The sequence below is a fragment of the Erythranthe guttata genome, chromosome 10 (genome assembly GCF_056151865.1).
Source record: "Erythranthe guttata isolate IM_541 chromosome 10, IM_541, whole genome shotgun sequence".
NCBI lineage: Eukaryota > Viridiplantae > Streptophyta > Magnoliopsida > Lamiales > Phrymaceae > Erythranthe > Erythranthe guttata.
This window is the reverse complement of record NC_142542.1, coordinates 4,406,577-4,683,227: the sequence shown is the minus strand read 5'-3', so window position 1 is coordinate 4,683,227 and position 276,651 is coordinate 4,406,577. Positions and strand designations below refer to the sequence as shown.

At 34.5% G+C, this 276,651-nt stretch overlaps 39 protein-coding genes, 6 long non-coding RNA genes, 2 other non-coding genes and 2 pseudogenes across 64 annotated transcripts; 28 read left to right on the top strand and 21 right to left on the bottom strand.

Moving 5' to 3' along the window:
• The first annotated feature begins 3,321 nt into the window (after positions 1-3,321).
• Positions 3,322-6,907, top strand: LOC105949998 (protein SMAX1-LIKE 4). The gene is made up of 3 exons (XM_012973315.2): positions 3,322-4,938; positions 5,074-5,302; positions 5,394-6,907. The coding sequence occupies exons 1-3, from the start codon at positions 3,629-3,631 to the stop codon at positions 6,774-6,776; spliced, it is 2,922 nt and encodes a 973-aa protein (XP_012828769.2). The 5' UTR covers positions 3,322-3,628; the 3' UTR covers positions 6,777-6,907.
• An 873-nt stretch (positions 6,908-7,780) lies between these two features.
• Positions 7,781-18,023, bottom strand: LOC105949984 (CLEC16A-like protein). Of its 4 annotated transcripts, none has more exons than XM_012973302.2 (21): positions 17,457-18,023; positions 15,806-15,857; positions 15,629-15,705; positions 15,412-15,545; positions 15,217-15,313; positions 15,029-15,086; positions 14,608-14,716; positions 14,366-14,489; positions 14,087-14,273; positions 13,608-13,936; positions 12,608-12,696; positions 12,462-12,532; positions 11,548-11,658; positions 10,835-10,900; positions 10,118-10,255; positions 9,737-9,842; positions 9,567-9,638; positions 9,428-9,486; positions 9,054-9,213; positions 8,708-8,874; positions 7,781-8,435 (listed from the first exon to the last, which is right to left on the bottom strand). In XM_012973302.2, the coding sequence occupies exons 1-21, from the start codon at positions 17,507-17,509 to the stop codon at positions 8,127-8,129; spliced, it is 2,568 nt and encodes an 855-aa protein (XP_012828756.2). In that variant the 5' UTR covers positions 17,510-18,023; the 3' UTR covers positions 7,781-8,126. The 4 variants fall into 4 exon arrangements, with proteins under 4 accessions (XP_012828756.2, XP_088680682.1, XP_088680683.1 ...); XM_088824556.1 differs by having other exon boundaries at positions 12,462-12,550; positions 14,087-14,270; XM_088824557.1 differs by having other exon boundaries at positions 14,087-14,270.
• Positions 18,024-19,380: 1,357 nt separating this feature from the next.
• LOC105949948 (uncharacterized) lies at positions 19,381-20,197 on the top strand. Its single transcript, XM_012973252.2, has one exon. It carries the CDS (start codon positions 19,612-19,614, stop codon positions 19,816-19,818), a length of 207 nt encoding a protein of 68 aa, XP_012828706.2. The 5' UTR covers positions 19,381-19,611; the 3' UTR covers positions 19,819-20,197.
• Positions 20,198-22,883: 2,686 nt separating this feature from the next.
• LOC148767332 (uncharacterized) lies at positions 22,884-23,364 on the top strand. Its single transcript, XM_088824176.1, has one exon. The coding sequence runs from the start codon at positions 23,020-23,022 to the stop codon at positions 23,239-23,241; it is 222 nt and encodes a 73-aa protein (XP_088680302.1). The 5' UTR covers positions 22,884-23,019; the 3' UTR covers positions 23,242-23,364.
• Positions 23,365-24,612: 1,248 nt separating this feature from the next.
• LOC148767331 (uncharacterized) lies at positions 24,613-26,199 on the bottom strand (annotated as a pseudogene).
• Positions 26,200-27,725: 1,526 nt separating this feature from the next.
• On the top strand, positions 27,726-28,628 carry LOC148767330 (uncharacterized). Its single transcript, XR_016033833.1, has 2 exons — positions 27,726-27,845; positions 28,181-28,628. It is a non-coding gene; the product is annotated as an uncharacterized LOC148767330 (long non-coding RNA).
• A 217-nt stretch (positions 28,629-28,845) lies between these two features.
• Positions 28,846-30,400, top strand: LOC105949950 (uncharacterized). Its single transcript, XR_001172147.2, has 3 exons — positions 28,846-29,749; positions 29,985-30,104; positions 30,190-30,400. It is a non-coding gene; the product is annotated as an uncharacterized LOC105949950 (long non-coding RNA).
• Positions 30,401-31,465: 1,065 nt separating this feature from the next.
• Positions 31,466-33,588, bottom strand: LOC105949994 (large ribosomal subunit protein uL30x-like). The gene is made up of 7 exons (XM_088823668.1): positions 33,452-33,588; positions 32,721-32,905; positions 32,541-32,638; positions 32,398-32,455; positions 32,154-32,233; positions 31,961-32,063; positions 31,466-31,870 (listed from the first exon to the last, which is right to left on the bottom strand). Exons 2-7 carry the CDS (start codon positions 32,901-32,903, stop codon positions 31,655-31,657), a joined length of 738 nt encoding a protein of 245 aa, XP_088679794.1. The 5' UTR covers positions 32,904-32,905; positions 33,452-33,588; the 3' UTR covers positions 31,466-31,654.
• A 4,798-nt stretch (positions 33,589-38,386) lies between these two features.
• ACA8 (autoinhibited Ca2+ -ATPase) lies at positions 38,387-53,097 on the top strand. 8 transcript variants are annotated; one of them, XM_088823682.1, is made up of 37 exons: positions 38,538-38,605; positions 39,755-39,844; positions 41,618-41,667; positions 41,698-41,823; positions 42,397-42,513; positions 42,596-42,647; positions 43,086-43,207; positions 43,325-43,456; positions 43,564-43,653; positions 43,826-43,895; positions 44,340-44,410; positions 44,487-44,570; positions 44,714-44,791; positions 44,873-44,947; positions 45,204-45,287; positions 45,390-45,472; positions 45,549-45,657; positions 45,745-45,800; positions 46,137-46,179; positions 46,282-46,365; positions 46,450-46,587; positions 47,375-47,440; positions 47,529-47,627; positions 47,795-47,905; positions 48,183-48,353; positions 48,983-49,042; positions 49,619-49,783; positions 49,878-49,994; positions 50,527-50,625; positions 51,171-51,308; positions 51,396-51,496; positions 51,700-51,745; positions 51,838-51,972; positions 52,098-52,205; positions 52,293-52,384; positions 52,564-52,655; positions 52,743-53,097. In XM_088823682.1, exons 3-37 carry the CDS (start codon positions 41,662-41,664, stop codon positions 52,775-52,777), a joined length of 3,255 nt encoding a protein of 1,084 aa, XP_088679808.1. In that variant the 5' UTR covers positions 38,538-38,605; positions 39,755-39,844; positions 41,618-41,661; the 3' UTR covers positions 52,778-53,097. The 8 variants fall into 8 exon arrangements, with proteins under 8 accessions (XP_088679804.1, XP_088679808.1, XP_088679802.1 ...); XM_088823676.1 differs by adding an exon at positions 41,241-41,364 and having other exon boundaries at positions 41,618-41,823; XM_088823677.1 differs by lacking the exon at positions 38,538-38,605 and adding exons at positions 39,563-39,643; positions 41,241-41,364 and having other exon boundaries at positions 41,618-41,823.
• Positions 53,098-53,204: 107 nt separating this feature from the next.
• Positions 53,205-55,714, bottom strand: LOC105949963 (choline monooxygenase, chloroplastic). The gene is made up of 10 exons (XM_012973271.2): positions 55,327-55,714; positions 55,072-55,117; positions 54,845-54,980; positions 54,682-54,756; positions 54,389-54,601; positions 54,187-54,282; positions 53,964-54,088; positions 53,781-53,874; positions 53,652-53,702; positions 53,205-53,558 (listed from the first exon to the last, which is right to left on the bottom strand). Exons 1-10 carry the CDS (start codon positions 55,625-55,627, stop codon positions 53,421-53,423), a joined length of 1,275 nt encoding a protein of 424 aa, XP_012828725.1. The 5' UTR covers positions 55,628-55,714; the 3' UTR covers positions 53,205-53,420.
• Positions 55,715-56,873: 1,159 nt separating this feature from the next.
• On the bottom strand, positions 56,874-60,288 carry LOC105950026 (choline monooxygenase, chloroplastic). The gene is made up of 10 exons (XM_012973348.2): positions 59,904-60,288; positions 59,338-59,383; positions 59,044-59,179; positions 58,879-58,953; positions 58,572-58,784; positions 58,393-58,488; positions 58,150-58,274; positions 57,494-57,587; positions 57,351-57,401; positions 56,874-57,276 (listed from the first exon to the last, which is right to left on the bottom strand). Exons 1-10 carry the CDS (start codon positions 60,229-60,231, stop codon positions 57,139-57,141), a joined length of 1,302 nt encoding a protein of 433 aa, XP_012828802.1. The 5' UTR covers positions 60,232-60,288; the 3' UTR covers positions 56,874-57,138.
• A 1,405-nt stretch (positions 60,289-61,693) lies between these two features.
• Positions 61,694-64,452, bottom strand: LOC105949949 (protein MANNAN SYNTHESIS-RELATED 1). The gene is made up of 6 exons (XM_088824569.1): positions 64,242-64,452; positions 63,405-63,549; positions 63,242-63,312; positions 63,049-63,134; positions 62,379-62,970; positions 61,694-62,097 (listed from the first exon to the last, which is right to left on the bottom strand). The coding sequence occupies exons 1-6, from the start codon at positions 64,341-64,343 to the stop codon at positions 61,828-61,830; spliced, it is 1,266 nt and encodes a 421-aa protein (XP_088680695.1). The 5' UTR covers positions 64,344-64,452; the 3' UTR covers positions 61,694-61,827.
• An 8,982-nt stretch (positions 64,453-73,434) lies between these two features.
• Positions 73,435-76,234, bottom strand: LOC148767329 (uncharacterized). The gene is made up of 2 exons (XR_016034008.1): positions 76,147-76,234; positions 73,435-75,951 (listed from the first exon to the last, which is right to left on the bottom strand). It is a non-coding gene; the product is annotated as an uncharacterized LOC148767329 (long non-coding RNA).
• A 1,546-nt stretch (positions 76,235-77,780) lies between these two features.
• On the top strand, positions 77,781-80,284 carry LOC148767328 (uncharacterized). Its single transcript, XR_016033731.1, has 4 exons — positions 77,781-78,064; positions 78,196-78,263; positions 79,364-79,503; positions 79,647-80,284. It is a non-coding gene; the product is annotated as an uncharacterized LOC148767328 (long non-coding RNA).
• Positions 80,285-82,582: 2,298 nt separating this feature from the next.
• Positions 82,583-85,947, top strand: LOC105950040 (uncharacterized). Its single transcript, XR_016033948.1, has 6 exons — positions 82,583-82,917; positions 83,690-83,860; positions 83,928-84,051; positions 84,506-84,806; positions 84,884-84,988; positions 85,278-85,947. It is a non-coding gene; the product is annotated as an uncharacterized LOC105950040 (long non-coding RNA).
• A 2,412-nt stretch (positions 85,948-88,359) lies between these two features.
• On the bottom strand, positions 88,360-92,119 carry LOC148767327 (uncharacterized). The gene is made up of 3 exons (XR_016034096.1): positions 91,888-92,119; positions 90,323-91,613; positions 88,360-88,900 (listed from the first exon to the last, which is right to left on the bottom strand). It is a non-coding gene; the product is annotated as an uncharacterized LOC148767327 (long non-coding RNA).
• A 4,082-nt stretch (positions 92,120-96,201) lies between these two features.
• On the top strand, positions 96,202-99,143 carry PIRL6 (plant intracellular ras group-related LRR 6). Its single transcript, XM_012973248.2, has 3 exons — positions 96,202-96,633; positions 97,309-97,478; positions 98,213-99,143. The coding sequence occupies exons 1-3, from the start codon at positions 96,388-96,390 to the stop codon at positions 98,889-98,891; spliced, it is 1,095 nt and encodes a 364-aa protein (XP_012828702.2). The 5' UTR covers positions 96,202-96,387; the 3' UTR covers positions 98,892-99,143.
• A 1,459-nt stretch (positions 99,144-100,602) lies between these two features.
• Positions 100,603-101,388, top strand: LOC105949911 (Oligosaccharyltransferase complex/magnesium transporter family protein). Its single transcript, XM_012973214.2, has one exon. The coding sequence runs from the start codon at positions 100,741-100,743 to the stop codon at positions 101,251-101,253; it is 513 nt and encodes a 170-aa protein (XP_012828668.2). The 5' UTR covers positions 100,603-100,740; the 3' UTR covers positions 101,254-101,388.
• A 1,395-nt stretch (positions 101,389-102,783) lies between these two features.
• Positions 102,784-107,917, top strand: SDG20 (SET domain protein 20). Its single transcript, XM_088824930.1, has 4 exons — positions 102,784-103,492; positions 103,576-103,963; positions 104,130-104,396; positions 107,375-107,917. Exons 1-2 carry the CDS (start codon positions 102,886-102,888, stop codon positions 103,950-103,952), a joined length of 984 nt encoding a protein of 327 aa, XP_088681056.1. The 5' UTR covers positions 102,784-102,885; the 3' UTR covers positions 103,953-103,963; positions 104,130-104,396; positions 107,375-107,917.
• LOC105949987 (Leucine-rich repeat protein kinase family protein) lies at positions 103,980-107,834 on the bottom strand. The gene is made up of 8 exons (XM_012973305.2): positions 107,195-107,834; positions 105,735-107,081; positions 105,511-105,644; positions 105,180-105,420; positions 104,889-105,094; positions 104,732-104,781; positions 104,529-104,640; positions 103,980-104,367 (listed from the first exon to the last, which is right to left on the bottom strand). The coding sequence occupies exons 2-8, from the start codon at positions 107,047-107,049 to the stop codon at positions 104,101-104,103; spliced, it is 2,325 nt and encodes a 774-aa protein (XP_012828759.2). The 5' UTR covers positions 107,050-107,081; positions 107,195-107,834; the 3' UTR covers positions 103,980-104,100.
• Positions 107,918-109,084: 1,167 nt separating the features above from the next.
• Positions 109,085-111,593, bottom strand: LOC105949934 (plant cysteine oxidase 2). Its single transcript, XM_012973240.2, has 5 exons — positions 111,027-111,593; positions 110,210-110,331; positions 109,956-110,112; positions 109,670-109,873; positions 109,085-109,512 (listed from the first exon to the last, which is right to left on the bottom strand). The coding sequence occupies exons 1-5, from the start codon at positions 111,298-111,300 to the stop codon at positions 109,379-109,381; spliced, it is 891 nt and encodes a 296-aa protein (XP_012828694.2). The 5' UTR covers positions 111,301-111,593; the 3' UTR covers positions 109,085-109,378.
• A 4,263-nt stretch (positions 111,594-115,856) lies between these two features.
• On the top strand, positions 115,857-123,206 carry LOC105949980 (Polynucleotidyl transferase, ribonuclease H fold protein with HRDC domain-containing protein). The gene is made up of 14 exons (XM_012973295.2): positions 115,857-116,769; positions 116,976-117,131; positions 117,743-117,901; positions 117,978-118,061; positions 118,647-118,726; positions 118,818-118,868; positions 119,579-119,687; positions 120,490-120,572; positions 120,715-120,760; positions 120,998-121,085; positions 121,189-121,358; positions 121,598-121,861; positions 122,097-122,192; positions 122,337-123,206. The coding sequence occupies exons 1-14, from the start codon at positions 116,086-116,088 to the stop codon at positions 122,952-122,954; spliced, it is 2,688 nt and encodes an 895-aa protein (XP_012828749.2). The 5' UTR covers positions 115,857-116,085; the 3' UTR covers positions 122,955-123,206.
• A 1,182-nt stretch (positions 123,207-124,388) lies between these two features.
• LOC105949900 (ArgH (DUF639)) lies at positions 124,389-128,329 on the bottom strand. The gene is made up of 11 exons (XM_088823664.1): positions 128,124-128,329; positions 127,749-127,980; positions 127,558-127,653; positions 126,817-126,986; positions 126,577-126,710; positions 126,299-126,476; positions 125,666-126,227; positions 125,277-125,389; positions 124,935-125,178; positions 124,602-124,832; positions 124,389-124,496 (listed from the first exon to the last, which is right to left on the bottom strand). Exons 1-10 carry the CDS (start codon positions 128,204-128,206, stop codon positions 124,605-124,607), a joined length of 2,040 nt encoding a protein of 679 aa, XP_088679790.1. The 5' UTR covers positions 128,207-128,329; the 3' UTR covers positions 124,389-124,496; positions 124,602-124,604.
• An 820-nt stretch (positions 128,330-129,149) lies between these two features.
• Positions 129,150-135,386, top strand: FIP2 (potassium channel tetramerization domain-containing protein / pentapeptide repeat-containing protein). The gene is made up of 11 exons (XM_088823854.1): positions 129,150-129,366; positions 130,202-130,308; positions 130,900-131,034; positions 132,172-132,327; positions 132,554-132,637; positions 132,833-132,879; positions 133,058-133,131; positions 133,559-133,617; positions 133,773-133,832; positions 134,175-134,255; positions 135,101-135,386. The coding sequence occupies exons 1-11, from the start codon at positions 129,303-129,305 to the stop codon at positions 135,152-135,154; spliced, it is 921 nt and encodes a 306-aa protein (XP_088679980.1). The 5' UTR covers positions 129,150-129,302; the 3' UTR covers positions 135,155-135,386.
• A 2,478-nt stretch (positions 135,387-137,864) lies between these two features.
• Positions 137,865-138,654, top strand: LOC105949955 (protein SRC1-like). The gene has a single exon (XM_012973259.2). The coding sequence runs from the start codon at positions 138,041-138,043 to the stop codon at positions 138,389-138,391; it is 351 nt and encodes a 116-aa protein (XP_012828713.2). The 5' UTR covers positions 137,865-138,040; the 3' UTR covers positions 138,392-138,654.
• A 9,264-nt stretch (positions 138,655-147,918) lies between these two features.
• Positions 147,919-148,515, top strand: LOC148767326 (uncharacterized). Its single transcript, XM_088824801.1, has one exon. It carries the CDS (start codon positions 147,932-147,934, stop codon positions 148,328-148,330), a length of 399 nt encoding a protein of 132 aa, XP_088680927.1. The 5' UTR covers positions 147,919-147,931; the 3' UTR covers positions 148,331-148,515.
• A 3,835-nt stretch (positions 148,516-152,350) lies between these two features.
• LOC105949952 (5-methyltetrahydropteroyltriglutamate--homocysteine methyltransferase) lies at positions 152,351-157,184 on the top strand. 2 transcript variants are annotated; one of them, XM_012973256.2, is made up of 12 exons: positions 152,351-152,689; positions 153,589-153,942; positions 154,036-154,123; positions 154,231-154,358; positions 154,448-154,839; positions 154,926-155,089; positions 155,201-155,281; positions 155,375-155,541; positions 155,626-155,731; positions 155,851-156,101; positions 156,268-156,469; positions 156,562-157,184. In XM_012973256.2, exons 2-12 carry the CDS (start codon positions 153,593-153,595, stop codon positions 156,928-156,930), a joined length of 2,298 nt encoding a protein of 765 aa, XP_012828710.1. In that variant the 5' UTR covers positions 152,351-152,689; positions 153,589-153,592; the 3' UTR covers positions 156,931-157,184. The 2 variants fall into 2 exon arrangements, with proteins under 2 accessions (XP_012828710.1, XP_088679789.1); XM_088823663.1 differs by having other exon boundaries at positions 152,471-152,843.
• Positions 157,185-158,369: 1,185 nt separating this feature from the next.
• Positions 158,370-161,979, top strand: LOC105949970 (uncharacterized). Its single transcript, XM_012973284.2, has 6 exons — positions 158,370-158,985; positions 159,319-159,414; positions 159,957-160,192; positions 160,291-160,507; positions 161,223-161,318; positions 161,460-161,979. Exons 1-6 carry the CDS (start codon positions 158,592-158,594, stop codon positions 161,780-161,782), a joined length of 1,362 nt encoding a protein of 453 aa, XP_012828738.1. The 5' UTR covers positions 158,370-158,591; the 3' UTR covers positions 161,783-161,979.
• A 461-nt stretch (positions 161,980-162,440) lies between these two features.
• On the bottom strand, positions 162,441-168,019 carry LOC105949968 (MIF4G domain-containing protein / MA3 domain-containing protein). Its single transcript, XM_012973283.2, has 13 exons — positions 167,866-168,019; positions 167,679-167,779; positions 166,611-167,556; positions 166,413-166,480; positions 165,702-165,784; positions 165,261-165,360; positions 165,042-165,127; positions 164,831-164,913; positions 164,586-164,713; positions 164,401-164,502; positions 163,599-163,892; positions 163,396-163,518; positions 162,441-163,058 (listed from the first exon to the last, which is right to left on the bottom strand). Exons 1-13 carry the CDS (start codon positions 167,867-167,869, stop codon positions 162,675-162,677), a joined length of 2,502 nt encoding a protein of 833 aa, XP_012828737.1. The 5' UTR covers positions 167,870-168,019; the 3' UTR covers positions 162,441-162,674.
• Positions 168,020-168,680: 661 nt separating this feature from the next.
• On the bottom strand, positions 168,681-175,121 carry LOC105949922 (uncharacterized). The gene is made up of 3 exons (XM_012973226.2): positions 174,310-175,121; positions 173,804-173,893; positions 168,681-169,121 (listed from the first exon to the last, which is right to left on the bottom strand). Exons 1-3 carry the CDS (start codon positions 174,943-174,945, stop codon positions 168,906-168,908), a joined length of 942 nt encoding a protein of 313 aa, XP_012828680.2. The 5' UTR covers positions 174,946-175,121; the 3' UTR covers positions 168,681-168,905.
• Positions 169,413-171,251, top strand: LOC148767325 (uncharacterized). The gene is made up of 2 exons (XM_088824122.1): positions 169,413-169,589; positions 169,953-171,251. Exons 1-2 carry the CDS (start codon positions 169,563-169,565, stop codon positions 170,694-170,696), a joined length of 771 nt encoding a protein of 256 aa, XP_088680248.1. The 5' UTR covers positions 169,413-169,562; the 3' UTR covers positions 170,697-171,251.
• A 6,257-nt stretch (positions 175,122-181,378) lies between the features above and the next one.
• LOC105949916 (RNA binding (RRM/RBD/RNP motifs) family protein) lies at positions 181,379-185,597 on the top strand. Of its 2 annotated transcripts, none has more exons than XM_012973221.2 (8): positions 181,379-181,727; positions 181,821-181,924; positions 182,035-182,110; positions 183,341-183,412; positions 183,498-183,560; positions 183,838-184,175; positions 184,560-184,683; positions 185,273-185,597. In XM_012973221.2, the coding sequence occupies exons 1-8, from the start codon at positions 181,722-181,724 to the stop codon at positions 185,291-185,293; spliced, it is 804 nt and encodes a 267-aa protein (XP_012828675.2). In that variant the 5' UTR covers positions 181,379-181,721; the 3' UTR covers positions 185,294-185,597. The 2 variants fall into 2 exon arrangements, with proteins under 2 accessions (XP_012828675.2, XP_088680159.1); XM_088824033.1 differs by having other exon boundaries at positions 183,835-184,175.
• Positions 185,598-186,982: 1,385 nt separating this feature from the next.
• On the top strand, positions 186,983-193,319 carry LOC105949912 (ankyrin repeat family protein / regulator of chromosome condensation (RCC1) family protein). 3 transcript variants are annotated; one of them, XM_012973215.2, is made up of 11 exons: positions 186,983-187,462; positions 188,229-188,764; positions 188,969-189,146; positions 189,227-189,455; positions 189,638-189,777; positions 189,913-190,202; positions 190,282-190,494; positions 190,576-191,097; positions 191,445-192,098; positions 192,229-192,753; positions 192,887-193,319. In XM_012973215.2, the coding sequence occupies exons 2-11, from the start codon at positions 188,498-188,500 to the stop codon at positions 193,109-193,111; spliced, it is 3,243 nt and encodes a 1,080-aa protein (XP_012828669.2). In that variant the 5' UTR covers positions 186,983-187,462; positions 188,229-188,497; the 3' UTR covers positions 193,112-193,319. The 3 variants fall into 3 exon arrangements, with proteins under 3 accessions (XP_012828669.2, XP_088680158.1, XP_012828670.2); XM_088824032.1 differs by having other exon boundaries at positions 187,074-188,155; XM_012973216.2 differs by having other exon boundaries at positions 187,145-187,462; positions 189,230-189,455.
• A 3,405-nt stretch (positions 193,320-196,724) lies between these two features.
• Positions 196,725-200,165, top strand: LOC105949913 (C2 calcium/lipid-binding plant phosphoribosyltransferase family protein). Its single transcript, XM_012973217.2, has one exon. The coding sequence runs from the start codon at positions 197,016-197,018 to the stop codon at positions 200,049-200,051; it is 3,036 nt and encodes a 1,011-aa protein (XP_012828671.2). The 5' UTR covers positions 196,725-197,015; the 3' UTR covers positions 200,052-200,165.
• A 952-nt stretch (positions 200,166-201,117) lies between these two features.
• LOC105949914 (uncharacterized) lies at positions 201,118-204,290 on the top strand. Of its 2 annotated transcripts, none has more exons than XM_012973218.2 (9): positions 201,118-201,571; positions 201,658-201,862; positions 201,986-202,076; positions 202,193-202,338; positions 202,415-202,658; positions 202,739-202,843; positions 202,924-203,106; positions 203,222-203,423; positions 203,550-204,290. In XM_012973218.2, exons 1-9 carry the CDS (start codon positions 201,316-201,318, stop codon positions 204,032-204,034), a joined length of 1,917 nt encoding a protein of 638 aa, XP_012828672.2. In that variant the 5' UTR covers positions 201,118-201,315; the 3' UTR covers positions 204,035-204,290. The 2 variants fall into 2 exon arrangements, with proteins under 2 accessions (XP_012828672.2, XP_012828673.2); XM_012973219.2 differs by having other exon boundaries at positions 201,168-201,560.
• A 1,402-nt stretch (positions 204,291-205,692) lies between these two features.
• Positions 205,693-209,613, top strand: LOC105949915 (uncharacterized). The gene is made up of 10 exons (XM_012973220.2): positions 205,693-206,060; positions 206,442-206,684; positions 206,784-206,988; positions 207,070-207,160; positions 207,269-207,414; positions 207,671-207,914; positions 208,025-208,129; positions 208,206-208,388; positions 208,479-208,680; positions 208,990-209,613. The coding sequence occupies exons 2-10, from the start codon at positions 206,462-206,464 to the stop codon at positions 209,475-209,477; spliced, it is 1,887 nt and encodes a 628-aa protein (XP_012828674.2). The 5' UTR covers positions 205,693-206,060; positions 206,442-206,461; the 3' UTR covers positions 209,478-209,613.
• A 274-nt stretch (positions 209,614-209,887) lies between these two features.
• On the bottom strand, positions 209,888-210,334 carry LOC105949917 (non-specific lipid-transfer protein 1 pseudogene; annotated as a pseudogene).
• Positions 210,335-211,211: 877 nt separating this feature from the next.
• LOC105950020 (uncharacterized) lies at positions 211,212-212,852 on the bottom strand. The gene is made up of 2 exons (XM_012973342.2): positions 212,692-212,852; positions 211,212-212,336 (listed from the first exon to the last, which is right to left on the bottom strand). The coding sequence occupies exon 2, from the start codon at positions 212,292-212,294 to the stop codon at positions 211,455-211,457; it is 840 nt and encodes a 279-aa protein (XP_012828796.2). The 5' UTR covers positions 212,295-212,336; positions 212,692-212,852; the 3' UTR covers positions 211,212-211,454.
• A 2,783-nt stretch (positions 212,853-215,635) lies between these two features.
• On the bottom strand, positions 215,636-219,229 carry LOC105949918 (putative glycosyltransferase At5g03795). Its single transcript, XM_012973222.2, has 3 exons — positions 218,828-219,229; positions 217,426-217,996; positions 215,636-216,196 (listed from the first exon to the last, which is right to left on the bottom strand). The coding sequence occupies exons 1-3, from the start codon at positions 219,141-219,143 to the stop codon at positions 215,713-215,715; spliced, it is 1,371 nt and encodes a 456-aa protein (XP_012828676.2). The 5' UTR covers positions 219,144-219,229; the 3' UTR covers positions 215,636-215,712.
• Positions 219,230-220,398: 1,169 nt separating this feature from the next.
• Positions 220,399-225,080, bottom strand: LOC105949926 (putative glycosyltransferase At5g03795). The gene is made up of 3 exons (XM_012973232.2): positions 224,598-225,080; positions 221,460-222,039; positions 220,399-221,020 (listed from the first exon to the last, which is right to left on the bottom strand). The coding sequence occupies exons 1-3, from the start codon at positions 224,881-224,883 to the stop codon at positions 220,537-220,539; spliced, it is 1,350 nt and encodes a 449-aa protein (XP_012828686.2). The 5' UTR covers positions 224,884-225,080; the 3' UTR covers positions 220,399-220,536.
• Positions 225,081-226,669: 1,589 nt separating this feature from the next.
• On the bottom strand, positions 226,670-228,401 carry LOC105949951 (Adenine nucleotide alpha hydrolases-like superfamily protein). The gene is made up of 4 exons (XM_088824316.1): positions 228,003-228,401; positions 227,742-227,845; positions 227,507-227,625; positions 226,670-226,925 (listed from the first exon to the last, which is right to left on the bottom strand). Exons 1-4 carry the CDS (start codon positions 228,247-228,249, stop codon positions 226,832-226,834), a joined length of 564 nt encoding a protein of 187 aa, XP_088680442.1. The 5' UTR covers positions 228,250-228,401; the 3' UTR covers positions 226,670-226,831.
• Positions 228,402-228,556: 155 nt separating this feature from the next.
• Positions 228,557-230,128, top strand: LOC105949898 (uncharacterized). The gene is made up of 4 exons (XM_088824315.1): positions 228,557-228,929; positions 229,071-229,153; positions 229,632-229,750; positions 229,843-230,128. The coding sequence occupies exons 1-4, from the start codon at positions 228,644-228,646 to the stop codon at positions 229,934-229,936; spliced, it is 582 nt and encodes a 193-aa protein (XP_088680441.1). The 5' UTR covers positions 228,557-228,643; the 3' UTR covers positions 229,937-230,128.
• A 527-nt stretch (positions 230,129-230,655) lies between these two features.
• LOC105949897 (uncharacterized) lies at positions 230,656-232,330 on the top strand. Its single transcript, XM_012973202.2, has 4 exons — positions 230,656-230,879; positions 231,025-231,128; positions 232,018-232,136; positions 232,233-232,330. Exons 1-4 carry the CDS (start codon positions 230,663-230,665, stop codon positions 232,315-232,317), a joined length of 525 nt encoding a protein of 174 aa, XP_012828656.1. The 5' UTR covers positions 230,656-230,662; the 3' UTR covers positions 232,318-232,330.
• Positions 232,331-234,013: 1,683 nt separating this feature from the next.
• Positions 234,014-248,381, top strand: LOC105949965 (ubiquitin C-terminal hydrolase 12). 2 transcript variants are annotated; one of them, XM_012973275.2, is made up of 32 exons: positions 234,014-234,268; positions 234,658-234,745; positions 234,993-235,140; positions 235,357-235,514; positions 236,058-236,323; positions 236,424-236,642; positions 236,760-236,868; positions 236,950-237,065; positions 238,918-239,016; positions 239,749-239,858; positions 240,793-240,867; positions 241,149-241,227; positions 241,305-241,451; positions 241,543-241,623; positions 241,706-241,825; positions 243,033-243,155; positions 243,851-243,928; positions 244,042-244,130; positions 244,222-244,330; positions 244,471-244,539; positions 244,626-244,736; positions 245,140-245,195; positions 245,316-245,493; positions 245,614-245,715; positions 245,803-245,874; positions 246,150-246,215; positions 246,539-246,604; positions 246,876-246,962; positions 247,059-247,175; positions 247,385-247,459; positions 247,568-247,654; positions 247,827-248,381. In XM_012973275.2, the coding sequence occupies exons 1-32, from the start codon at positions 234,239-234,241 to the stop codon at positions 247,866-247,868; spliced, it is 3,372 nt and encodes a 1,123-aa protein (XP_012828729.1). In that variant the 5' UTR covers positions 234,014-234,238; the 3' UTR covers positions 247,869-248,381. The 2 variants fall into 2 exon arrangements, with proteins under 2 accessions (XP_012828729.1, XP_012828730.1); XM_012973276.2 differs by having other exon boundaries at positions 234,051-234,268; positions 247,062-247,175.
• Positions 248,382-248,762: 381 nt separating this feature from the next.
• On the bottom strand, positions 248,763-251,472 carry LOC105949931 (uncharacterized). 2 transcript variants are annotated; one of them, XM_088823661.1, is made up of 9 exons: positions 251,366-251,472; positions 250,832-251,068; positions 250,551-250,757; positions 250,355-250,445; positions 250,173-250,243; positions 250,025-250,066; positions 249,802-249,914; positions 249,260-249,359; positions 248,763-249,036 (listed from the first exon to the last, which is right to left on the bottom strand). In XM_088823661.1, exons 2-9 carry the CDS (start codon positions 250,941-250,943, stop codon positions 248,942-248,944), a joined length of 831 nt encoding a protein of 276 aa, XP_088679787.1. In that variant the 5' UTR covers positions 250,944-251,068; positions 251,366-251,472; the 3' UTR covers positions 248,763-248,941. The 2 variants fall into 2 exon arrangements, with proteins under 2 accessions (XP_088679787.1, XP_088679786.1); XM_088823660.1 differs by lacking the exon at positions 251,366-251,472 and having other exon boundaries at positions 250,832-251,318.
• Positions 251,473-251,527: 55 nt separating this feature from the next.
• TRNAR-CCU (transfer RNA arginine (anticodon CCU)) lies at positions 251,528-251,600 on the top strand. The gene has a single exon. It is a non-coding gene; the product is annotated as a tRNA-Arg (tRNA).
• A 78-nt stretch (positions 251,601-251,678) lies between these two features.
• On the bottom strand, positions 251,679-251,751 carry TRNAR-CCU (transfer RNA arginine (anticodon CCU)). Its single transcript has one exon. It is a non-coding gene; the product is annotated as a tRNA-Arg (tRNA).
• Positions 251,752-252,060: 309 nt separating this feature from the next.
• LOC105949928 (Sterile alpha motif (SAM) domain-containing protein) lies at positions 252,061-254,147 on the bottom strand. Its single transcript, XM_012973234.2, has 2 exons — positions 254,021-254,147; positions 252,061-252,855 (listed from the first exon to the last, which is right to left on the bottom strand). Exon 2 carries the CDS (start codon positions 252,841-252,843, stop codon positions 252,208-252,210), a length of 636 nt encoding a protein of 211 aa, XP_012828688.1. The 5' UTR covers positions 252,844-252,855; positions 254,021-254,147; the 3' UTR covers positions 252,061-252,207.
• A 718-nt stretch (positions 254,148-254,865) lies between these two features.
• On the top strand, positions 254,866-257,383 carry LOC105950009 (uncharacterized). The gene is made up of 4 exons (XM_012973329.2): positions 254,866-255,244; positions 255,829-255,930; positions 256,807-256,967; positions 257,103-257,383. The coding sequence occupies exons 1-4, from the start codon at positions 255,151-255,153 to the stop codon at positions 257,214-257,216; spliced, it is 471 nt and encodes a 156-aa protein (XP_012828783.2). The 5' UTR covers positions 254,866-255,150; the 3' UTR covers positions 257,217-257,383.
• The last annotated feature ends 19,268 nt before the right edge of the window (positions 257,384-276,651 follow it).

Below are 276,651 nucleotides of genomic sequence, written 5' to 3'. Positions count from 1 at the left end.
ATTTTCTTTTTTGGCCATTAATTCAAGTAATGATTACAAAGCTTGACTAAGATACCCCAACTCATGTGAAGCTAGGAACTTTGTTTGTTTCAAATTATAATTATTATTATTTAATATTATTATTATCACTTTGTTTGTATTTATTGCTCTTTTTTTTAATATTGAAAGAGATGAAACCAACAATATAGGTTCAGTGGGTAAACTTGTACTTGTGCAATAGCTCGCAGATCTCACGATATCCTTAATACTCTTAATTAATTAGTTAATTAGAGAGAATTAGCATAGTCAAGAAACAATTAATTAAGAAAGATATTTTAGTCATTTCCTATGTTTTGTTTTCTATAGTTCATGCATGTTTATTAAATTTTTCATGTGTGTGTGTGTGTGTCATTTTTCTATATATATCAAGAATTCCTATAGATTTTATGAAGTTTAATTTTGCATGGATTAAACGGCGAAAACATAAAATTGCATGTCCTAATCAATAGTACTCAGCCATAATGACCAACTTTTTAACTAAATTAGTAGGGTTGTCCTAGAATCAATTATCTTTTATATATATATATATATATATATATATATATATAAGATATTAATTAATTTTGTAATTCTCTTTATGTGACTCGTAATCAGCTAGATATTATATGTTAATTAATTTGGGTGCAAATTTAGACCGGATGTCTGTTTTAATAGGAAAATTGGATGCCATAGGATGATTGACACGTGAATAGTTTAAATAAAAATGTAATTAGGATTCTAATAATTAGAAAAAAAAAATCCCAGCAGAACCCATAACCCTAATTATGATCAGCGTGATTTATTAAGAGTTAAAACTTAAGAGTACCACGTGTCAAAAAATTAGTGGAATCCGATTTATATTAAATATCGGCTGATCCGCTCAGAATTTAATCTCAATTAAATTTTATATCTATATTCGATATACCATTCAACTTTCGATTTTAAGCTCTATCTTACTGTCACATTCTTATAACTAATTAAAATTTAACTTCTTTTCTTATCATATCTAATCGTATGTCACACAATAAATGACAAGTGATAAAATTCAATAGTGCCGAACCAAAATTAATAATGCCGGTAATTGGCCGATAATTATCCGACCAGACGCATGCAAACCCTAATTGCAAGAAGGTTGTAGTAATTAATGTAACTTTAGTGGGAGGGAGGGCCAAAATGTTTCAATTTTCAGAGTGATGCTTTGTGGAATATTTGTCGAGACCAAATCATTTGACTCCCAAATTATGACACTTTTCAACCACAACAATAATTTTATTTATTTATATATATAGTCTCAATCAAAAATTTGAATAAATATACTTTTCTTGTAATAAGCGCTACCAAAATTTATCTCTTTATCTTTAAACTTTAGGAATCGATCAAAGGATAATGTACCAATGATTTGAATGTATATATGGACCGTTAGGTTTAATTTCCTTTTCTTTTCCTTCTTTTTTTCGTATAGAAATGTGAAATAGCGAAAAATCGAAAAAAAAAACTATTAACTCTACTTGTATCTGAAATACCACTAAATATCCATAAAAAGAAATCATACTATTATATATTTGTTTTCGATTAATTTGATTGTGTATTTCTTTTAGCTTATTCTATTTAATAGCTAATTATTTTTCCAAATAAAAACAAAAATGCTACTAGCATATAGTAATTAAAAGGTGATTTATCCAATCTCAAAAACTTTATATATATGACTGATATATTCTGTGACTTTGACTAGTTAAAAGCTCAAAGTTATGGTTTCCATCTTTCTGAAAAGTTGCTCTCAAATCCTTTGATTAATTTAATTTGCAAAAACTTCAAGAATTATGAATAATAATAATAATAATAATAATAATAATAATAATAATAATAATAATAATAATAATAATAATAATAATAATAAATACCCTCTTTATTTTGTATATTACAAATACTATATACATGAAGTTTATTTTGTTTTAAAAACACCTCAACTAAATCTACAAAATTTAATAAATCTACGCTATATGTATTGAATAAATATAAAGGAATAGTAAAAAAAGAAGAAGAAATCCAGACTCCCGCCAAGAATTTGAATATTAGTTTATATAAATGCCAAAAGTTGGCATGCAAATCTATTTAAGAGATATAAAATCTCTTCTTGATTAACCAAAAAGCGGTTGATAATTAATTTATAGTCATTATTATGCCTATTAATTAAATTATCCCAACACCCATTAAAAGGTTTTGTTTAACGCAAAGCAGATATTTATTTATTTTATTAATAAATAATATATTCATAGAGAGAGAGAGAATTGTAGAGAGGGAGAGAGAGAGGGGCAATAATGCAATAATGGATGTGTAGGGGAGCAGACAGGGAGTTGCTTTTTGGGTACTTGGGGAATAAAACACTGTCTCTCTACGAGGATTGGCGTGAAATTATTATTACATTTCTTTTCAATCCACAAAAACAAATTATTATTCAAAATTATAAAACTAGAGAGAGAAGAGAGATCTAGAGAGAGAAAAACACATTTATTAATTATTATTATTATTATTTACATGCAAAATAGAAAAAGAAGAAACAAAAGATAAACATGAAAAAGGCAAAAATATCACTTTCTCTTTTATCTCTCATCACATAACTCTGCCCTTCTTTTCCCTTTTGTTTTCTTTTTTATTTAATATTTTTTTATTTATTTATTATGAGTACTATATTTGAATTTTCTGCTGCACCTTGTCTGTACCTCTCTCTCTCACTATGTGGACTAAAACAAAAATTAAAGCAAATAAAGCACTCACTCTGTGTGTGTGTCTATATATACATATACATACATTTCAGTTACTCGAACAAATAGAAAAAGAAAATAAAGATGGGAAATAAAGACACTAGTCATTAAAATGTGGGGTCAAAAATGCATTTTAAAGCAGCCCCTTTAATTTATGGGTAATTTATGAAAAACCCCCTAAAACTTAAATTAAATTACAAAAACCACCTCTACATATTCGTAATTACCAAAAATGCCCTGAGATTAGTTTCCGTATTACGCCAACCCCATAGTGTCCCTTTTCACAGATTTCTTTTTTATTCCAGTGAATAGACTATATACAATTTAAGATAAATATATTTTCTTTTATTTCTCACTTACTTAACCAAACGTATAATAAACTGTACACATTTTATGTTAAAAAATTTGATCAACAGTTAAAAAGGGGATTTTGGTTATTACCAATAAGTGGGGGTGTTTCTCATTATTTAGACTAAGTTAAGGGGGGTTTTCATAATTTACCCCTTAATTTATATATCTTTGCATGAAAAGCCCCCAGACTGCAGAAACTAATTTTTTTATGACGAAAATAGCCCTGTGTGAATATCAAAACTCCAAAAAGGACACCACTGTTTATTTCCTTTTTTAGGCGGTGGTTTCAGTTTCAGTTTCAGTTTGTGATTTCATCATCATTTCATTTCGTGCTCCTTACAATCAAAACACACACACACACACACACACACACAGTAGAGGTGGGAGAGGATAGATACATATATAGATACCAAAGCAAGGGTTTTCAGTTTCAGGGTTTTCTTGAGAAGTTTGATTTATCCAAGGGGGGTGTTGGGGGGTGGGGTAGTTACCAAGTTATGCGTGCAGGAGCTTGCGCGGCGCAACAGACGCTCTCGGCGGAGGCCGCCTCCGTGCTGAAGCACTCACTCAGCCTGTCACGGCGGCGGGGCCACGCCCAGGTCACGCCTCTGCATGTCGCCGCCACCTTGCTGAGCTCAAGGGCCAGCCTCCTCCGCCGCGCCTGCCTCAAATCCCAGCCGCACCACCACCAGCCTTCCCACCCACTCCAGTGCCGAGCCCTCGAGCTCTGCTTCAACGTCGCCCTCAACCGCCTCCCCGCCACCCCCGCCCCACTCCTCCACGCGCAGCCGTCGCTTTCCAACGCGCTCGTCGCCGCCCTCAAACGCGCCCAGGCCCACCAGCGCCGCGGCTGCGTCGAACAGCAGCACCACCACCAGAACCAAAACCAGCCGCCGCTAGTAACCATCAAAGTCGAACTCGAGCAGCTCATCTTATCCATATTAGATGACCCCAGCGTAAGTAGGGTTATGAGGGAGGCCGGATTCTCCAGCACCGCCGTCAAGAACAACCTCGAAGATTCCAACTCCTCCTCCGTCTTCCAGTGCTACAACACCTCCGGCGGCATTTTCTCCACCCCAAACTCCCCTCCTCCCGAAACCCACAGGGAAAACCCTACCACCTTCCATCACTACTCCCATCTGCTATCCTACGCCGCCGCCGCCGCCGCCGACAAGAACCCTTTCCTCTTCTCCGCCGCCACCGCCGCCGCAACAACTTCTTTCTCCTCCTTCAAACAAGACATCAAAACCGTCCTCGACGTTCTTCTCAGAAAGAACAGCAGAAGAAAAAACACAGTCATCGTCGGAGATTCCCTATCCACGGCGGAAGCCCTAGTCTCCGAGCTCACTGCCATGGTGGACAAAGGTGAAGTACCCGACGAGCTGAAATCGGCCCACGTCATCAAATTCCAATTCTCTTCAGTCCCACTCAGATTCATGAAACGAGAAGAAGTGGAGATGAACATTGCTGATTTAAAGAGAAAGGTCGATTCTTTCTCACCGGGCGGAGTGTTCATATACACCGGAGATTTAAAATGGACGGTGGACTACGGCGGCGAGAGAGAAGACGGTGCTGGTTACAGCCCGGTTGATCATTTGGTTGCAGAAATGGGGAAATTGCTTTCTTGGTATAACAACAGTAGTAATAATAGTACGAGGGTTTGGTTATTGGGTACAGCGAATTATCAGACATACATGAAGTGTCAGATGAAACATCCACCGTTGGATCTTCATTGGAATCTTCAGCCTGTTTCTGTACCATCTTCTTCTGGTGGTTTAGGGCTGAGCCTCAATGCTGCTGCCACAAGGTTAGTTAGTCAACCCTTTGTTTGACTGTACAAATTTTGAAATTTTTTTTTGGCTCCAAAAATTGTAGAGAGAGATTCTTGATTTTTGTAATGTATTCATTTTGTTTTGTTTGCATTATATTGTTGTTCTATCAGTGGTCTAGATTCGAGAATCGAATTCCCGGACAAGAAGTCGTTTTGCGTCAAGGAGAAAGAACAAGATGTGCTTCTCACTTGTTGCCCCGAATGCACGTCGAGTTACGAAAGAGAAGCCGGTTTCAAGAAATGTTTTTCGTCGAACTCGATAGATAAAGATGCTGAGAATGGTTCTTCCCAATTGCCCTTTTGGCTAAAGAAACCGCACCCCGTCGATACACTTGACAAGGTATACTACTAATGTTTTTAAGTCGTTGGTTCTCGTGTAAATTCATTGTGTTACGTTTGTTATTCATCGAGAATTCGCTTAAATTTTTCAGGAAAATTTAGTTGAATTGAGGAGAAAATACAACAAATTGTGCAAGAGTCTCCACCGAGGAAGCAATAGTCCGAATAAGTATAACTACAACTATCCCTCTTGGCCGAACAAGAATAGCGTATACACCGACCATTCCGAAACTATTTCGTTTGCTCATCCAACGGCTAGTTCCTTGCCTAGGTTCAGAAGGCAGCAATCTTGCCACATCAACTTCACTTTCACCGACGAAACTTCCAAAAATCAGACAGTGACTGAACCAAATCTCGACTCCCTTAAAGGGGTGGATGAAAAGGAGGTAAAAATCACACTCGCCCTCGGAAATTCGGCTTATTCTTGCGCACCCACGGGTGACGTTTTTCAAGAAAACGTGCCTTGGCAATCGGAAGCGATCCCTTTAATTCTCGAGGCATTGGGTGATTTGAAAGGGATGAGTCGAGATAAGTTTGTATTGATTGAAGGGAATGACTTTGTTGGCAAGAGAAGATTTGCTGTGATGGTAGCGGAATCCGTGTTTGGTTCTTCCGATTTGCTTCTCTGCATGAGCACGAGAAAGGGTTTGAAGAATAAACGTGAAATTATCGACAAGGCATTGAAGAATAACGAAAATCTCGTTGTTCTAGTCGAAGATGCTGATTTCGCAGATTGTGAGTTTGCTGAGTTTCTTGATGAAAGATTTGAGAACGGAAAATCGGAAACAGAGAAGAGGAGTGATAAAGAAGATACCGGTGGCCATGCAATGTTCGTCTTAACGACGGATGGTGAGTCGAATAAAGAATTGGATAATGTAATCCAGATGAAACTCGTTATCAACGAATCCAAACATAGTCCGGATGATAACCCTAATCTCATCATCCCTAATCTCGAAAGCAAACGCAGATCGAAAATGTGGGATTTGCCAATAACGAGCAACAAGAGACAGAGGAGCAACGAGATGGAGGATGTAAAGAAAGCCCTCGACCTCAACATCGAAGCTGACGAGGACAGTGGCACTATCGTACAACAACGCGATTCGCCAACGCTTTTCCTTCTCGAAAAAATCAAGAACCGCTTCGTAATGAATAGGGATTCGGATCAAGAAGTTCGTGCGAGAGAGATGTTCTTGTCCAAATTCGAACAATCGTTTAAGGATGTTAGTGTAAGTGGAAATTTTGATGTCGAGGAGAGGGTATTGGAGGAAATTTTACGAGGGTCGGGTTTCTATCTCAATAGCATGTTCGACCGATGGGTGAAAGATGTTTTCGAGACGAGTTTACTTACGTTAGATAACGGCGGTGATCGGACGATCGAAAGGGTTGTTAGTATTAGGCTTTGTTTAGGAGAGAAGTGTGAAGAAGATGGATACATGGGAACTTGTCTCCCTAAAAGTATTTCAGTTTCTTTGTAACATATTAATTCTCTCTTTTCTTTTTTTATTTTTTCTTTTTTTTAAATTGGGATGTAATTAGTGGTTTCTAATACTGTGACTGGTTTGTTTTCACAGCTTTTCTAATTTTAATTAATTAAGCATGGTTTAAATGTGGAGTTTGTAAAATCAAAGTGGTCAAAGGGCAAAATGGTCATTAGACACTGGTTTCATTAGAACCTTGAACATGGGACCAAAGTAGGTTTTGTAATGATGAGATAGTTACAAAGTGAACCTAATTGGGAAATTCTTTTTTGAGGTGGAAATCACTAAGCCACAAAGGTTTCTTGAATCCCTTTTCATAAACAATATTATCTATTCCCACAATAAATATTTATTTATATATATTATTGTAACTATAAATAATAATCTTCGTTCTCCACTACATGACAATGGCACTTTTATTTCACTTGATTAAAAAGATTTTTTATTTTTATTTTTTATATCTTTTGAATTTGGTAAAAAGTACTTTTGAGTCATTAGGGGGTAATCAAAGATTAATTAGTGTAAGAAGAGAATGATTACAAATCAAGCGGCGCGTGTGGGGTATGTCTCCATGAATAAGGAAATGATTTCTATATTTGACAGACAAACCAAAAACTGGTGAAGCAGGATAAAAGTGTTCTCATTGCCATTAAATTTATAAAAATAAAAAATAAATAAATAAATTTGCATATGATGAGTAAATGATTATTTTCAGTGCCTACTGCTCTGTGAAAACCAAATAGCCAATTATTCCCTACCCTATCCGAGGATAAAAAAAATCAAAAAATCACCCAAGAAAATATTCAAAATAATTCGAAAAATTCGACAATTGCCTCGCGAAAGAAAAAAATATGCAGAATTTTTTCTCTGCTCGCAAATCTATTTCACATAGCTCGATGAGTTACACTTGCTCGTAAACTATGGTCGACATTACGAAAAAAGATAACAATTAACGAAAAATACAGGGTAATGCCATATTTCAAGAACCATGACCACCAGAGTACAAAGAATGGAACTTTTTCTCTTTCATTAGCTCAAATATTATGTAACGTTACAAATCTTACAAAATAGAATCGAATACGCACACATCTAAATTGGGTGGCTTGGTTATAGAGGCGACACGAGGGTACGTAGAAAAATCTTTCGTCTTGTATATACAAAGAATGGCACTAATATTACATGCTTTTTATTATGCATTTTTGTGCACCCTATAGATTTCTTGTGGACAGTTTACGCACGGGTGGATGGTCGAACTGTCCGCCCCCTTTTGTGTGCAAAAAAAAATATGTATATATATTGAAGAAAAGAACCCGAAAGAAAAAGCTTAGAAATGAAACTTTTGGCCTTTCAAGAAGAAGAGTTATTTTCTACACACTCTGAAAGGGTTGAACAATGTAAACTTTTATCGAGTTCAAGCAAAGGCTGTAAACTTCTTTCTACCTCGAGACTTTGCAGTTTGACTTCTTCAACAATCATAGACAAAGCGACCTTGCACGATTCATCGTCTCGAAAAGCCAGAGTCCACCTTCCGTCGACCAAAGCTTTCGATTTTACTTTTCCAGGGGAAGTAGTCTGCTTAGCAGCGTCTGTGATGGGGAATGAGGAGGGCCGTATTCGAAGGTGCAGCCACCTTGAATGTTTATCATCTAATCTGGGCTGAAGGGGAAAAAAAATAATAGTGTGTGGATATCGATTTAGTCAGATATCTTAGCCTTTAATTACGCTTCAAAACGAACTTTGTCAGAAATTAGAGGGAAAATAGAAAATACACTTGGACTATCAAAGTTTGCTAAATTCAGACGAGTTAATGCCCCTCTCCGTACTCATTTATTTACTTGTATGGTTTTCTCCACATGACTGATTTACATAGACTGGTTCGAGGGTATATGGGGAAAAAAAAATTAAGAGACTGTAAAAGCAAAACTCACATTACATCCAGCTAGCGGTGCTACAACTCGAACAATTCCATGTTGTGGTTTCATGGGTAACTCCTCGGCAAGTACAAGCCACCCAGAGCTTCCAACAGAGAGTGCTAGAAATTGAAAATGACGTTCCTTGCCCCTCTCAAATGCAATACGACAAGGCACTGCGTCCACTGAAGGAAGACGGAAAATACAAAGTTAAAATAAAATAGGAATTCCGAGCCGCGCAAGTTTTTAAACGTAAGAAACTTTTTGGTCCTTTTAATAACAATGCTCAGAATGAAAAAGCAAGAACAAGAATGAAGAACATCAAATGCCGAGACGCAAACATGGATATGCAAATAAGAATCACCGAGAAATATTTCGGCATTTGGTTTTAGTCCGGGTGGATTTACACCAGCTTTCTTTGCTCTGGACATTTCTGGAATATCAACTGCACAAAGTACAGGAGGTTGATCTGGCAAAACTTTACCGAGGGAGAAAATATGGAGATGGTGAAGCAGTGCAAACACCTGCAGTGGTCATAACACTTGAAAAGTAAATATTATTATTATTATAAAAAAAAAACGACCATAGCATTTGCACTCATAACCATCTGTAATTAATATCAGCTACTTAAATAATACTTTATTCCAGATCAACTTATGTGGATGGTACACGTGACATAAAACTGCATTCTTGTGTATTAATGAAACTATCATAATGAAAAGCAATGTAGGTTTCAACCTTCACGGTCTCACACATTCTCTCTCCAGCAGCAAAGGAAGATTCACCTAACGCGTGCTCTGTAAGAGGAGGGAAAAATCAATAGTATCTACTTCTGTCTCAGTTATTACAGAGATAGAGAGAGGGCGAGAGAAGGTACCATCAGAGGCAGATTTGTATGGGTGCAAGAGCATAAACTTGGGATCTTTCCGAGGAGAAGAAGCTTCGATTGCTACATGTAGTGATTAAGTCATTCAACGTAATTAGTTAGCCACATAACGCATCTGTCTTAAAAAATTAGAAAGAAAAAAAGAAAAGGAAATTACATACCTCTTTTGCACTTTCTCCACTCGTCGCAAATAATTGTCACCAAAAGATCAGACCAAGGTCCCCTGGTCTCCTCTAGAACACGATTAGTGCAAGAGTGGAATGTATCCTAAAGATAAAGACATCTTGTCATTCTATGCAGACAATGACAACATAGTAAACTTATTTTTCAAGAACGGCTAAAAGTTCAACCAAAAAGTACTAGAAGAAAACGACGACCCTAAAAAGACGGGGAAAACAATACAATCAGAAATGATTGTCTGCGGGAGAACTGATGAAATTTAACAGCGTACAAGTTTTAGAACAAACATAATGTCATCATAATAAGACCAGACTATATATCCATCTAAGAAGCAATTTCAGGTTGCTTGTAAGACAACTTACTTTGAGTAATCTAAGGTGGTGGCTGTTAAACTCTGCCTCACTATAAGGTAACAACTGCCGCAAAAGCCAACCACCATCCCATAATGTTTCTGCAGAGATATTTGACCTGCAGAAGAGACTGACCAGCGCATCGAGTACCTAACAATCAGAATACTTGGTTCAATAAACGTACATGCGATGCAATACGTAACCATACAATGAGTGTCATTCAGTTTCCATGTTCAAATAATAAGTTTCCTTAAGTATTCACAACCAGACGAATGAGAAGCTAGCTTAGTTCCATACTAAAACCAGCATCAGGCAAAGGAACCTTCTTTCGAACTAATCATTCCTTCTATCCTGGCCAATTTGGTTCCACTAGTTAATCGGTAGTAATCAAGGATACAATAAAAGTGTGTACGACAACTCTGCCCACCTTTGCAACATGAATCTCATTTAACAGCTCCATGAGTTTGTAGATATATAACAATATAGGGGTGAGTTAATTTACGTTCCAAATATTCGGAATACTCAATCCATTTCGGTATGTTAATAAATCAAACAAGTTTCGACCCAAATGCTTTTGGTATATACCTTCGACTCTCATTATCAAGATTATTTTTCCAGAACCTCACCTCAAAAGCATATGTATATGCACAAGCATGATATTCGGTGTAAACTAGTAAAGATACAAGATGCAATGAGATTAGAATCTCTAGCTTTAGAGTGAGTACATACTTGAAATCTATGCACCCGAGGGCTCACTCCAACCTCTTGGCTTGCACATGGAACTCCAACATAATCCTGTTGATTGAAATTCAGTAAAGTAAGTCCGAATCTAGGGATGTCACTTGCTTGAAATTGAAGAATAGCATTAGAAATTAATCTGCGATGAAATGATATTTATATGATAATTGACCGCAGAAGAGGCCGACTGTGATACAAGATTTTATGACCTGATGACTCCTTTTAACTTTTCCTAAAAAAAATCCTTTCAACTGCCAATTCATGGTATTTGACTATTTGGCAACCTGATTATTTAGCTTGCTTAGCTCTCCTTGCAGCTAGAAGGTATTGAATAATAATATACTATGCACATTGATGGAGCATATTCATGGTACTAGTACCATCATAGTTGACCCATAAATCCAAGACCTTTATCAAACTACTAGCCCACTACCCAAATTCAAGTACCGCAAAAGAAAATTAATGTATGAATAAACTCAATAATTATATTTCCGTAAATAATTACAGTGATGCAGTCACTGCTCCCAGAACATGGAAAGATCATGATTGACCAAAACCATTTTCGAACAATTACATGAGGCAGTAAGAAATTTGAATCAACAAGGCTGTCTATCTTATATGTTAAATATTTATGTATGCATTCAGAAAATCTATAATCAAGTTCAGAAACAGTAGTGAGTTAGTATGAAGCAGAGCAGAAGTACCTTCAACTTTTGAAGATAGAGATCAAGTTCACTACTGAAGCCATCCTTAACCCCACTACCTTCGGAAGCGAAAAGTTGTTCTTCCCCAGAATCTTCCCCGACCAAGGCTTGCTGTAGAGATACAACAAAAGAGCATTCTAATAAAACCTATAAAGCATAACACCACATACATGTTGTGTCTGCCAGATTGAAAGAATTGTTAAATAAACTACCAGATGTATATCAAATAAAGATCATAGCCAGTGGTAGCGCATATTGTCACATGCTGACTAAAATTTACTTGAAGACCACACAAACTCAGATAACTAGAAAATGGCCGAAATTAGATGGCACGTGCTGGGAACTTATGGTCTATTTAGTTGACTCCAGAAAACTGAGTTCGTAAAACCCCAGTTACAGCTATCAGAGCTCAAGTCCTGCTACAACCCATTTCTATTTGGTTATTAAAATGATTGACATGATATTAACATCAAACAGCGAACTGTAGAACACATATAGAACCAATGAACATCCACAAGATCAGGATCAAGAAGCCAAAAATACAATCCTTACTTTTTCCGAACCCAGGCAAAACAATTTGGTCGTCCATGTTGACATCAGAATTCTACATTGTGTACAACAGGAAAGAGGAAGGAAGCAAATTAAACCTAGCTTCACTCGTCTTTCCAGCTACGATGTTGAAAATAAGGCAAAAAGGCTTCCTCCGCCTAAGCATTCCCTCATTTTTTTCTCTTCTAAAACATATACAGAACTACCAAAAGATTCCTATAACCATTCCCTTTGTGACTGTCCTATTTTTCCTCCCATCAACAGACAATTGCACACTATTCCACTTTCTCTTTATGTTTCCAATATAGTTTCCTTCATTTATCTTTCATGTTTGATTGTAAACAAGAAATCTCATAACCACATACCAGCAGCTTCTTCTTATGCTGTTTGCGTTGTGGAAGTATGCCAAGAGCATCGACCATTGATTCATCCAGTTCTGCAAATGCATTCATTACTTATATCATTGCATATAAGCATCAATTAAATAGTTAAACAAGGTGAGGTTTCTTACCTTTAGTCTGCAATAAAGTAGCCAGCACATTTAAAGAGCCTGAAACTTGAACATCATCTCCATTGGCAACAAATGAAAGCAAAGCTTCCCTGTGTAATTTGCACCAACAGACCATATATCAGCAACTGTACAGAAAAACTTACATATTCTCTGGCTGTTGCGAAGGACAAGAAAATGATGCCGAGCATGATTCTGAGCAACAGAAAACTCCTCTTTGTTCACCAAGGTATTTCACACTATTCATCACCCAAGTGAAGTGACAGAAAAAAACGACCTATAAATACTCTTCAGTGTCATAACTGAGTGAGTTATACCAGATACTACAGACCATCCATTCAATAAAGCCTACTTCTACTTCTATCAGTATGAAGTCAAAGTTTTATATCACTAAACAATCATATAGCATCTCATGTTTATGTTCCAAAAAGATTCCAAGCCCCCAAATAAAAAAAAATGAAAAGAAACACACCCAAAAAAAAAGCATGTAAAAAATTTCAAAAAAATTGACCATGGATTGGGATGGGTTCTCAGAATAATTTTTAGGAGTAAAAATGTATCTCTGAGAATATACATTCAGGCAACATCAAGCCATACATGAACAGCACGAAGACTTATATTCCACGGACTTGAATTAAATAACCATATGCAACCCCTGGAGTGGCGGGATGGTCGTTCTCTTTCATACTGTTGTGTGATACTTCCTAAACCATACTTCAGTGACATAACGTCAAAGTAGATCATCATTAATTGGCACATGTCATAAGATGTAAAGTGAATTTTGTTGAGCGGTTGCTTATAAATAACATAAAACTCAATGAAGTGATTAGCAAAATGTTAAATCTTGACACTAGAACTGACAAGATGTGTTAATCTGAACTTCAAATATTAATCCCAATGTAAAATTTGTTTGAGTAGAGTTGAAATAAAAAACAGAGTCGAAATGTACAAGACTTTTGTTAAGTTAAATATGAAATCAAAGGTGATTAACAGAATTGATTACCTTGGAGCAAACTGTCTACCACCACAATCATGAACCAAGACACCATCTTGTGGAAGGTTTTCAGAAGAGTTACATGTTGGAATAGAAACTCGCAATCTTCCAGCATCAGACCCTGAAGCGAGAGTATTCTCATCTATCTGTTGGCTTGCTGCATCTGAAGAAACATGGCCCAACACATCACCATTGAGCTTAGCTTCAGAATTCTCAGTGACGGACTCTGGACAACATAAAAGAGCAGCAGCAATAGTGTTTGCCAGATCTTTGATTTTCACTATGCGCAAAATGCAACAAAGTAAATATAAAGAAGTGACAGCACCAAGACTTGATTCCTGAACGTATAACACTCACATTGTCACAAAAAACATTTCAAATAAAAGCATAAAACCACTGAAATACAAAAAGCTCATAATGGCTGCCAAAAGTTAACAAACAAACAAAACACACTCATAGGGAAAGAAACAGCTGATAGGAATATATACCTTGACTGCTTCAGTCCTCAAGGAAGGAAGAACTGACGGAAATATCAGAAGACTCAAAACGTTGTCCATAATTAACCTCCCAACATCAGGAATTCCAGCAGAAACAACGTCACTAAAATAATAGAGGTTGTCTTCAATCTCGTCAACGGCAGAAAGAATGGTAGACGTTGAATCCACCTCCTGACTCCTTTTCAAACCGTAATTATTTAATGTCAGCAAGAACCAAGAAATCAGAACTTAAGAAAGAATATTCCGAGACTACAAAACTTTATAACTTACTTTGAAGCATTTGAAACGACTAAATTCAAATGGATACATTGATCTCGGAAAAATTTGACCAAGTTCATGAAATAATCCGCATGAGGAGCCATTGACACAAACCTATTTACAGCATCATCTCCAACTGCAAATCAGTGGAAGGTAATTTTTTATGTAAATCACATGTTCAGAGTGTGCTTCAACAACGTGAGTTAAACAATATCCATTCCAGAAGCCAAGAAAAAGTCAAAATCAAAACTCACCATGATAAACGTTCAGTGTTAAAGCACGTACAGCAGTTCGAATCATACTTTCTTCATGGAAAGCAAACTGTATTGCCTCAACGTATAGGGGGAAAGAAATAACTTCATCCTAGATGAGAAAAAAAAAAGAGCAAAAACAAAGAACATGAGATGCAATAAGTCGCAGCAACATATCTATCGCGGGTATTGCTTCAGCTACCTATCCTTTTCAAAAATATTGGAAGTTCTGAAACTAAATGTCATCCTGATGCAATCTTTCGCAAGTTAACAGAAATAATATATGGAATGGTTTTAGTTAAAAAAAAAATCGCCATGCATCTCTCTTCCTGGAGCCAAGTACTTTTTGTATTAAGCAAATAAAGAGAAAATGACATAATAGTATTAAACAACAGCAGCACATAAAAAAGCTAAATAAACTTACATTTTGGGTCTTAAGAAGGAGAGAAATTGTATCTTTGTTCAACTTGCCACTTATTGCTCTTTCTCAGACCACAAACAGTTGAAAAAACAAAGTCAGGAAGACAAACTCCCAAAATGACACAAAGAAGTAAACGAAAAATGCTTAGAACAACGAAGGACAACATGAAACAACTGAATTGTGGAGCATACCTTAGGAAAGATATGTAGTAAGATAATAGCTCTTCATTTCGGAAGTCGAATGAATAATTTATAAGGTAGTTAACATGTTCATTGCTAAACATATAATCTGCAGAATTTCCAAAGAGAAATACTCAGAGAGGCCAAAATGGTGGCGGTATTCAAAATCTTGTGCTGCTCAAATTGAGATGTTATTATGTAACTTACATATGGACTGTTCACTTTTTAGGTTCTGGATCATTATGCTCATTGTTTGCAATAGCTGGACTGAGACAACCAAAGTTCTACTAATGCTTAATATCCGTACAAACTCACTCATGACCTGCTTCTCCATGAAAAACCTACAAGGAACCAAACTGATCAAACTGTGGGGAAAAAAAAGGGTGTGTATTTGTAAGACAGTATATGAGCATTGATGCCGTACTCGAAATAGGCAGCATCATGTTGGTCACCATAGGTTATCAACTCAGCAATAGATCTCAAAGCCTCAATCACGAAGTCCTGGGAAATATAACATAATATGTGGAGTTAAAACATCAAAAGTAGTGTCCAGAAGATGCCAGAGTAATTGCCCAAAAAGTAACAATAAAAGACAAGCTACCTTGGTAACCTCATTCACAGTTTGAACTTTCATCAGTTGATCGACTAGGAATCTGGCGGAGAGAAGGGAAATTTGGTAGATTTCAGCCGATAGTGTATGTAGTAGTATTTGAGAAAATATATTGATTTTAGATAGTACGAAGAACAACATTGGAAGCAATACAAATCCATTTATAGATAACATCAAGGACAACATTACAATTTAGAAGCAATACAAATCCAGTATCGTATAGTAAAGATAAATACTGATTTTGAGAGATTAAAAGTCATGAAATCAGATAATAGATACGGGAAAAAATCGTTCATCATCACACACAAATAAAGAAGGTTAAAATTCAGTAGCTAAAAGCTAGAGAAAAAACATGCAACTCAAATAGCAGCACCAACGTTATGAAATGAGTATACTAAGTTTATAACCACCTCATCCAAAAGCTTATTTTATTGTAGGAGTTTCACTTTAGTATTTCACTTTATAATAGGGTATATAGGATTTTGTCGTATATTGAAAATGATATAGGTAATATTTTATGGCAGCTATGAGTTCACAACTTCTCTTTCGACATCCCTTCCAGTAAAGAAGACACGTAACAAGCTGTGATCATCTTTTTAAGTTGGTTGTCAACATCCAAACTAGGATTTTAGGAAATCATCAGAATTAGATACATGGATCAGCATGATTCATTGCAAGGTGCATATCTGCTAGATATATAAGCAGCATCAGGGTGTGCATTGTTTAGTCTCGGAATGTAAGAAGCATTAGGGGTCTGCAAGTTTTGGTATACCGGCCTAAAAGTGCTGAAACTAAATTTTGGTACCCCAACCGAAACAGAAACGAAATATTATGTTTGGTATTCTGCAACTTTTTATTATTATTATTCAGTAATACATTTTGGTTGGGCTTCGACTACCTGATAAGATAGAAACAGTGTAACTAAGAAAACTAATCTGGTCTCTCAACAGAAGATCCCCACTATAATATCCTGCTTTGAGTAAAGATATACCAGCTATATGTACTGCACATAATAACCACGGAAAGGTTTTAAGCTGGAAAAGATGGAACGCAACGAGGAATGAACAGTCGATCCAAATATGTGAAGGACCCCAAAATCTAGAAAGACAACGATGAGACTTCCGAATCAAAACAATGCTGCACATAGTTCTCTATCACTAATAATAATCCATTTGGTCACAGCCTCACGGGATCACCCCCAAACCATTTGAATTTTCTTTACATTATTTTTTTATAATTTCTAGTGTAGCAATTACTCGAAAATATCCATAGTAAGTCATTGAAACGTCGAACTTAGTTCTTAGACACACTAACTTTGAGTTTCCCAAATCCCCAAGAAAACCCCTCATTTCAACTGTAAACAGGTTATTTATCAAATTTGTCAACTCCAATGGTAATTAATGAGCAATAATGCATACTCGAAATTATTTGAAGGACTTTTCATTCGTTGCAATCGTAACTTAAATAAATTTCATACTACTGAATTAAATACTATTCAAAATCTACCACGGAGTAAACAATTAGGCAATGTAGACATCAAACAAACTAGAAAGCTACGAAACAAAACCTCTGTTCTTGAACTATTAGGCAATGTGATTCAACTAAGCAAAATAATTATAATTGATATTAGACAAAATACTACCTGAGTTCATCTAAAGAGAATCTGTCCCGGGATTTCCAAAAGGAAAACCACATCCTCTTAAGAACTCGCGATCACAGCTCTCTTCTTCTTCGCATCAAATTTCATCCTCCGAAGTCCCTTCGGACTTCAATTACCCACCTCCCACTCAGTTTTTAGGGCTAATTGCGGCTCTATCGAATGGGGGAGAAAACGGTAATTGCCGCAAAAAGAAGTCCACGGCGAGAGGGGTTAGGGTTTGCGATTGCCGGATCTTCCACCGGAAAATCGAAAGCGACGAGAATCAGCGAAATAATTTAGAAGAGAATATGCCGGGATAATTATCAGATCATAGATGGCAAATTGAGATCACTATCCGGGTCGGGTTGCCGGAAAGCGGGTCCGGGTCTTGACGTTTGACAAATTTGACGGATGACGATGGTGGTGGTGGTGGTGTCGTGTTTGAAGCCACCTGTCAGAAGTTGTCTGAACTTAAATTGCACCGTGCGCAATTGTTTTGAAATTAGTAGAGAAGCCCTCTATGTTTTCGGATATTCCGGTATAGCACGTAACTTTTCAGATATTGCACTTGGGTTGAAAGATTTGCACAAACTAATTTAAATTCAGATTCAGAGATTCAACTCCCTAACTCCTCGAACCCTAGATAAATTAGGATTTAGTTGTTTGGTTTAAGTAGGTTATTAATTATTTTATTTTTTGGAATAGAGTTCTAATATTGTAATTTAGGTAGGTAATCGACTTTTTTACTGTAATTTTCCCCCCCAATTTTAACATTCACTAAAATTCATATTAAAAAATTTCCCCCAATTTTAAAAACATATTAGTAATATTTTCAATAACGAAAGAACAATTTTTAATGTGATACTAGGGTTTAAAATTGGTGGAAAACTAATTTTCAACAACTATGCATTTTTCAAGAACAATAAATTGAACTTTCAAATAGGGTACGCAACGGTTCTAGCCTACAACATTAGTTTGTCGAAATCTCATTATTCTCCTATTTCTTTTTCTTTGATCTTAATGTCTTCCTCGTCGTCGATTTCTTGCGCGAAATACGAAACATTGTGATTTCCAGGATTTCAAAGCAAACAAATACAAGTATAAAGTTGTTGATGCCCGAAAACGTTGTCCGGCACATTTTTCGAAAATGTATGTCGGAACACGTTTTTGAAAAACATTGTTTGATAAAAATAAATAAAAATACTTGAAATTATTTTGATAAAAACATGTTTTTATGACTAGTAGCGTTTTTTAAGTGGAAATGAAGTGTAATTGTAATTATGATATAAAGTGAGGAGCATTCAAAACATTTCAGGACAGGTAGGAAGTTAACTGTAACCAAAACTTAAAAGGGAGAGTGCAACGGTCAAAGTATAGTAATGGGAAATTAATCGTACATGAAACGAGGTAAAAGAGATTTACGAGCTAAAACCCCCCAAGAAAAACAAACTCGTAGATAAGTAATGTGAGCTATAATTTATTGGGCTTCTAAATGGGCCTTTTGCAATATTGAGTGGGCCCCTTCGTCACCTATCATTTACGTGGAGTCGTTTAGTGGCTTGGGCCCTCATAAAAAATATTTATAATAATTAAAAAATATAACCAGCTTGTCACAGATGGACCATGGTTAGTCTATTGTAATTTATTTCAGCGCACTTATATAGTTGGTTTACGGGTTTTCTTTTATCAAAGATGAAATAAAATTGCAACGTCGGAAAATAAATTTACGAACAGTATATATATGTATTGTTGATTAAACGACGACTGTCAATCAAACGTTGGGTGCTTAGCGACAAAAACGAAAGAAGACAAAAATAATTTATATATATTTTTATTTATATCAAAAAATTACCATTCTCGTACATTATACACGTCTGCACACGCAATCTTCTGTTACGTCCCCGTATAAAAAGATCCACATGGCCATTAACATGCGCGCACAATAGCCTCCCGCCTCGAAGAAAAAACCACGATAGCTGCTAACATACGCCGAATCTTCTCGAAATTCGTTCGGCCACCTCCATATATATATAAGAGCCCCTGTATATTGCGAAAGCTGATGAAAAAACTTAGAAATTAAATAAACCCCAAAAATTTAACCTATATATATATATTTTAACACACAGTAGGCGCACGCACGCAGTGGGAGTGTGGAAGTATGTGTGTAATATTGGGGTGCAGGGAGGAGGAGACGGAGATGGGGAGGCAGCAGGCGGCGGGATCGTGCCCGTACTGCGGCGGAAAGGTGCATGCGGTGGACGTGAGCAGCCGGTGGCGGTGCTGCTTTCTCCCAATTTGCTTCAGATTCAAACGCAAGTATTTCTGCAGTCTCTGTTCCCGGCGCCTCGTTTTGTACGATGCCTAATATAATTAAGCTCCGTCGGAGATTATATAAATTAGTAAGTAATTACGTACTAATTACTACTTAATTAATCAGCTCTCTCATCGATCATCATTGATCCACGATCTCCTTGAGATTGATAATCGATCATCATCGCCTGCAGGGTAATTTGTTCTCATTAGTAATTGTAATTTGAAAAATCAATTCAGTCTGTATTTTTTTCTGGAAATTAAATAATTGTGTGTGTGTGTGTGTGTGCGTATTGTGTGCGTGTACTTGCACTTTTACATCCACGCGCCGTCAGTCGGTCACGGGAATTCATGTGAGGAATTAAGTTTGCTGTTGATTTTTTTTTTCAATGTAAATGATCAGATGATTGTGTATGGTATTTTTATTGGAATTAGTACACTTTTGATTCCAAAAAATAATCGGAATTATAATCTCGTTTCGAAAATTTATGAGAAATCGGAAATCGGAATTTTCGAAAATTGTAATTAGGGGTGCAAGTTGGAACGGAATTTCCAATTTTCGCCGATTCCGATCCGAAAAGTTCCGATTTTGGAACAACTTTTTTCATTCCGACTTCCGAAATTCCGATTTCCGAATTTTTCCGATTTTTTTGGATTGGAATTGGAATTATGTAAAATAAATTTGGAATTTCCGATTTCCGATCCGATTTAATTCCGAAATTAATTCCGAAAAAATCCGATTTTTTTCCGAAAAATACACCTATAAATAATATATATTATATAATACTTATTTTCCGAAAAATACACCTATAAGTTTTGTTTTTGGATTTTGACATAATGAATTGTTATTTGAAGTTTTATTGGATATTACGTTGTGTTTATTTTTATTTATTTTTTTTAACTGAATTTTAGTAGTTATTAGTTTTACTTTTATCGACGTGAATTTTCTTATTTTTGAAAAATTATGAATATTATAGAAATTTTCGGTAAGTTTTGAAATTTTAAAGCTTATGTGATTTCCGATTTTTTTCCGAAATTCCGAAATTTCCGGGCCTTTTGGAATTGGAATGAATTTTTAGATTCCGAAATTTTTGGAATTGGAATTGGAATTGATTTTGTACTTCCGAATTTTTTTGGAAATTTTCCGAAAAGGCTAATTCCGATCCGATCCATCCGACTTTCACCCCTAATTGTAATGCAATAACTAGTGAAAATTTCAAATCGGAGTCGGTGGAAATTGATTTTTCTTTTTAGCTACCTGCAATATAAAAGTACATAATAATCGAAAAATTTGAACTTTAGTAATCCGGAAAGAAAAGTTATGTCAAGTTTAAAATTTTGTTTCAATTTTTCACCCCGAATTAAAAACCCAAGTTTCTAAAATATACAACAACCACCGTCATTTGTTTTTAAAAGTAGACATTTAGTGACGTATTTTAGCATCTGGCGACAAATTTATTTCTAAAACCTCGTTCGGTTGCCACCGGTCGATTCATTAATTAGTAGGAGCAATTGGTAACATACTAACATGTGCAGTTATCAATAGTCAATACTCATACTAACAAACACACAACAGAAACTAAGGCCCCGTAATTAAGTACGGGCCTACGGCCATCGATGAAGCCTAAATGACCTTATCACGAATAATAGGAATACAATGGCGAAAAGGGAAAAGCGCAAATGAGGAAATCCCAAGTGCTCCGTGAGACCTGAACAAAGGAGTATCGGAGAAGGTATTTCTAAAGTTATTATTCCGACAATCAAATCAGTCGGAATGGAAAATGATAAATGCGTATTTAGAGAAAAAATATAACGGAATGGCACATGTTTCCACTCCTACCTCTGACACCGGGCCGAGTAGTAATCACATTTGCCCGGCGTGGGGTTGGCGGTACGCTTTATCAAATATAGTGGACAATGCAAAACTGGCTTTGGGCCGTCTTTGGGCTTTGTGTAGAATCTTTAGTATGTATGGAATTTCGAGTAATCGAGCATGTATCGGCCATACAACAAAATCGGCCATACAACAAAATCGTGAACGTATTAGTAAACTAATTAAAAATATATATATTAACTTCAACATCATAATTAAGACAATCACTAAATGTTATCTACTAGCAGAATTTAAATTTTATGCACAAAAATGCAATGAAAAACGAAATAATGCAGACAACGAATTGATCGAATTGGGAAAGAAGTCACGTTGTGATAGTGAATTTTCCTAAAACCCTATAGTTTCTCACTACAATAAAACTTTGTACAGTTTCTGCAAAACTACAAATAATTGATAGTGACAGAAAAAAATATATTCACCAGTTTTTTTATTTTTATTTCAATTTATTTGATCAATTTCACCTTACTTTGGAAGAAACTCCAATATTATTATTCTAAAAAAACAATAATGTCAATTATTAATGGAGAAAGCGCAGTCAAAAACAAAATTTATCATGTATAACTAACAATATTTTTCAATCCAAATTTCGATTTACCATTTTCCGAAATTATTTGGATCGAAATTGGAAGATAGATGAGATTCCGATCCGATTTTAAGTCCCGAATTTCCGATTTCTTTTCCGAAATTACGCTTAAAATATCGATATTATTATGTAGTTTGTATTTTATGTAACAAAATATTGAAAATTTCCGAATTCTTCCGAACCAAAATTTTCTGATTTTGGAACAAGTTGTTTCATTTCAATTTCCGAAATTCCGAATCCAATTTTTTTTTTTCGAACCGAATTGGAACTAGTTTTTCATTTAAAGTCGTTTTTTTCCAAAACGGCTAATTCCAACCCGATCCATCTGATTTACACCCTTCTACTCCTCCTCGATAAAATGCAGAGAGGTTTAGGCACGTTTACCTTAATTAATACAAGGGAGCTTTGCATGGTTTTACCCCAAAACTAGTGATGATTAATAAAAATTATATCATGTATAATTAACAACAATGAGCAAGATTTAATATAATTATTTCAACTTAGGAAAAATCAAAGAACTATTTGCAACAAGTCAAAAACCCAAACCATTGCTTATATATATATATATATATATATATATATATATATATATATATATATATATATATATATATATATATATATATATATACATGGTATTCTATATTGTCATCCTCCCACCAGTCCTCTCCACAATATATATATATATGTATATATCTTAACAAATAACACAAAAAAAATAATTAAAAAAAAAAAAAAAAGTGGGTACAAATTGAAAAATATAGAGCTCTCGAATTAGCATGCGAATCATGTACGTGTGCGAAGAAGAGGAGATCGAAATCGGGCGAAAACGAGCTCCCGGAAAATGCCCTAGCTGTGGAGGGAAAGTAGAAGCAGTAGATATAAAAGCAAGAGGAATATTCTGTTATCTCTTCCCACTTTGCTTCAGAATCAAAACCAACTATTTTTGCACCCTCTGCTCCAAACGTTTGGTTTTGAACTCACAGATTCATCACCTGTAATTTTTTTTTAATTTTTTTTCTCTCAATCTTTTTTTCATTTAACTTTTAAGTTTAATTTACCTGTAATAATTTCAGCTGTGTATATTTATTTATTTATTTATTTATTTATATTGTGTGGTTTAATGACTTATAATCATAACTGATATTCCGTTCAATATTTATCATTCTAGAAGATTTTGCTGGAGAAAATTTTGACCAGTATTTGGAGCCATCAGAATAAAAAAGGTTGGTGGGAATAAATTTAAATTAAATAAATACTTATAAAATTTAATTAAAATAGCATAATTTAAAAAATGGAGTTGGGATTTTATAATATATTTATATATTTTTTTAAGAAATTCTCTGCTAATTAAAGAATAATGATTTCTGATAATTTATTCAAATTTCCAGTTTATATAGTGTACGCACACACACCAATGTGTGTGTGTGTGTTTTATGTGTAAATTATATGTTGTTCTTTCTGGGCATCAAATATTGGGACAATTCTGAAAGGCGAATCCCAAAATACTCTTACAGAACACAAAAGTAGTTACATATCAACATCTAAATACTTATATACAAACGTATCACAAATTACTTTACGAGTACATTTGGAATTATCGCTATCCAAAATCATATTCAGTAAATCTGAACTGCTGTCAATTTTATTTATTATTTTTGTAGGCCATATATGCGCAGAAACGGCTTATGAGATCTTACACCGGGTGGAATGCACCATGTGGTTTAAAACCGTAGATGTACATAAATAATTATTCACTAAGCACATATACACATTGGGGGTGTGTGTTATTATGTGTAGTCAAGAAAAAATATATGTGCACCAATTGCTCGAAGCGATTCGTTAAACATTGGTCTGTAATTTGATGGAATCAATGCAGATGCACAGGAAACACGTACGGTGCACAAATTAAAGTATTCTACTTGGGAAAGATAGCTTTGGGGTGACTGTGTATCCTAATGTAGATTACGCCTTCATCGTTTCGCTTGAGGAAATTAACCAGGACAGATCAGGTGAGGATTAATGTCTATATTTAACGAGTTTGCGTTTTGAATAAGTCCTTTAGACCCTTTGTTTTGATTTTAAGAGCTTTATGGTTTTGTAATTAGACCTTAATATGTTTACTAAGCCTCGTTTGGTTACCAAGATAAGATTAACCTGGATAAGATAAATTTTGGCTATTTCAGAAGTTCTTAAACACTAAATAAATTAAAGTTTCATTATTTCAGAAAAAAAGGTAAAATTCTTCAATACTCAAGCCACATCAATATCGAAAAACGAGCGGAAAAAAAATAGAAAGATATAGTGCAATTTAAAATAATGTTACTAAAACCGTACTAAAAGCTCCATGTAATGTCCACCTGAGTGTAGCCTTAGTTTCTTCTTCTCTTCTTCGCGCGCCTATCATCATCATCATCACTTAATGATCCAGATTCAGATTCTTCATGTGAGTTTTGTTGTTGGATTACGAGCCTTGGCATGTTTTTGTAATAGTCTTGCAAGTTGTCTGTGATGCCGCCAAGTCCAATGGAAATGAAATAGTTTATGGCAAACCTAGTGTTGATTGGATTATCCTTTGGAAATATAGATTCGTCGAAAATTTCTTTACTCAGACGTTCACTGAGCATGCGAATTCCGAGGTGCTCGGATAATTCCTGGAAGAGAAACTTGATGAAAATACGAGAAGAAGAATTTGTGCTGTCTTTAGTCAACCGTATATACGCCAAAACGTGCCAAGGCAACGCGTCTGTGGCAAGTAGATGAGCAAAGAAGTTTGCCACATTCCGTATTTTATTCGTCTCGAGGTGATGTATGGTGGAGTATTGGTGGACAAAATACTTTTCAAAGTTTTCCTTGTGAATATTCTTCATCATACAAAACCGCTGCCCAATGAGTCCGTAGTAGCGTATGTAGGTTCGCTCCTGGCTGCAGCATTCTAACAGCATAATGCAGAGTTCCATCTCGTGACCAGGCTCCGTTTCCATTATCTCCATCAGCTTATACCCTGCTTCTTCAAAATCAACACTAGACATAATCGTCAAATAGATACTTCTTCGAAGATTGATCAAATTCGTCTCTGTTTCATCCTTTATTAATTCCGATTCCGATTCCGATTCCAATTCTTGATCATCTGAATCTTCTTCTTCTTCTTGATCTCCTAGAATATCCTTCTTCAGTTGTTCATATATTTTCTCATTCTCTAGGAAATTCGGATCCGCCTTGAAAACATCTATGGCGATTTGGGGGTCAATCTTATCAGCCAATGACAACTCAACATGGGTAAATTGGTCTTCTTTCTCCACTAAATCCAATTCCGGACGAATAGCAGGGTACCCCTGGAACTTCGCTTTACGCAATGCAAATAGGCCTTGGGTCAAGAACTGGACACGTTTATCTATTTGTTTTCCTTCATGAAGAAAACCACGGAATCGCTCAAACACACCATGCAATCCACGTGGACAAACTTCTAGAAGCAAAGCCCCACATTCTGTAACGAAGCCAACAGCCACTTCAACACTGTCATCGGTTGGGTTTTCGAGCAGCAAAGTGAGCAGCTCGAGAGAGATAAGCTCATGAACTACGTTCTGATTCACCAGGTGCGCTATAAATTTGACCGCAGCAAGTAATCTTGGCTTATCATTGCGCTTGTACGCAATCTGGAACTGTAATATTATCCTACGCAATAGAACGAGCCCAACTTCAGGGAACTTGGTGTTTACCACAGCAACCAATGCTGCAAATACGTCGGTGAAACGTGGACACGCTGTTTGAGACTTGATGCATGATCGACAAAATAAACCCCTACCTCGTACTAGATTCTCCGCAAACAGTTCCGGAATTATGTTCTTGATGTTGTTGGTACTCACTTTGTTGACCAACCCGTTGATACTCTTTCTCAACGCATCCCACGCAAGTCTTTGATACTCGACGCTGCTTTCGTCCTTGATTTCTTTCATCATTCTCGCACACGGAGCCATGCAAATTTTATTTTATTTTCACAGGGAATAATAATAATTAATAGGTTTGTTTCTTTTCTTCTAGGGTTTATAATAAGAATAATAATGTTGAACATATATAGACAAGAAAGAGAGAGATATATAATATATATAGACATTGTGAGAATTGGAGTTGTTGTAGGAATACAAGTCCGAGATTCACTTTATTCTGAAAGGAAACTACCTACTAATTAATTATGACTCCAATTGATTTCAATCATTCCTTCAATTTTACGTGCCTTAGGGCCCATTGAATATATTTTTCCATATTTTTTTTTTACATCAACATAAGAGTATAAATTTGTGTATGAGGTCTTTGAGTATTAACAAATAACAATACATAACTACGAGTGCACGCTAACTTTTTTTTAGAAAAAGAAGATATATTACGTTATCAAATATACAGTTTCCTAAATGAGTGGATATTGTTGATTTCACAACACTCCCCCTTAAGTTGGAGAGTGAACATCGAGAACTCCCAACTTGACTAAGATCGCGACAAAATCATCCTTCCCAACGGCTTTGTGAACACATCGGCCAATTAATTGGTTTCTTGAAGCGACGTAAGTAGTGGTAATTGATCCATCTTGAATTTTGTCTCTAATAAAATGGCAATCCCTTTCAATGTGTCGTGTTCTCTCATGGAAGACCGGGTTTGTAGCTATGTGTAAAGCTGCTTGGTTATCACAATAAAGTGTAGCAGCTTCAGTTTGTGTAGTTTCCAAATCACTCAGGAGGTCTTTAAGCTAAGAAATCTCACAACATGCTCCTATCATTGATCGATATCCCGCTTCAGCTGAAGATAAAGATACTGTGTTTTGTCGCTTGCTTCTCCATGAAATCAACGATTTTCCAAGGAAAACACAATATCCCGTTGTTGATCTTCGGGTTGTTGGGCAACCTGCCCAATCTGAATCGCAGTAGGCGCGCAACTTTAAATCGCTTTGTGCTGGAAAAAATAGGCCTTGGCCTGGTGCTGACTTGAGGTACCGCAATACTCGTTGTGCAGCATCTATGTGAGGTTTACGCGGCTCATGCATAAATCGACTTAGTACATGAAGAGCATAGGTGACATCTGGTCTTGTGATAGTAAGATAAATCAAGCGGCCTACCAATCTTCGATATCGAGACGGTTCATTAAGAAGCTCTCCAGAAACAGAAAGTTTGAGATTTTGCTCCATAGGAAAAGTGACGGGTTTTGCACCTAAATTAGTAAGGCTGTAAAACATTTTCCCGTTTTATTTGGTTACTTCCGTACTGCAAGTCTGAAACAATTTTGAGCTGCAAAAATTTAGTCAAAACGGTGTCGTGGTGAGAGTATTTATCATCAATTAATGAAACGTACCTTATTAATATATTAGGTTTGGGGGCAACAAAAATGAGTGCTTTGTTACTTTTTTCAGGTGGTACGGTAGGCATGCGAATCATCGAATTGCAGAGTCCTTAAAATCCGGATATTGGATGCCACGTCGGATATTATGGGTTGAAGAGTGGATTCATGCATTTTGGGTTGTACCGTACAACACCTTTAGCAGCAGTAGCTAGGTTTTCTTCAGTTATTGAAGCTTTCTCTTCCCGGAAAGATGACCACCAACAGAGGGATGAAATCGGTAAATTCAAATAACCACGTTGAATTTTTTATATGAATCGTTTTTTGGCTTTTTTATTGATGCGGCAATCCGTCGAACACGTAGTGTGCAAAACTTGATTGGTAAAGTGAAATTTGCTGATTTAGTATTTCAGATGTGTTCAAAGTTCAATTTTGGGTTGTTGCGTTTATAGAGATACTGATCGTGTAAAACATTTGTGCTTGTGTGAAATACTGTTTGGGGTAACTTATATATAACTAATGTATGTTATGTTTATGATTCAAAATGTTGTCTTTCTTTTTGGTTTATTGCATTTGTATTGATAAATGATGTAATGTCTGGAGCAAATGTTGCAGTTGACTGACAATGAACGAGGACAACCGTCAATATTGAATATGGAAGAATTTCCTTCACTTTCTGCTACTAAATCCATTCCTTACAGTAAAATAGATTTAAGCACTACTTCGGAACGAAGAACTGCTTCAGAACATTTGTCCATTGCAAGTTGAAGCATCAACTTCGATAAACGACTCGTACGACACATCCGGAAAGAATACTCCACCTTCTTTTTCTAGAAAACCCAAGGCTGGTCAAAATTACCAAGAACATGAAGCATCATCTTTGATAAAGGACTCGTACGACACATCTTTGCCCGCAAATTTTGGAAAGAAGGCTCCACCTTCTATTTCTACAAAACCAAAGCCTCTTCAAAATTTTCACGAACATGAAGCGTCATAAAGAAATTCAAACTTCTCACGTGGAACTAACGTAGATGAACCTTTTTATATATGCTTCACCGAGCTTTTTATCGAAGCATCAACTTCGATAAATTTGACAAAATTATTTCATATTATTATTTGCCGTTGGGGTGAACGCGAACGGGACTCGACCGTTACAAGTTCCAGTATATAAATTGTTTTCTCTCCCCTTCTCTACCGACTTCCAATCAAGACTCTCTTTCGCTTCGCTGCATTCCCAACTAAAAACCCCTTAATCTTTCTCTCTAACTCTAATTTCAACAGGCCTTTCAAGAAAGTTAAAGAAGATGAAGATAGACTGAGTAATCTACCGACGGAAATTTTATACACGATTTTTTCGTACCTCGACCAAAAATCAGCCATGAAGATGTCTGCTGTATCCAAAGATTTTTACGACTTCTGGGCAAAATCAGAAGTCCTTACCATTAAAATTAAAGATATGGAGCCGAACAAATTGCGGGTTATGTTCGAGAAAAATATTCTTGAGATGCTTCATCGGCGAAAAATTTATGGAGTTCCGCTCACAAGATGTACTATCGCGTTACATTCACTTGTGAGCTCTACATTCGTAACCGAGGTTCTTCACTGCGTTGTCGATTCGAACGTTAAACATCTACACGTACAAGCTTTTACCGGGTTTTTCACACCGTGCGCAAGATTTCCAAGTTCGATCAATTGTTCTTCATTAACAACACTCTGCATTAAGGACGTTTACGGGGAAAGTTTCGAGCTTCCCAAGAGTGTTATCTTGCCAAACTTGAAAGTTTTGCGTCTCCACGACTTCGAATTTTCTAACGACAACTACAACGGGGCCATTTTTGAAGGATGCCCAAATCTTCAAAAATTAGTCATAGTTAAGTGTCGGATGAAATTCACGTTAAATCTTTGAAACTCAAGAAGTTGGTATTCAAATCCTGGAGAATACATTGGGATTGCTATAATCAGTGGATTCATGTCAATGCGCCCGAGTTGGTTTGTTTTAAGTTCAAAGGCAATCTTCCAATATTTAAATTTGGGGATGGTAATCTGTTGCATTTGGAGAGGGCTTGCTTTGATTTGAGCGATCTTAATAGCGACAGACTGATGTTGATTTCTGAAAGACTGTTAAATATCCTTTATGAGATGAGACATGTTAAGTTTGTATCTTCATCGACAAATACTAAGAAGGTAATACAAAAGCATATTTTTTATTTTTGGTTTTTTTTTTCCCCCCTCGATTTGATTGTTTATTCGTCATCATTGGAGTATTTCAGTTTCATGCATGCACATCTGGTATAGAGGGAATGTTCTGGGACAGATGAAGTAAAAGTATAACAAGAAGTTTGTAGAACATCCTAATTCTTACACACAATGTCATAACCTGATTTTTTTGGCCAATATTGTTTATTTTTACGTTGCCTAGGTTATTGCCAACTTTCATGTTTTGGGAGATCCTGGAACACTTGCATCAAACAATCTCGAGGTCCTGAAATGGAAAGTTCAGGAATGCATAAAGCGTTTCCAAGATTTAGTGAAGGATGAGGTACTGTTTATTTATTTGCTTCTCAATTAAGTTCCAGTGCTGTTTTCGGATTTACGGTCTAAATGTTTTTTCTTCATGTTTACAGAGTGAAGCCAACTGAGGCAGACGCACCTGGGTTAATTCATTAAAGGAGTTATCTGGAAATTTTCAGGTTTTGATTTGATGTAGTATGTTTTTTTTTAGAAGAATGGTTGTGTAATGGCATTATTCTTGTTGCGTAAGATACTTAATTGTCCTGTACTGTTGTTCAATATTAATCAAGACGGAACAAAGTGTCTCTTCCTGGTTTCGTATAAGCACCGAGTGTGATCAACATTAGGTAGAATGTCTCATCATATTGCAGTAGCACGTCAGAAACATTAGTTATTAGACAAACCCCCGTGTTTATTAATTAGTAAGAAATGACACCGACACCATTGGTATCGGTCTCATCATATCATACGTTACAAGATACTGAAACACAATTGCAAATCGCATGAGACCCTAAACAAGCTTCGGAAGTTGCACTTATCCTCTATCTGAAATATGCCAGTTGATAAATTTCAACATTCTATAATCGATAATCTTGTCTGTCCAGCTCCAGCCATGGAAAGCCAATTCACTACCCTTCCGTAGTTTCACTTCGCATCTATCAACTCTGTAGTTTCCAACACAACCACCTTTATTATTTTTTTTAAATCGACAATGCTGTGAATCTTGAATTTGAGACGACGGCCTTGGATCACAGCCTGTTACTTTATCCAGAGTCGTTTGCTTGCTGAGGGACCAGGTTTTCGTTCAGCATTTCGTCTAATAAACCGCGAGCTCCGTTTACATCACCGTTAGCGATAAATCCATCAACCAGAATATCATACATTTTTGGATTTAGTTGCACGGACTTTTTGGATTTAGTTGCACGGACGTTTAAATCTGATTTTTGGTTCAATTAAGCAAACTATTTAAATTGAACTTGTTTTGACTAGGAATATGGCCCATTAAGGCGTTCGGATTATGATATGTTTATGAATGTTGAGACGTAATTAATCAATCTTGTGTGTGATGATGTAATAACAGCTAATGTCTGCACATAGAAGATGCCAAGCTTTCAGATGAAAAATATATGCTTTTCAGTGTGAGGAAGTTAACATTCTTTCAAATGAAGAACCAAGTTGGTGTATTCATGCCTTCCAACGCAAACGAAGATGTTTCCGACTTCAGAATCGAAGGCAGCTGGTTCGAGAGATCGTGCCTCATGCTGGAAACTGGGAGTTAAATAATCACGAAGCTAAACCGGATATGAAAATCATACAAGTTTAATATCATTGCTCAAGTAAAATATATCCGTACAACTTCATATAAAATTTGATGACATCAATAAGTAATGCAGAAATCATACACATCCATTAAAAGAGGTCGAAAACCAAGTTCGATTCAATGTGAAGGTACTCATTAAATATTCGAAGAAAATAATTCAAGCACAAAACTTTGGTTCTAACAACTTAAATACTCCAAGAAAATAATAAGATATAAAGGTTTTACGAGAGATACGAGATTAAATTTGCACGAACTACTTAGTTCATCCTCCTAATGAGTTCGTTAATGAAGTCTTCGCGATTACCAGCATCACCGCCTTCAACATAGTGATTCCTCTTCTTCTTCAAACCACCCAACGGTGCCTTCAGTTGGAAGGGCCACAAGAAGTTGTTAGCCTCCTTGAAATGTGGGCCCACAGTCAAGATTTCGTGAATCAAATCTTCCATGCATATTATTCCAAACTTGCCCAATGCCTATTTCCAAAGATATAAATGATTAAAAAAAATTAATCACCAATAATCAAGAATTTAAATCCCAAAAAATTCTGAATATTTTGAACGAACCTGGTCAACTAGTGCATTGTCGGTCAAGGGAATTCTCTGCTTGTTCAGTTTTCCATACCCTCGTTTGTAAATCAACTCTCGGACACTCTTAAGGTTCGGGTATCTGAAAACATATAATGCAATGAATACTTGTCGTATTTTATTTTATTAAATATAACAATGTAATGAATGTCGGTTGAAGCTTAAAGCTTACCCGTAAGTAACATAAGGCTCGACTCTGTGCAGCATGTTCATGGTGGCTTTGTTAACTTTCAGAAAGACACCATTAAAGATCTACAAAAACATCAAACGTAAATCATGAAGTAGAATACAAGATTTAAATCACGAAGCTAAACCAGATATAGAAATCAAGATCGAATAATTTCAAAGTTTTCCTGAATATTTTACGCATAACTAAATTATTTTCATCAACCAAATCCGACATAGTATATATATACCTGACGCAATCTCAAAAGCTGCAAGATTTTCTTGGTAGTCGGGTGCATAGCATTGATACTGAAAAATTAATACATAGAATTGGTAAACCGACAAGATAAACAGTAAAATCGAGAATACAATTATTAATCAATAAATTGCCTACCCACGAATTCGGACGATGAACAATAGCTTAGCTTCTGGGCTGACGTAAAACCCACCCTTCAATCTCGCTTCACGCTTCAACTGAATCAACTCCTTATCCTAAACACAACAAATCAATAAAATATTAAATAATGCTAATTCGATTTTGATTCTTAAAACAGAGGATAGATTAAAGTATTACCTGATTCTCATACTCCTGAGCATAATCCCTAGCTTTCTTGCAGATCAATTTCCTGGTCTCGACTTTCTTCTTCTTCGACTCTTCGACCTCTTTTGCCTTTGCAAGGGCCCACTCTTCGGCCCTCTTCTGCTTCTTCAACACAGACTCGGGCACCGCCACACCACTCTTGGCAACCTCAGCCATTTCTATAAAAAAGCAATCAAATCAAGAAAAAATCGGAAAAAATCAGACTTACAAAACCGGCTCGGATCAAAACTAAAATTATCGGAGATCACAATGCAATAAACAAACAATGCATCTCTATTCAATTATAGACAAATTCATCACATTACACAAGGTTTTGAGGAAATACAACTTCTGCATTATCTTAAACAATTCTAAACAAACTAAAACCAGCTGAGAAAAGTAATCAACTTCAAAATAAATATACATTAAAATCGAAGTAAATATTTGCCAGTAATGAATAATTTTTTTTCCAATTAACATTTCACTACAGAGAAAAAAAGGGGGGAAATAGCATCGATTGCACTTTCTACTTGTTAAATATGATTTTTGCTTCAGTCAATTGTTCAGAAATTAATCACAGAATCACGAGCTATTTCTCTACGTTCAAGCAAAATGTCAATTATTTATTAAAAAAAATAATTAATACACAAAAATTCAGACTCTAAATAAACGTAAAAATGAATCGAAATAAAAACAAGAAGATCAAATTAAAATGAAGAACTAGCCTTTAGTTTCTGCTGCTGCGATGAGAGCTCCGTCGAGAAATGTGTATGCGAGAGAGGCTCCGGCCGAGAAATGCCATGGCTAAACCTAGTTTTGTTTATATACTGTAAGGGCTTATTCTTTGGGCCCGATTCAATTGGGCTTCTTTTTTTTATTTATTTCTTTTTTTTTTATATAATTTATTTCCGCTCTGGACAAATAATGTAAGCCCAAATACTAAATAGCCTAACTCGTAATGCCCATATGTTTGTATTGATTTTTAGTTATTTTTTATTTTATTTTTTAATAGCGCATTTATTTATTTGCAACTTATTAATTTAGAAGCCCAAATAAGAGCCCGTTTGGCTAAGCTTATTTAAAACATCTTATAAGTTCCTACATCTGATAAGATATTTTAGGAGCTGATAAGCTGTTAGATCTTATTTTAAAAATTATTTTTTAAGGTGTTTGGATATGTAGCTTATAAGTTATTTTTTGTTTTTATAAGTTGTTCAGGTGTTTGGAAATAAAAGGTCTGTTTATTGCTATAATGACAAAAAAGTACATGACGTGAGTATAATTGTTAAACTTATTTGACTCAAATACTTTTGTTCCTAAAATATTATTATAATATTTACAAATTATTTTTTCAAATAATAATAATAATATAAAATTATATAATAATATAAAATAAAAGTTGTAAAAGAAATATAATTTTTTTTTTGTAGATGAAAGAAATATAATTTATTATGGAGATAATAAGAATATTCGTGTATTTTTATATACATATAAAATATAAATAGAGAATAATTTTTTTTACAATTATTATGATAGTTACGATAATTATATTTAACTAATTATTAATCTTGATTACAAGAATACGTTGTTTTGATAAAATATAAATATTATTAGTATTCATGTAATATAATAAAGTATTCGAGGGTAATTTTGTATTTTAAGTGTTTTAGTAAATAAACAAATAAGATCTTAAAGAAAAAAGGTGGGGTAGAAGTATTTTTCTAAAAACATCTTATAAGCTCCCTAACAGCTTATTTTTGGTAAAAATAAGACCTTTTGCATTTTTTTTACTAAACACCTTTTAACAACTTATAAACTCCTAAACATCTTATAAGATATTTTTAGGAGCTTATAAGCCTAGCCAAACAGGCTCTAAGATAAAGATGTGGATGCTGAAAATTTTAGTACGACCAGAAATTGGAACAAAATTCTGAATTCAACTAATTATCATCGGAAGTTTTTGAGCAATATTTTTTATTCAGAATCCACGAGTTCCAATTCCCTTTTTCTCAAAAAATAAAAAAAATAATAATAGCGTAATTGGAATACATATTATATCCATATAATATCAATATCATTATGTATTTTGTAATATCATTATTATGTATTTTGTAATATCATTATTATGTATTTTGTAATATCATTATTATGTATTTTGTAATATCATTATGTATTGTGTATTATCGGTGACTATAAATTTGGAATTTTCAAATTTTGTCGATTCCGCTTCGAAATTTTTCGATTTTAAACTAGTTTTTTCACTCCAGGTTTTTTTACGAATTTGAAACTAGTTTTCCACCACAAAAAACAATTAAATTATTATTCGAAAGTGTCATAACTCATTGTTCTACTAGAAGTAACCAAAAGAAACATAAACATAACAATAAATTGAAAACTTGAGTGGTTTTTAACGGTTCGGAATAGTAATCATTATATCGGTTTTTTTTTTTTTTAAATCGAATTTTTTGGTTCACGTATGGTGCAAAGGGTAAAAGACCGAACCAAAAATCTACCGTCGGAACGATTCAAAACTTATAAAATATTTACATTATGCATGTTGATTTTTACATTACATGTCACTCTATGGGTTGAAAACTGTAACGGACTTTTCGATTTGATTCAAAAAAGTTTAATGTTGGAACAAAATATTTCCATTTAGAATACCAAAAGTTTGAGTTTTTTTTTTTTATTTGAATTGGAATTGGAATATATATATATATAAATATTCGATTTCTGATATGATTTTAATTTCCTCGAGTTCGAATTGAAAATTTTCGATTTGGTACAAGTTTCTTCTTAATTTTTTTTTAATGAAAAGGGACATGTTTTTCAAATGCTATAGTTTAGTGGTGAAATATTGTCGTCCAATCCATGTTTTCTGCGAAGTTTGTAAACGTAAATTGTTGCGCAATTCTTGTATCAATTCATTAAGCGAACACACAAATTAACTTGTTCATTATGGATGAAACAAAATTTGACGTATATATGATGATTGATAAATGAAGATGACTTTAACAATATTTAATTTTATATTTGACTACATAAGTCATTTTTTACTGTATCTAGTGATTAACTAGCCACAAAGTTTTGTGATTTTTTAGAGGCTGCGGCTATATGCAATACTCATTCCACTTGTGCAAGACCAAATTAAAGAAAGATTCCAAAAGATTCTATTTTATTAAGATGGAATGACAAGTATGCCCATAAATTAAATTAGTTTTATTTTCTCATGTAAGACCAAATACAAATAATGAGAAAAAAACAAAAATCGACACCAAGGTGTCGAAAAACTATGCTACAAATCGACACTTAAGCGTCGAATTTCATAGGTAAAAATCGACATTGACATGTCGAATTTATAGCACAAATTCAAATGTCGAATTTTATACCTCAAAATCGACATCTAAATGTCGAATTTTATACCTCAAAATCGACATCTAAATGTCGATTTTTTCCTGTAAAATTCGACCTGTACATGTCGAATTCGTTTGCGCGGGATGTTTTTTGGAAAATCGATATTCTAGCTAAAAAAACCCATAAATGCATACATTATTGGGTTCTTCCATCGTAGAATCTTCTATTTTGATGTCTTCTGACTCCATACTTGCCATCTTTGTAAGATTTGTTGAGTTTTGATGATTTTGAATTTCTATGTTTTGTGGGTTAATGGAGGAGGAAGGAGAAAGGTCTTATGGATTTTGGAAGATGGAGAAGATGAGAGTTGGTCTTGTGGTTTTGTGGTCTTGTGATAGGGTTTTTTTTGTTTTTGAATTTTTGGTCTTGCATATTTGGAATTTTTTATTTTTTTAATAAATAAGGGTATTATAGTATTTATACACTAATTTTTTTAATTTGGTCTTTCACAAGTGTAATTAATCTTGCATATAACGCAGCCTTTTTTAGATGCTACAATTGATTAATGTAGTGGGTGTAGTATATATATATATATATATATATATATATATATATATATATATTATATGTGAATGTGAGCAAATTATATAGTTTTGTATACACGTGTATTGTGCGATTTTATTCGATGAATTTAACCAAGTATTAAATCTAAGAAATCAAGTTTTTTTTTGAAAACTTTAACAAATAATATTCATTTTGGGGGAAAATTGGACAAAAAATGGAAGAGAAAACATTCAAAACGGATGCTCCGTTAATAGCACAAAAATGGACTCCCACTCACATGATTACACGTGGATAAAACAAGTGCTTCACTTTTTTTTTTTTTTTTTTTTTTTTTTTTTTTTTTTTTATTTTTGCAAAATAAAACATTTCATTCCTATCATTGATGATCTTTTCATAAATTTCGATATTAGTTTTAATAAATATAATTAATGTAGTGCAAAATAATGCCCTTTTATTAAAATATGTATTAACTTTAATAAATATTATTACTCAAAAAAAAAACTTTAATAAATATTAAAATTTATATAAATTAGTGTGTAATAATTATGAATAATATAAAAATTAATCATAAAATTGCTTGAAAAGCATTTTGAATTTATTTCTAGAATTCTAGTACATAAAATTAATATATATATTTGAATATTTTGTCTTGCAAATAATCCATAATTGGAAATACACTAATAATGCTTGTTTGGCTTCTTTCTTTTTCTTCTTTTTTTTTTTTTTTACGTTTTATTCCGGAAAAAGACATTGGGAGAATAATTTAAGAATTAAAGTAATATTTATTAATATTTGAAAACACTTTTTTTTTCTTTTTTGATAATTGCATTTGAAAACACTTAATTCACACACTAATAGTCGAATTATTTTTAGGGTAAATTACAACCCGACCCCTGAGGTATGGTCAAATTACGAAAATTCCCCTATTGTTTGGGTAATTACAACCACTTCCTCAATCATAAATTTTCTTACACGTCCATACTAGCGGTTTCAAATTTAGAGAAATCTTCGAGATTATACAAAATATTATCGTTTTTGTACCCGTTTTATACCATTCAAACTCTACATTTTGAAGCAAGATGATCGTAATATGTGTTTTTTGGCTTGTATATATCAGATTGTGGTGCATCACAAACTGTATTTTTATACAAAACGAGTACAAACTATAACACATTCCACGAAATCTAGATGATTATGTTAAATTTGACACCATAAAGGTGGAGTTGTAAGAAAGGTCATACTTGAGGGATATATGTAATTATCCAAACAAGAGGGGTTTTTTCATAAATTAACCATACCTCAGAAGGTGGTTGTAATTTACCCTTAATTTTATTATGTAAGGAATAAATGTAATTTGAGGAAAAAAAAAAAAGTTGGTTTATATTTTAGTGAGTAATTTTTATTAATGTAGTGGTCGATTATATACGAACGAACAAGAGATAAAGTTATGTAAATTTCCAAAAGTTTTGAAATCAAATTTCCAAATATTCTTGAAATTGTTGAATCAATTTCTTGTTATTGTGTCAATTAGCTTAAATTCGAATTTCGTCGTCAACGGTCGATGGGTCGAATTGTCACACATGATTAACCTAATGCAATTTACATCTCTCGTATGATTTTATAAGCGATTATACGAGAGTGTGAATCCTTGGTATGAAAGAAAATATTTCTTGTTATTGTCTTCGTTCCCGATCGAATACCTACCTGGCGTGTTAAATATTAATTCAAGCAACTCCACTTCTAATTTTCCATTTTGCAATAAATCCAATTAATTAATGATTATCCAAAATGGAAATTTCCAAGAAATTTCTACAGATACTGACTTGAGAGTTGAGACAATTACTTACTTATTTTATAAATAATATATCTTCAAAATATATTATTCTTTGCTTACATATTATTTTTTTGTTTCTATCTTTTTTGCTGTTTCAATCAAAAGGGCACTCATATTATTCCAAAAGGTATGCGCTCCTTTTTTAATCATATTTTTTCCTTATCTTTTTTTAGCTCTTCAGTTCTTTCCACAAACAGATTAAAAGTTCTGTCATATATCATATATTCGTAAAGTAAACGCGTAATTTGCTTTAAGAAAGCACGTTAATTGTAACTTAACCTTGCGCGAATATTTATCGAGCTTTCGAAACTGTGTTTGAGTTTCGTTTGATAAAAAAATGAGTCTAGGGTTTGAACGAGCTTTAATATGAGAATCGCGCGCTCGAATAACTTGCTTTTATTTACGTACTATATATTTATTTATTTTTCATTTTTAATAATCGTATCTTCAAGTTTGATGTTATGCTAATAAAAATTGAGTGCACGTGAGATTTTAACGAACAATCTCGAATTAGTTGTGTATCGAACTGGAAAAAATGTGTTAGAAATTATGCTAGGGAAAAAAAATCTAGATTATCTTGAATACCAGAAACAAACATAAAGTGATGGGTATACTATTTTTTTTAATAAATAAAAGAAATAATATATAATCATAATTTTAAACATTACAAAAAATGTGTATTGTGGGTACGTGTCTAGAAAATAATAAATAATAAATAATAAATAAGAATTAAGAACAACACATCGTTGCTTCCTGTGAAATTCATGATGAAACCCTAATTAAAGACGGAAATTTGTTAACTCCGTCAATCCCGTGACTCACTGACAAACAGCTACTCTGGTTAATAATTACATCATACAAATAAGAATATATATATATATATATATATACAATTTTTTACTGAGCTTATTCCTTACTTGTAACCTAAATATCTTAAAAGAAAAAAAGGGCGGCGATATACTCAATACTAAATAAATGTTGCTTTAATTTCTGTTGAAGAAAGAATATTATATATACAATATACATATATATATAATATATATATTATATATATATATAACAGCAGGAGGACTTGAATTAAAACAGAAGTTTCTGATCTTCTTCTGGCGAATGAAAAAGTGTTAACCGTTTAAATCTGCATTGATTTTTCTGCATGTGATATTTGGTGCGCAAAATTAATTTCTTTAATAATTACTACTTGATTTATATGCTTTTAATTATCACTAATTATTATTACGTTAATTAATTGTGTTATTGGTTTTGATTTGATTTGCAGGCGTGTTTTATATTCCATATATATTGATTTGGTAGTTCCACCAGATAAAGTTTATTCAACAACTTCGCTAGCTGCAGTTATCCTTACTCGGTATGTCTTTATTATTATTATTTTTATTTTTATTTTCTCCCCTTCAATTATTTCATTTATTGTGTATTTGTCGGTAATATATATACGTAATTAAAAAAAATTGTAGGCCACATAAATAAATACTACTATAAAAAAGGTAATGAATATATTCATAACTTTAAAAATCAAATTAAATTTCAAGAATCATGTGCGTTGTTTATAAATTATAACCCCTACGCTCCATTGTTGTGACAAATAATAAATTCTCAATTTCTCATATTTTTCTATTGGTAAAAACATTATTTATTTTAAATAAATAAATAGATGTATGATTTTAATTTACACAAAATCTTTATTTTTATTTTTATATTTTATTTATGTGAGTCGGCACAAAGGAAATCTAAAACATAGATCTAATAAGTCAATTAAGTGTTACATAATTTTATTTAAATAAAATAAAATTTATGCCACGTGTCAGTTGTTACTATCAAACAGAGAAACACTTGTTCTCGGGGTCGTCGGTCGGTCTTTTACTAATTTCCTCTTATTTTATTTTATTTTATTTTATTTATTCTTTTTTTTTTTTGATAAGATATTATTTATTTGTTTGATAATAGAAATATTAAGTGGCGTATTGCATGTGACCCATCTGTACAGAACTAGAAATAGGTGACGTGGCCACCCACTACGACGAAAGTGTGCGTCACACGTCTTCTTAAAGCGCGTGATTCTGCCGACCCGGTTTAAGTTTCAATCTAGGCATAATCCACAACTTAAGAGATTTTTATTTATTTGAATTTGAATTTTGAACTGGCCGACATATGTTTTATTCACCAAAATATCTACTAACTTTAATTCGGTATCACATTCCTTTTTATTTTTTAATTAATTTCAACAATATGCTAACTAAAAACCAATCTAACATGGTAACATTCCAACCGAAAAAGCAATTTCAAAAGTTTATTCCCAAAATCGACACCGATATTATATTCCTAGCCAGCATTAGGTAACGATTTATTGATGCTACACCCGATTGAAAAACATCTGTACCATAAATTCACTGTGCCTACATTTGGATGGTGAAAATTCAAATTTCAAATAATTTAATTCTAAAAAAATATTAGAATTGACAAACATAATAATTGACCGTAAAGACCAATAATGAATCATGTGTAGCAGATTCACAATATAAAAAAATAATATTTTTAATTTAGTAAATTACTTATAATTTATAAATTATATAATATATAATCAATATAAAACGAATCGTTATAATAATTACAAGAATTAAATGAAAAAAAGGAAACTTATAGTAGAAAACGAAAAGAAAATCAGTAGTAAAAATCGGGAAAATATCTGATAGTGGGAGATACGGTAAAAGCCGTAAATAAATAGATCTTTTGGGGGTTATTTGTAGAGAGAAGGTAAAATTCGGAAAAGCAGTTTTGTGGGAAATTTCCGAGAAACTTCGTTAAACGCTCTTTCTCTCCCGACTCTTCGCCTGCAACTGAACTGTAGTGCGGCCATAGCCGATTCTTCAGGTTTTTTGTTTGTATTGCCGTTATATTTACAGAAATACCGAGAATTTTTTTTTTCTTTTCGTTTTTTTTTTGATGTTTTAGAGTTTATTTGCTGAGTTGTTTCGATAAAGTGAAAACAAAGATAAAGTGTAAAGTGAAGTTCCGTAGTTTTGAAGTTTAATTTTTCTACTTTTTTTTTTTGGATGCCGGAATTCGTCTGAATCTCGAGATTTTTGGCAATGTCTGTACATTGCTGATTTGATTTTTTTGACAGAGATAAAACGGTGTCATCTCTCCTGCGGCGAACAGAAATCCAGAATGAGTGAGGAACACAGGACGTCGCCGTACAGGCGCAACCGGAACGATCCTGAAGCCGGTTACAGTAACCGGAACTATGACGAGGATGACGATTCCGGTTCGGGGCCGTTCAATATTGTGCGGACGAAAAGTGCTCCAATCGACCAGTTGCGTCGGTGGAGGGTGAGTTCAGTTTTAATCAAATTATTTTCCTGTTGGTCGGTGATTTTGTTGTGGTTTTTGTTGTAGTTCCATACTAGTTTCTAGCGAGAACCGCAGTTGCTCTGCCGTGTTCCTTATTTCCATTTGTAGTTCTTGTTTGGAACAGAATTGCTCTATTATGAATTACGTCGGGAACAAAATTGAGTTTGGTCCTGTTGCGTTAATGGAATTCACATAATGTTTCTTACATGATTCTTTATTCCAAATGCCCCACCCGCCTGCACTGTTAGGCTTGTGTATTGTGTTTTCTTGAATCTGTTGAGCAAGATTGGTTATCCAGGAATTTTGTTCTCGTATGATAAGCGTATCTTGGTACTGAAAGAAGTTGGCAATTGGCTAATTCTTACATGTTAATAGCATTTATAGATCTAAATAGAAATGTACTTGACATTTATTTTTAGCACTATATATACTTGTATTTTAAGACCAATAGGAATCTATGTTACGGGTGAATCGTGGTTTAGATTTTGCATGCTAGTTGTTGGTATGTTTGAGCCAGGCCTTAATCTTAGTTATAAAATTACTTGATTTCAGCAAGCTGCTCTTGTGTTGAATGCCTCTCGACGGTTTCGATATACATTGGACTTGAAGAAAGAAGAAGAGAAGAAGGAATTGATTGCTAAGATTAGAATGCATGCTCAAGTCATTCGGGTACCTATTTTTCTCATTCATAATTTTCTTGCCTTTCTATGCTCTCAACCAATTTGTTTGTAATCAATGGTTTCTTGAGCAGGCTGCTGTTCTTTTTCAAGCGGCTGGTAAAGGGGCTGGTAAAGGACTTAGTGGTAATTCTCTTTTATTCTGCTTCGGATAGTTAATTTTTGTTGATTGAGCTTCATTGAAAAAAAAGTGTAGTGAGAGTGACAGGTTATGTCATATTGAAGATGCCATTCTGCTAAGCTTGTTCCCACCAAATGAGTTCTGTTTCTCGTCTGCATGTATGTGTTTAGTGTTTTTCTTATTATTTCTGAGATGAAGCTTGTATTAGCTGGTTGTGCAATGGTAGGTCGGTAAGTATGATGAAACATAATGTTTCTTGTCATCATTCTTTTCAACCGCATTTGTGTAGGAATGTATACATTTTCAGTGTTTATAGTTGCATACCTGTTCATGTCATATTTCTTGATGATGTGATCTAGAATTTTGATGCCCACGTTAATTCCATCATTTTTGGGAGCATCAATTTAAACCATGGTTATCATAGTTATGTTTCTGTTTTTTAGGTCCAGGATCTGCAAAAGCACCTTCAACTGCATCTCCAACTGGTGATTTTGGTATCAGCACGGAGGAACTGGTTTCTATGTCCAGGGAGCACGATGTCACTTTTCTGCAGCAAAATGGAGGGGTAAGTTACCCACTGTGGTATCTGTAAACATCATTTTTTCTTGTTAGCTTGACTTTGGTATCGTGCTGTTCCGTACCTGTGTTTTCCTGATTCCTTTTCTTTTACTCTTTTCATCAGGTTAAAGGAGTGGCAGAGAAGTTGAAGTCTAATTTGGACTTAGGTGTTTCTGGAGAAGAGACTGACCTCATAAACCGAAAGAATGCTTTCGGATCGAATACATATCCTCGAAAGAAAGGGCGAAATTTCTGGGTGAGCATTGATATTTCCTGTTGTTAGTCCAGTCCTTTTGTGTTGTAAATGGAGTAAAAATTAGTCCATGGGTATAATTGGGAATATATCTTTTCTCTGATGTACAGAGTTTTGTCTGGGATGCTTGTCGAGATACCACACTGATCATCTTGATGGTCGCTGCAGCTGCTTCTTTAGCGCTGGGTATAAAGACTGAGGTGAGGTTAATAAGAGGATTTATTTCGTAAATTTAGACTATCAGGTTACAGAATATTATGACATTGATTTTCATTTTGAACCCCTGTCATAAGGACTATATTCTATAGTTGCTCTAGCGTCTTGTTTTCTGTACCTCTCTCCTCTATCTGAAATGCTTAATCTCATTGTTAGGGTATAAAAGAAGGTTGGTATGATGGAGGAAGCATTGCCATGGCAGTTCTTATTGTCATTATATTTACAGGTAAATCTCATTCCTGTGTGACTATATAATCTGATATTTCATTTTCTGCCATGTAAAGAAAAATATCTGTGTGCTATTGCTGCTGTGTTTGTATATGTGGCACTTCCACCCACTATATGTGCTTGATTTTATTTTGAGTGATCTGACGTCCGATATCTGTTTTATCAGTCTAATTTTATACGACAAAAATAATCTAGGACGGGGATAAGCGCCCCTACTATGTTACATATGTAGTTTTACTTATAAGTTAAGATCATCTAGAACAAACACGCCTTTCAATAAATAAAAAAGAGTCCTAATTACAAAATGACAATTGAATTAATTGGAACATAACTGTTCAAGATTCTATATCGTACGGATTCGTCAAATATGTACAGCGTTTCCTTTTATGATTAGCGCTGTCAACTTTAGCATGTTATGAGATGTGCATTAAACTTCTTGCAGCCGTAAGTGATTACAAACAATCCCTTCAATTCCAAAACTTGAATGAGGAGAAGCAAAACATACAAATGGAGGTATGTCTGATGCAGTGTAATAGTTCCTCTATTTTCCCCTTACTTTTTACTTACATTTCCTGGTGATTATTTTCAGGTTGTTAGAAGTGGGCGTAGAATTAAGGTTTCTATATTTGATTTAGTGGTTGGGGATGTTGTGCCTCTGAAAATTGGTGATCAGGTGAGGATTTTCTTCTCTCTTCTCTCTGCTTCACACACATATCTAATCTCCCCATCCCATTCCGAAAAAAATAAGAAGAAAAAAGAAAGAACTAATATATTTCCTTGATTTTGATTGACTTATTCATGCTTTCCTGTGTACAGGTACCCGCGGATGGACTTGTAGTCTCTGGGCACTCCTTGTCAATTGATGAATCAAGCATGACTGGGGAGAGTAAAATTGTGAGCTCAAGAGACTGTCTGCTGTATTTTTTTGGTTTTTATTGTGCGAGGATTCTTATGCAAATGAATTTTTGGTTTTAGGTTCACAAGGACTCGACTAGAGCACCTTTTCTTATGTCAGGATGCAAGGTTGCTGATGGGTATGGCAGCATGCTGGTAATATATGTAGAAGCACTTATATGCTTATATCCATTAGCAAATTCTCGCTGATGTTTAGATGGAAATACAGAAACTCTATGCTTGTGAAGTAGATAATCTTCTTAATACGATTATAAAACCATTCGCGCTCAGACAGTGTATTTCGTGGACAATGTCTATTTTTAGTATACATACTCAGTCACCATCTGTCTTATTTGCAGTTTTATGTGGTTGTTGATTGTTGATACTAACTTCATTGATTCTTATTTCCCAGGTAACAAGCGTCGGGATAAATACAGAATGGGGGTTACTTATGGCGAGCATATCAGAGGATAATGGTGAAGAGACACCATTGCAGGTTACTTTTATTGATATTTTGAACATCCATATTATGGATATTTTGTGCCTTGTATGATTAGTTGTTGGCTTCTGATTTTTTGGTTACGTTTTTCTGAGTTAGGTACGGTTGAATGGTGTTGCTACCTTTATTGGTATAGTTGGTCTTGCAGTAGCAGTAGCAGTGCTGATAATCCTTGTGATCAGGTAATTCTTGCATCTTTTGCTCTTATTTTCTGTTCAACAGATGGTATATGGTAAATTAACCTTTTTGATCTGCTAGGTTTTTTACCGGGCATACCACAGACCCCAATGGCAGAGTCCAATTCACAGCTGGGAAGACCAAATTTGGCGATGCAATAAATGGCTTCATAAAGATATTCACTGTTGCTGTATGTATACATTTAGATTATGATTTGGTATTAATCTTACCGTATGTTCATCTTAGAAATGTTTTGACTGGTCTGAACAAACTCCAGGTGACGATTGTAGTTGTTGCAGTACCAGAGGGTCTTCCATTGGCTGTTACTTTGACGTAAGTTTATATGTTATTATTAATTTTTCTGGTGGGTTTTATGCTCGCCTTTATATATACAAGTCTAGACAGCACCAAACTTTTTCTATTTCTTTCTTATCCATGAGGAGATGATTGAAATTGTACCTTTTACGTCATCATGCTTCCATGATATCATATTGTTCTAAAACATCGTTCTAATATCGTGATATAATCCTACATCACTACTTTAAGCCATCGTTCTAAACCATGGTTTGCTGATACTTCCTTTCATTCATTGCCACATTTCACCCTTGCAAATGTTGTACAAACACATGGTTCATTTTCTGTTTTGACTTTAATATATTTTTTTTGTAGGCTCGCATATTCTATGAGAAAAATGATGGCTGATAAGGCATTGGTATGCATACTTTCTCTGTACTTAAGGCATATACACCCTTATTTATTTTTCTTTATGTTCTATTATGGTTTCCCTGAGCCACATTACATGATTGGACTGCAGGTCAGGAGGCTGTCAGCCTGTGAAACTATGGGGTCTGCAACTACCATTTGCAGTGACAAAACTGGAACTCTAACTCTTAACCAGGTACTTTTCTGCTTTATCTCTTCACTTCCATCTTTTATTTTGAAGATGATATATGTATTTTTTTTGTGTGTGTACACTTTACAGATGACAGTAGTGGAGGTATATGCTTGTGGAAATAAAATGGATTCACCTGAAAACAAGTCTCTCGTTCCTCCAAGGGTCATCTCTTTGCTTATTGAAGGGATTGCTCAAAATTCAACTGGCAGCGTATTTGTGCCTGAGGTATTTTAGCAGAATTCTCTGATTAGTTTATGATTACTAGTGAATGTGCGTTCGAGTGTGTGCGTGTGTGTGTATAGTAGATTAGCTGAGGGCTCAGAGGGAGGTCATCTGGTAGATATTTCTTGCGCTGTGATGATTGTTTAAGTCCCTGGTAGACAACCATGTGATGCTTGGTACACACACACACACACACACACACACATATATATATATATATATATATATATATATATATATATATATATATATATATATATATATATATATATATATATATATTTCTTATTTTGAGTATACTAATTTTTATTTCTGGCTGTAACTTCCCACTAATAAACTTGTGTGCGTTTATTTTTGAAATTTGTGTTTAAATTTAAATGATGTAATATCTGTCATTTCTGTAAAAAAATAATGATTCATATAGTTTGGTTTAGACAATTGAAAGTAGAGCTAGCCACAAGTCCTTGGTTGTATGTTTTTTTTGATGAAGAAATTATAGTCAGCTAGTGTTCCTCCAGACCGCATCTCTTATCCAACATAGGGATACTCCTCATTAGTTCATTGACTTCTGAAACTAGTATTGACATAGATATCATTTATATGTTTAAATAATTGTCTCAACGATGTGGATTCTCTTTATTGACGCGTACTGCCAAGGACTTGTGAATAAGAGATGCCGTCTCTCTGTGATGCTGTATGGTTGAGCTTTATGAACAAAACAATACATTATCCTTTTCTTGCTCATATATACTTATTAAGCATTGCACTTTCTGTGGCTATTCTCTCATAGGGTGGGGGAGCTCTTGAAATTTCTGGATCACCAACCGAAAAGGCGATTCTGCAATGGGCAATTAATGTAACACCTTTTTTTTTGTCATTTTACTGGTATATGGTCCTCTTGCCTGCTTCAAAAACTTGATTTTATATGTTGTTCTGTCTTGTAGCTTGGAATGGATTTTGGCTCTGCTCGTTCCGATTCGGTGATAATTCATGCTTTCCCCTTCAACTCAGAGAAAAAACGGGGCGGTGTTGCTGTAAAGCTGGTAAGTTATATATTTATATATATTCAGATGGTATTTCAGAATTGTTTTCTTTCTCCGCGTTATTTTGCACAATAAGAAAGCACTTTCTTAACCACATGCTGTTTGTTATATGCTCTCTCCTTAGATGCCAATTAAATGTTTTCTTCTTTTGTTCCTTCTGTCAACAGTCAAATTCTGAAGTTCATGTGCACTGGAAAGGTGCTGCAGAAATGGTGCTTGCTTCTTGTACAAGTTACATTGATGCAAACGACAATGTGGTCCAGATGGATGAAGATAAGGTTTGTTCAAATGATCGACTGTAGTTAATAACAATCATTTTCTTGGAGTGATCCCATTACTCAATCTCTATTAGCTATATTAATTATTTGCTTGAACTTGGCAAGAAAATGTGTTCTGCGTAGTGTAATTTTCCGTGGAAAACAAAAAATTACATGGTTATGATGCCTGATCTTGACCTTGTCTAATGACAAACACATCACTCTCTATCTTTAAAGTGTTAATATGTTTATTTTTCTTGATATTTCAGCTACTAAGTACGTTTATTGTTCTTTGCAGGTAGCTTATTTTAAGAAAGCAATTGAAGATATGGCTGTAGGTAGTTTGCGTTGTGTTGCTATTGCCTATAGGACGTGTGAAATGGAGAAGGTTCCAACTAATGACGAGGAACTGGAAAAATGGCAGCTCCCTGAGGATGACCTCATTTTGCTCGCGATTGTTGGTATCAAGGTGCTCATGACTTGTATATCTTTTCTATAGAGATGACAATAATTTGCAATTTGAAATTATTCTCAATTTTTCTTGAAATTGTTTTCATTAATAAGTGAAAAATTTCAAGTTCACTGGCTTCCCATCTAATGCATGTATTCATTTAATTTAGTTCTCGCCTTATGCAGATTAGTTATTTGCATTTTTATCCTTCTCTTAATCCGTGAACAATAGCTTAATTAAAATACTGGAGTAACACTCCAGTGATTATATATCAATTTAATTGAACAGAAACTGGAAGAATTGTATAAATATGCTGCTGCTTACCATTGTCTCTTTCATTGGTTGCCTCTCTTGGATTCATCCATGAAGTTCTGTCTTCATCTTCTTTATGTTTTAACCTCTCTTTCTGGGTGCTGTTGGGGCCTTGTGTTTTATGATGTAGTTTACACTCATAACATAATTTCTTCCCACACGTTGATGATTTCTGGCATCTATATTGCAACTGCATCCTGCTTTTATTTATTTATTTATTTATTTATTTATTAATTTTTTTTTTTTTAACTCATCCTTCCAGCGTAAGTATATACTTCTCTGCATCTGTTCTCACTTGAAAAAGCTTGTTCTTAATGACGTTATGTTCAATGCAGGATCCCTGTCGGCCAGGTGTGAGAGAAGCCGTTCAGTTATGCGTTAATGCTGGTGTTAAGGTATGCACACTCTTTCTGCGAAATATGCACACAAAATGATGTATAACATTTGCGTGTTTTTTTTTTTTTTGGGAGGTGTGCTTTATGTTCCTCAGGTTGGTATATTCCCTTACTGTTTTGATAAATGATTTGTGGGTATTTTTCTGTCTCTATCATTTCTTCCCCCTTTCATTCTGTTGGAAAAAGGCAGATATAAATACGTTAATGTTTTTGAATTTTGTGGAGACAAGTATTCAGAAACTGTGTAGCATGAGATAGTTTTTTTGTTGTTGAGAAATTGCTCTGTAGGTTGTGTACTCGAAACTGAACAATTAAATAAAGAAGAACTACATCTTTTCAGTAGGTTCCCTAACTTGTACTTTTTGTGGTCTGGTTTTCTTGTAAATATTCTTATCGATGCTATATATCGGCTAATGGTTTAGCCAGAAACCGATTACCAACTATCTACTCTATAGTTTCCTGCACCCCTAGGTTTTCTGCCTCGAAACATTTATTTATATATTATTTTTATATCTACTTGCTTCTTCTTGATTATAAACTATGCAGTCATCTTGATTATTGTTAATAAAATTATAGGTTCGTATGGTCACTGGAGACAATCTTCAAACTGCTAGGGCAATAGCCTTGGAGTGTGGGATATTAGGGTCAGATGCAGATGCTACGGAGCCTAATCTTATTGAAGGAAAGACATTCCGTAACTATACTGAAGCACAGAGATTAGAAATGGCTGATAAAATTTCGGTATGTGCTCAACATTATTGCTGCTTAACTGTATGTGCGTTTGTGCTGGACACTGAAGTTTGTAACTGACTTGTTATAACATTTTTGCTAACAGGTAATGGGAAGGTCATCACCAAATGACAAACTCTTGCTGGTGCAAGCATTGAGGAAGAGGGGACACGTTGTTGCTGTGACCGGAGATGGTACTAATGATGCTCCTGCACTGCATGAGGTTTGCCTTTTCATTTGCCAGATATATTTGGACTGTGTCCTATGAATTACATTAAGAGATTCTCTGGTACTTGGATTATGTGACGGATATTTTCTTATCTACTCTGAACTGTGTTTTCTTTAGTCACAGCACTACTTTATTTGGGATTCCAGTTGGTTGTATAATATTGGATTTTAGATTAACCCGTTTTATGATTCATGGCTTCCATTTAATACAATTATGCGGCCGGAGGAATTTCCTTAATGAACGGTATATGTTTATGTGACTTTAGAAGAAGTACAGTACAATTTTAATTTCTTCTGCAAAAGATATCGCTTTCATTCGTGTAATCTGAAGTGAATATGGATTGACGCCATATCTTTCATGAATATTTGTATTATTGGATGCCTTAGGATTTGGTTATGGCAGCCATTACTGGTATTTTCAGAAGTAGGGTAGTTATTAAAAGGAGTTTTACTTGTTGTTTTTGTGTAATCTTTGACCTTTTCTTTTGGCATCATATGACATGTTTTCCAATTCCATCTTGGTGCAGGCTGATATTGGTCTTGCAATGGGTATTCAAGGCACCGAAGTCGCCAAAGAGAGCTCAGATATCATAATATTGGATGATAATTTTTCTTCCGTTGTAAAGGTTAGTTTTTGTATCTTGATTAAAATGATTTGTCTTGATTAATAAGAAATATTTGTTAAAGAGAACTGCAATTAGCCTTAGTGAATTAGTTGCATATTTAACCTTTCTTTTTTGATTTGTATATTTTATATAAAAGTACATCGTAATATACATATTCGTGTATCATTTGTCACTTTCTTGTTAAGGATTTTCTATGGGGATTGCTATCTCACTCTCATTTTCATGGGATTTGGACTGTTCTTAAGATTTAGTATTTTCTGCTTGTTGGGTCACCATTGTCAGCTAGTGATTAGAAAGTAATCTCTTTTGGTATTTAAGTCAGATGTACTTCCATCTTCTTAGGCAATTTGGATAAGCACTGCAGTTCATATAGGAATTTCTCGGATAGAATGATTAGGTCTATTATATTGATACCATGGGCACACGAAACTGGAGAATAAGTTTCTCTGTTTGGGCCCATCATCTTTTCTTACGCGGTTAAAGATTGGTAGCCGACAGTTGTGCCATTGGTTCTGTTGGTAAAAAAATATTTCTGTCAATTGCAGGTTGTTCGCTGGGGTAGATCGGTATATGCAAACATCCAGAAATTTATTCAATTTCAACTTACAGTTAATGTTGCAGCGCTGGTTATTAATGTTGTGGCCGCAGTGTCTTCGGGTAATGTTCCACTAAATGCTGTACAGGTGTGTGATCTCTTTCCCTCTCATATTCTTGTTTGTATGCCTTTCCCTTTCTATTTCATTAATTTCACTTCTCTACTTTCTGTGCAGCTTCTTTGGGTGAATCTTATCATGGACACACTAGGAGCTCTTGCACTGGCCACAGAGGCCCCTACAGATCACCTCATGAAGAGAAAACCCGTTGGTAGAAGGTTAGAATTTTTGCATACGTCTGAAGCTGTCATTTCTGCATTTGAAACAGTTGTTTACTGGCTGGGCCTATAAATGTCCTACTATGAAATCAGAAATATCATTGTACATTCATTATATGGGATGTTCTACATTTGCATTATCTCAATATTAGTTAAGTAATATGTGGATTATTTGCTGATCAAGGCATTATTTGCTGTTTTAGGGAACCTCTGATAACAAATATCATGTGGAGGAACTTGTTAATACAGGTATCGGATATATTTTCTGAACCAATGAAACAACAGTCTTATGTTAGGAATTAATATGGGTGATTATAATTTTTGCTTGTTGAATATTTTAGGCTATGTATCAAGTAACTGTGCTCCTGATATTGAATTTTGGTGGAATAAGCATCCTAAATCTGAAGCATGATGAGAAGGCCCATGCTTTCAAAGTGAAGAATACATTGATATTCAACGCCTTTGTCTTTTGTCAGGTATTTTGCACAGACTAGTCAGATTTGGATTTAGTAGGGGGTTTTAGTAGTCCTGTTTTATTTACTGAAGAGAATGGCGATTCCCCCTCTTCTCTCTATTAACCGGTTTGTTCTGAATGTCATAGATCTTCAATGAATTCAATGCTCGACAACCAGAACAAATGAACGTGTGGAAGGGAGTTACTAAAAACCGACTCTTCATGGGAATAGTTGGCATTGAAGTCGTGCTTCAGGTACTTCATTTTACATCCTAATAGTAGTAACTTGGGTACTTCATTCAGCCTTTTAACGTATTTATCTTGTTATGCATCCTCTTCTAGTTCATGATCATCTTTTTCCTGGGGAAGTTTGCGTCAACTGTTCGTCTCAGTTGGCAATTATGGCTTGTTTCCATTGCCATCGGTATTATCAGGTGCGTGTACAATTTTCTCTTAGTATACTCGAGTCTTGTGTTAAGTCTATTATTTAGTACGAATATTTTGCTTCTCTGTTGCAATGGCTATGTTTGTTTTTAAATATGACTTGCATTATCGCAAATAATATTCTTGTGTCTGATAAAAAAAGTACGTTTTTCTGCCTTTTGGTTATCAGCTGGCCCCTTGCTATTGTTGGAAAACTAATCCCAGTTCCGGAGAGAAATTTCGGCGAATACTTCAGGATTCGTCGAAAGAAGAACCCGACTGGTAAATACAGATTATTTTCTATGATTTAATAACATTGAAACGAAAGTCATTTTAAGCTAAATCAATCATCATTATCCCTGTTTTCAGGTAAAGGGGACGCTGATCAAGAGGTTTCCACATAACTGGATGACATCTGTATAGAGGCACAGAACACTAAACTCTCGACTAACTTTTAGGCATGCATTTCTAAATTAAGTTTTAATTTGGGTGTGTTACTTTCGTCTTCCGAGGTTGAGACAATTTTTGTTGATTGGTTTTTTTTTTGTTGAGCCCGCGTGAATATAAATATGTTGATAAAACTATTTTGCCTTCATAGGCCTTTCTTGATGCCTACCTAGTATATAGCCCTTCATTAAACGTTGTAATGAAATCGAAAAACTACAGACAAGTGAACCTCTGGATTTGCTTTTGTGGATTTATTTAAGCGTGTTTTGAATTTCCATTCGTTTCTTTGAGCCACTGTACACAGATTGTATTTTCACTGTTGGAAATACATAAAGTAATTGAGATAGTTCTCTCATGGAAGATGCGAACGTAGATAGTTCGATGGAGCAGGCAAATAGAATGATTCTTAGTCATCTCGATATTCGGACAATACCGACCCACGTGATAGGCCGGCTTAGTATAACACTACTTTTTAGCTGCAAAGGATCAGTATGGAATTGCAATTAAGAACCTGGATGAATAATTATTACAATAAGCTCTCTCTCGACTTGTTTAGTCGAACACCAATGTTGATGCATATCGTAGCGATTTAGTGTTGTATCATCTGCTGAGGTTTCGATGAAGCTGGCAATGAAAATGATGAACAGCCATCTCAACATTCGGACAATACCGACCCACGTGATAGGCTGGGGACTCTAGTCCTTTTTGGACGGAGTTGCTTATAGACATGTCCTCTTCCTGCATACAAGATTTTCTTCGGTTTAACATCAAATCTTCGTCTATTCTTGATTTTGTTATTAAAGGCATTTGAGTGTAAAAGCTGCGACTGACCTGGACCCCATGACTGGTTTCTGAACTCTTTTCAATGAAATCGATGTTTACCTATAAAAAGTTTAGATGAATATTATGAATGATCAGTGTACCTGTTCAGGAGTGTCTGCAAAATTTAAATGAACTTACCGTAAGAGAAGTCTCTAGAAAATAATCGAAAACCACGTGGCATTTTTTTGGTCCCAGAGGCAGTACTAGGTTGGTTTCCATCCAAGGTCCGTATCTACATCCCCGAGAACATTCAGATTGAGCACACGAAATAAAGAAAAAGTGAAAAACAGTAGGAAAAAGAATATTTGAAATGAAACCAACCTACTAATCATAAAGTTTGGGTAGACAAATGCATAAAAGGCTTTAGAACCAAGTCTATCAAACTCTTCTTCTCTGCCATTGGTATTGTTCACCCTGCACCTTTGCACACTAACTTTTTCGTACACCTGATACATGAATTGTAGAAAGACGACAAAAATAAGGAAAAACGGAACATCAATATTCGATATCATAATAAGAGAACGAGTTTGCTTATTAGCATTACTTCAGTTGAATACGAGTCAAGCTTGAGACTGGATGCAAATCCTCTATGTACGTACGGAACATGATAACCCCCATCAAGAAAGTTGTCGCAGAAAACCTGCTCAATAAAAAAAAATACATTTTACAGTATATGTTGACAAAAATATATTGCAAAGATTCGATCTTTGTACGTATATGTAAAAACAAGAAAAAAGGTTTGTTACCTTCCAATTGCAGTCAAGGGTATATACGCGTCTGCGTACGTAATCCAACGACGTATCGATCCCATTTGCAGTCAGTAGTTCTGCTGCATTTCCTAGCCACTCACTGCTCACATCTTTGTTATCAAGAATTTCGTTTGGATTAGCTCCATCTTCAAAATTGACCAGCACAAACGGGCCCCACACGGCGACTCTGATTGAAACAAGTCCTGTTTCCTACTTTCCATAAATTAAATGTCACATTCAGGAACAAAAAAAAAAGTAAACCTTTCGATAAGCAGATGAAATTCGCGTACACTCGGTTCGAAGTTCTTGATTCCGGTAATGCTTGTTGCCTTGATAAGTTTTCCATCCAACCCATACGTCCAACCCTAGGAAATTAATAAACATACATTATTAATTAGTGAAATATATTAATAATAAAAAAACACTTAATTAATTTTTTTCTCAAGAACTCACATGATACGGACATACGAAACAAGAACTTTTCCCAGTCCCGGAGGCAACCGGAGAAGCACGATGTCGACACACGTTGTGAAAAGCGTATAACTCGCCTTCTTCGTCTCTACACACCACGTATTCTACACTTCCCAATCTGCTTCAATCAATATTTATTAGCTTAGCTACCTTAAATATATTGTATTAATCCTATTTAATCATGTCGAAAACATAGAATTATTACTTACCTTCCGGTAAAAAAGTCGCGTGGCTCTTTAACCTGATCCGTATATCCTAATAATTAAATTTACAGCCAAAAAACACAAATTACAATCAGAAACTCAAACCCTATTTAAAGCAATATATTACATGAAGCATAATGCAATATATTAATGGCATGAAAAATGTCATTTAGCATTTCGTTAATATATAGCATAAACCTTGAATTAGTATTTATGCCGAGGCGAGATTATTAAATTTAAAAAAAAAATAAAAAAAATTACCAACTGGCTGCCAGCCTCTGTAAAAGATTTGAGTGAGTTCATGAGAGTAAAACTCAGAGTCAGTGTACCATGAGCTTGGTGGCGTAAACGCTTCTTCTATCGGAATTTCTCGGTTAAATTCTCCGATCATCTTTTTTACTCTCCCATTTTTATATTCACTGCTGGTTGAAAAGTTACCATTTTTACTGCGGCAAAGGCTGTAGTTCTTGCTCGAATGAGCTCGATTTCCGGGTTTAGTGGGTTCTTTGGTAATTAATGGGAAGTGGTTGGGAAATGCGAGCTTCACCGTGGTTGCAGCCATGGCGATTACAGTTAATTTAGTTATGTTTTTGTACAGCAAACTCAGAGAAGATTGAAAGAAAGATGAAATATATAATAGCTCGGAAATATGTTGGGATTTATTATTTAATATATTATTTAATTATTAGTTAGTAGTATTTTATTATTAATTAATTAGAATAGTTTATTTATAATGAATATAGCCTACGTCTGTTTAGGGTTATCATATATATTAAGCATTTAATTAGTATAGGTAATTATCTTTCCTAGTTAGATTAGGATTCTAGGGTTTTATTCTCTTTAAATAGTCGTATTGTGCTAGGGTTTTACTATGAAGAGAAATAATAAACAAGAGTTTTCTTACGTTCAGTAAAGAAATCTTATGATACACAAGAGATCGCATCAAAATATGAAGAAGGAGAAGATCATGTGCTTCACATGTGACGATGTCTGACAAGCTGGAGAGATAATGTACTATACATACACTTGTATTATATGTATATACCCCATGCACGGTGTGGGATTCCAAATGTACGTTAGGAAATTATTATTAATAATAATAATAATAAAAAACCATTGCGAAAATGAAATAAAAATAAACATAAGTATCGTTTATTTAAATGAATTGTTTACACAGAACCAGAGATTATAATTATTTGATGGAATGATAAAATAAGAATAAAAAAATAAAAAAATAATTTTTTTGCCATGCAATAAATAGTAGTAACAATAACGGTGCAATGCTTGTCGAGCAATTTAATTTATGCTTGGTGTAAGTGATGGGTTTTTTAGTGGTAGGTACGAGTTGCGAGTGGGCATTGAAACTAAGTGAATAGACAATTTTGCCCCTGCCAAACTCGCATGTGCTAGTGTTCGTGTGGATTTCATCTAAAAATGGCAAGTCTTCGCCACCGTGCAACAAAATAACAAGTTCAGGTAAAAATGTGCAAAAAAGTTTTGTTTGGGAGCCAAAATGCAAATCGACCATTAATTTAGGAGAGTTGCATGTCATTTAAGTCAATGGTTTTTTTTTTTATTTTTGTATAAATTATGTAATATAATTGATATAATGTGGTTCTTTTATAGGTCTTTGTTGATACGGGTTTATTGCACTCGGTACCCAGTGTTATATTGAATTGCTAAAAAACTACATTATATTATATTATATTATTAGCAAAAACGCCCCTATGATTCAATTTGTTTTACCACATAACCCCTAAAATAGGAGTACTAATTGCTAAAAAAATAAATAAATTAAATCATAAGGATTAAGGAGAATTTTGCCAAAAAAATAATATAGGGTAACTTTTTAGCAATTCGATATAACATAGGGGTCCTAATTGCAATAAACTCTTGTTCATACCTAGTATAGCGCTTTATGCATTACATTCGTTCTGCGTGCATTTTCACTATTGAAATTACATTGTGTAATCGAGACAATTTTCGCTTACGGAAGATGCAAAAAGAAGTAGATATACGCGTAAAGGAGAATGAACACACGCGCGCACACACACACAAGATAAGTAGTGTATATTAGATAGTGAGATTCCGATGAAGTAGGCAATGAAAATGATGCATAGCCATCTCGACATTCGGAGAATACCGACCCATGTTATAAGCCGGAGATTCTAGTCCTTCCTGTACCGATTTGCATAAAAACGCGTCCTCTACCTGAATAAACACTTAAAATCTTCTTACATTTTTATGATAAGATTGTAGAGTTTGTGAAGCTGAGAATTAATTACCTGTACTCTTTCACTGTCTTCCAAACATTTTCCTATGAATGCAACGTTGTCCTAAAACAAACAAAATATAGACGAATACCATGTGAATTATAAGTCATCGTACTTGTTTAGGAATGTGCTTGATGTTAATTGTACGAACTTACCGTAAGAGAAGCATCTAGAAAATAGTCGAAAATCACTTGGCATTTTTTGGGTCCAAGAGGCAGTACTAGATTGGTGTCCATCCAAGGTCCGTATCTACATCTCGGAAAACAGTTTAGATAATTTGATTTGAGAAACAAACAAACAAACAAACAAACAGGTAAATTACGGCCACCCCTGAAGCAAGGTTAAATTACGAAAACGCCCCTCATGTTTCGGTAATTACAACCACCCATCAACTATAAATCTTCTTACACATCCACTCTCGCGGTGTCAAATTTAATTGAATCTTCTAGATTATGTTGAATATTTTCCAGTTTGTACCCGTTTTACTTCATTCGTACTCCACATTTGGAAACAAGATGATCATAAGATGTGCCTATTGGCTTGTAAATATCAGGCTGTGGTGCATCAGATGCTGATTTTTTTTTTTTTTTGCAAAAAACAAGTACAAACTGAAGAACCTTCCCCGTTGTAAAAGATTCTGTTGAATTTGACACCAAAATGGTAGACGCGTAAGAAGATTCATAGTTGATGGGTGGTTGTAATTACCCAAACATGATGGGTTTTTTTGTAATTTAACCTTACTAGAGGGTGGCTGTAATTTACCCAAAATAAAAGGAAGAAAAATCTTTGAAATGATCCAAACGAAACTAACCTATTGATCATAAAGTTTGGGTAAACAAATGCATAAAAGGCTTTCGACCCAAGTCTATCGAACTCTTCTTCCGAGTCACCGGTCTTATTGCCACCACAGCTTTGGATGCTAACTTTTTCGTACATCTGATATCCACATGAATTTATACAAGGGAGAATAAAAAAACGACAAAAAATAAGGAAAAAAGTAACATCAATATTTAAATATGATAAATACGATAACGAGTTTACTTAGTAGCTTTACTTCGGTCGAGTACGAGCCAAGCTTGAGACTAGACGCAAGACCTTTATGCGCGTACGGAACGTGGTAACCACCATCTAGATAGTTGTCGCAGAAAACCTGCACACGAAGAAAAAAAAATATATCGGACATACCATAATAATATAATATACTAATGACCGAAACAAACCCGACGGAGACACCTTCCAATTGCATTCAAGGGTATACACGCGTCTGCATACATAATCCAACGACGAATCGATCCCGTTTGCACTTAATATTTCCGCTGCACTTCCTAGCCACTCGTGGCTCACGGATTTGTTATCGAGAATTTCATTCGGAGTAGCTCCGTCTTCGAAGTTGACTAGCACAAACGGGCCCCACGTGGCGACTCTGATCGGAACAAGTCCCATTTCCTACCTTCCGTAATGCCCCAGATCAAAAATTAAAAAAACAATTTTAAAAATTAAAAAATCATCGTTCGGTAAATAAAAATATACAATTGCATACATTCGCTTTGAAGTTCTTGATTCCTGTTATTCTTGTTGCCTTGACGAGTTTTCCGTCCAATCCATACGTCCAACCCTGGGAAATTAAAAAAGATTTAAATATCAAGATTTAAAGCAGAGTCACTTTACGAATAATAAATACCTTAATTTTTTGTCGAGAACTCACATGATACGGACATACGAAACAAGAACTTTTCCCAGTCCCGGAGGCAACAAGAGAAGCATGGTGTCGACACACGTTGTGAAAAGCGTGTAACTCGCCTTCTTCGTCTCTACACACCACGTATTCAATACTTCCCAATCTGCTTTAATTAATCAAATATTACGTTGCTACCTTAAAAAAAAAAAACAATCTTATAGTTGCATTTCTATGAACACACATGAATTTGCTATGCAGCAACGGGCTCGATAATATCGTACTAGTCCTATTTAATCGTGTCGAAAGCATAGAACTACTTACCTGCCGGTAAAAAAGTCGCGTGGCTCTTTAATCTGATCCGTATATCCTAATAATTTGCAGCAAAAACACACAAATTAAAACAAGAAGTAGACACTTTTGGAATCAAGAAAACCCAACCGATTGACGCAAATGTGAAATCATAATCAACGGTCACAAAAACGTCGTCACTTGAATATAAGAAAAAAATGTGAAATCATAAGTAAAAATTATTGTCTAGTCTTTTCGTACATTCGAATTCCTTCCTATTTCATACGAGTAAAACTACCACAAAAAAATGACACAATTGGGAATACCATAAAAAAAACATCAACAAAATATAAACAGATAGAGTCAGTGGCTCCCATAGGACTAGGGGGGGTCATGGCCCCCCACAACATTTCTCAAATCTTTATTAATATAAATAGAAACACCCCGAACTTCAAATTTTGGCTCCGCTAATGCAGATAGTACATATTACAAATGCATGAACATACATATAGATACAATACATGTATGCATACCTGCGGATTACGATCTAAAAACACAAAAAAAAAAAAAAAAAAAAGGTGTGTGCGCATAGTAATTACCAACAGGGTGCCATCCTGTGTAGAAGATATGATCGAGTTCATGAGAGTAGAAATCAGGATCAGTGTACCATGAGCTTGGTGGGGTAAATGCTTCTTCGATCGGAATCTCTGGGTTAAATTCTTCGATCAAGCTTCTGATTTTCCCATTGTTATTTTCACTTATGGTTGAAAAGTTACCATTTTTACTGCGGCAATGGCTGTAGTGCTTCCCCAAATGAGCTCGATTTGTGGGTTTAATGGGTTCTTTCGTAATTAATCGGAAATTGGGTTCTTGAATTTGCGGGAAGAAGTGGTGGGGAAATGCGAGCTTCACCATTGTTGCAGCCATGGCGATTAAAGCGAAGTTCTCTCTCTCTTTTTATTTTTATTTTTATTTTTATTTTTTTAAATGGAAAATTGTCACGTCAATCTTTAAGGTATTTGGAATTCACCACCACACAAACGTCCCTCAACTTCAATTTAATTACATATAAACCCTCATGAATAATTGGACAAAATGCACTTCACCCCTCTATAAATTTCTCACTTTCAAACTTTCACCGCCTAAAATATAAAAAAGGGGATAATCGAGCTTCGAAATATTATTTTGGTTGCACTTTGCCCCAAGAGTTAATTTTTTCTGTGGGCATCGTGTGACAAAAATAATATTTTAGAGGGGCAACATGCAGAAAATAATATTTTTAAGGGGCAACGTGCAATAAAAATAACATTTAAAGGGACAATGTGCAACAAATATTTTTAATTCCGGGAATAATCCATCGGAATTTTGCTATCGGGGCAATGTACAACAAAAATAACATCCTGAAGAAGGGGAATTCACCTTTTCAAATTTTGAGAGGGTAAAGTGTGAAAATATAAATTCATAGGGGGTGATGTGCAATTTACCCTAAAATATGGACAAAATGCACTTCACCCCTATAAATTTCTCATTCGCACTTTTCTCCCTAAATCTAAATATATATAAAAAGACAATCCATGGCATAATATGTTGACACGTGGCGCTTTAGGGTTTCAAAACCCTAGGGCAGTTTTTATAATTGTTTTATAATCCTAGGACTATTTTGCAAAAGATAAAACACGTTTGTACCCCACCTCCTCCCCAACTGCATCCGTAACTTCTCACAATTTTTTCTTTCCCGTAACTTCTCTTCATCAGTTTCTCTAAACTTCTTCTTATAACTTCTCAATTCAAATTGCATATCAACTATGTATACAAACCCCATTTATAATTCAGTATTTTGTTCGCTTGAAAGAATTGCAAACAGTAATCTTTCAAATCCATCATATTTTGTTTTTTTTTTCAATGCGATAGTAGATTACATAGGTTTTTCTTTTTGTTTTTTTAATAAAAAAGTTTTTTTTTTAATAAAAAACTTTCGCTTTGAATCCGACCCCGTGCATCGCACGGGTGAAGGACTAGTATTTATAAAAGGGATACCCCTCCTTTGAAATACTATGTTGGTTGCGGTTTATCTCAGAAACCAATTTTTGAAGGACATTGTGCAACAAAAATAACAATTTAAAGGGGCAACGTGCATTAAAAATAACATTTAAAAGGACAATGTGCAACAAAAATACCCAATTCCGATGATCCATTGGAGTTTTGCTATCGGACCAATGTGCAACAAAAATAACATTTTGAAGGGGCATTCACTTTTTCAAATTTTGAGGGGGTGGTAAAGTGCGAAAATTAGAAATTTATAAGGGGTGATGTGCAATTTGCCGAATTTTTTTTCCCAAACAGTAATTATTTGATGGAAAGATATATAAACAAACATTTGACACGTGAGCAACAAAGCTGCATGCTTGTCGAGCATTTTATTTACTATATACCACATATTTATACTTTCAAGAGCAACTACAGAACAACAAGCAAACATTTTTTACAGTTGATATATATAATTTCCATTATTTACTTTTCCTTTTAACAGAAGCAAGAATGTGCAAAGTGGCTTCTGTTGGCTACGTACGGAGAAACGTAATCGGTTGCGGAATCGGAATTGGAATCTTTCTCGGCAGGAATGAATATCTGCGTTTTCCCGAGCCCGATTCTTTCTCCCACAACCGCTTCGTAGAATCTGCTCGGATAAGCCGGAACAAACACATCTCCTTGTGCACACACGTAGAAATCGATCGTTTTTCTACTTTCCGCGTCCGTAAACTTCGCCTTTTCGTCTGCCGGCATTATTGCATCCTAGTATATATATATATATATACCACCACAAATTTCAAACTTATATTTATCGTAAAAAAAAACGAAAAAGCGAACTCGATCGAGCTCAACTTGTATTCTATTGATTGGATCAAGAATAATTTTTGAAATGTGGGAAAATAATTATTCTTTTCTTGATCCAATAATCATACAAACTATTAGGAACCAAACATATTACAAAATTTCAAATTATTTGTTTTAATTTGCATTTGTATTTAAAACCAAACAAAGCCTTAATGAACGAACTCAAGAAAAAGTGTTACCTTGGTAAAAGTGTTGGGAAAAACATCCCTCAATGCATTGAGACTCGTATCCCATCCCGTCTGAGTCAAATATACGGTCGTGTCCTCATGAAAACCGATCTTCTTCAAAAACTCCCCGATTCTTTCACCGTTGTAGCACCACCTTTTATTATGACCACCACTACTCCCTAATAATTTACAGCTCGTTTCGGTAAACATTTCGGCACGTAAGTCAACAGAAACAAACCGCCCGTTCGTTTTCTTGCTCATGCTCCGCAATGTCCCGACCATAGAATCGATTAATTCTTGCAACTCCTTTTGCGGTTTGAGGCTTTCGTACATTGCAAGGCACTGATAATCGGATTCACGGTTGATTATTTTATCGTAAGGGGAGGAGTTGTTATTGAAGTAAGTGACGATTTTCAAGTTTCGTGTTTCGTTCTTGAAAATTGGCTTTATATTTGAAGCCACGTATTCCTCAGAAACCATGTAGGGGACTTTGATAATCGGGAGCCTCTCTTTCGATATTTCTTTAGGTGGGGTTTTCTCGACGCGGACAACTCCGGTTAGGGTTTTCGTGAACTTTTCGACGTCGTAAAGTTCTTCGAAATTCCTGAAAAAATATATTCAAAATAAATGAAAAAAATAATAAAAAAAAATTACTACGATTATATTATTGATCAATTTCTACCTTTTATCTCCTAATTTTGCTCCTCTAACATCAGGTAGTACAAGAGTGGCACCAAGATACCTAGCTACTGCAACAGCATTTGCTACCTGAAATGTATTATAAAACATGCATGTAAATATTATTTCACTTTAGTAATATATTTTAATTAATATATTGTTAAATAATTATTAAATATAATTTGAGGAAATTAAACCTGTGAAGCATGATATTCAGGGCCATGAGTCAATGAGAAAAATATGTAACCATTGGACTGCTCTTTCCCTTCTGCAAGATAATAAATATTTTTTTTTCAAAAAGGAAAAAATATGAATTAATTATATACTTATTTATTTTAAATAAAATAAAATTGGCCTTACTGAATAGAGGCTTTTTCGAGCAAGGCTTAACGATTTCGTCGTGTTCTTTCCAAGGACCGTAATTCGCTTCGGATAGTTTATGCATGCCTGGTTTTGAATTCTTTAGCATACCGTATTGGACCATGGTTGTTTCGGGTTCAGGTTCCTAATTAAAAAAAAATAAAAAATCTAAAAATAATAATAATAAATAATTAAAAGAAAAATCAAACTTATTATGAAGAATATATATGGTTTTATGTTGGCTAGGACCACCAAATTCATTCAAGAATTTCATGAATTTTTGTACTCTTTAATTATCATTTAGTAATTAAGTATCGGCGTTTTTATCGTCTTTCTGATTTCACTCCAACGACATTATTACCATTTCGATACAATCGATATGTTTTTGTAACACTTGCAAATGTAATCGGAATCTACGTATGACACGAGTACTCACATAAAATCGTGATAATTAAAATCATACCCTTTATAGCGGCCGGCATACTTAGCTAAAATTTTGAAAAATCTTGATAAAAACGACATAAATTTATTAATCGGTTAAAGAAAAATCTTATCATATGCGGATTTTTAATTTCTACTTTACTCTTTCGATACCGTCGAAACAAATCGCTTGAAACACAAACTAATATTAAGATGAAAAATAAACGGAGATCAAAACAAGGAAGTCGGTTAATTAAGTAGAGTGAAAATTAAAATCAAAATCAAAATTAAAATCAAAATCAGAATCAAGTGAATGCGCTATTATTGTAAGCAATCAAACACAATTACAACGAATCACGAAAATTTACCAGAAAGCGAAAAATCGAGAAATTTCCACAAAAAGTAATGAAAATTTACCCAAAGCGGATCGATGTGGTCTCTTTTGATCATGTTTCCGAGCATTGCAAACATGGAAAATGTAAGAAATGCAGCCATTACTTGTCTCAAATCTACAGCCATTTTTTCTCTCTCAAGTTTTTTTTATTTGTTTCTATATTTCTCTTTACTTTCTTGATTGTAAATATATAATAAATTCTTTTTCTATCCTCACTTAATATACATATATACACAAAAAGAAAAGAAAATAAAAAAAGTATGACTCACTTTACCGACTGAAAGTTCAGAAAACAACAGAAAAAGGGATTCAATTAGAGTAAAAACACAGCCAGAAGACAGCTCGCACGATGTATGCCTGTGATGCATGAAATTCCAAATCACACCTATAAATCTTTTTTTTTTTTTTTTTTTGTTCAGCCATAAATACCTAATTAATGAGTTGCTTCAATATTTCTTTACAAAACGGTGAGCATGGTTTTGGTTTCGGATTTTTTTTTTTTCTTTTTCGTTTTAATTTGACACATAGACACGGTCGGGGGCCGAGTTTGCCTCAGACCCGGACCCGGACCCGTTCCTTTGACTGCATATTGGAAAATATAAAGAATTGACTCGATTAAATATAAACAAAATGCATGACTGAATACTAGCTCACTTATGTTGTCAAAACGGATACTGTGGCAAATTCAAATAAAAATAAAATAAGATGTTTATTTAGTGAAATTAGCCTATCCCATTCCAATTAATTTGTCTACTTTTAAAATAAAAATATATGTGATGTAGGGGTGGAAATTGGAATGGAATTTTCGAATTTCGCCAATTCCGATCCGAAAATATCCGAATTTGGAACCCATTTTTCATTCCAATTTTCGATATTCCGATTTCCGATTTTTCCGATTATTTTTAGAACGGAATTGGAATTATATATAAAATTATTGGAAATTCCGATTTCCGATCCGATTTTATTTCCGAAATATATAATGTATGATATATATTATATAAAAAAATATATATGTTATGATATATGCTTATATGGTTTAGATTTCTGGTCTCTCTATATATATATATATATTGTATTTCTGAATTATTTTTCTATTCATGTTTTGCAAGAACTATGTTTGTCTTGATAAACTTTGCCTTGATAAACTGATTATGTTGTTTTTACAAGTGTTTACATTTCATCTTATTGACCTTTGTTTTGGATTCTTGCATTTTGCGGGAAAAATACGAAAATATTAGGAAAAAAAAATCTTAAAATCACCATTATTTCCAATTTTGGAGCAAAAAATCAAGAATTAATGCAATTTCTGAAAATTTCGAAATTCCGCCGATTCCGAGGTATTCCGAAATTGGAATGGATTTTGAAATTCCGAACGGAAATTGGAACCTATTTTTAACTTCCGAAAAAAATTGGAAAATTTCCGAATAAGATATTTTTGATCCATTCCGTCAGATTTCCACCCCTAATGTGATGAGTAGAATCAAAATACTATACTGTGATTTTTTTTAATACATAGTTTAGTTAGATAGTAAAGATTTTAATTGATTAATCTCTAACAATTGACAAGAATCGTATTAATTGAATTGTTAACGGCAAGATCTAATCGAATTTTAACATTTTAAATTTATTCAAAGATTTGAATCAGATTCTCCTATTTTTCTTTGTTTTTCCAAATACAAAAATGGCTTCGAACCCGGACCCGGCCCCGCCACCAACCGGGTCGGTTTCGTATCCCCTCTTCCACATTCTGGACCCGGCTCGCCTCGACCCGCAGCCATGTGTAGTGAGTAGTGACACGTTTATGTGGAAAACAAAACGTATGCGTTACAAACCATTTTTCTTCCCCCCAAAAAAAAAAATATATATTATCATTATTACTTTTTATTTCTTAGTTTATCTATCAATCAAATTAGGAAATTGAAGTTCTCCAATATGTTATATCGACAATATAATATTTCCGCATTTGATATCAAATGATTAATCCCTTTATTTATTTATTTTTATTTCCCAAGTTCTTGTTGGGAAAATTGGTTAAAAATTGAGTCATGAACAATTTTTATCAATGTTATTGTACGGTCTAATTGAGTATATAAATCAATTTTGGATTAGAACCAATTTTGTGGTGAATGAAAAAATTACTAGTCCAAAATATAAGGAAAGTGGGATTTGAGTTATCCCACATTGGAAAAGTAGAGAAGTACTGAGCTGTATATATATCAAAATATTGGGACGGGCCAAAAACATTAGGTCATGGGCTTTTAACCCGTTAGGCTCTTATTACTCGAAGCCCATCTCGATTGGTCTGACTGGTCTGAATTGGTGCGGCCGAACCAATGCAAACCATTCGGCTCAACTCGAAATGGTGCAACCACTCCCAATTGGCTCAACTCGAAATGGTGCAACCATTCAAACAAAAGGTACCTTTGAAATGGTGCAACCATTCAAACAAAGGTACCTTTTTGCTCCAAAGGACACTACTTTTCGAACCTTATAAATAGACCCTAACTTTCCCACAATTCCTCACTTCAATCCAAAACAAGCCTACTACATATTAAGCCTACCCTTCACAGATTCTCTCGAAAAGTTCTACACAAAGTACAGTTCGTCGTACTTGGGATTTGGAGTGCTCCTATTCCAAGTTTTGCCGTTGTATCTTGGGAGACGATTTCCATTTAATCCGTTAGCACCGTTGCGGGGAAATTTCGTCTTAAGGACAGAGTCAACTCGCCTCGGCAAATTTACGTTCATTGCAGATAATCTTTTCGTATTTTCACTAATTAATTTGTTCAACCAATTTACTAAATTCACTACCCGTTTTATGTATCGGGAACAACAATCTTAAGACGAAATTTTTGTGATTTTGTAAATTGTGTTTTCTGCACACGTGGGTAAACGAGATGGAGAAGAAGATAGTCTGCAAAAAATCAAGAAGTTACAAAATACAATTGGAAGAAAGTTCATTTTGCGGACAGAACATGAAGTCCACATTCTTTCCCATTTTCGAAGGTGTTAAAGTCCGAATATGGCAAATTAACATTTCACCAAAGTTGTAGATAATCAAATTAGCTTTCCAGAACGTGTTAAATCGTCAAAATCGGAGATCGTACGAAGAAGTTATGATGAAAACACGAAAGGGTGGCAGAACTGACGATGCACCTTTTCATGAAAAAATACAACCGTTCGTGACCAATGCAACTTGTCGCATATTAACGCCTCACCAATGTCCAATGCACGAAATTTTGGTGAAAGAAGACTGAATCGAAGATCAATAATGAGGTTTTATAATATTTTCGATTCATGAATATTATTTAATATTTTTTTGGTTCCATTGTAGGTGCAAATTTACAGCACACCTATTCCGACTTCGAGGCTTATTTTGATCATGACCCAGTCCGAATCTCAGAAAACGTAAAAGATAAAAGTTGTAGAAAATTTTGTTGGCTATTCGGATCATATTGAATCAACAAAATCGGACTTCAGACGGAAGAGATATGATTAAATTATTCAGCACTGCCATAATATTGACACGATTTGGTGCTACCCACAAAGTTTGAATTGACGAACATATAATTTATCGGGTACGTTTTTTTTTTATAAGATATCTATTTGTGCAATAAATTGATAATGATATATGATATAATGGTGGATTATTGCATGATAGTTTAATTTCAATATGTGGAAGAATGGTAAACTATATACAATAAACTATATACAATATATTTGCTTAATGAATATTCATTATGTTTGTGTATCTACATTAATATTTTTATCCTAAATGCAATAAAGTGATATGGTATGTGTTAATAGGTTTATCATAAACCGCATAACGTTTCTCATGAAAATGCAATATTTATTTTCATAAATTGCATATAGTTTTGATACGGGATTAACTTTCTCCCAATTTTCATTTGATGTGGAACCGTCCAATTGATTAATTTTCGAATATGTGAGTACGTGATCTTATTAACGTTTTTATTATTGTCTCGTATATTAAGTATGAGTTACTTAGTAAGAGGAATATTATTATACATATTATTATTATTTGCGTAAACCATAATAATTCCTTAGAATTGTGTTATTGCATGGACATGCATTGATTACGTGCTATAGAATGTTTATCAATTTATTATGTTGGACATGAATTTATTTATGCCATGAAATATTATGTTCAAATTTGATGTTATTATATACTCGTGTGTATACTATGTATATGTTGATATAATATGCTTGATATATTGTTTCTTTCTATGATCAACTAGTATGAAAGACGTGCTCACATGTCAAATATTATGTTTATTATAATATTAATGTACATATGTTTATATATGAATCATACTACGGTTTAATTAAAAGCATGATTTGAAATAAAATAGAAAGAAAGAGAAGCTCAATTCATGAGAGCACATGAGTAGTTCTTGTCTCAAGAACATAAAAGAAGATCGAGTCGTTGGGTTCGATTTGATTTGATATCACATTTGCAAAATAATGATCTACAATGTGAATGGATGAGATCGGATTTTGATTTTTCAAAGATCCGAACTAGTTGTTAACAACAATGGATGTTTTGTTGAAATAAAATTCGAGCAGTTTACTTAACAGCTCGTTTTGTAGAATTAAATCGTTGGATTTGTCTGAATTTTGAACAGCATGTTTAGGACATGCAATCCTAAATTATGAATGATTAAGATTAGAATTTATATATTCTAACTTTAATGTTGAATAGTGGAGATCAACCACCATTTGAAGAGATTAATATTCTCTTGTTTATTGACAAGATTTAAGTATCTTGACGAAGTTTATCTTTTGAGGAAAAGGAAGAAATCTTACTATCTCATTTGTTGACAAGATTTAAGTATCTTGAGAAGATTTCTCGTTTTGTGATTTCTTGAAATACAATTTCTTTTGTAATTAAATCATATTGGTGATCCAGTATATTTATCTAACTAAAGAAGAAATGTATTTTGTTACATTGTGTATCCTTATTGATAAATAAAAATAAGGATTTCAAAGCATTTAAATGCTATCTGAATGAAAGTTGGAAAATGCAACTTTGACAAATGAATTAAAAAATGAGTATTGAAACTCTTGCAAAAGGTTTATGGATATCATATTGACAAATTCTAGAATACATACTCTAGAATTTGTGGGGGTCTTTAGGCCCTAACCACATAAATTAAATATTCCGACCTAACCACATTAATATTTAGAAATGTGGGGGTGTTTAGGCAAAGGTAAAAAAGTACCTAAGTTAATATACAATGCCTAGTATAGTTAAGTGGATAAAATACTTAAGCATAAGATAGTCATTCTTGATGCAAATTACATTATATTTTTCTTGTAAAATAAGAAAATAAATAAGTTCTAAATAAGAGAACTAATAAATGTCTAAGTGGTAAATCATCAAAGTGATGAACAACCAAGTTAAAATATGTGTGATTGATAAATCATCAAAGTGATGAACAACCAAGATACAACAAGATAACAAAGAAAATCAATATGTTTGATTTTGATTTGATTTTATAATTTATGAGTTATAAAATGAACAAAGGACAATTATTGAAATATTGTCTACATTGGAAGAATGTACTTTGAAGTTAGTTTGTCTTCTTCCAAGTAGTAAACCATTAATGTTTAAATGGACTATTCAAAAGAAGAATTAAAACGGTGGTCCAATTAAGCTAAATTAAATAGCTATGGAAAATCTTGATTATTTATAACAAGATATTGAAACTCGTTAAGTGATTCTAAAGTAATATTTGATAAAATTGTGTTATCAAATAGTTCTCGTAATAACGAGTGTGACCAGTGTGTTTATATTAAAAGTAGTGGGAAGTGTATGTCCATAGACGACATTATAATCATGAGATAATGATCATGATATTATTTTGAACATATTGAAAATAAAAATAAAATTATGTTTGATGTCAAAAGACGAGGGTCTAGACGATGTAATCTTATAGATTAAAGTCACTAAGACAAAGATAGTCTTATTGAAAGTCTCATGTTGAGACACTACTAGAAAATTGATCTAGTTGTCTAAAATACCAAGTGTTTACCTTGCCAAAAATAATGATGAACAATGGTTCAATTACAAATATTTTTGGATAGCTTGGCAGCATAATGAATTACAAACTAGTAAATATGTAATTCCAAAATAAATAATCATTCAATGATATTATAAAGGTTCTTAGGTAATCTAAGTATCGCCTTTAAATGGATTACATTAAAGAAAATATCTTATTGTATTAGGAAAGTACATTGGATATTTGAGTCCACTAAGATTATGTATCTTGGAAATCCTCAAACAAAATTGAATAGCTCGATTCATGGACGAATTCGAATGTATAACTTGAGATAAGGTTAGAAAAGAAGTTGAATAAATTTCATAAAATTATTGGAGGATGTTCCGTGTTGGACTTAGTCGGTGTCTACAATTATGAATAAACTGTGATAACCAATCGGTTACGTTAAAGGCACAAATGACATGTATAATGGCAAGTATTGATACACTCGTACACATAAGACCATTAGGCAATTGATCTCAAAAGAAATATTATAACATTGATTATGAAAATCAATGGTTATTAGCGGATCCGCGACTAAAAGTCAACTAAAGAGATCAAACATATTGCCTATCTAGGGGAATGGGATTAAAACCCATAAATTAAGGACAATCTTGGTGGTAACCCAACCATGCTGACTGGAGATCCCAAGAACTGGTTCAAAAGGGACAACTAAGCTAAGAAAGTTCAGTTGAGCACTAAGGAACTCATTCCTAACTCATTCCCGCGAAAGATAATAGTGCTACCTGCAGAGAGGGTAAAGGATAAGCGAAAGCTTCTAATGATTCCAAAACCTTGTAACAAAAGGTGAGGTATTGGCAGGATACCTTTAATAGGAGATCACCTATGTAAGTGTATGAAGTGAGGGCCGCTTCAAAAGAATTGACAAACACTTATGAATCCAAGATGTGTGTCCATGGCCAAAACGGACACAATCATGAGAACTAAGGAAATGTGAGAATAGTATTGTGTGGGTTGCATTGTCTTGGTTTACACGAACGGCTGACAGTTCAAGACATCGCGTTCACTACTCAGCCTAGTAAATCCGATGTAACTCCACTACGGAAGGTTCAAAGCTATATGCTACCTATCCCGATGCAATACTATTCGTGGGAACTCTAGAGAGAATCGACGCCCTCGTTTTCATTCATGTGGGGGATTGTTGGGAAAATTGGTTAAAAATTGAGTCATGAACAATTTTTATCAATGTTATTGTACGGTCTAATTGAGTATATAAATCAATTTTGGATTAGAACCAATTTTGTGGTGAATGAAAAAATTACTAGTCCAAAATATAAGGAAAGTGGGATTTGAGTTATCCCACATTGGAAAAGTAGAGAAGTACTGAGCTGTATATATATCAAAATATTGGGACGGGCCAAAAACATTAGGTCATGGGCTTTTAACCCGTTAGGCTCTTATTACTCGAAGCCCATCTCGATTGGTCTGACTGGTCTGAATTGGTGCGGCCGAACCAATGCAAACCATTCGGCTCAACTCGAAATGGTGCAACCACTCCCAATTGGCTCAACTCGAAATGGTGCAACCATTCAAACAAAAGGTACCTTTGAAATGGTGCAACCATTCAAACAAAGGTACCTTTTTGCTCCAAAGGACACTACTTTTCGAACCTTATAAATAGACCCTAACTTTCCCACAATTCCTCACTTCAATCCAAAACAAGCCTACTACATATTAAGCCTACCCTTCACAGATTCTCTCGAAAAGTTCTACACAAAGTACAGTTCGTCGTACTTGGGATTTGGAGTGCTCCTATTCCAAGTTTTGCCGTTGTATCTTGGGAGACGATTTCCATTTAATCCGTTAGCACCGTTGCGGGGAAATTTCGTCTTAAGGACAGAGTCAACTCGCCTCGGCAAATTTACGTTCATTGCAGATAATCTTTTCGTATTTTCACTAATTAATTTGTTCAACCAATTTACTAAATTCACTACCCGTTTTATGTATCGGGAACAACAGTTCTTAATTTGATTTATATTATATATATTATATAGCTAATTGAAGATGTATGGATCACCTTGATAGATTTGACGGGAAGACAGGGCATGTTTTTTGTACGCGAGTAGATGATCCAACCATGCAAAGGGGAAGATTTGATTATCAAACCTGTAAAACCAAAGCACGTGAAACCCCTTCAACAACTCATGTCAGATGCTAACACAGAAAATAGAGTAGAGAGCACGAGATCAATAGAACTCAAGAGATTTGCTAGAACGTACATTTTCCATCATGTTGATGTGTTATTTATACTTAATTAATAGTAGATTTCTAATTAGAGTACTAATCTCGTTTTTCTTAGATTATGACTCTGATTAGGTGTTTTATTAATATGATTTAAGTAGTGAGCCTATAGAGGCCCACTAAAGAGAATGAGTTCGAGTCCTTTATCTGGCGGACTTTGGATCCTAGTATTTCGGCCCACATGGTTGTATAATGTAAATGATCAATGTGACCCATTTAGGTGTATCACTAATAATTTTTTTATCAAGCTGTCGTATGATCGTTGGTCCGCGAAACTACAATTATACAAAAAAGAGTTTAACAATTTCCATTAGATTATGTAGATGCAACACCTAGTGAGAAATAAATCAAATAATTTTACGCATAATTATATTTACATTGAATGATACACGCGTACGCCGATACACATGGTGTGCGAAGTGGGTAACTATTAATACACGTATATGGAACAAGCCGTATCGATCGAACAAGCCCTCTTGCCGCCGATAATAATCATTTCCAAACATATTTTCAGATCAAATCGACCCCTGCATCTTTTTTTTTTTCCGTTTATAATATGAAATTTCTTGCCGCATCTCATGTTACAATATTAACAATGCGTTCCATATTTTACAAATGAAAACGAATTATATTGTCGAAATAAAGCAGCAAACCGATGAGCTATTTCTATTTTTAATAATTTAATTTTCAATTTCTATGTTTTTTAATAATAATTTCAATTTATAATTATCAAATGCATTTTTCAATATAGTGATAACAATTTGCAATGTTAGTGCAAAATTAGTGCAATGGGTTCACAAGGTGGGAGCATCCCTAGTGCATCCCCAGTGCAGAAGGTGCTCACACAGTGCGCAAATTACCACACAAACACCCCTCAACTTCAGTTTAATTACATATAGACCCTCATTAAATTTTATTTGGTACCAAATATTTGCGTTTTTTAGCAATTCGATACAACACTGGGGTATTAATTCGATACAACACTGGGGTATTAAATTCAATAAACTCACAAAAAAGTGTTACATACCTTAGTAAAAGTGTTGGGAAAAACATTCCTCAATGCATTGAGACTCGTATCCCATCCCGTCTGAGTCAAATATACGGTCGTGTCCTCATGAAAACCGATCTTCTTCAAAAACTCCCCAATTTTTGAACTGTTGTAGCACCACCTTTTATTATGACCACTACTCTCTAATAATTTACAGCTCGTTTCGGTCAACATTTCGACATGTAAGTCAACCGAAACAAACCGCCCGTTCGTTTTCTTGCTCATGCTCCGCAATGTACCGACCATAGAATCGATTAATTCTTGCAACTCCCTTTGCGGTTTGAGGCTTTCGTACATCGCAAGGCACTGATAATCGGATTCATGGTTGATTATTCAAAATACCTTTTGTCTCCTAATTTTGTTCCTCTGATAAGAATTGCAAGAAACAACTATACTAACACCCCTCAAATTCAAGTTAATTACAGATAGGCCCTCATCAAAATTTTCCAAACTGTAATTATTTGATGGAACGATAAACAAACATTTGCTGTGCAATATTAACAGCAAGCAAACAGTTAATATACAGTCCCATAATTTCCATTTTTTTTTTGAAATATGGAGAATATAACTATGGGTTTATTGCATTCAGCACCTTGGATTCTCTTTATTTGCTAAAAAACCCATCATGGTATTTTATTGGAAAACACCCTTTATGGTTCAATTTGTTTTAGCAAATTGCACCTAAAAAACTCACTACTCGGAGGGTTGTGCGCTAAAGGAATGCGATACAATTGAATTTTTGGCGGATGTTAATAACATAGGGAGGTTTTTGGCTATTTGATATAATTCAGGATTACTAAATGCAATAAACTCAATAATTATAAAAATGTGTAACATACCTTAGTAAAAGTGTTGGGATTCCTAAAAAACTGCATAATTTCTGCACTATTGTAGCACCACCTTTATTATAGCCACTACTCTCGAATAATTTTGCACTTCTTTTTAATCAACATTTCGACACGTAAGTCAACAGAAACGAACTGCATAAGACCTATCATATATTGTGTGCCCCTCTGATACTGGGATATATGTATGCCTGGTTTTGAATTCTTGAGCATATCATATTGGACCATGTCAACAGAAACGAACAGAATAAAACATGTCATAAATTGTGTGCCTATATGACACTGAGATATATGCATACCTGGTTTTGAATTTTTGAGCATATCTATGTCAATAGAAACAAACCAAATAAAACATGTTATAAATTGTGTGCATGTCTGAAACAGATATATATGCATGCCTGGTTTTGAATTCTTGATCATATCATACTGAACTATGTCAACAGAAACGAACCAAATAAAACATGTCATAAATTGTGTGCCTGTCTGAAATTGAGATATATGCATGCGTGGTTTTAAATTCTTGAGCATATCATATTGGATTATGTCAATAGAAACGAACCGAATAAAACATGTCATAAGTTGTGTGCCTGTCTGAAACTGAGATATTTGCATGCCTGGTTTTGAATTCTTGAGCATATCATAATGGATTATGGTTGTTTCTGGTTGAGCTTCCTAATATAAATAAATAAATAAATGAAAATAAAGCTGTGTGCTAAAAAATTGCGTTATACGAAACTTTTTTGTGAATGTTAATAACATGAGGAGGTTTTTAGCAATTTCATATAATTCAGGGGTACTAAATGCAATAATCGTAAAAGTTTTGGAAAAACATTCCTAAACAATTGCACAATTTATGCACTATTGTAGCACAACCTTTTATTATAGCCACTACTCTCTAATAATTTTGCACTTCTTTTCGGTCAACATTTCGACACGTAAGTCAACAAAAATGAACCGCATAAAACATGTCGTAAATTGTGTGTCTGTCCGAAACTGAAATATATGCATGCCTGGTTTTGAATTCTTAAGCATATCATATTAGACTATGATTGTTTCGTGTTGAGCTTCCTAATATAAATAAATAAATAAATGAAAATAAAGTTTATTAAGAAGAATATATATTTACCAAGTAATGACGTTTTTATCGTCTTTCTGGTTTCACTCCTAGACATAATTACCACCAATAGTTCAACACAATGTCTTTTGTAACACTTGCAAATTTAATTGGATTTTGCATATGAAACATGTGCTTGTATGATATTGTGATGATTTAATTAAATTCATATTTATATGTGTTTATTTTCCTATGGCATGTATACATATTAGTTATAAAAAAACAAATCAAAAAATCATGATAAATGCAACATTATTTAATTGGGTTAAGAAAAAACTTATCTTATCGATCTTTCGACTTTATTCTTTCGATACCGTCGAAGCGTGGCCGATTTTTCCTCGATCATTCTACTTTACTCTTTCGATACCGTCGAAGTCTGGCCGATTTCCCCTCTTTTGCAATCTGCAAATCAATGGAAGACAAAAAACAGCGAAGATCAAAATAAGCAAGTCGATTTGGTAGAGTGAAAATCGAAATCAAAATCAGTTGAATGCTTGCATGCAATCGAATAGTCATAGAACTACATCGAATTACAAAAATTTACCAGAAAGCAACAAAAATCAAGAAATTTCCGCAAAATTAATAAAAGAATTGTACCCAAAACGAATCGATGTGGTCTCTTCTGATCATGTTTCCGATCATTTTAAACATGAAAAATGTAAGAAAATCAGCCATTACTTGCCTCAAATCAACTGAATGGCTTAATTGTTCAGCATTTAACACCCGTTTCTCACAAAGTTTGTGTGACACATCATGATTTTGATGTATCTTCCATTGCATAGCCTTTAATCAATATTTTTATCATGAAACCACGACCAATCTACCGCCCCAATCCAAAGGTCAAATTAAAGGAACTCTTTGAATAAATAACACATGGAAGATATGTGTCATAGATACACATTAAAAATATCTTACATCATTTTGGAAAATAAATTTTATGTAGATATATATATATATATATATATATATATATATATATATATATATGTGTGTGTGTGTGTTATATTATATATATATTTTTAATAGGGTAAATTCCACTTTACCCCCTTGTACTCTGCCCAAGAACCACTTTACCCCCTCGTACTCTTAATTTCGTCGATTTACCCCCTTGTACTTGTACAATTTCCCAATACAACCCTCTTCATCAACTTTTTTCGATTTTGACTCTGACGCCATTTGGTAAAAAGTCAAAATATTGACGTAAATATTGAATTTTTTCGATTTTGACTTTCGAGATTAGAAAAGAGAAAGTTTCACACATTCATATATTTTTTTTCTTTGCAATGGGTGGAATCGATCAATTTTTGGGTCTTGATTTTTACTAAGTTAGGGGTTCAATTTGGGGATATCTTGGAAGGGGAACTGGTGGGAGAAGAAGAAATGACAATATTGACGGAGGAGAAACGACGCGTTATAGGCAGTTGTAATTTTGTAATTTACAGAGTTGACCAAATGGCGTTAGAGTCAAAATTGACAAAAATTGAAGAAAATGGCTGTATTGGGAAATTGTACAAGTACAAGGGGGTAAATCGATAAAATTGAGAGTACGAGGGGGTAAAGTGACTCTCAGGCAGAGTACGAGGGGGTAAAGTGGAATTTACCCTTTTTAATAGGCCTAGATATTACAAGTTTGGGTTAATTAAGATGAAGCCCATTAAACTCAATAGACGATATGGGCCAGATTTGCTAAATAATTCTTTGTCGTTGGGGGTTAGAACTTGGGACCTTTGGACCAGAACAAGCTTTGTTGGGGGTCCGAATTTATCTTTTTATTTTTTATCTTATCTTTATATATAAAAGAAAGGTTTTCCCCGAAACCCTAAAAAGACAGTTTTTTTTTTTAACAAATCCCTTTATTTTCTCCTTTCTTTACTCCTCTTCTATGGTGGTGTTTGCAAATGATTATTTAAAAGCAGAAGTTAGTGATTGTGATTTAAGTTAGTTTTAAGTGCTTATTTCTAAAAGTTGGGGGTGTTTGCAAATATTTCAGAAAATGAACTAAAATTGAAAAAGCAGGGTTAGGGCTGCTTTTAAAAAAAATAGCTTAAAGCAGATTATTTTAAGAGAAGCAAAAGCAAAAGTTGATTTTGCAAACACCTAAAAACAGATTATGAGCAAAAAAAACCGCATAATCACTTTCAAAAAGCATTTGCAAACACCACCTATGTATGTTTTTTTTATATAATTATTTTTTATACTTTTCTGCACGATAGAAAAATTTTCCCGTTTCCTCTTTTATCGCATGATGGGAAATTTTTTTATAGCACGTTTTTTTTATATAATTAATTATATTTGTTTTCTCCTTCTCTATTTTGAAATAGTTTTTATTCATTCTTCTCTTCAGATGTGGTAGTTTTCCCTTAAAAAAATTGTTCCAATTAATATCGCAAAAAAGAAGAAGAAAAAATAAATAAAATCAACGTGTAAACCTCTACAGCAAAAACACGATAGTTCTTAACCTCTACACACACGATATGATAACCATCTTTCCAGAAAATCATGCATACGATCGTGTGTGAGAAACTTACAAATTTGTTTTCATTATGTCTATATATAATTAGAATGAGTTTTGGGTCGACTTAATTATCTGGATTTTATTTTCATTAATTTGTTTGGACAATTTTTTTGTGGTTTATTATTTTGCAGTATGTATTCGAGAGGCATAAAGTGGCGCTTTTCCACATCTATTGCGTCGCTTGCTACATCATGGGCTGGTATCTATTTTGTTTTACTAATTTTAATTTTTATATATAGATCACATAGTTTAAGTATTATACTGAAATGGTGGTTTTCTAGAAGTTTCAATCTTCTTTCTAACATTTTTAATGTGTTTTAAGGGTTGTGTTTGATTCTTTGAACTACATTATCAGAATTGGATGATGAATTTTATGATTAAGAAGATAAAATTTGGTTCGTGTTTTATCAGTAGTATAAATAGATGGTTTTTGAAAATTATTCTAATAAATTTGTCCTTCATATTTCATATATTTTGATTTTTCAGTTCTAATATATTTTCGTTAGAAAAGGTTGTATGCTTCTCTTCTCATTAAAAAAAAAAAAAAAATAATTTGTTATTGTTGGGCCCCCGCCGGGATAGCACGAACTCCACATTGGTATGATATTGTCCAGACTGGGCCGGGCCCAACTGGTTTTGCTCTTGGGTTTCCCCAAAAGGCCTCATACCAATGGAGTTACTATCCCCTCTATATAAACCATAGATCTTTCCCATATTAAACCGATGTGGGACATTGTTTGCACCTCAACAATCCTCCCCTCGAACAAAGTACCACATAGGTCGGACCACAGAGGACCACCGAGCCTCCCTCAATTTGCGCCTGGGGCTCAACACCATCTTTGTTCCGCGCACCAAGCCTCGAACAAAGGACCATATAGGTCGGACCACACAAAGGATCCCCGAGCCTCCCACCTGGAGCTCGTTGAGCCGCCTCCATTTGCGCACCGGGAGCTCACCATTTTTGTTCGCCACCGAGGATTCGGGAATTTCACACAGATTCCGGCAATTTCCACCACATGGTTAGGTCTGGGCCATGGCTCTGATACCACTGTTGGGCCCCCGCCGGGATAGCACGAACTCCACATTGGTATGATATTGTCCAGACTGGGCCGGGCCCAACTGGTTTTGCTCTTGGGTTTCCCCAAAAGGCCTCATACCAATGGAGTTACTATCCCCTCTATATAAACCATAGATCTTTCCCATATTAAACCGATGTGGGACATTGTTTGCACCTCAACAGTTATGGCTTTAAGGTACATCATTTTTGTTGAAATCAAGACTAATAAAACACTATTGCAGCAACTCCACCAAAGAGATGGACCCTATGTTTTTGAGGAACCACAACAAGAAGAGCGGTTAGGCTGCCAACAAGGAAGAATAGATTTCAACTTACCTATCATGGGTTAAAAATGGTCACGGAATCACCAATTTTTTTTTAGGTAGATGGTTGGGAAATATATTTTCGCCTCTCCTGTCTCTCTGAAAAATCCTACAGTATTGCGAGTTATTCTCAAATTTATTTTATTTGGTCTGCCATTCGAATTATATTGCTCTGCATAACCCGAGTTTTGTTCTTTTACAGAGGGTGTGGCGAATTCTTAGGCGCATTTTTTTTTGGGTATATATTTATGGTAAGTTTTTCATATTTACGAGTTTAGATGATTGAGGAAAAAATGTTTGTTGTTTTGTAAATTCTCAGTTTGTTCATTCAGATATTGCTTTTTAAAAATAGTTACCTTTACGATTTTCGCAGTTTTTTCCTTTCACAAACATGAAGCAACTCTAGAGCATTTTTTTTTTGGAAAAGAATTACAATATTTTTGTTTAAAGGATTACTATGGAGTTTTATTGTGTTATCTCTTGGAAATCTATTCACTAATACCTGAAAATGATGTTGCTCGATAATTTTAAATATTGTCCTTATTAACTTCTTATTACTTGCTAGATATTATAGCATATCTACATCACTTATCTCTCGGGTGGTTTTATTTTCCATGATTATTTTATTATTGAGTTGTGAATATTCTTACTAATATTTGTTTTCTAACGTAAGTTTCCTCGATGTGGTTTCATACAGTCATTTATTTTTGGTTCTATTTATCTTACATAGTTTTATTTTGTGTTAAGTGCATACGACTCATAAACTATGTTTTGTTACTATGAAAGATTGTGTAAAAGTTTAGACTCTGCTCGATAGTAAGCAGGATTATATTATGATCGATGTCCGAAAAACTATTTGTTTATATAAGATTTGATGTGTTTTTCTTACTCTGATACGATGATATTAAATTCTTTGGGTTTTACATTATAATTGTTTTTCTGATTTTAATTTTCAAACCTGCAACTAAATCAATTTGTTATTTCTATAACTATTGAAAGATTTCGGTTGTGAAAAAAAACAATAAAATTTCTCGCACACAGTAAGATTTGCCCGAACAATACGCAACAACTCTTTACTTTGCTAATGTATCGTTACTTTGCTAATTTATTGCCTTTTTTTTTCCTATTAGTTTAAATGTGTTAACGTTTTGTTAGACAACCCATACAAATTTTGCTTCAAAGAAGCATTTCAAACACTTGAGTCTATGAATCTTGCCGTTCTCCTCAGTTGTCTCTTACCTTTCAAGTTTTCGTGTTTTCACTAATACTCGATTTTCAGTACTTTTTCATGTTTTACTTTCAGAATTTCTTTATTTCCACAGTTGACGCATTCTTTACCTTCAAATTTTTGAATTTCTTTATTTCTTTATTTTTATTTTTTTCAAACATTCTTTGTTATTCAGTTGTAATTTTTATTTCTCTTACATTTTTGTAACTATTTTTATTTTTCTAATTATTAATTTTTCTTAACTCTATTTGTTATTCCCCTTTTTTTTGTCTCTTTCTACAAAAAATATATAACTTTTTATATTTCTACGAAACCGCTAATGACATCTTTGTAACTTTGATTTCCTCTTTAAAACATAGATGACTTTTCACTTAATATTTTCTTTAGTAATTCCTTATTTCGACAGTTTTCTTTAACATCCAAATCCACGTAATAGCCGTTTTAGTAATTCCTTATTTCGACAGTTCTCACGCCCTCTCCCCACGTTGTAGCCGTTTTTCTCCACTTCTCCGTTCTTCTCTCGCTTTCTTAATCATCTAAAACTTCATAATCTTTGTTTCTCCCCCATTCCAGTATTCATCTTCATAATCACACGGCTTCATGAAAGGTGACCTATTTTGCAATTTGTACTCTCTTTAGAATGTTTTAGTTTTGTTCTTTATCATCCGGTCGCCCCTTCTGCACAACTCTTTTTTTTTTTTTTTAATACATTGGTTCAATCTTTTCAGTGAAGATGTCGTTAGAAAAAAATGTAAATAAATCTGATTTTCATTCGGGCAGATTTTTTGACACCGTTTACTGTTTGCTTAGAATATTTCAATTTTATTTTTTTCATAATCCTACGGCTTCTTCTTTTGGTAAATACTGTCTTTCGATGTTTAAGAAAAACATGAAGTTGTTTGACAAAAATATAAATAAGTTGTACCAAAAGATTTTGCAAAACTGATTTATGTTTATAATATGCTACTTTTTGTCCGACAACTTCTTAGACAACTAATTTTCGTTTTGGTTTAATTGTTTTGGCAAAAGTTGAAGGATCGATGTAAATAAGTTATAATCTTTTCACTGGCAGATGTTTTGTCAAAATTTTACACGATTTTATGTTTTATCAAAAGATTTTGCAAAATTAATTTTTGTTTAGAATGTTCACTACTAGAAAATCGCCGATTAGCGACGGACATTGGCAACGTATAACTGATTCGTTGCTACGGTAAAGATTTAGCAATAGCATTAGTGACGGAAGATGAAATCGTCCCTTTGGTGGTGTTACTCTGCTTTTAGCGACGAATGTTTGCGACAACTGATAAGTTTGTTTCAAAAATAATGTTCCAGCAACAAATATAGCGATAACAAATAGAGTCGTTGCAAGTGTAGGTAAGTAGCAACGAACCCTAGCGACGAATATTAAGTCTATTTCTAAAATAAATTTGTAGCAACATATGTTGCGACGACTACATATTTGTTGCTAGGAAAATTGTGTGGCAACGGATTTGAGCAAGGGATAACAAATTCGTTTCTAATTTGAGCGACAAATTTAGTGACGGCAACTATAATCGTCCCTTGGGTTTAGAACAATCAGTAAGTGCTACGGATTTTAGCAACGAAAACTATATCCGTATCTAAGATAAATAATTTGCGAAACTGTAGTGACGGATATTAGCAATGACTAACAAATCCATTTCAAAAGTACATTATTATATTATTATTATTATTATTATTATTATTATTATTATTATTATTATTATTATTATTATTATTATTATTATTATTATTATTATTATTATTATTATTATTATTATTATTATTATTATTATTATTATTATTATTCCTAAAAAAATAACTTCATATTAACATAAATGTATTTTAAAGTTTTAGTATATTAAAAGTGATACATGAGTGTATGTATGAATCACTTTTATTTACTTTTCTGCCATTAATTAATTATTGTGGTAAAAGGAAAAAGTAATCCTAATTAAAAGAAACATAAAACCCTTTCTATACAATTTGTGAGAACTACTTTGAGAAATTGAGAGGGCAGGGACGGTTCAACTGCACGCCTCGCAATGGCCACCACCGCGGCGCCACGACTGACCACCACCGCAGCACCACGAAAGCCACCACCACCTACGCGACGAGCAAATCCCCACTGCCGGCCCCGCAACTAGCCGCCACCGCGCACGGTACCACGACCAGCCACCGCCGCGGCGCCACGAGAAGCCACCGCCACGAACGACGCCTCTCTTGGGTAAGTCTGACTCCCCCCCTTTTAATTTTTGTTTGTATTGAAAAAATATTGATTAGAAACTACTTTCTATGATTTTTTGATGAACTGAAATTATGATTTTTTTATAAACTGAAATTTTTTGTATGTGAAATAGATGCTTCAATTAATTCTTTTACCTATTAATTGTGCGAATTTGATATTGCCCAGACATAAAAAAAAATTGTTTGCCAATGACACTTTTCCCATCTTTATATTTGTTCACTTACAATCTCAAAAATTAAACTTTAATGGCCTCTGTTTCTTATTTAGTTGGATTGATAGGGTAAATTTACTTTCTTGTTTCATGCCTTCATATTTGGTGAAAAACATGGGGGGTAATTGGTATTTTGCATCCTCGAATTACATGCATTTGGCACTTTGGACCCTTCAATTGAAACAGTAGCAATTTGCACCCTCTAATTACAACTTGCTTGACATTTTGCACCCTGCTACATATTTGGTTGGAAAAATGACCTGCAACCGGTTCTAACAGTTTCCTCACCATCTTTCCCGTTGAATTCTCTTCCACCAGTGTTCCAAACATCTTTTCAAGACCCTTTTAACTTTTCCTCCTCCGCATGGCTGCATCCTCAACCGCCATCGTCGGATGCTCCAAAATCCTCAACTTCCTTATACCTCTCCAGTCTCTTATAACCAAGACGGCTGCTGCTTAGATTATGACATGTTTCACAAATCCATATGCCTGAACACTTTATGTTTTTCTTTTTATTTGTTTCTTTGTTTGTTTTTTTAGAAAAATGCCACGATGAGGAGGTGTTAGACGAGCGAGCCGTGAGAATTCATCACAACCACAACCACAAACACCTCTATCAAAGCAAGGGGAAGTTAGAGATTCACAATCAAGTCTTGCATCACAACAAAGAATCTCGAGCAACCGAATATTGCTGAAAGTGGATAGAGACAGGTAAATTTATTTAATATTTGAAACATATATTATTGTGAAAGAATATTAATTATAGTTTATTGAACAGTTTTAATCCTTCGAATGCTTCGAGAAATTTGGTTATAATATTCAAGAAATCATTTAGCGGTCTATGGCCTACATGGAACAGTGTCCCAAATCATGTCAGAGATAGTTGGTTTGGAGAATTTCAGGTATTATATTTTTAATTAACTAATATTTATTTATTTATTTATTTATTTATTTTTTTATTTCTTTGTAATGGATTAATGCAATCTCCTGTTTGTTTCTTCTATGAATAGTATAATTAATTATTTGCTGTCTTTTGTTTACCTTTTTGCTACACGTAAGCTGGTAGAAACTTAGAGTCTGGTAGAAAAATGTTTGCAACTTTATTAATCTGCCCTCTCATTATTATTAGGTGAGGATGTTCATGATGGATTGATTAACTTGCTTTCTCAAACTATTCGTTTTATCACTGCTCTTATTGTATTATGAGTCAGTCTAGACAAGTGTGTGCGTAGTATTCTGGAGTATATATTCCTATGAAATGCAATTATCTTGATATATTTGCTACTTAATTATGTAGCTCATTTTTTTTTAATTTGTATGGTTTGCTAAAGTGTTATTTTTATTGAATATTTACAGAAGATGTATAATTGGGCAGAGGATAATCATTTGACAGTAAGAAGACATTTCGAACGCAAAAGAAGTACCAGTTTGAGGAATTCTTAGAACAAAGCTAAAAAGCGATATATTGAGACAAATATAATACCCAACTGGATCAATCGGAATCATTGGCAGGAATTGATGGCTTATTGGAATACTGACAAATTTATAAAATAAATCTGAAATTAATTCCAATAACAGAAAATCAAGTATAAATGATCAAGGCACATCTTTGCACATAGGAGGATCAATTCTTATTTCGGAATATAAAAGAAGATATGTAAGTATTAATTTTGTACTTTATTCTTGATAATTGAATTATTTAATCTTCAATTAACTATTTGCTCGTTTCTTTAGGTTAAAGAGAAAGGGAGAGAGCCTACTGCCTCATAGTTATTTTTGATGACTCATTAGACAAAAGGAAATAATGATTGGATTGATCGTAAATCAAAGTGTGTATGGGTATGATTCTAATTTTATATTTTATTTCAATCACATAATGTTTAACAGCTGCTGTTAAAATCCATTTTAAATTTAGAAGGACTGATGTTTAATATTCATCTTTAGTTGCTTGAATATGCTCCTTTGAACTGTACTGATAATGCACTTATGAACTGCTTGAATATGCTCCTTTGAGGTATTGATTTTTAGTGAAATATATATGATTCTTCTAATTGAAATACATCTGATGTTGCTAATTTTCTATTACTCTATATTTTGGATTAATTTATTATCAATTTTATCGTATCAGGATAAATTTTCGACAATCATCAAGCGAAGGCGTTTAGATAACAATGACGATGGAGAAGGAAATGAGGATACAACAATAAACGACGACGAGGAAGAAGATTATGCTAATGGAGATGAGGCCTTCATGGAAATGGTGCATGCTCTACCTAAAGAAGTTGTTGATAATGCTTGGCTCGAGGCAACTGGATGACCAATTAAAGGAAGAGTTAATGGTCTCGGATCAGAGTCTGCTAATTTTATACATCATGTTAACTTTATTTCTAATGCTTCAACGAGTTCTTCATCAACACCACGAACGTCTTCTCAAAACATGGTTGATAGTCCTACTTTCGAAGAAGTTGTTAATCGATTGGTGGAGCAAAAGATTACAGATATGCGTGCATCTTTTGAAGAGCAACTACAAGCCGGTATCCAAGCTGCCATTCAGGCCGTGCACCAAAGTGAACCAAGAGGATCTACTAGAGATACACGGTCAGCAACATAGTTATGGGATAAGATTAAAATTAATATTTTTAGAAGAACGTTATTTTTTTCTAGAACCTGATGTTGGACATTCTATTGATATTGTTTAGCTTAAAATATTTTTTGCTAACTAGTTTTCAGTCTTGCACTTTAGTATTGTATCAAATGTTTATTTTATGAGCATATTTGGATGTTTTGTTTTTGGTAAATTATATATCTGGACAGGTTTTAATAATTGGTAAAATGATTTGGCTACAGCTTTAGCAACGAATAATTCTAATAATGGTTGTATAAAGTTACTTTTGGCGATGAAATTAGAAATGAAATTTGTGACGGATTTTATGTATTTCGTGATAGAATATTGCAATGGACTTAGCTATAGATTAACGACGGAATATTTGCAACGTACGTAGCTACGGATTTGGCAGCAACACATTTTCGACGCACTTAGCAACATAATTAGCTACGGATATTAGAAACGAAAAAAATCAACATTAGTGATGGATGTGTTCGTTGCTAGTATAGCGACAGATTTTGGCGACGAACGATATTCATTTCTACCATAGCAACGATAATTAGCGAGAACTTTAGCCACATCCATTAGCAACATACACGTTTCGTATTAGCGACAGAATAGTCTGTGACAAACGTAGCGACGGAGTGTAGCGACGATCATTATCTGTTGCCACGTGTAGCGACGGCATTTCATCAAGTCGCAGCTAAAATTTAGCGACGCGGCTTTTTTCTACGGAATTGGCAACGCATGACATCTGTCGCTAATCACGAGTTAGCGACGGATTCACATTGTTTAGCGATGGATGGTGCCGTAGCTAATAGGCGATTTTCTAGTAGTGGTTTTACTTTGGTCCATGACTGCATCTCCTTTTGGTTCGATTTCATTAATCTGGTGTCTGCTCCGTTTTTATTACGTTTTCTCATGAGCCAAATTCTATTTGTATCTTCAACAAGCTTTATGGTGTTCACTGTTGTGCGATATTTCTTTATCATTTTCATGTTCATCCTATTGGAAGGTTTACCTACATTTCTCAATACAATTTTACTCTTTTGTAACTTTGCATCTTTTTTTACATCATAAATTAATATCGTTATATTTTAGTGCAACAATCATAGAACATACAAATTGCAAGTGACTATGTACTAAACATGAACATTATTGCATTTTTCTCTATATTATCAATATTACTGCATTTTCACTGATCCATTGTTTCCTTTGAAATTTGTTCATAATGTTTGTGTTGCTTATCTAACACATATTATTTGCTATGCAATATAATACGTGTTGATACTTACAAATCATTATTGTAATAGATGATTTGCAATAATACTCTTATTTCAATTTCTTGGTTGTTTTTTCCACTTAATTTTCTGAATTTATTGCAATTTTTATCATTATGTATTTAAATAAATTATTCTCTTCTTTTTTAGAATGTTACCCGTGCAACGCACGGGTTCTGTTACTAGTTATTATAAAGCTAAATTGCGGCCAGCTCTGAGTTACAGTCAAATTACGAAACCTCCCCTCCTCTTTGGGTAATTACAACCATCACCTTAACTACGTATTATCTTACGAAAAGAATCCTCCAGAGGTAAATTTAGGGATGTTAAATTGGTAAAAAACGAATCGAAATTTCGGTACTCCAACATTTCATACTGTTCCCCGAACTAAATATACGATTTTGTTCGATAAATAATCGAATTACATAAATTTTATGTAAAAATATTTAAAAGTATGGGTAGCTGTAATTATCCAAACAAGAGGCGTTTTTTTTCGTAATTTGGCCATAGCTCAGGGGTGGCCGTAATTTGTCCTTATTATAATCTTTATTTTTCAAAAAAAAAAAAAAAAAAAAACCGTTACAGACCCGGCCCCGTCCCCGCCACCAACCGGGTCAGTTTCGTATCCCCTCTTCCTCAGATCGGACCCGGCCCCACCTGCGGCCATGCGTAGTGACATGTTTAAGTGGAATTTATCATTTTTTTTATTTCTTACTTTCAATCAAATTAAGAAATTGAAATTCTCCAATATGTTAGTATATCGACAATATAATAATTCCGTATTTAACATTATCATGATTAATCCCTTTATTTATTTTTTTCTTTCCCAAGTTCTTAAGATGATTTATATTATATATATTATATTGCTAATAATTTTCGATTAGGAGAATAAGCCGCCGTATGATCGGATGAATGATTTTACGCATAATTATATTTACATTGAATGATACACGCGTACGCCGATATACACATTGTGTGCAAAATGGGTAATTATTAATACACATATATGGAACAAGCGTATCGAACAAGCCCCTCTTGCCGCCGATAATAATCATCTCAAGACATATTTTGTGATTTAATCGACACCAGCATCTTTTTTTTCCGTTTATAATATCAAATTTCTTACCGCAACTCATGTTACAAATATTAACAATGTCTTCCATATCTTACAAATGAAAATGAATTATATTGTCGAAATAAAGCAGCAAGCCGATGAGCTATTTTTTTTTTAATAATTTAATTTCAGTTTCTATGTTTTTTTCAATAAGAATTTCAATTTATAATTATCAAATACATTTTCAATATAGTGATAACAATTTGCAATGTTAGTGCAAAATAAGTGAATGGGTTCACAAGGTGGGAGCATCCCGAGGGCGCTCACACTTTGCGCAAACACCCCTCAACTTCAGTTTAATTACAGATAGACCCTGATGAAATTTTATTTGTTACCAAATATATATACTTGGAAGAAGTAAACAACAAGCAAACATTTTTCACAGTTCATAATTTTCAATAAACTTAATAAAAAGTGTTACTTACCTTAGTAAAAGTGTTGGGAAAAACATTCCTCAATGCATTGAGACTCGTATCCCATCCCGTCTGAGTCAAATATACACTCGTGTCCTCATGAAAACCGATCTTCTTCAAAAACTCCCCGATTTTTTCACTGTTGTAGCACCACCTTCTATTACGACCACCACTCTCTAATAATTTGCAGCTCGTTTCGGTCAACATTTCGACATGCAAGTCAACAGAAACAAACCGCCCGTTCGTTTTCTTGCTCGTGCTCCGCAATGTCCCGACCATAGAATCGATTAATTCTTGCAACTCCTTTTGCGGTTTGAGGCTTTCGTACATCGCAAGGCACTGATAATCGGATTCATGGTTGATTATTAAAAATACCTTTTGTCTCCTAATTTTGTTCCTCTGATATCAGGAATTGCAAGGAACAACTATACTAACACCCCTCAGATTCAAGTTAATTACAGATAGGCCCTCATCAGTATTTCCAAACTGTAATTATTTGATCGAACGATAAACAAACATTTGCTGTGCAATACTAACAACAAGCAAACAGTTAATACACAGTCCCATAATTTCCAGTTTTTTTTTTTTTGGAAATGTGGAAAATATAACTATGGGTTCATTGCATTCAACACCCTGTATTGTCTATATTTGCTAAAAAAACTCCTCATGGTATTGTTGGAAAATTGAGGTGTTTACCTCAAATGTGGAAAATATTGAAGTATAAAATTATGGGAAACAAAATCTACTCTTCGAGTAGATAATTGTAGTGTGTTTAAATGCTCAAATCCAATATGGGATGAATGAGAAATAAATGCACAAAGTAAAGTACTTCAATGAGCTAAAGTAAGCTCAAAGGGCTTGGTGGGAGGTGAAAAGTCACTTGTCCCACATCACGAAAAAAGCATTAATGAGAACACTTTAAATAGTGTCAAATGGATAGCTAGAGGTATAATCAAGTGAGGGATCAAGTACCAAGCCACACGCGCGCCGCCGCCGCCCGCCCGGACCGAGCCCGAGCCCGTGCCCGTGCCCGTGCCCGTGCCCGTGCCGATGGACTTTGGACTTTGGACTTTGGAAATGTTTGGTTTGGAGTTGGGTAATTAAGTTTTTGGGCTTAATTAATTAATCTAGCATCATATCCGAACAGGTGGCAGTTTAAACACGAATTGGTGTGTAACCCCTGCGAAAAGACACAATGCTTTTTCAGCTCCTTTCATTTTCTAGAGTTGTGTCTTTTGGAACACAACTTTCTGAAAACTATAAATACAGCCCTAAGTGTTCCAGCAATCTCACTCAATCATCCAAGCATTCATAAGCATAAGCATATTCGCTGCATAATATCTTTCTTTCGTGTCAATAAAAGTCCAAAACGTCTTTTCGTTCGTTGTGTTCCAGCAGTTGTTGTGCTGCTCTGTTGGAACTGTAAGTCGTTGTATCTTGGGAGACAATTGCCGAAACCGAAGCACTGTTGCGGGGCAATTTTGTCTTAAGGAGAGAGAACAAAGTTCTTGCCTCGACTTTTCATTGTTTATCAATTCTTTCTTCAAAATTCCTATCTCGAAAACCACTACAAATAACAGGTATTTTGTCTGGAAAACTCCCTTTATGGTTCAATTTATTTTAGCAAATTACACCTAAAAAACTCACTATTCAGAGGGTTGTGTGCTAAAATAATGTGTTATAAGGGATTCTTTTGCGAATGTTAATATCATGGGGAGGTTTTTGCAATAAACTCAATAATCATAAAAATGTGTAACATACCTTAGTAAAAGTGTTGGGAATCCTAAAAAACTGCACAATTTCTGCACTATTGTAGCACCACCTTTTATTATAGCCACTACTCTCGAATAATTTTGCACTTCATAACTTTGCACTTCATAAACGAACTGCATAAAATATGTCATAAATTGTGTGCTTGTCAGAAACTGAGATATATGCATGCCTGGTTTTGAATTCTTGAGCATATCGTATTGGACTCTGTCAACATAAACGAACGCATAAAACATGTCGTAAATTGTGTGTCTGTCTGGAACTGAGATATATGCATGCCTGGTTTTCAATTCTTGATCATATCATATTGGACTATGTCAACATAAATGAACGCATAAAACATGTCGTATATTGTGTGTCTGTCTGGAACTGAGATATATGCATGCCTGGTTTTGAATTCTTGAGCATATCATATTGGACTATGGTTGTTTCTGGTTGAGCTTCCTAATATAAATAAATAAATAAATGAAAATAAAGTTGTGTGCTAAAAAATGCGTTATACGGGATTTTTTTTTTGCGAATGTTAATAACATGGGGAGGTTTTTAGCAATTTGATATAATTCAAGGGTACTAAATGCAATAAACTCAATAATCATAAAAATGTGTTACATATCTTAGTAAAAGTTTTGGGAAAAACATTCCTCACAAATTGCACAATTTCTGCACTATTGTAGCACAACCTTTTACTATATCCACTACTCTCTAATAATTTTGCACTTCTTTTCGGTCAACGTTTCGACACGTAAGACAACAGAAACGAACTGCATAAAACATGTCATAAATTGTGTGCCTGTCTGAAACTGAGATATATGCATACGTGGTATGGTTGTTTCTGATTGAGCATCCTAATATAAATAAATAAATAAATAAATGAAAATAACATTTATTAAGAAGAATATATATATTTATCAAGTAATTACGTTTTTATCGTCTTTCTGGTTTCACTCATAGAACATAATTACCATCGATAGTTCAACACAATGTATTTTGTAACACTTGCAAATTCAATTGGGTTTTGAATATGAAACATGTGCTTGTATAATATTGTGATAATTTAATTAAAATCATATATATGTTTATTTTCCTATGGCATGTATACTTATTAGTTAAAAAAAAATCAAAAGATCATGATAAATGCAACATTAATTAGTTGGGTTAAACAAAAACTTATCTTATCGATCTTTCTACTTTACTCTTTTGATGCCGTCGAAGCGTGGCCGATTTCCCCTCGATCTTTCTACTTTATTCTTTCGATACGGTCGATGTCCGGCCGATTTCCCCTCTTTTGCAATCACCAAATCAATGTAAGAAGAAAAACAACGGAGATCAAAATAAGTCAATTCAGTAGAGTGACAATCAAAATCAAAACCAATTGAATGATTGTACGCAATCGAACTACATCGAATTATGAAAATTTACCAGAAAACCAAAAAAATCGAGAAAGTTCCACAAAAATTAATAACAAAATTTACCCAAAACGGATCGATGTCGTCTCTTTTGATCATGTTTCCGAGCATTTTAAACATGGAAAATGAAAGAAATCAACCATTACTTACCTCAAATCAACTGAATGACTTAATTGTTCAGCATTCAACATCCGCTTCTCGCAAAGTTTGTGTGACACATCATGGTTTGATGTATATTCCATTGCATAGCCTTTAATCAATATTTTTAACATGAAACGACGTCGAATCTACCGCCCCAATCCGAAGGTCAAATTAAAGGAATTCTTTGAATAAATAAAACATGGAAGATATGTGTCACAGATACACATTAAAAATATCTTACATGTTGAAAAATAAATTATATATATATATATATATATATATATATATATATATATATATATATATATATATATATATATATATATATATTACTTCTTTAATAGGCCTAGACTAAATGGGCCGGTTTCTATTTCATGTTTGGTTTAATTAAGATGAAGCCCTTTAAACTCAATCAAAACTTAGAATATCATTATTATTATTATTATTATTATTATTATTATTATTATTATTATTATTATTATTATTATTATTATTATTATTATTATTTATTTGAGCTAGGGTGTTACTAATATTACAAGCAAGCAAGATAGAAAACCCCAAAAATTAATAAAGTTTAAAAGTTATTTTTCTGGATTTAAATTATCTTATTCAAGAAAATAAAAAAAAAACATTTCGTATCCCGATTTCCAAAACTACAATGTGCAAGTCAACGCACTATTATAATTAACAAGTGTAAAGTAAGAGAAAAATAATAATATCAATTTCCATTTTCAAGTAAACTTCCAAATCATTTCTAAAGTGAAACAGTCCAAAATGTGGTGCCTTTTAATTGGATTAGTCAAAAGTAAAATTGAGTGTTTATTAATTCATGATAATAAAATTGAATATAAATAATCGATATTGAAATAAAAGTCTCCACGGTAATAAATTGGGAGCATATTCTCCAAATGGTGATCTGATTATGTTGACCTAATGGCATGTCTATCCCATATGAAGTGTTTTGAGACTTATTTTATTTATTTTTTTATTTTGAGAAAGAAGAATTTAAAATAAAAATAATATTTGTTTAATTTTTTAATGCACATTTATTTTCTGAGTTATTTGCAATTAGACAATTAAATCATATTTAAATATATTGAAAATAAATGTATCTTAGAATAAAATTTCGAAAAGTAAATTTATATTTATTGTTTTTAGTGAATCTTTTTATTTTTTTTAATGTAACGTCAAATCATATGATTGAGAAGATAAAGTTCTGAATGTTGAACACATTTTGAATTAATATTTTGAAACTTTTAGCTAACATAAATTTATTTATACAGTGAGAAAAATCAAAATTCTACCAAGGATTGGCTATTGTGTGCCGGGCCAAATTTGAGCTATTTTATTAAGGGGTAATATGTTAGAGGTCCCTAGTTGGAAACATTATTAGATGTGGAATATAACCTTAATATCTTTTATTAACTAAATCCTTTTTAGAAAAATAAATATGAGTTACATTCTCAATTTTTCTTTTATCCCTAATTTACCCTTAACCTAAATTCATAAATTCTAAATTCTAAAGTCACGTTTCTCTCAAATTTATTTTTCTTTTTTTCTTCCGTCTCTCAATCTCTCAATCTCTCTGTCTCTCAATCTCTTCGTCTCTCAATCTCGCTCTCTCCGTCTCTCAATCTCTCTCTCTGTCTCGTCTATTTCTCTCGCTCTCTCTCTCTCAATCTTTATCTCTCTATTTTTCAATATCGCTATCTCTCTCAGTCTCTTTCGTTCTCCACCACTCCAATCCACTATTGAGGGGGTGGTGGTTATGGCGGTGGAGACGGCGGCAATAAGCGGATGGTTGTAGAGGCAAGGAGACCGCGGCTATGGTGGTTTAAGGTCAGATCTATGGTGGAAGGCGCGACGACAATGTTGGGCATGGATGATGGCGTGATGGCGGCGCTCGGTGATGGTGGTGGTGGTGGATGGTGGTGGATGGAGGAGGGAATCTAGGGTTTGGTGGGGAAAATTTAAAAAAAAAATCTATTTGGATGTCTATGGGTGTTTATGGGTCTAGCGGTTAGGGTTTGTAGGAGGAGTTAGGGTTTCAAGATGTCTATGGGTGACTACGGATTACTACGCTTTCCTATGGGTTTCTGAAGATGTCTACGACCGAAAAAATTAAAAAGAGTTCATAATTTTCACTTTATGTAGAATAGAAGGGGAAAAAATAGATTTTTATATAATGATAAAATACGGAAAAAAAACGTGTTCCACGTAAAAATTAAAAAAAAAATGCTAGATGCACACTTAAAAATGTTAAATAGTAACGTAATTTATCATAGTATATTTACAATTTGGTGTAATTTCGAATTTGTGAGTGGAGGGGCATTTTTGGAATGAATTTAATAAAGGATGTGAAGCAATTTTTAGTTAGACTTGTCATTTAGTTCTAATAAGGTTTGTCACCAGAGACTTATATCTTAAGACCCCTATTATTAAACTCGTTTCATTTATGAGCTGAGTTTGAAGTTGCTATGGTTAATTCGAATAAGGTCCACCTGATTAAGTTAATAATTAAATATATAATATATTTATTTTGGCTCAGCGTACAAGTTACAAGTTACAATCGTATTAAATTATTTTATTTCACAAAAAAAAGTCAAAATAAAAGTAATTAAGTGGACTCTAATGCTTTTTTGTCATATAATTACTTAGGGAATAAACATTTGCCACATTAAATTTTATTTGTTTCAAGGAACAAACTATAATTTTTATCTTATTTTACTTTTTATAGATACTTTAGATTTTGCTCTTCGGTTTCGAAGTTACTTTTTTTTTTTTTTGGAACACATTCGAGTTTCGACTGCGTAGTATGTAATTTATATATATACTGCCCGACATAAATCCAAAGTTCGAAGAAAAATACATAAATAAAGTTTAAGCCTATAAATATAATAATAAAGTCCGATGATATATAATCTTGAATGTATAGTATTGATGCCGACAAAACTCAGTTCATATGCACCGATCGTCAGCCCTAATTCAACCGAACAATATTGCTTAAGGATATGGGGAATTAATATTCACGGAATTTCACAACCCACCAAAGTTTGTGCCCCATAATGAAATCGTGCGTAGTACCCCTTGACTTCCATAATTTGCTAACTTGTCTTTCTCACGATTTAAAAAATTAATATTATTAATAATCAATTTTAATAATCAATTTGTCTTATTTTAATAATATAGAGAGTACTACCGTATAATCATAGACTATGCAACATCTTTTTTTATTAGATTCTTCTGCCCAATATTAATTATATTTTTCCCCGGTCGGTTTTTTTATTTTTTTTTTTTTTTTTAATTATACGTTTGAGTTATCCCAATATGCATAATTTATTAATAATTTTGTCATATATTTGCCGTCCATAAATTTTTTTTGTTTGATTTCTGAAATTATTGAAATATTATGTTGTTCTTTTTCAAATTAAAGTAAAATAAAACCCCGAATGTAATTTTGACGAATTGAAAACCATAATATTCAAATATTTCATTCTCAGCCATTATATGCAACTTTGACGAATCACAAATTATATATCTAAAAAAAATGACGGCAGTGTTAGCTTTCGTTTCTATTTCAATTTGATTATTTTTTCGAAATGAGTTAGTTTGTATTTGTTAAGCTTTTCAAACAAAAAAATCCAAAACAATTCAAAAGTTTGGTTTCATAGCAATCGAGTTCAAACGAGTTTTAATCGAGCTGAACATGAATAAAACTCGAGTAGCTTAACTTTTTCAACATATTTTTTCATTTTATCTTAATCAATCTCAAGCTAAAGTTGAAATTAATTAATTATTAAACAAAAATATTTATTCAATATCGTTCACTACATTAATTAACAAATCGAGCTCGAACATTTTTTTAATAAACGAATAATTTCGAATCAAAAGTAGTGATTTTCTTCTTGTCCTATACGGTTTATACGGACAGACCAAATAGAGTATATGATTAAATTTTAAATACAGCTAAGAAGGAATAAAATTCGAGCTGACAAAGTATAAGCACAGTATATACTATATAATATACTATATACTATATACTATATAGTGACTATTTTACATTACTACATATAGTGGAAATATAAATAAATAAATAAAATAATAATAATAAAAAAAAATGGAAGCGGAATTTACGGACACCACAACTGTAACATAAAAACGGAGGTTGACTTTTATTTGAGTAGGTAACGTCAGTACGCAATATACGGACTTTGTACTTTCCAATATAATTCTCTCTCTCCTCTCTCTCTCTCCTCTTTCTCTCTCATCCGTACGTACACTTTCTCTCTCTATATATACACGCTCCTCCCACATTCATATTCCACTTGTGTGTTTTTATTTTTTACCCATTATAAGTATATGTGTACTGTCTGTTACTATAATAGACATATTTACAGATAATACCCCTCTTTTTTCCTTGTTTTCTTCAAGTTTCTCTCTCTACCTCTCTCTCTCTCTCTCTCTCTCTCTATATATATATATATATGTATATATATTTTGTGTGTGAAGATGATGTACGAGGAGCAACAGCAGCAAGTGAGGACGATGATGAATAGTGCGAGGAATAAGATGAGATCACAGGTGAAGGTGGATAGTAATAGGAGGAGGAGCGGATCAACGGCTGGGAATGGAGTAGAGGAAGATCAACGGCTGGAAATAGTTGACCTTAGTGGGATGTCTTTGGATGAACTCCCTATTCCATCTCTCAATTTAGCTGCCATCTGCAAATTAGACCTCTCTAATAACAATCTCCAGGTTATTAATTATTTAATTATTAATCATCTTCTTTATTTTTTGCTTGCCACAAAGAGAGAAGTGTTTTATATATGTTTTCAAAGATTTATGTAAACTAAATTAATTTCTTTTTTACAATTCTTTTTATATATTTTTTCAAGAAAAGTGAATTTCGAGGAAGTTGTGGTCAAATTATGAATTTATTGCTGTTTCTTTATTTTCCATTAGGCTTTTTAATGCTAATTAAAAAATATTCTATACATATATAAGGTATAATCTGATTACAACCTGAGATAATTCAAATTTTTCTTGTTGATAACAAGATAAATTAATTTCTTGTTTATAATTTTTTTTTTCAAGAAAAGTGAATTTCAAGGGAAGTTATGGTCAAATTATGAATTTATTGCTGTTTTTTTAGTTTCCATTAGGCTTTTAAAGGCTAATTAAAAAAAATTCTATCATATATATATATATATAAGGTATAATCTGATTATAACATGAGATAATTCAAATTTTATGGAAATGAAATCTGGTTCAAGGTTCAAGCTTTTTATATTGCAATAAATAAATTATGAATTTTGTTCCTAAAATTTTTTTCTATGTTTAATTAGTTGTCACACCATCTGAAAATACATGATATGCATTAGTTCTCAACATGATGTCCTAACGGTGTTTAAGTTCCGTTATATTTGACAGAATATTCCAGAATCATTGACAGCAAGGCTCCTGAACTTGATCGTATTCGACGTGCGATCCAATCAGCTCAAAACACTCCCGAATTCGATCGGTTGTTTGTCAAAGCTCAAAGTTTTGAATGTATCAGGCAACCTTATTCAATCACTTCCTAGGACCATTGAAAACTGCAGGTTAATTTAATTTAATTTAATTTGCTCATTAATTAATTTTTCCTTTAATTAATTAATTAATTAGTTTAATGTTTTTCTTCGAGTCCTTGTCTCGTCTCACGTCCGATTACGAACCTGGACTTAAACATCGTGAATATGTCTGCTAATTGATTATTCAGCCAATGTTTCGTACCTTAATTTTGTATATAAATTAGATATTAAATATCTTTTTTTTTTGTCTTTGTTCTTCAACATGTCTTTTTGTTGATTAGTTTAATTTTTCTTTTGTTTTAATTGGCTGTCATCTTTACCCCCAGCCTGTCTAATTTTCATATTTAATTATGTGTGGACCAAAAAATTAAAAAACTAGAACACAAAAAAACAATAAGTTATCAGATATATATAGTTTTATTTGGTGATCTTATATCAACTATATCAAGTGGTTATCACTAGGTGTACAAAAAGTCAACTTATATTAGTCTTACATTCTTTGATCATCCAAATCCTAAAATAATTGAGCCACCCACTCTTATTTATTTATTTATATATATATAAATTAATATATTTTGTTTCATATTATCTGTCGATATATAGAAAATTAATTCAACTATATAAGCATCTTCCAAGTCTCTTTTTTGTGTTATTCCTAAAATTCAACCTAAAAAATAATACATGTGTGTTTTATGATTATTTTACCATCTCAATTATTTAGACTAATTTAAAAAAAAAAAAAACATTTTTTTTGTTATATGCAGAGCTCTTGAGGAGTTGAATGCAAATTTCAACAAGTTAAGCCAACTACCGGACACAATCGGGTTCGAGCTACAAAACCTAAAAAAACTCTCCGTAAACTCGAACAAGCTCGTCTTCCTCCCCTACTCAACCTCCCACCTCACGAACCTCCGAGTCCTCGACGCCCGCCTCAACTGCCTCCGGAGCCTTCCCGAAGATCTCGAAAACCTAATCAACCTCGAAATCCTCAACGTGAGCCAAAACTTCCAATACCTAGCCGAACTCCCGTACTCGATCGGCCTCCTCATTTCTCTAGTCGAATTGGACGTGAGTTACAACAAAATTACGGCCCTGCCCAACTCGATCGGCTGTCTCAAGAAGCTGCAGAAGCTCAGCGTGGAAGGGAACCCACTCGTTTCGCCACCTGCCGAGATTTTCGAGCAAGGGTTGAATATGGTTAAGGAGTACTTGTGCGATAAGATAAACGGTACGAGCAAGGCTTCGCATGGCAATAAGAAGAATTCGTGGTTCGGGAAGTTGGCCAAGTGTGGGACTTTTAACGGCGTGAATTTGCCCGCGGGTGATAGAGAAGGGTTCATTATGCCTAGTTATAGATCGATCGATGGCATGGCTTCGCCTCGGTATATGGGCATGTTTTCTCCGAGGAGGCTCTTTTCGCCTAAGACCTACTTTTCGAGATGAATTATTATTATTATTATTATTATTATTTTTATTATTCGGTGTGTGCTTGTGTGTGTGTACGTACTAGAGATTTAATTAATCTACTGTTTGATTAATTAGTGAGGATGGAAACGAGAACGTACGTACGTTCTCGTTTGTGACGTCCGTCGTCGTCGTTCTTGTAAAATAGGTGTTAATTAGTTATGTGCATAGATCTGTAAATTTTTGTACTTTAAAGTATGTTGCTTCTAGTACTGTTTTGAGTATTTTTTTTTTTTTTTTTTCTTTTTCCTTATATATATTTTTTTTCACAGTTCAGTTGTGAACTTTGTATGCATGGGAGAGGCAACCAGATCTTGTTAGCCCGGTACATATATATGAGTTCTTTTATCTTATGGGAATGATTTTTTTTTTTTTTTTTTTTGAAATATCTTATGATTATACAGATTGTATTGTAATATTAATAGTTTATTGTTTGCAAATTACTGAAGTATCTGTTGAATGTTCGAAACCATCTTAGTTTTTGGGTTGGTTATTACCGATGTATCACAGACACGAAAACGGTGATGGGGAGCATACCAAAAGTGGGGATATGAGAGTTTGGGGAAAATATTTAAAGTATAGGTATATATATATATATATATATATATATATATATATATATATATATATATATATATATATATATATATATATATATATATATATATATATATATATATATTATTTACATATAAATTCTTTTTATATAGTTTCATACAAATATATTCAAAATAAATTTACTATCAACTATCTATTTAAATTATATAAATAATTGAGGAAGCAACGAAAAAATATTTAAAAATTTACTATTCAAACGTATTTTTAACTTTTTAGAAATTACAAAATAGTTCGTAAGATGTTCGGCAAGTGTCGGACAAAATATATTCGAAACGCGAAAACATTAAGAGATTGAAGTTTTCGTGTTACATTAGTTATTAGTTATCAAAATTAAGTCAGGGGTTGAGTTTAAATTAGATATTACACTATTTCCCGGAGGTTTGATATAATTATAGATAGACCCCCTCTTATCTAAAAAATTATGAATACTTTTTTGAGGTTTGATGTTAGCTAACTTCATTCATTTGATATTTATTAAAATAATAAGCGTAATTTACAACCACCTCTAAGGTATGGTCAATTTATAGAAAAAAAATCCATATTATTTGGATAATTAAATCTATTCTTCAACTATAATTTTTTATTACACCTTCACCTTTATGGTGTCAAATTCAACATAATCATCTAGATTTCGTGGAATGTGCTCTATCTTGTACTCGTTTTATGTAAAAATACAGTTTCTGATGCACCACAATCTGATATATACAAGCCAAAAAACACATATTATGATCATCTTGCTTCAAAATGTGGAGTTCGAATGAGATAAAACGGGTACAAAAGTGATAATATTCCATATAATCTCGAAGATTCCACTAAATTTGAAACCGCAAGGCTGGACGTGTAAGAAGATTTATGGTTAAAACTTAAAAGAGGTGGTTGTAATTACCCCAACAGGAGGGGGGTTTTCGTAATTTGACCAGACCTCAGGGATGGTTGTAATTTAGCCAAATGATTATAATAATAACAATTTGTATTTGTAATTACATCAATATAGAATAGGTGTAATTATGAAAAATATATACATATAAAATATGTGTAATTTTATTTTATCTTCTAAAATAAAAGATGGGTGTAATTTATAATTTATTATATTAGTTAAGAAAAAAGAGAAAATCGAGGTCAAAATAGAAGAAGTTACACACAGCGAGTGGAGAGTGAGTGAAAGACCCAACCGAGGAAAAAACCCCCAATTCGTCCACCGGCGCAAAAAATGTCCACCGCCACCTCCGCCGCCGCATCCCACCACGTTCCATCATCCGGATCCATCGACCCTCTCTTCCACGTCATCCAAATCCTCCCGTTCTCCTTCCTCCGGCCGCCGCGCCTCCGCCTGAAGCTGCCGACCTTCACCCTCCCATCCGCAATGACAGTCTACTCCCTAATCCTCCTCACCTACTTCATGGTCGTCTCCGGAATCGTCTACGACGTCATCGTCGAGCCACCCGGCATCGGATCCACTCAGGACCGGTTCACCGGCGCGGTCCGACCGGTCGTCTTCCTCCCGGGTCGGGTCAACGGTCAGTACATCATCGAGGGGCTGTCGTCCGGATTCATGTTCATGCTCGGCGGAATCGGGATCGTGCTCCTGGATCTGGCGATGGATAAAAATCGGGCGAAGAGTGTGAAGGTATCGTATGCTTCAGCTGGTGTTGCGTTCGTCGTGATTTCTTATGTTATGAGTATGCTCTTTATCCGCATTAAGATCCCTGCTTATCTTCGCTAATTTTGTTCTTTTTTTTTTAATTTTATTTTTTTGGTTTAAAATTTGTATAATGATGGATTTTAGCAACTTTTTCGATTAATGCGACTCTTATTTATGAGATTTATATATAATACTACGGATTAGGGGAAGGTAAAATTTGATTCGGAATCGAGAGTTTTGAATTTTCCGGAGAACTTAGATGCATAACTAAATGGTTTATACTTTGGTTTCTAATGCTGAGTTTATTCGATTCTGTGATAAGTCGGATCCGTTGAAACAATAACTTGTTGTCCGTCATCCAATAAGTTATATGTGTGATCCTACATTGCCTAATAGTTTAAAAGAATTCGAATGTGAAATCAATTCTTGATTTTTTTGCATCGACGGTGCTTACTTAAACTGCGGTGCTCTGTGAAAAAACCCTGATCTGTACTAGGCGATGAACATTCTGTTGGATTTAGATGCGTCGTATTAGGTTTATCGTGTGTTGATCGATCTTTGAGTACTATCGAAGTCTATTTGTTTCTCAAGGAAAATGATGAAAAACGAGACTGAAGAAACATTGTGCTCCCTTTTGGGAAAGCCTTTGTACGAGTGTGTTGCTTCGTGTTACATGCAACATACCATGGTATACTATTTGCCTCATATCATATACCTAGAGTGTATCTTCTTTGTTTTCTTTTTTTCATTTTCTTTGTTGCTTTGTGGAGGTTCCCATGGATGTGTATCCTTGGATGAATACACGGGGCTTATGATTGATTTTCTCGACACTTCTATAAAATGTACATAGTTTAGGTACTGTGATTGGCCAGAGTTTTAGCTCCATCTATGTTTGTTAGGTTTGAGGAAGCGAATTATCGTATCAAACAGGTGCTCAATCTTATTACATGTCTCGAGTTGAAATAAATCATTTGCTTGGTTGTTCAATTCTCTCTGAATTGAGTAAATATGAATGTGGTTTGTTGTCTTGTACTTATTACTTGGGACTATTAATGGGTTTGTTTGATGCTACACTCGCGAACAAGCTAAAGTGTCTATTACAGAATAAATGGTCCGTTTTGATTTGATTTTTCTCTTTTTTTTTTTTTTTTGACCCTAACGAGTCTGATGGATAAGTTATCGTCATATTGTGAGAAGTTCTTCAATTGCAACATTTAACTTTCAGTTTGATGGAAACCAATGGCAAAAGTTTGCTTCTTTGTGGTATTGTTTGAGAAAAGTGGTAGTAACTTTACCTCCAAAAAATCAAGAAATCGAATTATTTTGATGTAAATACAGTTCCTCCCATTTAATTTTCACTTTCGTGTCGCTACGAAAACCCCATTTTGCAACTTTTTTTTTTTCCAGAAAGAAAACGATCCACCAACTAGACCACTCTTGCCGTGCAAAATTTTGAATTTCTAACGTACCTATATAAAGAGTGCATTTGTCGATAAGCACTCATTTACCCATAAATGTACCGGCAAATGCGATATTCAAATTTGTCCATGATATAGAGTTGTAATATTTATGATGTGTTAGCTTCAACTTCAACTAAGAAAAAAAAAAAATATATGCGTCTTTTTCTAAAAATTGGGCAACAATAGGAACTTTCGAAAAGTTGGGGGTAGTTTTTGCAAACAGAAACGAGGATTAGAGAACGGCGAAGGAAAGATGAACGATTGCAGGAAAACCGGCGATCGCCATTCTCAAGAGGCTTTCTTCCGGTGCGCCGCCGTGATCCTCCCCTACCTTAACCCCACCGAACTATCCTCCATTTCATCAACCTGCAAAACCTTGTACGAAATCTCCAAACCTATAACCGCTCGAAGAACCTCCGACGCCTCCAGAGGTTTCGAGAACCTTCCAATCCCATTTCTCAAACACGCCGCCGCCGCCGCCGTCTCGCATCCCTACTCCTATTTCATCTACACCCCCACGCAGACCTTCCGGGTAAGAGACGACTTACGCCAGCCATGGGGCTCCGACGACGACGCCCGATTAGAGGCTCGTCCAGACCCGTTTCTATTCCGGGTCGAGGGCGCCACCGGGTGCAGTTGCCCTAGCAGCTGCGGCGAGTTATGTCCCTGCTCAAAAGCCGGCGAGTCTCTGCTGACCCGGGAATGCGGGCCGAGTTGCGAGTGCGACTCGGGTTGCGGGAATCGGGTCACTGAGGGAGGGGTTACAGTCAGATTGAAGATTGTGAAAGATGAGAGAAAAGGGTGGTGTTTGCACGCGGCTGAGTTGATTACCACCGGACAGTTTGTCTGCGAGTACGCAGGTAATTTTCCTGTGCCTCAAATTGCTGAATTAGTATTAGGAATTGTCATTTTTAAAATTGATCTGTAATTAATTATATTGAAGGTGAGTTATTGTCTACAAAAGAAGCAAGACAAAGGCAGCTAACCTACGACAAAATCGCATCTTCACCGGCACTATTAGTCGTGAGGGAGCATCTTCCATCGGGCAACACATGCATGAGGATCAACATAGATGCCACAAGAATCGGAAATGTGGCTCGATTCATCAACCATTCTTGCGATGGTGGGAATCTCGACATGGCGGTGGTGAGAAGCTCCGGTTCTCTGCTGCCACGTGTTTGCTTATTTGCTTCGCGAGATATTGGAGAAAACGAAGAGCTCGCTTTTAGCTATGGGGAAGTTGGGATCAAACCGAACGGGCAGCCCTGTTTTTGTGGTAGTTCTTCGTGTATCGGCATTCTGCCTTCAGAAGATACATGAATCATCGACAGGTAAAAGAACACGCGATTGCATATTTTGATTTGGTTTATTTATGTGGGAGTTGATATAACTGAACTTGCAAAAACAATGAAAATATTCTTGGACGATATATCCCACAAGCTGAGAGATCGTCTTTTATCATTGTCTATTATTTGATAGTCGTTTTTAAGCGTGAAGATTGCAGGGGAGAAACCGGAGAGGTCTCACTGCTTTGAGATATATCTTGAACCTGAGCTGCAAACTGCAAATTCCACAGAACGTCTTCAACGGAAGGTCTTTCGGCTGGATTGTTAAGCAAGCATCTGCAGCATATCTCGATCATGGTCTTCACTGATTCGCTCGAGCACGAGTTTTGAGCCGCTGGATCGACTAAACTCCTTCTTGATGCGTCGTCAGCTAATGTGCTGGCTTGTAACTGCAAATCATATGTCAGAAAGGAACCTGGTAAGAGCTTTAGTTCATTTGTTTTCTGTCAAAAATTTGTGTTCGATAAATTCGTGTAAGACCGAAAAAATATGGATTCACTTTGTTCGATGAAATTCGAAAGTAAACTGTAGTGAACTTAGTAGTTAGTACCTGATCTTTGACTACCTCCACTTCGTTTCTAGAATTTACTTGCCTCCCCGAGATGACTTCTAACAAAATCACTCCAAAGTCGTATATATCCAGCTTATCTTGATGCTTTTCCCTGTTAATCAACACAACAAATATCTTCAAATACGAAGTGTCGTTTTGACTTTTTGCATACCCGAACACTATAAGTGGAAAAAGTCAAAAACCTTGAGGTCTTGAACTCCTTTGAACCGCCGAGGAAATTTTTGAGATGATCCTGTAGTAATAATATTAACAACAGAAGAACATTTTAGAACATTTTTTTTTGTGCAATATATAATAATGATTCTTGAAACACGACAGTTAAAAGTTCGTTCGACGTACTTTTCCCATATGATCTGATAGCAAAGGCAAGTTATAGCTGCTAATTTTGGCAATGAGGTTCGGGTCTAATAAAACATCTGTTATTTTGATGTTATTCGAAAAAAGACCCGGCACAATCCCGGTATGTAGAAACTGGATACCCTTTGCCACCCCTGTAACTGCTGCTATTCTCTGACCCCAGGTTAGCTTTTGTCTCGCACGCCTTTCTGCGTAGAAATATTTAAAGTGAAAATTAGTACATCCAAATGTAATAACCTAGTACGTTAAAATCGTCTGGTAAATTCTACTTACCGGAAATCCAGCTTCTGAGGGTCCCGTTTGGTACGTATTCGAATACGATAAATAAACTGCTGATGCTCGAATCGTCCAAGTAGTACTCGAAGCAGTGCCCGATGTCACTCACCAAATGCTGATGTCTGAGTTTCGAAATCATTTCTATGTGAGGCATAAAGTATTGAGTGGTCCGGTTTCTTTTCAATTTAAGACATCTAATCGCCACACTGGATCCGTCCCTCAGTTGTCCTCTGTACATCTGATTATACGAAGCAAAATATGATAAAAAAAAAAATTGAAAAATGAAAAACGAAAAATGCAAGAAAAATTATAACCTTAAAACAAATACCTGACCATGAGAACCTTTTCCGATGAAAGTTGATGTATTAAAGTTATTCGTTGCCTCCTCCAGCTCTTCCAGTGAGAAGTTTCTGTAAGCAGGAAGACCGAGTCCTCCTAGCTTCATTGCTTGAGTTATATATCCTATACACAACAATCGAACTCAAAAACTCTCGAATAAAAAAACCACCTTTTTAAGGTGGCGAATAATTATTCGAAAAAATAGAAACTTACTTGCATCTTTGAGAAACTTCGATGTATAGCTGGTCGAAGCATTTTCTGTCGTCGTAGGTTTCTGTAATGCCCTCTTGGCAAGAAAATTCTTGACTGCCAAAAAAGTTGCCCCAACTAAAACTATCCCTCCAATAACTCCTCCACATATGCTCAAAGCAAGAATCACTTTAGAAGCTCGTTTTTGCTTATGAGAATGAGGTAATATTCCTACAGCGAAAGCTGCGTTCTTACAGAAGGAAACCGGCTGTTGATTTTCGTCACCGGTTGACAAACAATTGTCACTATACAGCACGACCCTTTTCTTTGATTCGGAAATTAAACACTTCGGTAGTTTTCCAGTCAATAGATTTGCAGTGAAGTTCACGTAATACAGCTCATCACTGCACTGAAGATTTTCAGACAGCAATCCTGTGAATCTGTTTTCTGCAATATTTATATAGGCGATTGATGGTAGAGACAACAGAGATAACTGAAACGGGCCCACGAATCTGTTGGAAGAAACGTCGAAGAGTTTCAGCTGATAGTAAGATCGAACTTTGTCTGGAATGCCGAAAGTAAATCTATTGTTCCTTAGTACAATCCTTTCGATTTTATCACCAAGTACTGGAAACCGAGATCCAAGTGCATTGTTCTCCAAATCAAGAACTTGAAGATTCGTTAAGCTGCTCAAATCAGGTACTTCGCCGGAGAAATTGTTATTAGACAATACAAGAACTCTTAGGTTTACCAAATTTCCCAACAAACGAGGCAAAGATCCATATAAAGAATTGTTCTTTACACTCAAAACAGCCAAATCGGAAAGTGAACCAATCCCATCCGGAATCCCACCGGTGAAGTTATTGCAGTCGAGTATTAATGTTTGAAGATGTTTGAATGATGATATAACAGTCGGTATATTTCCTTGGAGGAAATTCGAGGTCAAGTTTAGTATTTCAAGGGAGGATAAACGAGTGAGTTTGTTAGGGAGTGGGCCCCACAGGCCAAGAGAAGCTAATGTTAGGACTTTTAAGTTTTGAAGTTTTACGAGAGTGGTGACGAATGAATCGATCGAAAAGTCTTGAGGTAATCGAGGTGCGTTTGAATTTCCGACAATGTGCAGCTGAGTGATGTTCCGTTCGTAGCAAACGATGGTATCGATGTTGCAGAAATCGGTGGTGGTGTTCCAGTTGTGAAGAGAAGGTGGGGAATTTAGGAGGGATTTGATTCTGAATAGGGTTTCTGTTTGGGACGAGTGTAACTGTATCTGCTCTGTGTAAGAGATCGAAATCAAAACGATGAACAGAAACGGGAGGGCTTCGGTTCGGGTTTTCGCCATTCGATTCGTGGAAAGTGGTTTTTCGTATAATTCTGATCGAGAAAAAACTGAATAATATTAGCCACAAAAGCTCTGCTCAGTTTATCAAGAATGTCGAAAATGGCGTGTGCAGTTAGTTTGCTCAAGAAACTTAAAAAAAACATACCTTAGTCTTAGCAGCAGAAACGAGGTTCTGGAGAAACCGAAATGTTCGAAGAAACTCCAATCGGAACAGAATATAATTAAGCCTTCATTAATTGGTAGGAAATTTTTTTTTACTACCAATTACCCTCAAATGAAGCAACCAGCTAACTGAAAAAAAAAATTTTTTTTTTTTTTAAATCAGGTGATACTGAACTTCACCAACTACTAATCTTGAAATGAAGCAACCACAAATAATTAACCTAGGAATCTCCAAAAAATGCTGTGAAAGTAAAAAAAGAAAATGAAGCAGAGAAGCTACTGGAAGGAAGTTGTTCTGATATTCAGACCATGCACAGAAGAAGACAAGTAGGAGTGACGTGGATTTCATTAAACTCTGTGAAACTGCTAACTACCTCTCTCTCTCTAAAACACTTTCTCTCTCATGTTTTTTAGTGCTTTTGAGGAAGCTTTATTAATGGTGTCGTGAACCACAAAAAAGGAAAAGGCAAAGCCAAAGCCACAGAGAAAGATTCTTGCAGAAGAGAACCAACCCCTTTTTTTTATTTTTATTTTTCTCCCACATTGTCTTTTTATTTATTTATTTATTTACTATGTTGTTATTATTAAAATTGGAAAAATGAATTATTATTAATATTATATATGAAGGAATATATATGAATTTGATGGTGATATTGTCCGGCAGCACAGTGAGCTTTCACTATCAGCATTTTGGACAATTGGCTAATTATGTACTCTGTCTTAGCTGTGACTCTCTTTGGCCTCGTCACTCTTTCTTTCTTTCTTTCTTTCTTTCTTTCTCTCTCTCATTTTAATCTTTATGACATTATTAATAATAATAATATGAATATGTGTAATTATTTTACTAAGAAAAAATATTTTAAAAAATAAAAAAATAAAGACAAAAACAAAAAGGGGATGGGACCGAATCGGACGGTGGTATGCTATCAAAAAGATACCTAACTTGTTTACGGTCCACCTTAAATACTCTGCATTTTCAACGTCCAAACTTTAATAATTTATTGCATAAATTACATCCACCTCCCTCAAATAAAGTGTAATTACAAAAGTAGCCTTTCTTTTTTATAAATTACATCTAGCTCCCTGAAGTTTGTAATTTTAGCAGCACATGGGCTTGAAGGACTTGTTTTCTGTTGGGCCGAAACATATCAAATTACTAGTAAGCCCAAACTCCCATTTAACTAAATATAATTTTAGAAATAAGAAATTAAAAAATGAAGATAATGACTTTGTATATTTGAATCTTAGTTGTGCTAAATTGAGGGAATATTTTATTATAGAAAACAGAAGTCCTGATGATAAACTCTTGCATCCAAGAGTATCGAGTTAAAGAGTTGATCCTTCTTTTTGTGGCTGGATATCTGGTTTGTGCGCATATTTCTCTTTGTTTCCCGGGTTTCTAGTGAGTTACTTATGGACTTTTACTTAATTGATTTAAGTTATGGCATAAGAAATATATTAATATTCTAAGGCCTCATTTGCTTATTTATATCGGATAAAATTAGATTGGATTGGATCCCTACTAATTAATTAATTATTTTATTAATAAGAAATTTGGTTCTTTAGATTATATTTTGTATTAAATTTGTTAGATCCTTTTGATATTATGTGTAAATTGTCAGTATAGTCTCTTATCAAACAAAATTTAGTTATTGTTTTAACGGTAAGATTGTAATTTTCCTTTTTACTCAGCCCCTACAGCCGAGGAGGGTTGCTACTGATTTTATGATGCAGTGGCATTTAATTTTACTCACCAAGTGACCACTCAAATATGTATATATTGGTGCAATATATACATATTTGATATTCCCTTTGAATTCAATCAATACATACATGTATCATGCAGTGTATTACTATTTTTACACACATGTAATGAATAAAATGCAGTTTTAATTGAATCAATTTATAAAATACACACATGTAACGAATGAAAGAAAATTTCCTGCAAAAAAAGAAATTAGACAAGAATTTTACACATTAAAAGGAACAAGAGACAATTTGGTATCAATTTTCGTCAACACTGACAACAAACCTTCCTGTGTCAACACTGACAACAAACCTTCTTGTATTAATGACGAGACCATCAACAAGTCATTGCAACTTTTGATTCTACAAAGGATCATATGTACAAAATTACGAAGCAAAACGAAGAACTGAAGCAAGAAAGCTACGCAGTCGAATCGATAATTTTCGGACCCATGTACTCGATTCCATCCATCTCCGATTCCTTTGGGGTTTCGATTTCCTCAAGCCATCTATAGCAACTACCATCCGCTTTATACTCTTCAATTTCTTCTCTATCTAAGAAATCAAATAAAAAAGTTTTTAAATAAAAGAATTGATGATATATATATATATATATATATATATATATATATATATATATATATATATATATATATATATATATATATATATACCATAGCATTTGGTGAATCCAAAAAAAAAAAACATTTACCTAACAAATTAATGCATGGAGTTTCTTTGTAATAGGAGCAATCACGGCCGTCGTCTTTAGAATACGGAGGACCAATCACATCTAGAAATGCACACGGTGTTATCGCAGTGAACTCGTGGATATTTCCTCCCGACGTGGGATACAATACAGAAGTGTCGCATGGGGCTGTGAATATTCTATTGGCTTTAAGCTTCGCTAGTCTCGCTGTGAATATATATTAGTTAAAATCCATCTTACATTATTTTACATAATCAAGACATACACCGGAGATCGATAGATGACTTACATTTGGAAGGTGAAATCAAGAAATCGGAGTTGAGTGGATCGACCCAGTCGTATGATTTAATGTGCATGGTTCCCAATAGAAGCTTGCTGAAGACGGTCATTTCTGGGTGGTTGTGAAGTGGTATAACAGCAGATGCAGGAAGGAAGAAAATGCACAACTGCATAAAGAATGTCATAAATGGTTCGAAGATCGTTAATCGAGCGTAATTTTATGTAATAAATTATGTGAAGTGATATATATTAATATATTATTACCTCAAAGTTATTGCCTTTGTAGATGGTTGCTGAGGTAACTCTTGGTGTACCTTCAGCCTCAGTCTTCGGTTTGAAGAACTGTAGATCCTTACTAAGTCCAACATCTTCTGGGATCATACCATCTACAAACAAATTGTATTCATGCAGATATCAAGATTACGTTTTCGTGAAATACATCGGATAATTTTATATATGTATATATTATATATACATGGATATGGCAGTGTGTATGTACGTGTGCAAAGTATGCATGGATGTATGCACTACTAACGTGTGAATTGATAGGATAAAACCTAGGGCTGGAAGTCCGATGAATCAGAACGGAAACAAGCCTTTCGGAGAAATTCCAAAAAAAAAAACTGGAAATCAAAGTTAGATCGGAAATCGGAATTTTCCAAAAGAATTGCGTATATATAGTTCCAATTCCAATCCAAAAACATTCGAAAAATGCAAATCGAAATATCAGTTATTGGAATTAAGGTATTTGATCCGAAGTCGGAAATTTTTGGATCGGAATCAGTGAAATTTGGAAATTTAGCTCCTACTTGCACCCCTAGTAAAACACGAAAAAGTTCATCGGATTTAGCATATAACAAACCATATATTTATTATTTACTCCGACGAGAATGCTTGTTTCTTCAAGCTTCATCAAAATAATCCTATTAAATCAAATTCTAGAGAGAGAAAAAAAAAACCAACAAATTTCAAAATCCCTAATTAAAAACTCAATCCAAACGAATTTCAAATTTAAATTTCCCCCAATTTATAACCAAAACAATGGAGAAACAACACAAATTGTGCGTGTCGGCTCACTCACCGAGAATACGGCAGAGGTTCTGCACATCGGCGGCGCAAGGAACAGCGGCGGCGCCCTTGAAAACTCGGCGGCAGGAATCGAAGACCTTCTGGAGAGTTGTAGAAACCACCGCCGCCGCCGCCGCCTGATGACGCACAGCTGGCCTCTTCAATTGAAGCCTGGCCTTCTTCTTAACGCATCTCTTCTTCGCGATAACCTTATCCCCAATTCCAACCGCGTGATCCGATTTCGTGATTTGATCCACCAAACCAGAAGATTCTACGGTCATGATCATCCTCAACAAATTCCTATATATGTATAAATATATGATCTTCAAATTAATTTATTAATTTTGCGTTAATTTCTTCATTCAAGTACGGAGGAGGAGATATTTATTGTTGGGTGGATATGTAGCAGGAGAAAGTGAGAGGAAAATGGTGGGTGGTGTTTGGGGGGAGAAGAAGGAAGATATATGAGTAGAGAGAGAAAGTATAGCTAGAGAGAGAGAGAGAGAAACTGTGGGCTGAAATGAGAGTGTGAAAGATGGAAATGAGAAAACCATGAGAAAAGCAGTTTATTTCCCGCCCCAAGATTGCAAACAATACTGCCAAATGAAGCATAATGGATTTGTTAACAGTTCCCACTGTTTTCCAACAGTTGCCACGTGCCGCCCATAACTGTTTTTTTTTTTTTTTTAGGGCAATCAAAGGATAAATTACAACCATCCATGAGGTATTTGGTCCCCTCTTGTTTGGATAATTACAACAACCCCTCCACTCCTCACATTTTAGTGGAATATTCGAGATTAGATGGAATATTATCATTTTTTACCCGTTTTATCCCTTTCAAACTCTACATTTTGAAGCAAGATGATCCTCATATGTGTTTTTTGGCTTGTATGTATCAGATTGTGGTACATCAGAAACTGTATTTTTACTCAAAACAAGTACAAACTAGAGCACATTCCACGAAATATAGATGATTATGTTGAATTTGACACCATAAGGGTGGAGATGTAAGAAAAAATTATAGTTGGAGGGTAAATGTAATTATCCAAACAAGATGAGTTCTTTTGTAAATTAACCTTACCTCAGGGGGTGTTTGTAGTTTGTAATTTACCCGGTAATTAAATGTTACACGCCAAGTGTATTTGTTTTTAGTAGATAAAGGTTAAATAACACCTATGAATTTGCATATTAAGCACACATTCAAATAAGTATGTTTGTAATTATGTATAAATTTACAATTAACAAACATCTGATATAAATAATAAATAATTAGGTGTAGCATCTACTTTACCATATATTTTATTCCGACCATTTTCCTTCATTTTTCTTTTTAAATAGAGCTTTAAAGAAATAGGGTATTTTATAAAGTATCTACACGAGGTTCGGTGAGTATTTTCTTGGATTAGTCAAAATTAGAGATATTTGTTCCACAATTATCCCAAAAAAAGTATTGGAGTGGCCAAAATATCCAACAAATTCGAATTATTTAATTTAATTAAAGAGTATATTGCAAGATTGTTGTGAAAAAATTACTAGAATGGCCCTTGAAGTTGTGGAGGAGTCAGATATAAATTGCAATTTTTATGTCAGGCAGATGACCCTAGTTTTTATTTGGAATATTTATTTAATTTTTTTATTTTTAATTTTGCTTTTTTTTTTTGAAAGTAAAAACAAAAAAGAAATTCACACTCAAAATAGTATTCCTTAATAAATAAATAAAGTCAATACAACAGTCAACAGAATCACAAGATCAAAGGTCAAGAATACCATTTAATAGCCTAAAACACTTTTTAAAAGATATAATACCGATTGTTAAACTTATGAATTGTATGGAAATGAATTAAAAAATTGGCATTAACAATAAAGCTATAATATTCAAAAAAGAAGTTAATACAATAAAATAAAAACAAAATAAAATTAAAAAAGATAGTGCCATGGTGAAATTCGGGATCCTTCAACATTAATTAATAAATAAAATAAAACTTTTTTTCTAAATTAATAAATATTTTCTTTAATTAAATTAACTAGTAATTGTACCTGTGCGATGCACGGGACAACAAATTGCATTGTTTTGATGTTGTAAGAATATAAACAAACGTTTGATGTATCGTATGATCAAAATTCTATTATACTGGAACATCATTAAGTATACTATACACAAAAAAAAGGAAATAACTTTACTATTGAATAATTTTCCAAATGAATTGAATCAGCTAATACCAGTAGATTGAAAATTTGAACCAAGAAAAAAATCATCAACTATGTCTTTCATGTTGAGCTTAAAAGTAATTAGATTTAATAACTTAGTTAACATAATCAAAACTAAACTATCGACAACATAAAAGGCCATCTATACATCTTGCATCGGAACTAAGCCATTCTCCACTGCCTCATTTTCAGGCTGTTTTGCCACTGGAATTAACAATTGGAAAATTAAGAAACAAAAATAAATATAAACAATAAATTAAATATCGCATACAAACAATAAGTCTTGAAGGTCGACTTCCAATAGCTTGTGGCTCCGCCCATTTTTGGTTAATTCTCTCAAATCATCCATTTCAATAACATGTCCAATAACATATAAAATGAAATAATTGTTATACATAAATTTTGAAAACTTTGGTATAAATTAATGAAACACATAATTTAACAAAATGAAATTACCGATAAGCCATGATGGAAAAAGATGTAAACTAATTGCCACACAGTCAATAGGATGAAGAAGATAAAAAACAAAATCTAAAGTCGGGTTACCAAAAGAAGAAGCCTTAGGTAGGGAAGAAATAAAATTCAAATGTTGCAGACATTATGTAAAACGATGTCACAAAATTCGCTAGGGATGAAAATCAGATTTATTTACCCTTTTCTGTAAAAATCGAAAATCAGATTATTACAAATAATATCTAGGACAATTTGATGAAAATCGATAATAATATTTAAAATAATATTTAGGAGATAAAAATTTGATAAAAAAATCAAAAAATTAATATTTAAAAGATAAAAATCTGATAAAAATCGAAAATAAAATTTAAAATAGTAGTTAGAAGATAAAAATTTGATAAAAATCGAAAATAATATTTCAAATAATGTTAATGAGATAAAAGTTGATAAAATACGAAAATAATAATTAGAATAATATTTAGGAGATAAAATATGATTAAAATCAAAATTATTATTTAAAATAATATTTAATTTGATAAAAATCAAAAATAATATTTAGGAGACAATAATATGATAAAAAACAAAATTAATATTTAGGAGATAAAAAACTAATAAAAACATGATAAAACTCGAAAAAAATATTTAAAATATTATTTAGGAGATATAACTTTGATAAAATTCGAAAATAATATTTAGGAGATAAAAATCTGCTAAAAGTTGAAAATTATATTTAAAATTATAGTTAGGAGATATAAAATTGATAAAATTAAAAAAATATTATTTATAATAATATTTAGGAGATAAAAATTTCATAAAAATAAAAAATAATATTTAGGAGACAAAAATCTGATAAAAATAAAAAATAATATTTAGGGATACAAATATGATAAAATTCGAAAATAATATTTAAAATAATATTAAGGAGATAAAAATTTGATAAAAAATGAAAAAAAAAAAATTACAAATATCATTAGGGTTTCTTAGGGTTGCCCTAGCGTTTCTTTCTTTTATATATAAGATTATGTCACATTTGGGCCTTGTAGACATAGGGCCTGAGGAGTTTTCTCAACAGCCCTATACCATGGCCCACACTGATTGAGGAATGAGTTCTGAAAATGAATGGTGGTTTTATTTAATTTTTTTTTTCGATTTTTTTTTTATTTTGAGAATTTTTTTTTTCTTTTTTCTTTTTAAATTTTTCGGATTGAAATTAGAAATATATGTAAAATAATTTGCAAAATAATTTCGATAAATTTTTGGTTTCCATCTAACTTTGTTTTCGAAAATTACTTAGTGCGGTAGTAATTAAAAATTTAATTATATTTTTACTTAATGGACCATATTGAAGAGTTGAAAGCGTATAACATTTTTTCCCTTTTCCATTTATTACAAAAAGTCATAATTTTATTTTATTTGCCCGTTCCGCTTTTCCGCGTTATTCACAAAAAAATCCGAAACAATTTTTAAAACTTATGTAATTTCCAAAGTTTCGAAACTTCCGAGAAGTTTCAAACCATAATGGATTTCTAGATTTAAAAAATAAAAATGGGAATAAAACATAAATTACTTTTGATTAGATAATTAATGTGAGTTTGACTCAATGGCTAATGTCTCAAAACTTTGGATTTTTTTGTCACAAATTAGACACCTGTTTGGTCTGTCTGCACTTTGACTGAAACAATTCTAATTAAAATTCCAAGTGTAAAACCTAATAACTAGATTAGAATCTCAATAAATTAATAATCTTGTTTAAATAATATTTTTTTCTAGTTTCGACTAGATAAAGACTATAAAATTATTAATTTGATAATTTAATATTTCGATAAATTAATAAAATTTCGCTAGTTTCAATTGTATTAATTTATAGAAGTTTATCTCTATATTTATATTAAGTTTGAATGTCATTTGAGCCTTATAAATAAGAGAACACACATTTCGATATTGTCATGATTTAATTATTATTAATATTATTAAATTATATATAATATATATGTAAAAAATATTGATAAATTAAAATCTTGTTAGATATAAGAAAATGTTATTAAAATATTTGAGAATTCAATTGCATTAGTCATAACTCATAACTTATCTTATACTATCCCTAAAAGAAAAAGGAAAAGAAAAAAGAAAAAGAAAAAGAAAATCTATCCCAATATTTGAAAAGGGTAAAAAAGAGAATTCGCAACAAAAGGGCACGCTTCAAAACGTTGTACGGTACGCACTGTTCTGCACATCAATATCACATTTCCCCCACTGTAATTTTTTTTCTTCAGCAGCATTCTGCAGTGCGGTAAAGGCGGTATAGAAATCAGAGAAATAAGCTTTTCCCCTGTTTAAAACCCTAAAAACCCTAAAAAAAAAAATTAAAAAAAATTCGTTCTTGTTCAAATGCCAAACTCGAAACACTAATCATGGAAATTGATCAATCGGAAGAAGAAAGTACGAGGATGTCTGATATTTTACGCAATCTCTCGACGAAGGGCGCGCTTCCCACTTCCCTGGCGAAGCTCTCCGGTTCGTCGCACATAATTCCGTCGCAAAAGGACTTCCATTTCTACAACAATTTCAACGAATTCAAGACCCCCGTTCAAGAAATCGACAACAAGTCCAAAAATCTGCTGGAGAAGGTCGGTGCGTCGGAGAATTTATTCGGGAAGCCAATCCCTTTACCGGACGATAAGCGTGTCGAATTGGACGATGACGTGGCGCTCGATTGGCTGGTGAACGTGAACGACGAGATTTTCGAGAGATTCGATGTGTCGTTGGATGAGTTTAAGCGGCTGAGGAAGAAGGAAGAAGAGAGTGGGGTGAGGACGATGAGATTGGACGATGATGAAGAAGATGGGTTTCAGATGGTTTATGGGAAGAAGAATAAAAAATCGGCTGCAGGTTCGGAGAGGAATGTTAATGGAGGAGTGAAAGCGGTTCATGAAGTGAAGGTGATTGAAAGAGTGAAGCCGAAGATTCCGTTTCATATACCTACGATACCGAGGCCGCAGGACGAGTATAAGATTATTGTGAATAATACAAACCAGCCGTTCGAGCATGTCTGGTTGCAGAGGAGTGAGGATGGCTCTAAGTTTGTACATCCTTTGGTTAGTTCCTTTAATTTCGTGCTTTTCTTCGTTCTTCACTTCCGATTATTACAACATTGTTTTGGATGTTTTGTCGTTCGCTGATGTTAGTTTAGTGAGTTCGTAAGAAATTTCGATTGGTTTATTTTGTATTGGATGTTCCTTAAAATTGCAGCATAATGTTAAATCGTTTATAATGATGATATGATTTGCTTGTTTGGTTACAGGAGAAGCTGTCCGTTCTTGATTTTGTTGACAAAAGTAGTAGTAGTGCCGACCCTGTAAAACCTCTTTCACTCGAAGATACGCCATTCTATTTTGTGGAAGAAGTGAAAGATTTGAAGCAGTTAGCAGTTAAATTGCGAAGCGCTGATGAGTTTGCGGTAAAGTTTGTGCCTTTTATTGCTCATAAATGTACATTGATGGGCATTCATTTGTTACCACTTACCAGTTCATATTTTTTCCACATGGAACAAATAGGAGTACATGCATTTGATGATGGAGCTTCTTTAATATAGGGTAGACAGTTTTTTGTAAACATGACAGTGGTTACCTTCTGTCGTTATTATACCTTTTAAGACAAAATAGTGAAGAATTTCAATTGTGTTTTTATATTTGTATGCTCCACATTTATTCACCAGTGCAATTCTTGATCACTGAGCTGTTGATTAAGAGCTTGAATAACATGTTGCTAGGTTATTTCATTCATGATCTCTCTCGACTATTCTAAATATTATTTCTTTGTCGGGAGCCAAGCCTATCTCTTCTGCCGTGGTTATATTCATTCTTATTTCAATCATATCCTAGTTGAAAGTTTTTGTTTATGAATGTAAAATGTGGAAATAATAGAAATGAAGAAACAGTGAATGCAGGAGGATTTGACTAAAAAAATGAGTTGAGGAGGCATAAAATAGAAAATAGTTTTTAGAATTACTTTATTTGAAGGTAATCTTTTTTGTTGATAGTAAGTTTGGGCTGGGATACTGTGTTACAGGTTGATTTGGAACACAACCAATACAGGTCATTTCAAGGGATGACATGCTTGATGCAAATATCAACAAGAACTGAGGATTTTGTTATAGATACTCTGAAACTTCGCATTCACATTGGTCCACATCTCAGAGAAGTATTCAAAGACCCAACTAAGAAAAAGGTAAGTACGCAGATTATTTTGTTTCATTGTTATTTCAGTTAATTTTCTCAGTCACAAAACTGTTTGGCTTAATTAGGTGATGCATGGAGCAGACCGTGATATCATATGGCTTCAACGAGACTTTGGCATTTACGTCTGTAATATGTTTGACACTGGACAGGTTCTGAGCTAATCTGATATTTGTTTTTTTGAAATTTTGTACTCATCTACTTTTTTCTATTTGGAAATAAACTTTTATGTACTTTTATGTTATTTATCCCAAATTAACCAACTAGTTTATTTCGACCTCTAATGTCATATGGTTCATTATGATTCATTCTAACGGACTGAGCAATTTGAATATTTCTTTTTTCATTCATGTACTTCGTACTCTAGTCAACTTATTTGATCAGCCCATAGTGGAGATCTGGATGCCTGTTTTAGGTCTGCCTTTTAGGGGATTACTTCTCATTCTAATTGCCTTTGACAATAGAGTGAAGATAAACATATTTAGCACTGGAAAGGATGCAAAGCATTGGGCTCGAAGCAATAGTGTCGCACTAGACTCTTTTGTTACTGTAGACTTGTAGTGTATATGTTCATATATGTGCGAACTCTCTTTCTTTGATGGATTCTTAAACAATTGAAGCACCTTCTTCCCCTTTCTTTCTTTCTTTCTTTCTTTCTTTATGTCTGCGTGCTTAGTACTATTCAAGTTCTTTGTCTGATTCTGTGGTTGAGTACGACTTTTCTTCTGTGTTAATAGGCATCAAGGGTATTGAAATTGGAAAGGTTCAGCCTGGAATACCTATTGAATCATTTTTGTGGAGTTACAGCAAACAAAGAGTATGGTCTCTTGCTCTTAAAAGATATACACTATTATGTTTGTCTATAGAGTGGAAGGAATTCTGTTTCCCTAACCAGCTATTTTCTACAGATACCAGAATGCAGATTGGAGAATTAGACCACTCCCCCGTGAGATGATCAAGTATGTATTCTTCAAGAACTTTTGTTTAACAATGATTATTCTACATCTTCTCTTGATGCTGCAACTCTTGGAACTTTTTAATTCTGAACCTTCTACTCTATAAGTTCAATGTTGCTTGTGATAGGTGCAACCTGTACTTCTTTGCTATAAGTTCATTGCATGACTTTCCCATGTCTATGCTACTTATTTTGCCCTTACTTTGCATGTCCGCGTGGATTCTTTGTCTGTGAAGGATTTAATAATACTAATTTTCTAACTTTAGATCATGTAAATTCTACTGGGGAAACCACGCCCCTTCTCCCAAAATCGTCAAATTTCCCAACAAAATGTTTAATCAGGCCTATGCTTTCGTGAGGCTTTATCAGTAAGATGGTCAGCTTGGGTTCTGGTTCCTTCTCTGCTAATTAAATAAGCATTATTTGTGGGTGCCTCTGTTTTATATTTTGTATACATCTGTTTGTGTGTGTGTATTGGTGTGGGGTGCATGGCTGTTGTCAAATCCGTTAACAAAGATTTTTAGAATTCTAGTTGCGTGTAATTAGAACAGGAAAATTACAGCTGGGTCACCTGTTTTAAAAGCATCAATTTCAGCCATTTAATTTGAATGTTGCAAGGAATGTTCTGATTATCCTTGTCGAATACATGGTGATTCAAAGATCTCTTGCTTCTATAACTGCTTTAATGTTGGTTTGTGGATTTATGTTTCACAGATATGCTAGAGAAGATACACATTATTTGTTGTACATCTATGATCTTATGTGGCTGAGGTTGCTCGAATCACCTACTGATCCTGAAAGTTCTGATCCTCCTCTTATTGAGGCAAGCTCTTTGAATTTTTTTGTTATTATTTCTGCTCTCCAGTAAAAGCTTAATCTTCCAGTTACGATATTTTCTTTAAGATAAGTGATAAAAAATTGCTTCATCATACATTCATACTCCATAGGTATGCGTAATACCTGGAACGTGATTGAGTTGCTGACAGATATAGATCCTTTAGCAAATTGATGAATGTATTGAAACATTGAGGTTTTTGGGAATTATTGTTTGGGGGTTGATAGATTGGTTGTATCTGATCAAAGAATAAATACATAAGTAAATAATTAAAAAAATTCCCAACTTTTACCCCGGTATCTGAGTCTGTAAAATTTGGACTGTCTAGTTGAAATCATCAACCGTTTGGAAGACTGTCAAGTGTCAACGTATCACTTTCATGTGTTTATAGGTCATCAAATTGTTCATTGAGCACCATAATGGTTAGAATAAGACACTAAACTTTGATTCTATGGTTGCCAGTGGTATTATGGATCTTACTAAATCAGTAACTTAGCATTTTTTTGCTTCCTAGTTCATCTGAATACAGCTCAATCTTAAATAGAGGTTGTTATGTTGGATTTTAGGTGTAATATAGCATGAACCAACAAGCTTGCTTAATCAGAAGAAGGTTAAATTAATACTGTTAAGCTAAGTGAGAAAGTAAGGAATATAAGATAACATAGCTTGACTTGTTAGGCTCACACATCTCTCTCTCTGTAAATGTTATTTCGCTGAACTTATCTTTTCTTTTCCCTACCCATTTTCTCCCGTGGTTGTGATCTAATTAATCTTTATGTTTTTTCTGTAGGTCTACAAACGCAGTTCCGATATATGCACTCAACTCTATGAAAAAGAGCTTCTTACAGATACTTCATACCTTCATATTTATGGGTATTGATTCAATTTTTCAGTTTTTAACGACGGCTAGACGTGGACCTTGTCTTTCATATGGAAACTGTTTCCTAATTTTGGTTTGCATCTCTCTTGGTGCTCAATTGTGCTGATTTGATTACTTATTGAAATGGTAATGCAGGTTGCAAGGGGCCGATTTCAATGCGCAACAGCTAGCGGTTGTTTCTGTAAGTTTTTCTGTACTCTGTTTATTACTTGCACATTTTTCTGATTATTTCATTAGGCCTGTCTTCTTGTGACTAGTTATATGGTCCGACTTTTCAGGTGTTCTTCAGTAATACAGTAATTTGTTGGTATATCTATAAGTTTGAGCTTAACAATGAATTTATGTTTTCTGGATTTTACTGGCACTTTTGCTTATTACTAATCTAGATCTTTTTATGTAACCCATAATTGGTCTGTAGGGACTTTGTGAATGGAGAGATGTCGTTGCTCGTGCTGAAGATGAGAGCACTGGTTATGTTTTGCCCAATAGGACTCTTATTGAAATTGGTACTTATTAGCTATTGCATATCTCAATTAATTATAACTTTCTTTATGTTCTGCAATATGTTCATTTCTTTTGACTTGCCCCTTTTTTATGTTTGATAAAAAGCTAAACAGACGCCTCTCACCACTAGCCAGCTTCGACGCGCTTTGAAATCGAAGCACCCATATATTGAACGGAATCTTGGTTCAGTTGTGAGTATTATAAGGCACTCTATCCAAAATGCTGCTGCATTTGAAGAGACTTCAAAACAGCTTAAAGAAAGAAAGTTGGAATTGGTAAGTGGTTTTACGAATGATCTGTTTACGCTTTTGTTAGTATAGTCAATTCAATCCATCGTTAGTGCCTGCTATTTCCTGGTCAGATAATAATCTTAAAAGAATTTGGGTCTTTAGAAATTTTTGGTAGACGGAGTTTTCATCTTGGGCCTCTATTCCGTTTTGTTATTTTATGTTGCTCCTTTGAACACCAATATGTGATAACATGTTTCTAAGATAAACGTGATTATATTATGCAGGCGAATGTAGAGAACACTTTGGCTACTGAAGAATCTGAAGTCTTGCCTTCTGAAGCAACTGAAATATTAAATGCTGGGGAAGCCGATAATATACAGAATAGCACTTTAACTTTTGAGAATTCACTGGATCCCATACAACCTATGGACGTTTCCGAGAACTTTAGCAGCGCCAAGGCTGAAGTTGCTAACGCCGAACCAGAAAAATCGATTTTCTCTCTAAAGACAAATGACACTACTGCTAGTGATCAGAGTGCATCACATGTAGTAAGTTACTTCTTTTTATATTTTACAATTCAAGTTCATGCATTTGAAAAAGGCTAAACCCCATATAAAATATAATCCCAGCAAATTTGAAGGCCAAAATTTACTTTCTGATGACGCAGAAATGGTTGTCCTTTAGTTGGTTTCTTGTGTATAAAAAAATCATTAATGCATATTGCGTACTACCGACCTAGATCCTTATGGTAAAAGTCTAATAGAGTTGCTTATTTTATTCTAGGCTGAAGCAACTGTTCAGTTGCTAAAGAAGCCAAGCCGAGCTTTCGGGGCATTGCTTGGAAATTCAGGAAAGAGGAAGTTTGATACTGATAAAAGAGTAAGTTTATTTATTTTAAAATTAGCAAATGTCCCGTGTTATTCTTTCTTGTGGTAAATACGTAATCTAGCTTGTGCTTCCGTTTAAGCAATTTAGAGACCTTTTTTTTTCCTTATCTTCTTTATTAACCCTCGATATCTTTAGGAAAAAGAAGAAACAAAGCTGGAGCAAATAAAATCAACAGTGAGTCTACCATTCCATGCATTTACCGGCAAAGATGAAAAACTGCAGCAGAATTTTCAAGAACCACCTAGCAAGGCATCAGAAGATTCACATAAAGAAGAGCCTTCAATTCCTGCCACGGGTTCAACCATGGAAGACATCATTGTCTTAGACGATGATGTTTCAGATATCGAGGAAGCAGCCAATGAAGACAACTCCGATAAAAAACAATCGGAAAACAAGGAAGAAGCTGACGAGGAGGGGGACGAGCCCATGTCACTGTCTGATCTTTCCTCCAGCTTCCAGAAGTGCTTTCCTTCACTAGATCAAACAAAAACTCCCAAAGTGGCCGATAAATCTCAACCGTCCGATGGTTTTTTGCAGGTGAAGCCTTTCGACTATGAAGCTGCTCGAGAAGAGATGAAATTTGGGGTCGGCCAATCAAAGGAAAAAGGGGCCGATAATAATAAGAGAGATAAGAAAAAAGTTTCTGCAGTAACTAAATCGGAAAAGGATGAGGGGCCTGCAACAGATCTCCCACAGGGTAGAAGACGTCAGGCTTTTCCAGCGTCAGGCAATCGCAGTGCAACTTTTCGTTGAGTGAAGGATTATTTACTTTGAAATAGTTTATTATAGTCTCGTGTATGCTAACCTGGACGAAGATAAAAGGGAAAAAAAGAAAGGGAAAATGGGGAAGGGAGTGTATTATTGATTTTTCGCTGTAGGATCACCGAGGAACAGCTATTTTTGCCTTTCTTGTAGTTTATTACTAGTGGCTTGTTGAATCTTCATGATGAAAATGCTAAATTTTGGTACTTTCGGAGGTTAAATGCAATTTATCATGTTATGCCACGATTGGTTTTAACTTTTTTTTCATGAATATGTTTGGGAAAATTTGTTATCTTCCACTTGCAACGAGTGAAAGTCTCTACTAGTAGGAACTTAGTGAGGCCTGTGAGGGTATGTAATTACATACAATCTCGAGCTCGTTAAGGCAGTTCGGTGTAGGAGTGTATTGAGGTTGAGCCTAGCATTTTTGGTGAGCTCAATCGAGTATGACTAACTCGAGTTATATGTCAAGGGCTGCCCAAATTTTGTTCGACCAAGCCGATGACTAGTCCAAACAATGCTACCCCAAAAGCTGAAGCCCGAGCCCAAACCTCTTCTACACTTGGTGCGTATTCTACGATACTCTTTTAAGAGTAGTGTAGGGATTCCATATAATGTTCTAAAATAGTTCTAAGATAATATCTAGATAATTATTTCCTAAACAACTAATATACAAGGATTAGATCGATATTGAAATCGGTGTTGACCGTCCATTAAAGAGTGATTTTAAAATAAATAGGGACTCGGTCATCTGTGAAATCCTACCACATATCGTGCGTTCAACAGCCGTTTATGAACGGCCGATGAACGGACTGATCCACGTGAAAGTTATGGATCCAAACCAATTGATTCATTTAAGTCGTTCTGTTTCTACATATTATTTGTGAAAAAAATGTAACATAATTTTAAATATATCATTTTGGTACTAATTTCTTTTCGATTATTTTTTTCACTTAATTATTTTGAAAAGTTATAAATCTAACCATTAGTGAAATTTTCAATTAACTTAGATCAAAACAATCATTTCTTATTATGTATAATTACACGATCGCATTTCTTATTAGCAATGCGCAGACTGAGGTGGTGGTCGAAAGGCTCTGCCAAGGCAGATGGTTGAGAAGGCTCTGGCAAGGTTGCGAGGTCGTCTCCAGTTATGCCCTTTCACGACACACCAAGGGACCACCCGCATTTCTTCACGACAGCGCCCGCATTTCGTCTCCCCGCTTGATCACTCCAATTTTTTATTGTTATGGATTTCTGGTTTTGAATGTTAACTTTAAATGTAGGTGACTATTTTAATTTAATTAACTAATACGGCTGAATGTGAGAAAGAACCAAATAATATTGCTTGATTTTTCCTTTTCATACTCAATGCATCGAAAACGACATGAGAACACCAATAATATGTACGTTCGCCGAAAATGATTTGCGAATTGAACTTATTATTGAAATTACTATCATGTATACAAATACAACACCAAAAACATTGCTTCATTCATCCAGTTTTCTCCATAAGTAAAGTACATAATCAACCTGTTAATAGTTCTAATAATCAATTAACATTGCAGAAAAAAGAAATAAAATAATGAACAAGAACATACAGAGATAAAGTTGCGAAAATGTAAGTTACTCGCCTACCGATTATTCAGACTTATTTGTTTCCTTGTCCAAAATTTCAACTGGGATAACAGGAATCGAGTCCCACCATTCCTTCAGTCTCCTATTGCCTTGCTCGCTTTGCATACACTTTCCAAACTTCGATGTCATCAAGAATCCGTTCAACACAAGTGCAGCTAAAATTAACTTAAACGGGACCACAGCCAATACGAATGCACAACCACTCAGCCCTATCATCACTGTATTTGCATGCTGCAAAAAAAATAAAAATAAAATAGAATAATAAATAGAAATACAACAATAGATAAAAAAAATAAATAGCATGACCATTTGAATTGCGATGCATTATTATACCTTTGGAGCTTTCGAGACCAGTATTGACCATATTTTGAGCAATGCTATATTCGTCTGCCTCATAATTTCGTGCACACTTCTTAACCCTATTTGTGCCGATACAATGCTCTCCATCGTCGTTTGATCCGATCCGGTACGTATTATAATTTTATCTTGCTTTTCGAGAATACCCTTTCGCCTAGCCTGAAGCATCTTTGCAACCACCCACAGCAAGAAACTCGATATAGCCTTGCCAAACCACTCTCTAAATTACAACATAATTCAAAAAAAAAAATTGTCAGATTGAAAAAAAACACGAGATTGACTGATTTATGAAAATAATAAACGCGATCGATTACTTACTTGTAAATGACAATCTGTGTTAGAACAATCACTATACAAGTTGCCATAGGCCGTTCCCATGTGAGAATTGCTCGAGACCAAGGGACTAAACTTTTCAGTGGATCTAGCAGCCCCTATACATCAAAATGAATCAACACTAAACCGCTTGAATCAAATGATTTTATTGCATTTAGCACCCCTATCTTATACCAAATTGCTAAAAGAACTTGCGTTAATAATATTAGAAGAAAAAACCCCCATGATGCTAATAAAATTGAGTTATAGGGGGGCTTTATGCTTTACTAATATTTATAACACGAGGAGTTTTTTGACGGTTAAGACTTAAAGAGTAATTAAACACGATAAACCCTACATTAAATAGATATATATGATCAAAAGTATTTACTCACCATAAGAACTTGAGCGCTTTCGCTTATACCTTCCTCTTTTAACCCGTTTGTAGTGGATTTAGCAATGTCTATTTCCTTAGCCTCCTCTCGTGCTTGGTTTATAGCACTCTCCAACGACGACAACTTCTCGGGCCGGACGATTTCGCCCTCATCCATAATCCCTTTCGGCTCTACGCAAGAAACAACACAGTGTTGAGGAACATTCAAATTCCTCAAAATCGAGCTGGCGCTGCACGAGTGCGAACCGCCCGTGAGCTTCTTCTTCAGACTCTCGGCGATCTCGTAAAGTACATAATCGCCCTTCGGCAACTCATTGAGCAATGCGAATATTAAAAAGCTTTTAGGCTCGGGTGGCGAAATTCGAAGCATCTCTCTCGCGGCGTGGAGTCTTATAATACCTAAAATAGTCCTCGAGTGCATCTCCCACACTTCTAGCGGAGATTCCACCTTGTACTGTGTGAGGAAACGGTGGAGTAACGTGATCTCCTTCACGAGTGCGAGCCAGTGGTCCCGCCTTGTCGAGCTCGTCATCTCCGGAAACTCCAGCACAACGCCTTCTTGCCTATAACATATATTATATATTACCTTTTTATTATTGTGATATAAATAAATTCAATATTTATATATACTTACAATTCAGGAGATTCGTATACTATGGCTTTATCGAAAAGAGGGGCGCCCCATGGACCAGTAGCAACGGGTTTCACAGCTTGCTGAGTGTCTTTCGAAAGGTCGAGTTTTAGTGCTTTTTCGTAGGAAACTATGCCTGATGCCTCGAAGTAGAGGGCGTAGTTTGTCAATGTCAATCTGCCTACAAACAATTTTTTTTTTTTTTTTTTAGAATTCCGAAAGCTATTATTTCTACACGAGTTATTGTAGTGAAAAACGGATAAAATATATAGCCTGCTTACCAGGCCAACTGGTCCCACCGATATGACGAATCACTCTCTGTGAACTTGCGGTTCCTTCGACATGCAATATAAATTCATCATCAGCTAGCTCTACCCCCGTTGGAGTTTCTTGCGTCTGTAAATGCTTTATGCATCTAACAAATATATAAAAAAAAGGTTACAAATTAAACTAAAAATGAGAAGGATTACGAACGTTATTTCCGTAATTAAAGAAACAATATGGAGTTTTAGATATTGTACCCGTGAATTTCTTTCAAAAACTTGTCGTAAGCCGGAAAGTGAAGCCGATTCCCGGTAGGTGCGGTCAATGTCTCGAAAGTAAATCTTCCATTGACCATATCGACTACTAAAGGAACAAGTGTTCCTAGCCATACAAATGCATCTTCTCCTGCACTTGGCTCTCTATCCACCTATACCAACAAACGTCACCTTCATTACTCGATTTTTTTTCCGAACAATATTCTTAGGCCTCGTTTGGGAATGTTGAAATATTGATGAAATTAATTGAATTGGTCAGAACCATACAATGCTTGCATTCGCAATATCCATAGTCCTGTTTAGACTAATTATCCTTCATATACTTGATTAATCTTTGAATAAAATTGGGGAGAAATATAGGTTTCATCCCTCAAATCTCCACCGATTTCACATTTGGTCCTTCATGTTCATTAAAAACACATTTAGTCCCTCATGTTTCAAAAACTCAACACTTTTAGTCATTTCCGTCAATTTTCTGTTAGTACCAACGGAAACGGAATCAAGCATGTGCCTATCACCACCTTATCTTAGCGTCAATTGACCGAAATGACCAAAAGTGTTAAATTATTGGAACACGAGAGACCAAATGTGTTTTTTTTGAACATGGGGTGAAATCAGTACGAACTTGAGCGATAAAAACTGTAATTTTCCCAATAAAACTGCATATCAATCACACTCCAAACTTCCAAACAAGGCCTTAAAATCGAAACCAGAGCTACTTACAAGGAGAGGCATCAAATCGGAGTAGAAAAGCGATACATCATGTAATTGGTCCGCCGCAGTCGATACCTTCTCTTCTTTCTCTTTAGCCACACACTCCTTCCAACCCCCCCAAAAAAAAATAAAAAAAAAATAAATAAATTAAAATTAACAAATAAATGCAAAAAATGAATTAATAATAATAATTTCCTCACATTGTGTGATTCTTCATCTGCTGACGTAGGCATTTCCCAAGCAAGCATCATATCGAAGGTGAACCGGCTGAACGAACCGTCGCTTATCATTCCGTCAATTGCGCCGCACATTGCTGAAAGTGCTTTTGAGCAGCAAAATTCGACCAATTTCTTCGAGTAATCCCCCCCCATTTGTGGGCCCCATTCCTTCTCGAATTCTTCCACCAGTGTTTCCGCACCGGTTTCGAGCTTTCTGGTGGGTGATTAATTGCAGGTAATTTTCACTTAATAAAATCCCCTTTCGTAATTTATTTTTTTTCAAAAACAAAAAATAATAATAATAATAATAATAATAAAATTCTAGAGAGAGAAAAAAAGAGGGGATTTATGACTTACAGGGCACATTTTCGAAGAACGTCGTTGGAAATGCGTGAAAGATGCTTCCTCGACGTATTGTTTGCAGCTGGAGTATCTGCCATCTCCCACTACTGATTATATATATATATAATTAATCTGTATCTATCTATTGTATATATATTGATGATTATGTATGAATATATATATAATTTGCTGTTTGGGTGATTTTGATTTTAGGATTATCTACATACGTTCTTGTACGATCCGATTTATGCTACGAACTACTGGCTTTGTGTTTATGTCTGGTTGTGACAATTGGCAGCCATGCAAGTGCACTATGAATTTTCATGTGCTTAGTGTTCTCTATTTATACTTTTTTGTTTTAATTTTATATTATATCAACTCAAATGATAAATACAGGACAACTTTTAGTAAATGCATGTCGTTTTTTTAATTTTATTTTTGATGTTTAATCCCTCAACTTATTTATTATATCTTTAACTTTATTGGTTTTAAATAAAATTCCTGCATTTCACTCTTATATAATTTAATTATATTTATTGTTGTTGAATTTCTGAATTTAAATTAGGTCTTTTTTTTTTAACTTTTATAGTTAAATTGGGATAATCAACTAAACTCAAAATATGTCAAAATATTTGTCTTGAAAGTTGAAACTGAGAAATAGAGGTTTCTACTTAGGACGAAGAGTTTTTAGGTGGTTTTTGTGGATTAATTCGAATACGAAAAATGGGAAATTCAACACAGAAAAGCTTCATAAATCCAAAAAAAACTAGCATTTGTAGTAGAGACTAGTCTGAGTTATGCTCAAAATTTAACTCGTGTTTTGATGATTAATAGTAATGCGATATTCAATACAAATTTGCAAGAAAAAGATGGGGTTGGTAGTAAGTTTTAATTTATTTAATAAAATGTCTTACGTTTACCAAAGGAAAACATGTATAAACTTGAAAGAAAGAGGGGACAGAACTGAAAACAAAATAAAATAAAAGGACCATTTCAAAATATCAACAACATTTGAGGACCATTACTGCAACATCTCCAGTCACGCGATTCGTCTGCCAACATCATTTATCCGTCACTTGGTAAAGAACTCCCAAAACTACGTCGTTTCAATACGAAACCCACCGTCTCAAGATTTCTCAAAAGTCTCATCTGATCGCATCAGTTCGAAGCTTCAAACCCTCAATCAATCCCTCAATGGCGATACTCACAGTGAACAACAACTCTAATGCTTATTCTTCCATCATCCGCCTCAACATCGGTAACTCTCTCTCTATATACTTCTCTCTCTCTATACGTATAAAACGTGTATATACACGTTATGCGTGTATACAAGCACCCTTGTGTAGATATTCATATGCGCGTGCATTATCTGTTCGTCAAATTTGTTGTGGAAACTGGTAACTATTGATCCTTGCATCGGTGCAAAATTGTCTTCAACGAACTTATGATTACAAACTGCACAAATTTTATGAATGATAACTGAAGCTGTTCAATTTCCTTGTGGACGGTTAATAACTAATTCAATGCATGTGGTAGCAGAAAAATTAGGGGAAAATTACAATGTTGCAATTGAGCTGAATGAGATGGTGTACCTTATTTTTGTAATGGATCGCTATCTTATAGATCTAAAACTTGTTGGAATTTGTAAACGTTGTCTTGAATATGATATATAGCATCGCTCCATCTCTACTCTGAAGAATCGAAACTCAAAATTTTAGGAATTTAACATCTCTATTTTCAATTGACTTGATATTTATCTGCAGTTTCTGTTTTACGTGGGTGCTAGCTAGAGTCTAGTTGTGTACCGAGAATCCTCGTGGTTTTCTTTTGAAGGGGAGCTAATAGCTATCAAGAAATATGGATCGTTTTTTTTTTTTTTTTGAAGTTTGTCAGTGACCATGACATTTTTTCAATGGGTTTCTAAATAATTATCGAACTAAAACTTAACATGATGCCTTATTAAATGGTCATCGAGTAACTAAACTGTTGTGTCTTGTTCTGGCGTTACAATTTTATTTTTATTTGTTCCGATCAAAGTGTTCATTGGCAGTACTTTCAAGTAAAAGGCTGATTGTTGTGTTACTCTTTTCAAGGTGGCAAAAAGTTTTGCACAACAATCGATACATTGACCCAGCGTGAGCCGGATTCAATGCTTGCAGCAATGTTCAGTGGTCGCCACACAGTCCAAGACTCTGATAAGGTATATACACTGCTGGACATATATCTCTAGTGTTATTTTGTGGTACATACTTCTCGTTTGTACCGATCTAGATTAGTTGTTCAGTCGAAGAGAGAAAGTCAGAAAAGAAAATCTTTATTGAGTTAACTATTAGTCTTAGATATATATCTTAGATATATATAAATTCAACAATGACCTTTTATCGCCTTAGGCCCTTAACTTGCATTTCTCTTCTTACCATTATTAAATTAATGTAGTCAGAGACAGAAAATGAACATATACGGTTGATGTCTGTTCCATGAATAAATTTGATAGATAGTTGCAACCATATACGCACATGTTTCTTGATTAACGTAACCATTTATTGTACAGACGTGTAGAATTATCTAATATTAGTGTCGTGTAGAAATTTATTTTGGTTAATACGTAGTCATGAAACGAATTAAGTTGAGACATTCGATACTGGAAAACAATGCCCGTACTATTTTGATTTGTCATGGCCATAATTTCTGACTCGAGAATTTTCAGGAGATGAACCATCATTGATGTGTGTTTCAACTAGAATTCTTCAAATCTTTGTGGTCTGAAAGGTTTCAATTGATACCATTGCAGGGTTATGTTTTTGTTGATCGGGATGGAAAACATTTTCGGCATATTCTGAATTGGCTGAGGGATGGTGTAGTTCCTACTTTGAAGGACTCCGAATATTCAGAGCTTTTACGAGAGGCTGAATATTTCCAGCTTCTTGTGAGTCATTTATTATTCTCTATTAATGTTTCGCTATGTCATTATCTCTGTACTCTTTGTATGGCCTTTAGTTGATTCAATGCCTTACCTTAAAAGCGTCTCTCAAATTCACATGTGGGCAAGAAATCAATATCATCATTTTTGTTGTTTTTATGCATGTGCTTATGTGATATTTTGGGTATCGAAAGTGATATACTTCGTGATGGATCACATGGGAAGATAGGGATGGAGATCTGGGAGGTCATGACAGGATGGTCCCCTTGATTGTGCCTTTTTTTATAATATAATAAGCGTGCCATATAACATGGCGTTACAACAGAGATACCCCCAAAGGGATTCGAACCTCCGACCTCTCACCAAACACCACTACGGGAAAGACTCTGATACCACTAGGCTAAGCCTTAGTTGGTCTTGATAGTGCCTTTGTTATGATTGATGCCGTGGGTGGATATTTCTCGGGGATCACGGGGAAGGGTGGGGTGTACTTTTAGGGTGTCATGGGAGAATGATCCACTCCGCTGTTTATGTTAGAGATTGGCCATTTGAAATTTTGCACAAGGCTCTTTATGCTGTGTAGTAGGTGCTCACTTGCTAATTACTATATGTCCTTCCTATTTCAATAGCCAATTGTTGTACCGATGGTAATATTTTGGTATTGGATGGGGTTCACTTTGAATGAAGGGTTTATCTCTAATAAACATAATCAGGAATTGAATTTTGGCACACTTGGCAAAATTGAATGTCGGGTCTGCCTTGGTGTGTTCTGATAAAATTATGCTGAAATAATGAAGCTCCAAATTATAAGTGTTTAATTCATATTTTGTTTCCTGATTGTCTTCATACGCATTTGATCTAAAATATGTTGTGTATTTTACTTGATAAATTGATATGAGCTCCTAAAGTGAATTAGTTTGACCCTGGGAAATGATACTAGTACAGCTCCAAAACATGAGATTACTCATAAATATGTTTGAAGCGGGTACATCTTACAGAGATTGTAATTTCTTCCTTGTTCCTTGGTAAAATAAGAGAACATGAAAATGCCATGTACTGTGCTATTCTAGGTAAGTGATTGCTTCATCCATGCAATAATGATCCTCTCTTTTCTCCATCTGAAAACCCTCATATTTGATCTAGGGATTGATGGATGGAATTAAAGCATCTTTGTTTAAGAGGAAGGATGATGAAGAGATCGGTACTGAAATGACACGCGTTGATATTATTAAGTGCATACAATCTGAGAAGGTCAGATTTCGAGGAGTCAATCTCTCCGGCCTTGATCTGTCTAAACTGGTACTTCATCCATATGTTCTCCTTCCTGTTTCCATTAAAAATGTCTGGGAAAGCTCTTCGCTTTATTGCATTTAGACTTTCATAGATTGCTGGATAGTGTTACAGTTAATAGTTTGTTATTCTGACTGTCAAACAAATTTGACCATTAGTTTGATCACTTTTATGTGCTTTCAACCTTTTTGTTTATAATGACCACTTCTTCGCTTTTTGTGGAACAAAAATGCAGGATCTATCATATGTCGACTTTAGTTTTGCGTGTCTCAAGGGTGTGTTTTTTTCACGTGCCAATCTTCAGTGTGCGAAGTTTAAGGTGAGTTTCAGTTTCCTTTCTCAGGTACCCTTTTGTGTAAAGTTGTTCTAGCTCTTTCCTGGGAGTATGAGTAGGTTACTTCGGAGACGTAGCGCCTGGTGCTCAAGCTTAGGAGAAAATGAGTTATCTGTGGACTTTCATGAAGCTTGATTATTTATCAGTGAGGAATATTCTTTTTTTTTTTTTTTCTTGCAGGATGTGGATGCTGAGGGTTCCATATTTCACAATGCAACTTTGCGAGAGTAAGGATATCTCTTCATGCAGCTTATTTTCCTAATATTAATTCTCCTATAAAAGTTTGGAGATATTTTGGAGCATGGATATAATGGAATCAGAATCTGCATTTCCTACTTGAACTGTCTAATTCTTTCTCTTGCTTCTTCTTTCTCATCTCTAATAAATTTGTTTTGCCTAGGGAAGATGTGAGTTCACTGGAGCTAATCTTCGTGGAGCTCTCTTAGCTGGAGCCAATCTCCAGAGTGCAAATTTGCAAGGTAATCCACATTTGTTAGGGTTATCTGTTTGTCAATTGAAAAGTAATAATTTATTAAGTGCTGCACTGTAGGCACATAATGTAACATTATGATTTTACTACTTCTTTATAATTTAATAATTTTATGTTTTGACAATTTTCAGACATTTTTTTCTAACTCAAACTTCTTTTATTTACCTGGCTAATTCTTGGTCATGTCGGAACAATTTGTAATCAAACATAAGTGACTATTGTAGTTAATAAAATATTATAGCTCAATTCTTTAACTACTAAGCCATTGTTCAGGCTATTATATCATTACTATCCTTAGTCGTCTTTTCCGTATTATGTGCAATGGCTTTCTCATTTTTCTTTTTGTTGTAGGTCTTCGAAGAAATAGTTGATTGAGTTATTGTATCTCATCATGAATTATCCTATTCCATTCACAGATGCTTGTTTGGTGGACTGTAGTTTATGCGGTGCAGATCTGCGTACTGCACACCTGCAGGTTTAGCATAAATAAATACTGCATAACATAATTTGATTATTTTACTCATTTTTCCTTGTAAACATTCGATACTTGTATCACCATTGAAATCCACCATCTAAGTATTCCAACACTTTTATTTAATTGATCTGCATAACTCGTTTGACAATTTTCAGACAGCTGATCTTACCAATGCCAACTTAGAAGGAGCTAATCTTGAAGGAGCCAATTTAAAGGTAGAACTTATAAGTTTTCTATTGTTGTATGCTACAAATTTCCTCGTAAACATCAAAAAGTATATCTACCAGAGGAAGTTTTATTTCTACAATCCGTTGTTTTGTAGGGCTGAAAACATTTCTTTTTCTCTTGGTGTAGTTTTTTTTTCTCAACACTGCCTTTTTGGCCTAATGTCAAAGTCTTATTCTCAAATTAATATTTCATATTTGTTGGGCATGATCGAGTACATCCATTTAATTCTTCTGGGTGTCATCCACACGCGTATATTTGTATTACAGTTTTATGTGTCAGCATGTGAAACTTAAACTCATTGCCTCAACAATATTATCTTCTTTTTCCAGGGTGCAAAGTTAACAAATGCAAATCTTAAAGGCGCAAATCTCCAAAGAGCTTATCTTCGCCAAGTTAACCTCCGCGGTGCAGTAAGTAACATAAACATCCACCTTTTTAAAAAAATCCACTCGTGGCATGCCTGTTTAGATTGTGATTGTAGTGAGAAAGAATGCCCTTAGACATTTAACTTCCAATTAGCGGCAGTTTTATCCTTCTTTCGACTGCTTGAATAGGAACTGGAATTCTTTCAAAATGATCCTTTATAAGATATATTTCTTTCTTTTGTTTTCAATCCAACTAATTTTCCTGCTTTTAGGAAACGAAATGAGAATTTAACTATTATTCAAATCCTTAATTTGATGGATTTATTTGGTTGGTTCTATGGAGGTTTAGATGATTTTAACCTTGGAAATATTTGATTATTTCTTTCGGAAATCAATTTGGCCATGTTTTGCCAGAAAAGAAAAAAAAAACAACTATACCTAGACTAGCGGCACAGATTTAAAGAGTACTCAATCTGCATATAAATTTGTCGTCGTGGATAAAATGTCTTTAACATCAATAAAACAAGCCCTTTATATCAAGCCTCTATATTTGATCATCCTTCCGTGGAACGCAAGTACTAACAGATTTAAAATGACAAATTCAACTTGAGATTGGTCTTTTACTTGCTTTTTCATTAGTAAGTCGGGGTGAAATTGAGCGTGTTGAAATGCTTGATAAAATACAAGCAGGAACAATTTGAAGAACTGGAGCTTTAGTTCTAGTGTTTGAGAAGGGTAAACTCTAAATGTATATGAGACATTTTTTCTCTGCCGCATGTTAGTTTTGGTTGGATAGTGAAACTAGATAGTGCGTTTATCCTCAACGAGATTATAATTAAAGGCTTTTAATTTGATCATCCTATCAAAACTTCGATTTTTTTTTCACACAGGATTTGGAAGGCGCGAAACTTGACGGTGCCAATTTATTAGACGCAATCAGGTGATGGATGGATGAGGTTCAACTTCAAACCGGTCTGGTGAATAACATATCTCTTCTCTTTCTCCTAATTTAGCTTCCGTCCCAAACTATATAAATTTGCACAGCCGAATTGGTTTAATTTGGTGTGCAGAATAAACGTGCAACATTCTATAACTAATATATTTATGACTTGTGTGTAATACTGTGATGCTCATGTATGATTTTTATGGAGGGAAAAAATTGGGTAGTGGTTATTACATTGTTTGTCTTGCTTAGGTTCATTTAGATATAAATAATAATGGTAGAAACATTAAATTGAAAGTGTTGAAGTAGGTGAAGATGCGACTTTAGATATTGATGCCGCGGCTGAATTGGGATTGGGGAAAAGGAAAAATGTTACTCCCTCAGTCCTTCCATAATATCTGTTTCTTTTAAGAATTTTTTTTGTTTCATATTATTTGTCACTTTACAATTTCAATGTGCATTAATTGATCATTTTCCAATTTTACCCTTATTAACTCTATAACACTCTTCTTGCATTAATTAATAAATAAGGGTATTTTGGTCTATCAATATCTATTTTCTTAAAATCAAGACATATTGATTGAAATTTTTAAAATTTGTGTCAAGGTAAAAAACGACACATATTTAAGAACGGAAGGAGTATTTACAAAGAGAGCGGTGTTTCTGTTGTTGAATCTCTAGGCAAAAACCCCACTTCCTAGAAAAGTTACCTATCCTAGTCAACCACTTTTTCATTTTTCAATGGTTTAGGCACCGACCTGTATTATTTTATTAATATTTTTTTATCTTCTGATTTAGATTTTTTTTTTTTTATTTAAAAACAACATGACCTTATAAAATGGCACGATTAAAGAGTATGTTTAACAGAATGAAAGGATAATTGAATGTAGAAGTTGATTAGGCGCCAACACTTGTGTATTAAAGAACGTGATTGCCCATGTGTTGCCATACTCTTTCTTAATTAATAACAATTTTATAGTTAATTTGCCTACCCATAATCACTACGTGTACTGCTCTATAATTTTGATTGAAAAATAAACCAAAATTTTCTGGATCTTTCAGATGTAGATTGTTTAGTAGTAGATCAATAGCAATAAAAGGTTGATTGATACATGCATCCATACTTGTGATGTATACACGTGGCAAAAGAGGCCTCACGGTATCAACATGGAACCTCAAAGCAGAGTACAACTGCCCATAACTATGTCGGCAGCATTATATTTACTTGAATATTAAGGGAGCCGGTACCAGTACCCCACATAATATCTCAAATTTACCCCTCCACATAGGCTAGGCCAAAACCAACTGCCACGTAGAATTACATTAATAAAATTCATCCAAGCGTAACACACAATAAACCCAAAAAATGAGAACAATAGCTTTATTTTATTCTTCATAAAGATGGAAATATTATTGGAATCCCACTTTGGAGAAAGATTTTTTACCTTCTTTATGTGTTCATATTGATGCCATTTTGTGACATTATTATTAATAAAGATTATTCGATTTTGGTGAAATTCTTGGATGAGATGGTTCTTGGAAAATTAAAAATAAAAATAAAAAAATAAGTAAAACCCACTAAGATTTTTTTTTAATCAATTGTCGGCTCATATGATGCCACTTGTCGGCTTCATGTGGGGAGCATTGGATCTTGATCGTGAGAGTTTTTAATCATTTCCAAATTCATGACTTTTTTCTTGTACAATTATTAATCTTATGTCGGTGTCATGGTGTACCACTCATCTTTTATCTACTCATCTAAATTTCTACAAAAATATGATTAATTAATTCATGCGAATTTGTTTCAAAGAGTAGTTATGCACACTTTGGGGAGGTTGATGGTTAATTTGAGCAAATTAAAAATTGGAGAACTTGTCTATCTTCTTTTTAATGCAGTTTCATTCGGTGCAATCGGAGTTCCAATGCAAACGTTGTTCGTTTAATATGATTACAATGAGATACATCATCCTATTTTGGACAATATAATTATCTATTATAATTTACATTCACTAGTCAATCTTGTTGCCCTGAATTTGGTCCAAATTATCTCTACACATGAGGGAGTTTTGGGTATGGGCAGGCTACAATATAGTATCGTGGATGTTTGTGTGTGCTGATCAAATATTATTGATCAATGATTCAAATGCAATGTCAACCAATATTAATCTTATTTTTTGTATATATTTCAAATACAAAAAAGAGCAAACCGTATATAAGACACACCCTACGTTTTACATTCTACACAATTCTCGAGGTAGAAAGTGTGTGTTCTTGAGGTGAAGGACAGTTTATGAGATGTTACATCGAGCAAAAAACATAAAGTGGTTTACGCTATAAATCTATACAAATAATCACTCACTAAATACATAATAATCAATGAGTGCAGCCATCTATAAAACCGTGAAGATCACATTCCTTCTTTTTTTCTTTAATTGTCAATTTTCTATTTATCCATTTTTTTTTCTTAATCAATAATTAAAATGGATGAAATAAATTAAAGAATTCACTAGTCAATATTAGTAAAAAGAAAAAAGGAAAAAAAATAAAAAAATGCCAAAATATCTTATGCTCGAGATCTCAGGGCTTCACATTGGTAGGAAAATCATAATACGATCGACTGTATGGTGGGGTCCACACGAACCATGACGCCGCGTGCACTCCGGGTGGGTCCATACGCGTATAATTAATCCCATCTTATTTTGGATAATGTTTCCGGAAAATGAAATTACAGAAGAAGATCTTTTGAGTCACACTCTCTCTCCTCTTTCTCTTTCTCTCTCTAGATTATTGCGCCTATAAATAAGTGTCGCTCCATCCCCAATTATTCATCACAATCCAATTCAATTTCATTAAATCTTACAAAGCAAAACAGAGAAGAAAATATAAAATGGCAGGAATCATCCATAAGATCGAAGAGAAGCTAGGGTTGGGAGGAGGCCACAAGGAAGAAGAGAAGAAGGCCGAACACAGCTACGCCGAGCAGATCAAGCCCGACCACCACGGCGAGAAGAAGGCTGAGCACGGCTACGGCGGCGAGAAGAAGCCGGAGGAACACAAGGAAGGTCTGATCGAGAAGATCAAGGACAAGATCCACGGCGGCGACGAAGGCGAGTGCAAGGGCGAGAAGAAGGACAAGAAGAAGAAGAAGGACAAGAAGGAGAAGAAGAAGCACTGCGACGGCGACGGCGAAGACAAACACGGCGGTAGCAGCAGCGACAGCGGCAGCGACAGCGATTGATCGATCCGGCGCCGGCGGCCCCCCGTGTTTAATTTTTTTCTTTAATGTGTTTTTAATTTGGGGGTTTTGTTTTTCTGATGGTGATGATTAACGGTTTGTAATAAGGGGGAAATAAAGAAAATCGAAAAAAAATTATTTGAAAAAGAATTAAAAAGAAATGCCCCTTGGCTATGTACTAGTATGTTTTTAGTATGTAGTTTTGTGTTTGATTGTTGTAATCGTCTGCATCTTGCTTTTAGTATATTAATTAATATTTTTCTTAATTATCTTTGTCAAATTTTTTTCTTGTTCTTACTGTTAGGATTTGAACAACCAGATTAAAATAAAACGATAGAAGAACACGAGGTTTATGTGGTTCACCCAAGTTGGGCTACGTCCACGGGCTGCTGCAGATTTTATTATAGGGAGAACAAGAACGGTGTTTACAAACACTCACACTCTCTTCTACAACTCACAACTCACAATACCTCTTAATTCCCTTAGGAACTCTGAAAATTGCACTCTCAATTTTCTGCCTAACACTAGAATAGATTATTGCTCTTGTTGTAGCTAGTTGTTCTTGTGTGTTCTTGATGATTTCTGGATAAATCCCGAATGGAGAGGGTGTCCCCATTTATAGGACTCCACAAAGCTAATTGAAGGGTCATTCAAAGCTTGGAACTTGCCCTTGGAAACTTGACCATCAAATGGTGTTTCATCTTCACAGTAATTCTTCTCCACAGGTTCAATGCATCTAACAATCTCCCACTTGAAGACATATTTCAATTTGTCTTCACAATTTTGCAGCAGCCAATCCCGATCATGCTATCCTCGAAGGCCTACAGAAGTTAAGCATAACTTCAATTTATCAATGGTAACTGCCTTTGTTAGCATATCCGCTGGATTCCGACTTCCTTGAATTTTCTCGAGTTTTAGCACTTCATCTTCGAGCAAGGACCTGATGAAGTGATAACGAAGTCCAATATGCTTCGTTCGGGAATGAAAAGCTGAGTTCTTGGCTAAATGTATCGCACTTTGGCTGTCGCTATGCAAGACACTCCTTTTGCATTCAAAACCCAATTCTAACAATAAACCTTGAAGCCATATCAACTCTTTACTGGCTTCTGTTACGGCAACATACTCCGCCTCCGTTGTTGATAAGGCGACAATCTTTTGCAGCTGCGACATCCAACTAACAGCAGTTGACCCCACCGTGAACACATAACCAGTTGTGCTCCTTCGATGATCGACTTCGCCTGCAAAATCAGCATCTACGTACCCATGTAATTTAAGATCTCCTTTTCCAAAGTATAAGCACTTATTCGTAGTGCCACGAAGATACCTCAAGATCCACTTCACAGCTTCCCAATGGTCTTTGCCCGGGTTTGACATAAACCGGCTAACAGCTCCCACTGCATGGCCAATGTCGGGTCTCGTACAAACCATTGCGTACATTAAACTTCCAATAGCCGAAGCATATGGAACTTTAGACATAAGGTCTCTCTCTTCGTCTGTTTGAGGTGATTGATCCTTTGATAAACGGAAGTGGCCGGCCAAAGGTGTGCTTACCGGCTTGGTGCTGCTCATGTTGAACCTTTCCAAAACCCGTTTGATATACTCTTCTTGAGATAATTGCAAAACCCCAGTTTGTTTATCTCGATTTATTTGCATCCCAAGAATCTTCTTCGCTGGGCCCAAATCTTTCATGTCAAACTCTTTTGACAAGTTCAACTTCAACCGTTTGATCTCGTTCATGTCGGAGCCAGCTACTAACATGTCGTCGACATAGAGTAGCAAAATAATATAACTTGAGTTATATTTCTTGAAATAGCAGCAATGATCAGCATTGCACTTTTGGAAATTCTCCTTGTGCATGAACCTATCAAACTTCCGGTACCACTGGCGCGGAGCTTGTTTCAAGCCGTACAAGCTCTTTTTTAATCTGCACACTAGATTACTTTTATTTTTCTCCGAGAAACCCTCTGGTTGGTGCATGTAAATCTCTTCGTCTAATTCTCCGTGAAGAAAGGCAGTCTTCACGTCTAATTGTTCGAGATAGAGATTTTCAATAGCAACAATGCTTAATATTGTTCTGATAGTATTAAGCTTCACAACTGGAGAAAAAATTTCGAAGTAATCGATACCTTCCTTCTGCTGAAATCCTTTGACGACTAATCGAGCTTTGTACCTCTTCGAGCCATTTTGCTCTTCTTTCACTCGATAGACCCATTTGTTGTGAAGAGCCCTCTTTCCAATCGGTAACTCGACGAGTTCCCATGTCTGATTTGAAATTAAAGATTTCATTTCGTCTTCCATGGCTAGCTCCCACTTAACGGCATCTTCGGTTTGACATGCTTCCTCGTAGCACTCTGGCTCTCCTCCATCGGTCAATAAAAGATAGTCCAAATACCTCCGATTAGAGACACGAGGTCGAGAAGACCTCCGTAATGCCGGAGCTGGAGAGTAAGCCTCTTGGTTAGAGTGGTCCATCAACTCGGGATTCGCAACAATCTGATTTGTCACTTGGGTGTCGTCGATTTCTACAAACACTGGCTCGGACTCGTTAGTATTTGTTAAGTGTCGATCTTTGTACATAATAGCTTCGTTGAAGATAACATCCCTACTCCGGATAATCTTCTTGCTTTCGTCGTCCCAAATGCGATATCCAAACTGATCCTCGCCATAGCCCACAAAGGTACATTTCTTGGATTTGGGATCAAGCTTATTCCTGCCTTGATCACTAATATGTACATATGCTGTGCAACCAAAAACTTCAAGATGTGATAATTTAACATCTTTGCCGCTCCATACTTCTTCTGGAATTTGATACTCCAAAGGAACCGAGGGACCCCGGTTGATCAAGTAAGCTGCCGTATTCACCGCTTCAGCCCAAAAACTCTTCGGTAGGCCTGACTGCATTCTCATACTTCTGGCCCTTTCCGTCAACGTCCGGTTCATACGTTCAGCCACGCCGTTTTGTTGAGGTGTGCCTGGAACAGTTCTCTCCATTCGAATCCCATGCTCATGACAAAATCTCTTGAATGAGCTGTCTTCGTATTCACCACCATTATCGGTTCTTAGCCTTTTGATCTTAAGGCCGGTCTCGTTTTCAACCAATGCTTTCCACTTCTTGAAAGCACTAAACACCTCAGATTTGTGTTTCATAAAATAAACCCATACCTTTCGAGAATGGTCATCAATGAACGTCACGAAATAGTGTTTTCCACCGTTGGATGAAATAGTGGTTGGTCCCCAAACATCGGAATGGACGAGTTGTAGCTTCTCCTTCTTCGGGATTCTGCCACCTTTCTCGAAACTAACTCTCTTCTGTTTTCCGAGAATACAATCCTCACACATATCGATGGTTATGGAATGTAAATCTGGTAGCTTTCCCTTTGAGTGAATGATCTTCATTCCCTTTTCACTCATATGGCCAAGTCTCTGGTGCCATATATTTGCTTTCGAGTTGCTATCGGCAACGGCAATTGAGCAACGACTTGTCGCGGTTAAGTAAAGAGTACCACTCTTCTTTCCTCGTGCAATTGTCATGGCGCCCTTGGAAATCTTCCAATCGTTACCATGAAAAATTATGGTATATCCTTCACTTGCTAATTGACCCACCGAGATTAAGTTCCTTCTTAGATCAGGGATGTGCCTTACATTGTTCAGCTCCAAAATAAGCCCATTTAAATTAATCTTCCCCGTGCCTTTTCCGATAATGTCGCAAGGTTGGTCATCGCCGAGGTATACCTTTCCGAGATTTTCAGATTTGTATCTTTCAAAGAACTCCTTCTGAGAAGTCGCATGAAATGATGCTCCAGAGTCTAAAACCCAAGACTCTTCCTTTTTCTCCAAAGTGCAAATTAAAGCATCATCAGGTACTGATGTTGATGCAACATTAGCTTCAGTCTTCGTTTCATGATTCTTTGAAGCGTTTTTGCACTGATTCTTGAAGTGGCCCGTCTTGCCACAATTCCAACACTCAATAGTTTTAGTGTTTCTGGAATTTCTTGATTTTGATCTCCCATTCCTCGATTTTCCTCGTTGAATAGATCTTCCGCGATCGTTCTTCACCGAACGGCCTCTTGACTCGGTTGATAAGGCAGAAGGATTCGAAACATCACCCAATTCTTTACGTCGAATTTCTTCACTCAGAACGAGGTCACGAACATCGTTGAAATTCAACTTATTATTTCCCGATGAACTACTCACAGCAGTGACCGTAGCGTTCCAACTATCTGGTAGGGAAGATAAAAGTAACAACGCCTGTATCTCGTCATCAAACTCTATTTCAACAGAGCTTAATTGTGATGTGATTGTGCTGAGCTCGTTGAGGTGCTGGGCCACCGACGATCCTTCAGTCATTCTTAAATTGAACAATCGTCGCATTAAGTGTACTTTATTTGCTGCCGACGGCTTCTCGTACATATTTGAAAGAGCCTTCATAAGACCGGCGGTGGTCTTCTCTTTCGCTATGTTGAAAGCAACATTACGAGATAATGACAATCTAATAACTCCAAGAGCTTGTCGGTCGAGAAGTTGCCATTCGGAATCTTTCATGGCTGCAGGCTTCTCTTCTTCAAGAGGCAGATACAAATTCTTTTGATACAAATAATCCTCGATTTGCATCTTCCAGAAACCAAAGTCTGCACCATCGAACTTCTCAAGTTTGAATTTTCCTTCTTCAGTCGTCATTACTTCTACGAATCTGGTTGCCCCAGGAATATATAATCCCTGAGGCTCTGATACCAGTTGTTAGGATTTGAACAACCAGATTAAAATAAAACGATAGAAGAACACGAGGTTTATGTGGTTCACCCAAGTTGGGCTACGTCCACGGGCTGCTGCAGATTTTATTATAGGGAGAACAAGAACGGTGTTTACAAACACTCACACTCTCTTCTACAACTCACAACTCACAATACCTCTTAATTCCCTTAGGAACTCTGAAAATTGCACTCTCAATTTTCTGCCTAACACTAGAATAGATTATTGCTCTTGTTGTAGCTAGTTGTTCTTGTGTGTTCTTGATGATTTCTGGATAAATCCCGAATGGAGAGGGTGTCCCCATTTATAGGACTCCACAAAGCTAATTGAAGGGTCATTCAAAGCTTGGAACTTGCCCTTGGAAACTTGACCATCAAATGGTGTTTCATCTTCACAGTAATTCTTCTCCACAGGTTCAATGCATCTAACACTTACGTCAAATTAGGGTCAGCTATAAAATTTTAAAAAAGTAACCTCTTATTTGAATAATTAAAAATCACCCCTTCTAATATCTTGTCATAGGTTGCAAATTTAACTATTGGATGAGAGATTTTTTTATGATGGGTAGTTATAATTATCCAAATGAAAAGGGTATTTTTGAAATTTAACCACGCATGCATCCGAGGTGGCCGTAATTTGTTTTAGTTCTTATAATGTTTGACTTGCAATTTGACACCACAAACCTAATTCCTTATTTCTGAGATTTCAACCTCTTTATTTTTTTAAATTTTTTTTGGGGGCAAATTGAGCATTTTAAAGTTAAAAGGATGGTGTTTTAATTATTATTATTATTTTCTCATTCCGAAAACAAATTGGATTTTGGGATGCAAACAAAATAGTAGCTTTTGAATTATAGATATACACTTTGGTCGCCACATAACCCTTTGTCTTATATAGTTTATATATTCTTTTTTATTTAAGGATAATTAGTGAAAATACCCCACATCATTACATATATTAGGATGGATATAACCAATTTTTCAATATTAGTCAAACCCCCCTTATGATTAATTTTAATTATTCTTTTTAAAACTGCTATGAATAATATCTAATTTGCCCTTAATGCTATATTATTTCACATATGCTCTAATTTTATTACGTCATTCATCCTCCTCCATCTTCTTTTCTGATATTTATGTCATTCTCCCCATACCCCATTTTGTCTCTTTTCTCTCTCCTGAATAAATTCATGGTGCAGGCAAGAACCACTCCATCGTAGCCTCCACCATCCACCATTGAAAAGCATAGCATGAGCCGATGACTTTAGAAACAGCCTCAAGGACGCGCTCGTATCGCTGTCCACTCCCTCAACATTGATGTCCAAGCCGCCAGATCTGAAGTTCTTGTCCCGCCGCCGCCGCCATCGCTCCGATCTCGATTTAGTTGTAGGAGACGACATCAAAAACTCAAAAATCCCTCCCTACTAAGACCCCTCAACTCCACTGCCGGATATAGAGACTTTGCCGCCCCCGCCTCTGACCTGTCGTTGCCATCCTTCTGATTTTTTTGATTTTTTTTGTGTGATGCTTTTGATGTTAGGTATTTTTACAACAAAATAGTTGTTTTGTTATTCGGCTATTTTTTATAGCTGTTTTCGTTATCCTGCTATTTCTTTTAGTTGTTTGTGAAAGTTTTAGTTATTTTCGACTTTTTTGGTTGATTTTCAAGTTTTTGGTAGTTGATTTTGATTTTTTATTTTTTTATCCTATTATATGACCTGTTGGAAAAATAAACATAAAAAAATATGAATTAAAAAAATTAGTTAATGTATTTTTAGTTGTTTTCGACATTTTTAGTTGATTTTGATTTTTTATAGTTATTTCAATAATATGTAGTAATTTGTCAATTTGGTAACTTAGTTGGGAAAAAAATTCGTTTTGGATTCAAAATTTCTGGGCAGAAAACTGAAAACGGCCAAATGAACGGATGTTTCATCAGTATTTTCTGTATACGATAGGATCTCGATAAATTAATTATTTCGCTTTGAATAATTAATCTTTTTAGTTTTAGTTTTGTTCGGTAAGAACGTGCCAACATTATTAACTCTATAATTAATATTTTGCGAAATTAATAGAATTTCCCTACAACCAACTCTATTAATCCATAGAGGTTAAAAAGCACTTATTGATTTATTGGAAAATATCACATTAAATTTATTAAAAAATGGGCTACGAATCTCATTTAAAAATATTAAAGAAGTGGGTAGTAAACGAATTGGGCTGGACTTCACAATTTGCATGGGCTTTATTTATCATAAACAGTCCAATATTTTGGACCAAATACATTCTTCCACTAGACAAGTTTTAAGATTTTTTTTCTTTTTTTTTAATATATATATTCATAAATAATTATTTTAAAATATAATAGCACTAAAATATGAAACATATATTTCACAGTGTAATGGCGTTTACAAGTTGACTTAGTAAACAAACATTGTATATTATGTTGTTTGAATTTTGAAAACAAAAATAAAATAATAATAAAAAAAAAAAATCTTGTGTTATATTGGTGGCATTCATCGCTAGTGGATCAACTTGCAATTAATAAGAATTGAATTAATCGTTGCCATGAATATTTATTTATTTTCTTATAATTGTTTTTGGTACATACCTAGTGCACGTTCCCAATTATTGGTGCTAAAGTAAACGTATATACGTGAAGACGACGTCGTCTTTACATTACAGTTCAATATCTAACCATGAATATTTTATATACTATTCCCTCATAGGTCATCTGGTATTTATAAATATATGAAGCCAGAACAAAGTATAAGATGTATATGCAAATTCCATTTTCAGAAAGAAAAAAAAGAAAAAAAAAGCATAATCGAACGAGAAAATTAATTAAAAAAAAAATATGTCGAATATTATTCACAAGATAGAGGAGGCCTTCCACATTGGCCACAAAGAGGAGAAGAATAAAGAAGAGCATCATGAAGGTGAGCACTCCAAGAAAGAAGGAGAATATTCCGGCGAGCAAAAGGCGGAGCACGGCGGCATGAAGGAGTTTATGCACAAAATCAAGAAGAAGATGGGCGGTAGCGGCGGCGGTGGCAAAAAACATAAAAGCAAAGGTAATAAAGAGGGAGAGAAATACAAGGAGGGCGGCAAAGAAGGAGAAGAAGGAGAAGTTGAAGAAGATGAGGAGAGAGAAAGTGAGAGTGAAAGCGAGAGCGAGAGTGAGAGCGAGAGTGAAGAAGAAGAAGACGACGAAGAATGAGGTGGTGGATTTTAGTACGAGTTTTAATATGAGATGTTTTACACCCGGGGTGATTTTACACTATGGATTCATAAAAATAATTATTCAGTAAACACACATACACATGAGTGCGTGTGTGTTTTTATGTGTAGATAAATGGTGTAGAATCATCTGGTGTATTTGCCGCTGCATCTACAAACTCTCAAGAGTGTGAGTTTTTTTTTTTTTTAGTGATTTGTATTTATTGTACATTTAATTGTTGGGTTTGTTGATTGATATAGTGTGTTGTGTGAAAGTAAGGTCTAATATACTTTTGAAAATTATTAATTAATTTTGTGAATTTTAAACACCTTCTCAATATACTTTTTTATTTTTATAATTGCAATTTGCATATGTTGAAGATGTACTTGTGAGATAAAAATAAACCTAGTATTGAGGGGATGAACTAATTAATTAATCAAAGTTTTGAGTTTTTGTGTAATCCTTTAATTAAAATGGAACTGTTAGATATTCGTGGGTATTTATACGCGTAATATATCTTGTTTGCGATAATAGAATCGATTTTTCGACTTGGATTGAGTCTGTTTATTCAATTTTATTCATCTCACAAATATATTGAACCATTTAATTCGAACCATAGTATCTCGTTAAGTCACTACTACGCACCACGTTTACATTTTAGACCTCGTTTCGTTGCCAATACACAGATTCTCAATAAATCAAAGTTTATGAATTTGTAATTTATTTTTAATAATTACAAACTTATTTAATTTTAGAATAGTTGAGATATATGTTCAACATATATAATAACAATCACAGAACTAGCTAATAACAATTACTATTACAAATACAACCATAACATCAAATCAAGACAACTAACAGTCTTTTAATTATTTCATGATAAACTATGCTAACTACTTCACCGATAAATAAATAAAACAGATAAATTAATATTTATTGCAAAAAGGATATCAATTTCTCAAAAGTTAAAAGAGTAAATGATTATTTCTCAAGAACAACGCAAATTTCCGACTAAGGGTAAATAAATTACAACCGCCCCCGAGATAAAGTTTATTTACGAAAAAACCCATTATTTGCTTTTAACTACATCCACCTCATGTAATTTGTAGATTTCTTACATTAACACCCTTTTTCTGGGTCAATGTAAGAAATTTACAAACTGCAGGGGTCTGAATGTAATTTCTAAAAAAAAGTTTTTTTTATATATTATGTTGTTTGAAGACAAAAATTGTATTTTCTTTATTGATGGCATAAACTAAAGAAGAAGTAAATTAATATTTGCTTCAATATTTTTGTCCTTGCTTATATTATAATTTGTTTTGATAATTAATTAACATACGTAGAGCACGTTTCCAGTTATTGCAGCCAAGTAAACTTATACGTGACAACGACTTTGCATGTTCACATTTCAGTTTGATGCTTAACAATTAATTAATATTTTAAATTGGCTATTTGCTGTCTATATAAATTTGAAGTCAGGTCAAAGTATACATTGTGCAATTCCATTTCCAGAAAAGCAAAAAAATAAAATAAAAAATAATAATAATAATAAATTTTTTTATAGAAGTTTAAATTATGTCAAATATAATTCACAAGATAGAGGAGGCCCTCCACATTGTCCACAAGGAGGAGAAGCATCATGAAGGTGAGCACTCCAAGAAAGAAGAAGAATATTCCGGCGAGCACAAGGAGGCGGCGGCGGCGGAGCAATGCAGCAAGAAAGAAGAATCCGGCGAGCACAAGGCGGAGCACGGCGGCATGAAGGAGTTCATGCACAAAATCAAGAAAAAGATGGGCGGGAGCGGCGGCCATGGCAAAAAACATAAAAGCAAAGGTCATAAAGAGGGAGACGAATACAAAGAGGGCGAAGAAGAAGAAGAAGAGAGTGAGAGCGAGAGCGAGAGCGAGAGTGAAAGTGAACAATATGAAGTACAAGTACAAGAAGGAGGTGGTGGATTTGAATTCGAGTTTTAAGATTGCGTGTTCGTTCGTTTGTTAGTTATTTTTATTGTATAATTATTTTGGTTTTTGTTGATATGTCGTGTTTTTGTGAGGCTTGTTCGACCCTACACCTGTGATATTTGATATTCATCGGGAGTAGGGTCGAGTGAACTTTTATTTTTAATATTTATTAATTTCATGAGATTTTATATACCTTATATATGTTTAAGAGCTTTTTTTTGTGTGTGTATTTAATAGTTTGGGTAAATTACAAACACCCCCTGAAGTATGGTCAAATTACAAAAACACCCCTCTTGTTTGGATAATTACAACCACCCCCTCAACTCCTCAAATTTAGTGGAATCTTCGAGATTATATGGAATATAATCACTTTTGTACCCGTTTTATCCCATTCGAACTCTACATTATGAAGCAAGATGATCACAATATGTGATTTTTAGCTTGTATATATCAGTTTGTGGTGCATCGAAAACTGTATTTTTTACACAAAACGAGTACAAACTAGAGCACATTCCACATAATCTAGATGATTATGTTGAATTTGGCACAATAAAGGTGGAGGTGTAAGAAAAAATCATTGTTGAGGGGGTAGATGTAATTATCCAAACAAGAGGGGGATTTTGGTAATTTGACCATACCTCAGGGGGTGTTTGTAATTTACCCTAATAGTTTAGTTAAAAATAAATTGTGTGTGTTGGTTGGTTGTGGATTTCGACATTATAGAAAAAAATCCAATTTAGTAGCTACAAGTTCAATTATTTATAATAGATCATCAATGTCATGAAAAACAGTATATTGAAAAGTTTAAAGTTTAAACTCACAACTTCAACAAAACAAATAACTTACTATTAATTTATGCAAATATAAAATAAAAACATAGATTCTTCTAAGGAAAAGAAAAGAACAATTTTTGACCTTTAGTAACATATACAAAAGGAAATATAGAAGAAGCTTTGTCAAAACTCGCATTATTGGGTTGAAATCCTCACCAATTTTGACTAACTTCTCACCCCCAATTAGGGGTGGAAATTAAAGTGGAATTTTCAATTTCTACCGATTTCGATCCGAATATTTTCGATTTCAGACGCTTCATCATTCTCTCTCTTTCTCTTTTTGTTTTCTTTTAATTCGACCTCTTGTCTTTCTTCGTTCCTCGGGTTCAATTCATATCAATTTTCCTTCTTCCTATCTCTTCTCTACTTTTCCTTAGTTGGATAAACTATGAAGTCAACGAGGATGAGAGGTTAGCCCGATGGGATGAAAGAAAATGTGGTTTATGAAGACTCTTTGAATATGTGTTTTGCAAGTTTGGCTTACAATCTTATGTCTTTTCGTGTCTTGCAAATCGAGAATTCCTCTCTGAAAAAAAAAAAAAAAAAAATTCTAGAATTTTCCAAAACCTACCAAAAATAGCATTACCCCGAAATATTCGGAACCGGGCTGAGTTTTTAGATTCCGGAATTTTCGGATGGAAATCGCAATGCATTTCAGAGTTCCGAAAAAAATGTATTTTCTCCAAAACACCAAAATCCGATACGATTCGTCCTATTTCCACACCTATCTCAACTATAGAGCTCTCACAAATTTTGAAAATTTAAATTGAATGTGTTTTTTTTCCGAGGAAACTATTAGACCACCCATTACCAGATCTGGTGATCCACAACCAATTTCGTGAAGACTCGCTCAGATTTGACCATAAATAACCAACTCTGCCCGTGGTTTGAGCAGTCTCGGCTGAACCAGGTTTTGGTCATTTGACCCCTATTTTGTATTTTCCAATTTTAAAAGTCAGACCAGGCAGCCTCATTGCCGGACCGCGGCCGAACTGGTCCGACCGACCGACTGGTTCATTCCGGTTCCGACAACATTGATTATTATTACTCATTCCGTTTATGATTGATTGACCATAAACCTAGAACTAGTTAAAACAATTTAATTAATTTAAAAAAAAAATGTATATATTTAATAAAAAGAAATTCTTTAAAGCTTAATTAACAGACTGCAAAGGCCCACCAATAGAAAGAAAGTCCACAACTATAATGGACCACGACTTCTCCACTCCCACCATGTCCATAGCAGCTCTTTTTTCTTTTTTTAATTTTTTTTTTTTTATTTCTTTTAATATTATTCGTAGTTCATGCTTATTCGTTTTCTTGTTTGCTTTGTTAATTGCAAAAATTGAGGTTTGAAAAACTCAAACATAAGACCTTGCTGGTTAACAAATTTTTAAATATTTTTCTTGTCTCCCCAACTATTTTACATAATTTAATGATCAATTGCAAATTAATAGTTAGTGGTAAAATATATTTGAATATGTTTACATGAAAATACATAAAAATAATTATATCTAAATAATTTTTTTTATATCTTTATATAATATAATTATAAATATAACCATTTATTTACATATTTCCCTCAAGTTCCTGTGACCCCATGTTTAGGACAAGCTTTTTGCCCGTGTCCGTTTTCACCAATTGCCGTTTTCGTGTTCTAGTATGTACTAGAATAGTTCAAATAATCCAAGAACTTGCTTTAAGAGTTATGAATTGTGTTACTTGTACTTTAAATTGTGAAAATTTGGTGTTTTATACGGAGAAACAATTGATCATGGACATAACTCGGGTCACTTAGATCTGATTTCAGTTAAATCTCTATAAATTAATATAATTCACACCAATCAAATTCTATAAATTCAAAGAATTATTAGGATGGATCTTTTTATATATGCAAAAGAGATTATTAATTTATTAAAGTTTTATTTTATTTGTATGGGGCCTTTTGCTTTAGCCCATCAATATTATACCATATGTCACTTTATTTTGTCAATAAAAATTAAAAAAAGCAAGCCTACATTACATTAATATTTGGGTCAAGGTGGACCCTACTTACCTACTCGGCAAACAAAATATTAACCTCAGTGCAACTTGTCATTTGCAACAAAAGTAAGGGTTATTTTGGGGAATTAAATATCGCAGAATGAAATATTGCGGTGGCCCCAGGTGGTGGTGCGCCACCAATCTCCACCAACTACAGCCACCAAACTTTGGTGATCACTGCACCAGAAAATTTTACTTCATTACAATTACCCTGCAAATCAGATCTTTAGCCCAGGCACTTATTGAGCGCGTGAGACAAACGCTCCACACATTTTTTTTTAAAAACTTTTAAGTATATTGATTTTTTTGGAACATGGATGTGTTATATAATCAACCCAACCAACTTATAATTTTGCATAATTTGAATTCATTAACTTGACATTTTGTTTTCTATTTTTTAATTTATTAGATTAGGTGTATTATGAAGTATGTCGATAAGCAATAATCGAAAATATCGTTAGTAATGGTATCCATTTATAAACTTTGATATTTTGCGGATTAAAAAACCTTAGATATGTCTGTTTTCGTCTCTATCTATTATTATTATTTTAATTCTATTGATTAATTGTTTAATTGTTCGAGTACTAGAAAGTCGATATAAAATAGATGCATGCACATAAAATTGCGTTCTTCAGAGGTCAAAGTGTAATCTTTCTTCTTCTTCCTTTTATTTATTTATTTATCATTATTTCCTTTTTAAAGAAGTCTAACAATTCTGATAATTTGGAGAATCTATTTTTTTTTCTTTCCTCGTGTTTTTTCGGCTAATCTTATAGTTTCAAAATTGGAATGAAATTTATGAGATTCGTCCGATTTTGGCCTAAAATTTTCCGTATTTGACATGTTTCATTCAAAACTGATACTATGTTTCGACTTTTTAGATTTTCAAATCCGAATTTAGCTCCAAAAATTTTGACTTATTTACCCAACAATCAGTCTTATAAAATCATTATTTTCTTGTATTTTACTATTATATTAGAAATGAATTAAAAATGGTAATCTGGACTGAAAAATTCTAATTTTGGAACAAGTTTTTCGATTCCAATTTTCGAAACTCGATTTTCAAAATTATTTTGGCAGGGATTTGAAATTATTTTTTCACTTCCCAAAAAAAAAAATGGAATTATTTCGAGCGGATTTGCCCAATTTTCATCATATTCCAAACTCAGGACGTGAAAACACGCACCTAAAGGCGCGTGCACGCTCACGCAACGCGTCAGCATTTACTGTAATCAGTAAAAAAAGAAGGTAAATTTTTTACCCAAACTGGGGATGCAAGCAAAAAAAAGAAAAAAAAAAAAACAAATCGCGCACAGTATCACATTCATTCCGAGATCTACATCTCATCATCAAGCATGTATGCATTTTTCGCTATAAATAAGCCCATTCGTTCATCTCCCTGAACTCGCGTCTTGCCCTCCATTTCTCTCTCATCACCACCACTCTCTCTCTCTAGACTCGGTCTCCATTGTTTTCCTTCCCTTCTCTCCCACAGGTTCGGACTTGCTGCTTCCATTTAAATCGTTCACTGTCTCCATTTCTTCTCTACTCGTCCTGTTTTCGCTTTCTAGTTCAATTCTACTATTCGATTTTCGTAGTTTCCCTATTTTTTCTTTTCAAACTGTTTTTTTTCTCCTTTCGCTTTACTGGTAAGAGTTCGTTGCGTGATCTGCTGCCTTTTTTTATTTTTATTTTTTCTAAATCGTAATTGATCAGAAATTTACGCTATGTTTGTGTATTTAAGTATTAATTAAAAAAAACATGGTGAAATGACAATAGAAGCGACTTGTGATTGGGTGGCGGGGAGTGGATTGTGAGGATAGGGTTTAAATGGTTGAATTTTGGGGAGTGGTGATTCGTAGATCTGGAATTTTGTAGCCCTGCACTACACGGATCTGATATGAAGTGGCTTTTGAGTGTGTTTTGTTCCGTTAAATCCGCGCGCGGTGTTTCAAATTACTGTTCGTGCAGCATGTATTCTATTCTTCCATCTGGATCTTAAAGTTGATGGATCTGATTGGTTGATCAGTATAGGCTCCATTCACTGCATGTGTTTGTAGAATTTGAATGATGTCGTCTTATTATTGCTTAGAGTTTGTGTCTTTTGTATCTGTATCTCATTTCGCCGATTTCGTTGGGTGGTGCAATCTAGAAGTGCAATCCGTTTTTACGTCGATTGATATTCTGTGATCCTGTTTTTTTTACATGTGATAGACGAATTAGCTGACGGATGATGTTAGAATTTTGTGTAACTGAGATCTCATGCAATCGATTGCTAATGATATGATTAGCTGGCTGGGCTTATAGTAGAATCTTTATATTAAAATTTGGAAATGGAACAGTTTCTTAATTGATTTTTTTGTATGATTTCATTGATTGAATTTGTTGTACCAGAAAAATGGCGTCTCACATTGTTGGATATCCCCGTATGGGCCCGAAGAGAGAGCTGAAGTTTGCTCTGGAATCATTCTGGGATGGCAAGAGCAGCGCCGAGGATTTGGAAAAGGTGGCGGCGGATCTCAGGTCGTCCATCTGGAAGCAGATGTCTGATGTTGGGATCAAGTACATCCCCAGCAACACTTTCTCTTACTACGATCAGGTTCTTGATACGACGGCAATGCTTGGTGCTGTTCCACCGAGGTACAACTGGACCGGTGGTGAGATTGGTTTCTCTACTTACTTCTCCATGGCCAGAGGAAATGCCTCCGTTCCTGCTATGGAAATGACCAAGTGGTTTGACACCAACTAGTAAGTGACCCGATCAAATTGCTCAGCATGTTTTTTTAATCCTTACATCGCTGATATGTTTATCTAACTATCGGTAATGGATATTGAATGCAGCCACTTTATTGTGCCGGAATTGGGGCCTGATGTGAAGTTCTCATATGCTTCCCACAAGGCAGTGAATGAGTACAAGGAGGCTAAGGCGGTATGTGCTTAGTAAAATCTCTTGATTTATAACTACATAAAGGGTGTTTGCTTCTCTATTATTCACAATTTTGTTTGATCTGATGATCCTTGTGTTATTCCATGCAGCTCGGTATTGACACGGTTCCAGTTCTTGTTGGCCCTGTTACATACTTGTTGCTGTCTAAGCCTGCCAAGGGCGTGGAGAAAAATTTCCCTATTATTTCTCTTCTTGACAAAATTCTTCCAATCTACAAGTAAGAAAAATGTTTTATATTAATCTTGTTGTCCCATTCCCATATTATGAATCCCATGTGAAACTCAAATGTATTTGAAATCATGGCAGGGAAGTTATTGCTGAGTTGAAGGCCGCTGGTGCTACATGGATTCAGTTTGACGAGCCCACTCTGGTTAAGGATCTCGATTCACACGATTTGGAAGCGTTCATGAAGGCATATTCTGAATTGAAAACATCTTGGTCTGGCGTCAATGTCCTGATCCAGACTTACTTCGCTGATGTGCCTGAAGCTGCATTCAAAACCCTTACCTCACTGCCTGGAGTTGCTGGTTATGGTTTCGATTTGGTTCGTGGAGCTAAGACCCTTAACTTGATTAGAACTGAATTCCCTCTTGGAATGCACCTTTTTGCTGGAGTTGTTGATGGAAGGAACATCTGGGCTAATGATCTCGAAGCATCTCTCAAGACTCTACAGTCCCTTGAAGCCATTGTTGGAAAGGGTATATTTTGTAAATTTATTTATAGGGTTAAAAACTTTGATTTGTTGGAAGGGCGTTCGTTTCATTTTTTCCTAATTTTTTTGCAGACAAGCTTGTTGTGTCCACCTCGTCCTCGCTTCTCCATACAGCTGTTGACCTCGTAAACGAGCCTAAGCTTGACAAAGAAATCAAATCGTGGCTTGCATTTGCTGCACAGAAAGTTGTCGAAGTAAATGCTCTGGCAAAGGGATTGACCGGAGAGAAGGATGCGGTAGATTTTATAACTAATGCCCCTTTAGAATTAAGAGCATAAGCCATATTTCTACACACACTTCCGTTGTTTTTAGCGACAATATTACTGATCTTATATGCTCTTTTTCAGGAATTCTTCTCTGCTAATGCTGCTGCTCAGGCTTCTAGGAAATCCTCTCCAAGAGTGAACAATGAAGCTGTCCAGAAGGCTGTAAGTGATGTGTTCTTTTCTTGAACTTTTTGGTGTAGTTGCTACTATAACTATCGTTTGCTTATCAAAACTAATCGTCTTGTGTTCAATCAGGCTTCTGCTTTGAAGGGTTCCGATCACCGTCGTGTAACAAATGTCAGTGCCAGACTTGATGCTCAACAAAAGAAGCTTAACCTTCCAATCCTTCCAACCACCACCATTGGTTCCTTCCCTCAAACCGTTGAACTCAGGAGAGTTCGTCGTGAGTACAAAGCCAAGAAGTGAGTGTTTTCTTCTTTTTTTCATAAAAGTTCCAAACGTGGCTTTATGTATGCACTTTCTAAAGGTTTAATTCTGCTATATAGGATCACCGAGGAAGAGTACGTCAAGTCCATCAAAGAGGAGATTAGCAAAGTTGTGAAGCTCCAGGAAGAGCTCGATATCGATGTTCTTGTTCACGGAGAGCCAGAAGTAAGTCAAACCAGAATCCTAATTCCTCAAATCAACACTTTTTTTATATAAGAATTCGAAACACTTTAATATGAAGTATCTGTACTTATAACATAACTCTTGTTTTCGGTCTATTACAGAGGAATGATATGGTTGAGTACTTTGGAGAGCAATTATCCGGTTTTGCATTCACCGCCAATGGATGGGTGCAATCTTACGGCTCTCGATGTGTGAAGCCACCAATCATTTACGGTGATGTCAGCCGCCCAAACCCCATGACCGTCTTCTGGTCCAGTGCTGCTCAGAGCATGACCAAGCGCCCGATGAAGGGCATGCTCACCGGCCCTGTTACCATTCTCAACTGGTCTTTCGTCAGAAACGACCAACCTAGGTACACATACACACACACACACACACTTATATATATATATATATATATATATATATATATATATATATATATATATATATATATATATATATATATATATATATATATATATATATATATATATATATATATATACAGTCAGTAACATGTGTTTCTTGGTGGACAGATTTGAAACCTGCTATCAGATTGCTCTGGCTATCAAGGATGAAGTGGAGGATCTTGAAAAGGCGGGAGTTACCGTTATCCAAATCGACGAGGCTGCACTGAGAGAAGGGTTGCCTCTTAGGAAATCCGAGCACGCTTTCTACTTGGACTGGGCTGTCCACTCTTTCAGAATCACCAACTGTGGAGTCGAGGACACCACCCAGGTATACTTTCTTCCATACCTTAATTTCTCCAAAAACCAACGCTGTAATAAATTTATGCTAATCAATATATTTTGTTGTTGATAAATCGACAGATCCACACACACATGTGCTACTCCAACTTCAACGACATCATCCACTCCATCATCGACATGGACGCTGATGTCATCACAATCGAGAACTCCCGTTCGGACGAGAAGCTGCTCTCTGTCTTCCGTGAGGGAGTGAAGTACGGTGCTGGAATTGGGCCTGGAGTTTACGACATCCACTCGCCAAGAATACCCTCGACTGAGGAAATCGCCGATAGGGTCAACAAGATGCTTGCTGTGCTCGAGACCAACATCTTGTGGGTCAACCCCGACTGTGGTCTCAAGACTCGCAAGTACCATGAAGTTAAGCCTGCACTCGAGAACATGGTTTCTGCAGCTAAGCTTCTCCGCACACAGCTTGCCAGTGCTAAATGAAGCCCCGGTGGTGGTGGTTTTCTTTGTTGAGTTTGAATTTTCTCCGATTTGTTTGTTTTTTTACCGGATTTTTAAGAAATGTTTTATTATGGTTTTTTTTTTTTTAAATAATTGCTATTGGTGATGAAAGATTCATTATCAGTGGGATAGGTTTGTTAGGCTGCTGCTGCTGCCCATTTGGGGCGTTTTGTTTCTCTTTTTTACGGGTTTTGTTTCTCCTTGATTTTTCGTTTAAATCAATCTATATTTTATTATGTTTGAGTTATTTATTTAATATTTTAATGATACTTATTTGAAACATACATATACTAAAATACTATTTATTTTATCACTATTGAACAGTGGAATGTTATATAATAATGGTTGATGTAGGGTTAATAATTTGAACGGATACTTTTTTTCTTTGGAAATCGGAAGCAATGAAATTTGAAAGTTCCAAGTGTTTATTATAAATAAATAATAATAATCTTATACCGTTATACGTGCAATTTTTGGAAATCAAAATCGAATTGAAAATCAGAATGTATTTCAATTTTGTTCAAAAAAGAATTATATATTGTAACTTGTTTAATTTGGAATGAAAAATATCGTTTCAAGATAATTTTAGAAAATGGATTGATATCGGCTGAATCCGATTCCGATTTTGAAACATTGTTTTTTTTTTCTTTTTTTTTTCTCATTAATTAGCATAAATTTTCGTTGTATTTTTTCATCCTACATACCCTCTAGGGTGGAATGCGGAATGGGATTTCTAAATTCCGATTCGAAAATATCCAAAATTAGAACCGTACTTTTTATTTCGATTTTCGATTTTTCGAATATATTTGGAACTGAATTAAATTGGTATATAAAATTTTCGGAAATTTCGATTTCCAATCTGATTTCAGTTGCGAATATTTCGATGATTTTTCAAAATATATAGTATAATTTATGATATATTTTGTAATTCTATAATACGACTTATGTTACATTTAATATGAAAAATATGAATTTCGAAGGATCAAGTAAATCAGAATCTTAGAAAAGATTAATTAGTATCAAAACTTTATACATTTAAACAAATAGTAGTGTTATACATAAGTTCATAGAAAAGGTTATTGGTTGAGGTGGTAAAGATACATTTTCAAAAAAATATTGTGAAAATTCGAATTTGAAACAGGAGATTATAAACTAATGCAACTTTCAAAGTTTTCAAAAATTCCTCCGATTTCGAGGCATTTCAAAATCCGATCGAAATTTTTGCATTCCAATTATTTTGGAACGAAAATTGGGACACCATTTTTACTTTCGGGACCCATTTAATTTTGAATTTAATTGATTATTTTGCTAATAAAAACAGCACACGGGAGGTTTTTAATTCTTTTAACAGTGCAGTAAAAAGTAAAAAAAAAACAGGCGTATCCAACACAATATACCCTAGTACATAAATATTTATATTTATTCCCAAAAAAAAAAAGAAGGAAAAAATCTTACCATACGTACAAACTTCACCACTTTTCCCCTCAAGAAATCATTAATTGGCCGCACACATATGAACTCGCCGACGATCTCATCACTCTTCAATTAGATTTCTTCACATTCTCTCAAATCTCTTATTCCCTCTTTCAATTTTGTATAATTTAAATTTCAAAAAAAAAAAAAATCAAAAAAAAAAAAAAAAGATGAACAAGAGTAAATTACAGGAATTCTGCCAGAGGAGGAATTGGGAGTTGCCGGAGTACACCACCGTCAAAGTCGGCCCCGATCACATGGCCCGCTTCACCGCCGTTGTCAATGTGAACGGTCACCGCTTCGAAACTCCGGAACCGTGCAAGTCGGCCAAGGATGCTCAGAACACCGCCGCCCGAATTGCCTTCAACCATTTCAATGCTCCTCCGCCGCCGCCCCCTGCCCACGCCTTGCCCACTGCCTCTTCCGCTATTTACCCTCAAATTAGTGCCGTACCGCCTGCTGCCCTACTCCCGGCTGTGCCGCCGCCGTCTGAGGTGCATCGCCCGGTTACTGCCACAATCCCTAATTCTCCTGCTCCTTCATCACTTCCGGTTCCTCCTCCCGGTAATTCCTAGGTTTTGTGTTTTTGGGGGTTTCATTACTCTCAATGAGTGAACTTGATTTTTTCTTACTTCCTTCAAAAATTTCATCTAAAATTTATCTTTGAAAGTTCGGTGAGAATCCTTTATTTGTTGAGTAATGTAGGTGGCGGTGTGTTCGATCGATCTTTTTTTTTTTTACAGGCAGTGTCTTACTTAGCGATTATAGTTATGCGGTGTTATTCAAATTTCTTCAGATCTTGTGAAAAATGAAATTGAAATAGGAGGGGAAAAAAATTGATAGATAAAACTGGAAGTGATAGAATAAGACATTGAAACTTCAATGATGTTTGTGCAGGATTTTTGGCGACGAAGAATGATCCGCAGCAGAGTAGTGGAGATGCTACACAAGCTTCTACGGTTTATAGGATTGCGATAGGTTCCAATCATAAAGGTCAGAGAATGATTATAGCTTTGTGTTTTATTTAGATTATCTTGTTATTTCAAATCTTCTGATGGCCTGATTTCTGGAGTTCGACTGGTTAAATTACTGAGGCAACACTTTCCTCGTTGAAGTTGGAGATTGGTGGTCGTTTCAAATTGTAAAAAAATAAAGTCTTTTTCTCATTACTGCATAAGCGAATATGTTGTATTTTGATGTATTGAGGTAATAATGAAACTAGGTGTGTTGACGGTTTTTAATTTCTAGCCTAGTCGTTTTGACATGTTAACGTAGAAGGTATTATAAGACTGAGAGCTCTTTAACAAATTGATTTTGGTCCGTTATTCATGTATGACGTTGTCCGCTAATAATAATTATACTTGGAAAACTGAATTGACTAATTCATATTCTAGAAAGAGAACAAAACTTGTGTACAACCATGACATGGTACTTTTTCATCCATTGGTATGTTCCGATTCTGATAGGTGCGCCTGACATGGCATTTCCACGATTAAATAATATTTCATTCTGGTTGTTGCTCTTTTCTATCACAGATGCGGTGAGCATGTATAAGAACCAGCTACAACAGTATGGTCAAAAGCAAAATATTGGTTTTCCAGTGTATTCTTCTGAATCCGAAGGGCCGCCTCATTCTCGCCGATTCAGGTCAAGAGTCTCCCTTAATGGGAAATCATATGAAACGGTGGAATTCTTCCCCACACTGAAGGAAGCTGAACAAGCAGCCGCCAAAGTTGCTTGTCAGGAGTTGTCACTGAACGTGATTCAAGAGGTAGTTACTATTTCAAATAATTTCAAATAACACAAATCTCTTGATAATGTGATTTTTTGTTGCTTTACGAATACACAATGAATTTGAAATGCCCATAGGATGTCGGTTTACACAAAAACCTCCTACAAGAATTCGCTCAAAGAAAGGGTCTTCTATGTCCGTCATATGAAACGACCAGCTCGGGTATGTCGCATAGGCCTTCGTTTGTGTCTACAGTGGAGGTAGGAAGTAATACTTACACAGGGGCTGAAGCGAAAACCAAGAAGCTGGCGGAGATGAATGCTGCTAAAGTTGCTTACTGCGCTCTTACACACAGTAAGAAACTAATACTCTCTAGTGTGTTGTGGTTGGGGTTTGTTGTGGCTTTACTTTACTTTATTATTTATAATGTATGTATTTATTACAGCAACTATTTGAAGTATGGGATTTGATGAAAAAAATTATTGCCAAACACCGCAGCACTATTGGTCTGAAAACTGAACCATACTTCTGCACTGGATTTGAACATTTCCAATAAAATCCTTTATTTGAATATATTGACAATTCGGAACGGTGTTTAGAGTATATTAAAGTATTTCAGTTGCAAAACATGTGTATGGTGTCTTTTCATTTTAATTGGTTGCTAATTTTGAAGTTGTGGACCAAAATTGAAATTTACTTCAGCTTCTTATATGATGTAAAGATAGTTATTTTCTTGATTTGATCGGTAGGCCTTTTTTTTAAATATTACATACTCAACCTTCTATTCTACGGACCTTTATTAACATTATGTATTCGAGCTTCTATAACGGTAGGTCATGACTTTCCTAATAGTGACCTTATATTTTTTCGAAAGCAAGCCCTTTAATTACGAATGCAAGTCATTTAGCCTTAAAATTGCCAGGAGAAGCTGAATATTCCTGTCTCCTATGTGTTGAAGTTGACCCGACATTATGACATTATTGCCCTTGAGAAATACTCCTATTGTCTTATAACTGTCAAATCCGGTAGAAGTTGGCTTGTGCAATAAATCCACTGTTAATGTTTTCAGGTGGGCCACCTACACAATCCTCAAGGATGCCATCTATCGATGGAATTGCTGTTGCTGATGGAACGATAAAAAAGCATCCAGATACAACAGACGAAGGTACTATCAGCAAAATCCCGTATTCTTTAATGTTGTGAGGTTTGAGTAGTATTGTTAATAACATATAAATTTTTTTCGCCTCACATTTTAGTTTATTTCAAGAATTAATTTCTGATTTGAAATTTTGATTATTTACTGAAGAAACTCGTGCACAAGCAAAACGAGCCAAGTCTTCACCGGAAAAAACGAATGCGAACATTCATCTTCAAGACCCGTCGCAGCATAGTAATTTACCATCATCAAGTGGTGCTAACATGGTTCATTCCCAAATGGAGAATGCAATCGCAGCCGAACCTGTTACCGAGCAAAGAGTTGCAGAAAACCAGCCGCCGGTTCATGGGACCACAGTGGTTTTCTCGACCAACTATACCTTGCCAATACCTGAACGTGCCTCTGTCATGCCGTATAGCGATAACCAGTGGATCGGGTATAAAGTTAATGTAGATCAAGAACCAAATTCGTAGAGACTCTCGTTTTAGTGCTAATGCTGTGTTTTGAAGAGCTGTACTAAGTGCTGACTGCTGGATTTTTAGACCGAGTTATTCTCATATAAAGTGTAGTGTGTCCTGAGCAGATTTTAGCCTACCCTTGTTGTGTGTTGGTAATATTTGCAAGGATCTCTATGGGTGAGCTAATTATATTATGTTTTTTCTGATTTTCACTCTTGAGATTTCATCCAATTACTGAGAAATTGAGTTAATTACTATCTTGGGCAAATTACGGACACCTCCTTGAGGAAAAGCCAATTTACAAAAGAAAAAACCTTCTTGTTTGGGTAATTACAACCAGCCCCTCAATTGTGTATTTTCTTACAAAAACTTCTTTATTTAGAATGTAAGTTTGACAGCGTAAGAGTGGAAGTGTAAGATAATACATAACTGAAGGGTGATCGTAATTGCCCAAACATAATAGGGGTTTTCGCAATTTGTCCTTACCTTAGGGGGTTGCCGTAATTTGCCTTATTATCTTTCAATTCAAAAGGAAGGTATTATTTTCATGTATTTTTAATTTAAATAAACAAATGGCAATTTGTAATTTCCAATATTAAATACATATTTGTTGTAACAAATAATAATACCCTTCCACCATAGTGAAATTCAGTGTCTAAAGTAAGCAACAATAGAAGGAGAAATACTTTCATTAATCCTAATTTTAATCAATTAAAGTTATTGAATAACATTATAAATAAATTACTAAAATTATGACACAAAAACCAATAATAAAAGGAGAAATACATAAATTAAAAAAAAAACAAATATCAATGGACAAACACAAAAACATGTTCTAATCCTAGTCTACAAAACTTGGCCACGACGAAATAAAACAAAAATTAGAATATCCGAAACTCGGCCAAATTCACAGTATGACACCTTCAACGTTGTCGAGAGCTCTCCGGGCAATCTTGAACATAATTTCTAGAGGTTTTTTACCACACACAACGTATTTGCGGATGAAAAACTCGACCCCGCTCTTGACGGATTCATTCTCTGGAGTAATAGCTAAACGGGTAAAAATATTCCAAACGACCTTATCCGAAAACTCGAATATCGCCTCAAACAGCATACGGAAATGCATGATCTTCTTAGGAGTCAGAGATAACACGTTGTTTAAATCAACTGCCTTCAGAACCGCTAGTGAAATGCTAAATGATGCAACCATTTCCGCAATGAATTTTGATAAGTGCATCGATCTTATCAATGGCATCGAATCCAATTCCTTGAAATGATCCCACAAACAGTACTGCAGCAGAGGAAGAAGATAAACGAGAAGAAATTAGTGAAGGAACTGCTAAAATAGCAAATCACACGTACAAATAGGCGCTTTTATTTTTTATTAATTTTTTATTAGGGTACAAATTGCCGGTTAAGGCCATTTGGAAAAAAAAGCAAAAAATAATTTATTGCATCCAAATAACACGTCGTTTTGACTCCATTAGGTTATAAGCTTATAAGATATCTTTTTTTTTTCTTTCCCGAACGCATCGCATCGTAAAGCAACATTAATAGCTGCAGAAAATGGTCTAAGATATTCGATTTTTCAATTTCACGAAATAATAAACAGAATTACAAATTCGAACCTGCAAAGTGAACTTGTGGTTCTTGTCGTAACTGCACAGTTTTGATGCAAGAGCACAATAGTACTTGTTAAACACTTTCTCTTGGAGACAACACTCCACAAGTACGCGTATAATCTCTCGATCCTACACACGCAAAAAAATATTACATAAAATAGTAATAAGGAAATAAAAAAATAAATAATAATAATAATAATAATAATTACCTGTTTCCCAGGTAAGTCTAATCTGAGGAGTTTTTCAAAAGCATCGACGTAGTCATCACCGCTCATAATTACACAGAAAATAGCCCTCCTTGCATCGGTATTCATCCTCTGCGATGCTGCCAGCTGTAGCATCTTTTTGGTTTCAAGAATCTCCTTATCAATTGTGTTGGCAACCTCTTCGACGTTTTCCCTTTTCGAAGCATTTTCTCCGGACAACCACCACTGACCTTTCTTGCTAGGATCAAGAAGCTTGCTCCATTTCAACCCTCGAATTAATATATCATCTACTCTTAACTGCAACGAAGAAAGATGGTTACTTATATTTGATTTTTAGCATACGAGAAATATAATTAAGAGATGTGTTGTGGTAAAAATTGTAATCATCGGGTGCATCTTGAGCTTATGATTGTAATAAAATTTGGTTGTGATAAATGTAATTACTTAAGTCCTATTGACTAAATAGTAGGAGTTAGTAACAAGTTCGGTTGACAAGATCAAACTTAATCAAGCCCGGAACTAAAGTTGAAGCCCGTGATTAAATGCTACTATCCAATAAAATCAGCAGCTACCCCTAACCCCACTCCCTGCGATTAATTTTGTAGGTAGGTACTACAAAGCAAGAAAACTTTTTTATCCATAAAATGATACAAATTAGGATATGATTATTGTTAATTAGTTATTGATAAATCACACTTAGTACCAGAATTTAGGGATGTTATTGATAAATCACATCTAATCCAAATTAATCCGATCTATATGACCAAACGAGGCCTTAAGGAATGAAAATTTCAAAAATATAAACCTTTTGTAGCCACTTCTTAATCCGGGTGTGCTGCACAGTATCTTCCTTGGATCTTTTTTTATTGTTCTTGATATCACATATAGTTTCAAGCATAAACTCCATCTGCAGAAAACGATGCAAGTCAATGGAAGTTGAAAGCAAATGTAAGAAAAAAACCCGCTCGTTGGAATTTAGAATGACCCTACTCTTTTGTTGTTTATATTTGATTTTCCGTCTTCTGAAGAAGCCTTCAACTCATTTACCCTACTCTGAACACTTGAAATAAAGTTTTTCATCCCGACAGGATCATCTCCTCGTAATTTTATCCCACAACCTGTCAGAAGCAATAATTCAATAACTCGTTATTGATATAAAAATTTAATGTTAGAAATTAGAATCCATAGTCGAAGATTCTATTAGCATAAACGATAAAAGACAAAATAGCACTTACACTGCAGAACTGTCAAGACTGTAGAAACATCAACCTCAGTCAACCGCTTACCGAGCATTATCAGGAAATCGTATATCAACTCGCTGTGAATTAGAAAATCTCGTCAGTTGGTCAAAAACGCACAGATACGTAATATCGTTGCGGTTGAAAAATAGAGAAGAAATGTTCAGATCAAAAGTTAGTGCATATTTTCTTGAGCTTGTTTGTTTACCTTGAACAAATACCAAACACATATAAATACGAAAGAAGAAGAGTCACATTCCGCAGGGAGAGATTGTCGTCTTTCGAATACTCTTCCTGAAGAAAGAACACGAAAATGGCACGTAAAAATTAAGCTTGAATCGAACAACCTCAACCTTTTCACTGAGGTCTCGTGATTAGAAAAATAGAATGCATAAGATGGCGTAAAAGTTGTTTGAGAAAGAAGCACCTCGAAACATTTAGCAAGTCGTTCAAGAAGTTTTGCACCAAAGTCTATCCCGACCGAACAAGCCATTCCAGCAACAAATGATGCAAAAACTGCAGCATACCTTTAAATATAAATATAAATTTATATTAGATGTCATAAAACGAGGAAGAGTTTAAATAACAGAGAACAACACGTCAATCTCATATTTAAGTCCTACATTTATTTACAATGGAAACTAGAATTTTGGACAAAATCAAGACAAACAAGGTCAGAATCGGTTGGAACTTCAAGTAATTATGAATAATTAAATTAATTCAAGGGCTTTTTCAACGATGGACTTTTTATTCAGTAATAAGTGATAATAGATAATGAAGTTACTTAAACAAAGTATCGTAAATAATATAAAAACGAAAAAGTGTCTTGAGCAGCTCAGATATATACGGAAAAAAAATATATGCTTACTGTTCATTGCCACGAGGACCTCCCGAACATGATGCAACAACTTCTTCACTTACAATTTGAGAGCCCGCAGTTCGACCAACTGACTGCAAATATCATAAAATTTTGAGATTGACTCAATTAGAGTAATGTTCACTAATTAGCTATGTAGCACGGATACGGAAACGGTGATACGGCGAAGCTGGGAAACGGACACGAGGAAACAGCATATCCCAAAAATGGGGATACAAGAACTTAGGAGAAACAGGTAAATATTAAAAGTATAGGGGTATAATTATAAATATGCTATATAAACATATATAAGTTTATTTATATATAATTTTTTTAATATTTCCACACAAATATATTCAACATAAGTATTATTATCAACTTATTGATTTGCAATTGATCACTAAATCATGTAATAAACTAGGGAAGCAGTAATTTTATTTTTTTGGAAATAGAAATTTGCTATTCCAACATGTTTCTAACTTTTCAGAAATTGCAAAATAGCCCATAAGGTGTCTGGCAGGTGTCTTCGAACGCGGAAACGTTAAGAAGTTGAAGTTTCCGTGCTACATAGCTAATTAGAGTAATATTAACTAGCAACGATATCTCTGAGTTCATTAACTATTCATAATCACATTTCCTCGATTATCTATTGCCTCCAAGAACTAAAATCAAACACCTCAAAACTAAATGACAGAAGAAAAAAAACGATAACTAGTATCTTACTTGCAATAGTGTAGAAATCTCCGCAGTGATCGACTCCACATTGGTTTCAGAAAGCTTATTTAGAAGTCCTGAAAAGAAACAAAAAATGAATTAAATCATAAAATCGATTGAGATGGTACCATCATAACCAACAGACAAAACAATCAGTATAACATTCTGAAACATTAGGCAATGCAAAATGCAACGGTAAATACACACCTCTTACTCGTTTACGAACTTGAGCATATTCTGCAGATTCACCTCCACCATGAGATCTCAGATGAGGAGGTACATATTTGCCGAGTCCCGCGTTAGAAGAACTTTTCACTGCCAACTCAGACGACGAAGTTTTCAAATCATTTTCGTTCTTTCCATCCAACATGCTGATGTCATCATCATCATCTCCCTGTACCTTGCCCGCCTTCACCTTGAGTTTCTTTGCAAGTTTTCTTTCCAATGCCACGTCAGCTTCAGTCTCGACATCCTCTTCAAATTTCGTTTTTCTTTTTTTCCCCTTACCACTAACTGGTCTATCGGATTCTTCATCTTCCTCGTCGCTACTACCAAGAAAATCGGATTCTTCACCCTCGTCATCTTCCTCCTCACTACCACCTAACAAATCAGATTCTTCTTCACCTTCTTCATCTTCCTCCTCACCACTAGCTAGCAAATCAGATTCCTCATCACTACTACCAAGAAAATCGAATTCTCCATCCTCGTCATCAACTGAAATATCATCCTCCGAGTCCTCATTCATGGAAATTTTTTTCTTACTTTTTCCAGATTTTTTACCGACTTTTTCAAATTCTCCGAGCTCGTCAATATCGGGGACTCCTTCAAGCAACATGTCCATACCATCATTAGCTGCGCCCAAATTCCCCTTCTTCAACTTGAGCTTCTTCGCAAGCCTCCTCTCGACATTCAAATCCTCCTCCGCCGACGGCACTAGTTTCCCCCCCATCTCCATTTCTAGCAAGTCGAAGAATTTGGTCTTCGGAGCTTTCCCAAAACCCTTGTTCCGTATCGAATCATTTTCATTTCTATTGTTGCCTATTTTACGAGGCTCCCCCCACCCTTTCGTTTTCGATTTCTCCGCCTCGGTAAGAATCTTAGTTCCATTATCCTTGGGTGTTTTTTTTCCAGGCTTCGATTTTTTCTTCGATTGCTACATCATGAAAACACAAATTTCACTCAAATTAAAACATAATAAAAAAAAAAAATCAGAAAATAGGGAAATTAAAGCACGAAAAGAAAATCAAAATTGATTGGTATTATTGAATGCATTACTCCGTGTTGGACCCAAGAATCAAACTTTCTCTTATTCTTAGAGATGCGAGCTTCTTTTCTGCGCTCTGCGCGGGATTTGGGATTGGATTTTTCTTCTATACCTAAACATGAAGTATAACAACAAAATCAGCTAAAATAAAACATAAAATTGTAACGTGAACCAAATATTAGGTCACCATAATCTTACCCATTTATACAACTGGGCGGATGCTCCGCTGAGAGCTCGGCGGCGGGAAGTGGCCGGACGCGGCGTTGAAAGTTGGGCGGCGAGTGAAGTCTGTTTTTTGAAAGCCAGGAAACCAATATGGGCTTTGGCTATTTATTTTCTGCACCACTTTTGTAGATGAGCCTTTTGAAATAATATTACTTAATAAATGGGAAAATTATAGTTTTCACCCCTCAATGTTGCATCAATTTCATATTTGGCCCCTCATATTCACAAAAAACACATTCGGTCCCTCGTGTTCCAATAATTTAACACTTTTGGTCATTTTTCGTCAATTTATCGTTAGTTTGTTAGTTAATCAAGTCATGGAAGACTCTTGATTCCGTTAGTTTTAACACAAAATTGAAGAAAATTCAAGGAAATGACTAAAAGTGTTGAATTTTTGAAAAATAAAGGACCAAATATTTTTTTTGTGAACATGGGGTACCAAATTTGAAATTAGTGCAAACTTGAGGGATAAAAACTGTATTTTTCCCCTAAATAAATATTAAAATAGTATTAAAAAAATGAGTTGAACAAACTAATTAAACTTAATAAATATTAAAATAGTACTAAAAGATTCAACCAAACGTGGCTTGAAGGCTTGATGATAGTATAAGATATACATTTATTTACTAATACAAATTTTATTTTCAATAACAATTCAAAGTTTTTAGGTACTTGAATTGAAATTTTACATCAATAAATCAATAAGTATATAATAATTAAATTATTATTTAAAGAAAAAAACTTAAATCAAATATTGATTCTATTAACAAAACAACAAATAATTTGTATTTTTTGGAGTAAAAATACTAATAAATTTTAATAATTATTAGTAGTCTATTACAACCTTACTTTAGCTCCTAATTAACCTCCTACAAATGTTTCTTACTCTTCTTTTAGGAGGACCAAAAGTTAAATACATAGGTACTCTTACATAAACTTAGCAAGGCTAGTTAATCACTATCTATCTATACAAAATATGGGCCACCATTTTTAATTAAGAATTAAGATAGCAATTAGCTATTAATTAAGGTTTTGTTGGCTAATGCAACAAGAAAATCTCTAAGATTCCCATGTGGAAGAATCTCACATATCATATTTTTCAATTCAATGCCATATTTTTTCTTGAATTCCTTTTGTATCTCGTTCATGTCCACCTCCGCCCGACTGACCATAACGCGGACCATAGCGCCCTCGTCGATTGTCGTACCCTTTAAGCATCCGTAGAGAACCTAGTCGCAAAGATATGCCACAAAAGTTATGCTACAATTCCAAGATTAAAGTCGCAAGTAAATATCATAAGCAAAAATGTCGCTACTTTTTTTTAATGTAAATTACAGGCGGACCCAAGTAGAGGCTCGAGGGGCCGTTGGCCCTGCAATTTATTTATCTATGTATGTATTCTAGTATATTCGTCCCCCCTAAAAAATAAGATGCCCGCTTATAAAACATAAAATTTTAAAAATCAGTAAATTTCAATAATAATATCACGTATATTATTTTAAGGGGCTTGCTATTATCAGTGCGGTTTTTTCCAGCTACAGTGCAAAATAATTCATTTGTCAAAAAACACTTTAACCTTTTACAAAATCCTCTCAACCTCCAAATATTTCGACTTTCGTAGATCGTGATTTGTTTTCGTAGAAATGAGTTAAAACCCAACGATTATCAAGATGGCCAACATCGATCCCGTAAATGAGGTAAAAAAATACGTTTTAGTGTGATTTTTTTCGATTTTCAGTCGTTTCGTGTAGAATATCACGAAATTATTCAAGTCATTTCGTGGTGTTTTGCACGAAATGAACACTTTATTCGTGTTTTCCAGTCATTTCGTGTACAATACTACGAAATGATACCTATTATTTCGTGTAAAGTCACACGAAATATCAGTAAAACTGTTTTGTTATTTATTTTGTGCAGTACTATACGAAATGTATGCATACATTTCGTGTAAAATTACACGAAATGTATGCATATACTTCGTGTAATTATACACGAAATACCTAGTATTGTTATTAATTTTTTTTGTGCAAGTATCTAACCTTTTTTTTGTATTTACGCAGCCATATGACGACAATTTGTATTTTGATCCCTCGGTTTTGGATAAAAAGGAATATGAAGATTTCTCTCACTTCTTCCAAGTTGATATTGTGTTCGGCAGTAGGGAAGAATTAATCAACTGGGCGAAAGAAACTGCAGTTAGTCATTGTCACCGTTTGATTTGTCAGTCTAGAAGGGAGAATGCACAGTACATGACGTGTGACAAATACGGACATGGCCGACAAACGAATATCGATGTGGAAGATCCTAGAAACTCAGGAACAAAAAAATGTGGTTGTCCGTTCAAATTGATTGGCAAAAGGTCAAGGTTTGATGAATTATGGCGGTTGACTGTCAGCGATGGCAGGCATAGTCATCGTCCGACTTTGTTTCCTCACGGACAAGGTACGACTAGTCGTATAACTCCACAACAGAAAGCAAGAATTAAAGAATTGCGAAATTCTCACGTGAAGCCAATGCTGATCATGGATAGACTGAGAAAAGATGATCCGACGATACAAACCTCTATGAAGCATGTTTACAATGAGTTGGCCAAGATTAAATCTGAGGAAATGGAGGGCATGACTGTTATTCAGTTTATGATGCATAACTTTCAAAAAGGCGAGTATCGATATTGGCATCGCGTCGATAGTGAAACGAGCAACACGATTACAGATATTATGTTTGCATGTCCCGAATCTATTAAGTTATTACGGTTGTTCCCGTATGTTATATTGATGGACTGCACATACAAAACCAATAAGTAAGTAAAAATTACGATTGTTCAAATTATGATTATTGTGTTTTAATGTCTTGTATTGTTTAAATATGTAAAAACAACATTGTTGTAGGTATGGAATGCCTCTTTTGGAAATAATTGGGATAACTCCAGTTGGGAGGAATTATACAATTGCTGTTGCATTTATGTCGCATGAAGATGCAGACACCTACGAGTGGACTTTGAATTGTTTGAAAGAGTTGCTAGATGGTGTCGAACCTGATGCGATCTTGACAGACAGAGAGTTGGGTCTTTTGAAAGCACTACCAAATGTCTTCCCATTTTCGTATCATATGTTGTGTATATTCCATATAAACAGAAATGTTGAGGCAAATGCGACGAAATTTATGGGAGGCAACAAGGACCAAGGTCTAATATTCCGACGTGTGCTGTGGGCTAAGCTGGTGAAATCAGAAACCGAAGAAGAGTATCATTACAATTACAATGAAATTGTTGGACGGTATGCAGGGTATCCTAGGCTGATACAGTATTTGAATGATACGTGGTTGATATACAAGGAGAAGTTTGTTCGTGCTTATACTCGCAATGTGTATCATTTTGGCAACACGAGCACCAACAGGTATTACATGTTTTAGTTATTTAAATGATAAAAGATATTATATAAAAATAATATTTATTTTGTAATTTGATTGTCGTTGTATGCTCTGATTGTTGTTGTAATTGGATAGGGTGGAGAGCGCTCATTCTTCAGCGAAGGGTTGGTTAAATGCTTCGACCGGAGGTCTGGATAACGTGCAAGGCAAACTTCGGGACCAAGTTTATATCCAAATTAGTGAGCTGAAGTGCGATTTTTCATTATCATCCAAGATAAGGAAGCATACTGCAGCATGGCCGTGTTTTCAGGGTTTGATTTGTTATGTTACGCATCTGGCATTAGAGAAATTGGATGAAGAGATGGAGTCCCCGGCGATGCAAGATCCAAGTATTTGCACACACTATCTTTGGAATACTCATGGGCTCCCATGCGCGTGCAAAATTGTGCAGAAAATGGAAGATAATGACACGTTCGTCATTTCAGACTTGCATCCATTCTGGAGTACCATGGCAGTTGAGCCTTCGGAGCTACCTGAGTATCAAGTAAACCGCGAGGAGATTGTGGATAGACAGATTGATGACCTGAATTGCAATTTGAAGAAGATGAATTACACGAGTAAGATAAATGCCGTGGCCTCATTGCGTGGCATCGTTTATCCGTCTACGTCGCATCTGTCCGAGCCATCATTTGTTAAGACCAAAGGACGACCAAAGAATAACTCGACAAAGAGAGACCCTTCTGGATGGCAGTATCATATTGATGAGGAGACAATTAAGTCGTCTTGTGGTTCCAAGGGTCGCCAAACCTCATCTGGTGCAAAGATTCCTAAAACAAAGGTTGAGAGAAGCACTGATGGAACGCCTCAATCGAAGATGAAAGGTCGTGGTTCTCGTATTCCCACACAAGAATCTGCTGCCCCTACAATACCTGCACATGAAGGAATCGGCTTTTATTCTTTCGTGCCCAGATTTATGGTCCGTCTTATTCAAGATTATGTTAACGTGATGGCGGATGGCAACTGTGGGTACCGGTGCGTTGCTCAAGCCGTGTACGGGGATCAAGAAAGATGGCCGCAAGTGAGAGGGGAGTTGCTTATTGAGTTATACGAGCATGCTAGTGTCTACACGGCGATGTTTGGCAGTACCGGATACGTTGAGGTCATACGCAAGTGTGACTGGACCTCAGGGCCTTGTCCACAAGCTTATTGGATGGACATGAATGAAATGGGATTGGCCATTGCTACCAGATACAGTGCATTAGTGGTACTTTTGACTCAAGTAGGGAGTATGACTTACCTTCCTATGTTTGGCAGTGGTCACTTATCATGTATGATTGTTGTGACATTGCACAACAATCATTTCATGTTTGTTAATTTGGTCGCAAATAGTCCACTACCACCAATCCATCCGGCATGGGTACACCATAGAGCTAAAAACTTGAGGCACTTACTCAAAACGTACAAACCCCGACTACTCTTGTACGAACAATTAAAGTCTGGTCGGTAGTTCAATTTGTAGTTGTATCTGAAATCTAGTTCAATTTTATTCGTATTTGAAATTTAGATCAATTTGTAGTTGTATTTGAATTCTAGTTCAATTTGTAGTTGTATTTGAATTCTAGTTCAATTTGTAGTTGTATTTGAATTCTAGTTCAATTTGTAGTTGCATTTGAATTCTAGTTCAATTTGTATTTGTATTTGAATTTTTAGGTCAATTTTGTATTTGAAATTTAGATCAATTTGTAGTTGTATTTGAATTCTAGTTCAATTTGTAGTTGTATTTGAATTTTTGTGTCAATTTTGTATTTGAAATTTAGATCAATTTGTAGTTGTATTTGAATTCTAATTCAATTTGTATTTGTATTTGAATTTTTATGTCAATTTGAGTGTCTGAAATAAATTGGTTAGTTAAAAAATAAATCAATTAGTTATTTCGTACTGAATTTTCCGAAATGTCACTTCATATTTCGTGGAAAAATCTACGAAATATGGTCTTCCATTTCGTAGAAAACTCCACGAAATATGGTCTTCCATTTCGTGTACGTTTACACGAAATACACGATTTTTTTTAATCTAACAGTTTCGTCCTTCGTGTTCTATAACAATAAACACCGCTATTTCGTGTGAAAAGACACGAAATTATTGAGTGTATTTCGTGTAATAATACACGAAATAGCGGGCGAATTTGATTTTTTTTTTGGAAAGTTACAAATGAAATAAATCGCACTGCAAGCCGGTAAAAACCGCACTATGAATAGCATTTCAGTTATTTTAACTAGAAAACTAATTACGTAATTATTGAAAAAATTACACCTTTCATCCCTCAAGTTTACATCGATTTCACATTTGGTCCACTTGCTCACAAGAAAACAGATTTACACCCTCATGTTTCAATAATTAAGCACTTTTGATCATTTCTGTCAATTTACTGTTAGTCTGTCAGTTAAGACAGCGATCGAGAACATGCTTGATTATGTTATGAATTGGTAACGGAAAATCGACGGAGACGACTAAAATGTATATATAGTTTAATAATTAGTACCTTAGCATAAAATCTTGGTGGGCTGCATATGCATTTTGCAACAACACTCACCGCCTCCTCAAATTCTCCAAACCCTCCATTCTTCAGAAACTGAAACCAAATGCAAATTGTTTTCCAAGGTTATTATTAAATTTAGGGCAAATTGCGGTCACCCTCTTGAGATATGACTAAATTACGAAAAAAATCCTCTTATTTGTATAATTACAACTACTCCTCTTCTTAAATATTTTTACATAAAATTTAAGTAATTCGGTTATTTACCAAACCAAAACGTATATTCAGTTCGGTAAACGTTATGAAATGTTGGCGTACCGAAATTTCATTTCGGTTTAACATTCCTACATTTTCCTCTTTAGGGATAATTTTCGTAAGATAATATAATTGATAGGTGGTTGTAATTACCCAAACATGAGGATTTTCGTAATTTGACCATAACTCAGGGGTAGCCGTAATTTACCGTTAAATTTATTAATTATTTAATAATATTTATCAGATCATCTTCTTACACTGGTGTAACTGTGGCCGTAGATACGGTTGTAGCTGAAGAACGTAAGCTTCAGCTGCGCAATGCTCCTCTTACTGAAAATCTCAACAACAACACCTTCATCAATGGCGGCGGCACTAGCAATCCCCGTCTCGTACAGCCTCCTCGCATCGCATTTCGCGATGTGCGCGCTGACGTCAGCACCGTGCGCCTTGTGCGCCGCCGTGAGCGCCGTCAGGATCTTCTGGTACGGGTGCGGCGGCTCGACGGCGGCGATGCTGGCCTCCAGACGGATCCCGTATTTGGCGCGGTAGGCTTGTAGGATCAGGAGAACGTGGCTCGATTTGCGGCACGCGAGTATTTCGATTAGGGCTTTGTAGTCGACTGCGACGGCGTCGTTTTGGTCTAGGGCTTTTCTCGCTGCGGCTGCGTCGCGCTCGAACGGGTCGAGCATCAGACACGTGGAGGGCGGTGGTTGGTCGAATTTATTGGAGAGGAGTTGAATTAAGTCCTCCCCGTAGGTTTTCTTGTATGCTTCCCTAACTTGCCTGCACTCTGGTTGGGTTAGGTTAACTAGGGTTTGAGTTATCAGTTTCTCGTCGTCGCGAGAATCGTGGATTTTTCGGCAGATGCTCTCTGTTGTTGGAGAAACTGCCATTTTTTCATGAACATTGTAGAGAAGAAAGGAGATGAATTGTTTAATTTTTTAGTGGTGAGGGGTTAAATGTGATGAAAAAAAGTTGAAAAGGGGCTGAACGGAAAAGCTAAAAGTTTTTTTTTTTTTTTATCTAGGGAAGTAGAAAGATGATGTGTAAGGTAGTTTGTACAATTGTACAAAGTTTGGAGTTTTGTGCAAAGCTTTCATGGCTTTCCTTGTAGGCAATGAGCCCTTTTACCCACTTTCAAGAAAGAAGAAAAACAATTGTTTATTTTATTTTTACTAGTTCAACAGAAAAAAATTATGAATATTTTTTTAGGATTAACTGTAAATGAAATGACCTGAGCCGATTCGTGAATCTAGTGAAATGATCGGAGGGAAGTTAGAACTCAAAATTGATCGAAATGTTAGGATTCGTAATCGAGTCCATGAGCTCACTTTTAGTTATTTAAAAGTTCAATAGCACAAGATGATGGAATTTATTTTGTTTTGATTCATTTATATTTCAGGTAAATTACGGTCACCCTGAGATAAGGTCAAATTATGAAGAAAAAAAAAAAACTCATTATGTTTGGGTAATTACAATCACCCTTCAACTATGAATTTTCTTACACGTCCACCCTTATTGTGTCAAATTCAACAGTTGCTTCCAAATTACGTGGAATATTATCTAGTTTGTACTCGATTTACCCCATTCGAACTCCACATTTTGAAATAAGATGATCATAAGATGTATCTCTTGGCTTGTAAATATCAGATTGTGGTGCATCAAAAACTGCATTTTTGCACAAAACAAGTATAAATTAGAGAACAATTCATGTAATTTAGAAGATTATGTTAAATTTAACACTATTAAAATAAACCTGTAAGAAAAATCATAATTGAAGTGGTTATAATTACCTAAACAGCATATATTTTTTTTCGTACTTTGTCAAGTAACGTAATTTACCCTTGCAAGTTATAACTACAGGTGTACTTTGCAGAAAGGATGGTTTAATTTAATATCATTGAAATTCTGTACTTTAATTTACTTTTTCAGTATGAAATCAACAGAAGAGATGTGTTGTGTCACACTTGACTGCCACAATCTGGAAAGATAAATTGAAATGACAAAAGCAACACGCTAAATTATTTATTGGCTCTGTACACTGAAAAGCTTTTCCAGATCAGACACTCAACTGACTATATATTTTTTAATTTAGGGTCTATTAGATATAACCCCCTTAAACATTCAAATAATAGGGGTAGACCCAAATTTATATTTGCCATTTTGATAACAGCCCAAACTTTTCCTAATTACATAATTACCCTCAATCAAATCCCACAAAACCCGTTATTTTACCTTTTGAAATAAAATCAAATCCCTTCTTATTTTCCCGTTAAATCACTATCATCCCAAACCCACTATCGAATAAACTGCAAAACCTCTTAGAAACAACTTCCCGGTACGGCCGATTGAAAGGGGAAGACGTCTGCACTGCCGTGAAACGACGATTTTCGTGCACTCCGAGCAAGCTGTCGTAGGTACGTCGTCGCCACTCGCTGAATCGCTATCATCCATCGATTTGTTGATATGTTTTGGCTAAATCGACTATTACGTTTGTGTAATTGCAGATCTGTTATAATCGCATACCGAATTCGAGCACTAAATCAGTGATATTGCAACAATTGATGGGCAAAACATCCACCAGAAGTGTTATCGTCGTTGGCCGCCGCCGTCGCCGTCGCCGTCACTGCTCCAATCTAGGGTTACTCAAATCTAGGATTACTCAAATCTAGGGTTTTGATAATTCTTCGGCCCATAGTTGATTAACGAGATGCATAGTCGAATTACATCTGTATTAATATACTATCCCATATCATTTAATAGACTATCCCACTGGTATAATTTTACTATAGATCTCGTTAATCGACTATGGGCCGAAGAATCATCAAAACCCTAAATTTGAGAAGTGACGGCGGCGGATTTGTGTTTTAAAATTAATAGACTATCTCATATCTTTTAATAGACTATCCCATGTATCTAATTCGACTATGGATTTAGTTAATTGACTATTGGAAAAATAATAATATATATGGAAACTGAATAATATGTTTGTTTGAAATACTAATCAATTAGGGTAATTTTCCTTATTATATGAAAACGATTAAGGTAAATAATAATATATATGAAAAAATAATAATATATATGGAAACTGAATAATATGTTTGCTTGAAATACTAATCAATTAGGGTAATTTTCCTTATATCATGTAATAGACTATCTTATTGATCTAATTCGACTATGGATCTCGTTTATTTACTATGGATCCCGTATTATTCAACCACATAGTATATTAATAATTTCAATATAGTACATTAATCTGCTATGATAGTATATTACGGTTATAGTAGTGATATGAATTGTGTTACAAACAATATACCACTGAAATGACAAGAACATTGAGAACAACACCAACGTAAAGTATTCCAACATAACCAATAAAATAGTACATTAATAATCTCATAATTTCAATCTAGGGTTTTGATAAAATACATAAAACACATCATAACACAATCAAACCAATGTGTCGAGTTAAAAAACTCTAGTACATTAATAATCTCATAATAGTATAATAAAATGATAATGGTAGTATCATACGGTATTCATAATAGTATACTACTGTATTACAACGATTTAAAACTTAACCGAAGTTACCGAGCCATTACATCGTAAACACCTCTTTATAGCAACCAACCCACCAAACCTCAACAAAATCCGTACGAAGTTCGCCATCGAAAAAACCTAAAATCATGAAACAAAACAAAAAATGCAGAATACTAAAAAATGATTAAATAGACTGCAAATACATTTGAATGACAATACATTAATATCATCAAAAATAAACTTAAAATGCAAAATCCATATGCTAATTTAAAAAAAACTACGAACTATATTTTAATGTACTACCCAGCACACTTAAATCGGCTGTTATAAACAAATAATCCAACTATCGACCGGGATCAGACTCATGAACTCCACGACAACAGACAGTTATTTCAATTAATGCGTAAACCAACTACGATGTTCATATAAAACAACTCTGGTCCGATATGCGTGAACCATCCTCATCTAACTCTGTCAATCCTCTTCCAAACAAACATCATCCGCCAAAAAATAACGATTTCTAACCACCGTAATCGACAATCCTAGACATTGAGCGAAAAATAAAAACGAATAACGCATTCATACCCGGTTAACAACGTCCAACAACGAACGCTCAAATTCGATCCTATTTCAACGACGGTGCAGAAATCTTCAAAGACGATAAAAAACCGCTGGAACGCTGAAGAGAACCTTCGAAAAATATTGTACACGATTTGATATAACGGCAAATGATCTCACGTAATTTTATTCCGTGATTTTAGGCAACTTATCAGCAAATCTCAAATCACGTAGTAAAGGAAATAAATGCCGTTTAAAAATAAAACAGGGGTATTAAAGGCAAATTATATAATATATTTTGCCAAGTTGGCAAAATTGGGTCTATCTCAAAAAGGGGAAAAAAAATTGGATCTACCTCATTAGAAAATATGAACAAGGGGGTTATCCCTAATAAACCCTTTAATTTAATAACATTAAAACGTCTTAGTCCTAACACGTGTCACCTTTGAATATCCGAGTGAATTTCAGCAGATTTTTTTTTAAATATTTTTGGCGCCGTTATGAAAATGGGCCTGATGTTAGGCCCGTATTATATATATCCCCACAATATGGTTGTGGCCCAAAAAAAAGATAAGAGGCTAGCTGTTCAACATGTGGGCAATTGTCTTACAAAATATGTTTTGTCTTATGATATTTAGGACTCATTTGGCTAAACATATTTTTAACTTTTACATTTCACTGTTTTAAGAGTTGATAAGTTGTGATGTCTTAGTTTTTCAATTAATTTTTAAAGTATTTCGGTAATGATTTTATAAGTTCTTTTATTCATTATAAGATTTTAAATAAAAAAGTAGAGTATATATATTTTTTTAAAAAATATTTTATCTGCTTTCGAGCAGCTTATTTTTTTTAGATTTTTTTAAATTATAAAATAACATCTTATAAACTTTTTTTAACAGCTTATAAACCCAGCCAAACACGTTGAAAAGAAAAAGTTAAACAAATGTATTAACCCATATTAAAGTAGTAGTTAAAACTAAAAAATTGACAAGGCATTAAACATGGGGGGCCAATATGGGGGGGCCTAGTCCAAGTAATGTTGCAGTCACAATTCACAAATATTATTATAATATCCAAACATTGACCATAAAAAAAAGCATTGGCGTGCTATGAGATATGATACTCTATTCTTTGCCATATCCAGTCTAATTACTCCCATTCATTCTCTCACAAGGTACATACATCTCTCTTATTTATTTTAATTTATTTCTTTATTAATTAATTGGTACAATGTACATTGTAGATTGTACAAGATGACTAAACAAAACAAAAAAAATCGCCCAAATAAATCAACTAATATATATTTTATTAAGGGGCTAATATATATTTTTTTTATTTAAAGTGCTATGTTTTTTTTTTTTTTTTCTGTTGTAAAATAACTCGCAATAAGATATATACTTGAAATAGTTACGACTTCATCCGAATTGGAGGATTTGGAAGTGACAAGTTTCCTTGTTCCAGTTTTTGTTCGTATGTCCGTATTATCGAAGTAAGAGGTGGTAATGAAAATGAAAACACTAGAAAAACGCGATTAGTTAAGGACTTATTTCACAGCAGAAGATATGATTACATTTACGTATGATTTGATTTCATTACGTATCATATGATTTTATCATTGGAAGGTTACATTTTGTCATTCCATTTGCAATGTGAGAGAGACGAAACATTGTTGTAGATGATAACACATCAAGTCCTTTTTTGTTTTGGTTAAATTCCTTATCAAAATGGATTATTAAATCATATTGTAAGGCGTCATTTGGTTGTCATAATCTGATGAAACTTCATTATATTATTGGACATTTGATTATCCAATACAAAACATGCTTAGAAGACAAGATAAACTATGATAATATAATAATTGTTGGTCAACTCGTCAAGTTATTTGGGATACCAAACATTAAACAAAATTCAATTACGCCAACCAAATGAGGCCTAAGCCAACAAGAAAGAAATCATGGATCTCAACATTGCAAACAACCAAATTTTAATTTAAATTATTAATATATCAGAGCTAATCAAACTTATCAAGCGAGCCTTATATACTGACATATTAGTAATTTGATATCATGGAATAAATTATATTGCTAACGTAAGTGTTTTTTACATCTCAAGAAGAAACTTTTAGGGTCCATTTGGATGGAGGGATTTGGGGAGGGATTTGATTTGGGGAATGGATTTGAAATGACTCCAATTTTGGAGTCATTTGAAATCCATCACTATTGCTCCAAAATCAACTAAAAAGGAGGGGTGGGGATTTGAAATCCATCTCCAAATCCCTCAATCCAAACAAGTCCGAGGGATTTGTTATTATGGATTTGAAATCCCTCCCCCAAATCCCTCCATCCAAATTCTTCATTTTCGTCATCGATAAACTAATCTTATTAAAGGAAACATATAAACATAATTTAAATTCAATTTGAAGAGGGGCAAAATGGTCATAAAAGTATGACACAAGAAAACGGTTGCAAGAAAGTGAAGTAGCAGGAGAGTATTTATGCTTGGATAGCCCCACGTCATCTTTATCGTTATCTTCGTCTTATTTTTCTTCTTTCCAATTAGATGCCCTTCTCTGTCCGCCACTCCCACTATTATGAATTATCACAAAAAAAAAATAATCATTAAATCAACTCATAAATATGTTTATTGACTTTGATTACATGAAAAGATTGTTTTTGTTTTTTGTCCATATGATTCCAACTATCATCCTTTTTTCAAGAGTTTTACGGAATCAAAATCAGAAATAAGAATTGTCTAAGACCACAGTGAAAAGAAATATCCCGACGAGAGAAATCCAACTGTATTTGAATCGTCGAATTCCGATCAACGGATTTAGGGTTACGCATTCGAGAAGCAAAACCGCAACAAGAGGCGCAAATTTTTAATGTCAGCTATAAAAAAAAATGATGGTCAACTATAAAAATTGGTTAGTTAATTATAATTTTTTCGATGTTAACTGTAAAAATTTTATATTCAATTATAATTTTTTCATAAGTTAACTATATTATTTCTAATTTAAGATTTAGATTACGGTGTTCCTATAAATAATTAGAAATTGGTGCTCACCAATTTTTATTGGTAAAAGTTTGAGAAATTTGCAAATGTTATTGAAAACTGAAAATCAAATAAAATGTAACAAAAGATAATATTAAGCAATTATAAATTTATAATAGTAATAAAAAAGAAAAAAAAAAGTTGCACTAACCAAACGCACCGCAAAGCCAGAATGGCAAAAGGAACAAAACACAGCTGAGAACAGCAATCTTCATTCTCTCTCAAGGAAGGTGACAGTAAAAAATAAATAATAATTAGCCAGTTAATTAAACCGAGAAAATAAAGGTATAAAGAAAAGTCTTTGTTGTTGTTCTACTTCTACTTCAACAATCAACATTCTTCTTCTTCTCTCTCTCTCTCTCTCTCTCTCTCTCTCCTCTCTCTAAGGAAATCCGCAGACGCTAATACGACGCAGTTTCTACGCGTACACGGCGGTGTGAAAATTCCGCCGTTTTCTATTTGTGTTTGATCAATTCAGGAAGAATCCTCGAAGGAAGTCGAAGAGAAAGCTAAACTCACAATGCAGGTGAATTTTTTGAATTCGGTACCGAACTTTTTGCACTCAATTTATTGAGCTTTTTGTATTCTTAATTTCGTTTGAATTTAATTTTTCCGGCAGACACGGACTGTTGAAGTGAAGCGAGTGTCAGATCTAGCGACGGAGAGAGAAATCCATGAGTTCTTTTCGTTTTCCGGTGAAATTGAACAGATTGAGATCCTCGGGTTAGCTTTGTTGTTTTCTACTCTCTCTCTCTAAACTTTTTTTTTTGTGGTATTATCAGTGGAATTGATTGTTTTGATTTTTTCTGTGTATCTGTTGGTGGTGGTTGCAGAGAGCTAGGGCAGTCTAAGACCGCGTTTGTTACGTTTAAAGATCCGAGGGCGCTCGAAATTGCTTTGTTGCTATCGGTAATCTGCTCGATACTTGTTGTTTACCATTTAACAGTGCTCTATTGTGTGGTCATTTCTAGGAAATCCACTTGGATTATTTCATAGTCTTTATTGTTTGGTTGATTCCCTTTTCCCTTTGCGAATTGATTTATTGAATCGTATTTGGTAATTTACTTTAATTGTAAAATGCAAAATATGTGGCCGCTTCACTAGCTAACCAGAAGAGCTACACTTTGATCTTGGTTGTGCTGTGTAGCACTTGCTATTGACGATAGCAGCATATTTTTTTTTTTGAGAATTTCAAGTCCAAATTAAGGTTATTATTAAGAAATTTTTGTTTAGCTGGGCTGCCAATTTAAAAGAGAAGTTGTAAGCACTCCAATATATAGAGTTGCATGCAGATATGATGTTTGATGTGAACATAAATGGATGGAAATCACAGAGAATAGTATCACATATGCTATTTTGCTTTCAGTATATATCCTAATGCAGTATTGCAGCTGTGTCTTTCATAAGATGCAGTCGTAAAAAAAGAAAGAATTCTATTACTGCCATCGTCCGTTAGTAAGCAAATTATTTCTCCCCAACCTTTTATATAGTGATGGTTTGGCGACTTAACGTTTTACACATTGGCATCTAGAAAGCATGTCTTAATAATAGGGTTAGAATGCACCACCAAAGTTCCAGTTTATAAGAAATTCATTTTTTCATTCAGTTGATTCTAAAGCTGAAATCCCAGAGCATCTATCTTTTTTTTCATTAATTAATGGAAAAGTAACTTCTAATTTCATCTCATGAATTTGAACTCATGGGTGGGATGGAAGTCCTTAACCACCAACGGTAGTTACAGTTAAGGGCAATCAGCCTGTTCCTAGTCTGTTAACCATCGTAGAATGATAGTATAATCGTACATCTTTTGGGAACTGAACGAGTGGGGATGTTATTTGTGTATCACATTTAACACACGCACACTGGACCTTTTTTATGTTCTGTAGTTTCCTATGTATTTGATATGCTCTTCATCCTGCCAATCATCTATTTGTTCCTTTCTAGGAGTCTATTTTACTTCTGAATATTTTTCTGTTTTTCAAAGTGTTGTCGCATGATAAATTTTATAAATAATACTTCATATGGTATCTTCTGGAATGTCACATATGTTTGCTTCTGGAAAGCCACATGTTTTTTGGGGTCAATTGCAGGTTCATGATATTCTCGAGTTAAAGTTTATGCTGATTGTGTATATTGCAGGGTGCAACCATAGTGGATCAAGTTGTAAGCATAACACCAGCAGAAAACTATGTTCCCCGACCTGAGATTCAGGTAATAGTTCTATATACATTTTGATAATGTTTTTTTTTTTTACATGAACTCATCTGAAGTAATGTTGTGTTACTGATGTATCCAGGAAGTAAGGATTGTTGATAATGCTATGAGTATGTCTCAGGAGAATACTTCCCCAGGTGATGAGGTAACATCATATGCTAAATTGTCTTGTCTCAAATTCAATAGCTTTCGAGTTCTCTTATTCATGGAAAAATGGATCAAAAGGCTAGTTGTATAGGCACATCACAGTATAAATAATCAAACATCAACGCAAAGGTTTTGAAGTATGTTTCTACTCAATATTCATGTCTATTGGATGGATGATGAAATCTTTAATAAGTTTCAAAGTTTCATTTTCTTAGATCTTGACTTAGAATCTAGTTGTTTAATCTTCGCAATTAATTCTCTTTCTTTGCCAGCAGGGGAAAATGAGTCCCAATAATGGGAGAGTGTATGTTGGTAAAGCCCAAGATGTTGTGTCGAACATGCTTGCGAAAAGTTCAGCTATTGGACAAGAGGCTGTTAATAAGGCCAAAGCATTTGATGAAAAGCACAAGTTGACAGCCAATGCTTCTGCAAGAGTGATTTCCTTTGACCGGAGAGTTGGACTGACCGAAAAGCTTACAGTTGGAATTTCAGTAGTTAATGAGAAAGTGAAATCCGTGGATCAAAAATTTCAAGTATCTGATAAAACTATGTCAGCTCTTATGGCTGCAGAAAGGAAAATAAATGATACTGGATCAGCTGTTAAATCTAGCAGGTTTGGAAACTCTACTTTGAGTAAATGTTTTGTTTTTGTGTTGTACCAATAAACGAAAAACGAACAGGATGACGCTTGATAAATAGCTATATTACCCACATGAACCCATATGGTATAAGGTTGCTACGTTCTATTAGAGAGTTCGGCGAGGTTCTTAATTTCTGCACTGATCTAATATTTATCAAAAATACCATCGCACCATCTACGGGTTTGAACTTGAACTCGAACTCGAACTTGGGATTGCACTTTATGCTTTGGTAGCTAATTTAGTGACCGTTATGCAATTGATTTTTTTACTTAACAGATGAGATAAATTAGGACAAGAGCTGAATGATAACGTATTTATTCATTTGTTGACAACGGTTTAAATGGTGTCTATATCAGGTATGTGACAGTGGGAACTTCTTGGCTGAATGGTGCTTTCAGCAAAGTGACAAAAGTTGGGCAAGTAGCTGGTACCAAAACTAGAGAGAAATGGAATATGGCTTTATCCAATTTGACGGCCAAGGTTCATTTCTAATCACTTTTAGCCTTTTTATATTGATCTTCTATGATCATGAAGTTTGTTGGGGTGTGTAATATCTGCAATCTGGGCTGTTTCTGGTCCAGGTTTATAAGCATTGTTTTTCCGTTTCTAGACTATCGTTTGTTCTTTATTTGCACATCTTGCCCTGCCCTTTAAATTTTTTAGGCCGGTATCCTTGCTTATCTCGTTTTATCGACGCTCTCACATGAGAAGTTAAATATTGTTAACCTAGTGCAAATTCTCTCGAGCCCTATAATTCAACATCGCAAATTAGTCTCAAGTAAAGAACTCACATGTAAAAACAGTTGAAAATGTTTACGTTTCCCATTAAACTTGACTTATTCATCCTCCGTGTTTTACTTCTCCCCTGCATTAGACTCGATATTTAGACAAGTACCGCCCGCCATCGTATTTTTTTAATTTGTCATGCCTTGCGCACATTCATGCACTGCTGCCGTGTTCTCATGAAATAACCACTTTTCGTTAGGTGATATCTGCAATTATAAGAAATTTTACGCTTGGTTTCGATTTTCATGACCGCCCTTATATTTTCTCTTGTATGTAAATGCAGGATCCTCCGATTGCAGCCTAAATCAGATGCTTGGAGTTATCGAATCGCTGTATGATGGTTGGTTTGTGTTTGGAATGATTTTAGTTTAGAGATGTGGTAATCAATCTATCTGCATAATATTGGAGCTTCGTCAGTGTAAGAAACCGAACATAGTAGCTGAATTCTTCATTCGCACGCAGCTTCATGTGAGTTGGTGTGAATTCATTTTATTTGTTTTTTTTTATGTTTGTTCAACTTTGTTTGGGGATGATATATAGTATATGCCTCATTTGTGTAAAACTTGTCAACATAGGAATATGAATGAATGAACATTACATTGCATTAATCTATTTTAAATTGCCATTTTGCATAAATTAATTTTGTTTCTAATATTGTAAAAATAAATTAGTATACACACATGCTGAGATTGCTTAGTTTCTGACAATTATTATCTGGCTTCTGATTTGCCTGTAATGAAGCCAAAATACCTAAGAGCTGTGGCCTTGCCTTCTATGTACAGAAAGTAAGAGTTGTCTTAGCAGAAATTGCACGTTACAAACATGTGATTCACATTTTTTAATTGCAAAAGAAAAAAAAAAAATATATATATATATATATATATAAACACGTTTTGTTGTTTGTTTGGTTACAAGGGGTAAAATGGGGAAAGTCCACGCGATTACTTCTAAGGAGAATTTGAGATTGTCTCTGTGGAGTGATGAAGTTGAGGTCGGCAATTTTGAATTCATAATAATAATAATAATAAAAGTATTGAGATTGCTTGAAAGAATTTACCTTATAATGATTTTAAATTGTAATACTTACTTTTGAGTTATCAAATTGGATTTAAAATTCAATTTATATGCTGTCTTTTGAAATTGTTCGTTCAAATTTAAATTCTTCAAGTCAAGTGGAACCTTTTTTTTTTTTTTTAAGAAAATAAGTGGAACCTGAATTAATTGAATTGGTTTAGATGTAGATGTCGATGAAATCTGAGTCCATAACGCAACTTATCCAATTAAATAATAGAAAACGAAACTGAACCAAATGGATGGAATTCCATTGGATTATATCAAATGAAAACCAAAATTTTATTTGAGTTTAATTGACGTGTATGTTTTAGGCACACAATTTGGTACCTAAAGATATTTTTGGTGCTAATATTTGATTGAATTGTAGCAAATAAAATTGCTCTAATATTTGAATACTACTATAACTATATTTCAGAACCCAATTTTTAATTTTGACCAGTGCTTTTGCATCAACTGTCAACTGCCAACCGCTAAGCTGACTTGTCATCTTTCCATTGGGTGAGATACGTAGACAACCTTAAAAGGTCCATGATAATTTTGTAATAAGCTCTTTATTAGTCTTAACCTAGAATTAGACCAACAACAGGTGAACTAGCCAAACTTGGCTGTTTTGACTGACTCGAGCTTGAACTTATGTCCATTAAGCTTACCCAAGTTCATTTTTATTTTTATTTTTTAATTATTAAAAAAGTATTTATATTATAACAAAATAAATAATGAACTATAATTTTATATATTAATTTTTATATGTTCTTTTTATATTATTATTATTATAATTTACATCATTTATATTACTATACATTATTTAGATAAAAAAGTAATATAAAATTAAATAAATAAAAGAATGAGTGACGAACAGACTCGTCAGTTCACGAACAACTGGAAACAAATAAATTCACATTTAAAACATAAAAGAATTAGGGCAATATTAGAAAGGACACCGGATTCCACGTGTCGACATTACAGGTGAAAGGTGTTTAGCATTTGTCTGATGCGACCGATGGTGAGGCGGTGGCGGTGCTAACAAATCGTAGCCGCGGAGTCCCAATAAGACCCTCGCCCGTCAATTTCGATAACATCCGGGGGCATTTTCGTCTTATTGATTATTTATCGATTTTACCAAATTACCCTCAAACTCTTCAGAGCTGTCTCTCTGCAACTCCCGTTTCTCAATTTGCATCTTTTCGGGTATATTCCCTCTCTCTTCCGAAACTCCTATTTTTCTCTCTCTAGATGTATAACTACACCAATTACCAGACGGTCCAGGCCCCCATCACACACACAGCTAAACATACACACATTTAGAGAGAGAGAGAGAGAATAGTGCAGATTTTGTAGGCCCTTTCTCATGCTTGCCATTGGCATTGATTCTTCTCTATACTTGTTACAATGAAGCAAGGTGAGCATTTTGATCTCAATTATACGGTCTCTTTATTTGTAAATCTGCTTGTTTTTTTTTTTTTTGTTGTTCCTGGGTTTTAGGGATTCAATTTCTTACCGTCCTTTCGCCCCCCTTCTGTTTTGCGTGATTCTTAAGCAATCGATTTATGGTGGGGGGTGGGTTGAGTGTGGGGTGACCGTCTGTATATCTGATTTCAATTCAGTATTGATTGGTTGAGAGTTGAGATCAGTTCAATTTTTAGGTTATTGACTGACGGAGTGAATTTTTTTTAATGGTTGAATTGATTCAATGTAGAGAAGCTGAGTCGTTGTTTCAAGATATTGAGTTTCATTGTCAATTGTCTCATGTTTACTCATCTAAATGGGAGAGATTTCTCTTTCCTTCTTTTAATTTTGATGATTGATTAGATAATGAAAAGATCCAATTTTGTAGTTTTTGTGTTCTCTTTAATTAGTTTCACTTGTGTTATTGAAGTGCATTTCCTTTTCTTCCTTGTATGGTTATATTATTTGCCTCCTGCAACCAAAAATTTGGTTGATCTAATTTTGGTGTGTTCACTTTGAATATCTACTTCCTTGACACTGTGAGATACGTCACGAAGTTTGTTTTTTTACCTGGCGATCCGTCCTTATTGTATGATGGTCTCGTGTTTTAGAATCGTATGAAGAATTGAACATTAATAAAGATGGAGTAAGTAAATAAATAAATCTGATAGCTTAAATACCAGACTGTTTGCAATTATTGACATATGGCTAAATTGCAGGGAATGGTTTTTCTTCAAGATATATGGCGACTGGTGTGCGCAGCTGGTTTATGTTTGGGGAGAAAATGGAGAATGGTGCTGTTTGATTGGACAAGCTTTATTTATTAGAACTCTTTACCAATGTCTTGATCTCAATTAGTTCCCAGGAAGACCTGGAAGGATAACTTAACTGTACATACCGTATTGTAATTAAATATCTTATTCAGGGTCAAGTAACATTATTACTAGATCTAAATAGCATCTTTAACTGTTTTTAATCATACTTTGTAATGGAGGATTTAGTTTTGCCTCCATGTCAGAAGCATGCTGTACAAAGTTCTCGTAGAGTTGCACTTCAGAATAAGGATCTCTGGTTGGTTGTGCGGGAGGGGTCTGCCTCCGATGTCGACGTCACTTTGTCTTTGCTGAAAAAAAAAGGGGGAAATATTAATGCGAGGAACTCGTTTGGGGTCACACCTCTGCATATTGCAACTTGGAGGAACCACGTACCTATTGTTAGAAGGCTTCTTGAAGCTGGTGCAGACCCTAATGCCAGGGTAAGCTTTCGCCTCTGATCTGTTCAATACTAAGTTTGCAGCGCATAGATTTCTTGCTTTGATGACTGATATAGTGTTGTAGATAGTTTATCAGTTTAATTTGGGGGGGAAATGTGCATGTGAAAGATGCCCATCTTCAAATTGTCGGAGGCGATACAAGATCTTAAGCTTTGTTGATATTTGAAAAATTTCTCCACTTTTCAGGATGGGGAATCAGGATGGAGTAGCCTTCATAGAGCTCTGCATTTCGGACATTTAGCAGTTGCTTGTGTCCTCCTCCAGTTTGGTGCCTCGGTAACATTGGAGGATTCAAAATCCCGAACACCTGTTGATCTCTTATCTGGGCCGGTGCTGCAGGCTGTTGGCCAGGAAAACAATTCAAGTATGCAGTTATTTTCTGAAACAGAAAATTCTCGGTTTGTTCTTGGCATTATTCAGGAATGTGTTATTATAATTTTTCAGTAGCTACGGAGGTGTTCAGTTGGGGCAGTGGTGTTAATTATCAACTTGGAACTGGAAATGCGCATATCCAGAAGTTACCATGCAAACTTGATTCACTTCATGGTTCGTTTATCAAACTGATTTCTGCTGCAAAGTTCCACAGTGTAGCTGTTGGTGCACGTGGGGAAGTCTTCACTTGGGGATTCGGAAGAGGGGGCCGTCTTGGGCATCCAGAGTTCGATATACACAGGTGAGTGCGTGTCAGTTTGGCCTTTCTCATTAGATCAACTGCACATATGATAAAGACGTTTCATTTCCATTTCATCTGTTGGAATATTATATTACCTTAATATTGGAAATCACAGATGTTTATGCTTCCCTTTAGAGTAATAAGTAATGCAAGTTTACGAGCGACCTTTTGTCATTTTGTAGTGGTCAAGCAGCAGTCATCACTCCTCGTCAAATTACTTCTGGTTTAGGTGCGCGTCGGGTTAAGGCTATTGCTGCAGCGAAGCATCACACTGTTGTTGCTACAGAAGGTGGAGAAGTATTTACTTGGGGCTCTAATAGAGGTAAGCAATCTGGAGTTGATGACGAAAAGTTCAAGAAATGGTTTCCCATTTTGTTTAGATGTAATTACGTTGAGAAATTATTGTGTCACTAATCATGGTTTTAACACAGTCGACTCTTTCTATTGAATACTGCAGAGGGGCAACTTGGCTATACTTCTGTTGATACCCAACCCATCCCTCGTAGAGTTAGTTCCTTGAAAGCAAGAATAGTAGCTGTTGCTGCTGCGAATAAACACTCTGCAGTAGTTTCAGAGGCCGGTGAAATATATACATGGGGTTGTAATAAAGAGGGACAGCTTGGCTATGGCACCTCTAACTCAGCTTCAAATTACACTCCAAGGGTAGTGGAATACTTGAAGGGAAAATCCTTAATTGGAGTTTCTGCAGCAAAATATCACACTGTTGTTTTAGGATCTGATGGAGAGGTACGAAAAAAAAAAACAACTTATAATTTATTAATCTTCGAATTTGGTAAGTGAAATATTCAGAGTGAATGGTTGGCAGGTATTCACTTGGGGTCATCGGCTAGTTACTCCTAAACGAGTAGTCATTGCTAGAAATATTAAAAAAATCGGAAACAGTACACTGAAATTCCATCGCAAAGAACGCCTTAACGTGGTTGCTATAGCTGCTGGGACGACACACAGCATAGCTCTTACAGATGACGGTGCGTTGTTTTACTGGGCCTCTTCTGATCCCGATCTTAAATGTCGTCAGGTAAGCGAAAACCTTTATGAAGTTCTTGTTCATATCTTTTTTTGTTGGATCTTATTCACGAACGTTCATATTTTCCTGTAGTTATATTCACTATGTGGGAGAGGTATAGTCAGCATTTCTGCTGGGAAGTACTGGTCTGCTGCAGTTACTGTGAACGGTGATATTTATATGTGGGATAGTAAGAAGGTGAAAAACGATCCACCTACCCCGACTAGGTTGGATGGGGTGAAGAAGGCAACTGCTGTATCAGTTGGAGAAACACATCTACTTAGTGTCAGTACACTCTATCATCCAGCCTATCTTCCTAGTATTGCTGACAGTGGTCGGAAGATTAAGGCCCGAGATGAACTGGATGAATTGTGTGAAGGTTTCATGTTTGATGATGTGGAGTCTGAGGATGTCTTATCTAATATGGAGAACGAGGGTATTGTAAACCCGGCACTGCCAGGTTTTAGAAACTCCTCTGAGAAAAGAAGTGCACCGAGCTTAAAAAGTCTTTGTGAGAAAATGGCTGCGGAGTATTTGGTTGAGCCACGAAATGTTATACAACTGCTGGAAATCGCGGATTCGCTGGGAGCAGATGATCTCAAGAAATACTGCGAGGTTTGTTACGCGTCCCTTTCGTGTTGTTACATCTGTTCTGTAGTTGCTTCCCCGAAATTTGATCATATAGTGAATATCCTGTTGCTGTGATGTTGTTATTCGATTGCATTCTGTTCAACTGTTTGTTTCTCATCGCTTCTCTAGTTTTGGTTTTAAGTTGCTGAATATGTAATGATGGATGCATTCAGTAGCTATTGAAAGTTTAAAAGTGGATCGCATTTTGCTTAATTGCAAGAGAACAATGCGTATGACTGACTTGTACTCCTGTTACATTCCCTTGAAAACATCGTTCTTTAATCTGATGTTACTAAACTGCTTTACTAAAAAAATGCCGAAACTTGCTGCAGGAGATGGCAATCCGTAACCTTGACTATATACTTACCATTTCGGCAAATGCCTTTGTGAGCACTTCATTGGATGTTTTGGTACATCTCGAGAAAATCTTAGACTTAAAGTCATCAGAGCCGTGGAGTTGCCGTCGGCTCCCCACACCCACTGCTACTTTTCCAGCGATTATCAACAGTGAAGAAGACGACGAAGGTGAGAGTGAATTACTTAGGACTCGTGATAACGGTAAAAAGAGGCATATTTTCAAAAAAGAGGGAGCACAGAGGTTAGATGGCTTTTTACAATCCAACGATACTGCAATGGAAGGTGTCAACAAACAAATAAGGACTTTGAGGAAAAAGTTGCAGCAGATTGAACTGCTCGAGGAAAAACAATCCAAGGGTCAACTTCTCGATGACCAGCAGATTGCGAAACTTCGGATGAGGGCGGGATTAGAAAGCTCTCTTGCTGAGCTCGGTGCACCGGTCGAAACTGTTCAGGTAATGGAATTAGGAAGTAAAACATCGGCTTCTAAAAAGCAACGAAGAAAGAACAAACACAAGGCAGGGCAAAAGGGAGAAGAGGAGGCTAGTGATATTGCAGTTGATGCCGAAACAAGCACTATGAAAGGTTTCCTCGATGCTGTAGCTGAAGTTCCAGAAGACACAATTAAGGTGCAGAAATAATAATTTCTTCTCCTATTTCATTTGAACATAACTTACATCTTACGGGGTATAGACGCATTATTGTCTCTCTCTATTCTTGGAATAATTTGTTTGTTCGTATTTGTTGTCAAATCCGCAGGAGAAAGATTCCGTAAGTGTAGCGGCGATTCAAGAAACAAGGGTTTCTCCATTTTATAGTAACAAGGCGTTTGGAGAAGCACCCCTTAACAAAACTGCGTCACCTACAACATCCAAGAAAAAGAATAGAAAAGGCGGGCTTTCGATGTTTCTAAGTGGGGCCCTTGATGACATCCCAAAAAGTGTGGCCCCACCACCTGTGGTGGTACCCAAAAGTGAGGGCCCCGCTTGGGGTGGTGCCAAAGTTTCACAAGGATTGAGCTCCCTTCGTCATATACAGGATGAGCAGAGCAAAACCGAGACTAAGCCTACCAGAAAAAAAGAAGTCGAAGACTTGTTTGAAGGGAGTAATAATATTGGTGGGAAAATCCCATTGAGTTCGTTTTTGCATTCTCCTCCAGTAGCTATGGTCCCCACTCGGAAGGGACAGGTTTCGGATGGTGATAAGAACACCCCTCCATGGACTGCCTCCGTCACTCCACCTTCCCTTTCTCGTCCATCTCTCAAGGACATCCAATTGCAACAGGTTTGCCGACATCTCTCTGCGTAATGTTTTATAGGAGCAATTATTTAGGCCGCAATAGCAAACCCTAAATTTGAGCTTACGGTTATTAAATTTTTTGCTCACTGAAAAATACGAGGGGTATAATTCTTTTCAGGGAAAGCAACACCAGAGTATTGCACATAGCCCAAAAACGAGAACCACTGGATTCTCTGTAATGACTGGTCAGGGATCACCATCTGAATCCAGTGGGATGAACCGATGGTTCAAGCCGGAGATCGATGCTCCCTCATCAATCCGTTCGATTCAGATTGAGGAGAAGGCTATCAAGGACCTCAAGCGCTTCTACAGCAATGTCAGGATTGTAAAGAACCAATCGTAAGAGGGCAAGTGGCGGCGGTAACATGGTAACATTTGCAGTTGTTTCTTACAACTTTTTAGTTAGCATTCGCTGTAAATTGGGATTTGTACAGTTGATCAAATGTTTATTTGAAATGATCTTGTGTATGATAGGCCTTAATAACGGGGGCATCTCCCCGCGATTCCTTTAAAAATATCTTGACGAATACAATAAAACATTTTCTTTTTTTCGTTTGTTTATAGATTGTGATTAACTGATTTACGGCGAAATCTGTAGTACTGGGGAAGACTTGAGAATGTAGTGTTAGCCCTTTGCGCCTTAAGTTAGTTGTTTTGATGTGTTGTACGATATGCTTATTATTTGTTAATGCGGTGAAATTTTCGAGCCATAAGTTGATTCAATACCGGCTTTTCGTAAATAACAATAGATGCTTCTCCTATGTCACAATAGATAATACACAGATACTTCTCCTTTGTCACATTTTTTCTTGTCAATAAGTAAATTAAATGTAACTATTTCTTCAGTGTGAGACCACACACACACACACACACACACACAGATAGAGACAGAGTGACTGAGAGTGAGTGTGAGACAGAGGTGCAGCCGAGAATAAGACAAGAGGATGACTCCAAAAGAGCAGCAGCTTTTTCATTATTTACGCATCAAATGAACTGTCAATCATGTGATTGAAGATATATATATATATATATATATATATATATATATATATATATATATATATATATATATATATATATATATATTAGGTATCCCACATTTTCTTCCCACTACTACTTTGCTTTTGCCGTGCAATCATGTAAATATAGTAGAAATATATATTGTGATTTTCTTGTTATATATGTTATAGGCTTACAATGTAGGCTTTGATCATTGCTCAATCACTTACCTAGAGAGAGAGAGAGAGAGAGAGAGAGAGAGAGAGAGAGAGAGAGAAATCTAGAGAGAGAGGAAAGGGGGCGTTCGGAATGGAGGCTGTTCCAAGATCCATTGTTCCAATCTCATCATTGAATATGATCTCGGACCAGGCTTCATTCCTCACGCCCCGATTCCCACAACACTAAACACGTATTTCTTACTACATATACATACGTTTAACTGTTTCTATATGTGTGTGTGTGTGTGTGTGTGTGTGTGTGTGTGCTAGAATTAATTTTTCTCTTGCAAAAAAACTTTCTATATTGTTATATCTTTTTCCTAAAGGTTAGAAGAGATGTAGATGTGTGCATGGTTTTTAAAGTACTTTATTTGCTTAAACAATATCAATCAAAACTTTTGTTAGTGATTGTGAATAAGTTTGAGGTTATTGCTTATTTTCAAAAGTCGGAATTTTTGCAAACATCCTAAAGAAAACTTAGATGGTGTTTGCAAAAGCTTTTAGAAACAATTTCTGAGTTTTTTTTTTTTTTTTTTGCTCACAATATGTTTTTAGGTGTTTGCAAAATCAGCTTTTACTTTTGCTTCTTTCAGTGTAAGTTGAATTTTCAGCATATTTGTAAACACCCTCAACTTTTAAAAGTACGCACTTAATACTCACTTAACTCACGATACATAACTTTTGCTTTTGAATAAACTTTTGCAAACATCACCTTAATCAGCTAATCTAGAATTACAGAGTGTTTCCAAACAAACCTTAATTTTTAGTACAATTTCGTAAAATACCTTAAATATTCTAATACAAAGCTAATTTAGATAAAAAAATAATAAGGGCATAATTGGCCGAACGACTTTCTATCAAACATAAAAATATTTTTTACCCTTAAAAACTTTTACAAACATCACCTTAGTATTGTAGTAAAACGCCTCAACTCTTGAACAAGTAATCAACATAAAAGTATGTCTAAAAAAAAAAGTACGCCAATAATAGTCTTTCATCAACAGTTTGATACACTTACTATACCAAATTTGTCGTACTATTATCGATCATTAACACAAATTTTGATTCAATGAAATTCATTACTACGGCTCTATTAACTTTTGCCTTGTACCGAATTTCAATAATTCCGAACTTGGGTATGATTGGATAAAATATAACGTTCAATATTATCAATTTATGTGTACCACTCGGGTGAAAATTGATAAGAGTACACAAAAGAACAATTGATTGGTTGTATTATTTGGTAAAGCAATACTAAGAGGGTGTTTGGCTAAACTTATTTTAAACAGCTGATAAGCTCTTACGTCTGATAAGATGTTTTTAGAGCTGATAAGCTGTTACATCTTATTTTTATGATTAATTTTTAAAGTGTTTGGATAAAGAACTTATTTCCTATTTTTATTAATTATAAGATCTTAAATAAAAAGGTGGGGTAGAGGTACTTATTTAAAAAGATCTTATTTGCTCTCCAACAGCTTATTTTAAAAAAAATTAAGATCTTTATTTAAAAAATTACCAAACACTTTGGAAGAGCTTATAAGCTCTAAAACATCTTATAAGTTCCTTTTAACATCTTATAAGCTTAGCCAAACACCCTCTAAGTTGGCTCATTCAACTAACAAATTAATTATTCTCTACTTTGGGCCTGAACCTCCGAAACTTAATAGCAAGGGAACTATAATAATAGTTCACTTGAGCTACGTAGAATTTGTGTGACCTACTCTTCATTTTGTCTAGATACCTAACTGAGCGTCGACGTCATTCGAAAGGTCTCTGCTGGAGCCACCTCGACTTAGTTCACGTGTTCTCATTTTAGAAATTTTAAGACGTAAACGTCCCTCGGCTCGCTCAGAGGCTTCAACACATACATCACCTCCCGTATACAGTACTAATCTACCCACATGTTCCCGTTCAACGCATTCAAAAAGAGTGATACAAGATCAGAAAAGTTTACTTCAATTGTCAATCAAAGTATAATGATAATGGATTATAGAGTATATACCGAGTCAGAAAGTTAAAAAAGGAGAGCATATGGTCTAGTAAACGTGGTCGGTTGGAAAAACCAAAAAAGAGGATGCTCCTTCAATCTTTTTTCTCAAAAGTGAACCACTCACCGTTGGACAAGTGTCCATCCTTGCTCAAATTACCAATCCATCATCGAATCTTTACAGCCAAATCCCACGTCACCACCATAAACCAGCTTCATCTTCTGACAAGGAATGTAATACTGAAATTTGCTTGCTAATTATCTTTTATTTAACTACCCTCAATAACTAATATATAATTAATATGCCCATCACGAAATTCCCAATTAATTAAAAAATAAAAAAGTAGAAGGAATCTTTGTCTGAAAAGAAAGATATTTATTATCTTAGGGCCACCTCGAGATAATGATAAATTATGGAATTTTTTTTTATGTTTAGGTAATTACAACTATTCATTAACTGTGAATCTTCTTACACGTCCATCGTTACAATGTCAAATTTAGTGGAATCTTCTAAATTAGATGAAATATTCTCTAGTTTGTACCCATTTTACCACATTCCAGCTCCACATTTTGAAACAAGATAATCATAAAATGTGTATCTTGACTTGTAAATATAAGTACAAACTGGAAAACATTCCACGAAATCTAGAAAATTATATTGAATTCAACCCTACAAAGCTAGACGTGTAAGAAAATTCATAAATGAAGGACTGGATTTTTTCGTAATTTGATATCGACTCAAGAAGTGGCCGTAATTTACCCTTATTATCTTATTAACAAAATAAAGCAATACCAAGAAATACTACTGTGAGTTTGGAGTGGCATAAAAGGCATCTCTTGCACATTAAGTAATGTAGCACCTTTTCACTTTAACCCTAATTCCAATTCACTCCTATAACTCATCTTTCTCTCTACCAATTCAAATCTCTCTTCTTCCTTCCATTTTCATCAACCCCATTAATTCTTATAATGTGAGCATCGATCCACCATTTCTTGATTGTAGTACGTTTATTATATATCTATATATATATATCAATATTGTAATGGCTATTGTTCGGAAGCTTGTAGTTGAGGTTGTTGACGCGCGGAATCTTCTACCGAAAGACGGTTATGGCACATCGAGTCCCTACGCGATTCTTGACTTCCACGGTCAACGGCGGAAGACCAGGACGGCGGTTCGTGACCTTAATCCTACGTGGCACGAGACCTTGGATTTCAACGCCGGGAAAACATCGGAGGTGTTCGGTGACATGCTTGAGATCGATGTTTTCCACGACAAAAACGTGGGGCCCACCACTAGGAACAATTTTCTCGGCCGCGTGAAGCTGAATTCCCGGCAGTTCGTCAAGAAAGGCGAGGAGGCCTTGATATACTACCCATTGGAGAAGAAGAGTTTCTTCACTTGGATCCAGGGCGAAATCGGTCTTAAAATTTACTTTTTCGATGAGGTTGTGCCGCCTCCTCCTCCTCCTCCTCCGCAGGAGGCTAAACCTGAGCCAACACCACCCACCGCCGCCGAACCTTCACCTCCATCTACTGAGTCAGCAGCGCCACCACCAGCTTGCGATCCCCCCGCCGCTGAACCTAAAAATAACGAAGCGGCTTCACCAGCTCCTCCGGCTGATTCCGGCGAGAAACCGAATGAAGAACCACCACCCGCGCCGCCTGTGCCGGCGGCTGAAGCAGCAGCACCACCCCCTAAGGAAATTAATCCAGCACCTGGAAATGAAAAACAAGCTGACTCGGATCAAGTGATGATGTCATCAGTATCTACAGTACCAACTGAAGTCAAAGTCAACAGCATCAGCGGGCCCCAGCCAATCAGCCGCGTTTCGTCAGTGAGCAGCTTTTCACCGTCCGATCAATCCGACAGATCGTCAATCGAACGGTCCTCGTTCGATCTGGTCGAGAAAATGCATTACCTCTTCGTCCGGGTGGTGAAGGCCCGACACCTCCCCACCGCCGGCAGCCCCGTCGTGGAGGTGGCCGTCTCCGGCCGCCACGTCACCTCAAAGCCAGCTCGGAAAACGGCGTTCTTCGACTGGGACCAAACATTCGCCTTCAGCCGCGATTCACCAGATTCCTCCACCATACTCGAAGTATCCGTTTCGGATCGGCCCAGTGGTCAGGGTTTCCTCGGCGGAATCTGCTTCGACGTCGGCGAGATCCCCCTGCGGGACCCGCCGGACAGCCCGCTGGCCCCACAGTGGTACCGCCTCGAAGGTGGTGGGGCCCACAGAGGTGACCTCATGCTCGCCACGTGGATAGGCACCCAGGCCGACGAATCGTTTCCCGACGCCTGGAAGACCGACGATGTAGGCAATCCGAATTCCAGATCTAAGGTGTACCAATCGCCTAAATTGTGGTACCTCAGATCGACGATTATAGAAGCGCAGGATATCTCCATGAAAATGCCCTTCCGAGAATCGTGCTTTCAAGTCAAAACCCAACTAGGGTTCCAGGTTCAGAAAACGAAACCGGTTCTTACAACCACCGGTTCGCCGTCCTGGAACGAGGATCTCATGTTCGTCGCGGCGGAGCCCTTCACGGAGCACAGCCTCGTAATTTACCTGATGGAAAACCGGCCACCGAAGGAGCAGGTCATTTTGGGCGTCGCTACAGTGCCACTCGCGTCCATTGAGCGGCGCGTGGATGACCGGAATGTAGCGTCGAGATGGTTCACTCTGGAGGATCCGAAAGAAGATAAGCGGGTCTACAAAGGTAGGGTCCACCTGAGGCTGTGCTTCGACGGTGGGTACCACGTGATGGACGAGGGGGCCCACGTGTGCAGCGATTACCGCCCCACCGCGAGGCAGCTCTGGAAACCGCCCGTCGGCACGGTCGAGCTCGGGATTATAGGGTGCAAGAATTTATTGCCGATGAAGACAATCAACGGCGGCAAAGGCTCCACCGACGCCTACGCGGTGGCGAAATACGGCGACAAGTGGGTCCGCACTCGAGCAGTTTCCGATAGTTTGAACCCGAGATGGAACGAGCAGTACACGTGGCGGGTCTACGATCCGTCCACGGTGTTGACCGTCGGAGTGTTTGATAGTTGGGAAGTATTCGAATCGGACGGCTCTCATAAGCCCGATTTTCGAATAGGAAAAGTGCGTATTAGGATATCGACTTTGACTACCGGTAAAGTGTACAAAAGTGTGTTCCCGTTGATCTTGTTGTCCCAAACCGGTTTGAAGAAAATGGGTGAGATTGAATTGGCTGTTCGGTTCGCACGTGCGACCCCGACGCTCGATTTCTTGCACGTGTATTCGCAGCCCTTGTTGCCTATGATGCACCATTTGAAGCCACTAGGGATGGTTCAACAAGAGGCTCTGAGGGCGGTTGCCGTAAAGACGGTGGCGGCCCACCTGTCCCGGTCGGAGCCGCCGCTCCGCCGCGAGGTGGTGGCCCACATGCTGGACGCGGACTCCCACGCGTTCAGCATGCGCAAGGTCCGTGCCAACTGGATGAGAATAATCAACGTTATTTCAACCGTGATCGACGTGTTCAAGTGGGCGGACGACACACGCTCCTGGAGGAACCCGACGGCCACAATCCTCGCGCACGCCCTGCTGGCGACACTCGTGTGGGTCCCGGACCTGATCGTCCCCACACTCGCGCTCTACGCGTTCGCTATCGGAGCCTGGAACTACAGGCTCCGACCCCGGACCCCACTACCCCATTTCGACACGAAAATGTCTCTGGCGGAGTCCGTTGACCGTGATGAACTGGACGAAGAGTTCGATTCCATGCCGTGCGCTGGGCCCAACGAGACGGTGCGGGCCCGGTACGATAAGCTACGGGTTTTGGGGGCCCGTGTGCAGGCGGTGTTGGGGGATTTCGCCACGCAGGGCGAGCGGATGCAGGCGCTGGTGACGTGGCGGGACCCGCGTGCCACGGGGATCTTTGTCGGTTTGTGCCTTGTGGTGGCTTTTGTGTTGTACTTGGTTCCGTCGAAGATGGTGGCTGTGGCGTTGGGGTTCTATTACTTGAGGCATCCGATATTTAGGGATCGGATGCCGTCGCCGGCTCTCAACTTCTTCCGGAGGCTGCCTTCGCTTTCCGACAGAATGATGTAGCTCAATAATTATGAATGCTATATATAGTTATATACTTATTATTACAGAAAATTTGTATGCTCTTTATTTAAGAAGCAATGGTTTTATATATATGGAAAAATTTCAAAGTGCCAATTTGTCCGATTTCTACCCCTAATATATAATACTCGTATTAATCCGTCCACCACATTGTTCATATAATACATCATCGTAATCCCCATGGTACGGACGACGATAATGTACATTATGGTCGGTGAAGTAAATGGAGTTGGGCTTGAGTCGAGGGCAATCACTCGCTCGCAAAGCAAACGAACGATTGGATCCTCCAACAACTGGGTTAGGTCAATCGATTACCGGCCTAAGAACCGATCCATCCGACAAATCAATTTTGCTCAAATTTGAAAACAATTGTCGACTAACATTTTTGGGTCGATTGATGGTTGACAACTGAATATTTGGTTGTGAAATTAGTCGGTTGATGGGTAAATCCTCCACATAGTTTACTTTAAAAAAAAAAGTTTTGAAGAAAAAATATGCACATCTTGCCTAGTGCCGCTAGCCATGATCATTTATTAATTTAAAATAATTAATAGCAATTCAAAAAAAATATAATTCTAAAATTCAAACTAATTCCAAACATGCACATTCTCAATTTCTGATGAAAGATTTATGTCTAACTTTTTTTCCTCCTTGATTTTTTTTGTTTAATTTAAAAATTCTAACTATTTTGATATTCCATATCCACTTTTAAAAAAAAAAAACTACACTCCTTGTTTTATAATTTTTTAATAAAATTTTATTAATATAATTGGTTGACCGATAATTGTCAGTTAACTGAATTTAGATAATATTAAAAATCATCAACTGACCTATTATAGATGGGATGGTAAAAAATTTCGACATGATTCAATGGGTCTGTTAAAAAATTATTATCCCCTGGTTGCCGGGTAAAAACCGACCGAGTCCCGGCCCTAGTATTAACTCTAGTGTATGTGTTAGGATTTTCAGGCAATCTTTATTGATATTATTTGATTCTTGTTTGGACAAAAAACATTAAACACGTGATCATTTCCACCACATGTCGATCAAGTACTGAAGCGTTTGGTTAATTTTCAACTTTTTTCAAGAAACTACAACAGACACTTTCTTGTGATTCATGTGAGTTTATGGCCCATAATTAAATTTTATGAGCTACTCGTGAACATCTGTCTGAAAATCACAATCAACAAAAGAAAATTTATTTGTTCACTTACAAAAAACACTTTGCAAAGATAATCTTTACTCAATGCAGGCGAATTCGAGCCCGAATTATAAAATGGCGAAACGCCAATCTTTCGTAGTCGCTCTTCTCGTTTCTTGTTGCTTGTTAGCCGCGGCGGACGCCGCAGAGTACAAAGCGTTGTACAAAGACCCGAAAATGCCGATAAACCGAAGAATTAAAGACCTCTTAGCAAGAATGACCCTAGAGGAAAAGATAGGCCAAATGGTGCAAATTGAAAGAACTGTGGCATCACGTGACGTCATCAACAAGTACTACATAGGTCTAATATCACATCATTTTTTAAATTTTTTTTTTTTGAGTATTTATATATGTTGTATAATATAATGCAAATTTAATTAAATGCAGGAAGTGTATTGGGTGGTGGAGGTAGCGCTCCGTCACCGAAAGCGCCGCCCGAAAAATGGGTCGATATGGTGAATAATTTCCAAAACGGGGCTTTATCGACCCGTTTAGGCATACCGATGATTTATGGGATTGATGCGGTTCATGGTCATAACGGCGTTTACAAAGCTACCGTTTTCCCACACAATATCGGCCTCGGAGCTACTAGGTAATTAATTGTCACAACTCACATATATGTAGTAATTCGAAAAATCGAGCATGTACTAATTTTTAATTAAAAGATACATTTTCAAGATTATATTGATATATATGCTCTTTTTTTTTTAATTAGAGATCCCGAATTGGTGAAGAAAATCGGAGCTGCAACTGCTCTCGAGCTCAGAGCAACCGGCATTCCTTACACTTTTGCACCTTGCGTTGCGGTAGTGATTAATAAATCCTAGTTTCTATAGTCACTACAATTTTTTAAAATTCTTACAAGAATTATAAACATTTAATAATTTATTTATTTTATTATTTTTTATTTCGTGCCGAAAAGGTTTGCCGAGATCCAAGATGGGGCAGGTGTTACGAGAGCTATAGCGAAGATACGAACGTTGTTCGAGCAATGACTGAAATTATACCTGGATTACAAGGAGATATACCTAATAATTCTACCAAAGGTGTTCCTTATATTAGTGGAAAGTAAGTAATTAAATTAAATTACTATTTGATTAATTTTTTATATATTATTTATTTTTTCGTAAATCATTTTACGCAGAGAAAAGGTTGTAGCGTGCGCCAAACACTACGTAGGCGACGGTGGAACTACGAAAGGCATCAATCAAAACGATACCGTTATAAGCAACAATGGTTTACTTAGTATTCATATGCCACCCTATAACGATTCGATAGTTAAGGGCGTCGCCACTATTATGGTCTCGTATTCAAGCTTCAACGGGGTTAAGATGCACGCTAATCGCGATCTAATCACCGCCTACCTTAAGAATACGCTACGTTTCAGAGTAAAAAAAAAAAATCGACTTTTTTTCTATATTTATAAGACATTTGTTTTTTGCTAACGTTTCGTGACATACTATGTTAGGGATTTGTGATCTCCGATTTCGAGGGCATCGACCAAATTACGACTCCGCCCCACGCTAACTATACGTACTCGATTCTAGCTGGAGTTGGAGCCGGCATTGACATGGTTGATGCACGATTATTTATATATAATTATTTTTTCTTAATTAATTGATATCTAATTAATTACTTGATTATGTTATACAGATCATGATACCATACAATTACACAGAATTCATTGATGGATTAACTTTTTTGGTGAAAAAGAAGTTTATTCCCATGAGCAGAATTGATGATGCTGTAATAAGAATACTAAGAGTTAAGTTCACAATGGGCTTGTTTGAGAATCCACTAGCTGATTATAGCATGACTAAGTACTTGGGCAGCCAGGTAATTAGTTTCTAAAAGTACTTATTTAATTTTAAGTTGTTGTAATATATACATTTAGTTAAATAAAAAATAAAAAAAAAAATCGTCAACTTATCGTGGAATTAATTTTCGACAGGAGCATAGAGAACTAGCGAGAGAAGCGGTGAGAAAATCGCTCGTGTTGCTGAAAAACGGAAAATCTTCGGACAAGCCATTGATACCGCTTCCCAAGAAAGCGTCGAAAGTGCTTGTTGCAGGGACGCACGCCGACGATATCGGCAACCAGTGCGGCGGCTGGACTATTCAATGGCAAGGGCAAAGTGGGAACATCACATTTGGTAAAATTATGAAAAATAACAAGTTTCTATTTTTTTTTTATAAAATGGTGAGGGGGTCATGGGGGGCGGGCTCGCTGTCCTATGCTGGCTCTGCCACTGCTAAAAAAATGGCATTTTTTTTATCAGGTACCACGATTCTCAATGCAGTGAAGAACGCCGTGGACCCTACAACGGAAGTGGTTTTCGTTGAAAAACCAGATATCGAATATGTGAAATCGAACGAGTTTTCTTACGCGATTGTGGTAGTGGGGGAGTCCCCGTATGCGGAGGGGTACGGGGATAATTTAAACTTGACATTGCCCGAGAGTGGATATAGTACTATTACAAATGTGTGCGGATCGGTGAAATGTGTGGTGGTTTTGATTACGGGCCGTCCGATTGTGATCGGGCCTTATCTCGGGCAAATTGACGGGCTTGTGGCCGCTTGGCTACCTGGCACTGAAGGACAAGGTGTGGCTGATGTTTTGTTTGGTGACTACGGGTTTAGTGGTAATTTGTCGAGAACTTGGTTTAAGAGTGTCGACCAGCTTCCGATGAATGTGGGCGACCCGCATTACGACCCGTTGTTCCCGTTCGGGTTCGGGCTTACTACAAAAGGTGTGAAGGGATGAGTTAATTAAAATTAAAATCAAATAAAAATTGAAATCATGTGTTTACTAGTATCATGTGTAGGAAGATATGCTAATTGAAATCAAATAAAAATTGAGTTAATTAGCTGGAAGATTCGATATGGTGAAGATTACGATTTATTTTATTTTATTTTTCTCTATTTTTATATGGTTTATAGTTTATTATAAATGATTTTTAAATGTTGAAACTGACTCATTATCGTGCTAATCAACTATGCATTAATTTTGTTGTTTTTAATTAAGACTATTAGTTTTTTTTTTTCAGCATTAATTTTGTTCAATCAGATGCATGTTGTATTTTAAAATTATAGATATGTTGGACTCTCCTGACAAAAAAATCTTTGATTAATTCAGATGTTGATCCGGATAAATAATCGAAAGAATAATTTTTAATTAGAAGTGTAAACGAGTCGAGTTTGAGCTCTCTGAGTTAAAGTAAATTTATATGATCTCGGATTCAAGCCTAAATATTTGGAGGGCTCGAACTCGTCGGCTTTCGAAAACCTAAGCTGATTTGATTTTTAAGTTTTATGTATTATTGATAATATTTTATTGTATATTAAAATAGATTTTTATTTAAGTTTTATTGATTCCAAGTGTTATTATTTATAACAACCTATTCCTTACAATATGTAAACAAGTTTGAAATTATAAATTTTTAAATAATAATCCATTGATAAATAATAAAAATTCTGATTTAGTTAGATAAAGATACTTGATGAAATTAATTGTTTTTTCGAGACCCCAATTTCAATTATTGATAGTATCTGGGAAATATCTTGCAAGGAAAGGTCAGCAAAGGCAGCTGAAATCTAAAATAAAAATCCCTCTTTTGCTGTAAATCGAATTTTGTTTCTATTCTTTTCAAAATTTCTAATAATATTTAATATTTATTTGACCATTGTGATGATATTTTGAAAGAAATTTTGACAAATTGACCAAATAAATAATAAAAAAATATTAAATAAATAAACAATAATGAATAAAATGGCATCGGTCGGTGCTAGTGGGGCTAACAACTTATAGAGGTGGCTCACACGAGCTGTAGTGGTCGGGGGCCCACTTATCCATATTTATCATTTCTATAGTTTCAATCATTTATATTTTCTTACAATATCTATTATTTTTTTAGATTCTCTTTTTAAATGAAGGATAAATTACGGCCAACTCCACGAGGTTAGGTCAAATTACGGAGAGAAAAAAACTCCTCTTGTTGGAGTAATTACAATCATCAATTAACTATGAATTTTCTTACACGTACATCTTTATGATGTTAAATTCAACAAAATCTCTTAAATTTCCTGTAATGTTGTCTAGTTTGTACTCGTTTTGTGCAAAAATGCAGTTTCTAATTTACCACAATCTGATATTTACAAGCCAAGAGACACATCTTATGATCACCTTGTTCCAAAATGTAGAGCTCGAATGGGGTAAAACTGGTACAAACTGGAGAATATTCTAAATAATCTAGAAGATTCCACTAAATTTGACACTGCAAGGATATTCTTGTAAGAAGATTCGTAATTGATGGGTCATTGTAATTACCCTGAGGGGTATTTTCATTATTTGACCTTAACTCATAGGTTGACCGTAATTTATGCAAGTTTATCTAAAATTTCATATTAAATCAACATAAATGTAATTCTGCATGCAAGAGTAAATTTAGCACACCAAATGTAATATTTATCATTTCATTTATACATACTTGCATAAATGTTTGTTACATTAAAATTTGAAAAGTCATATAGAAGGAATTTTAGTTCTATGTAGTTCCAAAAGAAATCAAATCTTAGTCAAAGAAACTGCAGTCTTTTATTAGAGAGAGAGAGAGAGAGAGAGAGAGAGAGAGAGAGAGAGGGTAAAATAAATAAAAACAAGAAGAAAAAAAATGGAAGTTGAAACAGATTTCTCTATATATACCAATTCTGTTCCATCCAAGTTGAGAACAAATCTCTTCCTCTCTCTCTCAAGAAAAGCAGAGATCAGTGAGCTGTGTGGTAGTGTCACTGTAAGTTTCCTCCATTTTCTTGTTTTTATCTTTTCTCCACTTATACTGTCGAGCTCTGCTAATGCAACTAAATCCTATGAACTTGTGTCAGCTTCCTATGATTCTCTTTTTTCTGTCTGTTTTAAGTATGTACTTGAGTCCTATGATTATATGCAGCTATGTGTTTGTATAAATGTCTCAGTCAGCTAAATCCATACATATTTAGCAACTATCGTAACCTGATCAAACTCCACTGCATCATTTACTTCTAGTTTCGAACATCAATATATAAATGCAGATATATATAATATTTGAACTGAAATATGTTGATGGAAGTTGAACATTAGTTTGGAGTTATGGTTAAAGTTTTTTTTTTTTTTTTGTCTCTTGTGCAATGTGAAGGCGATAACCGACGAAAAAAAATGGCTAAGGCGCCTCCGTTTTTTATCGGGATTTTGGCGCTCTGTTGTTCGATAGCAGTAGTGGCAAATGCAGAGTATAAAACATATCAAGATCCCAAAAAACCGATAAACAAGAGAGTAAAAGACCTCTTAAGCAGAATGACACTAGAGGAAAAGGTAGGCCAAATGACACAAATCGATAAACTCGTCACGTCAGCCGAAGTCTTGAAGAAGTACTACATAGGTAAATTTAAAGAGAACAAAAATTTTGATGTTTATTAATTTCTGTAGTATAATTCTTCGAGTGCCTCGATTTTTTGATTTTTTTTTTATTTTTTTGTAGGTAGCGTATTGAGTGGTGGAGGAAGTGTTCCTTCTCCAACAGCATCTCCCGAGACGTGGGTTGACATGGTCAACGGTTACCAAAAGGGATCTTTATCGACCCGTCTTAAGATTCCCATGCTTTACGGTATCGATGCGGTCCACGGGCATAACGGGGTTTACAAAGCCACGATCTTTCCTCACAATGTCGGCCTTGGAGCTACTAGGCAAGTGTACACAATCTTGATTTTGATTAAGGTTAATTACGCACGCTTGAAATTTAATCGAGAACATTAATGAATGTACAGAGATCCTGAGTTGGTGAAGAGAATCGGTGCTGCAACTGCTCTTGAAGTTAGAGCTACCGGGATTCCTTACGTTTTCGCACCTTGCATTGCGGTTAGTTCAACTGTATTATTTGTATATGTATATCTATATACGGATAGTAGTCGGTTTTAGTGTTTGGAAATTGGATTATTACCAGATTTGTTTTTACCGTATACGCAGGTTTGTAGAGATCCGAGATGGGGTCGTTGTTATGAAAGTTACAGCGAAGATCCGAAGGTGGTTCGATCAATGACTGAGATTATATCTGGTTTACAAGGAGAAATTCCTTCTAATTCTCGAAAGGGCGTTCCGTTTCTAGCTGGACAGTAAGTTTCGAATTTATCTTCTTTTTGATCTTGTTATAATATAGAAAAGTAGAAACAACTAGGATTTAATCAAGAAGAATAACCAGACTGGCTAGTGATATGGACCATAAGTCCACTAAACACGAGAGAGAGAGAGAGAGAGAGAGAGAGAGAGAGAGAGAGAGAGAGAGAGAGAGAGAGAGAGAGAGAGAGAGAGAGAGAGAGAGAGAGAGAGAGAGCATATTATTTACTGGATTTGCATTTTTTATTTATCTAGGGAAAAGGTTTTAGCTACAGCCAAGCATTTTGTGGGCGATGGTGGAACGACAAAGGGTGTGAATGAGAACAACACATTGGCAACCAGGCATGGATTGCTTAGTATTCACATGCCGGCCTATTACGACTCGATTATCAAAGGCGTGGGCACAATCATGGTCTCGTATTCGAGTTGGAACGGAGTCAAAATGCACGCTAATCGCGACCTCATCACTGGCTTCCTCAAGAACACCTTACGTTTCAGAGTAAAAAAAAAATTGAAACTTTTTAACTTCAATTCCAAAATCACTAATTCAAGAAAAATAATCATTTTGGTATATTTAAAAAAAATGTTAATTGGGAAATTTATTTACAGGGATTTGTGATATCAGACTGGCAGGGGATCGACAGAATCACTACTCCGGAACATGCTAATTATACGTATTCGATCATAACCGGAATTAATGCTGGAATCGACATGGTGGGTTGCATTTATTTTTCAAGATGATATCATATTTTTTTACAAGAGTATAATCTCATTAAAAATAAAAATGCAGATCATGGTACCATACAATTACACAGAATTTATCGACGGACTAACCTCGTTGGTGAAAAACAAAGTCATTCCCATGAGCCGAATCGACGACGCAGTCGCAAGAATCTTGAGAGTGAAATTCACTATCGGTTTATTCGAACACCCGCTGGCTGATTACAGCATGGTCAAGCACCTGGGAAGCAAGGTTAGTTAAATAGTAATCAATCATCGGGTAGCGATTAGTATAATTTAGTATCGTATCTTTGGTTACCGTTAATTTAAATAATAATTACAGGAACATAGAGAAATAGCAAGAGAAGCTGTAAGAAAATCACTTGTGCTGCTCAAAAACGGCAAATCTGCAGATAAACCGGTTTTGCCGTTGCCTAAAAAGGCATCGAAGATTCTTGTAGTGGGTTCACATGCTAACAATATCGGCAACCAATGCGGTGGCTGGACAATCCAATGGCAGGGACAGACCGGCAACGTAACAGTCGGTAAATATGCTCGTTTTTTTTTTTTTCATTTTCGTCTTGTCCCGTAATAGTTTTCTAAGAGGTCATTATTATAAAAAAATAACGAATATCTACGTAAAATACTAAAACGTTGCAGAAACTGTGGGGGCCGTGGCCCCCGCAGCTCTATGCACTATGTTGGCTTCGCCGTTGCTCGTAGTATCTATAATTAATTGTGTTTATTGAATTTAATACCCTAATGTTATATCGAATTGTTGAATGCAATAAACACGTCTATGATTCTCCAAAGCTCTTACAAAGACTTGATTTTTTTTTTTTTTAAATTTTCAGGTACCACAATTCTAACCGCCGTCAAGAATACAGTCCATCCAGAAACAAAAGTTGTATTCAACGAAAATCCAGATTCTAAATTTCTAAAATTGAACAAGTTTTCGTATGCCGTTGTGGTGGTAGGTGAACCACCGTACGCAGAGACGTTCGGGGACAGTTTAAACTTGACATTACCTGAGAGTGGCTACAGCACTATCAAGAACGTGTGCGCCTCGGTGAAATGCGTCGTAGTTTTAATCACGGGCCGTCCTGTTGTGATCGGGCCGTACCTTGCCCAGATCGACGCGCTCGTGGCGGCTTGGCTACCTGGCACAGAAGGGCAAGGTGTTGCCGATGTTCTGTTTGGTGATTACGGGTTTAGTGGCAAACTGCCGCACACTTGGTTCAAGAGTGTCGATCAGCTTCCGATGAATGTGGGCGACCCACATTACGACCCGTTGTTCCCGTTCGGATTCGGGCTCACTACAAAAGGTGCGAAGGCTGATTAAATTTGAAATGGAACATTTCAGATTGAGGCGGTTTTTTTCACGATGTTGTTGTTAATTCTCGTGTTGTTGTTAGATGTGGTGAGTTTCCAATGTAACGATCGAATGAAAGAAATAAAAGAAGATGGGAATCGTGTAAGCCTTTTTACGTGTACCCCTTTCATTTTTCATTGCCCACACGAAATGCATAAAGAAAAAAATGCATTTATTACAAGCACGCACAGAGGCGATAAAATTTTTACGTAGATGCATAATAATTACTAGAGATATCGGAACAGCAAGAGCAAGCATGAACGAAAGCAGCTCTAGACATAGACGAATAGTAGGTGCTTTCGAAGATCCGGTACATGGTCGTTTTAGTCACTTTTCTTTATTTACTACATTCGTCTTCTCTCTTGCACGTCTCGTCGTTTTTAACGGGTTAACCTGCAATATACAAAAGACATACGACAATCCAAATATTTCAATGCTTACAATTAAAAGGGAATATGATCAATATCGTAGCTTCTTCGTATAACTTACTTGGAACAGTCGAGCGATGCGCTGTATCTGTAAGGGAAAGGGATGCCGCATAAATCGGGAAGGTTGTTAATCAAACTCGGGTTAGCGGAAACGTTTGGGATAAGCGCCGTGAGGCACCTGCATGCGGCTTGTAACTCAGGTGTTGTGCTGGCTGCGTTGAACATCAACGATTTCAGACCGTCGCAGCAGCCAGTTGTCACCACCCCGCCTCTTTGGACGTAGCCTATGCATGAAGTGACACTCGTCAGAACTCCGCCGCACGTGATGGCGGACGATTCCACCTCAGCCACCGGAGCTGCGTCGCCACCAACCAAATTGTGATTACCATTACGGAACATCCAATCACCTTAGCCATAGCTAATTTCACACACACAAAAAAAAGAAATGTATCTATTTATTTGATTAATGAGATATCGTCGATTTGCTTTTGTGATCAATGAATATTGCATTCGGGTTTCTCGGGGCATTTATAGCAGAGAATGAAAGAGAAGTAGGAGAAAATGTAACTCTGCAATTGATGGTGGAATTAAAAATATCACCTAAAAATAATTAATTCTAATTATAACAAACCTGAATATATAGACATCTTTGCAGATTTGAGACAAACAGGCCATGTTGAAGGTCAGTGCATTATAAGTTTCGGTTACTTCGGAGTTACTTACTTCCTTACCCGAAATTTCGGTTTTTTTTTTTTTTTTTTTTTTTTTCCGGGATCATTATTAAGCAGTATACGAGAGTTTGGTTTACGTCTCTCGTATGGTTTGCAAGATGTTATACGAGAGTGTAGGTTTGCCCAATGCACTTATATGGTTGGTTGCGGGTTCCTTCGTTACCCTTGCTTACGAACAAATGTCAGAGTATATCGGTTCTGTATTACGCATTAATTCTTCTTCGTTGTTCATTTATCGAGTGTTTTAATTAACAAATACATACATACATACATACATACATACATACATACATGCATACATACATTCGGATTGCGAGGGAGATAGATATACCTGCAAATTCTCGAAAATGCGTTCCGTTTCTTGCTGTACAATAAGCACCTATTTCGAAAATGTATAAGTAAATAATTAGTTCGAAAAGCCGTAAAAAACATTTTAAGTTATTCGAATGTGTTTGCCGGCAATGGTGAAATTCTCGACAGCGGTTTATTATGGATCGGACTATATTATAATACTTCGATAAAGAACTAACAAGAACGCCGAACGATAAAGGAAGCAAAAACGATTCATAGAATCTCTATATTCAACCCAAACCGTACAAATAACACCGTAAATACATCTCTTCCAAACACAACCATATTAAAAAAAAAAAAAACCACACACACATATCTCCATCTTCAAACGAGACCAGAGAATATTAGACATAGACGCTACTAAAATCGAAGATCACAATTAAGAAAAAAAAAATAAAAAATCGGTTAAGACGTATTACGAAAACACCAAGTGCTAATTAAGCTACAACCTCAGCAGGTGCAGCAGCTACACATCCTTCTTCGGTCGCCTTAGCATTATTATCAACATTTTCCTTCTCCTCGGCTTCTTTTATCAGCCTCACAATGTCGGCTTTTTTCTCGAGGAGACCTTCGATTTTCCCGTTTATTTTCTCCAACTTCGTTTTCAGTTTGCCAACGTCTTCAACTTTCCCTTTCTTCTCGTCTTTCTTTTTCTTGTCTTTCTTATCCTTACAAACTTCACCTTCCGGTGTTTTCTCATCTCCTTCTAGTTTAATCTCCCTAGACGCCACCTCAGCATCACCCCCGTTTTTCGTCTCTTCTTCTTTGTCCTTCTTCTTGTTCTTCTTCTCCTTCTCCTTATCTTTCTTATTCTCTTCCTTCTCTTCTTCTTCTCCATTAGAATCTTTCTTCTTCTTCTTCTTCTTCTCTTTCTTTTCATCTTTCGCCTCGTCGGTTTCTTCTTCCTTTTTACCTTCGGAATCGACGTCTTTATCCTTCTTCTCCTTATCTTTTTTACCTTCTTTACCCTCGCTCTCTTCGCCTTCTAGATCCTTCTTCTTGTCTTTCTTCTTCTCCTTCTTAGGTTTCTCCTCCTCCTCCTCTTCGTCGGTTTTCTTCTCCGACTTATCCTTCTTCTTCTTCTTTTTATGCTCGTCGTCTTCATCTCCCTCGTCTTTTTTCTCTTTCACAACCGACTTGCTCTCCACTTCAAGGTCAAACTTGGTCTTCTCTTCGGCTCCATCGGGCTTTTCGGTTTCGCCCTCGATTTTGCAGTGAAGTTTCTCCTTCTCCACATTCTCTTCCTTGATATGAACATTCTCACAGTTGTCTTCCATCTCAATATATGTATTTTCTCTTGTTTAATTAGTTTCCAATACCTGATGAGAGAAAAAAAAAATGCCTGATCAGAAAGTCTGCATAATACAACACATAGAACAACAATTTAAGAAATAATATTCATTACTCAGTAATTGTTCAGACATCATATTTCATGATCAGACACAGTAATAAGATCAAAATTAATCAATCAGATTTTACTTTTTTTCTAGATCAAGAAAAAGCAGATCCATCTGCCAAATTTAATCAACAATTAATCACATATAAAAAAAAAAACTCACATTAAATAAATAAATAAAGATTGATCGAAGAGAGAATTCTGGACGTGCAATAATAATAAAATAAATAAATAAATAAACAATAAAAATGCGTGAAAAGATAGTACAAAAAGGGTACCTCTGCAAATAAGTAGAAGATTGTAGCCAATTTTCTGGTAATGTAAATCGCTTCTCGAGTTTCTTGATTATGGCGTATGATATATCTATATCTAAATAAGGATTTGTCTGTCTGTATATATAGGCGGTGCGTTGATAGTGACGCGTGTGAGGAACGCAAACGCTCACACGGAGTGCCAGCTGGCACCGTGTTATTTGAGTAGGGGGGTGAATGTGGGGCCCACGCCTAGGAAAATAGTCGGTAGTGAAAACAAAATTAGGCATTATATTTATACCGACGTTTAATTGTTATTATTATAAAATAAATAAACTAATAAAATAAATTATATTAAAAACGAGAAAAAAAAAAATCAAATTTACCTGGATAAATTACGGTCACCTCTCATATATAAAGTCAAATTATAAAATAACCCGTCGTGTTTGGGTAATTACAATCGCGTCATCAACTATTAATCTTCTTACACGTCAACTCGTTACGGTGTCAAATTCAACACAATCTTCTACATTCAGTGAAATATTCTCTAATTTGTACTTGTTTGTTTCCGAAAAATGCAATTACTGATGCACCACAATCTGATAGTCACAATCCAAGTGACACATTTTCTGATCATCTTGTTTCGAAATATGAAGCTCGAATGTTGTAAAATGGTTACAAAGTGGAGACTATTCCACATAATCTAGAAGATTCCACTAAATTTGACACTGTAAAGATGGACGTGTAAAAAAATTCATAATTGAGGAGGTGATTGTAATTACTCAAACATGAGAGGATTTTTCTTGTAATTTGACATCATCTCAGGGGTGACCGTAATTTACCCAATTTATATTCAATTGATCTTTTTTTTTTTTTTTATTCATTTAGTTATAACTTGTTTTCTAAGCATTGTGATGGATGTTAAATATGAATTTCACATGAAAAAAAAATGGGATGTGATAAATGTCGTTCGAGCTTTAATAATACCGTTACGACTTCAAACGTGATTTTGATCATTTTTACTTCCAAATTTTGCAAAACCCGAATAATAGAATTTGAAGTATTTTGAGTTAGTTGTCTAATCCAACTTGAATCACCAAAATTGGATGTCGGACGAGAAAGATATACATGAATCAATGGATACTACCCACAAATTTGATGAATTGAGGTATCTAAAATTCAAAATGTGACTCATTCATGCATAACTTTGTCACACGACATCCAATCTAGCGGATTTAAGTTGGATTAGAAAGCTAACCCAAAAGACTACAGTTTTCGTGTTTCGAATTTTTCCAAAATCAAAATAGAAATATGTTAAAATCAGGTTCGAAGTCAAAACGACATTAGTAAAATTGGAACGACATAACATTTTCAGAAAATTAAATAATAATAATAATAATAATAATAATAATAATAATAATAATAATAATAATAATAATAATAATAATAATAATAATAATAATAATAATAATAATAATAATAATAATAATAATAATAATAATAATAATAATAATAATAATAATAATAATAATAATAATAATAATAATAATAATAATAATAATAATAATAATAATAATAATAATAATAATAATAATAATAATAATAATAATAATAATAATAATAATAATAATAATAATAATAATAATAAATAATAAATAATAATAAATAAATAAATAAATTCTTTTTTCGTGGATAATTAAAAAAGAAAAAAGTTGAATCCGCCCACTGTATTATCCTATATGAACCATAATAATGCATGTCACTAAGCTTTGTTGAGTGATGGTCCCAAATCTTGGATGCAAATTGCTAGTCGTGCCAAGTAATGTCAATTTATAAACTTTGTTATGTGGATTGAATCAAAACCATATATTTTTATTTGTTTTTGTATAAACATTACCATAGTTGTTACACTTGGCATAAAAGTTTAACGTGCAATAATTTAAATAAATCAACATTTTACAAAAGTAACTTTGACTTTTGAATAAAGAACTCACGAGCTCCATTTATCTCCATTATTAATGACCGTGAATTAATTTCAATTTATTTCCTAGTAGTAGTTATTCAATTAATATTAATAAAGTTTAACGGTTGAACTTTGAACTTCTTGGCTAAGCAACTTTGATAGCTAATTAAAGGTGAACTTTGAACTTAAAAGGTACTTCCATTATCGACAACGGTTAAACTCTATAAATTAATACAGTTGAAACTAGTAAAATTCTATTCATTTAGCAAAATATTAAATTATTGTACTAATAATTTAGCACATTATCCCCGAATCGAGACTGATAAAAAATATTATTTTAAGTGAGATTATTAATTATCGAGTTTCTAGTGTATTTGTATTGTGTGAAAGATCAAAGATGTGTATTTGTCAAACATACATTGAAAAAAAAAAAAAAAAAAAAAAAAAAAAAAAAAAAAAAACGTTGATGTCTGAACATTAACCTAGATTTGATCGATGAATCATCAACTATGTAGCTTAGATACGGAAACGACGATAGGGGAAACAAAAAAACAGGCACGGGAAAACGGCATATCCCAAAAATAGAGATACGAGAGTTTGGAAGAAACGTGCAAGTATTAAAAATATACAGTATATTTATAAATATGTCATATTATAAACATTTATAAGTTTTTATTTTTACATGTTTTCATGTAAACATATTCAAAATAAATATTGCTATCAGCTATCTATTGGCAATTGATTAAATAATGTAAATAATTAGGGAATCGACAAAAATATTTAAAAAATTGCTATTCAAATATGTTTCTAACTTTTTAAAAATTGCAAATTGGCCCATAAGGTGTCCAATAGGTGTCCTCGAATTACCCAAACATGAGGATTTTATAGTAATTTGACCTTACCTCATGGGAATGGCGGTAATTTACCCTGTATATATATATATATATATATATATATATATATATATATATATATATATATATATATATATATATATATATATATATATAGTTACTCTGCTTCCCTTTAATTCTACAAATTAATATTAAAATCGAACTTTATCTACAAAAGAAAAGAAAAAAAAACTAAGCTAAAACTCTCGTCGAACTTCGTCGAAGCCATAATTCATACATAACCATGTAAAAAGCATCATAATCAACGGGAGAAAGATGCCACTGAAAAAGCACCCTCGCCTTCAAAACATTGTCCCGTAAAATCGAGAATTCGTCAAAGCTCGTACCTTGGAGGATTTTCTTGAGAAGGGGAATATCCAATGTGGCAATAACAATCGAAAAACTATTCCAATTAATTATATCCTGGAAAGGGAGGTCGTAATGATTGGCAATTATTACCGGCACACAGCCATTGTAAAGTGCATCTCCGATGCGAGCTGTGTTGACCTCGAATCCTTTAACGTGTAGGCAGAATTTGCTCGTTAGAAGTTCCTCTGAGTAGGATGTGCTGAGGTGGCCGAAGTGGACCGATATTTCGGAGTCGTTTTTCCATACTTGGAGAAGCTTTTCGCGCACCGGTGAGTTTATTGATCCGGCGAAAAATGCTAGCTTTGACCTGAATTTTATCCCAGTAAAAAGTTTTATACACAAATCAAATACAATAACAGAATTAACAAATTTAATATAAAATCTAATTTAAGAACCGAACATCTTACTAACTACATAATTAGGAGTTTATTGTATTTAGTACCCCTGTGTTATATCGAATTGCTAAAAAACACCCCGTGTTATAATTATTAGCAAAAACATCCTAGAAAATGGGGTTCTAGGCGTCTTTTGGTGAATAAAATTGAATCACAGGGGGTTTTGTTAGTAAAATAATATGGGGAGTTTTTTTTAGGGTTAAATACAAAAACACCCATGTACTATGAAGTTTGTATCATATACCCCCTGTACTACACATAAATACAAAAAACCCTCTATTGCTACATTTTACCCAAAATATGACCAAAATACCCCTGCTAAAGCATATATATATACATAAGGGTTTGTTTTAGCCATTTTCCACTATATTTTTTACCATTTTCAATCCATTTTACTTGGGAAATTTTGGTATTTTTTCTCCAAAACATCTAATTGCTTAAATTATTTTGATTTTCTGAATAAAATCTTTTATTTTTGTCATTTTGAGTTTCTTAATTTTTTTTCTTAAATGTCTTCTGGTAGTTCAAACTTCAAACATCCTAAGATTACAAACATCTTTACAATCCTATGATTGTTTCGAATTTGAACTACCGAAAGACATTTAAGAAAAAAATGAAGAAATTCAAAATGACAAAAATTTTAAAAAAAAAATCTAAGCAATTAGATGTTTTATAGAAAAAAATAAAAATACCAAAATTCCCCAAGTAAAATTGACCGAAAATGTTAAAAATATATTGGAAAATGGCTCAAACAAACCCTTATATTTATATTGCTTTAGCAGGAATATTTTCGTCAGATTTTGGAAAAAAATGTAACAATAGGGGGGTTTTTATATTTATGTGTAGTACAGGAGGGTATATGATACAAAGTCCATAGTACATGAGTGTTTTTGTATTTAACCCTTTTTTAACAATTAATGAAAACACAGGGGTGCCTAATGCAATAAACCCAAAAATAATTAGTTAGTCAGTAGGGAATTTATCCAATCTTATCTAATCTAAATTAACCATACATGGGTAACCGAACGAAACAAGTCCTCAATCACAAACTTCTAAACATCAATATACATTATGCATTTAATAGCAAGATTAAACAAAATGTAATAACAATAAAACCGTTATTAAAAAAAAATGGACTTACCTTTCACGTGCAAGATTCGGAGGATCACCTTCCCGAGGCCAAATCTGAGGCAACGAAGCATCTTTATGAGCCACATACGAAGAGATATAATAACTCGAAGAGCACACGATTTGGATAGCATTAAGTTTAACTCTAGCAACTTTCTCCATAGCAGAACGGCCAATCGAATGGCACGCGACGTAAAAATGATCAGCACCTCCGCTGCGATTCCAATAAGGGTATTTCCGACTAACGTTGAAAATATAATCTCTGACGAAATCTTGAATACCGTCGATCCCCACTCGCGGGTCGTGCCTCAATCTTGCGATCGAAAACGGCAGGAAGAATAGATCCGCTGCGGAAGGGTCCGCGGTAACGAAATGGCTGCTGGAGAGAACTTTCTTGAAGTAGCTCTCGCTTGCGTAGTTGCCACTCGGTTCGGAGTCAACGGGTAAGAGAATGTTTGCGAACGGGTCGTCTTTTCTGTGTGGGTAAATGAAAATCTTCAAGGTTCGATTCATGTCCTTGTAGTTTTTAAGGAAGATGTCTCTGTCGTGGAACAACTCTTTGTTGTTAATGTACATTCCTGAGCCTGTAGCACAACCAATTCAAGAATTAGGTGCAAATACACGGATTTCCGAACCGTGAAATATGAGAATCTGCAAATACTTTAAATTATCAAGAAATGAATAGCTATATATCACTCTTTCGTCGTAGTCGCAATTGAAATTCTTGTCCCAACTATAGTTACAAGAAAAGGGGCTATCCTTAAAAACGAAATTTCAAGAATGGATAATACAGCGCACTCTGTACATGTAACCACTTTAACCAACTTCGGACAATTTGATACGAGAAACCCTCTTTTTATATGCCAAAAAAATCGAGAAAATTGCACACACAATTTCCACTAAGAAGCATTACCTATACTCAGGGGCGAGTCCAACTTTGGGCAAGGGTGGGACTCAAGCCCACCCTCACATGATAATTTATCCCTTAAATTATATCTATATAGCCACCCAAAATCCAAATTCATACAAAAAACGCCCCAATTTTTATTCATTAGCCCACCCAAAATCCAAATTACCAAGAAAAAAAGCTCTAAAAAAATATCTTTTCTTTTTTTCTTTTCCTATTTTCTGATTTTATTTGTCACAAAAAAGTCCTCAAACAATTTTCGCCCAAAAATTTAAGTTCCATCCTGTAACAAATTCTGGACTCGCCATAATTCATTCGTAAACATTCACAAACAATAGCCGATTACCAAATCGCCGCCGATCACTATATCGCCGCTAACATGGTACTTTTTCATTTATTGAAAAATCAATATCACACATTTTGACATAAGTAATTTCAAGAAGTAAGCATGTCCAAAAAAACATTATAAAATAAAAAAATCAAGAACTAAGTAGTGAACTACACATACCATGGGAACCCACGTGGAGTTCAAAATTACTCCGGTTTTCAGCGCCGGTAAGTACACCACCACCCTCCATTTCCGAAAAATTGGCAATTTTTCCGACAAATTTTGGAGGGGAAAAAGAGAGGGGTATTTTGGGGATTTCATGAATGAAGAAGAGATTGGAAGTGGAGGAGATGTAGAGTAGGATGAGGAGAGTGGTGGCGAGAGCTAAGGTTGTGGGCATGAAAAAGAATAGGGGTTTCAGAGCGTGGGTGAGGTTGCTCCGGTCGCGGCGGCGCGTGAGGAGATTGTGGAGCAGGTAGGCTGATGAAGCAGCCATTTCCGCGGTGCGCGGTGATTCATACGCGCTTGTTTGCACTAGATGAATGACTGGTCTATTGACACAAGTCTGACGTTGACAATGTTTGTTCCTTCTAGAACAAATTCAATTCTCACTCTTCTCCAAAATCAAATTATATTTATTAAATTCGAATTAATTAATCCAAAATATTTGGAAGAAAATAATAAAATTAAAATCTCTCACTGAAATTTACTAAATCTCACGCATAAGTTAAAACAAAAAAATCTCTCACTACTCATTATCTCTAACTTTTTTTTCTCTATGATGATTTTGTTCAAGTCACTCAAAATTCGTTAATCTTTCACGTGAATAATCTTAAAAAATGAGTTCAAGTTTATTTAATATTTTTCAATTTCATTATGACTTTTTAATTATTCAAATTCATACCAATTCTATTTTTTTCCCTCAAATTCCAACTTTATTTTAGTTTGAACACGTGAAGATTTTTCTCAAATTCGAACTTGGAATGCTAGGGATGTTTTTAGTGTGTGATTTTGTGAAAAAAGTTAGGGAAAAAGAAGAAGGTCGAGGAAGGAGAAAATGAGATTTTAGAGAGATAAATATTTTCAATTGTGTGTATGATTTTGTAAAATTAGTGTAGGCTTTAGCATATCAGTTAAAAAAAATATACTTATTTTCCGACTCATCTTAGTGTTACATAACAAATATGGAATATTTTACGTCAATTACAAACTAGCATCACTTTATTTATTTTTTTAAATGTATAATGTACAATTTAATTGCTAGAGTGTAAAATTATTTATTTTAGAAATATAATCAAATATTACTTTATTAATTTATTTCTCAAATAAGTAGAAATCCCTTTTTTTAATTCACTATTCGGGTTTTTTTTTTTTTTTTTTTTTTGCAAAAACTACTCTGTGTAATATCTAATTGCTAAAAAAACCCGTGTGTTAAATAAATTAGCAAGAACACCCTTGTGAAAAATAGTCGGACCAAAAAAAAAAATTCTAACGAGCTATCATGTAATGCACCATCGGACTCTGAGAATAGAAGTGTATTTTCTTAATTTGAAAAGTCAAAAGTATCATTTGAAATTCTTTATGGTTCATTTTTGTTATTTTTTACAAGGGTAATTTGATCATTTCATATAAGTCGACAATAAATTTTGAAATAAGGACCGGTGTGCATTGAAAAACACAACATGAGGGCTTTTTGCTAATTTTTTTAGCACTGAGGTTTTTTCGGCAATTAAAAATAACACGAGAAGGTGTGTGCTAATAGCTCCATATTATTCACTATTTATTATCCTTTAAAAAAAATGTACAAGACTAACAATGAACACAGTGTTCTTATTTTTCAGTCTGAAGTTCCAAGAAGAACATAACTAATAAAAAAATTAATAAAAAAATCACGTGATTCTCACGTGACTCCTCCTAAGCCACAACTCATACATAACCATATAAAAGGCATCAAAATCAAGAGGCAAATCATGCCACTGAAAGTGCTTCTGCACTCTCATCACATTCCTCTGCATCCTCAAATACTCGCCGCGGTTTACGATTCCTTCGAGTATCTTCTTCAGCATCGGAATATCGGCGGCCGACAAAACGACGGAGAACCTGTTCCAATTAATTACGTCGGAATACGGGAGGTCGTAGTAATCCGCTAGAACGACGGGGACGCATCCGTAGTACAACGCGTCGCCTATTCGAGCTGTGTTGACTTCGAACCCCTTTGCGTGAATGCAGAACTTGCTCCCCAAAAGGGCTTCGGAATACGGCGTTTGGAGACGGGAATAGTGGACCGAAATGTCGGAATCGTTTTCCCATGTCTTGACTAAGTCCTTTCTAACCCTAGAGTTCATTGCTCCGGCGTAGAAGGCTAATGTTTTCCTGCAGTTATACGTCGAAAATGTTGTAGTACTAATAAGTAATAAGTCCCAATCCGTTAAAAAAAAAAAATTGGAAATCGGATTAGGGCCACACAATTTGGAATTTTCGTTCCAATTTTCACCCTAACTAATTAATAGATGACGTCTCGATTTATTACTCGTTTTAGGACATAAAGTAGGTAGAGAATGCCCCAACGAAGATTATTAATAGATTCGATTAGTTTTATCGTTGGCATATTAGTCGAGGAAAATGTAACTATAGTTTTTAATACTCTATTTCAATCAATCAATCATGCTAATTAAGTGACTATTTATTGTGATTATAATATTAAAAAAATTATCACCAAATTAATCGGTACTTATTTTTTATTGTCACTGTATTGAATTAGCGACGCGACGCATCTATAGTAATATAGATCAATGAAGAAGGACTCTCTTACCTTTGAGACGGCGAGCGAGTTGGCGGGACCCCTTTCCTCGGCCAAATCTGCGGTATCGAAGCGTCCTTGTGGGCAATGTACCCCGACAGAAAGTAGCTAGACGAACACACCACTTGAATAGCGTTCAACTTCACTCCAACCGCTTTCTCCATAGCCGTTCTCCCGACGGAATGGCACGCCACGTAAAAATGGTCGGCCCCACCACTCCGGTTCCAAAAAGGGTAGCTCCGACTAATCTCGTCGACGTAATTAGCGACGAAATCTTTAATCCCACCGACGCCCACTCTCTTGTCGTGCCTTAAGCTTGCGATGGAAAAGGGCAGGTAGAAAAGGTCGGCTTCCGAAGGGTCGTTTGTTAGGAAATGGCTCTCGAATAGGGCATTCTTGAAATAGCTCTCGCTCGCGTAGTTTCCCGTTGGTTCGGAGTTTACAGGGAGAAGTACGTTCGCGAAGGGGTCGTCTTTGTCGTGTGGGTATGCGTAGATTTTGAGTGTTTTGTTCATTTGTTTGTAGTCTTTGGTGAAGAAGCTTCGGTCGTGGAATATGTCGTCGTCGTCGTCGTTTGTTTCGACCTTCGTCTCTGAGAGATTAAGTAAAATGATTGTGATTTGTTTAATTAGTCAAATGATTTAAGTAATTAGTATTGAACAGATTCCATACATATCGAGTTATTAAAAATAACACGCTTCATGCATTTTTGTAACACACACCACAATCATAATCCATATAGGCGGAGACTTTATTAAACTATTACTAGTATGCAAAAATAATAAATATATTTAGGGTAAATTACAAACACCCCTGAGGTAAAGACAAATTACGAAAAAAGAACCCTCATGTTTGGGTAATTACAATCACCCCTATTAACTATGAATTTTCTTACACGTCCATCCTTGCGATGGCAAATTTAGTGGAATCTTCTAGATTATATAGAGTATTCTCAATTTTGTAACCATTTTATCCCATTCGTGCTCCACATTTTGAAGCAAGATGATCATAAGATGTGTTTTTTGGTTTGTATATATCAGATATTGTGGTGCATCAAAAACTGCATTTTTTTCGCAAAACAAGTACAAGCTATAGAACATTTCACGGAATCTAGAAAATTATATCGAATTTGACACCATAAGGGTGGCCGTGTAATTACGAAAATTCATAATTGAGGGGCAGTTATAATTACCCAAACATGAGGGGGATTTTCGTAATTTGACTGTACTTCAGAGGTGGTCCTAATTTACCCTAAAGATATTTATTTTCTTGACCCAGCATATATATAAATATAAATATCAGTAGCAAGCCACCCATTTTTGACGTACATTACAAACGTATAGTGCAAATTGGAAAAAAACATATAACCAAGTAAACGACAACCAATCGCTATCGATTGAGAGCTGCTCTAGAACAAGCATGAACCATACATCATTAATTACCAATTTACCATGTCACCTTAAAATTATTGTTAGAATCTCGGTGGGATTCTAAGTCTACAACACCAAGTGGAATTCTATGGAGATGTGTATTAATATGAGGAACATATTTTCCTTAGTTATCTCATTAGATAATTTGAGAAGAAATAAATTATCTCTCCATATTAATCACCTGAACGTGTCTAGAAGGAATTCCATCTTTTTACATGTTATTGTGGTAATTGTCATTAATTGGTTTCCTTGTTTGATTTCTCCAGAGCTTCACAAGAATATAAAAGGAGGAGCTAATGCCGACGTTATTTGCTGAGTCTCTTATCACGTGGATAATTTACCACGTTGTCATCCACCGCCTTCCAAGTCTATCAAGCCGAGTAAGCAAAGGGGAAGAATGAATGACATTACAAGAGGAGCTACCTAAGGATCATTCACAGAGGGAGATACACATGCAGGGGGAGCTGACTCCGTTGTGAACCACCTGCCGAAGCCACTACTGTGGGAACAGTTGCTGAAACTGTGGCACTTACTGTTGCAGCAGTTGATGCCACTCTTGTTGTTGAAAAGAGTTGATGATGATCTTTCGTTTTATTTGCTTCGGTCTAATGATCTGATTGTTTTATTTTCAGGTTTTTTTTTACTCAGCGGGACAAAATAATTATAATCAATAAACGACAAAGGGGGAGATTGTTAGAATCCCATGGATTCTAATTATACGAGAATTAATAAAACTTGTGCCACAAGTTTTCATATACCGTGATCTAAAGAAGGGAAGAGTCCTTGTAGCTTTTAATTCCTTTAATTTGTCATTAATTGATTTATAATAGGAATTATTCTTCTAAAGAGTTTCCTTGTATTGAAAATATTGTTTCCTACGTAATTAAGAGTTTCCTAACCCTAATGGACTCTATTTTCCTTGTAGGATTCTTATCTCCCATAGATGTATAAATACAGCACAACGGCGCCTCATACTCTACGCCTTTCGTTGGAGAGAAAAATCATATTTTTCTGCTCTTTTTATTTGCTGCGCCCGGAACGTCTTTTTCATCGAGAGAAGTTTTCACATAAAATATTCTTGGCTCTCGTTTTTATTGTTCCATCGTGATACGTGATTTTCATAGAAAATATATCGGCTTCAAGGCTTTGTGGTGAAGACACCAAGATTCAAGGAGTATCACAAGTTTGCTTCTTCTATATAAAAAGAAGATCGGTTCTTCGGGAGAGGGGCTTAAATAGATCTCGGGAGGAGATCGATCCGCCGACTGAGGGATTCAGCGTTGAAGGGAGTTCAACCGTGCGGAGCAAGGGACGTGCTGCAAATTGAAGATTTATAATTCAGCGTAGTATACAAGAACGGCGTCAACAAAGAGGGAGTCTTTGTATTTTGATTAAGTCCTATTATTGTATTCGTAAAACTAAAAATTAGTAAATTTTATTTGCAGGTCCCCGTGGATGTAGGGTACAGTTGTATCCGAACCACATTAAATTTGTGTCTCGTTTATTTCTGTTTTTACAAACTGTTTCACGAACTGTTGCAACTCTTCACGCAACAGTAACGAAAAACTGAATCTGACACAAATAATTTATATCTGCACGAAATAAATTCTAACAATTATTATTATTATTATTATTATTATTATTATTTTACCTTAAGTACTCAAACAAGAACATGAATTTATTGTACTACGAAAATGGAAAAAAAAGAAAACTTTATTACCAGCTGTTGAGGCCAATTGTGTTGTCCTTGATGGCAATTGAGTGGTCTGAAGATCAAGAACTAATGAACGGTTTACGACAATGCTCTGTTTCGGCATAACCGGAGAACTGGTTGTCGAGAATTCGGGCAGAGGATTGATGACATGGATCCGGGTCAGACCCGGTTGGAGAATGTCGGGTTTGGAGGTGGAAGATATCATGAAGAGGAATAGAAAGAGGGAGCTTGTGAAAGATAAGAGAATTGGCAGAAAGAATAAGCCTCTTCGTTTCGAGACGACGACCGCCATTTTCCGAACCACCTCGATCGGACGAACAACGACAGCTGTCCGAGAGAAGAATTGAGTCTGTTGAATCTGTTGAAGAAGAATGGAGATATATAATTATTGGTGATAATAAATAGAGTGGCGGTTTGATTATTCTTTCAGCTTTTACTACTTTAAACCTTACGTCATTTCAGAGAATAATACTATACAAGTGTTGTTATATATATATAAGCTTATTTTCTTTTTAATAATGAAGTGTGACAGGGTATTGTGGTAATTATATTAATCTAATACTGGTTTTTCACAAACCGTACACGTAATCATCCGAAAACAACTTTATATTGAAATGATAAATACAGGAAGGCGTTTAGTAAATGCAGGTCGTTTTTTTAATTTTTAATTTTACTCTCGTTCCACCTATTTATCATTTCTTTAACTTTATAGTCCAAGTATATATATTAAAAAGGAAAAAGAAAAAACTTGATTGTCCTAGATAAAATTCTTATTTTTTAATTTGTTACATTTTAAGTTGAATTTCTAAATTTAATCTTAGGTTTTTAACTTTTAGAATTAAATTTGGGAGGGAACACTAAACTCAATATTTGTCCATAAATTGAAAAATAGATGTTTCTACTTCAATTGAAGAGTTTTATGATGATTTTTGTGGATTAAAAACACAAAACAGATCGACCTAAGAAAACTTCACAAATCCAGAAAAATGAGGATATGCAGATAAACTCGTATTTTGATGATAAATAAATGTGATATTCTGACAAAATAAAGATTTAAAGAAAAAATATGGAGTTAGTACTAAGTTTTCTATTTGTTGAATAAACATTGCCTTACGTTTACTAAAAGACGTACTGTATTTATCAAGTGCCATATTTATATTGTGAAGTATATGTTTGATTCAACTATGTAATTGCTAGGAACCAGTTATTGACTTATTGTTGGTGTATTTAATTAACTTGTATATTATTTATATGTGAATTTGAAGTAGAAATGTAGGATGGTGATACTATTTCCAGACTGTTATAAGGACTTGTGAATAATATTAAAAAATAATAAAACTTATCCGATTTTGATTTTTATTGATATTTGTTCCATAATTGAAAGTGTATTTGGTATATATTGAATTGTTCCAACATTGACATCACTCCTAATTCTTTATTTAAAATTAATAAATAATAAATAAGTAAATAAGTTAATTAAAAATTCCAATTAGGGATGCTTTGCTGTGAGCCTAATGACTGTAAGGTGATGACTGATTGGAGAAGAAGAGAGAGATTAATATTCAATACCAAAAGAAATTAAATATTAATTACTAGATAAACTATTTCTGTGATGATTAAGGAAAACAAATTATAAACAACAAATTTAGACAACGTATCTTTTCTGAACTCAAATTTAATATGGTAAATTACAGGCCACCTGCTAAGATATTGTTAAATTACAATAAAAACTCTTTTTGTTTAAATAATTACAGTCACGCCCTCGATAACGTATTGTTTTACACGTCCACCCTTACAGTTTCAAATTTACCATTCCAGTGTCAAATTTACTATCTGGAGGATTAGTAAGAAACACATAGTTTTGAGAGGGCGGACAGTCGTAATTACCCAAACAAAAGGAGTTTTTTCGTAACTTACCGTAATTTGCTCAATTTAATACAATATGATTTGCATGAATTGTCCAAGTAGTTCCAGTTGTCAGCAAAATCGAAAAAAAGAAAATCGAAAACCGATACCTCCATAGGTCAAATTTAAGCTCACCCAAAATATACACTAGTGTATTTGCCCCACGCATGCAATGGAAGAAGCATATAAACACGGTTTTATTCATCCATGTCACTCCGAAAGAAAATGAAAAAAATAAAGTATATATATACAAGCAACGTAATTATTCGAACTCGTTCACTTCATAAAAACATTAATCTACGGTTATTATTACTTGAAACGGTACACTTAAAATATTAGTCGTGAGCAGATCTCGGAGGAGGCTTCACTATGAGAACAGGGCAAGTAGCATGATGGGCACAGTAATTGCTTACACTTCCCAGCAATGCCCTGCAAATTTATATAACAGATGCAATATCGTACAACCCGTCTCGTATTAGCTCTAATACTCTACGATAAATATTTAACATCAACAATAAAAACGAAAGAGGGATGTGATAATAAATGTTATTGTACGTTTCAGTTTTAATAATACCATTTTTATTTCAAACGTGATTTTGGCCAAACTCAAACCATGGAATATACAGTTCTCTGAGTTAACTTTATAATCCAACTTAAATCACCAAGATTGGATGTTCGGCGAGAAATATATTCATGAATCAATAAATGAACACTGCCCACACCCACAACTTGAGTTATATAAAATTCAAAATATAACTCATTCATGCATAATTTTGCATTTCGTCACCTGACATTCAATCTAACGAATCCAAGTTTGATTAGAAAGCCAACTCAAAGGACTACAGAAAATGGTCAGAATCACGTTCGAAGTTAAAATGGCATTGGTAAAATTGAGACGACATTTAACATTTCCGAACCAAAAAATGCTGACGTAACTAGAAGAATGGTGTAGAGACACGTAGTAACAATTAATGTAACGATGATGGATTAGAAATTAGATAATATTAAACCTCTTAATGGTACCGAGGCCGCGGCTGCCAAGAACAAGAAGATCGACGTGCAATTCCTCGGCTGCTTGACAGATCTTATCCTTTGCATCACCTTCCAGCATCAACGTTTCTGCCTTCACCTGCGTAATAATAAAAACTATGCATTCACACACACACACACACACACACATATATATACATACTAAAAACCTACTTAATCAATTTTCAATAATGAATAATGAAAATTAAAACGCACCTTGTTCTGTTTGCATATGTGCAAGGCACGTGAGAGGATATTGGCAGCATTCTGCTGTTGCCCTTTCTTCACTGCATCAATCACCGCCGGAGTTGCGTACACCACTGCCGTGTATGTATATATATATTCACATATCACAAATTATTTAATTTGTTCACATACATAAATTAAATTTCTTTATTATATTATATATATATTAATTATTATGTGTGTAACTAATTAAATTAGCAGGAGGTTGTAATTAATTAAGTACATATATACCTGGGCCGGCGGGGTAGATGAAGGGCTGGAAAAGTGGCTGTACGTTGAGCAGGGTTATGAAGTTCTCCTCCGCCGCCGGCAACGGCGGCTCAGAAGCAGCGTGGTTGCCGAAGAGATTGTCAAGCGCCCACTTGAGCGCATAGAAACTCCCATCACTGTCATCCATTGGCACCAGTACTTTCATCCTCTTCTCCTCCGCCATCAGATCCTGCCGCTCAACCACCTGCGCCGCCGCCGCCGCTTCCATAGAGTCAAATCAAATCACAGCTAGCCCACACAACTGTAGTCTGTATATATTAAGTGAAGACTAATTTCAACTTCAACCCACTATTTGCAACAAACACCAGCTACTGTGTGTTAGCTAGTGTGCATATTTATAACCGGAGAAAATCCATAATTAAATTTGCCTAAATATCTATAATTATTCTTACATTTATGATTAATTAACTAAAAAAATTAAATTACAAAGGAGGGGTATTGGAAACGTGGCAGACCACACGTGTCCTCCATGCAGCCAATATATATCCATTCAGCCACGCAAAACAAAATTAATTATAACAAAATTTGTCACTATACGACGCCGTATTCACCTACAGAAATAAATTCCAAAGAAAGACAGAAGCAGATAACTATTAGCGGTGATGGAGGGAGCTAGTGCAGGCGGAGCAGGCAAGGAGGCGGCGGTGGAGGAGGCGGCGGCGATGCTGCCGGCGGTGGAGAAAGCGATGCACGTTTTGGTGGCCATTGACGACAGCGAGGAGAGCTTCAACGCTCTTCAGTGGGTGCTCGATAAAATCTTGAAGCCGAAATCCGCGGCTGAGACGGCGGCGGTGTCGACGGCGGCGGCCGGTGAGCATGAATCGAAGGTGATCACCATAGTCCACGTGGTGGAGCCTTTGCCTCGATACGCCTTCCCCGGCGGATACGGTTTGAAAAATTAATAATTTCTTCGATTTTTATATTCTGCCGTTTTGATTTTAACTACAAATTAATTGACTATATATATATATATATATATATATATATATATATATATATATATATATATATATATACACACACACGCAGTGGTGGAATCTTCTACCAAAGCCCAAGAGCAGAATGCTGCAAGAATCCTCTCCCGTGCATTTGATATGTGCAGAGACACTTCTGTATGTATATCTCTCTCTCTCACACACACATATTTATATATCGATAAATTAAACATACACCCCTGAGTTATGCTAAAATAATTTTAAGGTCCCTATGGTATTGGTAATTACAGACACACTCCTCAAACAATTACCGGAGCTAAAATTTCATGTTTTCGGGATCGATATGCACTCTATTTGTTTCCTGCTGGACTGTTAATGCTATCATCATGGACGAAAATTTACAAATTTTATATAAAATAATAAAAATTTAAGAAATATTAGGAGAACCATGAAACGAAACTAATTGCCTGTTAGAATAACTTATCGGAATAACTTATCTAATGCATTATTCCGTCCGACAATGTTTTAGTTTTAGGGGTGATGGTAATTATAGATACCACAGGGATCTTAAAGTTATTTTAGGAAATATTTTAGGGGTGTATGTGTAATTTACCATATATAAATGGATTAAAAAAATGAATAATTGATGTACAAGGTGAAAGCGAAAACCCTGATTCTGGAGGGTGATCCAAAGGACAGAATTTGCAGGGCAGTGGAAGAGATGAACGTGAATTTACTTGTCATCGGCAGCCGTGGACTTGGTCAAATTAAGAGGTGGGTTAGTAGTAATTAATTACTAATTTAATACTTCAATAATTGCTGTAATTAGTACTAATTAATGCATGTGATTAAATTTTGGTTTTAAGGGCGTTTTTGGGAAGTGTGAGCGACTACTGCTCCCACCACGCGAAATGTCCGGTTCTTGTGGTCAAACCACCGGCGAAGAAGAAGTCGTCTTGACCGTTGACCGTTGACCGTTGCAGTTCAGTGAAAAAAAGCGCTAGTTGTTAAAAACTCGAGTTTTGTATCTAATTAAATAATCCTATAGAGTTTTGTATATATCTATATATTAAATAAATAATCCTACTGTATAATATATATTGTCATCAACTAAACTGGACTTCTTCAGCTTTTAATGTGTATTTTGTTCTATATTTTAATTTCTTATTGCAATATATAATCATCTATTTAATTTGTTGACTACGTTATTTATATCTAGTGAGCTAGGAATTAGTATGCAACCAGTAATTTCCATGATCGATGTCCAGCCAATTTGGCTTATAAGTTGAAAGTTATAAGCAATAAAAATAGAGAACATCTAAATCGGACGAAAATTTCAATCGAAGGTGACGTTTAATTTAATGATGAGTCGTGGTCATTAAATATAGTTGGGACCAGTTAAATTCTATTAACTTAGTGAATAAGTAATTTATTATTTTAATAAGTTATGAAGTTATCGAGTATTAATTTATCGAGATAACGAACAAGTCCAAAATCCAGTGCCTATAGCATTTGTTGATTAATCTATCGAGATATCGAGTACTAATTTATCGAGGTGTATATGGACACGACTCCGGTGCCTATGTCGGTGATGCTTATCATGAACCGACGATGAATGTTACTATAATTTTCTAGTATATATATATATATATAGTAATTAAATAATATACAGATCACAAATTAGGAATGGAGAGCAGCGCAGCGGCGGCGGCAGCAGGCGGAGGGGCGGCGGCGGAGAAGATGAAAGTGATGGTGGCTGTAGACGACAGCGACGAGAGCTTCCAGGCCTTGCAGTGGGTTCTGGATAACTTGTCACAAAATTATCAATCCAATTTGCTAATCACAATCGTCCACGTCATCGAACCTCTCTCTCACTTTGTCTACCCTAACCCCGGAGTTCATGGTAATTAATATATTTTTATATTATAGTTATAATACATTAGGTTGGATTATAATTAACAATATTGGATTAATGCACGTTTTATAATAATAATATAGTTTTATATTAATTTGTTGTTTAATTATTATTATTATTAATATTACTACAGCCGTGTTCCCGACAACCTCAGTCATACAGTCTGTGAACAAAGCTCAGGAAGAAGATGCATCTGCTATTCTCACTCATGCACTCGACATCTGCACTCAGAGAATGGTAATTAATTACCAATTTAATTAATTAGTTAATTTTGTCGAGTTTATTTCATTTAGCATCCTTATATGGTTATTTTTAGGTTTTTGCAAAATAAATTTTTGGTTTTGCTTCTCTTAATATAAGCAGTTTATGAGCTATAATTTGTAAAACATATATGGACCTATTTAATTCTTTATTTTTAAGTGGATTTTGACCAAATTTGCAAACACTCCCAATTTTTAAAAATAAATACTTAAGATCAACTTAGTTAATCCATAATCGCTAATTTATGTTTTTAAATAAGATTTTACAAACATTACCTAAGATGATGTCCTAAATTGATAATGGTCTTTCAGACTGCGTTGCCAATTTTATAGTCGTAGAATTTTAAAAATAATCACATGGATTCAATTTTGGTGAAATCCGGTAAATGCTTGTAATAGTAAGTTGAATTATGTTGACTCGTGCTTTTTCATGTGGTGTTTGCAAATTGTTTACTCAAAAGTACGAGTTAGTGATTGTGAGTTAAGTGTTTATTCTTAGAAATTGAGGGGTGTTTGCAACTATGCTGTAAAATCAACTAAATAAAAAAGGCATGTCTATGGGTGCTTTTATAAAATAGCTTAAGGCAACTAATTTTAAGAGAAGCAAAACAAAAAAGCTAATTTTGCAAACAACTAGTAGTAATAACATATTATGAGTAAAAAAAAAGTTCACAAGCTGTTTCTTCTAAAACCTGTTGTGAACACCATTTTAGTGAATTTTTAGCAAATGGGGGCAAAGAAGACATTCCTATATTGTAAAAGAATTTTAGTGGTAACAATTCAAATTTAGGAATATATGCTTGTTATGAATTGCAATATTAAAGTTAGTAAAATATATTTATTTAATTGTTCATACATTAACTTAGGTTAAAGCAAAGACATCAATAGTTGAAGGAGATCCAAAGGAGATGATATGCAACGTGGCAGATCAAATGGGCGTTGACCTCATCGCTATAGGTAGTCGTGGACTTGGAAAAGTCAAGAGGTAATTAAAATCCGCTTTAATTTAATTCTATGTAACAACGTTAGTTTGTTTTTAATTACTGGTAATTAATTGTAATTAGATTAATTGTGCATGCAGGGCATTCATGGGAAGTGTTAGTGATTACGTCATCCACCACGCCAGCTGTCCTGTCCTCGTCATCAAGCCATCAGCAGCTAGCTAGGGCACATAGGTGCATGCAGTGGCGGATCCAGGATTTTTGCGAAGGGGGTGCTAAATTGTAGAATAAAAAAATTCAATATCACTTTATAAAAATAGTGGACCAAAAATTTACAATTTAAAAATTTTAGGTGAATTGTGTAAATATTTAAAAAGAAAAAGGGTGAAAAATGTAAAGATTTGAAAAAAAATCAACTTTTTAGAGGCTGGGGGTTCGAACCCGGGACCAAATAAAAAATGAAGGAACATCTTTACCAACTGAACCAACTGCTTTTCATGTCAACTTATGTATAACGGTATTATTTGTTTAAAATCAAGGGTGTGCAACTGCACACCCTAGACCATAGCTAGGTCCGCCACTGGGTGCATGCCTCGTAATTAATTAATAGGATTTTGAAGCCTTTTGTTTCAAGTGAATTTGCCATAAAATTAGTATTTTGTAAATTTTCTTGAGTTTAAATTAATTGTTATTTGTAAAGAAAAGTGTATTTTGTTCCAAATTATTTGCGTTTTGAAAATTGGATGATGCATTAAAATTCATCAATTATTTCGAACGTTAATTTTGACAAATGAAAAATAATTTGAATTTCGTTTAAATTGTTTCTCCATTTTTTTATTTTTTGAGTTTTGATAAAATTTGATGACATCAACTAAGAAAATTATTAAATAGTCTCGATTAGAAGGGAAATTCTCTTTTGATAAAATTACACATTTGTGTATCTTTTTTTTTTTCTCATAACTTGTTTTTAGTCCTAGGTTAAAGTTGAAAAAAAAGGAAAACAATTTTTGGTGTGGTGGATGAGACATTATATTGAATATCCGTGTGAAGAAAAATAATTGAGATAAACTTTGAATATGATAGTAAAATTAAATACGTAAATAAATATTGTTCGTCCGAACAATTGGATGTTTTTTCTAGTAATAAAGGAATCCACATCAAATCATATTAAGTGCATTGATGATTAAACTGCATGCATAACTGCTTATCATTAGTGAACATATATCTTTATGTACTACTGCTACTATTTTGTACGACTTTTTTATATTAACAAGAGAACTCGCAGTCAGTTGAAGTGGATTGTAAGTGAATAAAATTATGAGGAAAACTTGTTTATCTCTAAAATTTGGTAGAACTGTAAAAAGAAATTGTCGTACATGTTAAAAATAAGATTTTTTTTTATTCTATAAATTAAAACATGTTTTTATAAAAGTTGCTTTGTGAAAAATAGACCAACTGTCTTTAATTATTTTTCCTTACATGTGTTTTATTGTGGAAAACCATCATATACTACTTTTGTTCACGTTGAAAATTACTTCAAATAAATTTTCAACCATGGCCAATTCAAAGACAACCGTGGAATTTGGATTGATCATTTTTTACACCACTGTCTAATAAAATACATCATTTTTTAATTTACAACTAATGATTTTATTTCTATATAAAAAATAAAATATATAAAAAAAAAACAAAATGAGAAGGCTTTCTAGAAGTTACAAAGAGAAAAGTAGAACGAAAAGGAATTAATTGGTCCAAAATAATTAAAGAAATGTCGGCTAATCAGATGCATCGCTGTGTAACGTGCTCTCGCTTTGAAATGACGAAAAGGCCCATGACGATTTACATTTTCTTTTTCCACATTTAGTTGGATTATTTATTATTTATTATTTACTATTTATTATTTACAGTCATAATTTTTCCCAATCCCTAATTAACCCTTGACTTTGTGAATAATCCCCAACGTGGCCCCGTGAAAAAACCAACACACTGAAAACCCAGAAGCCTTTCCATTCTCTCTCCGTCTCTCTTTCTCTCTCATCTCTCTCTCTCTCTCTCTCTCTCTCTCTCTCCTATCTTTCTCCCCCCTCTCTCAAATTGCATTGATTTCTCTGTGATTTGTCAATCAGGCGGCTGTAAATCTTCAGCCATGACGATGATGACTCCTCAGCCGTTGGATGTAACTCCCACTCTCTTCTTCCTCTCTCACTTTTTTTTCTACTTCCGTTTGTGGTCACATTCACTCTTTCCGTCGCCTCCGCCTGTAGATATGCATGCATAACTCAATTGGTTGTTAATTCTTTGAATTCGGTCTCCTCGGCGGAGGATTTTGTTGTCTGTGTGCGCATTTTAGTTTGGGGGGGATTGATTGATTGTGATCGGACTAGGGTTTTGCACTAGCTGAAGGGAGGTTTAAGTAACTTGAACTTGAGTTGATTTCTTGCCCAATTTGTTCATTGCGTGTGAATGAGTGAATTTAATGTTCATACTTTGGAAGAAAGTATATGTCTTTGCGGGATCAAGCTTATTGTTGATTAATATTTTTTTTTCTGGCTTCTTAAACTGTAGCAACAGGAAGATGAAGAGATGCTGGTGCCGCACTCTGATTTAGTCGAAGGTCCTCAACCGTTGGTCCAAGGGCCTCAGCCAATGGAAGGTGCTCCTCTTGCTGCACTACTTCAATTTTTGTTTATTATTTTGTGTATGGGTGCATGGGCGCGGTTACGAAGAAGTATCTTTCTTAAATTTGTTTTTTTTTCTTGGAACATTGTTGTTCGATGTTATTGTTGTTCCAATTGGCATAGAGTTGTTGGGTTCGATTTCCGATTTCTGTCAATGCCAATTGAGGTTTCCGAGGTTTTGTTCTATGTGTATTATGTTTTGATAGATTGCAAATTTCTTAGTGGCGCCATCGGACAATGCTGGAACAACAGAAAACCAGGCGAATGACGAGCCACAAGCATCACGCTTCACGTGGACGATTGATGCCTTTTCCAGAGTGAATAATAAGAAGCTTTATTCTGATGCCTTCGCTGTTGGGGGCTATAAATGGTAATATTGATAGCTTTAAATTTGGCTTTTTTTCTCTTTTCAGCTCTGTTGGTGCGTGCTATAAATGAAATTAACTATGTTTGTTGGAATTAAATAAATACAAAAACTACTGCATGTAGTATGCGTTAAAAAGCTATTTTTATTGATTTATTTTCTTTCGACTGTGCTTTATTTAGACTAACCAGTTCGCCTTTTGAATTGAATTGGTCTCTGCAGGCGCGTGCTTATTTTTCCAAAGGGAAATAATGTGGACTACTTATCGATGTATCTAGACGTGGCTGATTCAGCTAATTTGCCGTATGGGTGGAACAGATACGCGCAGTTTAGCTTGGCTGTAGTTAATCAAATGCATAGCAAGTTAACAATTAAAAAAGGTACATTTACAACTCCTGTGTTTCTGATTTCTTTTCATAGTTTCAAGTAAATGCACAAGGAGTGAAACACCCCCACCCCCCCAGTCCCCACCCCAACACATGAACGATGATATGTGCCTGCCAACAACCAATTTCACTGAATTTTGTTATTTAGTGAAGTACTTCGAACCCCCCACGACCTCCCTCCCCTCCTCCCAAACCAAAGAAAGGAAGAAACAACTGGGAAATAGATAAAGATCTCGGAACTGCTGTGAAATTTCCCTTCTATAGAGTTTTTATTGTTTCCTTAGCAACTGGGTTCTATTGGCCTTTGGTCAGTAACTTAAGTTTCTACTGGACACCTTGGCGGTAGAGTTCTCAAATTGAAGACTATAGAATAGTTTTTTAGTAAATGATTGTGGTTCGGTATGGCTGAATTTTGCATTTGATGATTAACTTGCCAAGTCATGGAATATGAAATTTATTTATCTTCGCCAACTCAGATAAAGTATTCACTAACTGTCGTAAGTTGTGATAAAATGACCTTTCTTGTGGATCTCACAGATACACAACACCAGTTCAATCAAAGGGAGAGTGATTGGGGTTTCACATCTTTCATGCCTCTTAGTGAGCTTTACGACCCCAACAAGGGATACCTGGTGAATGATACTGTTGTTATTGAAGCCGATGTAGCTGTACGTAAAGTTGTTGATTACTGGACATATGATTCAAAGAAGGAGACAGGCTATGTTGGACTTAAGAACCAGGGTGCAACTTGTTACATGAATTCTCTGCTCCAAACTCTGTACCATATTCCTTACTTCAGAAAGGTTAAAATAGGATTTATCTCTTTTGATATATTAAACTGTTTGGTATATCAGATATGATTAAAGAAGCATGCAGAAACCTCACTTTAAAAAATTGAATCAGGCTGTATATCACATGCCAACAACAGAGAATGATAACCCCACTGGAAGCATCCCTTTGGCGTTGCAGAGTTTATTTTATAAGCTCCAGTATAATGACACCAGTGTTGCAACAAAAGAGTTGACTAAATCATTTGGATGGGACACATATGATTCCTTTATGCAACATGACGTGCAAGAACTTAACAGAGTTTTATGTGAAAAGCTTGAAGACAAGATGAAGGTACTGGTGTCGACAGCATGAGCTTTCTCTTGTTGTCTGACAGTACGAGCTTACTCTTGTTGTCTGATATAAAGATTAATTTTTGTTAAGGTAATTATAATTTTTCTTCTGGCGCAGGGAACTGTTGTTGAAGGGACAATACAGAAATTATTTGAAGGGCACCATATGAATTACATAGAATGCATCAATGTGGACTTCAAATCTACAAGAAAAGAGTCCTTTTATGGTAATAGTTGGTTCTCAGACTTCTCCATTACATTTTTAGGGTAGATGAACATTTTTATTTCAACAAATGTCCTTGTGGCAGATCTTCAATTGGATGTAAAAGGTTGCAAGGATGTCTATGCTTCATTTGACAAGTATGTGGAAGTTGAACGCCTTGAAGGAGATAACAAATACCAGGCTGAAGGACATGGTTTGCAGGTATATTGCTCCTAGTAGATAATGATGTTTTGTCAGTTTCTCCATTTATTTTTCTGTCTTCCTCTGAATGTTTATAATGATAATTCACCGAGTGGAAGTTGAAACTTTGAGAAATTCATGGGATTACCGTGGTCGATAGAAGTATGAGTACTGTGTTATACCAGTAACTTGAATAGGAGATTAGTTTTACCAATCTGGTAAATTTAAGAAATTTCTGTCACTGTTGTAAACTTTTATCGAATATGTTTATGCATATAGCAATCCGTTGGCATAGCTCTGACCTTCAGTCTCTTGGAATTCATATATTTATGTGAAACCATTATTCACCTTAATGTCTGAGATGTTATCGCTGTTCAGCAAAGAATAGACTAAGTTTCTCTTAGTTTAGGCAATGTAAAATGTCACAATTTCAAGAGCTGGAAGTTGGAGCAACTTTAGAAGAATAAATTCACTATATAACAATAATTTCATATTAATATATAGTTACAGTGATATATTGGATAGTGGTTTGGCAAATTTGAATATTGGATTAGTCAGGAATGGACATCACTTAAGTCAAATAGTTATATGGAATATTTGCGACTTGTATTGTTACTCTACTGTCAGCATCAGTGTCTTTCTGGTATCTGCAAGTTGGGAGTTTCTTACTTCTTTTCTTCAGTATTACATATTTAGGGTAGTTGGAAACTTGGGGGGAAGGCGAGTTTTTATGAGATTAACATTACGTGTATCTAACTGGAAAAAAGTAAGATTTGTATTACGTAACATTTTGGAGTCTGAACTTATCCCTTCATGACTTTCCATTTATAGCTTAGTTGAGCTGTATGTAGTCAAACCTTTTTGTGCCACCATGTGCCAGCTGCTCTTACTCGCTTTTTAAGGAGGCTGCTTATCTGCATGCATCCTCTTCCAAGTTTAATGAACTCAATTTAATGACCTCATTAAATACTGTGCGTTGCCCATCGGCCTCTTTACTGTATGATATCATTTATTTTATCTGACCACAGTTTTTATTCGTTATGTTTCACACTGTAATTCTTTGATATATACTCCCTCCGTCCCTTATTATATGTCGTTTTGGGTGGTTACGCGTAGATTAAGATAGTCAATAAATATGCATAAATTATACTAAAAATAACATAGTAAATGCTAAATACCCTTGTCATTAATTATTTTTTAATTAACTAATTAAGAGTGATAAGGGGCAAAATTGATAAAAATGCAGTTAAGCCTTATTGAAGCTCTAAAATGACAAATAATTTGGGACAAAAAAAAAACACCCCAAAAAGACATATAATAAGGGACAGAGGGAGTAGTGATATTGCAATGCAGTGTGCTTTCTTTGATATTTTTTGTCTTGACTATCTTTTCACTCTGTGTTACTTTTGGTGTTTTCCTCGCTTCATATGTAGTACTTTGTGTTCTAAAATCTTTATTCTTCTTTTTCACCGTCTTTCTGAGTTCTGATTCAGCCGAGCTTGGGAGTGGCAGGTGGTGTTAAGACCTTTGTAAAACATGTTCTTATTTTATATGGTGTTATGTAGCCTGATTCTGTGACGAGAAAGATTGCTTTTCTCTTTATTGTCTTATATATAGTTATGCTCTTTAGGAGAAAGCTTTTTGCTTTCTTTAGGAGAAAGCTTTTTGTGACAGTTACTTTTTATCTGGTTAAGTTAATTTCAGACTGATGGGGATGTTGTCCATTAATGTATGGAATTTTAGTTAACTTCTGTAAGCTTTGATACTCCTCAGTATTGCAGTTCTAGATTGATATATTGATAGATGTAACATTTAATCTCAACAACTATTTCTATTGTTAAATCTGGCCTGAAGAGTATTGTTTGAATATTAGGACGCAAAAAAGGGTGTCTTGTTCATGGACTTCCCACCAGTTCTCCAGCTGCAGTTGAAGCGTTTTGAGTACGACTTTATGAGGGATACAATGGTTAAGGTGAGTAATATATAGTCATCTTTCAGTTGTTGATCGAGGTCAATATTTGTTTGTTTTTATAGTTGATGTTGGTAAGATGATGGAGGCATATATTTTCGACATGCTCTGTGGTATATGGTTTGCACAATTGGTACATGACCATATATTGACATAAACCATGTAACTTGAACTAAGGGAGATACATTGATTTTCAGATTTTTTTTTTCTGTATAATGATTATGGATAATTATTCATTGTTCACCAATCCTTTTACAAGGGCAGCATCAGATAGACATGAGAATTGTAATGAAATTAATCTTGGATGTATTGTATTTTAGAAAGTTGGCCTTTCTTTTATTTTCTGTTTCACTTTGTTTTCGTTGCAACTTAGGTGCATTTTTTTTGTGCGTGGCTCCATAGTGTGAACTCTAGGTTCTTTGTTTGTTAAATCTCCTTTTTCTTCCTCCAGATTATTTGATATGATATGAAATATTTCTCGAAGCTAGAGGATTCATGTACAGTTATTCAGTACTATCCTTTTGTAATCATTTCTCATGCAATTCTACCATAGCCTCTCTTTTGTTCTTGTGCGGCTGGTCTGTCATTTGCTAGACATTCTCAAAAGTAACTTTTTGCCCCTAACATCTGATGTTGATGTTGCTGATCAAAACCTTGCTCTGTGGTCTTTTTTTCCTATAGTTTGATTTCTGCTTTCAGTGCGACGCTTCAAAATTTCTTAATGGTTGATTGCAGATAAATGACCGTTATGAATTTCCATTGGAACTTGATCTAGACAGAGACAATGGCAAGTATTTGACACCAGAAGCAGATAGAGGCATACGAAACCTTTACACGCTTCACAGGTCTGTGCACAGTTTACCTATAGCTCTCTTCTGTCTACCTATTTGTGTGCCTTCATGTCTTTTTTCCTTTTCCCTCTCTCTCTGTGTGTTTTTCCTTCCCTCGGGGAGGGGGTGGGATTATGATGTTGTTAAACCGAAAATTTGATCAGTAAGAACAGAAGATGAATAAAAATGATACCATACAAGTTCATCTACCAGGATGAGCTCCTACACTTGCTTTTACACTTTTGACAGTATGCTAGTAACTGAATCATGTGTAGATCTGCTCTGTGTAAATACATCAGTTCCTGATTCAGCAAGTTAGAGCAATTGGAACAATAAGAAATACACTCATTGATTTGTGGGAATACTGAGAGTTGGAGGATTCTCTCGTTGATTCGTTGCAATGTTGAAATTTTTCGTAACAGAACTTAGAAAATTCAATTGTTGATTTTGGGAATGTAAAAAGAATTATAAATTCAATCACATTCTTGTAAGAATGTTTCAATAATTTTAAGTTGTACTATTTATTCGTAAGAGTGCTGAAATAATTACTTTTCAGTAAATTTATTCAATTATACTTGAAAAAATTCTAGATGACAGCCCTTTCATAATAGGTCAATCTTAAGCACACCAGAAGTGTAGCCAATACGTATGTTATGTATCCATGTATGGTGACTACTTTGCCTGATGTTAGTTATGAACCTTTGGTATGTTTGAAATGAGATGTCTTAGAGTGGATTAGTTGATAAATTGGGATAGGCATAGCATAATTTTGTCTCACTACCAATCTTTGAAAATGACAGGTTTGTATATGGGTACTGTCAGTGTCAAGACCCAGTAGATGTGCATCTGTATTTATTTATCTGCAGCAAATAGGAAACTAAAACCTTTCCCTTATATGAATTTTCCCTTTAACTTTCTATTCCTTTCTGTGCTTTATCTTCTCCGACAGTGTTTTGGTTCATAGTGGTGGGGTGCATGGTGGTCATTATTATGCTTTTATCAGGCCGACGCTTTCTGATCAATGGTATGTTTCGAAGATAACCTCTCTCCCTTCCCCATCTTGCAGCCACTTACATATGTTTATGTTATTCTTCTTGTGGAGGAATATTTTGTAAATGTTCTAGTTTCCCAGTTTCATTTATATTACTGACGTATCATTGTCAGATTTTCCATATCCATGCACCAGTTTAGTCATAGTTCCTTAACCATTCCCATTTTACCCTTGTATATATGTTAACGTTGTTTTTCCTCGGCATTGTTACAAACCATATGAGGATGCTTTATGTTTTACTAATAACTTTTCAGGTACAAATTTGATGATGAGAGGGTTACTAAAGAAGATATGAAGAGAGCATTAGAGGAGCAGTATGGTGGTGAGGAAGAGGTGAAATTTCTGTCTGAGATCTTCACTCTCTTGTACTTCCTTGTTGTTTGTGTGCTTATACTCTCTTTCCTTTACAGCTACCACAGACAAATCCTGGCTACAACAACACCCCGTTCAAATTTACAAAATACTCAAATGCATACATGCTTGTGTATATACGAGTGAGTGACAAGGATAAGATTATATGTGATATGGATGAGAAGGATATTGCGGAACATCTTCGGGTAATTTTTGCAACGTATTGGATTTATTTATTATTGTTTTACATTGAGGTTTGTCATGAAACATCACATATCTATATCCTACACACTCCAGATAAGACTGAAAAAAGAACAAGAAGAAAAGGAAGACAAGAAAAGATACAAAGCCCAAGCACACCTTTATACTATTATCAAGGTTATTGTTACAATTGTTCATGTAATGTTGATTTCCTTATTTCTGTAGATGGACCATTGAGCCATTTTGTTAACATTTGCAGGTTGCTCGAGATGAGGATTTGAGGGAACAGATTGGAAAAGATATATATTTTGATCTTGTAGATCATGATAAAGTATGTAACTTCCGAATCCAGAAACAAATGCCTTTCAATCAGTTCAAGGTACTATGTTTTCTTAGTCATTGTCTTGATAAGTCAAATGCATGACACGTTTTTTTGTTTTGAAATAATAATAAAAGTGTATTGCTAGGAGGGAAGGTAACTCTGTTCAATAACAACTGCTAGATGTGCTGGTCATAAAAAATGACAGCTCAAGTTCTCTTAGTGAACCTGGTAGAGGTCCATGTAAATCCACATGAAGTTGAATCCTTCATAAGAATTTGTATCATCTTTATAGTTTGTATTCGCATTTACCTCGATAGAGTGGAGTGGAGAAATGGTGATATAGATGTAGTTGTCCTAGAAAAATCCTTTTGTTGTTATGTGAGGGATTGCATTAGAGAACAGAGGTGCACATGTATAACTTTTGGAACACGAATCCTATTACTGACACTGCACAAGGAGACCACGAAATTGGCTACTACTCTTACGTGAACCTTAATTATGGGAATGTACAAAGCAATCTTAGTGAATGCAGATGCTTGTTCAGCCAAGGGAGAGATAAATAAGAAAAAAAACCCGTTTTGCAGTGTCCTGTGGCAAAAGAACAAAAATATGACTAAACCCCCGTGTTACAGGCTTTGTTCTTGGTGCTCAACAAACCTGACTTAGGAGCACAACTAAGTTAACAAAACTTGGCTGGATCTCATAATTGTACACATTATATCTCATTTAAGATGTGACTTGAATGAGAAGATTGACTGATTAGTTTAAGGTAAATTACTCAAATGAGAAGTTATATAGTCATGATTCTTTGTTCATATGCCAGACCATTATAAATTTGATTTTAGTGACGGAAAAATGGTTTCTCTTTGAGGCGAAATTACTGATCAAATGCTGTGGCAACTTTGCAATGGGGTATCTCTTGCCGGATACCTCTGAGGAAAATTTTGTTGATTTTGGGTATTGTGGTGGCCAACAGAAGCAGTCAAATCATCTTTTCTGAAACATACAGCTTTCATAGAATTGGATTAAGTTTTGATCAGTTGCTCTGTGTGCGTGTAAAGCTTGCAATTTGCAATTATTAAATTTATTTTTCCTATCTAGTTACTACCTATAATATTTTGGCACCCTTGTTTAGTGTAGTAACTTGGGAGTCTGTGAGGTATTCATTATTTTAGTGATTTCATGAATTTCTGCAAGTACTGAAGCTTTTTTTTCTCAATGTTTTAATATAAAATGCTAACCAATGTTGTGGTGTTTTATGAAGGAAGAAGTAGCCAAAGAACTTGGTATACCAGTACAATTTCAACGCTTTTGGATATGGGCAAAAAGACAGAACCATACTTACCGTCCGAACCGGCCATTGACGGCCCAGGAAGAAGCGCAAACTGTATACATATTACTCCTTTCCTTTCCATCAATTCAGACTATGTGGGGATAATGTTCTCTTTGGGAATGCTTGGTGCACAAATATATTAACTATCCATTCGCTGACCTTTAGAAGTTCAGATAGATGAATGATCTATGTTAGACATGAGATTTCTATTTAGCAGTGACCAGCAATTGATGATGAAGGTTTATGAAGATAATTTAGGCAGCAAAGTGATGGAACTATAAAAAGATTCATAAAAATCTCTGGTTGAAGCACGATTTCCATCATATAAGTTTTTATAGATGTTCATTTTGATATGTGACAAATAGTGGATCGATTATGAACACTTCGGAAGATGCGAATTATGTTTTTTAGGATTAAGCAAACATTGCTTAGCATTGAAAAGGATATCACAAGATAAGATATAATTGTGAAGGGAAGTAAAAAATGAATAAATAAAAATGCAGGAATCATGCCAGCTTGTTTCTTGGGAATAGCCATAGTTATGTACCATCTACCTTATCATATGTCACATTGATCCGTGGTCGTGAAAATTTGTTGCCCGAGTCACTGTGCTCGTTGAATCTCTCCAGTTTGAGTATACATCATTAAATTGATTCCCGTGGGAAAGTTGCTTTATTGGCTATTTATCAATCTATATATTCTTTTCTTAGTTATTTAAACTTAAGCCTTTTCCTATTTATGATCTGCAGGTTGGAGCACTGAGAGAAGTTTCCAGTAAAGCTCACAATGCAGAATTGAAGTTGTTCTTGGAAGTACATCATGGACTGGTATAATCTTACATAATAAACAATGTTGCTGGCTGGCAGGCTTCTGTTACTATGATTGTTGATGGAATTTCATCTCTACTGCTTCAACTGTATTTTCTTTGTTGAATGTATAGGATTTACAGCCGGTTCCTCCACCAGAAAAAAATAAGGAAGACATACTTTTGTTTTTTAAACTCTATGATCCCGAGAAAGAAGAGCTTCGGTACTACTTTCTTCTTTGAAGATTTTATTTACTTTGTTTTCCTTCATTTTTGTGTAAATCTTGGTAGCCATTTTACTCTTGAGTTTTCCAGATACATAGGGAGGTTTTTCGTAAAGAACACCGGAAAGCCCATTGAGATCCTAGCAAGAATAAATGAAATGGCTGGATTTGCTCCTGATGAAGAGATTGATCTATTTGAGGTTTGTCTGTCATTTAAATACACTATTTGAAATTACTCATACACATTTAAGCATGTTACACAGTACATCCTATATCTTTCCTAATTATGATTCATTTAACATTATCTCGTTATGCATTGATCTTGTTTGTCATTTTACAGGAAATAAAATTTGAGCCAACTGTTATGTGTGAACGCCTTGATAAAAAAGCTTCATTTCGATTTAGTCAGGTATTTATTAGTTTCTTATATTTTATTATTTCAGTGCATCTCTCCTTGTATGTACTTATCCTCCCCACCGCTTCTGCTACCCTCAGATCGAAGATGGGGACATTATTTGCTTCCAGAAACGGCCTTTGCCTGAACATGAAGAGAAAATCCGTTTCCCTGATGTTCCTTCATTTTTGGAGTACGTGAAAAATCGCCAGGTTAATCCTTTACTTCCATACTAGTTGTTTTGGCAGACATTTTCTCTTTTAAACTAATATAAGTGATGCAGTTACCAGATGTACATATGTTGATAATTTGAAATCAATTATATTCTTTTATATTTGTTCCATAACCTTGCCTGGCCAGAGCTTTCCAGCCTATTCTACCGAATTGATTTGATATCAAATAGAAAATTTACTTTATTTCATCTGCTCATCTCAGCCACCCATTTGGTGAGGTCATCTATGTTCTTTTTTTACCTTTTATGTAACTGGAATGCTTGTTGGCCAGTATCCAGAGGGAGTAAGAAGGGGTGGGGGGTGATTCCTGATAAAACTGTTGTTCACACCTTTTGGTTACCCCTCTGTAGCTTCTATTTGATATGTATTTGGTCTTTTGCAGATTGTGCATTTTCGAGCTTTGGAGAAACCCAAGGAAGATGAATTTTGCCTAGAATTGTGAGTGCTATCATATTCCAATATGTAGAATGTTTAAGACTGGTTTGCAAGGGATTGTTTTCTTTTCACATATATCTTGTTCTGGGAAACAATTGGACTCATATGAAAATCTATCTTCAGAGCAAAGAATCACACATATGATGATGTTGTGGAAAAAGTTGCCCAGCGCCTTGGCCTAGACGATCCATCAAAAATTCGTCTTACTCCTCACAATTGCTATTCTCAGCAACCGAAGCCCAATCCCATTAAATATAGATCGGTTGATCATTTGCTAGACATGCTTGTCCACTATAATCAGGTACTGGCATATAGTATTCCCTCTCTCTCCGTTTTCCTTTTTTTGTTCTTTCTGGTATTTGGTTTGCTAGTTTGTTGATGTAACTGATGAATTAGTGACATTTCTGGTGTCTTATGATAGATTTCTGATATACTGTACTACGAAGTGCTAGACATTCCTCTTCCAGAATTGCAGTGCTTAAAGACACTGAAGGTCGCCTTCCATCACGCCACGAAGGAGGAGGTACTGATATTGTTACTTCTATCTTGTAAAGTCATTTACAACTGAAGGTGTGTAAGTACGCTGACCTTGTCAGGCTGCCCTTTTCAGGCTGTAATTCTCAATATTAGATTGCCTAAACAAAGCACCGTTGGAGATGTTCTCAATGAGATCAAAACAAAGGTTAGCTAGCTCATTGCTCTGTGCAAGTTGTTTTCCAGGCCACAGATTCTGAAATTGAACTTCATTGATAGTCCCGTTGTGAAGCGAAGATAAGGAAAACTGAAATTAAACTGTTTTGGATGTGATTCCTTCTGCACCTCCTCTTCTTTCTCTCACTGTTTCTAAGATAAACTTTTGACGCAGTTTTCACTCAGTAATGTCTTTACTAAGAATAAAAGTTAGAAAATAGCAGCATATGTTATACAACATCTCACAGCTCGTGCATCTTATAATAGGTGGAGTTGTCTCATCCAAATTCTGAGCTTAGGTTGCTTGAGGTTTTCTATCACAAGATTTACAAGGTAACCTTCTCTGCTCTTAACATTTGGTTCTTGATATGCTGGCATAACTTTGCTTTGACCATCCTCATTCACTTATTGAAATTGTCATGTGCATAGATTTGTTAAGGACTGTAATTTTGTTTGGAAGTAGATGCAAAATAATATTGGTGACTGATCTGATCTTCGCCTGGTATGGGATATCCTCCGGGGTATCGCTCCTTGGCTAGGCAGCATCAAATTGATAACGCAGCCATACCTGCAGTGCACTAAATAAATATATAGCTAGAAATAGATTACTCTGTACGTTGGAGTATTCCTCAATCTGCTTACTCAATTTTTTGCAGATTTTCCCACTCCATGAGAAAATTGAGAACATAAATGACCAGTACTGGACTCTGCGTGCCGAGGAGGTGAACTCTCTTCTCAAAATATTTTCTTGATTTTTGTTGTTTTACACAGTTTTGTTTTCCATTTGACCTTCTTAACTGTATAACTTTAAACTGAATAATATGATCGACCTAATGAACTCTGAAAATTATCCGAAGAAAAAGTGAGAACCCCAACTGTTCCGAATACCTGTTCGTCATTTACAATATCAATTTTTTTTCTGCTTCAGTTGAAATTTGTATATTTCCTTGGCGATTCATGTATCTTATATCTATATCTTTTATTCTTTGACAGATTCCAGAAGAAGAAAAGAATCTTGGGCCCAATGATCGTTTGATTCATGTTTACCATTTCAACAAAGAGATTGCCCAGAATCAACTGGTATTTCATCATTTACTGAATTCCATGCTTGGAAGTAGATACAGCTACGAGTACTCAAGTAGTAATTGCATGTTTACATTTTTTTCTCATGAACAGCAGGTCCAGAATTTCGGGGAACCATTCTTCTTGGTCATTCATGAAGGCGACACATTAGCAGATGTTAAAGTACGCATTCAAAAGAAATTGCTGGTCTCAGATGAGGAGTTCTCTAAGGTATGTAACACCTACTGCTATGTTTGTATCTTGAATTACAGTAAGGGAAGCAGAAAGAGATTATTTTTTTCTTACTTCAAATGATGTCACTTAAGATCACTAAAATCCAAGATCCAAACATAGTATACATAGTGTGATAAATCGGTGAAGTAGTAGTACACTGGTCATTTGATTATTTATTTATTTGTTTATTTTATTGTAATACCCAGTGGAAGTTTGCATTTTTGTCATTGGGACGGCCAGAGTATCTCGAGGACTCGGACATTGTCTCCAGTCGTTTCCAGGTCACATTTTCCTTTCTGTTGATTATTATTGTTATTATTTAGATATTGAACAGTTAATTTTCCTACAATGTTATTTAAAACTGAGAAACCAGTATTCTTGTCTTCCAGAGAAGAGATGTTTACGGTGCTTGGGAGCAGTACCTGGGGTTAGAGCATTCCGATACTACTCCTAAAAGAGCATATGCTGCAAACCAGGTAAACTTCTTTCAGGTTGCTATATTTTATGAAATGTATCTAACTATATATATTCCTGTGATCTTTAGAGTTTCTAACTGAGTTTATACTTTATACTGTTTATCATGTATGTCCAAATATACACTTTAGCACTAAACTCTTCTTGAAACTTCATATTTTCTGGTAATTGCAGAACCGTCACACATTTGAGAAGCCAGTGAAGATATACAATTGAAGTTGATCGCTTTTTACGAAAATGCCCACTTTGATGTTGGTTGGAAATGAGAATTAAGGCAAAAAAAAAGGAAAAAAAGATTGACATTCCCTGTTGTTCTTTTACGAGGCTGTGGTGGTTAGTATTATTTATCCTTTCGACTAGTGTTGGAAGGGCAGCTCCTCTCTTAGACGTTTGTTGTTTCCCATTGTCGATAGCTCTTTCGTTCTTCTCATTCTCACTTTGCTTTGTAGTGGGCGTGCAAACTATTACGTTGTCACTTTGTAATTTATCACGCGTAACAGATTTTGGCTGATAGGTTTGTAAAGTGGGTATAGTTTAGGTCTCTCTACCATAATGATTTATGTCTTCTTCCATTTTCTTTTCCTTTTTGAGTTTCCTACCCCTTGTTTTTTTTCGTTTGTATTTCGTGTATTGCATAAATAGGGGACGTAACTCGTGATTGTAAAATAATACGATTATGTTGTTTTTTGGATATCATATTTATAAGCTACCATTATTCAGAGCATTAAATTATGTTATTACGAGTGCCCAAATTTAACCCTATGCTGCACTGTATATTGTTTATACGAGGGGTGATCCTACAGTCCGGTACTATGAGAATTGGCTGAGGTGACATACCCTGTAATTACAGTTCATTTCAAAGAGATTAAATCTAAACCGTCCAAAATTTCTCCAAAATTCCTTGTTCATGTCGATTGGAAATGGAAATTGAATTTTTACTCTCCGATTGAAGGTGCGAAGAAGTGGTATTTCCCTATTTCATGCCGACTAAATTTGAGCGATCGGATGCTAGAAACGCCCTTATATGAGTCCCAACCTTTACGTTCACAAAATTTGGCAGCCGTTCATCTAATAATTCAATCTGTTTAACCACATATTTCAGAATGTTGGTGCAAGTAAAAGTAAGAGAACTTTCTTAATAAAAAAAACAAAATGGCGGGTTCGAAAGAACAAACCAATCACTTGGAAATTTAAACAGCTTTGTGATATTAGATTTTGCCAGTATCTAAAACACGAACAGCAATAAAGGATACATGGTGGGACTTTACAGAAAAAAGATTGACACAAGTCTATAAGAATCGGTAGGAGATCACACCTCCATTAGTCTCGATGCTTAGCCTATTCATTTTTATGAGCAGCAATAGGTAAGATCTTGCTTTATAGCCTGCAAAGGATAATGCACGATAAATCAACTCCAAAGTTTGAACTAGTCACATCACACACAATATGAACTCCCTTGACGAAATTCCTATTGTGTGATAACTGTGTATTGTGTCTACTGTTTAATTATAGAAAGATCGAATGTTTTGCTACTTCAGTTCCAAAGAAAAAGAAAATAAAAATCAATGCAAATGAAAGGGGAAAATTCAAACTAGTAAAACACGTACCCAGGTCAAGCAGTTCAATTTCATCTTGTCGAAAGGAGTTCGACTTTATCTTGTTTGCTTCTATGCAAGAGTTTATCTTTTCAACAGCAACTAGGAGATCCTGCATAAAGCGCATTTCAGTATTAACTGAGAATAGGAATTGGCTAATGGCAATTATAAAAACTTCTAAAGCATCATTACCTTGGGCTTCTTATTTTGCAACGAGCATATCGAGTACAATGATGAAGTATAGAAGTTGTAACAAGATAGTTGCTGACTGTTATTGAGTGATAGTACGGTATAATGCATATTACGTGTAGTTCTTCAATTCTCTTAATATCTCCTGTTTATAAGTTTTTCCTTAATGCTTTCAATACTACATCCCTACATTTGACTAGACAATTGGAATTTAACATATCAATACTACACCGTTACATTTTACGCTTGAAATTGCATGATTTATCAGTTCAGATATTGCCAATGAAGTAGCGATTCAATACCTAGATCTTGCAGAGTACACCTCAAAATAAAAGCACAACGAAACCAAGCCAAAAATATCATACCTCCCACGGTACCAAACCCTGCATGTGTTTTGGGAGACTTTCATAATCATCTTTTGAGATGCTCAAACGAAGCCGAGAATCCTCATTTTGGTCCAATGCATCAGTTGTCTCCCCTAGTTTCCATTATAAACAACTCCATCAATCAATCAGTCACGTGTTTCATATACTATCGGACTATGTATCAAGAATAATAAAACTTCTGAGAATCAAGAAATTCTCACACCTTCTATCAGAAAATCAGGCTCATCCATCTCAAATCTACTGTCTGCTTCACACCACATGCACAATGAACATGAAAAGAAACAGTCATTTACTTTTTAGCAAGAGCATAGATGAACTTACGTAATCTTGCTAGAATTCAATCAACTCACCTTGAGATGCAATGCTTGCAAGACAGACATCGGAAATCCCAAAATTCTTTAAACTCATTGTGTCGTCGAGCCTACATCATACGTGTTAAGTAAAGCAAACCATATAAAACGGTCCATCCGATTTATAAAAATTCAAGTTAAGTTGGAGTAAATTTTCATGATGAAATTTCATTGGATCATACAAGGTATCGTCTTCTGCAACATCATTGCTACTCCCGGTTGAGAAATTATCCAAGACAGAGTCTTCTAGGGCATCATCTTCATCAAAATCGACTAAACAACAACGTAAGAGAATGAACATTAAATAATAAAAAAAAACAAACCAAAAGGAACCGAAAAAAGTGAATTATTATTTGAAGTAAGATGAGACGAACGAACGTGGAGGAATGTAGTTGGAGGAGGAACGGAGGTGTTCCTGGAGGGCAAAAATGTCATTTTGATTCTTCTTCAAGACCTCGTTGCAGTGGCCGAGAAGCTCCTCGAACGAGACGGTGGCGAAGGACATGGATTCTAGCATGTTCAAATCGTCTCCGGCGGCAGATACTCTGGTATTAACGCTGTGCAAGAAGGTTTTCGACGCAGAATCTGCGGAAGCAAAAAAATCAGGGGAAATTGCAATAAAACAGATTCAGAAATGGGGGTAATGAGAGGTATAGTACCGAGGGGGATGGGGCGCCGATCGACGGAATCTTTGAGGGCGGAGCAGCTGGAATCGAGGTGGTTGCAGAATTTCGCCACCGTGTTGCAGAATTTTCCGATCGGTTCCTCCATTTCCTTGTTACTCCTCTCAGTACAATAGCCCGCTTTCTGCAAATTTGAAATCGATTTTGTATACTGATCCAAAAACAAAATAAAAAAATGAAATCTGTTGTAAATAGTATGGAATGTGTGGTTTCCTAACGTAACCACTTGATGGTTTTCAACCTCCCACTAGTGTAAACTTCCCACACCTTAGTCCCATGATGTGTGCAGGAATAACTTCCATGGAACTTCCATTTGTAACTCCTCCTTGTAACTTCCGGTGGCTTACACCTATATTAATGAGAAAAACTCCCTCCCCATGGATACCCACAATTTTCTCTCTAGGGATTCTTGTTCTTTGCATTCTCTCATTCGCTCTCCATTATCGTTATTATGTTCTTATGTATTTCCACAAACACAAACCAAAGAGCTAGATAAATAGGCCATTTTACAACAAAATCGATTTAATTAGTTTATATATTGTACAAACAAAAGTCTAAGCCCTTATTTATCAAGAAAACTAAAGTCCACCCCATATCAACTGAGCCCAATGGAAGACAATAAATCAAAATGTAATACAATCATTAACATAATAAAACATATCACTTCAAACAGCGCCTGTAGCTCAGTGGATAGAGCGTCTGTTTCCTAAGCAGAAAGTCGTAGGTTCGACCCCTACCTGGCGCGTTTCATTTTTTTATTTTAAACGCATTTTTTAATTGTTTTTTAATTATTTTTTATAAAATACCAAAAAAATAAAAAAAACGCGCCAGGTAGGGGTCGAACCTACGACTTTCTGCTTAGGAAACAGACGCTCTATCCACTGAGCTACAGGCGCTCTTTGTTATTGTACAAAGTACAAATTATATAATTCAACATGATATTTAAGTGCATGACATTAATTCCTTCTTAATATATTATTTTCTTTAAATTCAAAATTATTATTTATAATTAAAATTAAAATAAAAAATTAACTGATTTTTTTTCTTTCACATCGGATCTATTTGGAAAATACCAACACTCAATAAGAGAATTAATTCCTGTTATTAATCATTTGGGTCAAGGTTTAATTAGGGTTTAAATCCTACTAATCGAGACTACTTTCTCATTTATACTAGAATTTAATTAATTTGTTTGCAAAACAAAGTTATGAAATATAATGCATCATAAACTATTTACTGATCATTATTATATAACAATGTTCAGAATTTCTCTCAGTACTAAAATCTGTTCAAAGATATATAACACTTTATACAAAAATGGCTACCAAAATGAGTAAGATAGTTTTCAACATTCAAACATGGTGGAAACAATGGGGTTGGCAGATGCAATCAATTGCATGCATAAGCTTCCTCCGGGGGCCAACGGCATCCGCCCCCATATCTTTAAGCTTCTTCATACTAATATTTGCCAACTGAAATTTGCTCACGTTTCTCCTCCGAAAAACCTTCACAAAACGTGCCAGCCCGAGCGAAACCAGCCAATTCTCCAGTCCACCGGCCCTCTTCAGTTTTCTCTCAAGAAACGAAGCTCTCATTCTTCGGTTCACAAACGCGACACTACCATCAAATATCATCATACTTCTCTTACAACCCTTGTCTGAAGCAATCTGAACAGCCTGTTTGGGAGACGATGAAATGGATAATTTTTTCTCTGTTTCGTGGAGTGGTTGCTTCGAGGCGGAGATGATGTCTTCTGATGGAGATTTTGATTGGGGGTTTGATTTTTCGGGTGATTGGGAGGAGATGGTGATTTTAGGGTTTTCTTGTGGTGGGCCCTCGTTTACTACACTTGGCGTTGTGGAGCGTGCCTTGTTAGGCAATGGTGGGATTAGGATAGTGATTATCTGCTTCTTGACCATCATCCAGTCACTTTCATCAGATGGTGGTGCTCGATTTCGCTGCTGCTGTCTCTGTTTTGACTTCACCATTAGTTTTTATACCTGCATAAAATCAAGGCGTAAATTGTAGCTAGCAAGAAAAGGAAGTTACAATCACAACACAATCGACTTATATATATATATATATATATATATATATATATATATATATATATATATATATATATATATAGAGAGAGAGAGAGAGAGAGACACACACACACACACACGCACACGCAAATGTAAGTATAATAAAGCGTATATATTATTGATTCGGTGCAAACTGCAGGCTGCAAGCGAAAGTTAATGAGTATAAACACAAAAAACAGGTCTTTTCTACACTTTGCCGTGCATCAAAGAGAATTTAAAAAAAACAAACAATCAAGATGGGTAACTTAAAGAAATGCAAGTTCGTCCAATTATACAAGAGCACCACTTTCTCTTGATTCATTCATGAAACGAAGAAACGGAAGAAGCAACAAAGAAAGATAAAGGAAGGATGAAAACACACTAGGACTTTATAAAATGCACATCACCCAATTCTGTCGAGCATTGAATGAAAACCACGAGACGACACTTAACAGAAACAAGCATAACTTAACAGCTACTTCACACTTGTTCTCTCGTTTTCCATTTGGCTACTTTATGGTTCATTCGATATGAAAACATACACAAGTTCGACCAACATTTATCATGACAACCGAAACAAATATGGGAAAAGTGGAAGTGCTTGTTTTTAGATGTCGATGCCGTATCAGTAACTAATAACATTCAGTTCTTTCAGAATTTCACCAAAGAACGAAACACTCGTTAGGAGTCGGAATCGTAACTCATCAATTTCTCTGTCTACTTCAAATTACAAGATTTAACTTCAGTCTCTTTCTTCGTTTGGTTGGCTATCCAAATCCTATAGTCCAACTAAATTTCCAATTTTTTTTTTATTAATACCAACTTTTAAATATAGGAATCAAAGGATCTGAATTCAACCAGCTTTCATCTCGTAATCCTCAAAACTAAGCAAGTAGAGATGAGGCCCGGCCCGTAACTTGAAGCCCGAACATTTGTATATCCCATCACCAATCTTATTCGAATTCAAATGCGTTCGATAAAATAGGATTCATCAAAACTCGAATTTCAAATAAAGATAAAGCAACTTGTATGAACATCTAGGATTTCCAATTCACTTGAAGATACTGGAATTAAAGTAAAAAAAATTATAAAAAAAAACCTGAGATTAGGGCGCTACGCAGGTAATTTTACTCCGGGAAAAGAGAAGGAAGAATGATTGTATGCGCTTCGATCTTCTCTTGAAGCTACTCTTCTTCTTCACTGTGCTGCAATTTACTGCAACTGTAGCGTATCTACTGTTCGACGGTTTTGTTCACTGAATAAAGTGTGTGACTGTGTGTATTTCGTCTCTCTCATTAAGGTTTTGGGCCAAGTTTTGCAGCATTTGGAATAATAATAAGGCTTTCCAATGTCCAATAAGATTAGCCCAATTATTACTTTTTCTTTTTACTTCTTTTATTGTTTTTTTTTTGAGAAAAAAGAAAAGAAAAGCCTGCACATACGAAATTATATTATTATAAGGGTAAATTACGGTCAACTCCTCATATAATATCAAATTAAGAAAAAAATTCTTATGTTTGGATAATTACAACCAACCCTCAACTATAAATATTTTTTACGTGTCCATCTTTATGGTTTCAAATTCAACAGAATCTTCTAGATTCCGTGGAATTTTTTAAAGTCTGTAGTTGTATTCATTATGTGCAGAAATGCAGTTTTTTATGCACCTCAATCTGATATTTATAAGCCAAAAGACACATCTTATGATCAGCTTGTTTCAAAATATGGAGCTCCAATGGGGTAAAACGGATACAAACTGGAGAATATTCAATATAGTTCAGAAAATTCCACTTAATTTGACACCGTAAAAATAAACGTGTAAGAAAATTCATAATCGAAGCGGTGAATGTAAATTGTAATTATCCAAACATGAAGTGAATTCCCTTTTTAGTGGAGGTGTATGGACTAGATATAAACACACATATTCTTAGAGAAAATAATTAAAATAGACATTAATGAATAGTGAATTTTCAAAATATCAAGTGCTAAGCCTAAAGGAGTGCCGATCAAGTAGGGATAAGGTTTGGGCCATTCGGGCCTTATAAATGGATCCGGGTCAGATGCAAACGGGTCAAATGTGAAACTTCGAGGCGTTTTCCTCAAGAAAAGAATCTTCTCACATACATCGTCTCCATTAGACACAAATTTTCAGAGTCGGCGTTCATCACCGGAAACTTTCGATTTCTTCTCTGAAAATTCGTGTTCTTCTAGCTACTATATATATAAACAATGGCGCAGATGAAGTTTCTAGGTTGTCTCTTCGTCGCGATTTTTCTGCTCGTGCCTTTGACTTCCGCCAAGTCCACCGGCTTTAGCTATTGCAGTACGTCGCCGTTTTTTCTTCCCGCCTGATTTTTGTAGATCTCCGCCTTCAGCATTGATTTAATTGCCGGATTCTAATTTTACATTTTCTCGTTTGTTCTGTTACTTTTTGGATTAGGGTTTTGCGGATTATATTGTCGATTAGAGGAGTTGATCGGGTTTTTTGATTTGTCTGTAGCTTTTCGTTGATTTGCATGCCTATTGATCCAGTAAATTGTTTGAATTTAAAAAATTAGGTTGAAATTGTGGCCAACTTCGTGAAAACTGAGTACTTGCTTCTTTTCTGAAAAAAAAAAAGGGATTGTCTTTATTGCTGGCAGTTGCACTCAATTGAACTTTCATGGATTTGCAGTAGACTATTACTGAAGTCTTTGATCATGTTCATGATATATAAATAAAATTCGAGTTTTATACCGTTCGCCTTCGTTTCTTAGTTCTTAAATGAGGCATTTCCATTTTCTTTACATGATAATACGAAATATCGGGGCTATCTCTGTCTCGTTTCTGTTTCGTTTTGGTGCTTATCAGTGTTTATTAATATTGTGTTGTAGTTTTATAGTTTTTTGTTGTCTAAATAATTTACAGATAAGAAGACTGACTATGCTGTCAAGGTCAGCGGACTCGAGATAAACCCGTATCCAATTTCCAGAAGCAAAAACACCAGCTTCGAAATTTCTGCGACTACAAGTAATTGCTTTTTCCATATCCCTTTCGCTATTTTATGCTGTATATCCTGTCGGTAATGGCATTTTTTGCAAGCTGTTTAATATATATATATATATATATATATATATATATATATATATATATATATATATACATATATACACACACACACACACACACACACACACACACACACACACACACACACACACACATACATACTACAATGCCTATTGTTTAATGTTTATCACTTCAATGCCTTATTTATGGTGTTCGATGGATGTGGTTAATACTTTGCAAGAAAGATGGCATTAACTCTTACTCAACTCCCGAAAGGCGGTTCTATTTGTTTCTTGGAGAAATTAGTTCCTTATTATTTTGCCCGTTTGTGTTTTATCTGATGTCTTAATACAGTAGCCTAGTTGTTTGTCCGAATTATATGCAAGTTCACATTGAATCTTCTCAGCAACTTGTTTGATTAACCATTTATAAAAAGAAATAAGAGTGAAGGAGGTAAACTCCAATTTTTCCTTGCCCTACTTATAGCAGTTTGTTTGTCATTCAAGTCCCGCAGTTCTGCATTTTAGTTTCACTTAGATTTCCGTGTCTTTTGTTTCCCCCAAGTCTTCTAATTTCAGAAACCGTTATAGTTACAGTAAGTTGAAATTTTGAGATAGTCAACATTGCGTGAATGGGACTTCGATCTTTTTTTTAATGGAATCGTGCAGCTCTCCGAAATGGGAATCTTCAAAAAATGAGAACCAATATTTTTCCTTTTGCTCAGTTTGTTACAACTTTCTCATACTGTGTGATTGTAATCATTATTCATATGAAGCTTCTATTGTGAAATGTCCGGATTTCTATGAGACATAACTCGAGGGTTTTAATTGCTTGCAGGTGAAGCAATATCTGATGGCAAACTTGTAATTGGTGTTTCGTACTTCGGATGGCACATCCACGATGAGGACCATGATCTTTGTAAAGAAACATCATGCCCTGTTTCTGTCGGTGATTTCGTTGTCTCTCACTCCCAGGTTTTACCTGGAATCACACCACCAGTGAGTCATTTCATGATTTGTTTGATTTTATTTTTATTTTACGGATGTTATTTTTTAAAATTAAACTTGTTCATTTCGTAGCTTAGATATTTATTTACATTCAATTGACATTTCTGACCAAATCGATACATGCAGGGTTCGTACTCGTTGAAAATGACTATGGAGGATGGGAAGAAGAAGCAATTAACCTGCATTACCTTTGACTTCAGCATTGGGTTCATTGCAGAAGAGAACTTGGCCGATATGTAATTAAACGCTCCGGGATTTGTTCTTTTGTCCCCCCTTTCTCAAGTCTTTTCTATGTTGTATATGAATTTTTCCTCGTTCTTAACTTTTGCTACTTATGACTGTTCGTTTTGTACTCTACTGTATAATGTCGATATATGATTTAAGACATATAAATAAACCACTTTTCAGAACATTTGTGCTTTCAGAACATATGTTCGTTTTGTACTCTATTGTTCGTGTTGCTTGATCTGTCCTGTAAAGAGAAAGAGAACATCGAGTTACCTTCTTCTCTTGATTTTAGTATCATCATAGTATTATACTAAATGCAACTGGAATTAGGGCCCGTTTGGCTAAGCTTATTTTAAATAGTCGATAAGCTATTACGCAGCTAATTTTTTAACAACTTATAAGTTTAGCCAAACGTTATATTAGACCACTGGGTTAAAATAAAGGACCTGATATAAATCAGCTGGGTGGACTTGGTCAACTAATTTACAACTGAATCGATTGATTTAAATGAGTTGAGCCAATTGAATCAAGTGATCTAAAACAATTGAGCCAATTGAATCCGTGTTTTCGGAGGAAGTTAATCGAAATCAACAAATACGTTTTACCTCGTCAAATAGTAACATATCCTCCCTAAAATAATTTTATACTGATGTTTTTTTTCTTTTTCAGATTGCCTATAAAATCAGTTCAGACATTGGCTTACAATTGTTAATCGAAATCAAAAAATATGTTATTGATTGATTACAATTTCAACTTTTATCATTCATGCCTTTTCCTTATTTTATAGATGGAGAAAGACAAGACAATTTTGTTGTGGGGGGTGGGGGGCAAATAACTTATATGTACATACAACATAATAAAAAAAATACATAAAAAAATATTTAAATATATTTATAAAAAAAAATGTGTTGGTGGCCATAGCCCCTACCCCGACCCGCCGGTCAGTGTTTAGATCGTCGTCCTTGATCGATAACCAATGAAGATCGAAAATAAAATATGCATTCTAAAAATGGTAAATTAACATAAATCCAACTAAAATAATGATATCTAATAAGCACTAGAAAAAAACGCGTTCTTCTCCCACCGGTATTATAGTCTTTTGTTTTCTTGGATGGTGACTTTAACTGGGATGTTCTGTTAATAGCTTAAATTAAAATAAAATTGAATTCATACTTTGAATTAATTGGTGGTCAATTCGTCATTATCTATTAAACCTTACAAAGTTGATGGGTTCTTAGATCGATAATTAATATAATGCATCTCTTAAAATAAAAATAGAATATAAAGTAATATTCATATTGAGTATATTGAATTGGGTAGGTGTATGTAATTGTATAATATCGAATTACTAAAAATAAATAACTATATATGTTACTAGTATTAGCAAACAATATTCTATATAATGCATTTTTTTAGTATACATCCCCTATATAGTAATTTTTTAGGATATATTATTATTATTATTGGAACTTATAATTTTTTTTTAAGTCAACAACATTCTTATCAAAAAAAGAATAAAAAAATAAAAAAAATCAACAACTAATGGCTCCTCGAATGGAAACCTCAAAAGGGTGGTGGGGTGGAATGATAGTAGTTTCTTGATTTTAATATCCACATTCCACACACACTCCCAACCTTTCTTCAATTAGAAAAGGACAAAAACAACTGAATATAATATATATATATATATATATATATATATATATATATATATATATATATATATATATATATATATATATATATATATATATAAATACGCCGATAAACAAAGTTACAAATTACCATGATTTTTTTTTGAGCCAAGTGTCCTTGTTTTTTGTCTGGTAAATATATCATATCGAAAGCGAAAAAGAATTGGCCTGAGATTCTTGCAACAAAAGATTCAATAGTTTTAGCAGAAAACAATACAGTACAATGCATGAAATACATCAAATCGCCCACAAAAAACAGAGGTGGGGGCAAAAGAAAAATGAACATACATACATATTAATAAACATCGATCATTTAGTTGTCGGCGCCGATTCCCTTTGAAGGAACAACCGACGCAGGCGGCGGCTTGTTGGCGTGAGTTAAGGGATTGAGAATAAAAATATATTCTTTCCATTCTACTGGTGATTGTTGGGAAATTTATGGTGTAGAGTAGATACAGTACTTACTTAGAATAGGAGATCTATGTGTGTATATATATGTATCTCGTATATTCTCTTCAGTATAATAATAAAATATATTCCTAGATCAGACACGGCTGACAGTGACAGCAGCGTCGGAAAGATGACGTCAGAACGCGAATTGCGGAGGAGAAGATTCTCCGTTTGATTGCTCCCCGGACGGGAACTTCAAAATGGTGGTGGCGGCGCGGCGGCTTCTTGATCTTGATGGGCTCGTCTGAAAATAGTGGCCCGGAATTGCTTTTGCTCATTTTGTTTGGCTTGGTTTGGTTTTTCTAGAGAGAGAAATAATTGGGACTTGGGCTAAGCTGATAACTTGTATACACAGATAGCGTTTATATAGATGAAAAATGAAAAATAAGTAACGTGGTCCAGTTTTTGGTGCTGTTTACGGTGTGCGACGAATCATAGGAAATGGTCAAATGTGGTCCAGTTTTTACAGCACCAAAAACAACCAGTGGGTAGTCAAGACTTGCTCTTTTTCTATCCCATCATAACAAAAAGAAAGAAAGTAGTGATCTTTTTAGGCAAGAAAGAAAGTAGTGATCTTTTTAGTGACCGGCCGGAAAAAAATTTCAGGCAAAAAAAAAAAAAAAAAAAAGTCAACGCCAGAGACCGGCGGTCTCCGGTGGTGTCGGGTCAAAATTAAGGTCAAAATTGAAATTATGGTTAAAATTGGTTAATTGATGAAATTGGGCTAAACTGAGGTGTAAATCATGAAATTGGAGTTAAATTGGGTTTCAATGAATTGAGGGTAATTTTGGTATATATAAAAGGATTTTCCTTATTTGCAAATAAGTTTGAATGAGCTGAATCTATATATAATATAAAAAGAGGATCTATGCCCTCAATGATTGACATGTGGCAAATGATGATGTCATTTGTCAAAATTGCTTAGTTGGAGTTCAATTGATGAGGTGGATTCTTCAATTGATTAGGTAGCATTTTTATTTATGGATGTTTTCATGTTTTTTCCTATTTTACATTTACACAATCATTAAATAATTACCACATGTATATATATTATTTCCAAAGTTAATATTTTATAAATTCAAAATAAAAAAATCTTATTTATATTTTCAGTAATTCAAAATATATTTATTGAAAAAAATTCATGAAACTCATTTTTTTTACGAATATTCAAATAATTTTGCATAAAAAAAATAATTTTTTTTAAATACTAAAATATTAAAATAAAGGAATATGTTGTTGTTGTTTTTTTTTTTTGTTTTTTTTTAAATTTTCAATATTTTGGAATATTCGAATATCCATTCCATTAAAAATAATAATAAAAAAATGTTTTATTTTTTAATTGAACTATTTAATAAATATACAATATTTTTTGTATATAATTTTTATTATACCATATTTCAAATTAAAAATAATTATACTATTTAATAAATATGCAATATTTTGAAATTTGAAAATTTAATAATTTAAATGCAGTATATTTTAACAATTTAAAGCATATTTGTTGTTTTCTAAATTTTTTGTGATCTCCAGCCCGCAATTGTTAGGACAAGAAATTGTTTTCTAAATGCAGTAGTTTTAAAGTATATTTCGAAAACACTATTTATTATATAATATGTTTCGAACTATAAACCGGATTATGCATTATATTTGTCAATTAATATTTCAAATAAAATATCAAATCACCAATACAAAGGAATCTTTAATATTCCAATATTCCTTCATATCATCTTTGATTGATTTAATTTACACTTTAATTCAAAATTAAATGGTAAAAAATAAAAATCGTATCTTCATATTTAATGTTTTTATATTGCAAGATTTTTTTCCACAAGTTATTATTTTATTTTTTTGGGTTGTTTCCTTTATTTGTTTGATTTGATTTGATTTACTAATATATAAATCTTTTGAATTTTTAATTTTTCCATAGAATTAAGTTCATTTTCAATACTATATAAACCCCTCAATGTTCATTTCATTTTTATGTACCACCATTCGATTACAAAGTGCACATTGTTCGTATTATACAGTTTCATATTACATTTTTTTTATAATTATTTTTATATATACATATTAGTACTATTTGTATTTCTTTCTTTTGGGTTTTAATTTTACTATACTTTTTTAATTGTTTTCATGCAGTTTATTAAATAAAGTTGTTCGTACTTTATGAAGATCAAAAAAATTGTTTGCGCTCATTTCAAACAATGTGTTCTTTGCAACGCATATTTTGATCATAATTTCGATCCATGTATGTGCGTCTCATGTAGGGAATCAATCAAAGTCGTTCCACGCTCTGGATCTTGCATTGTATGTTCCTTGAAAATATAGTATTTTTATAATTAAAAATTTACATTAACATCATTCCATGTATTTGATATCATATTAATTTTCATTTATTTTAATTCTTGCAAATATAGTATATTTATAGACTTAAATGTTTAAACCGAATTGAAAAATTTAATTTTTATATATTACGAAATTTATATTTTTATTATTAAAATACAAAAATAAATGTATGTATATTTCATGTATTTTGAAATTTTTCTAAAATTTGGATATGCATTTATTATATAAATCATTTCTCTATAATATGTATATTATATACCATAATATCATAAGTTTTTATAATTTCAATATATGATAATATCATAACAAGTTGAGTTTATTGCGAGATTTTTTGATAATATATACGAATTGCATAATATGAACTATGCATGGTTTTCATATTTTGCATGATATCTATTAGTATGTCTGGGTCATTTTCATATTTTATAATATATATTGTACACGTTTCTTCCATTTAATGTTTCATGAATTATTTAATTAATAAAACTAATTTCTTTTATTCTAATTTGTTTTTTAATTTTTGATCTAATAAGTTATATTAATATTTTTTCAAGTCTTCCAATATTTGAGAATGAAAATAATTCGTGTAATAAATTAAAATCACGTAAAAATTCAAAATCCGAAAGTAAATTAGAAATTTGAAATTGCATATTAAAATTAATATCATCTAATAATTATTGTAATGCAATAATTATTTAAATATACATACTATTAATTTTCTTTTATTTAATTTCTGATAAAATTAGTTCTACTACTATCTTATGCATTTTTATATTTTAATGTAACAAATTAATCAATTATCCGGATTTCAAATTTTCTAAAATTTGAATATTTAAGTTTTCCTTTTAATATGTTGCCAAAATACTCTTCCAATTAATTTAGACTTTGAATGATTACTTATTTATGATGATTTCTTTTAGTTATCCAATTTTGGTAAAAAAAAAAATTCAATCAATGGCATATGGGGCATGTGTATATTCAGTTATGGTATCCGATTTTGATTTGAGTTGAGTTTTGGAACCAATATGGTATATGTATATTCAGTTATGTATTGTATTTAATGATTTTGTTAATATTTCATTACTAAAATCCGAAATGTGAGGACTTTTGATCATATTTTTTTATTATTTTTTCGTTTCACTTTTATTGCCGCCCATGACCAATTAATTTGAAATTTGAATTCATAAAATTTCCTAAACGATATATCATAATCAAAACTATATAATCCCCCATTCATTTTATTCACACTACCCCAACCCTTTTCTACACATAGTATAATGTACAGTACATTGAATTTGATTTTTTTTTGTTTATATTTTTTGTGCATTTTTCTTCTCTTATTTTTTGTTGGTATTTATATGTTTATGTTTTTCTAATTTTTTATATATGTTTTTAACTCCATTTGATATTTCTATTTAGTTAAATAATAACGTGTTATATGTTTTATGTTTTTCTTGCAGAGTATTTTCACGAATCCAACTTCGATCATACATAATTCATCGAAACGGGTTTGCTTACATTTTTTATTTACAATTATTTATCTTATTATTCAATAATTTTTATAATACGAATATTTTATCATATAGTTTTCTATAAATTTTTTTTAATTTTCTATTTATTTATTTGTATCATTAACACAATTTGATATATGATTTTTTTTTTTGTTATACAGAAGTGACAATATTTAGCCACTTAGTTGATGCCAAATCATGTGCACTTGTGCAACCATTGAAAAATAGGCAAAAATATATAGTGGAATTACCCAGTTACGTTGTTTGAGTGGAAAATACAAAGCATACAGGTACATATACAAATTCGCGGAATAAATGAGACTATAAAGAAATTAGAAATGCAAAATGGGATTCAAGGAAGTTTGACTGCAACATTATAGTTGTATGAAGTATGAACGCCATTGGCCCATTCTTTAATTTGGCAAAGCTACTATTAGGCTTATCTTCCCATTTTTTTTAGTAGGTTACAAAATTTTATAAAAGTGTTTGCCGCACTTTGATTATTCATGGTAAATAGTTTTAAGATTATATATTATTCCAATCGATTAAGACAAGTCTTTCGTATATACGTCAATTTTTTTGTCTACATGATTCAATTTTAAAGAATCTATCACATTAAATGCTATATTATATTATAAATTTTGTTAGTATCTTTATTCACTTAATAATGTTTCGATGAGAATTACTATTTCCTTACATTCGTTTGACATTCACTCGTCATTATCTACTTTTTGTTTCCTTTATTTTTGTCATGTTTGTTATCAGTATATTCCAATCAATTTACATATTAATTTATTTTAACTTTGTCAAAAATATTGATTTGAATTTGATATATTCAAATCTTATTTTCAAAACTATACGAGTTTTTAATTTTTTAATTTCCTCAAATTATATTCTTTAATTACCTTAAATGGATAGATTATTTTAATATGTCCTCCCAATCTTATATATTTATTTGAACTTATGAATATCAAGTTTTAATTAGTTGACTTGATAAATTATATAAATACGCAAAAAGAAAAATCATTGATTATAATTAGAAGTGTTTTAATCTTGCCTTCATGATCCGAATAGCATAATGTGTTTTGGTATAAATAAAAACCGCGTGAGTTTATTTAATACGCTAATTTTTCAAATAAGCATGTGACATCATCAAACAACAATCAATACCTTTTGTATTACTCTCCTCATAAAAGTGAAAGAAATGCTAAATATAAAATAGCGTGTTATATTCATATTATAAGAAAGGAAATTAGATTAATTGAGATTTTAAATATCATAACTTTTTTGATAAATGATCTTTTATTATAAAATTATTGTAGGCATGATAAATAATGAATTGCAATACAATGCTACGTCCGAGAAATTTAATTTGCATATAACCAAAAAAAGACAATTGACATGATTTATATTATACTAATCTATATAAAATATTTTAAAAAAATTATTGCCTTAACGAATGACATGTGTCAAGATGCTTATGTCAAACTTTGAAATCTCTTAGTTGAACTAAATTGCTTATGCATTTTAGTCAATTGATTATTTGTCAGCTTTTATTTTTGTATAATTAAATTGTTTCCTACTTAACTTTTGTATATACATATTCTTTTATGAATTTTATATTTTATAAATTCAAAAAATATTATCTTATTTAATTTAATGTTCCGAGAAACGTAATTTTTAATGTCTTTTTTTTGTATTATTTTTTAATTTAAATATTTACGTTAATAAAATTTTAATTGAGACATACATTTGAATCATTTATGTCCAATTATATAACAATATATATATATATATATATATATATATATATATATATATATATATATATATATATATATATATATATATATATATATATTTAGGTAAGATTTATACTCCTCCCATTCAGAGTTAATGCTTTTAGAAAAATCGATTTGCTACTGCCGCCCAATTGAAATTTTTGAATTTTGAAATCTTATATTTTCTACCATTTACATGTACTACATGCACACTTTATGGTAGTCCGTAAGTATTTTGGTTTGTTTAATAATAAAGTATGAGTATGATTATAAGTATTATTTTGAGTACGAATATAAGGATTAGTATCAGTATCAGTATTAGTATCAGTACCGGTATCGGTATCGGTATCGGTATCGGTATCGGTATCGGTAACGGTATCGGCATTAGCATTATTTTTATCATTATCATTAGTATTAGCATTAACATTAGTATCAGTATTAGTATTAGTATTAGTATTACGATTAGTGTTAGTATCAGTATTCACATTAGTATTAGTATTAGTATTAGTATTAATATTTTTGAATATAATATGTATCAATATCAGTATCACTATTATCGTTATTAATATACTATTAGTATTAGTATTAGTATTAGTATTAGTATTAGCATCAGTATTAGCATTAGCATTTGTATTAGTATTAGTATTAGTATTAGTATTAGTATTAGTATTAGTATTAGTATTAGTATTAGTATTAGTATTAGTATTAGTATTAGTGATAGTATTAGTATTAATATTAGTATTAGTATTAGTATTAGTATTAGTATTAGTATTGGTATTAGTATTAATATTAGTATAATTAGTATTAGTATTAGTATTAGTATTAGTATTAGTATTAGGATTAGTATTAGTAATAATATTAGTATTAGTATTAGTATTAGTATTAAGTATTACAAGTTGCATGGGCAATTATATATCGTAATGCAGAGAATAGAGTATGGGTAGCATAAAGAAATTAATCAAGTTGGAATCAGGCGAATAATGTTATTAACAATTTTGTCTACAAGGAGGGTTTATAAGTGATTATGAAGGTATAGCACAAATTTTTGTGATTTTATAACAAAAAATTTCATCTCTAATGTACATTAGTGCCGCTCCAATGAATTTTTTTAATCTAGGTAATTTTATATAAATTGTATTTATTTTACATTTTTAGGTGATTTATTATTCAGTAATGTGTACGACTGAGAGAATATGAACAAAATGTGTAGGTTACTCACAAGGTATTAGATGAGTTGTAAACGATTTCAATGCATGTATAAAATATCACTTTGATAACTAAATTTCATGTTAAGGATTCGAGTGCATTGGGCGAGATAGTTTTACGATTTGGGTCAGATGAGGTATTGTATATTTTATATCACAAGTATTTATTTTATATTTTATTTTATTATTATTTTTGTTTAAGTTTTGTATTTAAATCAGATGCAATGGATATTTTTTTTGTTTTGGACTATATCATATTATATATCAATTAATTAAAGTTTTTACTATATTATTTTATTTAAATGTATTTTCATTGTTCGTTACCGTAGCTTCGTGTTATATTGTACCAACATTCAGATTAATGTACAAGAGTGGTCCATTCATTCGATTCCCCACTTGGAGTTGGTTGTGGCATTTCGGCGTGGATGGTTTGTACAAGATTGCCATTTTATATTTATGTAGATTTTTTGGTGATGATATAAAATACGAAATTGTTATTTTTTGTTCGGTCGTATTCGACTTAAATCCTCGACCTTTTTTTAGTTCGGTAATTTTTTAGAATAATTTCTTTTGATCTAAAATTTGATCCCGTGCATCGCACGGGTGAGATACTAGTTTATTTGAAAGACAAAAAAGTTGGATGTCTCTCTTTTAATTAAGTGCTCTTGTCATGGGCCTTTTTGTGATTAACCCTACTTTTTTTTGCAAATAAATGTAGTAAAGTTGAATTTGATTATTTACTTTAGTATTAATAATAACTAAAATTTAACAATTACTTATGATATCCTTTTACAAATTATAAAATTTTAATTATATATATATATATAAGAAACTCAAATAATTTTTTTATGTATATTTAAGAAACTCAAATAATCTTTCGCACTAATGAGATTAAAACATGAAAATATGCATTTATTATAGAAAATATTGAAAATCTAAGGTTGTCAGATAACGCGAACGATTTTTTTAATCGACAGTTATTATGGAACAAATAGAGTAAAATGAAAATTTAAAATTAATATATTGTTTTGAATTGCTAAAAATGTTCTAATATCTTTTATCATCATAAGCTTCTCTATATTGGTAAGTGTTTGTTTAGTGGTCTAATTGCCTTTGATTTTTCAAATAGAGATTTAATGCTAATAAAAGTAACACTATAATTGTTTTTGGCAATAGCCATAAACATACGAGTATTTAATACAATAAATCATAATAAATATTAAATACTATATTTCAACTTTTGTTTTCTTGTATATTCTAGCCCATTGTTTGTTGGCCCAATTTGAACCCAAGTTTATGTTGAACCATATTTGGACTTGCACAATTTTATTAAATATTTTTTGGACCAATTTGTTTGGTCTTGTTGTGTTTGAGCCTATACCTAAAAAATAATACTCCCTCCGTTCGTAAATAATTGTCATTTTTCACTTTTCACAAAGATTAAGAAACTCAATAAACATATCTTGATTTTAGAAAAATCATATAAAAATGACTAAAACAACCTTCAATATTTAATGATTTATAAGAGAAAATTAATGAATAGAGTTTCATTAATAAGGTGAAACAGAAAAAATGGATTTAATGCAGTATTGGAAATCTAAAGTGACAGATAATATGAAACAAAAATATTTTAAAAAAGAGACAGTTATTGTGGAACAGAGGTAGTACTTGATTTTAGCCTTTCACTAATTACTAATTGATTTGTAGGATCCACACACACACTACCTTTCTTGATTATATAATTAGAAAAAGAAAAACATCCGATTATAATTTATACATATACATACATTTTTTTTAGAAACGAAGGTAAAAATTATAGATCAATAAATGTAATATTGGTTCCACCCCCCCCTCCACACACACACACACACACACACACAATCGGCCCCACCATATTTGGGACCCTTTTCCTCTATTTTTGTGTGCGAAATCAAGGCATAAACAAATCAAAGTCCATTAACCTGCATGATGAAGAAATAAGCAGAAACGTAAATCCTCTGTTTTTTTTTCCTTCTTTTTATCGTTTGCTCTGTTTTTTATTTTTACCTTTTTTTGTGTCTACTATGATGAACCGATATGAATGCATCCCCTATGATCTGAGGTCTATGTATATATAATCCACGCCTCTAAACAAAGTAACAAATCACAGTTAATATATTTTTTTTTTTTGTGTGCTAAGTGTCCTTGTTTTTTTCCCGGCAAAACATACTGAAAGCGCGCGAAGGAGAATTGGCCTGAAATTATCTTGCAACAGAAGATTCACTAGTTTAGCAGAAAAAACAATATAATAATGCATGCAATACATACACGAACACAGGACAACCTTTTCAATAGGTTACAACCAGTGGCGAGGCCATAAAAAATTGTGAGGGGGGGCTTAAACATATCGGGGGTTCGGGGGCAGAGCCCCTGAAAAATTTTTTGCTATCAAAGAAATTTAAGATGAAAATTTGATTTGAATTTTTTTTTCTCTCTATTTTCGTAAGATAATACCAAAACGAATCGCGAAAGTTAAGGCAATGTTTGGAAGCGTTTTGGATCTTATTTTGATTTCATTTTGAGTAAATATGTTTTGGGGGAATAATTTGAGAATGAAAGTAATGTTTGTTTGTATTTTGGAAGGAGACAAAATACACTATAGCAGTCAAATCATGTTTAAAGGTGTTAGAAAAAGGTATTTTGAAGAAAAAAAATGAAAGATGAAGTGATGTTTATTTGTTTTTTAGTGAAGACATTTTTTACTGTAGCAGGCAAATTATTTTACTGTAGCAGTCACATCATGTCTGAAGGAGAGAGAAACTTTTGAAATTGTTTTGAAAAAATGATTTAAAAAGTGTAATAAATCTCATTTGTTTTGGGGAAACAATGAAAACAAAATGGAAATGGTTCCAAACATTGCCTAAATTACTATAAAAATCTAAGAAACATGAATATCAAGTCGATTATGAAATTTACACAATTGACTTATAATTAATATTCTTAAGATGAAAGAAAAGACATCAAACGTTAATTGATCGCCAGTGTACGTTCGATCGCCGGTGGGTAGCAATTTAACCGCCATTAATGCGCCTATGCAATAGAACAAAGTTTTTTTTTCTTTTTCAAATAACGAGAACTAAGTTGGGAAATAGAAGACGAAACAAGTTAGACATGAAGGGGGCTTTGAGAAGTGAGACGACTTTGAATAAGTGAACTTAACTAGAGTAAAAGTAAGGGCTCGTTCGGTTACCGCTATAAGGTTCTACTGACTAAATAGTAGGGGCTAATAGCATGTCCGGTTGGCAAGATTCACACTTATTCGAAACCGCTACGAAAATCAAAGCCCGCTATTAGATGCTACTATTTCATTAAATTAGTAGTACCCCTCCCCCTGAGATTAATTTAATAGGGGGTGACTAAAAAGGAAAAAGACAGTTTTATCCTTAAAATCATATTTTATTATTGTAAACTAAGTGGTTTTATAGACAATTCATATATAATAACCGATTTTAACAATTTAATAGAAAATCTAATCTAAGAAATCGAACATGCTACTAACTAATTAATTAATTAGTCAGTAGAGAGTTAATCTAATCTCATGTAATCCAATCTAATCCAATATAGGAAACCGAACGAGCCCTAAGTGGATAAAATAATATAATTGAGTAGGCAAAAAAAAAACAAAAAAAAAGGAATATATATATATATATATATATATATATATATATATATATATATATATATATATATATATATATATATATATATATATATATATATATATATATATATATATATATATATATATAGTAGGGACAATTTTTGAAGTGAGGGGGGGCTTGAGTCCACCCTAGCCCTTGGGTGGACTCGCCCCTGGTTACAACATCAAATACAATGAACCCACATAAAAAAAAAAAAAAAAAAAAAAAAAAAAAAAAAAAAAAAAAACCGACACCCAAAAAACAGAACCGGGGGCAAAAAGAACAAAAAACACAAGAGTTATAACTGCGCGCCATTTCGTCATCAGGCGATCGATGAAACAACTGACGCAGGCAGACAGCAGCTTCGGAAAGATGACGTAAGCGCGCGAATTGCGGATGAGAAGATTCTCCGTTTGATTGCTCCTCGGACGGGAACTTCAAAAGAGTGGCGGCGGTGGTGGTGGTGGTGGTGGCATGGCGGTTTCTTGATCTTGGTGGGCTTGTCTGAGAATAGTACCCTGGAATCTGTTATTGAGTTGATTTTGCTCATTTTGTTTGGATCGCTTTTTAAATTTAGAGAGAGAAAGAATTGGGATTGACGTTATGGTAGTTGGTGCATATGCTAACTATTATATAGTAGGGAAACCATGAGGAGAGAAAGAGCATTAGCTGATCAAAGGTGAAATAAAAGAATTTGCTTTTGCCACTTTGCACCCTCAATAACTTTTATTAGCATTTTGCACCCTTGAATATATTAAATTATTCAAAATGCACACTAAGTTTAATTTTTTTTAAAATCCAATGAAGGCAACTTCTTTTTCTGGTGGCATTTGTTTTTTTTATTGCAAAATATTTAATTGAATTGTTATTTTCTTCCACCTCTAGCCTCTTTTCGAGCATATAAAGTGTGGATAAAATTATTTCACTTAATCACTTGAAAATTATTTTCTCAAAAAAAAAAAAAAAAACATAAGATATCCTAACAATATTACTAAAAAAATTTGCACCATGAAGATAAACCATTTCCACGCAAAATTATTTAAAAATTATATAGTTTCTCAAAAAAAAAACAATTTATTAAATTTCTTTTAATAATTCAATTAAAAGAAATTTGTAACTTTTCTTTCCCGGTAAAATATAACTTTTAAATATTTTGATTGGATATATTTTTAGTTCTGTACTTTGTAGATTTGACATTTTGAACCCTAAAAAACACCATAAAAAGATGAAAATTATCCTCATTAGCTTTAAAAAATATTGGGGGTGCATAATAGATCATTCATAATGTTTTGAGGGTCAAAATACTATTACATTTTCTTTGAAGGTGGAAAGTGATAAAATTATATTTTAGGAGCTGCAATGTAGAATAAGTCAATGCGGAAAAAGTTGAGAGGGAGAGGATCATGAGATGAAGGTAAGAGAGGCCAGAGAGAGGGGCGAGGTGTGAATAGGAACTTTCTCGGAAACTGGGATATATTTATATATATATATATATATATATATATATATATATATATATATATATATATATATATATATAAAGAGTTTAAATTCCCACGGATGAGCTGATTATGTACAATAATCGGATTCCATTAATATTGTGCCACGTGGATGATTTAATTAACAAACTCTAAATCTAACCAAACTAAATAAAATTACCGTAGTTATAAATTTAGGGTTAACAACTAATGCCCGCATGGGTGTAGCTCAACTGGTTCCGGAGGTGGTAAGTAAGTGCAAGGTCCTAAGATCGAATCCTGGCAGCCGCAGTGTGGGAATTTCAACTCCAATGAGTTGGTTCCTTGTGGGCACCAGGTCCGGGTCCGCTACCTTAACGGGTCGTTGAGTTACCATGATTTACATTTCTCCATCAATCCTTGTCGGGCCAAAGGGATTTCGCCTTTTGGTGCAAGGGTTAACAACTAATGAAATAATAATAATAATAATAATAGTAATAATAATAATAATATAAGCTTAGTTTGAAGCATTATATATATTACCCAAAATTGATTGGTCTAATTTCATAATTAATTTACTTTGATCCTGTCAAAGGCAAGATCTATGCTCAACGTCCCTTTCGTGTAGGAATTCATAATTAATTTACTTTAATTTATATATATATTACCCTAGAATCTATGCTTAACTAACATACCTTTCGTGTATCATTTTTTGTCTAAAAACTGGCGTACATAATCTCATTCAATCGAAGAAGTAATCTATTTCCCTAATTGATTTAGATTTTCTTCCTTTTGTAGGCCCACCACCGTCCACAACTCAGCATCCTTTCTACAAATATTTTGGTTTCTCTTACGAATTAAATAAATTAAATTAAATTCCTCAGGTATTTTTCGAACAAAATTTCCTAATTTTTTTAAAAACTTTGCCAAAATCTCGAGTTTCTGAACTGAAATTTTCAAAAATTTGACAAATCATGAAGTTTTTTTTTTTTTTCGATAACTTCAATTTGAAATCGAAATGGATCCACCCAACCCAAATATGGAGGTGAATGTTACATTTTTTTTGGAAACAGATTAATTTTTTTCAGCACTTTCATGTAGATAGACACACAAAAAACCCAAAAAAAAATTAAAAAACAATCGGCTCGCCTGGCGAACCCGATGAATCTGGTTTGCCCTAAACCATGCGAAACCGAACTGAGTCGCACAATTTTAGGCGAACCGGATGTACACGGTTTGTCCGATTTTATTCGGGTTCAAAATTCAGTCCAAGTTCAGACCAAAAAAAAAAACAAAACTGTACTTGTCATTGATTATAGTAATTACTATGTATGATATGAGTGGGGTTGGTAACTACTTCATTATTATATTTTGACAACTTAAATTTCTATTATGGAACAAATTAAGCTATACATTATATTTCATGCAAATAAATAAATAAAAATTCTGGAGCTGGAAAAATCTTGTATAGTAGTCAACCAAATATTTAACCAAATAAATGGATAATTTCCATCTTGAATTTCAGTCCCTCAGTTTTAGTTTTAATTTCAACTTTTAATTTTATTTTTTTATTGTAAGCTCTGATTTTGCATAAATTGAATATTTTTACTATTTTTTGTTTTTGTTTTTGTTTTACACAATCAGCAAACAACATAGAGCCCTAAAGAGAGGTCTGATATTTTTACTTTTTTTTAAGGGCTTAGTGGCAATAAAGAAAGAAGGGTAAATTATAACCACCCCTTAGGTATGGTAAAATTACGAAAACCCCCCTTCAGTTTCGGTAATTACTATAAATCCCTCAATTATAAATTGTTTTACACGTCCACCCTTTGCGGTTTCAAATTAAGTGTAATTTTCGAGATTATATGGAATATTATCACTTTTGTACCCGTTTTATCCCATTCGAACTCACATTTTGAAGCAAGACGATCATAATATGTGTTTTTTGGCTTGTATATATATCATATTGTGGTGCATCAGAAACTGTATTTTTACACAAAACAAGTACATAATAGAGCACATTCCACAAAATCTAGATGATTATGTTGAATTTGACACCATAAGGGTGAAAGTGTAAGAGAAAATCATAGTTGGGGAATAGATGTAATTATCCAAACAAAAGAGATTTTTTCGTAAAGTAACTATAGCTTAGGGGTGGTTGTAATTTACCCAAAGAAGAATCATCATTCTATCTCCCTTAAATTAGTCAGCACTGTCAAAAGTTAGGAATTGCAATAGGTAAGGATTTGTCGCGTCTTAGATCCGAAACCGACTTATTTGGGACGGATTTAGGTAAATTAAACGATTTTAGGTCGATAATAGGTTTATATTTGTAGAAACATTAGTTTTGGGTCGGATTACGGATCTTATTGGAACCAACCCAAATCGATCCGTATAAATATAGACGGCGGATATATGCAAGAACATTTTTTTAATTAGTTCAAGGCCTCCTACATAAAAATACTAATTTACCCTTAATGAAATTCAAAACCAAATAAAAAACACAAATCATTTAAATAATAATAATAAAAAAAATCGGCGTTACAACGCCGATTTTGACATGTAAAGTCGACGTTGTGTCACCGATTTGATTAACAAAAATCGGCATTGTGACGCCGATTTTTGTGTATAAAATCGGTATGGGTAAATCGATTTGAGAAATCAACGAAAACACACAAAAAAACCAATTTCAATCTCAATTTTTTTTTCCAAAATCGACTAAAGCATTGCAACACAATAAGATGTAAGCATAAATTAATGTTCATCCACGCATATTTATCAAGAATCGATACTCTATTAATGTTTTCGAATTGACAAACAAAAGTTGAGTAAAAAAGATTTACTTGGTGGTGGTGATGGTGGTGGTGCGGTGGGTGATTCGCTGGTCGTCGCCGGCGTGGTGGAAATCTCGTTGATCGGCGTCCGGCGGTCTAGCGGCAGCAGTCGTGAGTTTTTTTTTTTCTTTTTCTTTTCTTTTTTTGATTTTTTGGTATTGAACAAATTAAAAATAGGGCTTGTTTATATTTGGGTATTATTTATTGATAAGAATATATTCGTCATCTTTGATCTTGATGTAATAAAATTATATTAATTTACGGGTTTGAACTAATAAACCCCTTTACCTGAGTTTGAACTAATAAAAAAGTAGGTTTACATATATCCGCCGCCATAAATATATTATATTTAATAATTAATCTATATATATGATTTGTTTATCAAACTTTCAATACTGTTCATAATATCTATTCTCATTTATCCATATTTCACCATTTCATTTTTGAAAGCTTCTTTCTTATAAGTCACGTCTAATCCTCTTGCCTTTTGAATTTTACCTATTATACAAGTTAAATGACATTTAATTATATAATTTTATTCTCCACTTTATATCAATTATAAATGTTTTTTTTTTAAATACTGTACTTTAATTTTGAGATCCTTTTATTAAAATATGCAAATAAAATATCATAAAAATTAAAAAATATTAATTTTTTTTATGTCGATCGATATGGTGAGTCAGAACCGTTTAATTCAAGTATAAGTTGAAACGGGTCTGGAATTTATACATTTTTCGTGAATCAGATTGAATTTAAGTAAACCAACTCAAAACCGACTCGTTACCATCCCTCAAAAGTGCGTGCTCCGTTTTTTGTTGTGTAAGAACTAAGAAGTAAGAACAGAGGTCAATAGAAAGTGAACCAGACAACCATAATCCCCTAAAATTATATTAATATTCAAAAAAGAAAGAAAGAAATAAAAATAAAAATAAAAAAGGGCAAGAGAATATAAACAAGCACTGCACGAGCAACAGAAGAAAATAAAAAAATGAAGGTCAAACGCAAAGATTCTCTGTGAAGAAACAACCGGCACAGTGTCGGAAAGCTGACGTCATCATAGGAAGCACCGAAGAGAAGATTCGCCGTTTAATGGCTCCTCGGACGGGAACCTCAAAAGGGTGGTGGCATGATTGTAAATACTTGATTTTGGTGGGCTTGTCTGAAAAAGAAAAACCCACAAATTCGCGTGTCGCGTTTATTCTGTTCATTACGTAGCTGTTCTTTCTTTCTGCACCATGGGTTTTATTTATTTATTTTTTTCTTTTTGGGATTTTGTAAGGTTTCTCTTTTTATTGGGGGGCAAATTGCAATTTCATGGAATTTTTCTTGGTATACGAGCGCTCACAACTCACATCTGACTCAGCTTTGTAGGTGTTTGACGCGTGGAGCTGATGTTGACAAAAGCTTTCTAATTTAAAAAAAGAAAATGAAAGTTTAATCTTAAATTCTTCTTATTGGTTGATATATATATATAATTCTTCATTAGCAATATCACATGTTAATAAATTTCGATGATGTCTCTCTCTATTTGAATATTATATTTTACTAAAAGTATTTGACTAGCTTTCTTTTAAATATGGTGTAATTAATTACTTGCTATTAAAGTGCGTGGAATCTTGGCGATTCGACATCGTTTTAATATCGATAATTGTATTTTTTTCTTTTTTAAGAAACTAAAATAACCATTCGCGCTAATGCAATATTGAAAATCTAAGGTTGTCATATAACATGAAACGATTTTTTTGAACTGACAGTTATTATGAAATAAATGGAATCAAAGTTAAATTGAAAATTAATATATTGTCTTGAATTGCAAAAAAATGTTCTAATATCTGTTATCATCGTAAGCTTCTCTCTATATTGGTAAGTGTTTACTGTTTAGTGGTCTATTTGCCTTTGATTTTTCAAATAAAGAGATTTAATGCTAAAAGTAACACCATAATTGTTTTTCAGCAATTACCGTAACATATGAGTATCCAATGCAATAAATCATAATAAATATTAAATACTATATTTAAACTTTTGTTTTCTTGTATATTCTAGCCCATTGTTTGTTGGGGCAATTTGAACTCGAGTTTTTATGTTGAACCATATTCGGACTTGCACAATTTTATTAAATATTTTTTGGACCAATTTATTTGGTCTTGTTGAGTTTGAGCCTATACCTATAAAATAATACTTGATTTTAGACTTTAACTAATTAGTAATTACTAATAATTTACTAATAACTTATAAAAGACTGCGGCTATTTGGAATTTTACAAATTGCCTAAGAAAAGTTCAAATCTAATTTTTCATCCAAGTGAATTATTAAAAAACTATTATACTCTTATTAAAATAAAAATACACAAAATTTCTTTGTGCACGACTACACCTAACACCCACTCGTAGATGAGGTCACAAGACATCAATATTAAAGATTCCATAGAAAATTAAGAAAACGAGCTATGCATCAATGTATTTTTAGAGCTAGATGATCGATTTTCAAAA

What these genes read in the sequence shown, in the direction of transcription:
- LOC105949980 (XM_012973295.2), top strand. Translation starts at nt 116,086, where the DNA reads ATGGAAATTGATCAATCGGAAGAAGAAAGTACGAGGATGTCTGATATT. An exon ending in CTCCCCCGTGAGATGATCAA is followed by an intron (nt 118,869 to 119,578) that starts GTATGTATTCTT and finishes TATGTTTCACAG; the next exon opens with ATATGCTAGAGAAGATACAC. An exon ending in TAGGACTCTTATTGAAATTG is followed by an intron (nt 121,086 to 121,188) that starts GTACTTATTAGC and finishes TTTGATAAAAAG; the next exon opens with CTAAACAGACGCCTCTCACC.
- LOC105949926 (XM_012973232.2), bottom strand. Translation starts at nt 224,883, where the DNA reads ATGGCGGTCGTCGTCTCGAAACGAAGAGGCTTATTCTTTCTGCCAATT. An exon ending in ACAATTGGCCTCAACAGCTG is followed by an intron (nt 222,040 to 224,597) that starts GTAATAAAGTTT and finishes TTAATCTCTCAG; the next exon opens with AGACGAAGGTCGAAACAAAC. An exon ending in ACTCGCTCGCCGTCTCAAAG is followed by an intron (nt 221,021 to 221,459) that starts GTAAGAGAGTCC and finishes GTATAACTGCAG; the next exon opens with GAAAACATTAGCCTTCTACG.
- LOC105949987 (XM_012973305.2), bottom strand. Translation starts at nt 107,049, where the DNA reads ATGGCGAAAACCCGAACCGAAGCCCTCCCGTTTCTGTTCATCGTTTTG. An exon ending in GAAGTTTCTCAAAGATGCAA is followed by an intron (nt 105,645 to 105,734) that starts GTAAGTTTCTAT and finishes TGTTGTGTATAG; the next exon opens with GATATATAACTCAAGCAATG. An exon ending in AAGGAGTTCAAGACCTCAAG is followed by an intron (nt 104,641 to 104,731) that starts GTTTTTGACTTT and finishes GTTGATTAACAG; the next exon opens with GGAAAAGCATCAAGATAAGC.
- LOC105949965 (XM_012973275.2), top strand. Translation starts at nt 234,239, where the DNA reads ATGACGATGATGACTCCTCAGCCGTTGGAT. An exon ending in CAAGTTAACAATTAAAAAAG is followed by an intron (nt 235,515 to 236,057) that starts GTACATTTACAA and finishes TGGATCTCACAG; the next exon opens with ATACACAACACCAGTTCAAT. An exon ending in GAGCATATGCTGCAAACCAG is followed by an intron (nt 247,655 to 247,826) that starts GTAAACTTCTTT and finishes TGGTAATTGCAG; the next exon opens with AACCGTCACACATTTGAGAA.
- LOC105949934 (XM_012973240.2), bottom strand. Translation starts at nt 111,300, where the DNA reads ATGATCATGACCGTAGAATCTTCTGGTTTGGTGGATCAAATCACGAAA. An exon ending in GAACCTCTGCCGTATTCTCG is followed by an intron (nt 110,332 to 111,026) that starts GTGAGTGAGCCG and finishes ATTTGTTTGTAG; the next exon opens with ATGGTATGATCCCAGAAGAT. An exon ending in CTTGATTTCACCTTCCAAAT is followed by an intron (nt 109,874 to 109,955) that starts GTAAGTCATCTA and finishes ATATATTCACAG; the next exon opens with CGAGACTAGCGAAGCTTAAA.
- LOC105949984 (XM_088824555.1), bottom strand. Translation starts at nt 17,509, where the DNA reads ATGTGGTTTTCCTTTTGGAAATCCCGGGACAGATTCTCTTTAGATGAA. An exon ending in AACACTGAACGTTTATCATG is followed by an intron (nt 14,490 to 14,607) that starts GTGAGTTTTGAT and finishes ACTGATTTGCAG; the next exon opens with TTGGAGATGATGCTGTAAAT. An exon ending in TACTTTATTGCAGACTAAAG is followed by an intron (nt 12,551 to 12,607) that starts GTAAGAAACCTC and finishes CAATGATATAAG; the next exon opens with TAATGAATGCATTTGCAGAA.
- LOC105949912 (XM_012973215.2), top strand. Translation starts at nt 188,498, where the DNA reads ATGGAGGATTTAGTTTTGCCTCCATGTCAGAAGCATGCTGTACAAAGT. An exon ending in ATCTCAAGAAATACTGCGAG is followed by an intron (nt 191,098 to 191,444) that starts GTTTGTTACGCG and finishes AACTTGCTGCAG; the next exon opens with GAGATGGCAATCCGTAACCT. An exon ending in AGGACATCCAATTGCAACAG is followed by an intron (nt 192,754 to 192,886) that starts GTTTGCCGACAT and finishes AATTCTTTTCAG; the next exon opens with GGAAAGCAACACCAGAGTAT.
- LOC105949915 (XM_012973220.2), top strand. Translation starts at nt 206,462, where the DNA reads ATGGCTAAGGCGCCTCCGTTTTTTATCGGGATTTTGGCGCTCTGTTGT. An exon ending in TTTTCGCACCTTGCATTGCG is followed by an intron (nt 207,161 to 207,268) that starts GTTAGTTCAACT and finishes CCGTATACGCAG; the next exon opens with GTTTGTAGAGATCCGAGATG. An exon ending in TTAATGCTGGAATCGACATG is followed by an intron (nt 208,130 to 208,205) that starts GTGGGTTGCATT and finishes ATAAAAATGCAG; the next exon opens with ATCATGGTACCATACAATTA.
- LOC105949922 (XM_012973226.2), bottom strand. Translation starts at nt 174,945, where the DNA reads ATGGCAGTTTCTCCAACAACAGAGAGCATCTGCCGAAAAATCCACGAT. An exon ending in ACGGCCACAGTTACACCAGT is followed by an intron (nt 173,894 to 174,309) that starts GTAAGAAGATGA and finishes ATTTGGTTTCAG; the next exon opens with TTTCTGAAGAATGGAGGGTT. An exon ending in CACCAAGATTTTATGCTAAG is followed by an intron (nt 169,122 to 173,803) that starts GTACTAATTATT and finishes CTTTGCGACTAG; the next exon opens with GTTCTCTACGGATGCTTAAA.
- LOC148767332 (XM_088824176.1), top strand. Translation starts at nt 23,020, where the DNA reads ATGCGAATCATGTACGTGTGCGAAGAAGAGGAGATCGAAATCGGGCGA.
- LOC105949931 (XM_088823661.1), bottom strand. Translation starts at nt 250,943, where the DNA reads ATGGAGGAACCGATCGGAAAATTCTGCAACACGGTGGCGAAATTCTGC. An exon ending in GTTGCAGAAGACGATACCTT is followed by an intron (nt 250,244 to 250,354) that starts GTATGATCCAAT and finishes CGTATGATGTAG; the next exon opens with GCTCGACGACACAATGAGTT. An exon ending in TGCAAGCATTGCATCTCAAG is followed by an intron (nt 250,067 to 250,172) that starts GTGAGTTGATTG and finishes GGTGTGAAGCAG; the next exon opens with ACAGTAGATTTGAGATGGAT.
- LOC105949998 (XM_012973315.2), top strand. Translation starts at nt 3,629, where the DNA reads ATGCGTGCAGGAGCTTGCGCGGCGCAACAGACGCTCTCGGCGGAGGCC. An exon ending in CTCAATGCTGCTGCCACAAG is followed by an intron (nt 4,939 to 5,073) that starts GTTAGTTAGTCA and finishes TTGTTCTATCAG; the next exon opens with TGGTCTAGATTCGAGAATCG. An exon ending in CCGTCGATACACTTGACAAG is followed by an intron (nt 5,303 to 5,393) that starts GTATACTACTAA and finishes TAAATTTTTCAG; the next exon opens with GAAAATTTAGTTGAATTGAG.
- LOC105950009 (XM_012973329.2), top strand. Translation starts at nt 255,151, where the DNA reads ATGGCGCAGATGAAGTTTCTAGGTTGTCTCTTCGTCGCGATTTTTCTG. An exon ending in CACCGGCTTTAGCTATTGCA is followed by an intron (nt 255,245 to 255,828) that starts GTACGTCGCCGT and finishes AATAATTTACAG; the next exon opens with ATAAGAAGACTGACTATGCT. An exon ending in TACCTGGAATCACACCACCA is followed by an intron (nt 256,968 to 257,102) that starts GTGAGTCATTTC and finishes CGATACATGCAG; the next exon opens with GGTTCGTACTCGTTGAAAAT.
- LOC105950020 (XM_012973342.2), bottom strand. Translation starts at nt 212,294, where the DNA reads ATGGAAGACAACTGTGAGAATGTTCATATCAAGGAAGAGAATGTGGAG.
- LOC105949955 (XM_012973259.2), top strand. Translation starts at nt 138,041, where the DNA reads ATGGCAGGAATCATCCATAAGATCGAAGAGAAGCTAGGGTTGGGAGGA.
- LOC148767326 (XM_088824801.1), top strand. Translation starts at nt 147,932, where the DNA reads ATGTCAAATATAATTCACAAGATAGAGGAGGCCCTCCACATTGTCCAC.
- LOC105949914 (XM_012973218.2), top strand. Translation starts at nt 201,316, where the DNA reads ATGCAGGCGAATTCGAGCCCGAATTATAAAATGGCGAAACGCCAATCT. An exon ending in CTTTTGCACCTTGCGTTGCG is followed by an intron (nt 202,077 to 202,192) that starts GTAGTGATTAAT and finishes CGTGCCGAAAAG; the next exon opens with GTTTGCCGAGATCCAAGATG. An exon ending in GTTCCTTATATTAGTGGAAA is followed by an intron (nt 202,339 to 202,414) that starts GTAAGTAATTAA and finishes CATTTTACGCAG; the next exon opens with AGAAAAGGTTGTAGCGTGCG.
- FIP2 (XM_088823854.1), top strand. Translation starts at nt 129,303, where the DNA reads ATGGCGATACTCACAGTGAACAACAACTCTAATGCTTATTCTTCCATC. An exon ending in TGCGTACTGCACACCTGCAG is followed by an intron (nt 133,618 to 133,772) that starts GTTTAGCATAAA and finishes GACAATTTTCAG; the next exon opens with ACAGCTGATCTTACCAATGC. An exon ending in AAGTTAACCTCCGCGGTGCA is followed by an intron (nt 134,256 to 135,100) that starts GTAAGTAACATA and finishes TTTTTCACACAG; the next exon opens with GATTTGGAAGGCGCGAAACT.
- LOC105949951 (XM_088824316.1), bottom strand. Translation starts at nt 228,249, where the DNA reads ATGGAAGCGGCGGCGGCGGCGCAGGTGGTTGAGCGGCAGGATCTGATG. An exon ending in ACATATGCAAACAGAACAAG is followed by an intron (nt 227,626 to 227,741) that starts GTGCGTTTTAAT and finishes ATTATTACGCAG; the next exon opens with GTGAAGGCAGAAACGTTGAT. An exon ending in GGCCTCGGTACCATTAAGAG is followed by an intron (nt 226,926 to 227,506) that starts GTTTAATATTAT and finishes ATAAATTTGCAG; the next exon opens with GGCATTGCTGGGAAGTGTAA.
- LOC105949916 (XM_088824033.1), top strand. An exon ending in TTCCCCGACCTGAGATTCAG is followed by an intron (nt 183,413 to 183,497) that starts GTAATAGTTCTA and finishes TGATGTATCCAG; the next exon opens with GAAGTAAGGATTGTTGATAA. An exon ending in TATCCAATTTGACGGCCAAG is followed by an intron (nt 184,684 to 185,272) that starts GTTCATTTCTAA and finishes ATGTAAATGCAG; the next exon opens with GATCCTCCGATTGCAGCCTA.
- LOC148767325 (XM_088824122.1), top strand. Translation starts at nt 169,563, where the DNA reads ATGGCCAACATCGATCCCGTAAATGAG. An exon ending in ACATCGATCCCGTAAATGAG is followed by an intron (nt 169,590 to 169,952) that starts GTAAAAAAATAC and finishes GTATTTACGCAG; the next exon opens with CCATATGACGACAATTTGTA.
- ACA8 (XM_088823678.1), top strand. Translation starts at nt 41,662, where the DNA reads ATGAGTGAGGAACACAGGACGTCGCCGTACAGGCGCAACCGGAACGAT. An exon ending in TCGCGATTGTTGGTATCAAG is followed by an intron (nt 48,354 to 48,982) that starts GTGCTCATGACT and finishes TGTTCAATGCAG; the next exon opens with GATCCCTGTCGGCCAGGTGT. An exon ending in TCGAAAGAAGAACCCGACTG is followed by an intron (nt 52,656 to 52,742) that starts GTAAATACAGAT and finishes CCCTGTTTTCAG; the next exon opens with GTAAAGGGGACGCTGATCAA.
- LOC105950026 (XM_012973348.2), bottom strand. Translation starts at nt 60,231, where the DNA reads ATGGCTGCAACAATGGTGAAGCTCGCATTTCCCCACCACTTCTTCCCG. An exon ending in TCAAGAACTTCAAAGCGAAT is followed by an intron (nt 58,785 to 58,878) that starts GTATGCAATTGT and finishes TACGGAAGGTAG; the next exon opens with GAAATGGGACTTGTTCCGAT. An exon ending in AAGACAGTGAAAGAGTACAG is followed by an intron (nt 57,277 to 57,350) that starts GTAATTAATTCT and finishes GTGTTTATTCAG; the next exon opens with GTAGAGGACGCGTTTTTATG.
- LOC105949911 (XM_012973214.2), top strand. Translation starts at nt 100,741, where the DNA reads ATGTCCACCGCCACCTCCGCCGCCGCATCCCACCACGTTCCATCATCC.
- LOC105949928 (XM_012973234.2), bottom strand. Translation starts at nt 252,843, where the DNA reads ATGGTGAAGTCAAAACAGAGACAGCAGCAGCGAAATCGAGCACCACCA.
- LOC105949994 (XM_088823668.1), bottom strand. Translation starts at nt 32,903, where the DNA reads ATGGCTGAGGTTGCCAAGAGTGGTGTGGCGGTGCCCGAGTCTGTGTTG. An exon ending in AGCTTTTGAGATTGCGTCAG is followed by an intron (nt 32,234 to 32,397) that starts GTATATATATAC and finishes ATGTTTTTGTAG; the next exon opens with ATCTTTAATGGTGTCTTTCT. An exon ending in ACAATGCACTAGTTGACCAG is followed by an intron (nt 31,871 to 31,960) that starts GTTCGTTCAAAA and finishes CTTTGGAAATAG; the next exon opens with GCATTGGGCAAGTTTGGAAT.
- LOC105949970 (XM_012973284.2), top strand. Translation starts at nt 158,592, where the DNA reads ATGAACAAGAGTAAATTACAGGAATTCTGCCAGAGGAGGAATTGGGAG. An exon ending in CACTGAACGTGATTCAAGAG is followed by an intron (nt 160,193 to 160,290) that starts GTAGTTACTATT and finishes AAATGCCCATAG; the next exon opens with GATGTCGGTTTACACAAAAA. An exon ending in TTACTGCGCTCTTACACACA is followed by an intron (nt 160,508 to 161,222) that starts GTAAGAAACTAA and finishes TAATGTTTTCAG; the next exon opens with GTGGGCCACCTACACAATCC.
- LOC105949948 (XM_012973252.2), top strand. Translation starts at nt 19,612, where the DNA reads ATGTGTGTAATATTGGGGTGCAGGGAGGAGGAGACGGAGATGGGGAGG.
- LOC105949913 (XM_012973217.2), top strand. Translation starts at nt 197,016, where the DNA reads ATGGCTATTGTTCGGAAGCTTGTAGTTGAGGTTGTTGACGCGCGGAAT.
- SDG20 (XM_088824930.1), top strand. Translation starts at nt 102,886, where the DNA reads ATGAACGATTGCAGGAAAACCGGCGATCGCCATTCTCAAGAGGCTTTC. An exon ending in GTTTGTCTGCGAGTACGCAG is followed by an intron (nt 103,493 to 103,575) that starts GTAATTTTCCTG and finishes ATTATATTGAAG; the next exon opens with GTGAGTTATTGTCTACAAAA.
- LOC105949952 (XM_012973256.2), top strand. Translation starts at nt 153,593, where the DNA reads ATGGCGTCTCACATTGTTGGATATCCCCGTATGGGCCCGAAGAGAGAG. An exon ending in AAAATTCTTCCAATCTACAA is followed by an intron (nt 154,359 to 154,447) that starts GTAAGAAAAATG and finishes AAATCATGGCAG; the next exon opens with GGAAGTTATTGCTGAGTTGA. An exon ending in TGAAGCCATTGTTGGAAAGG is followed by an intron (nt 154,840 to 154,925) that starts GTATATTTTGTA and finishes ATTTTTTTGCAG; the next exon opens with ACAAGCTTGTTGTGTCCACC.
- LOC105949963 (XM_012973271.2), bottom strand. Translation starts at nt 55,627, where the DNA reads ATGGCTGCAACCACGGTGAAGCTCGCATTTCCCAACCACTTCCCATTA. An exon ending in TCAAGAACTTCGAACCGAGT is followed by an intron (nt 54,602 to 54,681) that starts GTACGCGAATTT and finishes TATGGAAAGTAG; the next exon opens with GAAACAGGACTTGTTTCAAT. An exon ending in CCAAACTTTATGATTAGTAG is followed by an intron (nt 53,875 to 53,963) that starts GTTGGTTTCATT and finishes TCGGGGATGTAG; the next exon opens with ATACGGACCTTGGATGGAAA.
- LOC105949968 (XM_012973283.2), bottom strand. An exon ending in AGTTCGTAAACGAGTAAGAG is followed by an intron (nt 166,481 to 166,610) that starts GTGTGTATTTAC and finishes GTTTCTTTTCAG; the next exon opens with GACTTCTAAATAAGCTTTCT. An exon ending in GGTCCTCGTGGCAATGAACA is followed by an intron (nt 165,361 to 165,701) that starts GTAAGCATATAT and finishes TTATATTTAAAG; the next exon opens with GTATGCTGCAGTTTTTGCAT.
- LOC105949918 (XM_012973222.2), bottom strand. Translation starts at nt 219,143, where the DNA reads ATGGCTGCTTCATCAGCCTACCTGCTCCACAATCTCCTCACGCGCCGC. An exon ending in ACTCCACGTGGGTTCCCATG is followed by an intron (nt 217,997 to 218,827) that starts GTATGTGTAGTT and finishes GTTGTGCTACAG; the next exon opens with GCTCAGGAATGTACATTAAC. An exon ending in CCGAATCTTGCACGTGAAAG is followed by an intron (nt 216,197 to 217,425) that starts GTAAGTCCATTT and finishes GATAAAATTCAG; the next exon opens with GTCAAAGCTAGCATTTTTCG.
- PIRL6 (XM_012973248.2), top strand. Translation starts at nt 96,388, where the DNA reads ATGATGTACGAGGAGCAACAGCAGCAAGTGAGGACGATGATGAATAGT. An exon ending in TCTCTAATAACAATCTCCAG is followed by an intron (nt 96,634 to 97,308) that starts GTTATTAATTAT and finishes TATATTTGACAG; the next exon opens with AATATTCCAGAATCATTGAC. An exon ending in AGGACCATTGAAAACTGCAG is followed by an intron (nt 97,479 to 98,212) that starts GTTAATTTAATT and finishes TGTTATATGCAG; the next exon opens with AGCTCTTGAGGAGTTGAATG.
- LOC105949898 (XM_088824315.1), top strand. Translation starts at nt 228,644, where the DNA reads ATGGAGGGAGCTAGTGCAGGCGGAGCAGGCAAGGAGGCGGCGGTGGAG. An exon ending in CGCCTTCCCCGGCGGATACG is followed by an intron (nt 228,930 to 229,070) that starts GTTTGAAAAATT and finishes ACACACACGCAG; the next exon opens with TGGTGGAATCTTCTACCAAA. An exon ending in GGACTTGGTCAAATTAAGAG is followed by an intron (nt 229,751 to 229,842) that starts GTGGGTTAGTAG and finishes TTTGGTTTTAAG; the next exon opens with GGCGTTTTTGGGAAGTGTGA.
- LOC105949949 (XM_088824569.1), bottom strand. Translation starts at nt 64,343, where the DNA reads ATGGCTGTAGATTTGAGACAAGTAATGGCTGCATTTCTTACATTTTCC. An exon ending in ACCACATCGATCCGCTTTGG is followed by an intron (nt 63,550 to 64,241) that starts GTAAATTTTCAT and finishes TTTTTTAATTAG; the next exon opens with GAACCTGAACCCGAAACAAC. An exon ending in GCAAAATTAGGAGATAAAAG is followed by an intron (nt 62,971 to 63,048) that starts GTAGAAATTGAT and finishes ATATTTTTTCAG; the next exon opens with GAATTTCGAAGAACTTTACG.
- LOC105949897 (XM_012973202.2), top strand. Translation starts at nt 230,663, where the DNA reads ATGGAGAGCAGCGCAGCGGCGGCGGCAGCAGGCGGAGGGGCGGCGGCG. An exon ending in ACATCTGCACTCAGAGAATG is followed by an intron (nt 231,129 to 232,017) that starts GTAATTAATTAC and finishes ACATTAACTTAG; the next exon opens with GTTAAAGCAAAGACATCAAT. An exon ending in GGACTTGGAAAAGTCAAGAG is followed by an intron (nt 232,137 to 232,232) that starts GTAATTAAAATC and finishes TTGTGCATGCAG; the next exon opens with GGCATTCATGGGAAGTGTTA.
- LOC105949900 (XM_088823664.1), bottom strand. Translation starts at nt 128,206, where the DNA reads ATGGCAGATACTCCAGCTGCAAACAATACGTCGAGGAAGCATCTTTCA. An exon ending in GTTCTTCGAAAATGTGCCCT is followed by an intron (nt 127,981 to 128,123) that starts GTAAGTCATAAA and finishes ATCACCCACCAG; the next exon opens with AAAGCTCGAAACCGGTGCGG. An exon ending in CCGATTTGATGCCTCTCCTT is followed by an intron (nt 126,987 to 127,557) that starts GTAAGTAGCTCT and finishes TTGTTGGTATAG; the next exon opens with GTGGATAGAGAGCCAAGTGC.